The 264860-nt window shown below is 45.1% G+C and overlaps 5 protein-coding genes across 7 annotated transcripts; 2 read left to right on the forward strand and 3 right to left on the reverse strand.

Moving 5' to 3' along the window:
• Positions 1-749: 749 nt before the first annotated feature.
• Positions 750-148970, forward strand: FAM184B (family with sequence similarity 184 member B). The gene is made up of 18 exons (XM_044912765.1): positions 750-896; positions 68392-69144; positions 69912-70047; positions 71253-71392; positions 71944-72150; positions 95713-95823; positions 100038-100145; positions 113632-113735; positions 124382-124511; positions 125252-125464; positions 134024-134177; positions 137042-137205; positions 139950-140122; positions 140953-141099; positions 143033-143150; positions 144720-144824; positions 145854-146053; positions 147559-148970. The coding sequence occupies exons 1-18, from the start codon at positions 750-752 to the stop codon at positions 147650-147652; spliced, it is 3204 nt and encodes a 1067-aa protein (XP_044768700.1). The 3' UTR covers positions 147653-148970.
• Positions 148971-151679: 2709 nt separating this feature from the next.
• MED28 (mediator complex subunit 28) lies at positions 151680-159760 on the reverse strand. Its single transcript, XM_021679391.1, has 4 exons — positions 159594-159760; positions 155823-155889; positions 155021-155133; positions 151680-153768 (listed from the first exon to the last, which is right to left on the reverse strand). Exons 1-4 carry the CDS (start codon positions 159741-159743, stop codon positions 153571-153573), a joined length of 528 nt encoding a protein of 175 aa, XP_021535066.1. The 5' UTR covers positions 159744-159760; the 3' UTR covers positions 151680-153570.
• Positions 159761-163403: 3643 nt separating this feature from the next.
• Positions 163404-194884, reverse strand: LAP3 (leucine aminopeptidase 3). Of its 2 annotated transcripts, none has more exons than XM_021679390.1 (13): positions 194743-194884; positions 192278-192393; positions 190911-190965; positions 190348-190453; positions 189089-189248; positions 187387-187551; positions 184258-184416; positions 173795-173919; positions 172488-172576; positions 170982-171084; positions 166293-166372; positions 164422-164531; positions 163404-163959 (listed from the first exon to the last, which is right to left on the reverse strand). In XM_021679390.1, exons 1-13 carry the CDS (start codon positions 194842-194844, stop codon positions 163770-163772), a joined length of 1560 nt encoding a protein of 519 aa, XP_021535065.1. In that variant the 5' UTR covers positions 194845-194884; the 3' UTR covers positions 163404-163769. The 2 variants fall into 2 exon arrangements, with proteins under 2 accessions (XP_021535065.1, XP_044768702.1); XM_044912767.1 differs by having other exon boundaries at positions 164508-164531; positions 194743-194878.
• A 34083-nt stretch (positions 194885-228967) lies between these two features.
• CLRN2 (clarin 2) lies at positions 228968-237592 on the reverse strand. The gene is made up of 3 exons (XM_021679389.1): positions 237340-237592; positions 231946-232125; positions 228968-229233 (listed from the first exon to the last, which is right to left on the reverse strand). The coding sequence occupies exons 1-3, from the start codon at positions 237590-237592 to the stop codon at positions 228968-228970; spliced, it is 699 nt and encodes a 232-aa protein (XP_021535064.1).
• A 3399-nt stretch (positions 237593-240991) lies between these two features.
• QDPR (quinoid dihydropteridine reductase) lies at positions 240992-257187 on the forward strand. 2 transcript variants are annotated; one of them, XM_021679387.1, is made up of 7 exons: positions 240992-241162; positions 243355-243447; positions 246576-246672; positions 248862-249002; positions 252794-252902; positions 254104-254187; positions 256501-257187. In XM_021679387.1, exons 1-7 carry the CDS (start codon positions 241064-241066, stop codon positions 256604-256606), a joined length of 729 nt encoding a protein of 242 aa, XP_021535062.1. In that variant the 5' UTR covers positions 240992-241063; the 3' UTR covers positions 256607-257187. The 2 variants fall into 2 exon arrangements, with proteins under 2 accessions (XP_021535062.1, XP_021535063.1); XM_021679388.1 differs by lacking the exon at positions 243355-243447.
• Positions 257188-264860: the final 7673 nt, after the last annotated feature.

The following is a 264860-nucleotide window of genomic DNA, read 5'->3' on the forward strand; positions in this document are numbered from 1 at the left end:
TACCCGCAGCCCCGACTGGGGCCCACACTGTGCGCCCGGGTCCCGGTACCTCGTCGCGTCCTCGCGACTTGCTCTTACCTCCCTTTCCCTCTCAAGACCTCCTGCCCCCCATCTCCGCCTTCAGCGCCGAGCTCGGAGGTTCCGGAGGCTCCGGCTGAGTGTGCTGGTCAAGGTGCCCTGTCACTCGCCACCCGTTCGCCCCGGAGAACATCGCCAAGGGCCCCTTCCCAGACCGTGCGCCCCGGCTGCCAGACGCTGAGGCCGGCTTTAATTCTTCCTTGGCTTGGGATGCCCACCACGGGCGGGGGCAGTCGCTGCTGAGTCCGGAGCCCGGAGCCACCCACGTGTCCAAGAGCGCGGCGCGCGGCCAGCGCAAACCTCTCCAAGGCCGGCGGCTCCTAGTCGCGGAAGCTCCACTGTTGCCCGAGAAACCCTCACCGGCCGGAGAGCGGCGTGCGGGTCGCGAGCGGCACGTGCGGATCCTCTGCGTCTCGCCGCAGGGTGCGGGTGCCCGCAGAGCCGGCGAGCCAGCGAGCGAGCGCCGGAGCAGGGAGTGTGGGCTCGCGGACCCGCCGAAAGGCCAGCACCTCGGAGCGGCAGGGGCCGCGCGGCGGTGCGGCCGGCGGGACTGCAGTGCCACCGCTCCGGAGAAAGCCCACACGCTCACACGCCCGCGCGCGCACGCACGTGCACACCGCGGGCAGCGAGAACACGAGCGAGAACCCTTGAGTGTTGGACGCGTTATAGCCATGGCTTCTGTCCTCAGCAGCAAAATTCACGCGTCCGGGACTTGCCAGGGCTCCAAAGCTGATGCCCGCGGTGACGCCGACGGGAGAATGGACTGGGATCCCGAGATGCACGTGAAAATGTGCAAGAAGATCGCCCAGCTCACCAAGGTAAGGTAAGGCGCTGCGGGCCGGCGACCTGCGCGCCCTGGGGGCCCCAGGTTGGAGGAGGGGGACGGGCCCAGGGGAGGCCCAGGCTGAATCCGGGCAGAAACTTTGTCTGGGAGACCGACCCGTAAGGGAAGCGGTCCTAAATCTTGGTAACTTGACCTTCTGGAAGCGCCTCTCTGGAGAATGAGGATACTTGCCAAGGAAACTCCTACAGTGCTGAGCAGGTGGTCTGTGCTCCCAAGGTGGGAAACCTAGTTGAATCAGCGCTGGTGGGAGTGCGCGCGCGCGTTTGTTTTCCTTTGCCAGCTCTGCTCAAATGATCGGGTCTGGAATGTTGTGATTTTATTCATCGTTGTACTTTACAGCTGGGGAGGTCATGTGGGCTCTATTTAAACACTTGATGAATTTATTCCTTCATTCAACAAATATTTGAGCCATTTGTTGAGTGCCAGCAGCTTGTCTGGCGCCGTACTAAACCTGGAAGGCAGCCCGGGGGACTTACTATCAGACTGGTGCAGATGTGTGTAAGAGCATAAATGGGGAAGTGCACGAGTCCCCAGTTAATTACTGGATTACAGAAGACCTTGGGAGGTCAGCCCGCCCATCTCCCTACCTCCTCCCAGGGACGGGATTGAACCTCTCCAGGACCCGCTGAGGACCACCAAGAAGATGCCACACTGCCCTTGGTTAGCTCTCTGCAGCTTCCCTATTAGGAGCTTCTTATTGTAGGTTCCCCTCCTGTGCCTTGTGTATAGATGGAAACAAAAGCCCTCTCTTACAAGGTCCCAGTGGGGGAATATAGCTGTTTGTCGTGGGGTTTCCTTTTGATCTCATAATAAACTCCTGATACCATGCCTGCTTGTGGAAGGGCCAGGTCCAGATTCTGTCCAGTAGTATATGGGGCATGCTCCCTTCTCTATCTCCCTCCCACCCCCCCACACCCATTTTTTTGTAGGTTCACAGGCATTTTCCTCTCTGACTATTTTGCCAGAAGGAAGAGAGCACAGAGTCTTGGAACTGGACACTAGCTGCCTTCTCCTGCCCTTCCCATCAACTTCTCTACATTATTTGCATATGAGCCTGTCTCCAGACAGTGATTTCATTAGTCAAAGATTGAAAAAAGGGAATGGAGATACCCCTTGAGGCATTGGCATGTGTGGCTGGCACCAACTGATCTAATCTACATTTATCCAAATGTGACATCAACCCCTAAAAAATACTGATTCAAGGCTCTAGGCATAGTATAAGACATCTCTATCTTTAAGGAATCTAAAATGTTTTTGGAGACACAAGGTTTGAAACATGGAAGGAAAACTCAAAGACACTACTCAAAGACACTACTGTTTCCACTTCTATAGAAGTGGAAACAAAGGGTAAATCATTATGGGCAGGAACAGTTAGGGGAGATTTTATGGAAGAGATTAACCTTGAATTCAGTTGAATTTATGGAGTGCCTACTGTGTGCCAGGTGCTGTGCTGAATATTGATGGCATGAAACTGACTAAGACACAGTCCCTACCCCTGTGTATAAGAAACACACGAACAGATCATTTCAATACAATGTGGTAAACATTCCACTCAGCAGTATTTATGACACACCTATTATGTGCCAAGCACTGAAGATGACAGCAGTGGAAAAAGCAGCATGATCCCTAGCGCACAGTAGGCAGTGTTTCTCAAAGGATATTCTGCATTAAAAATCATAATGGATTCTTATTATGTAGTGCCTCTTTATACGGTTGTTATGCTAATTGATTAAATTAGACATTTTAATATTGATTATCGATACGCTACCTTTCTTTTGGCTAATGTTTGTGTGTATTTTCCATCTCATTAGATTGAATCTTTCTGTTAAGTTTTATTTTAGTTGTATTTCTGACAGGTGAATTTAATCCTTGTGCATTAATTGTGATTACTAATATATTCGGGCTTATTCTTCCATCATGTTTTATGTTTTTCATGTGCCATCCTTTTTCATTCTTCCTTTTCCTCCGTCCCTGCCTTCTATTGGATTAGTAAAATGATCTATATTCCCTCATTTTCCACTGCTGGTTTGAGGGTGTTAGGTTTTATTTCTGTTCTTCTCAGAATTGTCCTTTTTTTTTTCAACATACGTACTTGACTATAATTTTTTCTAACAAAGTTATTGTATAATTCTTTCTTCCTGCAAAAGATTTTCTTTTAAGATTTATTTACTTATTTTAGAGAGAAAGAGAGAGGAAGCAGGGGAGTGGGGAGGGGCGGAGGGAGAAAGAATATCTCAAGCAGACTCCCCACTGAGCCTGGGGCTCCACCTGGGGCTCAATCTCAGGACCCTGAGATCATGACCCTGAGATCATGACCTGATCCAAGATCAAGAGTTGGACTCTCAACCCTCTGAGCCACCCAGGCACCCCATTCCTGCAAAAGATTTTTGCAAACTTTACCATTTAACAGCCCTCTCCTTTCCCATCTTGCCATTGTTATCTAGAGTATTTGACTTTTTTAAATTTAAAAATCATTTTTATAATCAAGCCTTAATTAAATTCACTGACATTTCATCACCTCTCACTATTTTTTCTTGAATCCAAAGCCTTCTCTTTGGGTTCACTTTTCTTCTAGCTGAAGTTCATTTCTTTTTTTTTTTTTTTTAAAGATTTTATTTATTTATTTGTCAGAGAGAGATCACAAGCAGGGGGAGTGGGAGAGGGAGAAGCAGGCTTCCCGCAGAGCAGGGAGCCCGATGCGGGGCTCGATCCCAGGACCCTGGGATCATGACCTGAGCCGAAGGCAGACACTTAACGACTGAGCCACCCAGGCGCCCCTGAAGTTTATTTCTTAGTAAACTTTTCAGTAGGGGTCTGGGTGGGGGAGGGAATTCTTTGTATATTTGAAACTGTTGTTATTTTGCCCTCAGTGTTGGGTGATAATTTATTTGGGTATAAAATTCTAGTGAACATTTATTTTCCCAAAGTACAGTGATGAAGGTACTCCATTGTTTTCTGGCACTGGTTGTTGCTGGTAAAAATTCTACTGTCAGACTGTTTCATTCCTTTGTGGTCAGTCTGCCTTTCTCTTGATAGCATTTAAGATTTGTGTTTGTTTTATTTTGGTGTTTAGCAGTTTCACCAGAACTTTCTAGATGTTAGTGTACTTTCTGTTGAGGACTGGTGTGCTCTCTTTAATTCTGAAAAATTATCAATGATTTTCTCTTCAAATAATGTTTCTTTGTCATCGACTACCTTCTCTTTTCTGGAACCGCCATTAGGTCAGTGAGGAAGCCTCTTCATCTATCTCCTGAAATGTGATTAAAAAATTCTTTTTGCCTCTGTGTTGCATCCTGGTGAATTCCTTAATCCAATCCTTCTGTTTGCCAGTCCTCTAAATAAGTTGTCCAGTCCAGAGTTTTTCCCATCTTCAACTCTTAAGTCCTGTTAAGTTTTAGAATTTCAATTATATTTTTAATTTCTAAGATTACTAATTTCCTTTCTGATTTTAATAACTAATTTTTCCAGTTTTATTGAAGTATAATTTGCATATTACAAAATTCATCTATTTAAGTGTACGATTCAACATTTTTGGGTAAATGTTCAGAGTTATTACATTATAACCATAATCCAGGTTTCAGGACATTTCTATCCCCAAAGAAACCTATCCTAGGTACCCATTTGTAGTCAGTCCCCATTCCCACGCCAATACCAGGCAACCATTAATCTACTTTCTGTCTCTATAAATCTGTCTTTTCCAGACACTTCAACTCAATGAATTGATATAATATATGGTATTTCCATCTGGTACTTTTCACTTAGTTGCTTAATCTTAGCAGAATGTTTCTGAGGTTCATCCATGTCGTAGCATATGTCAGTCATTCATTCCTTTCTATTGCTCAGTAGTATCCCATTGATGGATATGCACTTTCTGTGGCAGACATTTGGGTCATTTCCACTTTGGAGCTATTGTAAATAATGTTGCTACAAACATTACATTCCTATACAAGTCTTCGTGTGGACGCACATTTTCATTACAATTGGGTAGATACCTGGGAATAGAATTGTTGGATTGTATGTTATTTTTTTAAAAGATTTTATTTATTTATTTGAGAGAGAAAGAGAGAGCACAAGCAGGGGGGTGGGGAGGGGCAGAGGGACAAGTAGACTCCCCACTGAGCAGAGAGCCTGACACGGGGCTTGATCCCAGGACCCCAGGATCATGACCTGAGCCAAAGGCAGACGCTTAACTCGCCACCCAGGTGCCCCTGGATTGTATGTTATATTTACGTTTAACTTCTGAAGAAACTGCCAAACTATTTTCCAAAGTGACTGTCATCTTACATTGTTCAGCCTACTTTTCCAGGAAAACCCAATCCAACCCCATGCTCCCAGTTCTCGGGTTACAGTGAAGTACATTACTTACTCCATGGTTCACTTATTGCCCTTCATTTTTATCTTGATGTTTACTCTCCTGAAATGTCTTCATCTCTAAAAGCTGAGTCCTACTTATCTATTTAAAGTCTCACTTCGCCCAAGAAAAGCCTTTGAAAAACCCTGCCTTTGACATTAACCATGTATTCATTAATTATTAATTGTGCATTCATTATTTTTTTCTTACATCTGTTTTTCCAGAAGTTCGTACAATGCCTGGCACATGGTAGACGCTCAGTAAGCTTGTTAAATTTAAAGTTTCCTCCCACAGATTTGGTTAACATTTCTTTCATGATATTTATCCATCTGATGTCATAGTTGATTTGTATATAGTATGTCCCTTAAAAATCATAAACTCTAATTTATTCACAGTACTTTGCACCTGGTAGACATTCAATATGTGTTAGGGTAATAAATATTCATTCACACGGTTGTTCGAGTCCAAGGTACACATTAAAATCACCTGGGGAGCTTTTTTTTTTTTTTAAGATTTTATTTATTTGACAGAGACACAGCAAGAGAGAGAACACAAGCAGGGGGAGTGGGAGAGGGAGAAGCAGGTTTCCCTCCGAGCAGGAAGCCCCATGTGGGGCTCGATCCCAGGACCCTGGGATCATGACCTGAGCTGAAGGCAGAGGCTTAACGACTGAGCCACCCAGGTGCCTGGGGAGCTTTTAAAAAATACACCAGTGAGGGGTGCCTGGGTGGCTCAGTCATTAAGCATCTGCCTTCAGCTCAGGTCATGATCCCAGGGTCCTGGGATCAAGCCCCACATCGGGCTCCCTGCTCGGAGGGAAGCCTGCTTCTCCCTCTCCCACTCCTTCTGCTTGTGTTCCTTCTCTCTGTCAAATAAATAAATAAAATCTTAAAAAAAAAAAAAAATACACGAGTGAGACAACTAGATGGATCCTAGACTGGAGTCTCTACTGGAAGGAAAAATGCTGTCAGGAGACTGTCAAGTCTACTGACAAACTGGAATACAATGGTAGAGAAGTGAAAAGCGTGTATGTCAATGTTAAATTTGCTGGGGTTGAAAATATACTATGTGGCTATGCAACAACATATCCTTATTCTGAGGTAATGCACATTGAGATAGGTCTTAGTTTAAAAAAAAAAAAAGATTTATTTATTTATTTGAGAGAGAGTGCACGCACACATGCATGTGCAGGGAGTGTGGGTTGGGCAGAGGGGCAGAGGGAGAGGGAGAGATAATCTTAAGCAGACTCCTCACTGAGCACGGAGCCCAACACCGGGCTCGATCTCAAAACCCTGAGATCATGACCTGAGCCGAAATCAAGAGTTGGACACTTAACTGACTGCACCACCCAGGCGCCCCAAAATAGGTCTTCTTTTAAGGACGTAAGTATGATGTCTTACTCTCAAAGCATTTTATTTTATAAATAAGTTAAAAATAAATAAAATTTAGAAAGAGAGCAAATGATAAAACAAATGGGACAAATGTGAAGCACAGGTGAGTCTCAATAAAGGGTATGGGGATGTTCTTTGTATTGTTCTTTTTCTGGCAGTGTTTTCCTAAGTTTGAAATCGTTTCCAAATAAAAAAATTTAAAACAAACACAAAGCATACAAGGCTCCGGGCCCCATCTGTGAAGGAGAGGAGAGAGAAGTGACAGGCATTGCTCTTTTCTCAGAGCCCCTCAAGAACTCTTGATGTTAACTCAGGGTCAAGAACCATGTTTCAGAGCACTTGAAGCTTTAAGTAGTAAAGTGGGCACAGAGGAGTCATCTGGGCCAAGCGAAGTTCCACATCCATTACCCTACTAAAGCCTTTGGGAAAGCATGAGGCAGGTTTGTCCAGCCCTGACCCTGGGCCTGTCAGGCCAGCCTCTACTTTCTGCCCTGTCCTAGCAACCTCCAGCTGATTCTTTTTTTGGCGGGGCTCTCCATATCCTCATGCCCAGAAGGCTTGGCATCCCTCACACCCAGGGATTCCCCAGTTCCAACTTTCAAAGAGGCATAGAATGGCTTGTCCCAAATAGAAGCTTTATATTAGACCAAGAAAATGAATGGGAACATGTGCATTCCCTCTCCATGAGCCATCTCTCGAACTGAAGACTGCCTCTCAGGAACTGGGACCGCAAGCGTGATAACCGCATACACGTGGCACTCCCTCCCATCTCCCGATCAGAGGAAGAGTGCCCAGGAGGCAAGGAGCCGTCCTGTCAGGTGCCAGAAGCTGCCAAGCTAAAAGTGTAAGGAGTAGAATAACCCGACGGGACCCTCTCAGGCACCCCTTGAAAAGGATCTGTGCCAGTCTCTTAGAAGACCCTGCAATCAAGGGCCTGCAACATCTACACATCAGTAATACCTTATGATTTTTTTTAATGTTTGTAATGTTTTCTTTTTGAGCTTTAAGGCTTTATGTTAGTTCCTCACCCCCCCTTTTATTATTTATTTATTTTATTAAGTATAGTTGAGACAATGTTATATTAATATCAGGTGTACAACATAGTGATTCAGCAGTTTCATACATTGCACAAAGCTCAAAACAAAAATCACTGCAGGAACAAGACTACGCTCCTTGTGCTATACTTTCATCCCTTTGACTTACCTATTTTATTTTAAGATTTATTTATTTAGAGAGAGACAGTGCGGTGGGAGGAAGAGGGGCAGAGGGAGAGAATCTCAAGCAGACTCCCCACTGAGCACAGAGCCCGACATGGGGCTCGATCTCACCATCCTGAGATCACAGCCTGAGTCAAAACCAAGAGTCGGACTCTTAACCGACTGCACCATCCAGGTACCCCTTGACTAATCTATTTTATAACTGGAAGTTTGTACCTCTTAATCTCCATCACCTCTTTCACCTATCTCCCCAACTCTCTTCCTCTCTAGCAACTACCAGTTTGTTCTCTATATTTATGAGTCTTTCTGTATTGTTTGTTTCTTCATTTGTTTTATTTCTTAGGTTCTGCATATGAGTGAAATCATAGGGTATTTGTCTTTCTCTGTCTTATTCCACTTAGCATTGTACCCTCCAGATCCATCTGTGTTGTTGCAAATAGCAAGATTTCATTCTTTTTTATAGTGTTTGTGTTCTTTGCAAAGGTTTTGACATATTTACTCATCCTCTGTGTGCACAGCAGTTCTGCATAACAGGAGGGAAGCACCGTCTTTAATGGAGGGAGGAAAAATCCAAGACCCAGGAGAGAGGGCCAGCATTCTTGCCCGACGTTACATTAGTACGTATTGACAGAACCAGGACATCCAGTACCCAGTGTTGGCTGTGTGTGGGGGGGGTGGTGGAGATGATATTTCCTTCCTGGTCATCCTTATGTTTCCATAACCTCTCCCAATTATCTTCACTACTTTTTCCCATGGAAGGAGAAAGGTGTATCCAATTAGTGAGGCTGAGAGCAGGGATTGGGTGGAGCTCTTTCCTCATCCTCCCTTTTTCCTCATGGAGTGATCTGCCCATAGAAGCACACATTCTACTCTGTCTGCCATGCCATTGATTTTTACATGATCTCCCCCTGGTCCAACGTCTACTAAGACATGTTAGCAGAGGGGCGCCTGGGTGGCTTAGTCGGTTGAGCATCTGCCTTTGGTTCGGGTCATGATCCCAGGGTTCTGGGATCGAGTCCCGCGTCGGGCTCCCTGCTCAGCAGGGAATCTGCTTCTCCCTCTCCCCACCCCCTCGTGCTCTTTCTCACTATCTCTCTCTCACACACACACATAAATAAATTCTTTAAAAAAAAAAAAGACAGGTTAGCAGAGACAGTGATCCTAATGTGTGGGGGAGATAGTGGATGTCTGTAGGGATGAAGTGGGTGATAATGTTATGGAGAATAGGTCCTGGGTATAATCAGAAAGATTAAGGAAAAACATTATAATTTCTTTTTTTAAAAGATTTTTTATTTATTCACTTGAGAGAGAGAGAGAGGACAAGAAAGAGAGAGAGGACGAGAGAGAGCATGAGAAGGGGGGAGGGTCAGAGGGAGAGGGAGAAGCAGACTGTCCACAGAGCAGGTAGCCCGATGTGGGGCTCGATCCCAGGACCCTGGGATCATGACCTGAGCTGAAGGCAGATGCTTAACCGACTGAGCCAATCAGGTGCCCCAAAACAATTCTAATTTTGACTCAAAGTTATCTTTTCAGTCAATTTAAACTTGATTTATTCCTAGAGGGATACTTCTTACTCTTATTTATACTAGTGAATATAAGTGAAAATTAAATGAGAATAAACATGAAGAGACTTGGAGAGCTAATGAACAATTTTGGAGTTTACCTTGGACTGTTCTTCCTCCTGCTTCTTACATGGCTGGTATCAGTTAAAAGACCATCTTTTTAGAGAGGCCTTTTCTGACCTTCCAATACAAAGGGGTCAACTTTCCTCATCTCTGATAGGAAAAAATAGGTCTTTCTTCCTTGATGATTTGACAGAGGAGGTTTCACTGACTTAACGTGGAGCATCTCACCCACAACTGGTCATAGCGTGAGCTTGATAGATACTGGTTTCCCTTCCCTTTCTGAATGGGAAGAACTGCAGAGGGACAAGACTCTTGCGCAGTCATCAAAACCAGCAATGGGAACAAAGCCAGCCCTTCTCTGGGACAGAGGGGCAGTGTCCCAAGGCAGTAGGAGTGATGCCTGTTAGCACAGGAGTCCTCAGCAACAGGCTCCCACTTGAGCCCTGTGTTTTCATGGCTTAAAGGTGTGGAAGTTTTATTGCACCCACTGACTCCCGCAGCTTCTCTGAAAATACCCTCCTGCTTGTTGGAGCTTGTTTGGGGACAGATGTTCAATACCAGTTTGCTTTCGGATTCGAGATTGGAAAACTGCAGATCTGTTTTAACAAGTTCTCTCCGTTGGAATCTTTCCATTTAATGATGTGATTCATGGTGTAAAGGTGGCTATCTCACAAAAATCTTTTTGCCATAAAACACCATGAGGTACACTTTAAGTTGGTTGTCTTTGCACCCTACTAAGATGCCTTCACTTTTGCATGAGCATTCTGATGTCTGCATCACTCCTCCTTCCACACAGCAGCCAGAGTGACCTTAAAACTGAATCACACCCTCACACACTGCTGGTGGGAACATACAACATGGCAGCCGCTTTGGAAAACGGTCTGGCAGTTCCTCTGTTCAACAGTTATTGTATGAACCAGCAATTCCAAAGTCCTCAAGAGAAATTAAAACACACACCCACACAAAAACTCATATACAGTTTTCAGAGCAGCACTATTCATAATAGTCCCCAAAAGGAAATAAGCCACAAGTCCATCAGTTGAAGAACGGATAAATAAAATGTGGTACAGAGTACAAGGTGGCGGGGAGGGGGGCAGGTAGTCGCTACGGGATGCAAGCTTTTTTTTCTAGGGTAAAGAAAATATGCTAAAGTCAGTTGTACTGATGGTTACACGACTCTGTGAACGTACTTAAAGCCACTGACTTGTACTTTAACTGGGGAAATTGTATGGTGTAAGAGTCGTTATCTCGATAAAGCCACTAAATGAAAACAGACAAAAATCAAATCAAAGCAAACGAACTGAATCCTATCTTCCTCCTGCTTAAATGCAGTTCTGAAGCAAGTCCCGGTGACTTCACCCTGGAAACGAATACCAATCAGCCCACCTCTGTTCCCCGTTTCCACCCCCCCTCCCCGCCCCAACCCCTGCTGGGTGGCCTCCTGAGGGGCATTGTGGTCCACCCTTGCCGCCTCACATGGGGGCAAGAATGAGCTTTGAAAATATAAGCCAGAACGTGTCATTCTTCTGTTCAAAACCCACAGTGGCTGCCTGTTTCACTTGGAATGACATTTGTTCACATAGAATAAATTCTGTCGTGGTCACCTGAGGTGGCTGCTTTCCGTGTCTCAGTGTCCTCTCCCTGGCTACACCGGCCTTCTTTTGGGCCTTCAGATGTGCCCGGTTTGTGCTGCTCGGTGTCTTTGTTCTGTTGGTTTCATCTGCCTGATCCTGGCTTGGCTGACCGGGCTCGGCTCAGATGTCTCTTCAGACCGGGCCAACCTGTCCACCTGGACGGTGCTGTTGCCCATCCCGTGTCCGAGGCCCCGTCAGCTCCATCTGTTGTCATCATTTCTCCCTCTCACTGTTTATCCTTTTCTCTTCTCCCCAGAGGAAGTGCCTTGAGGGCAAGGATTTCTGTCTGCTTTGTTCTCTCCTGTACCTCCAGGGCCTAAAACAGTGCCTGTTTAGTGATGGGTGCCCACAAGGGTTCTTTGATGGGCTAAATGCACAAAACTCTTCCTGGACCTCCCTTTGCTCCTAGCATCAAATATCAAAGTTTAACCACAGCCTACATACATTTTACGGGAAAGTGGAGTAGCTTTTTTCAAGGCCAGAACTCAGGAGGTACTAATCTCTAACTTCCTGAGTGGTGTGGAGAACTGGTTCTATCTGACAAATAAGTGGACTTCCCCCATTCCCTCCCAGGCCAGCATCTCATTTAAGTCCCTCCTGGCCCCTGACCACAGACACAGGGTCTGACCAACCCTGGTGTCTCCACTGGTCAGATGTAAATTCCTTCAGGACATGAGATTTATAAGGTAAGATAAAACAGCAATGAGAAATCATACACCATTTTAGAAAATATATCCATTTAAAAAAGTCAAAAATACAAGCAAAAAAAAAAAAGATTTTAAAGCATCCCCAAACCTGTAATAACTATAGTGATATAATAACTGATAATATTTTTGTATAGCTTGCTATATAATTTCCCATGCAAACATAGACTTATAATTTCTCAAACTAGAGTTACATCATACATAACTATTGTGTTACCTGGGTTTTTTTTTTTTTAACCTTTCACAATAGACCTTGAGCTTGCCAACATAATTTTTCATGGTTGTGTTAGTTTTCCAGTGTATAAATATTGTATAATTTCTTTCATCTAGGAAACATTTACTGAGCACCTGTTATGTGCCAGGTAAAATCACTTATATTATGGACCTTACAGGCAAGAGAAATAGAAAGAATGTGAACAAATACAACGGAAGCCCTTTTATTCAATGCCATTTGAGCATTTTGAATAATTGAAAAATGAAAACCACGAAGGAAAAAAATCTAACACATACATAACATTATTTTTTTAAAACTTACAACAAAGGTCAACAAACTATGGCCCACAGGCTAAATCAGCCCACTGCCCGTCTTTGTATGGCTTGTGAATCAAGAATGGTTTTCACATTTTTATTTTTATTTTTATTTATTTATTTGTTTATTTATTTATTTAAAAGATTTTATTTATTTATTTGACAGAGAGAGAGAGACAGCGAGAGCAGGAACACAAGCAGGGGGAGTGGGAGAGGGAGAAGCAGGCTTCCTGCCGAGCAGGGAGCCCGATGTGGGACTCGATCCCAGGGCCCTGGGATCATGACCTGAGCCGAAGGCAGACGCTTAACGACTGAGCCACCCAGGCGCCCGGTTTTCACATTTTTAAATGCTTGAAAAAAATTTTAAAAATAAGAACAATATTTTGGGGCACCTGGGTGGCTCAGATGGTTAAGCGTCTGCTTTCGGCTCAGGTCATGATCCCGGGGTCCTGGGATCGAGTCCCGCATCGGGCTCTCTGCTCCTTGGGAGCCTGCTTCTCCCTCTGCCTCTCTCTCTCTGTCTCTCATGAATAAATAAATAAAATCTTTAAAAAAAAAAAAAAAAGAACAATATTTTGTGACATGTGAAAATTATATGAAATTCAAAGGTAGTGTCCAAAATAAAGTTTTGTTGGAACACAGCTCTGCACATTCATTTATGGATTATCTAGGGTAGCTTTTGTTTGGCACAAAAGTGATGGCAGGTTTGAATAGTTGGGACAGAGACTGACTAAAGCCTAAAATAATTACTATCTGGACCTTTACAGAAAGAAGTCTGAGGACCCCAGTTTAAAACATGTATATGAACATTCATTCACTAATCTTTTCCTGTGAGGCTCGGTTTTAATTCTTTGGGATGGCCTGCTGATTGGCATTAAACTTTATTTGTCTTACATAAACTATAGTCGTAGTTAGAGTGACCTTCTAATTTATCACCCAAATTGGACACTTCTGAGAATGAAAGGGAGCACTAAACCGGGTAGGGCGCTGAAACAACAGGTGTAAACAGGGACTGTCCTAGATTGACCTGGATATGAGGTCACCCTACCCATAATGCACCTGTCCTATTTCCCACAGTGCATCTGTTCTATTTCCCATAATGCATCTGTACTCTTTCTTTCTTTTTTTTTTTTTTTTTAAAGATTTTATTTATTTATTTGAGACAGAGAGAATGAGATACAGAGAGCATGAGAGGGAGGAGGGTCAGAGGGAGAAGCAGACTCCCTGCCGAGCAGGGAGCCCGATGCGGGACTCGATCCAGGGACTCCAGGATCATGACCTGAGCTGAAGGCAGTCGCTTAACCAACTGAGCCACCCAGGTGCCCGCATCTGTACTCTTTCTTATTTGGGTGTCTTGATGTGGAGAAGAGAATCTAGATACTCTAGATTTTTTTTCTTTAGCAGTGTTCCTTTATTGAATCCGTCCAAAGCGTTCAACTTAGTTTTCATAGGAACAACTTACTTTTTACATTCATACATAACTGACTTAGTATGATGTTAGATTACATGATTACAGCAGCAGATACAACTGACTCAAACAAGTGACAGGGTGATCAGAATTGTTGTGGTTTTCCAGAGAAAGGATGAAGAGTACTAGTTATCCGCAAGTTGTTTGAATGGAGACTGATTAAGACAGCTTCTACTGTTTTTATATAGCAATTGAATTACAATTTTGATATGCTACCAAGCAAGAAGTATGAAAACATTGAACAGCCTGAGGGATCAAGGAAGTTTTCCTGAGATAGGCAGGGACTATAATTGGTGGACATTTTGGTTGATTCTGGTTTTTCATTATTGTAATTAGTATTACGATGGACATTTTTTATTAGAGAGGAAGAAGGGGGAAAGGAAGGGCCAGAAGGAGAGGCAGACAATCTTTTTTTTTTTTGTGGATAGAGAGAGTGCATGAACGGAGGAGCAGAGGGAGAGGGACAAGCAGAGCCCAACATGGGGCTCAATTTCACAACCCTGAGATCACGACCTGAGCCAAAATCAAGAGTTGGACATTTAACCGACTGAGCCACCCAAGCGCCCCTATGATGGACATTGAGACTGTATTGCTGCACACTTGTTAGATTATTTTCTTCAGTTAAATTTCTATGAGCACAACTCACCTTTGTTATAGACTCCTATGAAGGAATATTAGGAAGATTGGAAGGGAGAGACCTGGAGAGAGGAGTATTTAGTAATTAGTTGAAAACAGTCTCATAGACAAGGTGTCCTCCTTACTTGCTAACTTCAAAGCTTGCCATTTTTTTAAAAGATTTTTTTTTTTATCTTCAGAGAGAGAGAGTGCTCTTGCATATGTGTGGAGGGAGAAGGGCAGAGGGAGAGGGAGAGAGAGAATCTCAAGCCGACTCCACGCTGAGCATGGAGCTCAACGCTGGGCTTGATCCCACAAACCTGAGATCATGACTGGAGCCGAAATCAAGAATCAGAAGCTTAACTGACTGAACCACGCAGGCACCCCCCCAAAGCTTGCCATTTTTAAAGGCATTTATTACAGCTCTCTTCCCTCTATAATCCGAATACTGGAACAGTTCCATGGAAAAACACGCATAGTTGCAGAGACAATGGTGTACAGTAGTCCCCCTTTCTCCATGGTTTCAGTGACCTGGGGTCAACTACAGTCCAAAGCAGGTGATCCTCCTGATATATTGTGATATATATGTCACAAAGCCTACATCATTCCCCTCACTTCATCTCATCACACGGCATTTTATCAGCTCACATCATCACAAGAAGAAGGGTGAGTACAGTAAGATATTTTGAGAGAGAGAGAGAGAGACCACATTCACATAACTTTCATTACAGTATAGCATTAAAATTGTTCTATTTTATTAGTAGTTCTTATTGTTAATCTCTTACTATGCCTAGTTTATAAATTAAGCCTTAAACATACAGTAGGTTCGGTACTATCTGGGGGTCTTGGGATATATCCCCTGCAGACAAGGGTTGGGGGGGGCACCTGTAATTACTTTCAAACTACAGTGACATAATCACTGGCCCAGGTGGTCAGTTCACATTCTGACTGCTTAATGGACCTGTTTGAAGTTACTCACTATATTCTGATCCTTCAGAGTAAGAGGATGCAACTAGAAAATGCTCGTAGGTTGCTCAAGGCAGCAGAGAAACAAGCAGCTTTCTCAGAGCTCAGGGGTCTGGTAGAATCAGTCCCACACCAGTGGTTCTCCCCGTCTTGTCCCTGGTCTCCTGAGAGAGCCTTTCTCTTAGCTGTGGAAACTTCAGAACAGGAAGCAGAGACCTACTTGTGATTCCTTGATGTCATCATCCTCAATAGTATTCTTCTCAGTCTTTTGAAGCAGAATGGTGGTAAAATCTTCCTGAAAAGCAATGTCCCTGCCTGCTGAATCCTGAACAGCTACCATAATAACTTTGCCACTTGAACTTCAGGCTCTCATTTGGTTAAAAAGCAGGCCCAAGAGACTGCTTCTCAGTCTTTTACTGCTTCGTGCTAATTGTGTACTGGGCACATGCTGTCTTCTCTTGTTGGTTGCTGTGGTAGACGCAAAAAAAACGGTCCCCTGATAGATGTCAAATCCCTGGAACCTGTGAATCCTACCTCATGAGGAAAAGGGGTCTTTGCAGGTTAAGTTAAGCATCTTTAGATGAGATAGTCTTCCATTATCTGAGTGGGCCCTAAATGCAATGACAAGTGTCCTTAGAAGAGAACAGCAAAGGGAGATCTGAGACGGAAGAGAAGACAGGGAGGAGGTTTAAGGCCGTGTGAAGACAGAGGCAGAGCCTGGAGCAGTGGAGCCACCAGAGGCTGGAAGAGGCCAAGGTTGGATGATTCTCCCTAGGAGCATTAGGAGGGAGTGAGGCCTGCAGGCACCTTGACTTTGAACTTCTGACCTCTAGACTGTGAGAGAATGAAGTTCTGTTGTTGTTTTTTTAAAGATTTATTTGTTTATTTGAAAGAGAGAAAGAGAAAGAGTGGGGGGAGGGACAGAGGAGAGAATCTCAAGCAGACTCCCCGCTGAGTGGGGAGCCCTGAAGCTGGGGCTCGATCCCGCAACCCATGAGATTGCAACCTGAGCCGAAACCAAGAGTTGGAGGCTTAGCCAACTGAGCCACCCAGGTGCCCCATAAAGTTCTGTTGTTTTAAACAAGCTTGTTATGGCAGCCACAGGAAGGAAATACACCGCCTTTTTACAGTCCCCACTTCCCCATTATTGACAGCTGCTTCGACACCTGCTGAGCTTCTCTCCTCTGATAACTGTCAATGTTTTTTAACAGAAATTCAGACCAGCAAATGAAAGCTTTTGGGTGGAGCTCCGGCAACTATGCATTTTTTTTTTAAAGATTTTATTTATTTATTTGAGAGAGAGAATGAGAGAGAGAGAGCACATGAGAGGGGGGAGGGTCAGAGGGAGAAGCAGACCCCCTGCCGAGCAAGGAGCCCGATATGGGACTCGATCCCGGGACTCCAGGATCATGACCTGAGCCGAAGGCAGTCACTTAACCAACTGAGCCACCCAGGCACCCAGCAACTATGCATTTTTAAAATTCACTGGTGGCTGTGACTTCAGCATGACTCTGAAGCCACAGGCTCTGGCCTAGGTGATTGGTCCTGGGCCATGGCCGGGCCCTGGGCTTGCCCTGGCTGGTAGCAGAAAGCTTGAGTGTTTGTCTTATTTCCTGCACTTCTCTAGAAGCTCTTTAGGCCTATGCTCCTCAAATGTTAGTGTTAAACACGAGTGACTAGGCCCACCTGAAGCATTTCGTATTCAGTCAGTCCCTGGTGAGGCCTGAGAATATGCATTTTATTTTTTATTTAAATTCAATTTAATTAACATGTAGTGTATTATTAGTTTCAGGGTAGAATTTAGTGATTCATCAATTGCATACAACACCCAGTGCTCATTATTTCAAGTGCCCTCCTTAATGCCCATCACCCAATTACCCCATCCCCTCACCTCCCCTCCAGCAACGCTGTTTGTTTCCTGTAGTTAAGAGTCTCTTATGGTTTGTCTCCCTCTCTGTTTATATCTTATTTTAGTTTTCCTTCCCTTCCCTTATGCTTCTCTGTTTTGTTTCTTAAATTCCACATGTGAGTGAACTCATATGATGTTTGTATTTTTCTGGCTGACTTATTGTGCTTAGTATAATACCCTCCATTCCATCCATGTCATTGCAAATGGCAAGATTTCATTCTTTTTGGTGGCAGAGTAATATTCCATTGTATATATATACACACCACATTTTCTTTATCCATTCATCTGTCGATGGAAATCTGGGCTCTCCCTTAGTTTGGCTATTGTGGACATTGCTGCTATAAATTCTGGGGTGCATGTGCCCCTTCAAATCACTATGTTTGTACTCTTTGGATAAATACCTAATAGTGCAATTGCTGGGTCGTAGGGTAGCTCTACATTTAACTTTTTGAGGAACCTCCATACTGTTTTTCAGAGTGGCTGCACCAGTTTACGTTCGGTTTCCCCTTTCTGTGCATCCTCGCCACCATCTGTTGTTTCCTGAGTTGTTAATTTTAGCCATTCTGACTGGTGTGAGGTGGTATCTCATTTTAAACCAGCTCAGGTGGAGTGCCAGGGTGGCTGTTGGTTAAGCGCCTGCCTTCAGCGCAGGTCATGATCTCAGGGTCCTGGGATTGAACCCTGCCTGCCTCAGGCTCTGTGCTCGGCGGGGAGCCTGCTTCTCCCTCTCCCTCTGCCGCTACCCCTGCTTGTGCTCTCTCACTTCTCTCTCTCAAATAAATAAATAAAAACTTTAAAAAAATAAATAAAAAGTAAACCAGCTCAGGTGATGCTGCAGACCTCAGGTTGAGCAAGCCTTTGAGATAACCAGGATTCTCTATTCTGTCTTCCTCATTTTTGAACTTGCAACCACTTCTAGCATAGTGCCTTTCTCTCAATACTACTCAGTAATATGAGTTGGATTACTTTGAACTGTTAAACCCTTGAGGACCAGGACCTCCTCTTACACCTTTTTTATATATCTTTAGAGGGTGTGTGTGCCAGCAAAGCTCCCCATGTGTCAGAGGTGCCAGCACGTCCCAGGAGGTGCCAAGGGATGCCAAGATGGCAGACGTATTGCACTGTTGGGGACTGCCATCAAAAAGACATGACCACCATCTGACCTGTGAGCTGGACCCAGGCACTTGGAGACTCCTCACCCCCTCTCCTGTCTTCACAATGTGGGTTCCACTTGTCTTATGTTGTGCTCAGTCTCTTAAATGGACATTGACCAATTATAGGTTTTGAAGGAGTGACAGATATTAGTCCGCCTGGTTGACCCATGAGTCTTGGTCAGAGTCTTTCTTTTTTTTTTTTAAAGATTTTATTTATTTATTTGACAGAGAGAAAGAGGGGTCACAAGCAGGGGAGTGGGAGAGGGAGAAGCAAGCTTCCTGCTGAGCAGGGAGCCTGATGTGGGGCTCGATCCCAGGACCCTGAGACCATGACCTGAGCTGAAGGCAGCTGCTTAAACAACTGAGCCAGCCAGGCGCCCCTCTTGGTCAGAGTCCTGCACTCTGCTGACAATTTGGTTATGATGAGGATGACAGAAGCATTTGTTGTGAGTGACATCAGAATCAGGGGCCTCCAGATAGGATGTTGGGGGGTGGGTAGCGTGGGGGTGGTTAAGGGTGATACCTTAACATTTTGAAGACAAAGTTGGTCTAGATCGTAGTTTTGGTTAGGCCAAACCAGTGCCAAGACAGTGAGAAAAAACCTGTTTTCTGGGTTTTTGTTCATCATCTTGCCAGGGTAGTCTGCCCTTGAGAAGCGTGCCCCCAGAGCATCTGCTTTACCTTGCACTTGCAAGCTCATTAATGGCATTTTCCCAGAGACCCAGAAATAGCAAATTCCATTAAAAGGCTTATCATTAAACACAATACAGCTCTTTATGTGGGAGAAGGATGGCCTCTGAATACGAGTCCATTAGGGCTGTGGGCTGGAAAAAATGGGTCAGCTTTCTTTTAAAGGAGAAATTAATACAGCAGGCAAGAGCCAGCAGTACTGCCAACATTCATCTAGCAAAGCTTTTCCTCTTCGTGCTGCCAAAGTATGCCTGTCCAGACTTGCTATTCCTGTCCTCAGCCTCCCGGAGCAGGGCCCATTTGTCCTAAAGAAGCCTATCAAATTATCTGGCGACAGCCTAAATAAATATGAGTGGGAAGATTAGAACTGGGTATAGGGTTATGTGTGTGTGTATATGCGTGTATGAGCAAATGTAATCTAAACCAGGCTGTGGGAAAGCAGAAGCTGATCAGTAACTCATTTTCTGACCTTGCTCCCCTTTGGTGGGTCCTAATATCAGTTCCATGAAAAGTGGTTCACAGCCCTGTCCATGAGATGCTGTCTTCAGAGAAGAGCTGATCTAGAGAAGCTGATTTCCATTATAACAGGTGAGTGCTCAAAAGGGCTGTGCGGTGTGCAGTCTCCTCATTGTGATTTAGGCAAGCTGAGGCACAGGGTCTGGTGGGACCTTGGTAGCTGGAGTTGACGGGCAGGGGAAGAACTCGCACTGAACAGTGGGAGCTGGGAAGTGAACATCCCATTGAGACTCCACAGACAACACAAGAGTGAGTCAGGCACATGTCTGCAGTGGGAGAGCTCTTCAGCTGTGTGGGCCAGCACAATGAGGGGTTCTAGAAGGTGGGTGATTCAGAATTCAGGGGAGCTGGCTGTTTGTTAGAAGTAAGTGTTTGGAATTCTGTCCAAATTCATCAGGATCCCCTGCTAATAGGACATGGACAAGGAGACCCGATTCTTCTGAAGGAGGAATTTGGCAGTGCTGGGTTCTTAGCAAACAACATGGAGAATTTAAGGACTTTGTAAGACATTCAAGGGGGAGGTATCTTGTAGGAAATTTGATATGTAGTTGTGTCAGTTTAGATGTTTGCATTATATTTCAGCAAATATTCACTCACTCCTATCCCTCTCCCCCATCCCATGAGCAGAGATTACATCCTCATCCCATTGACGATGGGCTTCTCCTTGAGACTTGCTTGCTCTGTGGGGTGTTAGAGGATGTGAACACGGGCAGAGGCCTTCATTGTGCTTGTACAGTTTGGAGATTGCCATGAGGAAACCATGTGCTGAGTGACCACTGTCCTTATAGTCTGGCCCCAAATGAGGAGACCCGAATCCAGCTCTCATAGCCTGGAGCCAAACCCAGATGATTCAAAATCTAAAAGGTAGAGCAGATCCCTTCTAGCCAAGCCCAGCCTAGATCAGCTCAACCATGGTTAGCCTACATAAGAAAAAAAATGCTTCTTGTTGTAAGTCATTGAGTTTGGGGGTAGTTTGTTATGCAGCTGTGGGCAGCCCCTAAGACAGCAGGGCTGGAGCTCAGAAAAAAGAGCTAGACTAAGAATATTTCAGCTTACAGGAGATAGTTTGTTTATTTTGTCATTTACTCCTTCACTCAGTAAATATTTAGCATAAGCTGATTCTGTGCTGGGTACTTCCATTCATGGGATGGAGATTGTTCAAAGTCGTTGTGGAAATAGGTCCTTTGGCAGCTTTCCCAGGGAGAATTTGTAGAGTTAGAACAAAGAGCTGTCAAAACGAGAACCTTTGACATTGCTACCCTATGAAAGAGAGCCTGAGAGATCCTTGGGAGAGGTATCGGGAGACACAGATGAACTGGTGTTTCACCTTGGGGGAGAGGCCTTCAGGAGGGAGTGTTGGGGCGCCTGGGTGGCTCAGTTGGTTAAGCGACTGCCTTCGGCTCAGGTCATGATCCCGGAGTCCTGGGATCGAGCCCCACGTCGGGCTCCCGGCTCAGCGGGGAGCCTGCTTCTCCCTCTGACCCTATCCCCTCTCATGCTGTTTCTCTCTCTCTCTCTCTCAAATAAATAAATAAAATCTTAAAAAAAAAAAAAAAAGAGGGAGTGTTGACTGGGGGCAAGTGGTGCAAAGATGGAAGATGGTCGAGTCCTGAATAGAAGCCATCGTAAATGGCCATCGGTGACCTGGCTGTCATTGGAATGATGGGCCACAGTTGGGAGAATCTGGTGCATGGAGCCAGATGTTGGCATCTGCATTAGTCAGCTCAGGCTGCCATAACAAAAGGCTCCCATAACAAAATACCACAGACCGTGTGGCTTACACAGAATGGTTTTAAACAGAAAACAAAAAATGTATTCTGTCACAGTTCTGGAGGCTGGAAGTTCAAGATCAAGTTGCCAGCAGTGTTGGTTTCTGGTGAGAGGGCTCTTCCTGGCTTGTAGACAGCCCCCTCCCCCTGTGTCTGCACATTGCTTTCCTCTGTGCACATGTAGAGAGAGAGAGATCTGTGGTGTCTCTTCCTTTTCTCATAGGATGCTAGTCGTATTGGATTAGGGCCCCTGCCCTTATGACCTCATTTAACTTTCATTACCTCCCTACAGGCCCTCTCACCAAATACAGTCACACCATGAGTTAGGAATTCAACGTATGGATCTGGGAGGGGACACAATTCAGTCCCTAAGAGCATCAGAAGACTTGGGCCTGGGGCGCCTGGGTGGCTCAGTTGGTTAAGCGACTGCCTTCAGCTCAGGTCATGATCCCAGGGTCCTGGGATCGAGTCCCGCATCGGGCTCCCTGCTCTGCAGGGAGCCTGCTTCTCCCTCTCCCACTCCCCTGCTTGTGTTCCCTCTCTCGCTGTGTCTCTCTCTGTCAAATAAATAAATAAAATCTTTAAAAAAAAAAAAAAAGAAGACTTGGGCCTGGTTCCAGCTTTGCCACTGCCTGGATCACCCCTGTAAAATCCCCGAAGGACCCCCGGTCAGGATCTAATAGGCACAGTGCCCACGGAACCTGCCTGCCTTGGGGTTGCTGCAGGGAGAGCCTTGTGCCTCTTTGCTACTTCTTCTGGTTGCCTTTTCCACCTATTTTCCATGGGAAGAAGAGCTCCTCAGCCGCCCCTGTCCACCCCACCAATGTTCCTGCCACTCACCTAGCTCACTCTCCTAAAGGTGGGGAGACATCCCTCCCCTCTGGCGTTCAGCCACCCTAGACAGGGCCCTGAAGGCTATTTCATGCTTTCGGTTTCCTTACAGTCCCTTCTATGGGGGAGCAACCTACTTTTTTCTGAGCTTTTTAGGTCAGAGAACACATGAGGGCTGCCATCTTGAGCTTGCTTTGTGCTGTAGTCAGCCAGGGTGCAGGATGGAGCCCAGGCATTACCTTAGGCTTAGAGCCAGGTGTCTCAACCTGGGCCCTACTCTGACATTCGAGGCCAAATAATTCTTTGTTTTGAGAGGCCGTTGTGTGCATTGTAAAATTTTTAGCAGCACCACTGGACTCTACTTACTCGATACAAGTAGCCCTCCCCCAGACAACTAAAAATGTCTCCAGATGTTGCCCAGTATCCTCTGGGGGGTGGTAGGAGGGTGGTTCCAATCAACCAATGACTTAGGGGGAGGTCTTTGTTCACTCAAGGCTCAAGCAAACTTTGGACATTGAAGAGCCTTCAGTTCACTATCTTAGGACTCAGTGGGAAGTCGCCCAGTCCCCTGGAGAAAAGATGTTTCTTCCAGGAAGTCCAGCTGGCTTCTATGCAAATTTGCAACGGTGAGGTGGTGGTTCTCGCTGGTAAACCAGAATTTCCAAGGAGGACCTAGGGATTAGGCTCCCCATTTTCCCAGAGGTCTTTTCAGACTCTAAGTGCTCTGAACATTAAAAGGACAATTCACACATAACTAACAATACCTAGCAATGTGAAATGCATTGCCTGTGTCCAGGAGATATGTCTTCTTTGTTTATTTATTCTTCTAGAGCAAGGACAGGCTGGAATGGTTTTGTTGATTTGAATATCTGGTTGCCCTTGAATTTTCACCTCTCTAGAACTTCAGTACCTCATCTACAAAATGGGCATTTTTAATCCCCACTTCCTCCATCGAACTGTTGCTAGACTTGGGTGAGAATGTATATGTGAATTCTTTACAAACTAGGCATGTTATGAAATCCTGAGCTGTTTAGGGGAGTGCAATCTGATGGAGAGAAAGAGCCCTAGTCAGCCAGGCTGGGATTCCCATCACTTGGTGTCATGGACCATCCAGAGCCTTAGAAAGTTACCTAACAGATTCCTTAGATTCCTCACCTGACAAATATTGGAAGCAGTACCTACCTTGATGTGTACAGATGGCAACTAAATGACATAGCGAGTCGATTAAAAACACAACAGCAAGTGGCTGAAGATTTTCTCGAGTTAACTTTAAGAACCTAGATGCCTGATACCAACTTGGAGCTCCTTGCTGAGCTCTGATGCTATGCAATGTAGCACCTCTCCCGACTTTGCAGGCAAGTCTGCCTCCTTGCCTCCCCCACCCCACCCCCTGTAGGGGTGGTTCTTGGCAGAGCAAAAATGTCTGGGCGGTGTCCACCACTTCGCAATGCCTGCAGAAGCTGGACAGCGCATCATGGCCACGAGCTAATCCCTGGAGGAAATGGGTCCATTGGCAGCACCTGCTCCAGGGGCTTGGCTAGAGACTTGGCTTGAGACATGGGAGCTAGAGGGGACCAGGAGAAACAGAAGTCAGTGCCCCGAAAACCCCAAAGACGGCTGGTGCTGAGATTCGCACTGTACATTGAATGGGGGTTCAAGTCACATTTCCTTTGACTCTCAAGGATACGATAGGAGGCTCCAGCTGATGTCAGACTCATAACTGCCTCTGAGAAAAGATAAACCGAGTTTCGGATGCGTTATCTTTTCTACCTGGGGGAAGTTCTGAATTGGCCGAAAGAGGCAGATCCACCTTTTTCCACCTTTTCCCAATTATCTTCTGTTCCCATTGGTTTTAAGCTTACTCAGCTTTTTAACCCCTTAAATCAGGTGAACCATCCGAACAGAGAGACAATGAAGTAAAATACCACGATTCACGTGCCAGTGTAGAGTTCCAGAGAAAGGGGAGGCGTGTGGCGATCCCTGAGCAGTGTGCAGTTGTCACCCAGGCCTCCCTCCCGCCGAGTGCCATTTAACAGCCTCCAAGAATCTTATTTATCGCCCCTTTCACTTTACTGTGGGAGCACCCTCACTTATGCAATAAAAATGACAAGTCACCGGGCGCCTGGGTGGCTCAGTTGGTTAAGCGACTGCCTTCGGCTCAGGTCATGATCCTGGGGTCCCTGGATCGAGTCCCGCATCGGGCTCCCTGCTCGGCGGGGAGCCTGCTTCTCCCTCTGACCCTCCCCCCTCTCATGTGTTCTCTCTCTCTCATTCTCTCTGTCCCAAATAAATAAATAAAATCTTAAAAAAAAAAAAATGACAAGTCACCCTTCCACAGATGCCTCACTAGAGGTCAAAACCATCTCTTCCACTTACCTTGGAAAAAATTGCACCTGTCACATTTCTGAAACAGATACAAAAGCCCAGGCCTGAAAAAAAACAAAACAAAACAAAAAAACTAGTCATCTAAATTATCCTCACAACAACAGACAGGTCCTTAGCTGTTGCTACAGGGAGGCAGGCAGTTAGCTACTTGGCTGGTTGGGTCCAGGACACATGAGCCCATAGTGAAAGCAATTATGGACTATTTGAAATTTCAGCCAAATATACTGCAAGCTACATAGGCTAATACATAGGCTAAGTTCTTTTTAAAGTGGCTTATTTTGGAGCGCCTGGGTGGCTCAGTTGGTTAAGAGTCCGACTCTTGATTTAGGCTCAGGTCATGATCTCAGGGCTGTGGGATTGAACACTACCACCACCACCACCGCCCCCCCACCCCCCAGGGTCTGGCTCTGTGCTCAGCGGGAAGTCTGCTTGAGATTCTCTCTCTCCTTCTCCTTCTGTCCCTCCCGTTGCTCATGCACACTCTCTCTCTCTCAAAATAAATAAATAAAATCTTTTTTTAAAAAGTGGCTTGTTTTTAGAAACAATGCACAATTAAATTAGTACTGACAAATGGAGGCAAGTTTTATTTACTTATTTTTTAAGATGTTATTTATTTGAGAGAGAGCACAAGTGGAAGGGGGAGGGGCAGAGGGAGAAGCAGAAGCAGACTCCCCACTGAGCAGGGAGCCTGATGTGGGGCTCAATCCCAGGACCCTAGGATCATGACCTGAGCCGAAGGCAGACGCTTAAGCCACTGAGCCACCCAGGAACCCCTAGAGATAAGTTTTAGTCCCACACATTCCTCCAGCTGGAAATGACCTAGAGATAATTTAGTTACTGGCGCAGTTCACACACTGGAGACTAGACTAGCTAAGAGGCTTCTCTGAGGTCACACCACTAATTAGTAGCAGAGCAGATTTAGTTGGGGTAGGGGGGGTCATTAGTTTTGTTTTTGGCATGTTGAGTCTGGAGGTCCCATGAAACATCCCAAGTCAAGATGCCAGGGACGCAGCTGGGTATCTTACTGGTCCTTTAAGAGGGAACTCAGTTACAGATTTGAGGATGGACATTGTTGAACACCTTGCGCACACGTATTTCCCACATAGTTCAACTCTTGTTTCTTCTTAGTAGGCAATGGCATTTAGAGACTGCAGTCTATACACTGAGGGCGCTCATTGCTACTAGGTCATTCACCGAATCTAGGTCTTTCTATGCAGATATATAAAATAAGTACTTTTCTAAGCATAAATAACATCATGAGTTCATATTGATACTTTTAATTCAAATTGAGGTGTAAAGGGTTTTTAATTCAACCTTGATGATTTTATATCTGTGGGTCTCATGAACAGAGGCCTAAGTTACATCAAGCTACTTGAGAGTCATGGCTCCTTGCACAGTTACAGACCTGAGTCAGTTCATAGGCCCGGAGCCCCGTGAATGTAGGGGAGATCAGGTCCCCTTAAGAAAGAACTCATGGTACTGACACCCTAGGTACTGAGTCTTCCAACTTTCCCCAAGGGGAACTGTGAGGTAAGTGTGCCAGGATAGCTGTGTCCTGGAGAAAGTTGGATACCTAGGCCTTTGGGGATTATTGGGTTGACTCAGAGAACTGAGGCACAGAGATGCTGAATAATTTTCCCCAAAGTACACAGCTAGGAAGTAGTAGAACCAGAGTTCAAACCCATTCCATACTATTAATCACCGCGCTCTACAAACTCTCCCGTAGCTACCATGGGACTAGAATCTGTCCTCATTGCTGACCTCTGAAGCACACAGGGATCATACATGCTGCTGCACCACATCCTGCTTTGGCTCCCCATTGCCGTTAGAATCAACAAGGTCATCCGTCATCTGCCTTTTTTTGCCTTTCTGACCTCATCTTGTGAGTACTTCCTGGCCTCACCCCTTGCACAGGACATGCCAGATGACCCAAAGATTTGCAAACACACCATTTTCTTCCACCTCTCCTCATGTTTGCACGTGTGGCTCCCTCAGCTTGGAACATCCTTTCTACCTCAAAACTCCACAAGGTCACGTGCAAGTGGCTTTGTGAAGCCTTTGTGAATCGCCCCCAGGGAGCAGGCCCCTCCCACCTTGGGAACTCCCACACACAGCCCTCTCCTCCCAGACAGCATCATGCACGATTCACCCCACTGTAGCTACTTAGTGGTACAAGTGTCCATGAGCAACTGGAGGGCAGTGTCCATGGCTTGTGATCATTGAAGAGATGAGCCTCTCGTGCAGAATGAGAAATCCAGTGAGTCTTCAGCAAATATTTGCTGAATTAATGAATAAACTCAAAGGGAAGCTGTGGCCTGATTGTAATGGGCCTTGAATACCCTGCTGAATAGTCTGCTTTCAAGCCAACCATCCAGATGGCTCTCCAGCCAATTAACTGTCAAAATAACTTCTATTTGTTTTCTTGAATGCACAGATATATAAAAAAATAAAAATGTCAAATTATTCCACAGTTCAGATAACTAATGTGAGCCATTTTTAAAAATATGCGGGAGAAGACAATTTATGCGATGCAGAGAGGTAGAAAATGAAAAATAAGTTCTGCTCATGAATCTCTTAGGAGGTTCTTTGTGTTTCCTTCTGTGAAAACAAAATTTATACCTATACTACCATATTGTTTAGCTATGTATGTAAATATCTGTAAATCTATACATATCTATGTTTATGCATATCTAGTTTTTAAAATGTTACACAAAGGCTCATATTATGTAAACTGCTGTTACTGTTTAAAAATTATATTAATATTATTCCACTATGCTAGTTATACTAACACATTTTGGAGACTCTTCAATTTTGCACATATGGTTCCAGCTTAGCCTATTTAACAGCTGCAGAATGTCCATGATTCATTATCTGGTTCTCTCTGGGCATTCTGGTTGTTTCCTTTGTTGTTATTTAGATTATCCTTTTAAAGATTTTGAGTGAGGGGCGCCTGGGTGGCTCAGTCGTTAAGCGTCTGCCTTCAGCTCAGGTCATGGTCCCAGGGTCCTGGGATTGAGCCCCACATCGGGCTCCCTGCTCAGCGAGAAGCTGCTTCTCCCTCTCCCACTCCCCCTGCTTGTGTTCACTCTCTCGCTATGTCTCTGTCAAATAAATAAATAAAATCTTTTAAAAAAATAAAATAAAATAAAAATTTTGAGTGAGTTTGCACATTCATTGACTTGCATTTATTTTTCTTTAAGCTATGTGAGTCCCTTATCCATGCTCCTTATTGGGTTCTACATTCTTAAGATTTATACAAGCTTTTGTTAAATCGGGTAATTGGATTTTTAGCATATATGTTGAAAACATTTTTCTATTTATTATTGTCTTTGGACATTTTTATAATTTTCCCACATAGAAGTTTAAAGTTTACTGAATTTAAAACGTACTGGAATATGTCCGTATTCTCTTAACGGCTTCTGGGTTTTATGTTCTGGTTGTGTATCAGTTAGGATGCTATTAAGGCAATTAACAGAAAAGCTACCCAAATATGGTTTAAAGAATTAGAAAATTTGTTTTCTTCTTTAACAGAAAATCCAAAAGTAGGGAAGACTTCGGGGCAGGTTGATCGCACTACTCAATAATATCATCAGGACCTGAGGTCCCTTCTGTCCCTGCTCTGACATCTCTAGTGTGGACACCATCCTGAGGGTGGCCTCCCTTCTTATCCTAACACAGCTGTCAGCAGCCAAGTGGAGAGACACCGCCTTGTTCTTATTCGGTAAAAGAGTGAAACCTCTTTATCTACCATTAGTTTCCTACTTTCTTGGTTGGACCAATGGATTAGATCCCATGACCATTCTGGATCAATAACCATAACTAGAAGACCAGTCAAGACCCATTGCTCAGTGGAGCTGGGTGTGTGGTCCGCTTTCCCTGAGTCCCCCACACTGCACTGGGGAGGAGTGGCTGCGTGAATATAATCGGGGTCCTGTTAAGGAAGAAGGAAGGAATAACTATTGAGTAGTTGGGATAGACGGAATAAGTCACCCCACTGACCAACATGTCAATGTCCTAATCCTCAGACCCGAGAATATATTCCTTTACGTGGCAAAAGGGACTTTGCAGATATGATTAAGTTAAAGAGCTTGAGAGGGATTGTTTTCCTGGATTATCCAGGTGAGCCCAATGTAATCACAGGGGTCCTTCTACGAGGGAGAAGAGTCAGAGGCAGAGTAGGAGCTGTGATGACAGAAGCAGAGATGGGGGTGATGCAGGAAGGGGCCATGAGCCAAGGAATGCAGGTGGCCTCTAGAAGCTGAAAAGGCAAATAAACAGTTATGCCTAGAGCCTTCAGAAGGAGTGCAGCCCTGCTGACCCCTTGCTTTTAGGTCTTCTGACTGCCCAAATTTTGAGCTAATAAATTTGTGTCATCGTAAGCCACGAGGTTTGTGATAATTTGTTACAGCAGCAAAAGGAAAATACAGTAGGTAAGTAACAGCTTAGAAAGGCCTTTACCCTTCTCCAACATTATAAATTAATATTACATGATATATAAAAATATAAATGAATCCATAGTTTCTTCTAATACTCATATGGTTTTATTTTTTTACATGTGAGTTGTTACTCTATCTGGAATTAATTTTGATATAAAAGGTGAGGTGGGGATCCAACTTTATTCTTCTTCAATGCTTAACCAATTGCCCGGTACCATCTCTTGAATAATTCAGCCATTCCCCATGGATTTGAAATGCCCTCTTTACCATGAATTTAGCAATCGGGACTCTCTCTTCTAATCATCTGTCTATTTTGTGTCTAGAACCATGCTATTTAATTTAATTTAATTTAATTTATTATAACTTTATAATAAGTTTTGATATCTGATAGAATAGTCCACTCTTCTTACATTTGATTTCTAAAATAGTCCCTGGAATACTCACCTGTTTTTCCTATGTGAATAGAAAAAAATCCTGTTGATGTTCGCATAGGGACTGTATTGCACTTACACATTAGTTTAGAGAGAATTTACGTATTACGATATTAAGTGTTCCTATTCAAAACCACAGGAGGTCTTCTCATTTACTCTTTTGTCTCACAGCTTTAAAATTTTCTAGGTCTAAATTCTACATAGTTCTTAAATTTGTTCCTCTATGTGTATGTTGTGTGTGTGTGTATTTGCTGTTGTATATAGAACATTTTCTCCCTTAATGTGGGTTTGGAACTTCAGAGTTGCTGGGGTGACAATCAAAGCTGGCCTGTATGTGGAGGGCAGGTAGAGACTAAAGAAAGAGGCAGATCACCCTAGGTTGGTAGGTGGCAGGTGTAATATGCAAGGAAGCTTGCTTATTATATGAGGCTTGTCGTGGGTGGCTGCCAAACAAGGAGACCTTTGTACCCACCGCCAGAATATTAAAAAGTTTATGTAGAGGCCCTAACAGGGTTCAGTCACCTATTCAGTTCAGACGGTCACAACAACACATTACTCTGTCAAGTCTGTGGCCTTGAAAATGGCCCCAAGTGTGGAAACAGTGGGCAGAACGTACACTCCTGGGACCAGGCAAGGTGTGAGGAGCCTCCGATCCCTCCGGTCCAGCTCATAGGCTGAGCAGTGGGAACATCCTCTCGATGACCACCTCCAACATTTAATCCTTTTCAGCTGGTTATATTTATAATTGGCAAAGCTATTGAATCATATATTTTAAGCCTAGCCAATTTTTAAAGAAAGGCCTCTACAGAGTGACAGTCATCCCAGTATTTAATAACCTTTTGGTCTGAATTACTTGATTGTGGAAATTATTGACAACAGGAAGAGTTGATTTGAGTAAGTGGGAGAATTACCTTACAGCTACCTTGAAAATAATGCTACATTCCATTTTAATACATTTTAAACACTTTTTATTTGAGTAAAACTTACAGGGCAGGTTTTAAAACCCATTTTAATAAAACTTGGTCTTATAAGTTCCAGCTGATTTATTTATTCCTAAAACATTTTTGAGATCCTTTTTATGCTAGACACTTGGTCAGGAATAACCTGTTCTAGCGCCCCTCAATTACTGCAACTAGTACTAAAGACCTCCACGCTCAGTCCTGCCCACTCGGAGCCAGAAAAACAGAGCCATCGTGGTCTAACAAGAGCTTCTGTTACCTTCCATGGTGGGCTTGGAATCCATCGGCTTCCCTGAGCTCCTAGATCCTGAGAAGCAGCTTCATTCCCACCACACCTCTGCCTTTCTGGCTTGCTTACCTGGTTCTTTAGGACTAGAATTAGCTGTCTAGATTCCCTGCCCCTTGGCTGAACTCTTTCTTCAACTGGCTGGACCTCCCTGGAGCCACATCTCTGCTTGGAGATGGCCCTTGTGGCCATGGGCTGCCTATTGCTTCAACTTGGGTGTTGGAACTGGCCCAGAGAGGACCTGATTTTGCCACCTCTCTTAGGCACTGTGTTTGGGGTCCTAGAAAGTCAGTCAGGATGCAAAGAGTGGAAGACCCAACATTATCAACATGTAGTTGAAGAGTTTAGAGGCGTGTTGCATCATGTAGCAGGAAGCCAGGAGGCAGAGTCCCTCTCTCTCCACGGCTGGGTGATTCAGTGTCTCAAGGAGCTCATCACAGTCCCAGTGCTTTCCATCTTCTTAGTGCTCTACACGTCAATGCTTTCTCCCCTCCGAGTTCCAGGGTGGCTGCAGCAATTTCCAGCAGCACACAGAGACATGACACCATCTGCCGAAGGAGAAGGGCATTTCCTCCTATGTGCTACTTTTTATTAGTAAGGAAATCTTTCCCAGAAGTCCTTCAGCAGATGCCTCCTTGGGTCTTCTTGGCCAGGATGGATTTCCACACCCAAACCAGAACCAATCACTGATAAGGGAAACAGGACTGCGAGACATGGCTGAGACAAGGTATAATTAGTCCTAATTCACCCCCTGAGTCCATGGGAGGGAAACAGCTGAATGAAACTGGAATTCTGTTGGCAAGGGAGAGGCCAAGAAAGGGTGTTAGGCAGGAACTATCAGGTCTGAGACACTAAAGAATAAAAGTCTAATATTGGAATGGAAACCTGAGCTAACCAAGCTATGTATTTTTCCATTAGTCAGAGGCCATTTTCTTCCCAGGAAACATTGGGTTCTCGGTTAGGGGCTATTCCTCCCGCTCCCCGGGGGACAATGTCGAGAGCCATTTTTGGTTGTCACAGTGGGGTTGGGGGAAGGGGGGAATGACTGGCATCTAGTGGGGCAAGGCCAGGGATGCCGCCTAACATCCCACAGTGCCCAGGGCCATCCCCACAACAGAGACTTATCCAGCCCAAAATGCCAGTAGTGCCAAGATCGAGAAACCCCATCTGTAGGAAAATACGAAGCATGATGAATTGAAAGGATAAAACTGCTTTAATGAACATTTGTAAAATGCTGTAGCTCATTTTTTACATATCTGTGCTACTGGTTTGTAACGTCTGATGGGCATTTCTGAGAATCAAGGGTCACAGGGTTCAAACAGGACCATGGGAAGCGAATCAACAATTTTTGCCAACAAACTTGTGAAGATTAAAGAAACACCTCACGATGGTGGGAGGTGTGGTGGAGCAGACCAGCAGCCGTGCGAAATGGTCCTACTGTTCTCAAAAGCAGCTTGATTATATGCACGATTACTCTTAAAATCCTGCCCTCTCATCCTCGGATTCCTCTTCTAAAAATTCTCCTAAGGGAAATATCCAAACTATGAAAAAGCCTTATTGCGAATCTTTATTCTAAGCACCATTATTTATAAACAAACGTTGGAAATAACTTAAACTTCCAACGATAGGTGTATATAGCAATAAAATAAGATTGAGGTTTTTATGATGGAATTTTATGCCCACAGTAAGCATGGTGTTTATGAAGGAAAAATACACCTATGTTTATGAAGAAAAAAACAGTTATAATGGTAAATAAAAAAATGAGGAAATGAAATTGAATACATACCATGATCATAATTATGAAAATACCTTAAAATGTTAAGTACAAAAGGCAGGAAACACACCAGAATGTGAGTGTGACTATTTCTTTGTCCTAGTGGGGATGGAGGGGACTTTCATTCTTCTTTTGATTTTTTTTTTTAAAGATTTTATTTATTTATTTGTCAGAGAGAGACAGAGAGAGCACAAGCAGGGGGAGCAGCAGGCAGAGGGAGAAAGAGGCTTCCCACTGAGCAGGGAGCCCGATGTGGGACTTGATCCCAGGACTCCCAGATCATGACCTGAGCTGAAGGCAGATGCTTAACTGACTCAGCCACCCAGGGGTCCCTGATTTTTCTTTTAAGGTAATGCAGCCATGTTTATTTAAGCTTATTCTGTTCAAGGCAACAAATGCAGAATATATAGGTTATGCTAACAATTCAATTTTTAGATCTGTTTCCAGTATTTTAGATTTCTGATCTCTCTCTTCTGGCTTCCTTTTTCCTTATTCCAGAGGTTCCTGCATGAGGTTCCATAAACAGTAAGAGGCTTATAGATGCACTTCAGAGGGTCCTTAGTCCCCTAAAATTGTAGGATATATGTTCTCTTTTTTTAAGGGTATTTTGAGGTTCCTGGGTAGTTCAGTCGGTTAAGCATCTGACTCTTGATTTCAGCTTAGGTCATGATCTCAGGGTTGTGAGATCAAGCCCTGCATCGGGCTCCAAGCTCAGTGGGGAGTCTGCTTGAGATCTCTCTCTCTTTCTCTCTCCCTCTGCATCGCTCCCCTTTCCCTGCTTGTGCTCTCTCTCTCTCAAATAAATGAATAAATAAATCTTAAAAAAATAAAAAGGATGTTATAATTGGGAGCAGTTTTTTGTTATTTTTTTATTTAAATTCAATTAATTAACATATAGTGTATTATTAGTTTCAGAGTTAGAGTTTAGTGATTCATCAGTCTTATATAACATCCAGTGCTCATTATATCCTGTGCCCTCCCTAATGCCCACCACCCAGTTATCCCATCCCGCCACACCCCTCCTCTCCAGCAACCCTCTGTTTCCTGTAGTTAAGAGTCTCTTACGGTCTGTCTCCCTCTCTGATTTCATCTTGTTTCATTTTTCCCTCCCATCCCCTGTGCTCCTCTGTTTTGTTTCTTAAATTCCACATATGAGTGAAATAATATGATAATTGTCTTTCTCTAATTGACTTTTTTCGTTTAGCATAATACCCTCTAGTTCCATCCACATCATTGCAAATGGCAAGATTTCATTTTTTGATGGCTAAGTAATGTTGCATTGTGTATATATACACCACATCTTTATCCATTCATCTGTTGTTGGATATCTGGGCTCTTTCTTTTTTTTTTTTTTAAGATCTTATTTATTTATTTGAGACAGAGAGAATGAGAGACAGAGAGCATGAGAGGGAGAAGGGTCAGAGGGAGAAGCAGACTCCCCGCCAAGCAGGGAGCCTGATGCGGGACTCGATCCCGGGACTCCAGGATCATGACCTGAGCCAAAGGCAGTCGCTTAACCAACTGAGCCACCCAGGCGTCCATCTGGGCTCTTTCTATAGTTTGGCTATTGTGGACATTTCTGCTATAAATATTGGGGTACAGGTGCCCCTCCAGATCACTACATTTGGATCTTTGGGGTTAATACCTAGTAGTGCAATTGCTGGGTCATAGGGTAACTCTATTTTCAACTTTCTGAGGAACCTCCATACTGTTTTCCAGAGTGGCTGCACCAGCTTGCATTCCCACCAACAGTGTAGGAGCGTTCCCCTTTCTTCACATCCCCGCCAACATCTGTCGTTTACTGACTTGTTAATTTTATTATTTTATTTATTTATTTATTTTTAAAGATTTTATTTATTTATTTGACAGAGAGACAGAGAGAGCATGAGTAGGGGGAGGAAGAGGGAGAACCAGACTCCCAGCTGAGCAGGGAGCCCGATGTGGGACTCGATCCCAGGACCCTGAGATCATGACCTGAACCAAAGGGAGACACTTAACCCACTGAGCCACCCAGGCGCCCCTGACTTGTTAATTTTAGCCATTCTGACCAGTGTGAGGTGGTATCTCATTGTGGTTTTGATTTTTGTTTCCCTGATGCAGAGTGATGTTGAACATTTTTTAATGTGTCTGTTGGGCATTTGGATGTCTTCTTTGCAGAAATGTCTGTTCATGTCTTCTGCCCATTTCTTGATTGGATTCTTTGTTCTTTGGTGTTGAGTTTGATAAGTTCTTTATAGATTTTGGATACTAGCCCTTTGTCTGATAAAACATTTGCAAATGTCTTCTTTCATTCTGTCATTTGTGTTTTGGTTTTGTCGACTGTTTCCTTTGCTGTGTGAAAGCTTTTTATCTTGATGGCGTCCCAAAAGTTCATTTTTGCCTTTGTTTCCCTTGCCTTTGGAGATGTGTCTAGCCAGAAGTTGCTGCAGCCAAGGTCAAAGAGGTTGCTGCCTGTGTTCTCCTCCAGGATTTTGATGGATTCTTGTCTCACATTTAGTTCTCTCATCCATTTTGAGTCTATTTTTGTGTGTGGTGTAAGGAAATGGTCAAGTTTCATTCTTCTGCGTGTGGTTGTCCAGTTTTCCCAACACCATTTGTTGAAGAGACTGTCTTTTTTCCACTGAATCTTCTTTCCTGCTTTGTCGAAGAATAGTTGACCATAGAGTTGAGGGTCCATATCTGGGCTCTCTATTCTGTTCCATTGATCTATGGGTCTGTTTTTGTGCCAGTACCATACTATCTTGATGATGACAGCTTTGTAATAGAGCTTGAAGTCTGGAATTGTAATTCCACCAGCTTTGCTTTTCTTTTTCAACATTTCTTTGGCTATTGGAGGTCTTTTCTGATTCCATACAATTTTAGGACTGTTTGTTCCAGCTCTGTGAAAAATGTTGATGGTATTTTGATAGGGATTGCATTGAATGTATAGATTGCTCTAGGTAGCATAGACATTTTAACAATATTTATTCTTCCAATCTATGAGCATGGAACATTTTTCCATTTCTTTGTGTCTTCCTCAATTTCTTTCATGAGTGTTCTATAGTTTTCAGAGTATAGATCCTTTACCTCTTTGGTTAGGTTTATTTCTAGGTATCTTATGGTTTTGGGTGCAATTGTGAATGGGATCGATTCCTTAATTTCTCTTTCTTCTGTCTCATTGTTAGTGTATAGAAATGCAGCTGATTTCTGTGCATTGATTTTATATCCTGCCACTTTGCTGAATTCTTGTATGAGTTCTAGCAATTTTGGGGTGGAGTCTTTTGGGTTTTCCACATAGAGTATCATGTCATCTCTGAAGAGTGAGAGTTTGACTTCTTCTTTGCCAATTTGGATGCCTTTTATTTCTTTTTGTTTTCTGATTGCTGAGGCTAGGACTTCTAGTACTATGTTGAACAACAGTGGTGAGAGTGGGCATCCCTGCCATGTTCCTGACCTTAGGGGAAAAGCTCTCTGTTTTTCCCCATTGAGAATATTTGCTGTGGGCTTTTCATATATTGCTTTTATGATATTGAGGTGTGTCCCCTCTATCCCTACACTGTGAAGAGTTTTAATCAAGAAAAGATGTTATATTTTGTCAAATGTTTTTTCTGCATCTATTGAGAGGATCATATAGTTCTTGTCCTTTCTTTTATTCATGTAGTGTATCACATTGATTGATTTGGGGATGTTGAACCACCCTTGCATCCCAGGAATAAATCCCACCTGGTCGTGGTGAATAATCCTTTTAATGTACTGTTGGACCTTATTGGCTAGTATCTTGGTGGAAATTTTTACATCCATGTTCATCAGGGATATTGGTCTGTAATTCTCCTTTTTGGTGGGGTCTTTGTCTGGTTTTGGGATCAAGGTAATCCTGGCCTCACAGAGTTTGAAAGTTTTTCTTCCACTTCTATTTTTTGAACAGCTTCAGAATAGGTATTAATTCTTCTTTACATGTTTGGTAGAATTCCCCTGGGAAGCCATCCGGTCCTGGACTCTTGTTTGTTGGGAGATTTTGATTACTGCTTCAATTTCCTTGCTGATTATGGGTCTGTTCAGGTTTTCTATTTCTTCCTGTTTCTGTTTTGGTAGTTTATGTGTCTCTAGGAATGCATCCATTTCTTCCAGATTGCCTAATTTATTGACATATAGTTGCTCATAGTATGTTCTTATAATTGTTTGTATTTCTTAGGTGTTGGTTGTGAGCTCCCCTCTTTCACTCATGATTTTATTTATTTGGGTCCTTTATCTTTTCTTTTTGATAGGTCTGGCCAGGGTCTTATCAATCTTATTAATTCTTTCAAAGGACCAACTCCTGGTTTTGTTGATCTGTTCTACTGTTCTTTTGGTTTCTATTTCATTGATTTCTGTTCTGATCTTTATTAGTTCTCTTCTCCTGCTGGGTTTAAGGCTTTATTTGCTGTTCTTTCTCCATCTCCTTTAGGTGTAAGGTTAGATTATGTATTTGAGACCTTTCTTGTTTCTTGAGAAAGCCTTGTATTGCTATATACTTCCCTCTTAGGACTACCATTACTGCATGCCAAAGGTTTTGAACAGTTGTGTTTTCATTTTCATTTGTTTCCATGATTTTTAAAAATTATTCTTTAATTTCCCAATTGACCCATTCATTCTTTAATAGGATGCTCTTTAACCTCCATGTATTTGAGTTCTTTCCAAATTTCCTCTTGTGATTGAGTTCAAGTTTCAAAGCATTGTGGTCTGAAAATATGCAAGGAATAATCCCAGTCTTTTGGTACCAGTTGAGACCTGATCTGTGACCCAGTATGTGATCTATTCTGGAGAATGTTCCATGTACACTTGAGAAGAATGTGTATTCTGTTGCTTTAGGATGGGATGGGGAGCAGTTTTTTAAAATTGTAGTTCTTTTGATTTACTTTTACCTTGACCATGTACTACTACTTATAATGATGAGTTCCAAGGTATTATATATATATATATTTTTTTTAATTTAAATTCAATTAACCAACATATAGTACATCATTAGTTTTTGATATAGTGTTCAATGAGTCATTAGTTGGTATAATACCCAGTGCTCATCAGATCATGTGCCCTCCTTAATGGCCATCACCAGTTACCCCAAACCCCTTCTGCAACCCTCAGTTTGTTTCCCAGAGTCAAGAGTCTCTAATGGTTTGTCTCCCTCTCTGATTTCTTCCCATTCAGTTTTCCCTCCCTTCCACTATGGTCCTCTGCGTTATTCCTTATATTCTGCATATGAGTGAAACCATATGAAAATTGTCTTTCTCTGATTGACTTATTTCACTTAGCATAATCCCCTCCAGTTCCATCCATGTTGATGCAATTGGTAGGTATTCATCCTTTCTGATGGCTGAGTAATATTCCATTGTATATATGAACCACATCTTCTTTATCCATTCATCTACTGAAGGACATCTTGGCTCCTTCCACAGTTTGGCTATTGTGGATATTACTTCTATGAACACTGGGGTGCATGTGTCCCTTCTTTTCACTACATCTGTATCTTTGGGGTAAATACACAGTAGTGCAATTGCTGGGTCGTAGGGTAGCTCTATTTTTAACTGAAAAACAAAACGATTTTTTTTAAGATTTTATTTATTTATTTAATTGACACACACAGAGAGAGAAAGATAGCGAGAGAAGGAACACAAGCAGGGGAATGGGAGAGAGAGAAGCAGGCTTCCTGCCAGGCAGGGAGCCCAATGCAGGGCTCGATCCCAGGACCCTGGAACCATGACCTGAACCGAAGGCAGCCACTTAACCAACTGAGCCACCCAAGCACCCCAACAAAATGATTTTTTTTTTAAATTATACAAATGATTGAAATGTAAGGGACAAAGCTGTGTCAAATGCAAGGGCAACTATGGGTCAACTCTGAGGACTGTCAGTGGACCAGAGGATCTTGATCCCTATTTCTGCCAGGGACAACCCTTGTGAGGATGCCCTGATTGAGAGTTGACTCTTTGGGGCCCTGAGAGTTGACTCTTTTAACTCAAAACCTTTGGGATGCAGCAAAGGCAGTCCTAAGAGGGGGGTGCATGGGTGGCTCAGTTGGTTGAGTGTCCTACTCTTGATTTCGGTTCAGGTCATGATGTCAGGGTCATGGGATCAAGCCCTGTGACCAGCTCTATGCTCAGCATGACTCCGTGCTCCGCAGAGTCTGTCCCTCTCCCTCTGCTCCTTCCTCTGTTCATGCTCTCTCTCTCTCAATAAATAAATAAAATCTTTAAAAATTTTTAAAAAGTAAAAATTTAAAAATGGAAACAGATTCCCCAGGGCTATCACCCTCCTCATGAGTGAAGTTGGGTTCAAAAATCTCTTTTTTAAAGTTGCTTCTTGGGGCGCCTGGGTGGCTCAGTCAGTTAAGTGGCTGCCTTCGGCTCAGGTCATGATCCCAGGGTCCTGGGATCGAGTCCCACGTCGGGCTCCTTGCTGAGTGGGGAGCTGGTCTGCTGCTCTGCTTGCTGTCTCTGCCTGCTGCTTCCCCTGCTTGTGCTGTCTCTCTCTCTCTCTCAAATAAATAAATAAAATCTTAAAAAAATAAATAAAGGTTGTTTCTTCTGTGCATCGAAGTGTAAGAACCATTAGCTCAGGCAAAGTGATGGTTCAAGCCATGTATAGAGTTTTCAGCCAGTCCCTAAACTCTTTGTAGCCATTTGAAATATTGCCCAGAATTATTTACCTTTCCTGATAAGATATTACCAATAGGAAAGTTCTTTACAATGACAAAAATCAAACATAGCTTCTCCCCTGCCTGCCATTCCCTCTGCTAGTGCTTGCTCTCTGTCTCTCTCTCACTCGCTCTCTCTGTGTTAAATATATAAACTATTAAAAAAAAAACTTTTAAAAGAAAAAAAAATCAAACATAGCAAGGGTCAGAGGCACCAAATAGTTGTGGACCAGAGATCTAGTTGCTCAGCCCTCTTTCTCTTCTTTCATTAAACAGGGATAACCTTCTAGAATCTCAAAAATAGGTGAAATTTTAGAACTAGCAGGGACCCCAGAAATCCATTCCAGTTCCCTTCATGTTACAGATGAGAAATAGAGCATTGATGTGAGTGTCAGTTTGGATCCTCCAAAAAGTGAACACCAAGACCAATTTAAATGTGCAAGAGATTTATTGGGAGAAATATCTGAAGAGTAAATAGAGGGGGAAAAGGAGTAGACAGGGAGCACACACTTGATGCAGGCCTGACATCGTGAGAGGAGAGGGAAAGGTGCAGGATTGGGTGGGAGAACCAGCAGACTGCAGTACAGCTAAGAAAGTGTCTTGGCCAGGCCAATGAGGAGCTCATGAAAAGACAAAACATTACAGGAATTTTGTATTGGGCAGAAATAGCCCAGACTTGGCATCCCCATTGGGCTTGGTTGTTGGCTCAAAGCAGCTTTGGGGGATCATTGTCTTTGTGTGAATGTCACAGTGAATCCAAAGATGTAAAAGCTGGAAGCTGTCAAGTGACTGTACTCATGACATCAGTTTCTCTGGAAGGAGATCTGAGTGGCAGACCTCCATGACTACAATGGCATGCTCAATGTCACAGTAGTAGCAGAACAAGGACTACCCTTTAGTCCAGAATTCTTTCTAGGTTATTCTGCAAGACATTATTCCTTCGCTGTCTAACCCCATCCCACACCCCCAGCTGGTGTAGGTTTGAACTTGATCTTGTGGATTCTGGATCCCAATCCCCTGAGAGGTAGAGAAGGTAAGACTAGTCAGGTAAGAAAACGAAAGCGAGAGATGCAGAGGAGATTTAAAGTCTTTGGGGGAAAGAGTGAGTCTGACAGCTGATTAGGCTCACAGTGAGTCTGTTTGTCTGTCTATCCAGAGTACCTTCCATTTCCCTCCTTTGGAGAACTCCTCTCCCTTTCCAAATGGCTCTGAAAGCATCTCAGTCTTTGTGCTCCATTTCCCATTCCAGCCATAGCATATGACCTAGGTGGGGAGATCCTTCTCTGAATTGATATTCAAACATTAGGAGAAAGAGATCCCCTTTCTGCTGGAATAGCAGAACTATGAGAGCAGGAACTAGACCAGTTGATGGCTGTCTTTCTTGTTATATGGGGAAAGCAACTCTGCAGAAGGAAGATGAGCAGAAGCCAGTAGAATTAAGAGGTGAATGGAGAGAGAGTATGAGTGAGTCAGGGTGCATTGGGTCTTAGTGCCAGTTAGTCCCTGAGGCCCTGTTTGGCTCCCACAGCAGTGCCTCCCTCTCTGGGAGGTCTTTCCCAGACACATGGGCCAGTGTGTTCCCTTTTCTTGGTGTAGTAGGCAGAATTCTAAGATGGTCCCAAATTCCCAGCCCCTGGTATATATACACTGTCTCCCAGTTATTTAGTCAATCACTAATCTAGGTTTTGCTGTGAAGGGATTTTGCAGTTGTAATTAAGATCCCAAATAAACTGACCTTAAAGTAGGGAGATTATCCAGGTGGACCGGACCTAATCATATGAGCCCTTAGCACCAAGTCTAGAGATTATAGAGAAACCAGAGAGATCTGAAGTGTAAGAAGAATTCAGTGGAGGAGATGGAGGGGCCATGTATTCAGGACCGGAGGTGGCTTCTGGGATTTGAGAGTAGTCCCTGATGACAGTCCTACAACCATAAGGAGCTGAATGATGCCAACAACCTGACTTAGCCTGGGAACAAATTTCTCTCCAGTGCCTCCAGACAGGAACTCAGCTGGCAAACACCTTGATTTAGCCCTTGAGACCCTAAGCAAAACCCCAGCCACTCCATACCTGGACTTCTGACAAATAGACCTTATGTTAAGTGGTTAAATTTGTGGTAATTTATCAAAAATAGAAAATGAGTACAGTTGGATTAGTTTTACTTAACACCTGAAGAAGTCCTGACTAAACAGTGGGAAGATTATAGGGCCACTTTAACGACCCTGTGAAAACTCTACCTACTTTTGTTCTCCACTCTGCTCTTCCTGGATTTGAATTTGCCACAATGGCATATGTTGTTGACTATCTAGTGTGATTAAAAAAGCCAAAGATACATTTTGATGGGGACAGAGGGAGCCCAGAATTGCTCGTGATTCTGAAGTGGCCTGGGGAAGAAGATCACTGAAGGAATGAAGAGGGTAGAATGGCTGGTGAGAGACAGTGTCTGGAGACCCCAAAGAGAAACAAATCCTGAATAAACCTGCTTCCCCTGTTTTCAACAGTGGAGCCAGGGTAATCATTATAAAATATACATCAGATCATGTCACCACGCTCAAAACTCTACAGGGCTTTCATATCACAGGGGGTAAAATCCCAGCTTCTTTGATGACCTGTGAGACCTCCATGACCTGGCCCCAATACCTCTAACCTGCTGTGCATTCTCTGTAGCTCTCTCTGCTCCAGCCACACCAGCCTCCTGCTGATCCTCAGGGGTTTATACAACCTTGCACCTCTGCCAGGAGTGCTCTTCCCTTAGACACTGCACTGTTTGCTCTTTCCTTTCATCACATCTCCCATCAGATGTTACTTTCTCAGGGAAGCCTTCTTTCACCACCCTTTGTAAAATTTTAACTGCAATCCCTTCCTTGCTTTATGCTTTTCTTTAGCAGTTATCACTAACTAACAATTTGTTTATTTTACTTATTTAACATATTTATTGTCCGACTCTCTCACTAGAATGTTAGCTTTGTGCACACAAGTGTTTGGGTGTGTTTAAAGTGTGCTGTACCCCAATACTGAGAACCGTGCCTGGCATATAGCGGGCCCTAGATAAAATGTTTGCTAAACAATTGAATGAAAGGGGAATGTGTGCATAAGGAGAGATATACTTCACTTCCTAACAGTAATTTCTTTTTCCTTCAAAGAAATTGGTAGCAGGTATATTTTTTTAAGAAAAATAGTGAGTTGGCTCTTTATTCCCTCCAGCTACAAAAACCTAGAACAAGGGACCATATGTTTTTGTAGTTTGCTTTACACGTGGAGCCAACCGTGAAGACTACTATGATGGAAAAAGAAATACATGATATAAAACATAACCCCCCATGAGCCTTTATGATACAAATTACCTGGTAGCCTGGGGGTTGGATCTGGATGACAGTTATCTTTTATAAATATTAAATAAATATAATCAGGAAAACACTCATCTCTCCCAGCCAGCTTCCAGCTGGGCAGCTGCCACTCTTCCTTGTCTGCCTATCGTGACCCAAACAATGAGGCCAGACTGACAGTGGACTCTTCCCAAAAGCAAGATTATGTGTTATTTCAAGAAGTGAAGAGTGTAAACAGCACTCAACTGGGTCTTAACAGCTACAGTGAAAAATCCCTGGCTATCCTCAAAATATTCCCTGAACTATAAGGTTTTACATATGTATGCACAATATCCCTTTTATATTATCTTTGTGGTGTGGGCCATTTAATACATACCCATTTGTTTATGATGCATCAGATATTTCTCATGAGCACCTCTTTTGTGCCGGACACTGTGCAAGTTGCAGGAAATACAAACGTGAGCAAGACAGATGAACTTTTTATTACTTAGTTTGGCTACATATAACAGAAAAACCCAAACAAATGAGAAGTTTATTCCTCTCTTACATAAAAGAGGACCAGAGATACAGTCGCAGATTGGGATGGAAGAATCATGCTGTAGGGAGCCAGGGTTTTATATCTTTCTGCTCTGCCATGCCAGCTTTATCCTCAACATCACCTCATGGTTCAAGGTGACTGCTGGAGCTCCAGCTGGGGCAGCCCCTCTCCACAGTGCTGGAAGGAGAGGGGTGACCCTGGGTGCATCCCCTCCCATTTAAGGAGGCTTTCTGGAAGCCCTCATAATACTCTTGCTAACAATCCATTCATTCAGCTAAGTAAAACTTAACCACATGGTCACAACCATCTACAGAAGAGTCTGGAAAATGGAGTTATTAGCAGGATACCAGCAAAAAATTAAGATTCTTGAGATAGGCAAATTTTCGAGCAGAACATTGTTGCCAGTGCCAAAGGAAGACTCCAACTACATGAGGGTAGCAAAGATCATCATGAAGCTAGCCACCAGGAATAGAAGTCCAAACACTGTGTCCACTGCATCTTGGTATCAGAGTTGCCAAGGAAAACACACTGGATGGAATGATGCTTCATTCCCATGGAGAGGGAGATATGCAGTCATGTGCACAGGTCCCTCGTGGCTAGTGAATGCCCAGCAGCTGCCACAGGGCAATTGAGCAGTGGTAGAAGGACCCTTCCTCCCTTGTGGTGTCTGAAATACTGAAATTTATGAGTGTGCCTGAGGGCCAGTGATGCACACATTTAAGCAGAGCAAAGGAGCACATATTGAGCCTGAAACAGGGAAAGAAGTTTCCACACAAAGCGATAAGCCAGGCACAGGCTACGTGGGCTCTTCATTTCTAGGTAAGGAAGCGTTTCAGGCCAAGGCCCGTTGATATGCGGTCGAGCAGCGGGGGAAAGACTACATGCATGGGACTGCCTCTTCCAACACAAGGAGCCTCAGCCGCAGAACATGATGTGCTGTGATAGGGGCTCCAAAGGAACATGGACAGATCCCGTGGGGGTACACAGAAGGGAGTAAGACATTCACCTTTAACCTCTTTCACAAAAGAAAGCAATGTAAATAAAAGGACCCACATCTCTTTCCCTGTCTTCATACCAGAAGAGGACTGTCCTTGGGTTAGGGGAGAGTAACTCACGGTGGTCAGCTGATTGCCTAGGGACTCGGGAGATATTTCTTGAATGAATGAATGAATGAATGAATTCTTCACCGTGGCACTGGAGGAGCTTTTGGAAAGCAGGTGACATCACATCCGGAACTTCATATTGAGGAGGGCTTCACCAGGGAGAGAATGGCAGGACAGGCCTTCCAGACAGAGGGAGAGGTGTGAGCAAAAGTAGGAGGTCTGAAGGAGTGTGGCATGTTTAGGGAACAGTGTGTGACCCAGTTCACTGCAGCTTGGGGTCTGAGGGAGAGGTGGCAGGATTTGATACTGGGTTGTGTGGAGCCTTGAATACTGTGCTGACGGGCATCATTTGATCCAGTGAGCAGTGGGGGGCCCCAACTTGGTGTGTGGTGTGGAGGACAGCTGGAAGGCAGGGATGGAGCTGCACATGGGGAGGCCTGGCTGGGATGAGGGGGGCCTGAGGGCAGGACAAGGAGGAGGAACAGAAGGAGGAGGGATGGAAGTGAGGGCTTTCCGGCGGTCAGCCTCTTCAGTCGTCAGTAACTGAGTGGACGTGTCCTGGGAGAGGAGCAAAGGGCTAAAGAGGACGTCTGAATTCCTACCTGGGTGACTGCATCATGGCATCAAGAAGCAGATTGGGGGGGCGCCTGGGTGGCTCAGTTGGTTAAGCGACTGCCTTCGGCTGAGGTCATGATCCTGGAGTCCCGGGATCGAGTCCCGCATCGGGCTCCCTGCTTGGCAGGGAGTCTGCTTCTCCCTCTGACCCTCCCCCCTCTCATGTGCTCTCTGTCTCTCTCATTCTGTCTCAAATAAATAAATAAAATCTTTAAAAAAAAGAAAAAGAAGCAGATTGGGGGTAGCTGGGAGAAGAGGGTGATTTCACTGAGGGACACGTTACATAGCAAGGCCTACTTTATGGCCCCTAGACTATCTCCTCCTAACTGTCTCCCTGCTTCCACCCTGCTCCCCTGTGGTTTATACTCAACCCAGTAGCCAGAATGAGCCCCTCCAAGTCAGATCATGGCCACCCTTCTGCTCACACCCACCGGTGGCTGTCGTCTCTGGGTGAAAGCCGGAGTCCTTGACTGTACCACTCAGGTTCCCCCGACCTCCCTGACTTTATTCCAGTTACTGTCCCCTGGCTCACTCCATTCCAGCCCCACTGGCCTCAGGCCCCTTGTCCTGGCCTAGAGCTCTTCATGCAGATGTCTGCCTTGTTTTTCATCTTTGCCTGAATCTCTCAGTGAGATTCTTGTTTCACCCTCTCTCTCCATACTCCTGATCTCCCTTCTCTGATCTACTTTTTCGTGTTCTGCATTTACCACCTTCCAACGTGCCTTAATGAACTCATTTATTATACGTATTGGGGTTTTTTTTTAGGTTTTACTTTATTTTACTTTTATTTTAAAAAATTATTTAAATTCAATCTATTGGGTTTTTTAAAATTATGTTCAGTTAGCCAACATATAGTACATTATTAGTTTTTGATGTAGTGTTCAACGATTCATTAGTTGCATATAACACCCAGTGCTCATCACAACATGTGCCCTCCTTAATGCCCATCACCCAGTTACCCCATCCCTCCACCCCCCTCCCTTCTGTAATCCTCAGTTTGTTGGGTTTTTTTTTTTTAAGATTTTATTTTTAAGGAATCTTTACACCCAACATGGGGACCAAACCCACAACCCTGAGAGCAAGAGTCTCACGCTCTACCCACTGAGCCAGCCAGGTGCCCCTATTATATTTATTGTTAATTGTCTGTCTCCCTGCCACCACCACCACCTCCCCATCCCCCACCATCCTGCCCCTAGAATTCAACTCCCTGAGGGTAGTAATCTCTGTATATTGTGTCTATTGGTGTATCCCAAGAACCTAGAACAGTGCCTGGCAGATCATAAATGCTCAATAAAGACAGCCTATTGAATACCTGTGGAGATGTTGTGTGGGTGTCGGAAATGGTGGTCTACTCTGGACAGAGGTGGGAACTGAAGAGGGAGAATCTGATGTGGACCCTGAGGCAGCTGTCGTGGGGCACAGGACTTGGAGATTTCTCTGCCTGGAGAGAGGACTTCCACCCATGGTGGTAGGGGGTGGGAGGGAAATCAAATTAGGGAAGAGACTCACCAGAAATCAGCACAGAGAAGAAACCAACCTCAGAGTCCATCCAGCCTGGGGGTGGGGGGTGTCACATGGTGTGGATACTTGAATCCTAGTTCTATACAAGAAATTCAGGTTGCCTACCTTAATTCAGAAAACAGTGCTTGTGGCCTCAGGGCTTTCTGTAGCAGTAGAAAGAACTAAGATTTGGAGTCAGACAAGCTTGGGTTCATGGCCCAGTTCTCTCACTAGCTGTGTGACCCATGGCAAATTATTTGTCCTCTTTGTTCCTTAGTACTCTTCTGTAAAAGGAATATAGTATTACCTTCATAATTTTATTAATACTACTGTAATCATTATTAAATGAGATGATGTCAAGTACCTATAGGTACTTATATAGGCACCATTCTTGACATAAAATTAAGCACTGGAAATGTCAATTCTGGTGATGATAAAGAGGAGGAGGATGGACATCCAAGGACCTAGGAATTAGTTGCTGTTAGACACATATCCTTAACCTTTCTCCCACTCACATATCTGTACTGGTCTCGGTGGCGCTCACTCCTTTTTACTATTTGGCTTTTTCCATGGGATGGAGAACAAGGCCACGGGTCACTCTGAATTCACATCCTTCCAACCTGGTTATAGAAAAGCTACATGGTTAATTAGTTCAGACAGTTTTTGTATTTTATTTTATTTAAAGATTTTTATCTATTTGAGAGAGAGAGAGAGCAAGGGGATGGGCAGAGGCAGCGGGAGAGAGAGAATCCCAACAGGTGAGAGAGAGATTCTCTCCCACCTCAATGGATAAAATCCCAGGAAGGACCCTGCTTGCCTTTGCTTGGATCACATGCCCAACCTGTGCCGATCACTTGGGTCAGAGGGATGGGGTTCTAACATCAGCCCAGCGGAGGATACCTATGCCCCTCTGCCAGAAAGTCTGCCCCAAATGGCGTGTGGGATATTATGTTTCCTGGGAAAATAGAGAAAGTGGCTACCACTCTGTACCCAACCACTATGTTATTTTGTACCATTTCATGGCTAATTGTTTACATATTTGTTGCTAAATTGGAGGCTCCCATGGCAAGGACTGTAGCTTCTGTATCTTTGTATCCCTTCACCCCTAGCACAATGCTTGATGAAGGGAAGGAGTTCTATAAATGCAGATTATTGAATTGCAACTGGCTAGATCAGAGAGTAACAGGTTTCATAGGTAATGCCTGAGAGATGAGGTCTCCAGAAAGTCAGTCCCATGGGGCTTCAATTTTAGGGTGTTCTGAGGCCCTTTATCCTTCTTGTGAGAGACTTTAAGGTTCAGTGGAAAGAACACTGAAGTTCAAGAGATAAAGCCAGTCACGAGTCTTCCATATAAGCTGTGTGACTATATAGAAATCAGTGGACTCCGGGTGCCATGCTTGCCTTCTTTATGAAGTAAGGAAGATGGTCCCGGTGGGTGATATCTTGCTTACAATCTTAAAATTCTGTGAATATAATCACCTTTCTTTTTTGGCATTTATTGACTCCTTTTGAACCTCTGTTCAACACGTGAGCAATGTCACACCCAGGTTTCATTTTTTAAAGCGCATTGTGTTTATCTGGCACAACTTAGAAATTTGACAGTAACCTTTTCAATTTTATCTGAAGACTCAATTTAGAAAAAAAGGAACATTGGACTGAAAATCAGGGGGAAGCTCTAGATTCATTTCTGTCCTAATGAGATAAAGGTTACTGGCAAAATTGCTTAAACTCTGTGAGCCTCGCTTCCTAATCTGTACATAAGACAGCTGGTGGAGATTCAGTGAAAGGCCAAGACTTCACTTTTAACTTTCCAAGGCGCAGACATGGGGGAAACAGCCTGCCTCCCCCTTTTCCCTTTATTTATTTTTATTTTTTTATTTTTAAGCTTTATTTATTTATTTTAGGGAGGGAAGAGGGAGAGAGAGAGAGAATCTCAAGCAGACTCCCCACTGAGCGCAGAGCCCACTGTGGGGCTTGATCTCATGACCCTAAGATCATGACCCGAGCCAAAATCAAGTCAGGCACTTAACCGACTGAGCCACCCAGGTGCCCCTTTTTTCATAGTTGTCATTCTTATATTTGCTTTTTGATTATGGAAAAAGAAATGCCCATGACAGAGATTAAGGAAGTTACCAGCTTTTAACTTGAAACTTTCCCATTTTATCAAATACAATATTGGTTATAGAAAAGCTACATGGTTAATTAGTTCAGACAGTTTTTGTATTTTATTTTATTTAAAGATTTTTATCTATTTGAGAGAGAGAGAGCAAGGGGATGGGCAGAGGCAGCGGGAGAGAGAGAATCCCAAGCAGACTCCACGCTGCGTTTGGAGCCTGACGCGGGACTCAATCCCACGACCCTGACATCACATCCATTCTTTTGGGAAATATCAGTTCAGTTTGACCATTTTGTTTACTAGGAGAGGAAACAGTTTTCTCAGAGAAATGGAAGAACTTGTCTTAGGTCACACTTCTTGAGAAGGGCAGAATGGGGCCTTGGAGCTTGGGTTTCTTGTCAGCTGGCCCTGCGTTTCCTTCATCACCTCACAGGGTCTTGGGCCTGGGCCATTTTTCTGCCTGGATGTTTGCATCCTCCTTTGTGTGTGTGCATGTGTGCTTCTGGGTTCCTCTCTGAGAGTAGAGACCAAGTCTTAATCCTTTCTCTGTCTCCTCCAGCTCTGAAGTTGGTGCTCTGTGAATTGCATTGGGTTTTCTTGGAAGGGTGAGGAAGATGAGCTGTAGTGGACATCTGTTCTTGCTGGCATGGCATACCCCGCTGCAGTCTCTAGTTCATGTGGTTGAGGCAGGTCAACCCCATTTTCCTGGATCCCTCATAACCTGAACTTAGCTGATCAGTGTAATCTATCCCATTGACCACAGGAATTAGTGTTAGAAACCATGACTCTGCTCAGGTGAATAGAGTCTGCCTTGAGACTTTTGTTGAAATGGTTGAAAAAGTGGTGCTCTCTTTCTAGGGGCATGCTAAGTTGGTAAAATGTAATCTTGAAGCTGCCTGTGGTAATTTGCAAAGAACCTCCTGAAGGATAAAGCCAACTCAAAGAAAAGCAAAACTATGAGATGGAAAGAGGTAGAGTCAAGATGACATTTGAGAGCCTGGGTCTATCCGTACCTGAAGCCAGATCTGGCTCTGGGCTTTTCAGGTACATGAGCCAATAAATTGCCTTTTCCCCAACCTAGTGAATTTGGGTTTCTGTTTTTGTATCTAGGAGAGCCCTGATTGTTAAATCTTCACATTTTTAGGATTTGGTTGCTAAAATATAAAGATTTTATTTTATTATTTTAAAAATATTTTATTTATTTTAGAGAGAGAGAGAGTGCATGTGGGGGCTAGGGGGTGCAGAGGGAGAGGGAGAGAGAGAATCTTACGCAGACTGCATGCTCAGCAGGGAGCTCAACATGGGGCTTGATCTCACAACCCTGAGATCATGACTTGAGCAGAAATCAAGTGTCAGACACTCAACTGACTGAACCACCCAGGCATCCCATAAAACATAAAGATTTTAAGGAGGAGTTTCACGTACTTTTACTGGACAATAGGTTCAGACCAAAACATCCTGGGAAAGCATTATTCCATAACCCTTGAACCTTTCTTTCTCTTTTAAAAGCAAAGAAGGGACTTTCAGGAGTATGTAATAAGTACATTTTCTGCCCTCTAATGCTGACAGACTTTTTAAGATTGGCTCAGGGAACTCAGCCAAGAGAAAGAAGACTGTCACCATCAGTGAAAATAGAGATGATTTTATATTTAATTTTATTATCAGAACCCACCCTGGCAACCTCCCAGATGCTCACCTACAGAATGTTCTATTAGGAGATTTTGTAACCCCACAGACAGCTCTCAGATTTGAACTGAGTGAAAAGAGTGCTGGATTCAGGGTCTGACAAATATTAGGTTCTCACTAAATGTTTACTGAAGAATAATTTCTACTATTTAAAAAAATATATATTTGGGGGGGGAGGAGCAGAGAGGGAGAGAGAGGGAGGGGGAAAGAACCTCAAGCAGACTCCCACTGAGCACAGAGCCTGTCACGGGCTCCATCTCAAGACCCCGGGATCATGACCTAGGCTGAAACCGGGAGTCCAACACTTAACTGACTGAGCCACCCACGTGCCCCTCTACTATTTTCTGACTTTATTAACTGGGTGAATAAAATTGCATTTTTTCACCAGTGACATGAAGATAATAATTGCGTGCCTCTCTTCTCAGGCAGCTCTGCATAATTTCACTTGGCATATATCACATCTGAATGGTGTCCCCTCTCTGTCACATGGAGTTCTTCATTCACTTTTCCATTACTCACTCATTCATTCATTTACCTTCTGTCCAATTCTGGATGAGGGATTCTGCTAGGTGGTTAGGATACAGTGCTGTATAACAAATAGTCTCTGCTAGTTTACTTCAGCAGCCTCTCACTGAGGACCTACTGTGTGCCTGCTAGTTGCCTGACCCAGGGTTTAGCATCTGGACATAAAGGTGAAGAAGTCATGGCTGTCCTTTCAAAGCCCGCAGGCTATATGGTGATGAATCCCCATAGACCATGTCCAACCCTCAGGGACACTGGGACAGGAAAAGGTTGAGAGCCACTGCTGTGAGTGATAAAGGGCCCCCAAAGATTATCAAGTAGGATTGTCATGTGGTCAGCCCTTAGATTTAGAAAGAACACTCTGGTGAGCAAGGGATGAAGGGGAGAGTGGTTTGGGGGAGATTATTCCAGAAATGTAGAGGCCGTACAGAGAGTACATTTGCCCTCAAGTTTACAAAAGCCAAATGCTCTTGCTGTTGTTGTTACATTTGTTTCCAGGAGAGGTTTATGGGAGGTTGACCTCAAGAGCTCAGCTCTGAAAGCAGAGAGGGGCTACACCCAACATGGCACCCATTATTTGTCTGTGTCCTGTGGTTCCCTGTCTCCTGGATCGAAAAGCTTTCCACATCTCATTACACCCACAGCAGCAACAGACTCTCTTAAACTCTTCTCCTCTGTGGAACCAGGGACTTTAATGGAAAAGACAGCACATTTATCACTGAGCTGTTCGGACCAAGATAGACCAGCCGGTGGAGTCAAAGCCAGATCCCTTGGAGGGAGGCCTCAGGACTTGATTTCTTGCTTGTCAGGTCGGTTTCTCCTTCCAGGCCTTGTGTCTCAGGCCCAGACACTTGTGGATTACCTGATGCAGAACAGTTTGATGGTCTAGCCCTACCTTAAAATAAAAGAAAAACAACTAGATTTTTTTTTATTATAACTGAAGTATACACTCATCATAGAAAAAAATTGTGCACAAAAACAAACAAACGAAGAACAAAAAAGGAGAAAAATTGATCACCCTTCATTTTTTATCATCCAGAGATAACCCTGGTCATGTTTTGGTATATTCTTGACCCTTTTCTTTGTTGGTGTGTGTGTGTGTATGTGTGTGTGTGTGTGTGTGTTTGTATGATTTTAAAACACCATCTTGCAGGGCACTTGGATGGCTCAGTGGGTTAAGCATCTGCCTTTGGCTCAGGTCATGATCCCAGGATCCTGGGATTGAGCCCCACATCGGGCTCCCTGCTCAGTGCAGAGTCTGCTTGAGGATTCTTTCTCTCTCCTTCTCCCTCTGCCCCTCGCCCCACTCGCTTCCTCTCTCTCTAAAATAAATAAACAAATCTTTAAAAAAATAAAAATAAAACACCATCTTGTATCTTCAATTTTATATCTTTAATTTTAATTTAATCTACTCTAACTTTTTGAGGGCGGTCACGGACTCTTGTTTTCTCTGATAGCACAAGCCAGAGACAAAAGATGGTCTGGCCCTTGAGCTTGAGCCAGTGTGGCTGCTCCATTTCTTGTGTGAAGGTTAACTGAGCCATGTCGACCCATCAGCCCAACTGAGAGTCAAACAGAGCATCTGGCACTTGAGGCCACATGCGGTCAGAACACAGAAACTCAGCCGTGGCTGGGAAAACAATTTGCAAAGGTGACCCGAGGATCATAAATGAATCTTTGGGTTTTGTTAAGGTGTTATTTGAACAAGAATATTTAACTTGAAACATATCATTTGCTGAGGATTACGCAGAAGGTACAATAAATGGGTTGGAAAAAGCTTAAAGAGATTTCTTTCCCCCAAAAGAACAGTGGAGAAAATAAAAATTCATTTAGAATGGCATTCAGTATATTTATCTTCCATGCTGTGGGATTTACCTTTGAGAGTTGCTTTGTGAACTGGAAAGTGCTATGTAAAAATAACATTAGCACTCATTGTTAGATCATTTGTATGGAGCAAATGGATATGCATGTCTATATAGACGTATGCACAAAGCCTGCTTTTGGAATTTAAATTTATAAAATCGTAATCGAAACAAGTAAACTCTAAGAGCTGCTATTTCTGCTTTTGAGTTCACACAATTTTATTTATATGCATTGTTGTAGATGTTGATGCCCCAATTTGGCTTACTTGTCTGTTACAATATTTCCTGTGGGCGATACTAAGATTTCTTTGTATTGGTTTTATCCCCAAAAGAAGTATCCCTAACACAGATGCGTATCCATCGACGAGGTTGGCTAACTAAAGGAGCTATCCCTAGTCTTTGCTTTGCAAAAAGCTGTAAGCAAATCATTCAAGATTTGCGAGACAAGGTGGTCCCTTTCCGGGTCCCACATCTTCTGAGCCTGTGTAGCTCCTGGAAGGCAGGCGGGCCCATGTCTGTGTGAGTACTAGCCTGAGCCAGGAAGAGGAGGGGCTCTAAATAAGAGCCTTCAGAGGGACGGCCCTTACCTTTCAGCTAAGTCTCGGTATAAATTGGTTTGGGAGACCGTGGGCTTCAATTATTCAGAAGCTTAAGCCTCACAGCCCAGCCATGCGCAGCTAGGCGCCTAGCAGTGGCTCTCCAATGGATAATGGTGAGATTTTAATTAGCATCAAGGACTCAGTCTAGAAATCCATCCCAAGCCCATTTGCCTGCAGGAGTCCTACCTTGTTTGGGACCTATACCATCCTGTTTCCACAAAGGAAGGGGCAGCAACCACATCACCTCTGCTCTTCCTAGACATTTCGGCACCCAAATTCAGGTCTTCCTTCTTTTTTTTCTTTTTTTTTTTTTTAAGATTTTATTTATTTATTCATGAGAGACAGAGAGAGAGAGAGAGGCAGAGGGAGAAGCAGGCTCCCAAGGAGCAGGGAGCCCGATATGGGACTCGATCCCAGGACCCTGGGATCATGACCTGAGCCGAAGGCAGACGCTTAACCATCTGAGCCACCCAGGCGCCCCAGGTCTTCCTTCTTAAGATCTAGTTAGTCCTCTATTCTGACTCGGTGCCAGGAAGTTGGGGCTCCTCTATGGCGACCACAGACTTTCCACGTTCTGGCCTCCCAGGATGCTATGCTTCCGAGGTGGGGAGGCATGGACACCCCCTCAGTCCATGCAAGCTGGAGAATTCTCTGGGCTCTTTTCCCCCTTCCCCACCCCACATGTAGAGAGTCACTGGGCCTGCCATTATTCCTGGTACTTCTTCCCCTCTCCAGCTCTAATTCCAGCTTTTGTGACCCCCCCAACCCCACCCCCCCAGCTTGGCCTCCTGCCTCCTGCAGTCCTCTCCCTGCTCCCATCAGGACTCCCCTCTGCCTCCAGGGCAGTGGTCCCTAAACTTATGAAATGGAGAGTATGGAGAGTGTATTAGTCAGGGTTCTCCAGAGAAACAGAACCAACATATATATGAATGATATCCTAGAAGGAATTGGCTTCCATGATTATGGAGCTGAGAAGTCCCCCGATCTCCCATCTGCAAGCTGGAGACCCATGAGAGCTGGTGCTGTAATTTCAGTCCTAAGTCCACAGGCCTGAGAAGCAGGAGAAGCAATGGCGTGAATCCCAGTCCAAGGGCAGAAGCCTGATTGCACCTCAAGCAGTCCAAGCACATTCCCCTCCTAACCCCCCTGTGTTCTATCCAGTCCTCCGGTGAATTGGCTAGGCCCAACCACGCTGGGGAGGACAATCTGCTTTCCTCAGTCTGCAGATTCAGATGTTAATCTCACTTGGAAACACTCTCACAGACACACCTAGCATCATGTTTAACCAAATATCTGGGACTCCACGGCCTGATCAAGTTGACACATCAAATTAACCGGCACAGAGAGTTTTATTCTCCATACTCCAAAGGCAGAATCTTGAGCTAAAGCTTCTGGCAGGGGACACAGAAACTGAAGTTCCCTGAAGTATGCACACATCTGCTTTCAGAGTCTGATGACTCAGCAAATGAATGTGGAAAATGCAGATCCCTGCACCCCCCACCCCACCCAACCCCACAACACTTCTGGGGTGAGGCCCCATGGGAATCTGCATGATCACCATGCACTGTGCAAAAAGGACTGTCTCAAGTTCTTAACATGGATGCTGGATCCTTGAGGGTCCCTGCCTGCCTGTCCAGCAGCCTGTCACACTCTCCTCCCCTTTCTGCTAATGCCCTTCCCTGGGAGGGCTCCCCTTGCCTGTCCCCTCCCAGTCCACTCTGTGTCACACCTTCATGCTACTTCCTGTTCCTGGCACTCCCTCTACCTGTGTTTTCTTCCCCTTTCTGACCTCCTGACTGACAACCGCTCATCTCTTTAAACCCAACTCAAGTATCCTCTGCAGTCAGATGCCTTTCTGCTAGGATAAAGAGATAATGTCATTCGTTCAACAAATATTTGCAGAGTCCTTTGCACATGCCAGGCACTGTTCTGGGATCTAGTAGTGGACTTGACAGACAAAAGTCGTATGCAGGGATTAACGCCCTGACCTTTCCTGACTGTTTGCTGGAAAGCTAGGGGAAGGTTTTGAGCAGTGGAGGGACATGATTTGGCTGACTTTTAGCAGACTATAGGGGGAAAGTGGAAGCCAGGGTTGGGAGGCCACTGTCGTGGTCCAGGTGGGAGATGCTCGTGACTCAGGTTAAGAGGATGATGTGGTGGTGAGAAATGAACACATTTTGGATTAGCTGAGGGAGTGGATGTGGGATGTGAGAGACATATTTGAACCAGGGAATGACTCAACAAATTTTTTAAACTATTTTTTTCTTGTGGCAAAATATAAGTAACCTAAAATTTATCATTTTTAAATGTACAGTTCAGTGGCATTTAAGTACATTCACATTGTGCAACCATCACCACTATCTATCTCTAGAACTTTTTCATTTTCCTAAACTGAAATTCTATACCCTTTATTTTTATTTTTGATGTAGTATTCAATGATTCATTAGTTGCATATAACACCCAGTGCTCATGACAACACGTGCCCTCCTTAATAGCCATCGTCCAGCTACTCCATCCTTCCACCCCCCTCCCTTCTGTAACACTGTTTGTTTCCCAGAGTCCAGAGTCTCTCATGGTTTGTTTCCCTCTCGGTATTCTTCCCATCTGATTTTCCCTCCCTTTCCCTGTGGTCCTCCGAGTGAAACCATATGATAATTGTCTTTATCTGCTTGACTTATTTTACTTAAAGTGCATAATCCCCTCCAGTTCCATCCATGTCCAGGCAAATGGTGGGTATTTATCCTTTCTGAGGGCTGAATAATATTCCATTGTATATATGAACCACATCTTCTTTATCCTTTCATCTGTTGAAGGGCATCTCGGGTCCTTCCACAGTTTGGCTATTGTGGACAGTGTTGCTATGAACATTGGGGTGCATATGCCCCTTCTTTTCACTACATCTGTATCTTTGGGGTAAATACCTAGTACTGCAATTGCTGGGTGATAGGGTAGCTCTATTTTTAACGTCTTGAGGAACCTCCACACTGTTTTCCAAAGTGACTGTACCAACTTGCATTCCCACCAACAGTGTAGGAGGATTCTCCTTTCTCCGCATCCTTGCCAACATTATTGTTTCCTGTCTTGTTAATTTTTGCCATTCTAACTGGTGTAAGGCGGTATCTCATTGTGGTTTTGATTTGTATTTCCCTGATGGCTTGTGATGTTGAACATTTTTTCATGTGTCTGTTAGCCATTTGTATGTCTTCTTTGGAGAAGTGTCTGCTCATGTCTTCTGCCCATTTCTTGACTGGATTATTTGTTTTTTTGGGTGTTGAGTTTGATAAGTTCTTTACAAACCTTAGATACCAGCCCGTTATCTGTAATGTCATTTGCAAATATCTTCTCCCATTCTGTGGGTTGCCTCTTGAAACTCTATACCCTTAAACAATAACTCCTCATTCCTACACCTTCTCTTGGCCCCTGCAACCACCATGCTACTTTCTGTCTCTGTGAATTTGACTACTCTGATTTCCTCATATAAGGAATCATGCAATATTTGACCATTCATGACTGGCTTATTTCACTTAGCATAATGTCTTCAAGGTTCATCCAAGTTGTGGCATGTGTCAGAATTTCTTTCTTTTTAGGTCTGAATAATATTTCTTTGTACGTATATATTACATTTTGTTTATCCGTTCATCCATTGATGGCCACTTGGGTGTCTCCATATTTTCACTATTGTGACTAATGCTATAACCATGGATACAAATACCTGTTCAAGTGCCTGCTTTCAATTCTTTCGGAATTGAAATTCCAAAAATATAATTGCTAGATCAACTGGTAATTCTATGTTTAATTATTTGGGGAACAATCCTACTGTTTCCCATGGTGGCTGCATCATTTTATATTTCCACAAGCCATGCACAATGGTTCCAATTTCCCTACATCTCATCAACACTTGTGTTCTGGTTTTTTAAGAATAACCATCCTGATGGGTGTGAGGTGGTATCTCATTGTAGTTTTGATTTGAATTTCCCTAATGATTAGTGATGTTGTGTTGAATACCTTTCCATGCACTTGTTGGTCAACTCCAAAATTTGATCTAAGCAACTGGAAGAAGGGAGTTGGAGAATATTGCCTGAAGGGAGATGGAGAATATTGTGGGAAGACAGGTTTGAGGGGAAAATCCAGAATTAAATTTGAGATGTGTGTTAGATATCCAAGTGGAGATACTGGTAAGCAACAGGACACATGAGTCTAATATTCAGCTGAAGGGTCCAGCCTAGATGTACAAATTTGGGAATCATTAGCAAATAAGCATGCATAAAGTCATGAGGTTGGATAAGATCCCCATGGAATGTTTGTAGAGAAGAGAAACAGTCTGAGGCCTAAGCTCTGGGGAATCTACTTGAAGGATGAGATATAAAGAGGAATTGGCCAGATGAGGAGTGGCCAGTGGTTAGGAGGAGGGTGATGTATTCTGGAAGCCAAGTGAAGACTGTTCTGAGGAGGAGGAAGTGATTTCTTATGTCCAGAGCTGCTGAAAAGTTGAAAAGTTGGAGACTAAGAATTGACTATTGTTTTAGCAACATGGAGATCATTAGCGAAATGGTGCCGAGTTGTTTTGGTGGGTTGGTCAGGTTGAAAGCCTGATTGGAGAGGGTTCAAGAGAGTAGAGGATGTGGGGAATTAGTGACAAGAGGGATAAACAAAGCACCTGAGAAGTCTTTATAAAGGGGTGCAGAAAAATGGGGGGCTGGGATTAAGAAGGATTTTTGTTAACGAGAAAAATCACAGCACATTTTTACGTTGATAGGAGTGACCCATTAAGGATGGTGCCAGAAGGAAGGGCAAGAGTGACCCTTGCTTCCGGTGCTTTTCCCTGCGCCCCTGCAGACTGCTAACAAAGCACCTCGGATACTCCTAAATTTACTAGTTGGCTCACTTGTCTCTCTCTCTCTTTGTGTATTCCGGCAATAACTCTGTGTTATAAACAGCCCTAAAATCTCCGTGGCCTACAACGACGGTAATTTATTTCATGCTCAGATTGGTTGCTCTTCCGCGGCTCTCTGCTGGGCTTGGCTGAGCCAGGAGAGCATCAGGCTTTGAACTGGGGTCCGGACTGTTCCACGCGTCTCTCATTCTGGGAACTGTGGCCACCCTGCATCTACACTCCTCTAGTGGTAAAGCATAGAAGCACAAGAGGGGAAGCCGAAACACAAACACATTTCAAGCCTCTGTTTGCAACAAGTCCACTTAAATTCCATTCGCCAAAGCAAGTTATAAGCCAAGCCCAAAAAGGAAGAAAAAGTAAATGAGGTCCACAGATGGGGGCCAGGACCAGGAAGGGGAAGGAAGGGGGGAAAAAGGTGGACAAATAATACAATCTACCATATCTGATCTAAGCTCCTAAACAGAATGATTTTATTTCTTCCGTTTTTCCAGTGCTCAGCAGCATGCCTGGTAACTTCTGCAAATGTACGAAATGCTGCAAAAAAAAAAATCTCAAAAGGAGACCATTACCAGCTTTATTCTAACCACGTAGTTATGGTTCTATTTCTTTTAATTTGGGATCCGGAAAGATTTGTGTTTAAATCCCAGCACCCTCACTTTTTAGCTCAATGACATTTGGCCACCAATAATAGTAAAAACAATAACAAATAGCATTTCTCAAGTGTTTACTGTGTGCTAGGAACACTGCTAGGATTTTTGGTTCATTATGTCATTTTAATGTCCAAGCAAATCTACGAAGGAGGCGTTGGTTTCTCTGTGTCATAGATGACATGACTGAGACTCAGAGAGGTTCAATCACATACTTGAGGTCACACAGCTAGAAAGCAGTAGAGCTATGGTAAGAACCCAGCCCAGTAGGTCCAGTAAAGCCTCCTTGGGAGCACCATGCTATATCACCCCTTCATGTGGAGTTAGGCCACCCAGTGTCAGTTTCCTCATCTACAAAATAGGGCTAAGCATGAGAATGTTCACTTTGTAGAATCGTTAGAAGATTAGTTGAAAAGTCCTATATCAATTACCTGGCCCAGTGAAGCTGACACTCTGGGCATTCAATAAATATTCTTTCCTTTCTTTCTTCTTTATTTCATTTCTGACTCCCGCCGCCAGACTTGATGGAAAACATTCCTCAAGGGCGCCTGGGTGGCTCAGTTGGTTAAGCGACTGCCTTCGGCTCAGGTCATGATCCTGGAGTTCCGGGATCGAGTCCTGCATCAGGCTCCCTGCTTGGCAGGGAGTCTGCTTCTCCCTCTCCCGCTCCCCCCTCTTGTGCTCTCTCTCTCTCTCACTCTCTCTCTCAAATAAATAAATAAAATCTTAAAAAAAAAAAAAAGTGGCATGCTCAGGGGCGCCTGAGTGGCTCAGTCATTAAGCATCTGCCTTCGGCTCAGGTCATGATCCTGGAGTCCCGGGATCGAGTCCCACATCGGGCTCCCTGCTCGGCAGGGAGTCTGCTTCTCCCTCTGACCCTCCTCCCTCTCATGCTCTCTGTCTCTCATTCTCTCTCTCTCAAATAAATAAATAAAAATCTTTAAAAAAAAAAAAAAAAGGAAAACATTCCTCAAGATCTCATGCACATAATACATCAATTATAACTTTGTTAAAAAATACAGTTCTCAACCTCTGAGACCTCTAAGACCCTCACAGGCCCTCTGCTGAAACCATTAGCAGTGGATTTCTAAAACCCCTGGGAAGACGCTAGGACTGGCTCCATATTTCTCTTGGCTGTTGAATTATTCATGTCCCTTGATGGATTCTGAAGCTGGCCTCCCTACGGAGGAGGTGGATTTATTATAAGGGAGGCTCGGGCCAGTCCTTTGATGTTTCTGTTGAGTAGGTGGTGAGTGAAAAAAGCAAGGCACCAGGCCCAGGGGAAGGGTGGGTCTGCGCCAGTTCTGCTCAATAATTGTAGACGGAGAGGGCGGGAGGAGTAGATTGTGTGTCCAAAAAAAAAAGGGGGGGAGATGTTTCTTTCTGAGAGCAGAGCATGGAAAGAGAGAAGGAAGAAACATTTAATGAGTACCTACTACGTGCCAGACACCTCAGTGATGTAATCCTATCAGATCCTAAAAAAAAAAAAAACAACCAGGTCTATTTTATAGGCAAGAAACTGAGGCTCCGAGAAGTTAAAGAACTTGAGCAATTTTAAAAAGGTAAGAGTCAGAAAGTATATATATATATATATATATATATCTCAAACCGAATCAGGTTTGTCAGAGAGTGACAGAAAACCCAAACGCAGTCCAGTTGGAATCAGTCCAGGGTTGGCATGCCCTTGCTGGGCATCAGAGATCCCGGCTCCTCTTAGCTCTGTTCTGCCAGCCTTAGCCCCTGGTGTCCACTGTGTGGTCCAAGAGGACTGCTCAGCCGTAGAGGGGGCTCTTCCTGGAAGAAAGGAATGACAGGTCTACTTCTATCCAGCGGGGCAGAACTTTGTCACATGGCTGCTCAGAGCTGGAAGGGAAGCTGAGCAATGTGGCCAATTACCCATGGAAAAATTAGGGCTTCTATTTTGAAGCATGAAGGAGAGAACCAGATACTGGGCCCACCAGCAGTCTCTGCTGCGAGAAAGGTAAGTCTCGGTCCCTTTCACTCCAGAGGACGCAGCCAGCTCCATTGCTCCTACCATATTGCCTTCCTTAAGAGAAATGCCATTGTCACCAAGACCTCTGTCCGGCCTAAAGTGCCCTCTGGACAACCATGATAGGAACAGCTGGGTCTCATCAGGTGCTCACTGATGTGGGAAACAAAGGTAAAAGAAAAATAAAATGTCCTTACTACCCACAGCAGCCCACTGACAAGTCCCTGAGACAGGCAGAGTGACATTCCTCTAGGAACTCAGCTGCCTCGATGTTACTACTTTGCTAAGGGCGAAAGGCAATCTCAGCCTGACCCGCAGGATCCTGTAAGGCTACTTTAACACATAAAAATTCCTTTGGAAACTTCTTTTATCTCTACTCCCCAAGATACATGTTGGCAATCATCCCCCAAGCATATGACCCACCGATTTCCATCTGAAGGGTCTCATGACTAGGGTTTTACTAGGGGTAATAAATGACCTTTTCCTAACAATTGCTAGCCCCCTCAAGGTCCTGGAAACCTTGCTTCCAAAATTCCTTAGAGACTTTTGCTATCCCTAACCTCTTCCCAACTTGGAAGTATATAATGGGCCACTCCTCATGACCCCAGTGCAGGTCCTTCTGCCCATGGGTCCTGTCCCCGTGCTTTAATAAAACTACCTTTGTGCACCAAAGATGTCTCAAGAATTCTTTCTTGGCCATCGGCCCCAAACTCCAACATCTTTCCTACATCACTTACCGTGAACCAGGCACCATGCAATACGCCTTACAGCAGTATCTCATTTAATCTTTCAGTCACCTCTAAAGCAGGAACTTTATTCTCCCCCTTTACAAATGAGGAAACTGAGACCCAGCAAGACAGCACATGCAAGGTCAGACAGCTAGCAAATATATCTGGATCCACACACCTAATGACAAACAGGATCTGCACTCAGACAGTGGAGACTCCAAGCCTAGTCTTTTCATTGTTATCTTTGTCAGCTTCCTGTCTGTTCCCACTTCAGGGCCTCTCTACCCATCTGCCTTCCCGAATCCTATTCTTTCAGTCTCTCACTGCCCGTTACAAAGTCTTCCTTTTATTTACCAGTAAACACTCCGAGAATCTGAATCAGGCCAGGCATTGTACTAGGTGCTCGGGACTACGTAATATAGAAAGGGCCCTGAAGAGGGTCGCTGAGGTCCCTTACTCTGATAAAGCTCACATGTGACTTCAACATCTAGCACCTAAGTGTCTATAATGGGACAGGAAAGGGCTTTAACAATCAATGGTGCAAAGTGCACTGGGAGAAAGATGAATGGGATAAGTTTCTATTGTTTGTAGGGAGCTAAAGGATACTTTATACAGGAGGAGAAATTCCTTCTACTTTTTTACAGCGGTTCCAAATAAAACATTTACGTTGTATCTTTTCCTTTCTTTTAAATTCTTCTCATCTGCCTTTCTCTAGTGCCCCGCCCACTTGCTTTGATCCTGTTTGCCCATCTACCTGCTCTATCCCTCTTCCCTTCACCAGTAGCTTTGGGGAAGAATGGCACCCATCCATCACCTCCCCTTCCCCGCCTTCCATTCTCTCCTCAATTGCACCAGTCTGTTTTTGCCCCAACACTGCACTAAATCTTACCAAATACTCTGGTTTTTTCCCAGTTCATGATTAATAATCCAAGACTTTTTTTCTCTGGATGGCAGGTACATTAATTATGCAGTTATTGGGTATCTGGTGTTTCTGTGCATTGTCTTATGTGGCTCTCAGGATAGCCCTAGGAGGTTGGTATTGTTGTTAATGTCATTTTGCTCTTAGGAAACTCAGCTCTGGAGAGATTGAATTACCTGCCCAAGGTCGGCAGCTAGGAGGCAGCAAAGCTGGAACTCCAACCCAGGTTGGCTAGCCCTGGAGCCCAATAACTATTCCTCCTCCAAAAAGCAAGAGACAACACTGTCGTAAAGGAGAGTAGGAATGGGCCAAGAACTGGAGATGTGGCCTATGAAATGTGGTAGAGAATTGAAATAGCCCCTCTGGGGAAAAGGAGTAGGGAATGAATATGAGACATATTGATTAAAGTATCAGTGTGGAGAACACAGATGAAATTAGGCATCTTTTTTTCATTCTAACAAGGTCTTCTTTAATGTTCCAGATGGCCTCAAATCCATACTGATCAAGTTTCTTTCTTTTTTAAATTTTAACTTTTTATTTGAATTCCAGTTAGTTAACATAACAGTGTTATATTAGTTTCAGGTGTCCAATAGTGATTCAGAGGCTGGGAATCTTAAGGACAAGCCGGTAGTATTTGACAAGAGTTGAGGTGTTTGGGTTGATCTGCTCTTTTGAATACCAAGGATGTGAAGCTAAAGATGAGACGGGCAGAGGGTTTGAGGATGTCAGTAAGAAGGTAGTTGAGATGATTGGCCATGGGGTCCAGGGTGAAAAGGGCAAGGGGAGGGGGTGTGGAGTTAAGATGAAAACAGACTATTGGACCAGGAGAAGAAAGAGAGGTCAAGCTCAGAGAGCAAACTTGCAAGAGGAAGTGGAGAGGGCAGAAAAAGAAGAGGAAGTCTTGAAAGTAGGGGGGATGTCCCCGTGGAGTCACCCCAGGAGTTCACAACCGTGAACATTCATACACGTCTCCATGTTGCATGGGAAGACAAGTGTGGTGCTTTTGAATGTTCTCAAAATTCTTTAAATTAGCTGTATGACACAAAATGGCAACTCTTTCTCCTTCCACAGGGAGAGGAGACTTCTTCCATCTCTTCACTAGAATTCTGTATTAGCTATGAAGACTTGAGTGGGTTTTGTTTTGTTTTGTTTTTTAAAGCCAAGCTCTGGAATTTCATTCATAAGCAAAGAGTAGATCTCAAGTTTACTGGCAGGAATGGAAAAAGAAAAAGAATGTTCACTTCATAACAGTGAAATAAAAAACATATCAGTACTCACCATGGAGAAACCACTCAGTGTCTATCAGTAAGGAGCAGAAAAATAAATTATAGCACATCCATACAATGGCATATGAAGCAGCCAAAAATAAAAATGAGACATCTCTTTATGTACAGAATTATATAACCTCCAAGATCTATTGTTAAGTAAAAAAAAATCATGGTCTAGATGAATGTGTATGTGTATGTGTATTAAAAGAGGGTAAGAAATATAATATGATATGAAATATAATATAATATATTTCCTTGTTTGTGCACACACTGTCCTTGGAGTAACCTTCTGGGCAAGGATGTTAGGGGAAAGGGAGGTGAGTCTGGCACTTGTTGAAAGCCTAGAGCCCTGTAACCGGATCTCAGCCAAGCAGAACAATTGGAGCAGACCCTTGATGGGGATTATTTGGGGACTTTTAATTGTGAGACACCATGAGTAAATATGCATAAGCCAAAGTGCCCTCAGATATTGTGTGCCCACCCACAGTGTGATACCTTCTCAGCTACCTCTGATCTTGTGTTAATTCAAGGGTGTCCACGTGGGGAGGGCTTTCACAAGACAGAGAAGACTCACACGAGAAATTTCTGCAAACATTTGGGTTCTTTCTTCATTGAGTGCTTGTGTGGCGTCATGATATCCAGGATCATCAGCCAAGTTTTCTGTTCTACAGATACAGGTTAATGCTGGAACTCCATTCTCTCAGATCAGTACCAGCACCAGTAGTTGATTTTATCCTTCATGAATCACCTATGCCAAATTTCATGGAATAACCTTTTCAAGGATGTTTTGTTCTTCATCATGAAAACCTCATTTATGTTCAGATTTACTCATGGCAACTCTACTGAACAGAATCTTTATCAGTTGGGTGTTAGGTGAACAGAAAAGAGTTAACATAGCAGGTCCAAGACAGCTTATGCTTAGAGTGGTCATCTTGCAAAGTAGCCCTCAGTTGGCATCTGGAAACTTGGATCTCCAGAGGCTTCCCACCACCCAAACTGTTAAAAGAGTGACTCACTATGCCTAAACTGTTTATGCAAACGATGTGATTTATGCTGAGCACCTGCTTTCCTCCTGGGGGTCTGCAATTTTGGTATTGCCAATAGAAGTTGCCTACCTGACTAGACTAGCCTCCAGTAAAAATCTTGCTAAGCTTTTAAAGAGCTCATTTGGTAAACAATATTTCACAAATGTTGTTACAACTCCTTGATGAGGAAATTAAGCAAGTCCTGTGTGATTGTACTGGGAAAGGACTTCACTGGGGGAGGACCCTTGGAAGCTTGAGCCTACTTTTCTCCAGACCTCTCCCTGTTCATCTTTTCCCTTTGTCAAGTTTACTTTGTATCCTTTCACTATAATCATAGGATTATGACTATGTGCTGAGTCCCGTGAGTTTTCCTAGGGTAATGGTAGCTGTTGGAACAAATAAATGCCAAGACGTCAGAGGTCCAACACAATAGTTTATTTCTTGTTTATATAAAGATCAGTGGTGGTGCTCCTGGTGGGTGGATGGCCTTCTAGTCAGTCATCGAGGACCCAGGTACCTTCCATCTGGTGTTCTACCTTCTTCTAAAGCCTCTGGGTCCTGTCCATGAAGTTTGTAGATGGGAAAAAGAGCCTGTGGAAAATACATGCCCCTTCTTAACCCTCCTCATCACCTTAACCTCAACGTTGGCCCCAAGATGACATCACTACCTCTACCATTGGCAATTACTAGGCAACATAGTTCCATGCAGATAAAAGGGGGCTACAAAATGTGGTCTCTTGGCTGTTCTCCTACAGCAACTCTGTGGAAAGAAAGCATAAATCCTTGATGACCTGTGACAGGATCATAATAGATCTACTTATTATGAACCTATGGTGCGCTCAACTTCCTCCCTAGTGCTATGAGACAGCACACAGAAGTCATATTGTTCTTGTCCATATGCAAGTTGACATGTAAAAGGGAACAGGTCACCCCAAGGTTGAGTAGGCAAGGCTAACTTTTCCTGGGAAGTCTTCTTTCCTATTAAACCCCTTCGTCTGTGTTTCCATAGTAACTGGTGCTGATCCCTGTCATAGCACTTATCACAAGGTATTGAAACTTTACGGGTATTTGTCTGACTCTCCCATTAAATTATAACATTTTTGAGGTCACAACTTTTAGTTGTCTTATTGACCAGCATGTTCTGTGCCCCACACAGAGCCAGGCACTTCTGAGAAGTGCAGTAAATGCATAAAGGAATAAATGGTTGAATGGGACAATGAGACACAGTGCAGTACTATGCTGCGAGCATGTGCTTTAGAGTTAGTCAAAATTTCTTATCTCTTGTGACCTTGCAAAAGTTACAAACTTCTCTGAACCTCAAATTTTCATTCTTAAAATGGGGAGAAAAATACCAAATTTGCAACATTGCTCTGAGGATTTCCTGAGATTCTGAATGCGTATACAGCACCTAGCCTTGTGCTAGGCACACAGTAAACTCTGGAAAAATGGTATTTATTATTAACACAAATGACAGCCAGTGGATACCAGTTTCAACATTCACTTACTCCAGATCCACTCTTAGATGCAAGCCATGAGAAGCCATAGAAACCAAAGGTGGCCAAATCGTGTGCAAGGGTGATGAGAGGGAAGAGTTGTGGGGACAGCAGCTTTATTTCATGGGGGGGGGTCTTCCTGGGAGGGAGAAGGGGATTCCTTCCCTTGTTCTTGCCATCAGAGAGTGTTAGATTCACAATTCTCAAGGCAGTGCTTATTCTCCCAAGAATTCACAAGATGCCAAGCCCATTTCATACCTTTACAACTACCTCGTTCAAGACAGAGCTCTGATTCCTCCTTTTAAGAGATTTTTCACTCATCCATTTAAGAAATATTTTTAGAGGGTCGACCTTGAGCCAGGCACTGGGGATGAATAGGAAGGAACGAAGAAGACCAAGCTCTTCTCTCACGGAGCCTGCATTTTAGGGAGGGAGACAGACAACCCGCCAATAGCTAGGTCACATATAGACAGTGAAAAATAGATTTTCAGCAGCATTGTGGATATATGCTTCCTCTTTCTCAAGTTGTGCAGTCTCGAGGCAAACTGCTATTAAATGTATCACAGGTGTCAGCCCTAGTGTTGCCATTTGACCTTCTTCAACACACACACACACACACACACACACCTCACAAAGGTTAAGGATCTGTAAGTGTGAAACTGTGTGGTGGGGACTTTTCAGAAGCATGTTTTTTATCTTCAATGCCCCAGGGAGCTGATGGGAGTGTTTGGCCCCTGACTCTCACTCATCTCCACCAGCCCAGCTCCTCTTCAGTCATTTTCAATGAGTTCAACATCCCCTGTGGGGCCCACCCAGACCATTGATTTCTCAGTCTTTTGACCCCTTCGCGTCCAGTGACCTTACCCTCTACTCCACCTTCACCACACCCTTGACCTTGTCACCACCAAAAACCTACCTCTGCCCCCTCCTTCCAGCTTGCCAGCTCCTGAAAACACGTTGTCCTTCTCTCCCTCTGCCACACTTACCATGTAAATCCCCAGCCCAAGATGGCCACCCCCTATCAGCACACTGTCCGTAAACAGCCTTCCCTCCATCCTCACTGACAGCGTAGAAGATGAGTTCCCTCAGTCTCCTGTTCTAAGTTCTTTACGCCTCTGCCCAGCTCCTCCTTCCCTCCTGCACCTGTGGAGAGACGTGTGCGGATATACTCTGGACCCTCGTCAAGCAAACAGCAGTAACAATAAAGCTATCCTGATTCCATATCCCCTTCATCTCTAGTCAGGCTTCCTCCTCTGAGCTCCAGAAATTTCTGAGCTACAGAAATATCTCTGTTTGCTTTGATGCCCCAGGAGGCAATAAAGTTTAATTTGTCCAAAACAGAATTCTTGATTTTCTTCCCCATGCCTGTCCTACCTATAGTTTCTCCCTTTCAGTAAACATCTACCTGTTGCTCAGGCAGGTCCCTGGGCCCCACCACACTCCCGCCTTCCTGCATTCTCTGCGGTAACAAAGTGTCCCTATCTTGTTCCTGAAGTTATGGAGAAACAGTCTTACACCATGGATACATTTCTAGGTTGTTGAGTGTTGTTATCACAAAGGAGTGTTGTATTTTATCAGATGCTTTTCCTGTGTCTGTTGATACAACCGTGTGCTTTTTGTCTTTTATTCTGTTCATATGGTATATTCCATGAACTGATTTTTAGATGTTAAATCAACTTTACATTCCTGGGATAAATCCCACCTGGTCATGGTATATAATCCTTTTTATATGTTGCTGAATTCTATTTTCTGATGTTTTGTTGGTTTTTTTTGAGGGGGCTGTTTTGTGTCCCAAAGTGGTCTTTTTTTTCCCACAAATTGGAGTTTTGGGGGCGCCTGGGTGGCTCAGATGGTTAAGCTCTGCCTTCAGCTCAGGTCATGATGTCCGGGTCCTGGAATCCAGCCCCACATTGGGCTCCCCGCTCAGCAGGGAGTCTGCTTCTCCCTCTCCCTCTGCCTCTCCCCCTGCTCGTGCTCTCTCTCCGTATCTGTCTCAAATGAATAAATAAAACCTTAAAAAAAAAATTGGAGCTTTAAGCCCTTTGCTGGATTCCCACGGTCCTCCAGAGGTCCGCTAGGGATCTCCGCCACAGATCCCCTCTGTGACCTTTATGTGTCCTCACTCCCTCACTTGGCTTCCACCACACCCCTGTCCCAATTCCCTGCTTCCTTGCGGGCTTCTCCTGGGGACAGTTTCCAATAAATCACTCCCACACCCATCCTCTCCTCAGGTGCTGCTGGTGGGGGTCCGCCTCCGTCACTGCCACGGAGGAGGAGCATCTCCGGTCACGTGGCCCCTCACAGACGCTCGCACTCCTCATGCTCACTGGGCTCTGTGGGTTCTCCTGCAGGTGATTTACGCCCTCAACACCCGCCAGGACGAAGCGGAGGCCAGCATGGAGGCGCTGCGTGAGGCCCACCAGGAGGAACTCCAGAAAGCCGTGGCAGAGACCGAGGCCAGGCTCCTGCAGGAACAGGGGCCCGCGGAGGAGGAGGCCCTGCTCCAGCGCATCCAGGCCCTGGAAAGCGCGCTGGAGCTGCAGACGAGGCTGACGCAGGAGGCCCTGGCGCAGTCGGCCACGTGCAGGCTGGAGACCAAAGAGAGAGAGCTGCGGGTGGAGGCCGAGCACGCCGAGCGGGTCCTCAGCCTCTCCAAGGAGATGCTGGAGCTCAAGGCTGACTACGAGAAGAGGCTCCGGCACCTGACAAGCCACGAGGCGCCCCAGCGGGGCCGGCTTTCCCAGGAGGGCCCGGACCCTCAGGGAGAGCCAGGCCACGGCCAGGAGATGCGGGAGGTCCTGCTGGAGGTGGAGCGGCTGCGCGTGGAAAACCAGCAGCTGAGCAAGGACTACGCCCGCAAGGCCGAGGAGCTGCAGGCCACGTATGAGCGGGACACCGAGGCCATCCGGCAGGCCATGCAGCAGTCCGTGAGCGAGGCCCTGTGGCAGTGGCAGGAGAAGGAGACAGACCTCCGCAAGAACTTCCAGGTCCAGGAGTCGGCCCTGCAGGCCCAGGTCAGGAAGCTGGAAGGGGATCTGGAGCACAGAGGCCGCAAGATAAGTGACCTGAAGAAGTATGCCCAGAAGCTGAAGGAGAGGACGCAGGTAAAGTGGGGCGTCTTGATAGTTTTCCAAGGGGATCATAAACACCGTCCCTAATTTTAACGCTTACTATGTGTCGGGCACTGTGCAAGGCACTTGACTTCTACCCACGTGACTCCTCTTATTTCCCTTGAGTTCAACTGCATTCTGTCAGCAAATGTTTATGGAATTCCTACTGTGTGCCAGACCCGGGGCTACGGGTGGGAGACACATGGCCAGCTGGACTGGGTCCCGGACCTCAGAGAGCTTAGACACCTACGGTTTACAGAGAAGATAATTTCTGTCTAGAAATGGAGAGGCTTAAAGACTAACCTCGCTAGGCACACAGCTAATAAGTTTCTTACGTCAGGCCAGCCTCATTCTAAAGCCCTGCTCATTCCCCAGCAACCTGCCTGTCCTAACATCCTGGGGACTTGGCTCTCGCAGAGAGCCAGACCACTCACAAGACCGACCACTGACAAACCCCGCACGCTCACAGAGCCCCGGCTCCGGAAGTTGCAGCAGCTAATATCCTTAGTAATCCTTGAGCACTTTTTCTGCCCACTTTATCTCATTTAATCCTCACTACCGAAAGTTTTAATAACGTGCCCAGAGGCACGCAGCCCATCAGGGTGAGTAGGGGTTGGATGGACGGGAGCCCCTGAATTCCAGACACAAGAGCGGCTGCTATGCACTGACCCACCTCTCAGCTCTGACACCACTTCTGTGCACATTGTGCGACTCCACAGCGAACTGTCCCCAGAGCAATGAGACCCTTTCTGTCTGTTTAGGACCTGGATGTGCAGCTCAAGGAGGCTCGGCAGGAGAATTCAGAGCTGAAAAGCACTGCAAAAAAACTTGGAGAGAGGCTGGCTATTGCCAAAGACAGACTGATGCTGCAGGAGCGTCCCGTGATGCAGAAAAGCGGTGAGAGGCGCTGCAATAGTTTGTTTGTTTGTTTTTACAGAAAGAATGGCAGCTGCCAGGTTGGCTGGTGCTGCTTGCAGCCCTGAGACTGTTGAGGGAGCCGAGCGAGGGGCGGGCTGTTCCATCTGACCCCTGGTGGGAGAGCTCAGTCCAGGCAGGGCATGGGTGAGCTGCCACCCGGAGCTGCCACAGTGCAGAGAGCTAAAGGCATGGTGCAGTGGAACCCCTTGCCCCCCAGGAACTTCTTCACCAGGCTCACTGCACGCCTGAACTGCTCAGCACTGGCTTCTCCTCCACGCTTAAGCAACACTTCACGTTTCCCCCATCATTTCACACAGTGACGCTACCGGGTCTTCCCAATAGTTCTGTGAGTGGGGATTGTCAGTGTCTCCTGTGGTCCAGATGAAGAAATGAGGCTGAGGAAGGATAAGTGGCTAGCTCAAGGCCATGGGTCAGTGATAGAACAGGTGTGTGTATCTCAGCATATCTGACTCCAGAGTGCCTTCCTCTGAAGGAGGAGACTCCTTCATCAGAAAGTTTTTGAATACCTACGGTGTGATCAGCTTGATACTAGGAGGTATAACAAAGGCACAAAACATGGATTCTGCCCCCAGGGACCTTATGGGACAGTGACTTGACAGCCCGGAGCACGCTTTGGCATCATGCAGTGGCCCAGGCACCAGGGGAATGAAGCGTCCTGGAAAGAAGTCACCATGGGCCGGAAAGGTGTGGAGGAGGAGAGGTTTGAGTTGGAACCAGAAGTGTGTGGAAGATTTCGTGCAGTGTTTTCAAAAGTGGGGCAGGGATACCTCCTGACAATATGGGAAAGAAAACAATGAGCATCTCTAGTTATATTTATTTTTTGTCTTATCTTTTACATTTAAATCTTTTGAATGCATATATATCCAGGAACGTGCTCAATGTTTTTTTTTGACGTACAGAAAGCATGATCAAAACATTTTGACGATGACTAGTTTAAGAAGCTAGAACAGGGCAACCGTTTGAACTCAAGATGCTGCTTGAGCAAAGACGACAGTCACCACTTTGACCGTGCTTGAGGACTAGAAGGCCACAGAGCAGGAAGTCCACCAGGCAGTGGGGGGCAGAATAGTAGAATAGCAGAATAGGTACCTGACTGCAGAATACCTTGAACACAAGGTCAAGGTCAAGGGCATTTTAAATGATGTTGAAACTTACGCTTGCAGATGACATGAAGACGGAGCTAGTTTCAGAGAATGAAGTCCTAGGGAAGGAGAATGACCTGGAAGGCTGCAGTCTCCATCCTCAGCAGGACCCAAACTTTCCCAAGGAGTGTCCATACACCAAAGGAGGCCCAGAGGCACAGGTAAGGTTTGACCCAGCCCTGGGAATGGAGAAGTCACAGGAGGTTTTGCTGGAATGAGCTTCGGGTAGAGGCCAATCTCCAACTATGACAGAGCTACTTGGTAGCAGCAGGTCCCATGGTTTGAGGGGTAGATGTGTGGGTGTGAAGTTCCAGCTAACTTCCTGCCATTTGAAATTAGGAGACTAAGAATATTGCAGAATTCTCCCAACTTCTGTCGTTGGCTCCTGGGAAACTGGAAACTTGCATAGGACTCCCACTATCTGTTCCCCAATCAAAACAAACAAAGCATTCTTTAGACACCGCTAGAGTGGGCTGGAATATCGATCCCGTGACCACAGGTACAGGATTCCAAGGAGACTTTTGCTGATGGGGATAAAGTGAGGGCTCTTACGAATATCAGATCCATAGTCTTATGAACTTTATGGCCCCTTGCACTACGTGCGGTAAAATCAGTGTGTAAGTGTTGTAAACGTTGTACCAAAGAGAAACAGTGATTCCCTGCTCCTCACCCCACGCTGGCAGGTTTACAAGGCCCTTTCTCTTGTTTATAGACCAAGAAAGAGGCAAGTATTGAGACGGAATATATGAAGCAACAATATGAAGAAGACCTTCGTAAAATCAAACATCAGACAGAAGAGGAGAAGAAACATCTCAAAGACCAGCTAGTGAAGCGACTGGAAGACTTAGTGAAGAAGCACACCCTAGAAATCAAGTCTGTTCGCTCGTCGGTGGAGGCAGAGAGGAGGAAGCTGCAGAAGGTGGGATCTCCTCCCATAGACTCTGTTCAGATTCATTCTCCTCTCCTCTACCTCCCTCCTTTTCTCTTGTATTTCTTCGTCCCTTCCTCAGACACTTACTGAGCTCCTGCTGTGTACACATCTCCGTTATTTGTCTGACCAAGGAAGTTGAGGGTGTTTTGAAGGAGACAGGGACACCCCTAAGGCTGTGAGCAGGTAGGGCCTAGAGTCATTGACATGAGGTAGAATTGTATCCTCTGAGCATTTAACTGAGGGACATTCAAGTCTCCTCAGCAAAAACAGAGAGAAATAACATGAAGCACGCCCTCAGGCCCCAGCTGACTGCGTGTATCCACATCCCAGCGCTGCCACCCTCCAGCTCTGTGAGTCCAGTGGGTTACTGAGCGCCGGCCCCTCAGAGGAAAAACTTGCATGCCTGAGGTTCCGAATTTATAAAGCAGATGATGATAATAGCACCTCCTAGAGTAGTTAAATGAGGTAATCTGTGTGGAAAACACAAAGCATAGTACATGCCTGGGAGCCTAATAGGCAGATGCAGGTCATTAATCAGTGGCTTGGCAATGTGAGAGAAGATTCTCAGCCTCTGGGTACTGTTCCAACTTCCCACCAAAGGGGGCAGCTTTCTGCTGAGAAGGAATGCAAAGCCTCATCTCTTCATGTCTGTTGGGAAAAGCAAATAACATTTGTGATGTTTTAGGGAAAGAATGAAGTGTAAATCAATAATATTGTGAACATAGCCTCTTTATCCTGCGAGAGTCTGCGTTATCAGCTTTGACTCTGCTGAAAGACGATCATATAGCCCTGAGGAATGCAGTGTTGTGCGGTGGTGAGGAGTAGTAGGTACTCGATAAATGTATGTGTTGGGTAAATAAACGAACTCACAAAAGACCCAGACTGGTCATGGTCTACAGAGTCGTGACATGTCCACTAGCAGTATGACTTAACCTCTTTGAAACATGATTTCTAAAATAAGGATAAATACTTTGAGGGCTTGTTCTGTGGATTCCTTATGGTATTATATAAAAACTCTTAGTTCAGGGTCGCCTGGGTGGCTCAGTTGTTAAGCGTCTGCCTTCGGCTCAGGTCATGATCCCAAGGTCCTGGGATCGAGCCCCGCATCGGGCTCCCTGCTAGGTGGGGAGCCTGCTTCTCCCTCCCCCACTCCCCCTGCTTGTGTTCCCTCTCTCGCTGTGTCTCTCTCTGTCCAATAAATAAATAAAATCTTTAAAAAAAAACAAAGCAAAACTCTTAGTTCAGTGTACAACAGGCAGTAAAAGTTCGATAAACAGTGGCTATGATTAGGTACCATGTACACTGGGTGACCTCATGTGTGTTAATATTGGTCAGTGCCTACGATATTTTTTTTATTATTTTTCATATTTTGGGTGTGCTCACTATACTTTGTAAAGCACTTTATTCCTAGGAGCACATTGAATCTTCCCAATAGGATTACAAAACGCATATTCATATTTTATTTTATTTTATTTTTTAAGATTTTATTTATTTATTTGACAGAGAGAGACACAGCGAGAGCAGGAACACAAGCAGGGGGAGTGGGAGAGGGAGAAGCAGGCTTCCCGCTGAGCAGGGAGCCCGATGTGGGACTCGACCCCAGGACCCTGGGATCATGACCTGAGCCGAAGGCAGACGCTTAACGACTGAGCCACCCAGGCGCCCCTTTATTTTATTTTTAAAAAATTTTTAAAATATTTTATTTATTTGAGAAAGAGCACGCACACAAGGTAGGGGGAGGGGCAGGGGGGGAGGGAGAAGCAGACTCCCTGCTGAACGAGGAGCCCGATGAGGGGCTCGATCCCAGGACCCTGGGATCCTGCCCGGAGCCAAAGGAGGCAGCCGCTCAACCGACTGAGCCGCCAGCTGCCCCAACGGGTGTTCATATTTTAGAGGTAAGAAAACGGAGGCTCAAAGATGTTATATATCAACTCAGTGAGCGCTGGAGCCAGTATTAAAACCTGACAGCCTGAGCCCAGAGCCTATGGTTTCCCCCTCTGCGCTGGGCAGGAGGCAGCTGTGTGGAAAGCATTTTCCTCCCATGAGCTGCGAGGGGTCACACAAATCCAGTGCTCAGACAAATAGCTGAACACTCTATCCAGAGCCACAGGCAGCAGGAGGAACAATGGCTCTCCCAGAACGACAGGTTGCCCTGGTAACCTGCTAGCCAAGCCTGACTCTGACTGTAGAAGTCCCATTTCGGCTTTAATCAGGGGGCATGAGTCCATTTGGGAAATGAATCGTGTAGAAATAAATTATGTTTCCCTCCTGGTTTGGGGTGGGGCTTTGCTTCCCCCCCCTTTTTTTGAGGGCCTTTTAGACCATTTACATTGAATGTAGTTATCACTAAGTCTCCCATCTTGCTGTTTTTCTCTTTATCACATCTGTTCTCTTTTCTTTTTACTTCTTTTTCTGTTTAGTTTTGATTCATTGAATTTATTTCTTGTACTCCCTTTTTTATCTTCACTAATGACTTATTTCGCTTTTTTTCCTTTTTTTTTTTTCATCCGGGAGGGGTGTTCTCGTGGTTGCTCTAGGATTTACAACATGCGCCTTTAATTTATCACCGCCACCAAATACTGTTTACTTCATGCATGTATATATGACTTCACCGTACAAACCCTGCAACAATACATCTCCATTTATCCCTTCCTGACCTTTGTATGGTTGTTGTCATATGTTTTACTTTACGCATTTTACAAACTCAACAGTGTATTGCTTTTATATTTCCTTAAAAAGCCAATTATTTTTTTAGGGGAAAGTTTTAAATGAAAAAAAATATTTCTTATAAAATTTGTATTTTTAGATTATAATCTTATAGTTATCCTTTCCCATTTCCCATTTCTACAGTCTTTGTTGCTCTGGCCTGAAGAACTCCCTTTCACATTTCTTGTGGTGTAAGTCCACTCACAGCAAATTATCTCTGTTGTTATATATCTGAAAACGTCTTTATTTTGCCTTTATTTTTGCTAGATATAGAATACTAAGTTTAAAGGTTTCTGGGTTTTTTTTCAAAACATTAAAGATGTCATTCAGCATTTTTTGGTTTGCATTTTCTTCTAATGAAAGCTTGGCATCTCCTCCTAGTCCCCCTGCGTATAATAAGTCTTTTGTTTTCTGACCGCTTTTGAGAGGTTCTCTTTGTCACTGGTTTCCACACCTTGATTATGGTATGCCATGTATGATTTTTTTGTATGTATGTTCTTCTGCTTGGGGTTCATTGAATGTCCTGGATCTGTGGGTTTATAGTTTTTTCCAGTTTGGAAATTTTAAGGCCATCTTCTTTTCCGACCTCCCCTCCTTCTGATACTGTCCTACAAGTCACTGAAGCTCTGGTCATTTATTTTTGGTCTCCTTGTCTCTCTGTGCTTCAGTTTGGAAAGTTTCTGTTGCTCTATCTTCAAGTTCATTTATCTTTTTTCTTTTTTTAAAGCCTATTGGGTTTATTTTTTCATTTCCGCATTCCATTTGATCCTCCTTTACAGTCTCCCTTTTTCTCCTCATTCTATTTGTTTTCCTTTAATTCTTGGGCATGTTTATAATTGCTCTTTTAGCATTGTCATCTGACATTTGGGTTTTCTTTTCCCTATGGTGGAGTTTTCTCCTGGTTATGAGTCCCATTTTCCTGCTTCTTTGGATATTCAATAATGTTTTATTGGCTGCTGGACATTAAGAGTGTTAACTTATTGAAAGACTGCATTTTGTTATCACCCTTTCTTGAGTGCTGAATTTTGTTTTGGCAAGCAGTTAAATTACTTGTGAATCAGCTTCATCTTTGCCAGACTTATTCTTTTTATTGTTAAGAGGTACCATTTTCCAGACTTTTTAGAACTTTGTTAGGATGACTTTAGTGTAGTGTTTGCTCTGGTGCCATTTTAGCTTTACTACTGAAGTGTGACCCTTCATGGGGTCTAATGCCACGTGTATTGATTAATATTGGTGTTATTATGACTGCTGATGGTGACTCTGAGTGACATTTTTGACTTTGTACTCATTGACTCTTGCTGTTGCACCACAAACTTTATTATAAATACATTCCGATACCAAAAGATTGAGATTATTCCCTGCATATTCTCAGACCACAATGCTCTAAAACTGGAACTCAATCACAAGAAAAAATTTGGAAGAAATTCAAACACTTGGAAGCTAAAGACCACTCTGCTCAAGAATGCTTGGGTCAACGAAGAAATCAAAGAAGAACTTAAACAATTCATGGAAACCGGTGAGAACGAAAACACATCAGTCCAAAACCTATGGGATACTGCAAAGGCGGTCCTAAGGGGGAAATACATAGCCATCCAAGCCTCACTCAAAAAAGTAGAAAAAACTCAAATTCACCAAATAACTTTACACCTTAAAGAACTAGAGAAAAAGCAACAAACGATGTCTAAGCCACACATTAGAAGAGAGATAATTAAGATTAGAGCAGAGATCAATGAATTAGAAACCAGAAACACAGTAGATCAGATCAATGAAACTAGAAGTTGGTTCTTTGAAAGAATTAATAAGATCGATAAACCACTGGCCAGACTTATCCAAAAGAAAAGACAAAGGACCCAAATTAATAAAATCATGAATGAAAAGGGAGAGATCATGACTAACACCAAGGAAATAGAAACAATTATTAGAAATTATTATCAACAACTATTACCAATAAATTAAGCAACCTGGAAGAAATGGATGCCTTCCAGGAAACTTATAAACTGCCAAGACTGAAACAGGAAGAAATTGACAACCTGAATAAGCCAATAATCAGTAACGAGATTGAAGCAGTGATAAAAACCTCTCAAAAAACAGGAAGAGTACAGGGCCTGATGGATTCCCTGGGGAATTCTACCAAATATTCAAAGAAGAAATAATACTTACTCTCCTGAAGCTGTTTCAAAAAATAGAAACAGAAGGAAAGCTTCCAGACTCAGTCTATGAGGACAGCATTACCTTAATCCCCAAACCAGGCAAAGACCCCATCAAAAAGGAGAATTTCAGACTGATGTCCCTAATGAATAGGGTTTCCAAAATCCTCAACAAAATCCTAGCTAATAGGTCCAACAATACATTAAAAGGATTATCCACCATGACCAAGTGGGATTTATCCCCATGATGCAAGGGTGGTTCAACATTTGCAAATCAATTAATGTGATAGAACACATTAATAAGAGGAGAGAGAAGAGCCATATTGTCCTCTCAATTGATGCAGAAAAAGCATTTGACAAAATACAGCATCCATGGGCGCCTGGGTGGCTCAGTTGGTTAAGCGACTGCCTTCGGCTCAGGTCATGATCCTGGAGTCCCAGGATCGAGTCCCGCATCGGGCTCCCTGCTCAGTGGAGAGCCTGCTTCTGCCTCTCTCTCTGCCTGCCTCTCTGCCTACTTGTGCTTTCTCTCTGTGTGTCAAATAAATAAATAAAATCTTTTAAAAAAAAAATACAGCATCCTTTCCTGATTAAAACTCCTCAGAGTATAGGGATAGAGGGAACATTCCTCAAGTTCATAAAATCCATCTATGAGAAACCCACAGCGAATATCATCCTCAATGGGGAAAAGCTGAGAGCATTTCCATGAAGATCAGGAACACGACAAGGATGCCCACTCTCACTACTATTGTTCAACATAGTACTAGAAGTCCTAGCGACAACAATCAGACAACAAAAAGAAATTAAATTTTTTCAAATTGGCAAAGAAGAAGTCAAACTCTCTCTCTTCGCAGAAGACATGATACTTTACGTGGAAAATCCAAAAGACTCCACCCCCAAATTACTAGAACTCATACAGCAATTCAGTAATGTAGCAGGATACAAAATCAATACACAGAAATCAGTTGCTTTCTTATACACTAACAACGCAACTGTAAAAAGAGAAATTAGAGAAATGATTCCATTTACAGTAGCACCAAAAACCGTAAGATACCTCGGAATAAACCTGACCAAAGAGGTAAAGGATCTATACTCTAGGAACTACAGAACACTCTTGAAAGAAATTGAAGAAGACACAAAAAGATGGAAAAAACATTCCATGCTCATGGATTGGAAGAATAAACATTGTTAAAATGTCTGTGCTACCCAGAGCAATCTATACCTTCAATGTCATCCCGATCAAAATTCCAATGACATTTTTCAAAGGGCTGGAACAGGCAATCCTAAAACCTGTATGGAATCAGAAAAGACCCCGAATCACCAAGGAAATGTTGAAAAAGAAAAACAAAGCTGGGGGCATCACGTTGCCTGATTTCAAGCTATATTACAAAGCAGTGATCACCAAGACAGCATGGTACTGGCACAAAAACAGACATATAGACCAATGGAACAGAATAGAGAGCCCAGATATGGACCCTCAACTCTATGGTCAAATAATCTTCGATAAAGCAGGAAAAAATATGCAATGGAAAAAAGACAATCTCTTTAATAAATGGTGCTGGGAAAATTGGATGGCTATATACAGAAGAATGAAACTCGATCATTCTCTAACACCATACGCAAAGATAAACTCAAGATGGATGAAAGACCTCAATGTGAGACAGGAATCCATCAAAATCCTAGAGGAGAACATAGGCAGTAACCTCTTTGACATTGGCCACAGCAACTTCTTTCAAGATACATCTCCAAAGGCTACTGAAACAAAAGCAAAAATGAACTTTTGGGACTTCACCAAGATAAAAAGCTTCTGCACAGCAAAGGAAACAGTCAACAAAACAAAGAGGCAACCCACAGAATGGGAGAAGATATTTGCAAATGACACTACAGACAAAGGGCTGATATCTAAGATCTATAAAGAACTTCTCAAACTCAACACCCAAAACACAAATAATCAAGTCAAAAAAATGGGCAGAAGACATGAACAGACACTTCTCCAAAGAATGGCTAACAGACACATGAAAAAATGTTCATCATCATTAGCCATCAGGGAAATCCAAATCAAAACCACCTTACACCAGTTAGAATGGCAAAAATTGACAAGGCAGGAAACAACAAATGTTGGAGAGGTTGTGGAAAAAGGGGAACCCTCTTACACTGTTGGTGGGAATGCAAGTTGGTACAGCCACTTTGGAAAACAGTGTGGAGGTGCCTCAAAAAATTAAAAATAAAGCTACCCTATGACCCAGTAATTGCACTCCTGGGTATTTACCCCAAAGACACAGATGTAGTGAAAAGAAGGGCCATATGCACCCCAACGTTCATAGTAGCAATATTCTCAATAGCCAAATTGTGGAAAGAGCCGAGATGCCCTTCAACAGATGAATGGATAAAGAAGATGTGGTCCGTATATACAATGGAATATTACTCAGCCATCAGAAAGGATGAATACCCAACTTTTACATCAACATGGATGGGACTGGAGGAGATTATGCTAAGTGAAATAAGTCAAGCAGAGAAAGTCAATTTTCATATGGTTTCACTTATTTATGGAACATAAGGAATAGCATGGAGGACATTGGGAGAAGGAAGGGAAAAATGAAGAGGGGGAATCAAAGGGGGAGACGAACCATGAGAGACTATGTACCCGAGAAACAAACTGAGGGTTTTAGAGGGGAGGGGGTGGGGGGATGGGTTAGCCCAGCGATGGGTATGAAGGAGGGCACGTACTGCATGGAGCACTGGGTGTTACAAGAAATCAATGAATCGTGGATCTCTACATCAAAAACTAATGATGTATTGTATGGTGACTAACATAACAATAAAATTAAATAAATAAATAAATACATTCCAAATAGTAATGTTTCTTCTCAAAACAAGTTAATATATTTTTCTTTAAAAACTTGGAGTCCAGGGGCACCTGGGTGGCTCAGATGGTTCAGCGTCTGCCTTCGGCTCAGGTCATGATCCCAGGGTCCTGGGATCGAGTCCCACATCGGGCGCCCTGCTCTGCGGGAAGCCTGCTTCTCCCTCTCCCACTCCCCCTGCTTGTGTTCCTGCTCTCGCTATGTCTCTCTCTGTCAAATAAATAAATAAAATCTTAAAAAAAAAAACAAAAAAAACTTGGAGTCCAGACGATGACGTCAGTTGGGGCACAGTGAGAACCACCTGGTGATGGCCAGCTGAGTTGCCTGGTGATTGGCCACATGAGCAAGGCCAAGCTGAGAGCCCCCTGGTGATTGGCTGGGGCACAATGGCACCCTCAGGAGGAGCTGGGATGAACCCTGGCTGTTAGAAAAACCCAGCACATGCCCAAGGCACTGCTGGAGGGAGAGAGGGCTCCTCCATCGGGCAGCTATGACTGGGGTATGCTTCACAGTTCTCCGTTCCTGATAATGGCAACTTCTCCCCTAAGTGGTCCTGCCCCAGCCTCTCACCCACACTCTTCACTCCACTTCATGTTCACGTCTACCTTTCTGCCCCTCTGGGGTCCCGTGAGTCCTTCTGCCAGCACTCAGCACCACCTAGACCCAGGCCCCACTGCAGGACTGGCCAGACCACCCAATTACTCAGTCCCGTTTGGCAGAAAGGTGGGGGGCTCTGAGAATCACAGTTCAGTGGACCCTCACCCAGTCAGGCAAAGCTCCTCTAGTCCTCTGGGGTTATAGCCTGGCTCAGCACAGGGAAGCCAGTGGCACTGGACATTCTTCTGAACTGGAGCCTTGTGTCCAGGGTCAGCACAGGAGAAACTAATCCTCTAGACACATGGTGAAGTGTGAACACACCAACCCCACAGCACAGAGTGAATCTCCCAGAAATAGAGCTGATGGGGATGTCTCTGACCCAACTCAGGATGGGGCCAACAAGTCTCCAGGATGCTAGGCTGACTGGGAGCCCTCCAAATCAACAGAGCATAGGACAATTGAGTCTTCCAGATGGGCCAACAAAGAACCCTTCGACCAGGAGCCCACTGACCCAGATCATCACTAGGCAACCAAATCCCCTGGACCTTCAGATGATGGGGAATTCTCCAAAACCAACTCAGCATAGGGCAGTAAATCCTCAGGATAGTGAATCAGCTGAGTGCCCTTGTACCACAAGTCCTCTGACCCAGCTCAGCATGGAGCAAATGAGTTGCCTAGACACTGGACTCACCGAGAGCCCTCCAACTGGGAGCAGAGCACAGGGCATTTGAGTCCTCCAGACACCAAGCCAACCAAGAGCCCTGTGACCCAGCTCATCACAGGGTGAACTAATCCCCCAAACATCTAGCCATTCACAAGCTTTCTGACCCAGATCAGCACAAGGCAAACAAGTCCCCCAGACCCTTTGCCAATGGGGAATTCTCTGAACCAATTTAACACAGGGCTATGGAGTCCCCCAGACACTGGGTCCACCAGGAGCCCATCGACCCTGTTCAGCACAGAGCAAACTAATTCCCTGGACACCTCGCTGATGGGGAATTCTCTGAACCAACTTAGCACAGGGCAAAGAGTCCCCAGGACAGCAAGCTGACTGAGTGCTCTTGGACCAGGAGTACTCTGACCCCACTTAGAATGGGGCAGATGAATTCCCCAGACATCTGATGGACTAGGAGCCCTCCAGCCGGAATCCATCCCACCCAGTTCAACACAGGGCGAACGAGTTCCCCGGACACACTGCAGACCAGAAGCTCTCCTACCAGTCAGCAAAGGGCAAATGAGTACCCCGGCCACCCAGACAACTTCGAGCCCACTGACACAGTTTAGCATAGAGCAAAGTGAGCCTCCCAGACACCGCCGTTTGGGAGCCTTCTGACTGTGAGCCCTATAACCTGGCTTAGTTCAGGGCAAATGAGCCCCTGTATACCCAAGTAACTGGGAGACCTTTGACTTGGCTCAACACAGGGCAAATGAGGCCCAGGGACACCCCGGGAACTCTCCCACCCCACTCAGCATTGGATACGCAAGTCCCCTGGACAATCGACTGAACGCAAACCCTCCAAGCAGAGGGAGCCCTCTGACCCAGCTCACCACAGGGCAGAAGAGTCCCCTGGACCCCTGCCCAACTGGGAGCCCTGCCACCCCAGCTCAGCGAGAGGTGAGTGAGTCTACCAGACACTCGACAGGCCAGGAATTCCACCCAGGTCAGTGTGGGGCCAAAGATTCCCTTGGATGCCTGGCTGACCAAGAGCTTAGCGCAGGGAAAATGAGTCCCCGGGACATCTGTCTTCCAGTGGAGGAGCCAGGACAGAGGCTGTCTGCAAAGGTAGAGGCTCCTCCCCCTTTTGGAGGCTGCCTCCCAAATGTCGCAGAGTTGTGCCTGAATGCCGAGGTCTGACCGACCAGTGGTTGGAACCACTCAGACTGCATTCCCCACGTTACGTCACTGTGTGGACCTACTGGTGGGCCATGGCCCTCAGCCCTCTGGCCTGGAACCAACTCCAGCCTGGTATCCCAGTGGCACACCATTTGGGGAGCCTACATCTTGTGGGGGGTTCTCTTTGGAAGGAGCGTGCCTTAACTGAGATAGACTGAAAGCTGAAAGAGTTGCCCCTGGAAATGAAACGCATCGATAAATCTTTGGCAGCGTTCGTCAGAAAGTCTGAATTTATGAAGGAAGCTTTTAATACAAGGAGGGAAAGGAATAAATCTCTCTTTCAGAAAGTGTCTGAGCTAAAAGATGTGCTCTTAACGTGGAAGAAGAAAACGAGAGATTGAGAAGTCTGCTTTGTCACTGGGTGTCACAAGAATTAAAGAACACCTTGCCCAAGAGCCAGGCCTCCCTGGCCACGGCCTGAGATGCAGAGGAGGCTGAGAGCAAGTTCCAGAGGAGACCCAGGCCAGTGTGGAGGAGTCATCGGCTGAGCCTCTCCAGGCTCACGACCGGTGCTCCCACCTGCAGGGGGAGTGGAGGCCTTACAAGAACAGGCTAAGCTGTGGGGTCAGAGGCAGGCCGATGTCCGTGAGCTGAGAGCTTTGTCAGCAACATGCATGGCTTCCTGGAAGTCTTGGCCCATGGAAACGGCGATGTCCCCACCTATGGCCACCCAGGAGGGCGTAGAGAAGGAGCTGGGGTGGATTGGGGATCACGTCCTGGAGTGGGAGGTGACACGAATTTCAGGATTTCTAGGAACTCTAAATAAATGATTTAAAATAATTGATTTGAGATGAACAATCCCTGGGTGATCTCAATGCACGCGCTGGAATTGCAGGCACCACCATGCCTCATGAGTCACTGTATTCTCCAGAAGGTGGGCAGGGGTCACCCTGGCTCTCCGTGGAGAACTGCCACTAAGCACAGCCTGCCTGTCCCTGTCAAACACTTTCATACACGTGGACTCCTCTAGATCTCAAAGCCAGCCACTGAGGTGGGTGCCATTCTGATAATAAAGGAGAAGCAGAAGGTCCTCACACAGTAATTCTGCAGACACCATCTCTGGTCCAAGGTCTCACAGCCAGTTGGTGGCAAACCTTGGGTTTGGACCCTGATGTTACGGCTGCAAACTCTGGCCACAGCAGCAAGTGCTTCTCAGCTGCAGGCTCCCGATAGATGCAGACTTCGAAGAGCACATGTGAGGTGAAGACCAGGGTGGAGAAGGCCACAGGGGGAGACCATTCCCTGTCTCTGGGGGAGGTGGTGTGGGGTGAGGGCGGTAGGTAGAGACTGGAGAGGGGCAGGATGGTGGGCTGTGTGCTCTGAGCCAAGGAAGCAAGGATTTGCGGGGAGAGATGTGGGATTCGCTCTGGCTGCTCTAGCTGTGGGGCTGGATGGAGGTAACAAGGCAGAGCAGGAGACAGGTGGGAACAGGTGCATCTGGGAAATGGGGGAGTGTCTGTGGACCTGGAGGGAGGTGGCCACTTCCAAGAGGCAGAGCTGAGAATTGGTGATGAATTGGATGCGGGGGGTATGGGGAGGGAGGAGGAAATCCAGGCTCCAGGCTGGGCCCCTCCAGCTCCAGGGGCAGCGGGTGGGAGCTCAAGGGAGGTGTGGATCCCAGTGAGCTGGGGCCCACCTGCAGCTCCAGCCAAGGTGGAGGTGGAGAGCCTGAAGTTGTGGCCCCCGGGGGGTGTTCAAATCAATGCGTTCCTAGCAACCGGGGGTAAACTAAGGAGAGTCGTGAAGAAGCTGGGTACGGGCGGGGGGTGGGCAGGGTGAACTTGACGGAGATTTGGGTGAGAGAGAGGCAAGCTTGTGCTTCTAAGATGGGTGGTGTCTGAGCCATTTTGAGGGTTGTTGGTTGTAGGAGCCAGTGGGGAGGGTGGTAGAGTTCAGGTAATTGGGACCTGAGGGGCAACTGGATCACTTCCGTGATCTAGCATTGAGAACAGCCTCTGCTCAGCTGCTCAGACCCAGCTCACCTGCGCCCCCAGGGCCCCAGACATAGCAGCTTCTTGGAGATGAAGGGGCAGGACACCACTTTGGGGGTGTAATCTGCAGCTGCTCACCGCTTCCAAGTCCCTAGTTCCTTCATCTGTAATACGCAGACAACTGAGGTGGTGGTGCAGGTCAGAGGGTGAGTGGGAGGCAGGAGATGGCAGATTGGGGAGGGGATCTGCAGGATCAGGGGCACAGATGGAGTCCTGAGGAGGATGGGAGGGAATGAGGGCGGGAGGGTTCACTGTGAGCTGGCTCCTTATCTTGGCCTTTTCCGTCCTGAAGGCAGAGCATCCGCTCTGGGAGGAGGGTGCTCTGGGTGCTGCCTCAGCTCCACACCTGTCCTTCTCCGTGCTGTTGGTCCCGGACTGCCCCAGCCCAGCACCAGCCCAGTCACAGCCCAGCACTAGACCCCTCCTTCCTCCTCCCCCACTGCCTGGCACCCATAGGGTGGGGCCACTGGGCCCACAGGGAAGCCTTGAGCTCCAGAGAGCCAGGGTGGGAAGGCTAGCTTTAGGGAGCTATTATGGAACGTGTGGACAGGTATGGCCTTAGGATGGATGGATGGATGGATGGATGGATGGATGGATGGATGGATGGATAGATAGATTTATAGATCCACAGGAAGCTGCAGGTAGTACAGAAAGGTCCCTTCATAAAGGCACCTATCACCCATTTTACCCCAGTGGTAACATCTTACATCACCGCAGAACCGTGTTAACACCAGGAAACTGACATGGGCATGATGTGTGTGTCTGGTTCTACCATTGTATTGTGTTCATTCACGTAAGCCACAGCACAGCCCAGGCACAGAACTGCTCTGTCAGCATGAAGATCTCCCTCAGGCACCCACCTTTGTCCCCACAATTCCTGCCTGTAGCCACTGCCAATCTGTTCTACATCTTGAGAGTTTTGTTCTTTTGAGAATGTTACATGAGTGAAATCCTACAGCGGTGACCTTTTGAGGGTGGTTGGTTTTCTTGTTTTCACTCAGCATAATGCCCCTGAGATCCAGCCAAGTTGGTGCATCAGTAGTTCTTTTTTCTTTATTGCTGAGTTGGATTCCATGTTATGGACATACTATAGTTTGTTCACCCGTTCACCTTTGGGGGACATTTTGGTTGTTTCCAGTCTTAAGGCTATTACACATATAAACCTGCAGTGAGCATTTGTGCACAGTGTTTTGTGTGAATTTAATTTTTCATTCTCTGGGATAAATGTCCAGGAGCATGATTGCTGGGTTAGAGAGTTTATGTTTAGCTTTTGAAGAACGTATCAAACTATCTTACTAGAGCAACTGTAGCATTTACATTCTCACTAGTAATGAGTGAGAGATCCACATTCTCTCCAGCATTTGATGTTTTCACTATTTATTTTAACCAGCTGTCCTACCAGGTAGGTAGTGATATAAAGGTTTTCATTTGCATTTCCCTAATGGCTGGTGTTGTTGAATATCTTTTCATGTACTTATTTGCCATCCGTATACTCTCTTTGGTGAAATGTCTGTTCATGTCTTTTGCCCATTTTCTATTGGATAGTTCAGGGGTTTTTTTCCCTGTTGAGTTTTGAGAGATCTTTGTATATTCTACATACACATTTTTGTCAGATATGTGGTTCGCGAATATGTTCTCCTCTTCTGTAGCTTCTCTTTTCATTCTCCTAACAGGATCTTTAATAGGGCAAAAGTTTTTACTTTTTTTTTTTTTTAAAGATTTTATTTATTTATTTGAGAGAGAGAGAATGAGAGACAGAGAGCATGAGAGGGAGGAGGGTCAGAGGGAGAAGCAGACTGCCCGCCGAGCAGGGAGCCCGATGCGGGACCTGATCCTGGGACTCCAGGATCATGACCTGAGCCGAAGGCAGTCGCTTAACCAACTCAGCCACCCAGGCGCCCGAAGTTTTTACTTTTTTTAAAAAAAGATTTTTTTATTATTTGAGGGCGGAGGGCAAAGGGAGAGGGAAAGAGAAAATCTCAAGTAGACTCTACAGAGCCCGATCCCATGACCCTGAGATCATGACCTGAGCTGAAACCAAGAGTCAGATGCTTAACCAGCTGTACCACTGGGCACCCCAAAGTTTATATGTTTGCTAAAATCTGGTTTATCAAGTGTTTTCTTTTATGGATCATGCTTTTAGTGCCATGTCTAAGAACTCACCAAGCCCTATGGGCTTAAACAACAGGTATTAATTTTCTCACAGTTCTGGTGGCTAGAGGTCCATCATCAGGCTGCCAGTATGGTCAGGTTCTGTGAAGGGCCCTCTTCCTAGCTTGCAGACAGCTACCTTCTCACTGTGTACTCACATGACCTCTCCTTTGTGCATGTGCATGGAGAGAGGGCAAGAGCTCTCTGGTGTCTTTTATAAGGATGCTCACCCCATCATGAAGGACCCACCCTCATGACCTAATCTCAACTTAATTACCTGCAGAGGCCCCACCTCCAAATGCATGGGGGTTTAGGACTGCAACATAGGAATTTGGGGAAGACACAATTTAGTCTGTAACATGTGTGTGGATTTCTTTAGGTTTATCCTGTTTGGTTTTTGCTCAGTTTCTTGAATTATTAGGTTTATATCTTTTGCCAAATTTGGGAGATTATCATCCATTTTTTTTAAGATTCTATTTATTTATTTGTCAGAGGGAGAGAGAGAGAGTGCTCAAGCAGGGGGAGTGGCAGGCAGAGGGAGAAGCAGGCTCTGTGCTGAGCAAGAAGCCCGATGCAGCATTCAATCCCAGGACCCTGAGACCATGCATGACATGAGCCGAAAGCAGACGCTTAACCAACTGAGCCACCCAGGCATCCCCCATTTTTTCTTGAAATACTTTTTAACTTCCACTTTTTTTTCTTTTCTCATTCTTGGATTCCAGTCACACAAATGTGTGAAATCTTCCTTTTTCTTTTTTGTTTCCAGTCATTTTGTCTCTGTTGTTCAGATGAGGTCATTTCTACTGTTCTGTTTTCATGTTTATGACTCTCCTCTAGATCCCTCTCCGTTATGCTATATTGAGCCTATTTACTGTGTTTTTAAAATTTCAGTTATTGTGCTTTTTCAGTTCTTAATTTTCAACTTAGTTCTTCTTTGTATCTTCTGTTTCTTTGCCGAGACTGTTTTTCTTTTGTTTCAAGCATGTTTATGATCGCTTCTTGAAGCATTATTATGATGGCTACTTTAAGATTCATCAGGAAATCCCCAAACTTGTGTCATCTCGGTGTTGGGGGTCTTTGGATTGTCTAACTTATTCAAGATGACATTTTCCTGGCCCTTGGTATGACGGCTGTTCTTAATTATATCTTGGATAATTTGGGTGTTAAGAGACTCTGGATCTTCTTAAACCTGGTGTGTCAGTGGGTGGTGGGTCTACAGAAGTGTGGCTAGCAAGTGCAGCTGCAGCTATGGCCCAAACCAGAAGGAGCAAATCAAAGTGTGGCCAGAACTACAGCTGCTCAGCCTGGCCAGACACGACTGCGAAATTAGAGGGCAAACGGTGTGGAAAGTCACATGATCATGGCAGTCTTCCCTGCAGACAGCGCTGAGGACATGACAACTAAAAACATGTTGCTTGCTGTATTTATTCCTAAGGATGGATGAGAACTTTGTAGTGACCAAAACTCTGGTTGGGAGTGGGGAGTCCTCAGAAAATGTCTGCTTCTGTGTGTTGAGGACATTTGAGAAATTTAGTGTATGCTACTGGTGGAAATCAGTAGGGATGGGCTTACCGGGATGGTTGGTATTGATGTAGGACTTGTTCAAAACTTATATCAAAGTAGCCCTGTCCTGCTAGTATCCTCATCCTAGGCCTCATCTACCCAACACCACTCCCCACCCCCCAGAGGGAGCCTGGACCAGGATTCAAGCCCTGAGGATGGATGGACTGGCTCTGCCAATGGGCTGGCGCACTACACTGACCACAGATGGGACACTCATTCCTGTCCCTACCCACTCCCCCCAATTTCCTGCTTGGGAATGACCTCTGCCCTCATTCCCATCACCAAAGTGTAGTTAGAGGGGAAGAGAAGCCTGGTGGTCAGCCCACCTGGAAGCCCCAAAGGTCAGTCTCTCCTTCCTCCACGTCAGCCTGGGGTCCTCGCACATCCACCTGGGCACTCCCCCAGGGACTCCAGGACCAGGGGTCTCATGCAGGGTTCTTCCTCCAGGCAGCCACCCAGGACCATCCTGAGGCCTGGCCCAGCGGTTAAGCCCCAAGTACCTGCCACCCTCCTGCTCAGGTTAGCCAAGGCCAGCCCCTCCCCTGGCACTGAAGAACCCAGGTGACACAGAACTGCTGCAGTAATTTGACTTTTCCCGCCACCCCCAATTAGACACAATGAGGGGAGTATCCGCATGCTTCCCAAAGCAGGGATCGGGCATTTCAACCCGAATCAGTCTACACCCAGAACGCCTGCCAATACGCCCCATCATGTCTGGCCTCACAGACACAGGAGTTCATTCACTCAGGGCTAATGAATATGTATCTTTGGGAAATTCTCTTGCCGGAAATAACCCTGAAAGTTTTCCTGCACAGAAGTGGGTTTTTTGAAATGCAAGCGATGGCCTGAACCACACTCTCAAGGTCAGGCCTTTCGGTTCCACAAAAGAAAACTGAAGATAGGCTCACCCTGTTCGAGCCATGCCCCTCAGTGTGGCAGTGGTGGAAGGAATTGACTGCAGGGTGGTGGGCGGGGGAGGGGGTGGCTTGGGTGCAGCTCAGAGATGCCCTGGGCTGGCCTGCAGGAAACAGCATTCTGCAGCTGTCGCAAGACAGTCAGCCCGAAGGGAGCCTGGCTGCACAGCACTTGTAGGAGGCTTTGTAGACATGTTTTCCGCTATGAAAAATTAAGGAAACGCTTTGGGACAATGGTGCGCAAATCCAGAGAGGGTCACCCTGAGTCCCCATCAGCAAGTGATCCCATTCTCCCACTTGCTCATGCCCCAAACCAAAGTGTCCTCCTGAGCTCCCTCCTCCCACAATGCCCATCACCTTGGCTGTGCTCCCCTGGACCCAGCAGCTGTTCTCCACACCCTCCCCTCCTCCGACCGGGGAGCCTGAGCAATGGCTAAGCATGTCTGCTGCATCCTGCTGGGCCCTATTTGGGTTTATGGCTTCCAGGACACATGCTTCTCACTCCACCCAACCCTGGGGAGTTTCCCAGGCCTTTGTGTCACCCCCTCCTTTGCTGGCCACCTCCCCTGGAGTGCTCCTCTTCATCTCCATGCCCATGAGAATTCCCACAGAGAAAGCCTCCCCCCACAGAGTAGCCCATTGCCTAGCCTGGTCCATCCAGCCCCTGAACTCACACAATGGTCCCAGTAGGCTTTAAGAGCCATTGTGATTGCTTCATTTGACTGTGATCCGTCCTCTAAAAAGTGACCTTGGTGGGCACAGGGACTGAACCCCTCAATCTAGTTGGTGCCCAGTAGGTATTTTCTACTAATGAACGCATTGTTCTTTAGGGCAGGTCACATTTAAAGAAACAGCCAAACTAAATCTAGGGCTATCCAGTATAAAGTAATATTTGAGCAATAGCTATTCATCCATTGGTCCCACACTGACCCCCAAATGTTTATTCAGCACCTATATCTGAAAGCATTGTGCCGGTGAACAGGTCAGGGCACTGCCCTGGACCCAGTGTGGGCCTGCTCTGTTGTTGGGTGAACCACACATTGAATCCAAATGGAGACAAGTTCCTGGGGCAGAGGAAGCCTCGGGACAGAAAGATCACAGGTGTCAGGCGTCATGAAGCCCTAGCTCCCAGGGGCCCACAGTCACATGTTGCGGCTGCCTTCTAGACTCTGGGAGCTTCACAAAGACAGGGAGCGGGCACCTATCCTACCTGCCTTCCAGCCCAGCTCCTCAGGCCAGCAGGGCTGGTGGGGCGAGGTGGCTCTCCGGTGCCCTCGTGTCCCTCTTGGCTGGTTCTCTGTGTGATCCCCCAGCATTTGCATTTCGGGCCCCTGCAGCCTCTGTTAGTAATGCTTGATTGGATGCTGGACATTATGAATATTAGCTTGTTGAAAGTATAGATTTTTTTTAAAAGATTATTTATTTATTTATTTGATAGAGAGAGCGCACACAAGCGGGGGAGCAGCAGGCAGAGGCGTTCCAAATAGTAATTTTTCTTCTTGAAAAAAGCATGTTTCGTTTTCCTTTATTTTTTTAAAGATTTATTGTATTTATTTACTTTAGAAAGAGAGAATGAAACAATGAGTGTGTGAGTCAGGGGAGGGGCAGAGGGAGAGAGAAAATCTCAAGCACACTCCGCACTGAGTGTGGAGCCCGACTTGGGCCTCCATCTCAGGATCATGAGATCATGACCTGAGCTGAAAACAAAAGTCCAACGCTTAACCACTGAGCCACCGAGGCACCTCAACGTGTTTTCCTTTAAAGCACCAATTGAAATCTAGTAATTTTCTGTGGTTGCTCATTTGTTGCTCCCATCACTGTGACTCCTTCATGTGTCTTCCCCCCCGCCTTTTTTTTTAAGTTTATTTATTTAAGTAATCTCTACACCCAACATGGGCCTCAAACTCCATGTGTCTATTTTTTAAATTACCTGTAATTGTGGACAGTCTAGACAAGGAAGCAGAAGGTGGGTGTGAGTCCTACTTTTACCTCATGGGATTTCTTCCATGTGAAACGGATGCAATAAAGCTTTTTCGCCAAGTACCGTGAGAGTTCAGAAGAACAGTTTCTGGAAGTGCTCTATGACTTCTGGAAATTAATGGCCCATGGAACCTTGTTCCAGGTATGGAATGGGATGCTGCAGTTTTTAGATTTGAAAGCACTAGTCTCCTTTTCCCTCATGTTCATATCCTTGTAGTTGTGTTTTTTTCTCTTTGCCTAGCTAGGAGATTGTTAAAGTTTACTGTTTAAATCCTCAGGGTCACTTTGGACTGAGCCGGATATAAGCATGCTTTCCTCCCAGTCTGTGTTCTCGAGATGACCCAGAGCTGTTCGTCTTCTGACAGAAAACTACATTATTCTGCACCTAAAATGAAGCTTCCAGGTGCCAAAAATCACTAACGAGGTCAGCTCTTTCCATCTGGTGACATTTTTTTTTCACTTTAGGTCCATTTGTCAAGGCAACAGCTGAAGCTGTGATTGATCACAAGGACCCTGGGAAGTTAGGCTGTGTAGAATTAGAAAAAGCCCTTGTTTTCTGCTAGGAATCTTTCTCCCAGGCGTCTACACTGTCGTGACCGAGAGCACACTTTGGCAGAGTTAGTGAGTGTCTTTACCAGAAAGCATGTTTAACAAAACTTTTATTCAACAAAAGCTTCAGTGACTAAGAAGCTAATCAATGAAATAAAAAAATCAGAATTTGTTTCTGATGGTTCTTGGGAGCAAAAGGATAATTTATATGTCATTTTTAGCAAATGAACTTTCCAAACATTAAGCCCTGCAAAAGGGATCTTCGATTTACTGAAGAGACGATACCCATGCTAAGTGTCCACCTCATGTGACCTTCCAATCTAATTGCATCCCCCTTTTCTTCTAAGTGCCTGACCTCAGGGCCACTGGCCTGACCTGGACTTGGCCCCACAGAAGGTGTACAGGTGTCCTCCAGGTGATCAGTAGCAATATCTCTTTAGATGCTCAAGTCGGAAACCCAGTTGTCAGACATGACTTTTCCTTTGTGTGTCACATTCAGTCAGTCATCAAACCCATTCGTCCACTTCTTTGATGGCCCTGGAATATGTCCAGTTCCCCCTGTCCTTGGTGGTCGCACACTGATCCGGTCACCCATCATTTCTTGCTGGACCGTGCGATGATCTCCTTACTGGTCTCCCTGCGTCCCTTCTCCCCACTCCCTTGAATCCAGTCTCCGTTCCAGGGGGATCCTCTGAAAACTCAACCTTGGTTTCATACTCTCCCAAGGCCCCCTATCATCTTCATGGTGTAGTTCCAAATTCCTTCACGTACGTGGTTTTTAAGACCCTACGTGGTTGGACTCCTGTTTGCCTCTCTTGCTTTATCCCACACCACTCCCCTGTTCAGTTCTGCTCTCCAGCTTTTTAGGTCACCATTCATTCCATATCCTTTCCCTTCTTGGCCTTAATGCCTAGCTCTCCCTTAAGGGGGATCACTCCCCGGTCCACCTCCCAAATTCACCTGTCTCATTTTGTCCAGTTTTTACTGATCCTACCTTCACGTAGCTGTCACTACATTTCATTATAATCACCTATTTCCTACTTGTTTTCCCCACTGGGGAACCCTGTTCACTATTATCTCCAGTGTGTCAGAGCCAACTTGTACTGACTCCTGAGAGGCAGGTGTCACATCTTTTCCCAGCTCTCTCTGCTCAGTGACATCATGGTAGTAACTTGAAATCGGCCATAGTAGGAGTACTTATACATGGAAATCAACAAATGCTACAAAGCAGTTTGATTGATTGATTGATTGATTGGAAGCCAGTTGTTTAACATTTACCAGCACACAGTGACTGTATCCCTAGCCCCTTCAATACTTGGCATGTAATAGATATTCCATTGATATTGGTTGGCTGAATGAGTGAATGATAGGTTTCCATTTAACCCCAGGTCATCCCAGGGAAATTTTGCTCTGATTTTAATATTTCCCTGCATCTGAGAATGTAGTTGGCTTCATGACTTATGGAACACTGAGAATTGTGTCAGTAATGAGCATTCTCTTTTCTCACTTTACACTGTAAAACTTAAACCCAGATGTCTACCATGTCCCACCGTCGCCCCCCCCACCAATATTTATCAGATTTGGGGTATAATCTTAACATTTGTTTTCTTTTGAATTTCTTGTGTATTTCTTTTTTTCTCAAAGATTTTATTTATTTGAGTGAGAAAGAGAGAGAGCACAAGCAGAGGGAGGGTCAGAGGGGGAGGTAGAGAATCCCAAATAGACTCTTCACTGAGCATGGAGCCCCACATGGGCTCCATCTCACGACCCTGAGATCATGACCTGAGCTGAAACCGAGTCAGATGCCCAACCAACCAAGCCACCCAGGCACCCCATTGTTAATTTCTAATTTGTGTTTTCTTACAATATTTTATGACTATTATAGGCTTCTTTTTTTTTTTAACTTGGAAGTAGAATTTAATAATTGTGAAGTTATTTCCTTTAAGTAATATTAAAAGCTGAGATCCAGAAGTAAATCAATGCCAGGAATAAAGTAATGGTTTATATAAAATGCTGCTGACTCTGAGTTTATTCATTCCAGTGACTTTTTAAATTAATAGATCAATCTTTTTTTTAATTTTAATTCCAGTGTAGTTAACATACAGTGTTATATTAGTTTCAGGTGTACAATATAGTGATTCAGCAATTCTCTACATTACTTAATGCTCACCAGAAGTGTACTCTTTAATCCCCATCACCTATTTCACCCATCCCCCACCCACCTCCCCTCTGGTAACCATCTGTTTGTTCTCTGTAGTTAAGAGTCTGTTTTTTGGCTTGTCTCTTTTTTTTCTCTGTATGTTTGTTTTGTTTCTTAAATTCCACATATGAGTGAAATCATATGGTATTTGTCTTTCTAACTCTGACTTATTTCACTTAACATTGTATTCTCTAGATCTATCCATATTGCTGCAAATGGCAATATTTCATCCTTTCTCATGGTTGAGTAATATTCCTCTCTCTCTCTCTCTCTGTGTGTGTGTGTGTGTGTATACACCACATCTTCTTTAGCCATTGATCTATCAATGGACACATGGGCTGCTTCCCTTAATTTGACTCTTTTAAATAATGTTGCAATAAACATAGCGGTTCATGTAACTCTTTGAATTGGTGTTTTTATATTCCTTGGGTAAATACCCAATAGTTGAATTACTAGATCATATGTAATTTTACTTTTTATTTTTTGAGGATCTCCATACTGTTTTCTACAGTGGCTGCACCAGTTTGCATTCTCACCAACAGTACAAAGGGTTCATTTTTCTCCACATCTTTGCCAACACTTGTTCCTTGTGTTTTTTATTTTAGCCATTCTGACAGGCATGAGGTGATACCTCATTGTGGTTTTGATTTGCATTTCCCTAGTGATGAGTGATGTTGAGCATCTTTTCATGTGTCTGTTGGTCATCTGGATATCTTCTTTGGAGAAATGTCTGTTCAAATCTTCTTCCCATTTTAAAATGGATTATTTGTTTTTTGGATGTTGTGTGTTCATTTTTTTAAGATTTTATTTTTAAGTAATCTCTACACTCAATGTGGGGCTCGAACCTACAATCCTAAGATTAAGAGTTGCATGCTCTGCCGACTGAACCAACCAGGCACCCTAAGTTCTATATTCTTTATATATTTTGAATACTAATCCTTTATTGGATATGTCATTTGCAAGTATCTTCTCCCATTCAGTAGGTTGTCTTTTAGTTTTGTTGATTGTTTCCTTTGCTGTGTAGAAACTTTTCATTTTGATGTAGTCCCAGTAGTTTATTTTTGCTTTTGTTTCCCTTGCCTCTAGAAAAACGTTGCTATGGTTGATATCAGAGAAATTACTGCCTGTGTTCTCTTCTAGGATGTTTATGGTTTCAGGTCTCACATTTAGGTCTTTAATCCATTTTAAGTTTATTTTTGTGTATGGTGTAAGAAAGTGGTCCAGTTTCATTCTTTTGCATGTAGCTGTCCAGTTTTCCCAACACCATTTGTTGAAGAGACTGTCTTTTTCCCATTGCATATTCTTGCCTCCTTCGTCAAGGAGGCATATAAACATGGATTTATTTCTGGGATTTCTATTCTATTCCATTGACCTATGTGTCTGTTTTTGTGGCAGTACCATACTGTTTTAAGCACTACAGCTTTTTAGTAAATCTTGAAATGTGGGATTGTGATACCTCTAGTTTTATTCTTCTTTTTCAAGATTACTTTGGATATTTTGGGTTCTTTCATGGTTCTATACAAATTTTAGGATTATTTGTTCCAGTTCTGTGAAAAATGCTGTTGGTATTTTGATAGGGTTTGCATTAAACCTGTAGATTGCTTTGGGTAGTGTGGACATTTTAACAATATTTGTTCTCCCAATCCATGAGCATAGACTAACTTTCCGTTTGTTTGGGTTGTCTTCAGTTTTTCTCATCAATGTTTTATAGTTTTCAGAGTACAGGTTTTTATCTCCTTGGTAAAGTTTATTCCTAGGTATTTTATTCTTTTTGGTGCAAGTGTAAATGGGATTGCTTTCTTAATTTCTCTTTCTGCTGCTTCATTATTAGTTGATAGAAATGCAATGGATTTCTGTAGATTAATTTTGTATCTTGTGACCTTTATTGTAAGCTTCTTTGAACCCCTTTGGGATAAGGCAGGGTGTGAATATGTACATGTCCTGTCCATGCGTTCATGTCTTGGATATGGATAACTCTTCTATTCATCATTTAGGAAGTAGAAGCACAGTTGGAGGAAGTGAAGAAGAAGTCAGAAAATGAAATCAAGCAGCTGGAAGAAGAGAAAGCAGCCCTAAATGTGAAGCTCCAGAATTCTCTGCTAGAGGTAAATCCCGAATTAATGCAGTGCTTGGGAGTGATGGGTCTGGGTGGGAGTCTTGGCTAACTGAGATGCCAGGAATCTCAGAAATCTGGCCTGACTTCCGTATGTTCAGCATCCTTGGAAGAAAGGAAAGGACTTTGGCCTGACAAGAAATCTGTATTATGGGGCATAAATTTAGCTGCGAGTAACAGCCTGATTTATGGAGGCTTGACAAAGAGGCCTTTAATGTCTCGCATGAAAGGAGGCAGTAGGCTGCTGGGGTGGATTCTGTGTATAAATGACATCAGGCCTGGTATATCTGAGATTCCCACAGTCTCTCCTCCTCCTGGGCTGTGTCCTCACTTTCCTGGGTTTTAGGCGCTTTTGCCTTCATGGACTCCTTCCTCTATTGAAAAAAGAATATCAAAAATTATATTTTATGACTACATTGGCATAAAGATTAATATAGCCAAGCTGTATTTTTACTTTCTGACTTTAAAAGAAATTCAGACATTGTCATGGCCCCTCAAAGGATCGTGGGCCCTAGGCCCTGTGCCCGCTGCGTCTAAGAAGTCAGCTCAGATTCCCCCCAGGCTTGGAAAATGACTGTCACTGCTCCATTGCCAGATCCAAATTTACACCAGGAAACGGGGGCGGGGGGAGCGGGTGATGACCAGGCCTGCCCACTTCATCAGGAAACCACAAGCCTTCACAGAGGGCTCCCACTGACTCCTTCTCCAATGCATTGGTCATATCCGTGTCACCAGGCCAGCCTGGGGAGGCACGGAGGAGGCAGGCAAGGGAGAAAGGAGTAGAGAATGCCTGTAGACCAGCTGAACATCACAGTTTGCTCTGTGGGTCCACCCAGAGACTAAGGTCAAAGTTTAAAAGATCTGTTGGCCATCCTATGGGGGGAACTCCTGGGAGGGACTGGAAACAGGCTTCATTCTTGAGCCTCATTAGACCCCCCAAAATGTGAAGGGGTTCCCTTGCTTCCCCTGCCCTCTCTCACACCTTCCAGATGAGCCCTGAGTCCACCCTCCCCTTAGGAGTCCATGAAATTGGTTCCTCGGGTGCGCCTGGGTGGCTCAATTGGTTAAGCGACTGCCTTCGACTCAGGTCATGATCCTGGAGTCCTGGGATCGAGTCCCGCATCGGGCTCCCTGCTCAGCCGGCAGTCTGCTTCTCCCTCTGACCCTCCCCCCTCTCATGTGCTCTCTCTCTCTCTCTCTCTCTCTCAAATAAATAAATAAATAAAATCTTTAAAAAAAAAAAAGAAAGAAAGAAAAAGAAATTTGTTCCTCAGCCCTGGCTGAGCACTGCAACCTCCTGGGGGAGCTTTTAAGAATCTAGAAGCCGTGTGCAAAACAGTATTGATTGTTTAAAAATACATAGTGGAGTTCAGTCTGGAGACATGCCTGAGAATGACAGAAGGAAATCTGAACCAGGGGTTGTTTCTAGAAGGGAAGGAGGGTGGGAGATCAGGAGAAGCTCGGGGGCCGCAGCTGTATTTGTGATATGTTATCTCTTCGGCTGAGTGATGCGTGTCCACGTTTTGGTTTCCTCCAACCTTTTTTTCTATGTCACAAGTTATCATTTTTCTAGAAGGTGAGCCTGCCATGCCTTGGACTTGCTATATCAGGGGCTCTGGAGGAGCAGTCTTGGTGGAAAGTCTCTGCTCCAGAAGCTCCTGTTCCACCTTAGCCCAAGGTGGCGGCCCAGTGAGGATGCCCATTCCTTTCTCCCTCCTCTTTCCCTCCCTCCTGAGCTGTACTGCCAATTTTCACATTGGATCTGGACTACGCTGCTCTGCAGAGCTTAGGGAGGCTTCACATATGTGTGTGGGACCAGCCCAGTCATCCTTCTGACATGGGACACTGGGGTCCCCCCGCCGACTATTTCTCTAAATGCCCCTGAGAACCCGTCTCTAAAAATGACAAGGGTGAATTTTGCTGAGTGCTTACTTTAGTTAAGGTACTGCCTAAGCGGTTTACATATATTAACTTTTAATCCTCACTACCACTGTACAAGGTAGGTACTATGATTATCCTTGGTTTACAATGAATAAACTGAGGCACAGAGAAGGTAAATCACTTCCTCAAGGTCATACAGGTAAGGACTAGCGGGGCCTGGGATTCAAACCCAGATAATGCGGCTCTGAAGACCCCACTCTTAACCATTATGCCAGTACTCCCTCTAGCACGGTATGCCGCATCTTTGATGACCGAGGATCATATCTACAGATGGCTGGCCTGACCCAGAGGCTGACCTTGACAAAGCGCCTCAGGCCTGCTCTTCATCCTCCATTTCTTCCACGGAGCTAGTGGTGACCTCATCTGGTCCCCCGCTTACCAAAGCTAGAAATGGGAGAGTCAGCCCTGACCTCCTCCATCTTCACCTGGTGTCCCTGCCCTACCCCATCATCACATCCAATCAGTTGTCAAGTCCTATGGGTCCTATCACTAAAGGTTCTCAGTCCCCTCCTCTCCCTTTATCAGACCCCCAGATGGCTTGCCTAGACTCTGTTTTTCTTTACCTCTTGTAGAGGTTACATAAATAATTGCATAGGACTCCCATTTGAATATTTCGCAAGCCTTAGCAAGATGCAGTATAAATAGTTTCGTAATCTTCTTCTTCTATGATATTGCCTGGAGTCTGGCAAGAGCCTTGGCCTGTATCTCCCTGCCTCCACATTCCCCATGGGCCAGCAATTCCCAGAACTAGCCTTCTAAAACCCAAATCTGCTCAAGGCCCCACTCCTCCTTCCCCCAAATCTTTAATTTCCATGTTTTTCATAATTGGGGCCTAGCCCAACCCACCACCACTACCCCCCGGACTCTCTTTCCTTCCCGCCATTCCTGCATGCCGGGTCCCTGACATGGAACTTTCCTCCAGTCTTCACACACATCCTACCTTCCCTCTGCCATTGCACTTGCTATTCCTGCCCCCTGGAATGTCCTTTCTCACCGTCGCCACTGACAGACTCCAGTTTATCCTTCAGCGCCCCTAAAGTGCCCTGGACTCCCCTGGGCAGAGATTTTTGCTGTAAATTCTCTGCAGTAGTATGTGTCTCATAGTAGTTGTTGTGAGGATTAAACAACTTTATACTGTAAAATGCTTAGGTCTGTGCCTGGCACAGAACAAACACACCATTCGTGGTCCTATTATTATTTTGTCTTCTGAATATTGCTGTGATGATAACCATCTACCTGCTGCTTCCGCCATAAGATGATAGCTCCTGGAAGGCACGGGCTATATCTTATTCTCACCCTGTCCCTCTTCCTTTCCTCCTCATACCTGGCATGGGGCCTGAGGAGTGTTAGGTTTCCTACAAAGATTTGTTAGCCACATCTGAGTTTTCCTTATGGTTATTCGCCTTGTTCTTCTCAAAGTCTAGAGCGGAGAAGCCAGTCTGTTTAATCGATACTCTACAGTTAGTTGGCTAATCATCATCATCATAATTAGGGCTATACACTTTAAAAGCACCTTCTAGCCACGCTTTCTTTGGTATAATTCTTAAATATTGTTCCTTTTCTTTACCAACTAACTTTTTAAAAAAAGAACGAGAGTGGGGCGCCTGGGTGGCTCAGTCATTGGGCGTCTGTCTTCGGCTCAGGTCATGATCCCAGGGTCCTGGGATCGAGCCCTGCATCAGCCTTCCTGCTCACTCCCCCTGCTTGTGTTCCCTCTCTCGCTGTGTCTCTCTCTGTCAAATAAAAAGAAAAAAAAAGAAAGAGAATGATCTTCCAGGAATGGTCTGAAAGCCAAGGAAAACCACCCTACAGTTCCCATATAGGTGTACTGATGTGCATAATTTAAAAGGAAGTATAGAGGGCACCTGGATGGCTCAGATGGTTAAGCGTCTGCCTTCAGCTCAGATCATGATCCCAGGGTCCTGCGATCGAGTCCCACATTGGGCTCCCTGCTCCTTGGGAGCCTGCTTCTCCCTCTGCCTCTCTCTCTCTGTCTCTCATGAATAAATAAATAAAATCTTTAAAAATAAATAAATAAATAAAAGGAAGTATAGAGTATGATACACCTGCCAGGCTCATCCTTTCTAGGAAGATGAAGCAACCAGCCAATTAGAAATGGCTTTTCCAGAAACACTTTTAGAAGCTGTCTAATGGGGCACTGTCCCCAGAACAAATTGACCCGGGAGAATGGTTTCGCAGATTAATGACCCCATCAGTAGACGGGGCTCCGTTTCATTACTAAGTGTTTCTTTTCTTCTATTTTAGGTTTTAAGACTGGAAGAATTTATCCAACAGAATAAGGTGCGTCCCGGAAAAGGCAAAGAAAGGCCCCAGGGATTGGACTGCCGGCACTGCAGCATTTTCGAGACCCAGGTAACCTCTGGTTTTTTTTCTGCTTTCATTAAGGATATTTCCCTTCTCTCAGCGCTTATCATCCCTCGTGACACATGCTGTCATTAATGGGCTTTTGCATCTCCCCCCTCAGAGCTGCCAAAGCGTCTGAAAAAAAAAAATCACCACAAAATCCATTTGCAAAAACCATGAGGAAAATAGAGTTCTGGGTAATTATCCGCGTGGTTTGAAAAAGAGCAGGGCGTGTCAGATGCAGTCTTCCCTCCCTCGTTGAGAGCAGCTTGCCTGGCAGATAACAGGCTCGGTGCCTAGGGGCGCCTGGATGGCTCAGATGGTTAAGCGTCTGCCTTTGGCTCAGGTCATGATCCCAGGGTCCTGGGAGCGAGCCCCGCATTGGGCTCCCTTCCCAGCCGGGAGCCTGCTTCTCCCCCTCCCTCTGCTTCTCCCCCTGCTCATGCGCGCGTGCTCTCTCTCTCTCTCTCTGTATCTCTGTTTCTCAAATGAATAAATTAAAAAGTCTTAAAAAAAAAAAAGGCTCCGTGCCTACAGGCGGCCTTGGGTTCTGCCTGGCAGGAAGCATAGTGATAACGCCCCTGGCCACCCTCTGCCTCCAAGATACCAGCCACCCTCACGCTGGCCCTTCCGGCGAGGCTGCCCTTTCAGGGACCCTGCTCCAGGGCGGAAGCCGGTTCCTGTGTGTCCTCTGCCCTCTCACCATAAGCCATTTTATGTTCCTAGGGCCACCATAATGAATCTCCACACACTTGGTGGCTTAAACCACAGCAAGGTGTGGTCTCACAGTTTTGGAGGCTAGCCGCCCCAAATCAAGGTGTCGGCAGGGTTGGTTCCTCCCGGCGGCTGAGAGGGAGACTCTCCTGCGTGCCTGTCTGCCGGCTTCTGATGGTTGCTGGCAATCCGAGGCGTTCTGCGGCTTGCGGATGCCTCACTTCCCGCTCTGGCTCTGTCCTCTCGGGGCCTTCTTCCCTGTGCATCTGCGCCTCTGGGTCTTCACAAGGCATTCGTCTAAGGACACCGGGATCCTTGGTTAGGGTCCACCCTGATCCAGTAGGACCTCGCCTTAACTAATTGCATCTGCAGAAGCTTCTATGCAAATAGGGTCACATGAACCGGTACTGGAGGCTAGGACTTCAGTATATCTTCCCGGGGCCACAGTTTAAGGCAGAACATAAGCATTCTTTTTAACATTTGCTGCATGATGTCAAACCCATAAATAATTCCCGTGAAGTTGGCATTTGAGTGTCCTGGCTTCAGTGATCCTCTTGATTCAGCTTCCCTGTTAATTAACCTTTGCAGCTGGAGCCAGCAAAAGCCCACCACTGTAACAGTTTATTTTGTTACTGTCCCGGATTTTCAGTCCACTTCATATTCCAGGTGGGAAAACACACGTAAGTGAGTCTGAATCTCACTGCTTCGTCCTCGTCCAACTCTTATTCCCCGTGTCCATGTGCCTGAGTGTCGACAGGAACTGCAGTTTCTCTCCCTCGACCCCAGACTTCCAGAGCTTGAGCTCTGGTCCCGCCAACAGCCCCCAAGGCCCGCCCCACTGGAATGACCCCTACTTAACCACATATTCACCGGGGTAAAAATGAGCCAGAAATCTGGTGGACATCGATGTGAATGACAACATTTGTATGGGACCCGGTCAGCTCTAGAACGTCGTCCCCATCTATTACTTCTTTGGAGTCTTCCAACAACCCTGTAATGCACTCATTTTACAGAGGAAGAAACTGAGGCCCAGAGCAGTTGTGTGACTTGCCCATGGTCACAGGCATGTCAGCAGCCAGGACAGGACAGAACCGCTGGGTCTGTGGCTCTGAGCCCCAACTCTCCTTGTGAGGGTATCAACACATGCCCAGGATGCCTCCCAGATAAAACAGACCTCAGCTCTGTCTTGGGGTTGAGGAGGGCAGCCAGGGTGCCCTGTGTTTCCCATCTGATGCCCAGAGTGGGGGAGAATCCTTGAGTAGCTCTCTTTGCCCCCCCATAAGCCTGCCTGAGAAGACTAACAGAGCAGACCTGCACCTTCCTCGATGGGGCTGGTCCTTCCTGATCTGGGGCCACGCATCCTTCCTGATGGGGTCTGCCTGAGATGTATGCAGATATTTTCATCCTCCCTCAGTTTCTGAAGAACCAGCCTCATGAGCTAGCATTCCGCTGGAAGAGCTCCTGGCCCCGGAGACAGCTGAACTTTCCACCAGCACCCGATGGCATTTTCTGGAAAGATTCTTTCTCAAATATTCAACTATTTCTCAGCTCCTCACAGTGACTGTGGCAGGGAGATGGGACAGAGTTGACTGGGCTCCTGAGTAATGAGATCCAGTGAAAATAAAGTTGATAAGCTCAGGAACATTGTGCATCGGCTGGGTTTTCAGGGGAGAATACACACACCTAGAAGTTCTAGGTATGTCCCAGGGCAGATGAACAAGGGTCGGAGCTGTTATGGTGGCTCAGGCTTTCTCTGTCTCGTCCCCAGCCTCTACCCACCAAATGCTAGTAGCATCTCCCCAATAAAAATGTCCCAGCCAAAAATGTCTCCAGATGTTGTCCAATGTCTCCTGGGGACAAAATTATCCCCAATTGAAAACCTCTGATGTAATTAAAAATCCTGAGGAAGTTCAAAATACAAGTGCATGTTGACAACCATAGGTTGGTTCACCATGAAACTTGGCTCTCCTCCCGCCCTCCTTGGTCTAGAACATTGTCCCTCATGAGCCCGGTTTCTAGAGAGTGGTACACACCCCTCCTAGGGTGTGTGTGAATTGCACATGGAACCTCAGGGAACATCAGTTCCATTTGATTCAACTCTACATGCACGTTATTTATTCATTCCACAGTCATTTGTGGAATACCTAGGATGGGCCAGCCTCTGAGCTAGACGCTGGAGGAGAGAAGCATTCATAAACCGACAGCTTTAAAACCAAGTGAACATTTAGTAATAGAATTAAACATCTGGTGCTGTGTTTCCTAATTAGGCAACTATTATGTGCTTTGCAGGTATAGTTTGTTCTCTTAAATTGTTTTCTTTTCAAATAATTAATCCATATATGCGGCACAGAATTTAAAGGTATATAAAGGCATACAGTGAAAAGCCTCCCTCCTCTCCCTAGTTCCCTGTCTGGTTTTGTTGTATTTTATCTCTTCTTGTATATCTGCTCAGAGCTATATACCATGCATATGCAAGCATAATTATGAATATATATTTTTTTCTACAAATGGTAGCATACTGGCCTGTGCTCTACTTTTTCTACCTTAAATTTCCATAGCTTGGAGGTTGCAACACATCAGTACACGTCCACATCAACCTCATTTGTTTGAAAGAACAACTACCCAGTATCCCCTGTACAAAAAACTATAATATATTTACTCTTTCCCTTATGATAGATATTTAGGTTGTTTTTCTCCATTACAAATGCTGCTTCAGTGGATAGCTCTGTAGGCGGATATAGTGTAGTATAGTTAGGCAAGCCCCCCCCCCACCCCGCCCGCCCCAAACAGACCCCTGGGCTCTTACTGGCTGGACAATCTTGGGCAAATGATTTAAAGTCTCTTTGCTTGAGCCTCCTCATCTGTAAAACTGGGGCAATGATATCACCTACCTCAGAGGGCTTTTGTGAGGCCGAAATGAATTAATATACGTACAGTGTCGGAAAGCATGTGCAAATGCTCGGTGGGTGCTAACTCGTGATTGTAGAATTTTCCGGGTCCAGCGGCACGTGCGTCTCTAACTTTGATAGTCATGCCCCATTGCTTTCCACTGGTGACGTCCCAGTGCACACTCCCAACGGCAGCACGTGTGACTGTTTCCCCACAACCTGGCCAACGTGGTGCATTATAAAACTTCCGCAATATGACCCATCAGAGAAAATTTGGAATTTAGTTCAAATGTTTTTGGCAAGCCGACTATATGCCAGCCGAGCGAGTCGAAGCTTGGCTTAGGTCCTAGAGATACAAAGTCCTAGCGAGTTTCTCAGGCTGGTGGAGAGGCTGTGTGAGCGGCCCCCTGTGGCGCAGACAGAGCAGGCCCTCCACGCGGACAGACCTACAAGGGCCCATAAAATTTAAGTTTGTTCAAGACTCGGGAGTTTTGGTTTAGGCCATTGGCTCTTCTGCCAAAGCACTGCAGTGAGTCAAGAGAGATATAAATAATAATGTCACTTGAGAGCCGAGCTATTTTCACTCCACTCCCAGAACATACAGAGAGAGGGTTGCCAAGCCTGGGTGTGGCTCTGTCCCAGGCACAGTTAGCTGGGACTTTGCTGAACCTTTTGTCCTGATCTCTCATGGCAAGTCTCTTTGATTCTCTTAGATACATAGTTTTTTTCATTGGTTTTCAGAAAACCACATCAGTCTTGGTAACTCTGAAGGGAAACTTTTTTTCTGGAAGACTCCTTTGGTGCCTGGGTCACAGTGAGCTGAGGCAAAAAAAGGTTGAAGTTTCCACAGATGCTCATGCCTGTACCTCTTTCCAGAAGAAAAAAGAGTCGTTGGTGATTGTTCTTATTCAGGTCTTTTTGCCTCACCAAATATTTATGCATGGTGTCTCTGCAGGCTATGGTGGCTGGATGCTGGGGTCAATAAGGCCCAGTCTCGGTCCTTGGAGGGTTCCATTTCTAGCGGGAGAAATAAGTATTTACTCAAATAATCACTTGGTACGATAGTCACTGTAATAATGGCAGGAAGATTCTTTGCAGCCAAGATGAGAGAGGCAGGTGTCTGCCCAGGGGAGTCCAGGAAGCTTCCACAGAGCGGTGACATCTGCTGCCATCTGCCTGGACCCTGAAAGTTGAAGGTGACTTCCCCAGGGAGGGACTAGGCAGGGGGAAGGAGCGCAGTGAAAAGTCCCAAGGTAAAATCCCCGAGGCCTGGAGGAAGGGAGACGAGGGGCGCCCTGAAGCTCTCCCCGGCCTGGGAAGGGTCCCCGGCTCACAGGGGGCCCCATGCACTTTGCAGGGCAGGCTGGCACCTTGTGGCATACCCGCTGGATCATAGGAATCCAAGGGTGTCAGCTATCTTGGGGGTGGGCAGACAGACAACCACCAAGCCCTCGAACAACTGTGGTGAGCCCTCTGTGTGGTGTGAGTAGAGGGGTCTGCTTCTGTCTGACCTGGAACAAGGCAGGCTGCCCTGAAGACTGACTCTGTGGAGAGATTCTTGGCTGAGAATCGAGCTGAGATTTGCTGAACCTGGGAAGACAGCATAGGGCTGGCAACAGCTCCGGTCGGAGGATTAGGGCATGGATTCCACCCCAGCTTTCCCCCAGACCTGTTTGGGGGACCTCAGGCAAGTCCCAAAAGCTGAGACCAGGGCGCCTGGCTGGCTCAGATGGTTAAGCGTCTGCCTTCGGCTCAGGTCATGATCCTGGAGTCCCGGGATCGAGTCCCGCATCGGGCTCCCTGCTCGGCGGGGAGTCTGCTTCTCCCTCTGACCCTCCCCCCTCTCATGTGCTCTCTCTCTCTCATTCTCTCTCTCAAATAAATAAATAAAATCTTTAAAAAAAAAAAAAAAAAGCCGAGACCAGTTTCCTCATTACTGTGAGTAGCAGACACAGACCAGGCCCTGACTGTGTGCCAAGAACAATGTACAGAGCCCCACAACAACCCTGACAGACCTCATTTTACAGGTAGAGAAACTGAGGCCCATGCTCCAAACCATGACGCCATACTGCTTCTCTTTAGTAAAATGGCGGTGATAATCCTTACTGGGCTCCACACCCAGAGACCTGTGGTAATGAACCGAAGAACATATATGAAGGCACTTTTCAAAACTGTTCAAGAATCTATAAATGTAAGATGACTTTATAGTATCTATGACAATCCCCTGTAATCATTTCCACAAAACCCCATTGCATTAGGTGTTCTATTTTAAGATGTACATAATGCTACCTTTGAAGGATTGTCAATTGAACTTGAGAATGACTTTGAATATTCCCTTCCAGGAGATTTTCTGGGCGTGGGTGTTCCCTTAAAATAGAAACAATCTAGAAGAGGTTAATGGGCTGGGAGATGAAAGATGAAGACCTAAAGTGAACGCAGGTTTAAAATAACCAGCCAGCTCTTTGCTTGGGACAAGTTGGGAGGAGGCTTTGGTGATGGACGGTTGGAGGAGAACAGAACTATTTGTTTTTCTTTTTTTTTTTTTTTTTAAGATTTTATTTTTTTTATTTGCGAGAGAGAGAATGAGAGACAGAGAGCATGAGAGGGAGGAGGGTCAGAGGGAGAAGCAGACCCTCTGCTGAGCAGGGAGCCTGATGTGGGACTCGTTCCTGGGACTGCAGGATCATGACCTGAGCCGAAGGCAGTTGCTTAACCAACTGAGCCACCCAGGCGCCCACAGAACTATTTGTTTTTCTGTGCACACTTTATGCCCAGGCCACTTTGGCCCTGGACAGAGAGTTGTGGGCGGAACCAGAGCAAGCAGGAGTGTGAATGAGGGGCGGATAACTCCGAATACACCAGGAGTGGCTCAGGGTCGTTCCTGGGAGGAACTCACTGAGATCCCAAGCAGATAACCAGGGAAGGGGCAGCTGGAGAATCTGTTCCATTTGAAGGTCAGAGAAGAGTGCGCCATTGACATGAGTATTAGTGAGCTTGAAAGCACTCGTTCAGCCAACTGTTGATCTCCAAGTTCATGTCCATTTGTGAAATATTCCGATGGCACCCTGGTGCCTCTTGAATGATATACTTTGATCTCAAATGCCAGGTACACAGGTAGGGGGAGAGAGGAGGGAAATATTTTTGACATTTATATGGTCTGTTGGTCCCCCTGCTGAACCATAAGTTTGCTGAAATCAAGAACTATGTGCTCTTGGGGCGCCTGGGTCGCTCAGTCCTTAAGCGTCTGCCTTCGGCTCAGGTCATGATCCCAGGGTCCTGGGATCGAGCCCCACATTGGGTTCCCTGCTCCGTGAGAAGCCTGCTTCTCCCTCTCCCACTCCCCTTGCTTGTGTTCCCTCTCTCGCTGTGTCTCTCTCTGCCAAATAAATAAATAAAATTAAAAAAAAAAAAGAACTAGGTGTTCTTAATCTTTATCCTTCCAGCACCTAATACACCTGTATGTGGCAGATGTTTAGCACCATCTTGTACACAACTGATACATGATGTGACAATTGAATGAATGGAATTCATTAAGGGTATCATTTTGAGTCCTAGTAGTCAAAGGTTAGATTAGGAATCCTTCAAAAATTAGTCTTGGCTGGAGGATGATTTAGAAGAACACTGGGGTCCTTTCCAATTACTTGTGGAGGGAGAGGAGGATTCACCTTTTTTTTAGAAAGAATGCCCCTGTCTCTGGTCCTGGGGGATGGAAAAAAAGTGAATAGACAGAAAGGATTCCTTAGTTCGCCTCCCTGTTGATTAGGAAAACAACCTTCGTCTCTCGGGTTGATCTTGTCTGTCTCACAGATATTTCTCATAGCACGTTTGTACAACATGGTTTAAACTCACACCCAGTTAAGTCCCGATGCTGGCATCTGGGGATCTTGCCAACGTGGTGGTGGTGAGTACCACTGTGGTCGCATGAAATCACAGGGCAGGCAGCGGGACAGCCCAGGGGTCCAGTCCTCATGCCACCCTCCAGTGGCCATGTGACCTGAAGCAAGTCGCTGGACTACCTCTCTGATCTCACATCTCATCTGTAACCCAAGGACGGTAGTGTCTTTCCTGCCCACCTTACAGAGTCCTGGGCACCCATCCGTCAATGTATGGAAATAGAAAAATGGGATGCAGCTGGGAGCCGATGTAGTCATCCCGGTGCATCATCAGTTTTTTATAGCGTCTTCCACCCTCTCCTGTTTCTGGACTCCTGCCCAGGATGCCTTTAAATATATCAGTTGTTAAGGTGGCCCAGAAATTACATCCTGTGCGTTTCCTTTCACGGCCCTCACAGTGGCTCAGAGTACATTTGAAATTCTTTTTCATCTCTATGATAACTTTCGTGAGCTCTTTGTCCATTATTCATATTGCTTCAAGTTCCTTCTCCTCTTTTCCTTGATCAGGCTCCATGTGTCTTTTCAAAAAGCCAGCTTTCAGATGCGTTGTGCGGATCTCTTCTTTTCTATGTCATTAATTTTGTCTTTTGTATCTCTTTCCTTCTGCTTACTTGGGGTTTATTCTCTTATGCTTTTTCTAACTTCTTGAATGTTTTCTAATAGATACAGTGAAGGCTGTGAATTTCCCTCTAAGTGTATGTCTTTAGCTGTATCCCAGAGTTTACTTTTTTAAACCTACTTTCTTCTTGCTTTCTAATTTTATTGCATTGTCATCATCAGTCACATCATCTGTAGAATGTCAACATCTGGAACGGTGGTGAGATTTACTTGTAGACTTCTGTGGGGTCTGTAGGGTCATTTTTTTTAAGATTTTTATTTATTTATTTGAGAGAGAGAGAAAGAGAGAGCCAGGGGAGGAGCAGAGGGAGAGGGACCAGCAGACTCTGCACTGAGCACGGTGCCTGACGCAGGGCTTAATCTCATGACCCTGAGATCATGACCTGAGCTGAAACCAAGAGTCAGACACTTAACCGACTGAGCCACCCGGGCACCCCCGTGGGGCCATTTTCAAATGTTCCCTATGTGATAGAAAAAAACATATATTCTCAGTTTGGTCATTTAAGTATATAATTGACCTTTGGACAATGCTAGTATTAGGGGTACGAACTCCCTGCATAATTAAAAATCTGCATGTAACTTTTGACTCTCCAAAAACTTAACTACTAATGACCTACCGTTGACCAAGAAGCTTTACCGATAACATAGTCAATTAACACATATTTTATGCATTCTTTTTTTTTTTTAAAGACTTTTGAGAGAGAGAATGAGAGAGAGAGAGCACATGAGAGGGGGGAGGGTGGAGGGAGAAGCAGACCCCCCGCCGAGCAGGGAGCCCGATGCGGGACTCGATCCCGGGACTCCAGGGTCATGACCTGAGCCGAAGGCAGTCGCTTAACCAACTGAGCCACCCAGGCGCCCCAACACATATTTTAAAGTAAGCTAGAGAAAAGAAAATATTTTAAAAATCATAAGGAAGAGAAAATACATTTATAATACTGTACTGTATTTACTGAGAAAAAAATCCACAGATAAGGACGCTCGCAGTTCAGATCGATGTTGTGCAGGGGTCGACTGTATATTTGAATTACAGCTTTGTGATACATTCATCGTATAATCTTAGAGAACTTGCATATCTTCTCCTGCCTCAGTTTTGTCCCCTTTAAAATGGTATGATACTGCCCATCTCATAGAGTTGAGGGCCTGGGAACACTTAGCACCATATAAATGTTAGCACTGATTAGTATTTTTTTTTTAGCTCTTAGGTTTAGCTTATTTATTTTTATTTTTATTTTTTAAATTTTATTTTATTTTATTGTGTTATGTTGGTCACCATACAATACATCATTAGTGATGTATCTTGTTGTTCAAATCTTCTACATCCTAGCTCATTTTGTTTACTTAATATATCAGTTCTGAGAGGTGGTTATTAAATTCTCCATTACATTTGTAAATTTACCCATTTCTTCTTACAGTTCTGAACATTTTGCCTAGTTTTTGGGCTTTATTGTTAGATGCCTACAGGTTTATTATTAGTTTTAGTGAATGATTCCTTTTATCAGGATAAATAATGTGTTGAACTTAGCCAGATCATGTTTGCCATGATTACTGATACCCTTAGGGTTGTTTTGCCAACATATTTTGTGCTTTCTATTTACCAATACTTCTTTATAACCTCTGATTTCCCTTTAGAAACCTGGACCAATTAATTTTAATAATTACATATGTATTTATATTGTAGTATTATGCTATTTTGATTCGTTGCTGTTGTTCCGCATTCACCATGCCATTTTCCCTGTATTATCCGGAACATGTATTTATAACAGGTGTCTCACAAAGCTGTTTTGCTTAGACTGTGATATCTGCTTCTGGGCTTTATAGGAATTGGGAGTTATCCAAGATACTTTGAATGCCCCAGATACCTGAAAGTGGGAGGCAAAGGTGGGCCTTTTAGCTTACGGTCCACACGGAGATTGCAAGCTGGTCAATGACATCATTTTTGAAAGTACACAGCAATGAACCAAACTCACTGGGCCCTGCAATGAATAGCATGTCAGCCGGCTGGATTTTAGTACCCAGTTGCACACACTAAAGAGAAAGGATTCAGGCAAAGGAAAATGACCATGCAGCATGATCTCAATTACTGCTGGAGGATTTATAACATTTTAAAAACCATACCTGGGATTACTTTTACCTTCCAGAAAGGGAGAAAGAGAATACTCCTATGACTAATACAAAGCAGAAAAAAACTTTCATCTGTTTTATTGATTGCTGAGTCTCTGGAACAGTGCCTGGCATATAGTAAATGCCAAAAAATATTTGTGAGCAAATTACGGTCGCAAAAAAATAATTGTTACGGGACCTTTAAGAGCAGAGAGTATAATTGCAACAGAAGAGTTGTGAAGGCTTCATGGAGGAAGTGGCAGTTGAGTAGGGCTTTGAAGGATTAGTAGGATCTAGAGATTAAAGAGTGCATGAGACAGGGTTTGGTCAGAGAAACAGACTACTAAAAATGATACAGAAAACGGGACTCATTTTAGAAAAACATGGCATCATTGTGGGAGTCAGGTAAACACTCTATATTCAACTGTTGCATCCCCGTCCAGTGTCAGGCCTACAGTGGGCCTACACCTGGGTGGGCAGTCAGAAGCAAAGAAGGACGGATGTGGAATGGGGAAGACCAAGGATGAATGTAGCCCATGAGGCTGAGCTTGAATGGTATTGGTTTCTGAAGCCGATGAGCCTCCAGCCCCAAGGATTTAGGTGACCTGTAGGAGAATCCAGCGTCCTTCCTCATAGAGCTAAACATGCCCTGGGCCCAGGAAATGGAGAAGCCTATGGAGGGTCCAGCGGGAGATGGAGGAGCTGAGAGCCCTAGGCAGCCCAGACCAACCAGGTGAGCCAGCAGATCGGCAACGAAGCACATGAGCTGCCACAGCACCTGATGTCCTGCAGCAAGCATCCAAGCAGGAGAAGAAAAAGGCACACCCATCTTCCAGATCTTACACAAAGTCACATGGTCCAGAATTATGCAGGGAAGGAAAGCCTGGAAAAGGTAGTTCTGGCTTAGCTAAGTTGACCCAGGGCACATCGCTCCAGAAGGGAAGAGGAGGGCTTTAATAGGAGGGGTGTGGGAGGCAGAGGGAACTCTTACTCTCTGATGGGCCATCACCTCTGGGCACCCTTCCACGGGCCCTCCCGGGCAAGATGGGTGATGACTTTCTGAATGTCATCTCCACCCTGTCTCTGGAAGCGAGCGCTCTAGCATCACATGGTATCTGCTACATTTAGAGACAACACAAATGACTCAAACAGAACTTGGAACTTAAGACTCATCAAGGCACAAAGGGCACCTGAGCAGAGCTGGGAAACACCCAACTCTGGGCCATGGGATGTAGTGGGAGCATGAGGTGAGTGTGGGAGAAAAGGGCCTCCCTGCTCTCTGAGAGATTTGTTTGGGTTTGTTCATGTGTTGTTTACTGAGTGTCCTCCATGTGCCACACACTGTTTCTAGGAACCAGGGAAACAGCAAGGAACAGAGTAGAATCCCTGCCCCCATGCAGCTTACCTTCCAGGGAGGGAAACAGTGAAAGAGGAGACACATAATTGACATTAGGCCACAATCTGTATTTTGAGGAAGACATAGAGCAAGGTGGGAGAAAGAGAGAGGGCTGGTATTTTAGAGAAAGTGATCAGAGAACAATAAACCCGGGCAATATTAATTTGAGTATTCACTGTGTAGCTAATACTATTTCAAAGACTTTATATTTATTGGTTTATTTAATCCACGACAGCCTAATTTTCCCAAGGTTACATCCTTAAGAAGAAGAAGAACTGGGATTTAAACATAGGTGTCTGGTACCAGAGCCCAGGATTTAAGTCAGGGAAGGTCTCTCGGTTGTGGTGAGTGAAGTGAGGGAGCAAGGCATGCAAATATTACAATGAAGAGCATTGCAGGCAGTGGAACTGCCAGTGCAAAGGCCCTGGGGCAGGTGCATGCTTGTTGTTTGGGGAGGGTGAGACCAAGAGTTCAGATCTGGACATTTGGCAGTTTGAGAAGCTTATTAAGCACCCAAGTGATATCTGGAGGACAGTTGGATATTCGAGTCCAGACTTCAGGGTAAAGCTTGGAAATAGATTAAATTTGTTTGTCATCAGTATTCATAGAACTATATGAGATGCTAGTGAGAGAGAGATGGGGAGTGAGAGAGAGAAGTCCAAGGACTAAAGTGTGGGGCAGAAGAGCAGGTGGCTTGAGCAGAAGAGACTAAGAAGGGGCAGCTGGTGACAGAGGAGGAAACCCAGGAGAGAAGACTGCATGCAGGAGGGAGTGACCAGATATTTCCAGTCCTGTAGGGAGGCTCAGTTAGCTGAAGCCCAAGGAGTGACCATTGGATTTGGCAACACGGAAATCATCATTGGCCTTGACGTTGGTGACCTTTAATAGACAGTATAATACCTGGAAGGGCAACCAAAACAATTTCATGCCAGGTTGAGAGGGAATGGGAGCCCCATGCCCCATCCTCCAGCCTCAGCTCTGCCCCTTCTGAACTCTGTGGGCCCCAGGGACATGTCCCAAGGTCTCTGGAGAACAAGTTGAAAACCACAGATGTAACCAACCCCTTTGTTTTACAGTTGATGAAGTTCTGGGCCAGAAAAGGGAAGAGACTGGCTCAAGGCCATGCAACTACTTAGTGGAAACTCCAGGCTGCAATTTATCATTATTTAATGAGATTTGCCAGTGAAGACATCTGTTCCTAGCCTGTCTTATTATAGTGTGTTCCATAGACAGTGGTTACTGTAACACGTAGACAAATCAAAAGAAGAAAGTCTTTTTCACCTTTTGTCTCTGTGGAAAGGGGAGAATGATAACATGAACAAATTCAATTCATAGAAAACTCCTAGGCCTCAGTGTTCACTCATGGTTTCCATATTCTCCTCCTACCACACCCCGTTTCTCAACACGTATGGTCATTCAGTAGGTTCCATGTTCTCTGATCTTATGTCCTGAGATGTCACAGGCTGCCATCTTAAAATGGGCATCGTAATAATAGCAGTTGTTCACACGGACCAGTAGCTGTTGCTAGCAGTGTTCTCTGATCCTCTTAGCAACCCCAGGGTCAGACCGCCTGATTGAATGTCCCATTTCCACCACTCACTGATGGTGGGACCCTGGACAGGTTCCCTACTGTCTCTGTGCTTGAGTTTCATCAGCTGTGTGAAGCGCTTGGTCAATGGAAGACAGGATACAGGGATACGGGCTCCTAAGCCAGGCACTGTACTAGACATTGAATCGTCCCAGGCCTTATCATGCCAGGCCTGTGGACTGTGCACCAATTGTGGATCACTGGGGACTCTTTCTCCTCTGCTCTCTGGTTTGATAAGCCTGGGTTGAATCAGGGAAGTGTACTCAGTCTCATCTTGCAACTGTTTTTGCCTTAGGATCCATGCTTGAAGCTGAATGAACCTCAAAACCTGCCCAGAGGAGAAGAGTATCAGGATAAGTTAGCAGCCGAGGAAGGAACCAGCAGTGATGAAGAAGAAAGGTACAGGAGGACATGCAGCCTTGCAAGCACTCCAGTGAATGAGGACTCAGATCTGGAAGGATTCATTCATTCATTCATTCATTCATTCATTCATCAAGTGTTTATCACTGCCCCTTGCATCACACTTAGGAAGGGGACAGATGTGTTTTGTATGTTCTCAGTACAGCTATGGGCTTAACGCAATTTATCTTATTCCATTGTTACATCAACCTAGAAGAGGCATTTTATAGATTAAGAACTGAAACTCAAAGAGGTTAGTAAACCTGCCCAAAACTCAGGCCTGGACTGGGCCCAGATCTCTTCTAAGTTTTCTTTAACTAGGGGAAATGGGGGAGCTTTGTCACTGATGGGAGATGCCCCATCTCTGTCATCTATATTAGTCAGCTTTGGCTGCTGTAATAAACATTCCCAAAATATCAGCGATTCTTAACTCCTAGGTCAGCTACCTGTATCTTGGCTCCTGCCTGAGGGTCAGGTGTTATTGCCCACCAAACTGTGGGTAAAGTTCGAGTCCTGTCCACATGCTTGCTCATTCTGGGACTGAGACTGAGATATTAGCCCCTATCTAGAGCATGTTGTTGTCATGGTAAAGAGAAGAATCTCAAAAGAACTGATGAAAATATGCAGTGACTCTTAAAGCCTACACTCAGAACTGCATCCTCTCATTTCTAGTCATATTCTGTTGGCCAAAGCAAGTCACTTGACCAAAATTACCACTGGACAGAGAAGAATATGCTGTCCACATGTCCTGTAGTCAGCTCTGGCTGCTGTAACAAAATACCACAGATTGTGTGGCCTAAACAACAGAAATTTGTTTCTCCTAGTTCTGGAGGCTGGGAAGTCCAAGGACAAGGTGCTGGTCCACTCAATTTCCTGGTGAGAACTCTGCTCCTGGCTTTCAGATGACCATCCTCTTTCTGTGTCCGCACATGGCGAGGGGGGTTGGGGGTGGGAAAGAGAAAGGGTGGTAGGGGAGAGGTCTCTTTCATGTCTCTTGTTGTAAGGGCACTAATCTTACCACGAGGACTCCACCCTCATGGCCTAATCACCTCCCCAGAGCCCCATCTCCTAATATCATTACATTGAGCAATAGGTTTCAACATATGAATTGGGGGAGGGGGGCATAAACATTCAGATCATAGCCTTGGGGAAGCAGGGTATATACCCCTAAACCAGACCACAGCCTACAGCCCAGTGAACTCCCAGCTACTAATACTTCCACCGAATCCTCAAGATTTTGCCTCAGGATCTATGAGGCACATAAAAACAGCAGTGAAGGAGGACAGACTCTGGAGTCAGGTCTCCAGGTTAAATCCTTACTATTGGCAGCCACAAACCTTGTCCTGTTTATAACTCACATTTCCAGAGAGAAAGAGAGAGTCTTTTTCCTGAAATTATGACAGAAATTTCTCTAAGGTGCCCAGCTTGGGTCACATGTCAATCCCTGAGCCAATCACTCCGGCCACAAAGATGGAGTGCTCTGACTGGCCAGCATTTGTGACACATCCTCCCCTGGGCCCGTCTGAGGATGAGGGCAGAGTGAGCTGCACCTGAATTCTGTGGACTAAAAAGAATCACATGGAAAAAGGAAAAGTTTTCCCAGGGAGAGGATGCTGGGCAGACCAACGGCAGGTGGAGATCACAACAGCCTTGTCTTTTTCTCCCGCAGTGGCTGTATCAGTAAGGGGTTGTCCTCAACTACAGAAGCAAAAAGGGAGGGGCTCTGGAGGTCACTCCCACAGGGGTTTTGGTGTGAATAGAAGGGCTAAGCAGTGACAGGGAAGGACTAGAAAGGTTGCCTGAGTTCTAAGGTCAGTAGTTGTAGAAGAGAACAAATGCAGTGGCTCTTTGGGGGCAGGATTGCATATTTAGTGGTTAGCCTCATGGGGAATGCTGGTCAGGACACTGGACTTTTTGGCATGGTGGCTCTAAAAAGGGATGTGGCTTTTCCATGGGCTCAAGGCCAACTTCAGAAGAGCAGGTTAAGATCAGCTTTAATGGGCAGGGATGGGGGACATTAGGAAAGTCAGCTGCTTAGTGATGGGTGGCAGGATGAAATTGGCTGCTTAGGAAGAGGTGAGGAAATTTGAGGCAGTAGAATGGGGTCAGAGAGGGAAATCCCATTAGTGGTGTTCCAGGGAGTAATGATAGTGATGAAAATAATAATAAATATTTATTGAATGCTGAAGTGTGATAAGAACATTAAAACGATTAGTCCATTTAATCTTCAATACGCAGATACTATTATTGAAGTGCCTCGCTTTAAAGATGGAGAAAACAGAGGAACAGGGAGATCAAGTAACTTACCCAAGGTTACACTGCTAGTATAATGTAGGACTGGATGAGTGTCTTTGACGCCAGAATCACAGTTTTAGCTACATCTCAATTTAGGGCAGCTGAGCTGTGCAAAAGGGAGAGCCACAGGTCTTCCACCTTTCCAGTGTCACTTGATCCTTTAATAGTCAGTAATGAACTGAAGCTTGCACTTCCAGCAATGTGCTTCCAGTCTGGCTCGAGTTCCTCTTTCTGTAAACAGCTATAAAACCAGACAAAACATATGAATGCACTCTTGAGTAATGGGGCAATATGCAGAGGACTGTGTTCTTGAGAAGGGAAACATGAGTCGAATCCCACCATCACCCACACTTGCCCCCGCTTTTCTGCCTGGGGGAAGCTGCCCGCTGCAGAAAAGGAGATAGGGGCGCCTGGGTGGCTCAGATGGTTAAGCGTCTGCCTTCGGCTCAGGTCATGATCCCAGGATCCTGGGATCGAGCCCCACATCGGGCTCCTGGCTAAGCGGGGAGCCTCCTTCTCCCTCTGCCTCTGCCTCTCCCCCTGCTCATGCTCTCTCTCTATCTCTGTGTCTCAAATTAATAAATAAAATCTTAAAAAAAAAAAGAAAGAAAAGGAGATAGAGTCAAGCTGAGCTGAGAAGGCAGACACCAGAGCTGAGGGCTGCTAAAGTGGCTGGAATGTGTAAGGTAGAGTACTGGAAGAGATGGTCCTAGGACAGAAATCTGTAAGAGGATTTGCCATAGGTCCTTGGCCAAGGGCTTGAGAGAACATACAAGATGATGCCCCATGGGGCTTGATGTGTGTTGCTGCTGTGGTGCTGAGTAAATGAAAAATCCCAGAGGGCGTGCTGTGCTGGGAGATGGTGCATTCCCAGCTCACCCAGGATAGAGAAACCTTCCCAGGCAATACAGGCCTTCAGTGGAGACCTCAAGGAGGTCATACTTCATGGGTAAGAAACACATCCTATAGGCTAAAGGCCATACCCTAGAACAGAAGACAATATTGAAATGCACCTGCTCTAACAAAAGACAAACTCAAACCCAAAAGGATCAGAAAAGGCCTTCCGTAGTTTAGATGCTTGGCAGAACAAAAATCAACACTTTTAAAAGGAAGACATAATCTAGACTCTCTATTATCCACCTATATTATATTATATTATCCATAATATTCATCATACAATGAAAACATCATGAGAATGCAAAGAAGCAGAAAAATGTGACCTGTAATCAAGAAAGAATATCAGCCAATAGAAACAAACCCTCAAATGACCTTGATGTTGGAATTAGCAGACAAGGACTTTGGAACAATTATAAGAGCTATGTTCAAGGACATAAAGGAGAGACGGTTATAATCAGTGAACATATAGGGAATTCAGCAGAGAAACAAAAACCTTGAAACAAAGGGAAATTCTGAAATTGTAGAGTACAGTATTCAAAATGAAAGTCTCACTGGTGTGTTTAATAGCAAACTGGAGACCATGGAAGAAAAAATAATCACTTGAAGACAGATTAACAGAAACTGTCTTATCCAGAGAATGAAGGGGAAAAAAATTTAATGGAGAGATCCTCAGTGACACATGGGAAAAAATCAAATGGTCTAACATGCATATAGTTGGAGCCAAGGAGGAAGAAGAGAAAGAAAATGGAGCAGGAAAAAAATATTTGAAGAAATAATGGCTGAATATTTTCCCAACTTGATGAGGAACATCAACTTATACATTCAGGGAGCTCAGTGAACTCCCAACAATAAAATCCAAAGACAGCATCATAGACACATCCTAGAAATCCCTAGGTACATCAAAGAAAAGCTGCTGAAAACAAAAGATAGATACCCCCCCAAAATCTTAAAAGCAGCCAGCCTTTTAAAAAGACAAATAACAAATACAAGGAATACTTGAATTCTCATGAGCACTAATGACAATTAACTTCTTCTTGGCCTTCCAGCCTCATTCTCTTTCTGCTTTCCAAAAAGCATCTGAACAATATCATTAAAGTCCTAAAAGACAAAACAAAACAAAAAAACCCAAAAACCAAAAAAAAACCCCAAACCTGTCCACTCCAAATTCTAAATCCAGTGAAAATATCCTTCAAAAATAAGAGTGAAATAAAAACATTTTCAGCTACATAAAAGCTAAGAGAATTTTTCACCAACCAACTTGCACTATGGTAAGTGCTAATGGAATTTATTTAAACTAAAAGGAGGTTATACCAGATTTAAACTTGGATCTATAGGAGAAAATGAAGAGCGTCAGAAATGGTAAACATAGGTCAATATAGAAGACTATTGTTTTACCTTCTTTTAATTTCTTTAAACCACATCCAACTGCTTAAGAAGAAGAAGAATTATAATGCTATTAACATTTTATTATGGGATTCATAATGCATGTTATTGACAATATATGATTATTAGCACAAAGGACAGGGTTAGGATTTCTTTCTTTCTTTCTTTCTTTTTTGTTTGTCTGCTCTCAACACTATTACAATACCATTGATTATATTCCCTGTGCTGTACCTTTCAACCTCGTGACCTATTCATTCCATAACTGGAAGCCTATACCCTCCACTCCCCTTCACCTGTTTTGCCCATCTCTCTACCCCCTTCCCCTCTGGCACCATCAGTGTGTTCTTTGTCTTTATGGGTCTGTTTCTGCTTTTTAAAAAATTTGTGTGTTTGTTCATTTGCTTTGTTTTTTAGATTCCACATGTAAATGAAATCATACAGTATTTGTCTTTCTCTGTCTGACTTATTTCACTTAGCGTAATGCCCTCAGGTCTTTCCATGTTGTCACAAATGGTAAGATCTCATTCTTTTTTATGGCTGAGTAATATTCCATTATATATATATGTATATATATTATATAATACACACACACACTATATGTGTATATATATATACATATACACTTTCATATCATATATGCATATACATTTTCTTTATCCATTCATCTATGGATGGACATTTGGGCTGTTAGGACAGGGATAGGATTAATGGAATTACATTGTTGTAAGGGACTTACGTCTCACATCAAGAGTTACCTTATTAATTCTAATAGATTGTGATAAGTTAAGGATACAAACTCTAATCCATAGAACAACATTAAATATTAATACAAAGAAGAACTAAAAAAAATTCAATAAAGGAACTAAAATGGAATACTGAAAAATATTTGCCAGGTAAGAAGGTAGAAAGGAGGAAGAGAAGGCAAACAGTAAGAAAAAGGATTGGGCAAATAGAAAGCAAATGGCAAGACATAGACTTAAGCCCAACCATTGCAATAATTACAATGTTCATGAACCAAACATACCATCTAAAAGAGATTGTCAGAGAGGATAAAAAGGCAAGACATTGCTATATGCTGTCCACAAGAGAGACATTTAAATACAAAGACACTCTTATGAGCAAAATTGTATCCCCTCCCCCAAACTCGTACGTTGAGGAGCTCAGAATGTGGCATATGGAGAGATAGGGCCTTTAAAGAGGTAATTAAGTTAAAATGGGGTTTTTAGGGCAGCCTTAATCCAACAGGACTGATGTCCTTATAAGAAGAAGAGACTAGCACACAGACAACAGAGACAGAGGAATGACCACATCAGGACAAAACATGAAGGTGTCCATCTGTAAGCCTCAGAAGAAGAGAAGCCTCAGAATAAAAACAAATCTGACACCTTGATCTTGGACTTCTAGCCTCCGGAATTGTGAGAAAATACATTTCTGTTTTTTAAGCCACCCATCCTATGCTATTTTGTTATGGTGGCCCTTGTAAACTGATACAGGCACAGATAGGTCTGAAGATAAAAGGATGAACAATACCATGCAAACAGTAAGCAGAAGGAAGCTAATGTGGCTATACTCATGTCAGAGTAGGCTTCAGAACAAGGAAAATTATCAGGGATGAAAGGGGCTATGTCATAATGGCAAAGGGGTCAGTTCATCTGGAAGACAACAATCCTAAATGTGTTTGACCTCATGACAGAGCTTTAAAAATAATGAAGCAAATAGTGAGAGAATGAAAGGGAGAAATCCACAGTCACAGTTGGAGATTGTGACACTTTTTTCTGTGGATTTGGACAACTAGCCTAATAGCTGCAAGGATACAGAAGATTTGAGTTAACTGTCAGCTAACTTAATCTAGTTGACAACTAACTTAATCTAGTTGACATTTGTAGATAATGTGCTGAACAATGCAGAACAGATCTTCTTTCAAGGCATATAGAACATTCACCAATGTAGACAATATGAAGGGCCACAAAATAAATCTTGATAAATTTCAAGGATTGGAATATTCTCTGAAATATACTCTGTCTACCACAAAAGAATTAAGTTAGAAATCCAGAATAAGGGGCTCCTGGGTGGCTGGGTCAGTCGGCTAAGCGTCTGCCTTTGGCTCAGGTCATGATCCCAGGGTCTTGTGATCGAGCCCCGCATTGGGCTCCCTGCTCAGCAGACAGCCTGCTTCTCCCTCTCCCTCTGCCCCTCCTCCCCACTCATGCTATGTCTCTCTCTCTCAAGTAAATAAATAAAATTTTTTAAAAAGAAAGAAATCCAGAATAATAAGCTATTGAGAAAATCCTCAGATATTTGGAACTTATACAAAATATTCCTAAATAATCTGTGGACCAAAAAATAAAATCACAGTAGAAATGAGAAACTATTTCAAATTCAGTGATAATAGGACATGCCAGAATTTGGGGGAGATAGCTAATGAAGGCAATTCATAGCTTTAAATACTTCTATTTTAAAAAGAAAGCTCTAACATCAATTACCTAAGTTTTCATCTTAAGAAATTAGAAAAGGATAAGGAAATCAAATCTGAAGGAATTGCAAGGAAAGATAAGAGCAGAACTCCATGAAACAGAAAATAGGCTAATAAAAAAAATTAAGAAAACCAAAAATTAGTTCCAGAAAATTATATACTCACAATAAGAATGATTAGGGAAAACAAGAAAGACGAAAGAAAAAGGGATATCCCTATAGATTCTATAGATAGTAAAGGGATAATAAGGCAATTCTGTGAACAAACTTTTTATCAATGACTTCACCAAAAAGCAAATTCCTTGAAAAACACAACTTACTAAAAGTGGCACTAGAAGAAGTGGAAACTATAAGTAGCTCTATAACTATGACAAAATGAATATTTAATCAAAACATTCTCTAAAGGAGAACTCCAGTCCCAGTTGATGTCATCAGTGAATTTAATCAACTATTTTATGTTATTTTCAAAGATTTATTTATTTATTTGAGAGAGAGAGAGAGCATGAGCAGGGGGAGGGGCAAAGGGGGAGAGAGAGAGAGAGAGAGAATCCCAAGTAGACTCGCTGCTGAGTGCAGAGCCTGATGTGGGCTCCATCCCAGGACCTTACAATCATAACCTGAGCTGAAATTGGGGGAGTTGGATGCTTAACCTACTGAGCCACCCAGGCGCCCCTTATCAACTATTTTAAAGAAGAAATAATAGTAATCTTACACAAGCTTTTTCAGAAAAAAGAGTGTAGAATACCCCTCAATTTGTTTTTTGAGATCAGCATAACTGATACCAAAACCCAATGAAGACATTTAAAAGAAAAGAAAATAACAAACGAATATTCCTCAAGAATGCAAAGTCCTGCACAAAATATTTGAAAATCAAATCAAAAGATATATAAAAAGGATAATATATCATGATCAAGTAGGATTTCCCCAGGAATGTGTGGTGGTTTAACATGTGAATAGCATTCATGTGAATTTACCACATTAAAAAATAAAGAGAAAAAGTAAATAATCATCTCAGTAGATGCAGAAAAGCATTCCAAAAAAAGTTAACATCCTTTTATGATAAAAAAAAAATCCTTGAATAGAAAGGAAGTTCTCAACCTGAAAAAGATAATCTATGATAAACTACAGCAAACATATTTACTGGTGAAATGTTGAACACTTTCTTCCTAAGATTAGGAACAAGGCAAACATTCTGCTCTCACTACTTAACACTGTCCTGGCCTGTCCTATAAAGCAAGAAAAAGAGCTACAAATGAGAAAAGAAGAGTAAAAATGTCTTTATTTACAGACAGAATGATCCTGATTGAAATACTCAAAGTTGTTACGATGTTAATCTATTCTAAGTTGAACTATGGATTCAGTTCAATCCCAAACACAATCCTAACAGCCTTATTTGTAGAAAGAAATAAGCTGTTTTGAGTATTGATGTGGAAAAACAAAGGACCTAGAAAAAGAAAAAAAAGAACCTTGAAGAGCAAAGTTGGAGGACTCAGGCTACCTGATTTCAAGACATCATGAAGCTAGAATAATACAGATCATGTGGTATCAATGTGCAGATAGACAAATCGATCAATGAAAAATAATGGAGTGTTCAGAAATAGACCCACGCAAAGATGTTAGATTCATTTTTGTTAGAAGTGCCAAGCAATTCAATGGGGATAGGAAAAGTTTTTCAACAAATGGTGTTGGAACTGTATGAACATATGAAGAAAATGAATTTCTACTCTTACTTCATCCCATGTACAACAACTAACTTAAATATATACTGTAAAACTATAAAGCATAGCAGAGCCTCTTTGCAATTTGGGGGTAAACAGTGATTTTTTAGGACATGAAAGCACTAATCATCCAAGAAAAAAGTTGATAAATCGGTCTTCATCAAAATTAAAATATCTCCTCATTAAAAAAAATATTACTGGGGCGCCTGGGTGGCTCAGTTGGTTGGGCGACTGCCTTCGGCTCAGGTCATGATCCTGGAGTCCCTGGATCGAGTCCCGCATCGGGCTCCCTGCTCGGCGGGGGGTCTGCTTCTCCCTCTGACCCTCCCCCCTCTCATGTGCTCTCTCTCTCTCAAATAAATAAATAAAAATCTTTAAAAAAAAAATACTACTGGGGCGCCTGGGTGGCTCAGATGGTTAAGTGTCTGCCTTCGGCTCAGGTCATGATCCCGGGGTCCTGGGATCGAGTCCCGCATCGGGCTCCCTGCTCGGCGGGAGGCCTGCTTCTCCCTCTGCCTCTGCCTCTCTCTCTCTCTCTGACTCTCATGAATAAATAAATATAACATTATAAAAAAAAATACTACTAAGAAAATGAATAGACAAGTCATAGTCTGGGAGAAGTTATCCAGTCTCTATCCACAGTATATAAAGAATTGCTATAAACCAGTAATAGAAAAGACAAATATAGTTTTAAATGGACAAAATGCTTGAACACACTTGCAAAAAAATAATGAATGGCACATAAGGACATGAACACGCACTTCACATCAGAGTCAACAGGGAAATGCAACTTAAAATTACAGAGATACCATTTCGCACCCCTCTGAAAGACTAAAATTAAGAGTACTAAAAACAAAATGTTGGCGATGATGTGGAGCAACTGAAACTCTCAGACATTGCTGGTGGGAGCGCAACATGGTGCAACCGCCTCAGAAAACCATTTGATGGTTTTGTAAAAAGTTAAGCATACACTGGGGCACTGGGCGGCACAGTTATGCGTCTGACTCTTGGTTTTGGCTCAGGATGTATCGCACCATCATGAGATTGAGCCCTGCCCTGGGCTCCGTGCTCAGCGTGCAGTCAGCTTGAGTTTCCCTTTCCTTCTCCCTCTGCCTCTCCCCCTGCTCCTGCTCTCTCTTTCTCTCTCTCTCTCAAATAAATAAATAGATCTTAAAAAAAAAAATAGTTAAGCATAGGAAGAAAACGCCACGGACATTCTGGCAATCTCTGCAGAGATGCCCACTGTGTGGCATCCTTTTACATCTCTACACAGAGCAAATACTTAAAATCCCCATCTCAACCAGTTATTTTTGAATTTCTCAGCTGGTTCGAAAGTTCAGCATTAAGTAAGAGAGGGTCTCCTCCAAAGGCCTCCATGAGCATCTGTCCTGAATACAGAAACTACTGCAGCTTTAAACCAGCATCTTCTCGTTTGTGCTATATCCGTAAAGGCCTGTGTGCGATCCTGTTGTGTATTCCTGGGACAGCCGGTCAAAGAAAGGCATGAGCCTGCTTTGAAAAGTGTCAAGTACTGTATTAAAGTAAAACATTATTATTTCATTATTTTTTTTCATCTGCTGGAAGAGTTATGAAATTAGACCAGAGAGGCCTCTTTTTCAGGGCCCCCAAGGGCCCCATAAGTAACTCCAAGCTCTCAGTCATTCTAACAGCCAATCGTTTATTAAGCATCCACCAAAACCATTGGGCTCCAGCTGAGTCCTGATTGTATCCCAGGTGCAGTAACACTTAGAGCTGTGTGTCAGGTTACTTTCTTAAATCCAAGGAAGACACTTCTCACCCCACTCCTTGCCATGGGAGCTCCCCTCTCATGTCGGTCCCGGCCCTGGATCTTTTGTGATTTTGGCCTCTCTATCTTCAAAGGATTGAAGTGCCCCTCAAGGAGGGAGGTGACCTGCAACCTCCATTGAACTCTTTGCTGAAGGAGAAGGCACCTGAAATCCAGCGTCTGCAGGAGGAGTGGCAAAGCCAGAAGGCCAGATTGCAGGCCCAGGTAGGACAGCTGTGGTGGGGAGGTGCCCTCATGCTGGGTGGGACCCAGCCTCCTCCTCCTCCTTCCAGACAACACTGGAATACATACAGGGCCTGATTTGTGTCCAGGCTGGGGAGGGCATTCCAGGTCAGGGCAAGGTGGGATCCTTAGTTCTATATATTCATTCATTTATTTAATACCTCCTGTGGCTCATGCGCACCTCCTATGAGCCAGGAACCTTCTTGGGATACATCAATGAACAAACCAAAGCAAAGTCCTGCATTACAGTGCTTACATTATATTATAGCAGAGGAAGTGGGAACAGACCCGAAATACTAGACATGAGAAATAAGTAAAGCACATAGTATATTAGAGGATGATCAGATTTCAGGAAAAAGAAAAAAACAGAACAAGATCAAAAGGATTGAGAGGCTGTCTGGTGATGGGGAGTGGGTGTAATACTCAATGGGGTTGTCAGGGAAGACTTAGTGGTCCCCTCTTCAATGTGTCTTGGATGGCTTGCATCCCAACCCACCTGCCCCTCTCACCTGGCATTCATGGCTCTAGCTGAGAAGACCCCAGAAGACCGGCCATCCAGGTTTTTCAAGTTTCCAGCCCTCCCCCCTCAGAGTTCCCACAGATAGAGGAGGCTTGGCTGGGTTGAGGAGATGTTCAGAGCACTTACTTGTTTTCAAGCCCCCCAGGAAGGGAAGGGGGAGGGGAGAGGGCGCAGCCTGAGGGCAGGATGCCGTGGGGGGCAGGTCTCACAGATGCAGCAGGCTCTGGAGCAGTGCGCCAACAGCCACAGGGAGGACGTGCAGGAGCTCAAGCAACTCTCCGACCACGAAAGGGAGAAGCTGCAGCACGAGCTCCAGGAGACCATTCAGCAGAACCAGGCCGTGAAAGCCCAGCTCGAGGCCTCCCACCAGCGGGCCCTGCGCACGCTTGAGAAGGCCAAAAATCAAGAACTCAAGGTAAGGGGGAGCATTATGAAGCCCACTATTTCCTGAGCACTTGCCATGCAAGCACCTGTGTTGCGCTCGAGGGGGTGCCTTTTGTACAGGATCTCTAATCCCCACGGGAATCTTACGGGGTCATTATTATCACATTCCCTTCTTCCAGATGAGGAAAAAGGCTCAGAGAGATTCAGTAACTTGCTCAGGGTCACACATCTAATAAGTGGCCAAGGAAGGATTCGTGCTTAGGTCTGTTAGGCTTCTAGTACTGCTTCTCCCTATTTGCATGTGACCTTGATAACATAAGAACAACCTTCTTTATGAGTTGGGCAATGTCAGGCATGATGCATGCTGGGAAGTCAGACTCACCTGGGAGATGAAAACAGACAGCGCAGCTTGGAAAGTTGAGAGGAGGTGGTCAGGTGCACAACGACGTGTAATCCAGCAGGAGCATGTTTCATCCATCTCCTACCTTCTACATTCCCAGAAGACCTTCACTCCTCCTCTCTCAGGAGCTGGGGCTCCCACTACGACTGTCACAGACAACACACTGTCTTCCTTGGTCATGGTAGTCTTCACGCTCTAACTAATGACTTCCTTATATGATCAGATCTACCACGTGAACCTGCTTGGGGCCAAGAACCATCTGTGTTTGTTCAGACCCTGAATCTCCTCCTAGTTCAGGATAGCTGCTTAGAAAATGGTCTCACTGGGGCGCCTGGGTGGCTCAGTTGGTTAAGCGACTGCCTTCGGCTCAGGTCATGATCCTGGAGTCCCGGGATCGAGTCCCGCATCGGGCTCCCTGCTCGGCGGGGAGTCTGCTTCTCCCTCTGACCCTCCCCCCTCTCATGCTCTCTCTCTCTCATTCTCTCTCTCAAGTAAATAAATAAATAATATATAAAAAAAATAAAAATAAAAAAATAAAAAAGAAATAAAAAAGAAAATGGTCTCACTGAATTACAGCCGCAAGTTTAATTTCCCCTTCTGTACACTGGGGATATTGATACCTGCCTCTTTGAGATGTCCATGAATAAATGGAAAAAATGGATTTCTGGTTTAAGGTGGCAGAATAAAGGCTTTTGAATCCTTTCCTACTGGAAACCACCCAGGAAACAATAAGGAAAACAGAAAGCAGAAGTATACTCCTATTCCAGATAAGGCAGGAGGCCTCTCTGCCCTTAAGCCATGCTACATGAGGACAGGACAGAAATGGGGAAATAGTATGTGGCCTTGCAGAGTGGAGAAGCTCGAACCAAAGTGCCTGCAGAGCAAGAAGGACAAGAACCAAGCAGATTCCATGGCAGGGCTCAGAAAGGCTCAGGGATTAGAGGTAACAGTTATCATGGAGGCAAGAGTGAGATGAGGAATATGATTGACCTAGAACCTCAGATTCCCAGCTCAGCCAGCACAGGCAAGCAATTAGCTGTCCCTTATTTAAAGATAAGAGATGTTGGGAGGAAATTGCTGGGTTAACTGAGCTACTCGGTGGACCACGGTCACCTCTATCTGGTCCCCAGAAGTGCATTCTCCCGCTCAGCTCCAGAAGGCAAGCAGCTAGACTTAGACTCCCTACATAGGAGACTGGAGAACCTTCTCTGGGGAAATTAAACCATCCTAGAAAAAAGGCCTGTAGATTCTCACATTTGTGGGCTTCCAGTAAAATTGAGGGTTGGCCATCTGGTCATCCTCCAGAGGAGCATGGCACCCAACGGACCCCCTTTCAAGTAGCCCTCAGTGTTCCATCTTCAATATGAAAGTGCAGCAAAAGATTACTAAACTTTTTATGGAAGCCTCTAACATGGAAGTTGGAATCCAAGATAACTGAGGGAGAAAGAACAGACTCAGAAGAAATGGCTAATGCAGTCAGCAGAAAAAGAAGAAAAAAAGCTTCGATGAGGATTGATCTCCTCAGAATTAAAAGATGATGTTTGCATCCATGAAAGAAGAACAACATGCTATTTGTAAAGGAGGGGCAATTAGAGTAAGGAAGAGCTCTTTAGATAAAAAAATATGATCACAGGATTTCTAAAAATCAGGAAATGAGTTGAAATGTAAAAAATGAAGAAAACTTCCAGAAAGCAAAAATAAAAAGACAGTGAAATGGGTGGCGGGAGAGAAGGAACAAGAAGAGTAAAGACATGCCTGGGAGGCTCATATTGAACAATTGGGAGTTCCAGAAAGAGATAATGGAGGGGAGGGTATTTTCAAAGAAATAATGAAATCCTTACTACATGAGAAAGACACCTACCAAAGCTCAGCTTGAAATTTCAGGACACCAAGGAAACAGAAGAAATTCCAAAAGCTCCCAATGAGGAAAAGTGATTCCAGACACAAAGTACTTGAATCAGAATGTCATGGGACACCTCTTGGGCAGCAACACGATACTGGAAGCCAATGCGTAATTCTGAGAAATTCCACTACAACTATTCCTCAGTGCAAGAACTGAATACAAGTATCGACCGGCATATGAAATATTAGGAAATTTGCCTTCTGTTCTCAATTTACTGCCTCTCACCTCCCAATTCACTCTTCCGTGCCTGCCGGGCAGTAATGATGACCCAGATTCCTGAAGCATTGCTCCTTCGCAGGGAGCACAATGTTAAGCTTCGTCAATAGAGGGCGCTGGAGGCACCTTGTAGGAGGAAAGAGGCTGCTTCTCTTCCGGGTTCTGGTGGCTGTGTTTTTGCTTTGTTTCTGGCTTCAGTTGCGCAGGTGAACAGTGACATGGCTGTGTGAGGACATCCGGTGTTCCTCTGCCCCAGTAACATCACAGTGACCCCACAACCCCCCACGACCCTGGCCCAGGCCCAGTGACTGTTTTCCTGTGGCTGGCACAGCTCACCCTGACTCTCCCTGGGATCCTGCCCATTGGCCACCGTTGCCTGCAGCCCAGAGATTTGTTTCCTGCAAGCCTCCTGAGACCAATACCGTCGTCTGCTCTGGCCCTCACACCTGCGTGGGCGCCCCCGTTGCCTCTGAGCATCACCCACCTGTGGCTCATCTGTACCGCGGAGGGTTGTTCCTGCTCGAGCAGTAACTGTGGACCAGCGTTGGCCTGGGCAGCCCAGGGAGCTTCTCCACCAGTGAGCTACCACCATACCTTCTCCGACAAGGTCTGGATCCCAAACTGGGGAAGGGTTCCCCCCTTCCAGGTTGTCCTCGTCTTGGGTGCTCTCTCCCAGCCTCAGGACACCCTGGAGTTCTCTAGAGTTACTCTCCTGTCATAGCGCAGTAACTTTTTATATTGAGCTCCTACTTAAATTACTGTGTGGTTTCTGTCTCCTGTTGGACCCAGACTGGTATGTCTTCCAGGCGCTTTTCCTTAGGAAGTTCCTTGAAGAGCGCCCCACCCAAACAAGGGAGCAAGCCAAGGATGTGGGAATAAAAGGGATCTAGGATAGAGGAATCCAGGGAAGGAGAAGGAAAAGGAAGGAGTCCAGCTATGCCACTGGCCGAGACAACAGCTCAGTCCAGGCTGGAACAAGAGGACTGAGGTCTCAGAAGAGCAGCTCTAGGGGAAAATAAAACTGTTGGATTCTCTGATCCATTTGGCCATGTGGAAAGTTGCACTGAAAGTGTTTCACACACACACACACACACTTACACACAAATGTTTTACAAAGCTTTTAGATGTTGTAGGAAGACTTAGCCAAATATTCAAAGAAAGCTAAGCAAATCTTTAAAAAACTGCAGCAAGTTATTAATGCAAGGAAAAACAAAAAGTTGTATGGATAGGCATTAATCATAATAGTCTATTTTGCTCAGGAGTGAAGTATATGTACTCATAATAACAAAAATGTTGAATATATTTCACTATATTAAAAAACTAATATAATGATATGTGAGGAGTGGAAGGGGGAGAGTGTATGAGACCTAAAATCCTCATCTACCCAGATGGGAAGATAATTCTCAATCTTGAAAATAACCAAGACAGCAGAATTCTAGCCTGTTACTGGTGGCAAATACCAGAAGAAACAACTGGAAGCCTTGTTAGTGTCTGCCTCCAGAGAACAGAGTGCAGAGAGAGGGAAAAGGAGGGCTCCAAGGTGGTTTTCCTCTCTTTTAATACTATTTAGCCCTTTATACTATATGCATGCATTGCCCTGATAAACATATACAATAAGCTTTGGGAAAAAAAAGGAAAAAAAGAAATGAAATAATGCATGTGGACTACTTGGTGTTTAGTAGGTATTCAAAAATATGAGTTCTCTTTCTTCTTTTATTCTCTTAAATCTTTTTCCAATTTGGCTTGCAATTTACAACAGCTCTGGCTGATGAGATCCCAGGTTGCTAGGTGGTGGGTAATGCTGGCCTTTGTGTTCTCCTGAGCTTTACCCTTCCGGGCTGCAGACCTGGATCCCAGACCCAAGGCAGAGGAAGCAGGGAGACGTGGCCCACCTGTGGGGGTGGAGTTCGAGGGGCTTCCCTGGGTGGGAGGAAGGAGCATGTGAGCTCTGGCCACGGGAGAGGGGGAGAGTGCTCTGCCCATCCTGGATACCTTGCAGGTCTTAGCTCCAGTCCCTGGAGACCCTACAGATTCAGGGGATCCTTGTTGCTGGCTCAGGTCTGATGATTCCAAAGTGACACCAAAGAATCAAGTTCCAATTCTAATTAGAAATAGCAGATGTATAGTCATCCTCGTACAGGATAGTGAGGAGGAGTGGGATGCGTGGGTTCAAATCCTGGGTCTGCCACTTATAAGGTGTGGGCTCAGGCAATCACTCAGCTTCTTTGTGCCTCAGGTTCCTCATTTATAAGATAATAGCTAATAGGACTATTGAGAGCATCAAAAGAGATAATACATGTAAAATACTTAGAACCCTATGTGGCTGAGTAAGAGCTTGTCTTTGTCCATTCAGGCTGCTGTAACAGAATTACCACGGACTGAGCAGCTTGGAAACAATAGAAATTTATTCCCCACCGTTCTGGAGGCTGCAAGTGCGAGACCAAAGCACCAGCTGGTCTGGTGTCTGTTGAGAGCTCACTCCCTAGTTCATAGACACCCACCTCTCTATAACCTCACGTGGAAGAAGGGGCAGGGGAGCTTTTGCGAACCTCCTGTACAAGAGCACTGATTCATGAGAACTCCACCATCCTGACCTCATCACCCCCCAAAAGCCCCATTCCTGATACCATCCCATGGGGGATCAGGTTTCAATATATGACTTTGGGGGGTGGGGGGACGTAAACATCCAGTCCATAGCAGAGCTCCATTTTTAGAAGATGCGCTGTTACTGCTCACATGTTGATCCCGCACTCATTTATAGAGCGGCTACCACAAGTTACCACGGTGCTGAGCTCCAGAGACACCAGGATGATAAACACACTCTCGTCTTTCTGGACCGCACCTCCAGGGGGAAGGACTACCACTCAGACAGGGGACAGTTGGGGAGCACAGGGGAAGGAGACTTTACCCAGGATGGGGCATGGAGCGTGCGATACTGTGATTTCTTAAAAGAAATATTATTTGGTCTCGGTCTCATTTCTGACACAGGGCTCCTAAAACTCTTGGAATTTCCTAAGTGATGAGAGCAGCCAAAGTGTCTTTTGTTATGTTAATGAGGTGGCTTTGGGACCCCACCTGAGGATGAGGGGGCTGATTGCCAGGGGAACCAACCTTATGATTTGAGGGTTGAAACTTTCAGTCCCATCCCTGACCTCTGGGGAGGGGAGAGAGGCTGGAGATGCCTCAATCACCAATGGCCAATGATTTAATCATGTATAGGCAATGAAGCCTCTTAGAAACCCCTAAGCAGAGGCCTAGTCAAGAGAACTTGCAGGTGGGCGAACACCGCCACACACAAGGGTGACATGCCCCAATTCCACGGGGACAAAAGCTCCTGTGACCTCTTCCTGCATATCTCTTCATCTGGCCGTTGATTCATATCCTTTAATATCCTTTGTCACAAATCGATAACGTAGTAAGTAAACGGGTTTCCTGAGTTCCGTGAGCCACTCTAACAAATCAATTGAGGGGTCATGGGACCCTCTGACTTAAAGCCAGTTGGTCAGAAGCACAGGTAATGACCTAGTCTTGCAGTTGGCATCTGAGACGGAGGGCAGTCTTGTGGGACTGAGCTCTCACGCTGTGGGATGCTCTCTCCAGGCAGTATCAGGATTGAGCTGAACTGTAGGACACTCAGCTGGTGTCCAAGCATTGCTTGTTGGTGTTGGGAATCCTCCTCCCAGCCCCCCCCCACACACCTACATTGTAATTGGTGTCATTACCTTTGAAGAGAGACACGGTGAACCTGGGCCTTTTAGGAGGCTTTAAAACAACCACAACACAAGCAGAGTAAACCTCCCATAGGTTTACTGGAGCCATTCACCAGGGATGCATGTCTGGTTTGATGTAAACCCTGGGTGCTCAACTTTGCATAGTCCTCACTACTAGGGGCTGCTGGGTGAGAAAGCAGGCAGTGCTGATTTGAATCTTATGCTGTCCCCAGGGACTGAGGGGCCGGTTGAGAGAGTTTGGCCCCATCTTCTGTAAAACCTTAGCTCGGACCTCTTCATTCCCATTTCCCTTGGGATAAAAATGTCACCACCTGGAGTTCTCCGAGCCTTGCAGCAAGCACAAGAGGAAGAAATATTGGAGAGTCTGAAAAGGAGGAGACTCTTCTGTCTTATGAAATAAACCCAGCACAGTTTGACTGAGTTTCCCATGGGAGGAGTAAAACAGATTCCCGTTTTTAGGGAGCAGTAGAGTCAAAGGTGCAAGTAAGCATCTAAAAGCATCACTGTGTTCAGTTAGCTCTCTGGGGTTTGGGGCAGGGGGGTGCTCAGTGCTCCCCAACTGGAGCCTCCTGCCTTTGGTGAAACCCCATTTCTCATTGTTCCCAGAGGCTGCATGGGGAATGGAGAGCGCTTGGGCCCACGACCCCGCTGCCCAGGATTGCAATCCTGCCCCCACCTTTACCTGTCTTCAGTCAGCTCACTTCCCTGCAGCTGGCTGGTAAAAAGAGGGAGGGAGATGATGCTTCCTTCATCTTTCCTGTGTGACCTTGGGAAAACTAGTTCATCTCCCCCACCCTCAATTTCCTCATCTAAAAGATGGGCTGTGTCTTTTTTATTTATTTTTATTATTTATTTATTTTATTTTATTGAGAGAGAGTGTGTGCATGCACACAGGGCAGGGGTGGGGGAAGGTCCAGAGAGAGAAGGAGAGAGAGAGAATCCTAAGAAGCACCCGCCACACTGAGTGCTGAGCCTAAAGTAGGGTTTGATCTCATAACCCTGAGATCATGATCTGAGCAGAAAGCAAGAGTCAGACACTTAACCCATTAAACCACCCAGGTGCCCCAAGATGGGCTCTGTCTTAACTGGAACTCTCTGCCCAGAAACTGTATTAGTTCCCTATTGGCACTCTAACAAAATACCACAAACTTGGTGACTGAACACATCACAGATTTATTATCTGACGGTTCTGGAGGCAGAAGTCCTAAAGTCAAGGTGTTGGCAGGACTGGGTTCCTTCTAAAAGCTCAAGGGATGGATCTGTTTTCTTGCCTTTTCTGGCTTCTAGAGGCTGCCTGCATTACTTGGCTCCTGGCCCCTTCCTGCATCATCGAAGCCAAGAGTGTAGCATGTAACATCTTCAGATAGCCCTCTCTCTTCCTCTCCCTCTCCCCAGCACCCTCCCTACTCCTCCTCCCTTCCACCATGCTTCCATCAGCACCTCGCCTCCGACTAGCTGTCCTGCCTCCCTCTTATAAGGACCTCTGTGACTACATTGAACCGCCCAGATAATTTGGGATAATCTCCCATTTCAGGATCCTTAACTTAATTACACCCGCAAAACTCCTTTTACCAAGGAAAGTAACATATTCACAGGTCCCAGGGATTCCCACACGGACATCTTGGGGACCATTATTGTTTTGACCCCCAGAAACCAACTTGAGCTAGCTTAGGCAGTGAAGAGATTTCTATTAAAGTTTACACAGCTGCTCATAGAACCCACTTTGGGTGTTTGACATATAAGAGACCTTCAATAAATGGATGTTGCAAAAAAGAATGACTGACTGAATGAAATAATCATAAATGAAGTAAGAAAAGAATAATAAGTGAACCTAAGGGCAAAGACACAGCCAGTTCTGCGGGCCAGACTAGACCAGAGACTGAAAAAGCTGTAGGGACCCCTCCTTCTGTCATTCCTGTTCTGCTCCTCACAGACAGTTCTCTCCACCTCTCTGGTCCTGGGGCAGGTGTAAGATGATCACCTCACTCCTCCTGAGTGTGTTAAAACTGGAGCCAACCAGTCAGTGTCTGTCTGTCTGTCCGTCTCTTTCCTGCTCTCTCTCTCCCTGGCCTCCTAACACCAAATTCCCAATGACTGGCTCAGCTTGGAACCGGTGTCCACTCTGGTCTAATCAGCTGTGGATTGGGGTTAGGTTCACATGGTACAAAATGGCTGCTGGGGCCAAGCCATCACCATCATCTCAGACAGGTCATTCTCAGTAGCCTAATAAGCCCTCCACTGAGGAGTGGTGAGTGCTAAGCTGGCCCTGGTGCAGAGGGGGAACTTGGCAGAGGGGACAGGTCTTCCTCCATGCCCACTTTCTCCCACTTTCACCCACAGGCCACAGAGGAGCGCTTGAGGAAGGAATCCAGCCACAGCCTCCAGATCCAGCACCAGGCACACCGGCTGGAGCTCCAGGCCTTGGAAGAAAAGGCCCAGCAGGAGCTCCAAGGGGAGCTCAAGAGGATGCAGGCTCAGCAGGCTCTGCTGTTAGGTATACAGCCAGCCGGCCCTGGGAGGGCCTAGCTACCAGCAGGGTCCACACGTGGAGACCAGGGGCAAGATGGGGCCCACGGGTCTGGAGGCACACAGGCCGGGGTGACTATCCTGGCTCTGCCACCCACTAGCTGGGAGACCTGGGGTGGGGTGGGGGGTCACTGTCAGTCTCAGTTTCCTTTTCTAGAAAATGGAGTCACCATTGCCCCTACCGCATAGGGGCGGTGCGTGGATGTGATGAGCTATTAAATGGAAAGTGGCTAGCATATGACAGGAGCCTGGTGGCTGTAGACTGCAGGACAGGTTTTCAGCTCTCCGAAGGCAGGGCGTTCGTATGACACATTTCCTAAGTCAAAATGGCGAAAAGCGAAGAAGCGATTACCATTAATTTAAATGAAACACTGGAGCGTTCCCAGACGCCCAAAGTCACCTCTCTTAGGCTTTCCTGATGCGAACGGATGCGCACAGTAGATGGAGACCAAGCCCAGACGCTCCCGGATGCCCGCAGAGCTCTGGGGCTCCACCTTGAGATGCTGGGTGTGATTCCCGGGGAAGGCGCTGGGGGCGCCACTCTCGCGGCCCGGCGTGCGCGCTGCTTCTAGACCGCTGGCTGGCTGCAAAACCCGCAAAGTATGCTGTTTTCCCTTTTCGCCTTTTTATGTAAAAATGAAAGTCTTCGGATTTCTCTAGATTCGGGAAAATAGGTTCTAATGTAGGTCTTTTTTAAAAGCAAAGCGGTGTAAGGCGAACTTTCAAAAGGTGGAGGCATCTGTATTATCATCATTAGTCAGTATAAGCCAGATCTCTGAGCCTTCGTGAGATGTTCATGGCATCGCCTCAACCTCTCATTTCCATTCTGAAGATTTCTGAAAATCTGGGGGACTTAGGCTTCCAGGCTCCTGCACTTTCCTCTGCTTCCTTTGCCTACCCCCACATCATCCTCAGCCCGAAACTTACCTCCTCTTCAGACATCCAAAAACAGTCACACAGAGCATTCTGGAAGTTACCAGAAGCAGTAAAGATCTCCGGAGCCAAATTGTTTGGGCTTGAAGCCCAGCTCCAACACTCACAAGTTGCCTGACTTTGGGCAAGTTACTTAACTGCTCTGTGCCTCAGTTGCTCATCTGTAAAATGGGAATAATAACAGCATCCACCTGGTATGCAGCAAATGCTATGCAGATGTTCACTGTTATCATTATTACCATATTCCCACATTGCATGGCTGACCCTAGAAGCCTCTTTCTGGTTTTGTAGATCATCTTTTCCCTCATTTTCTCCTTTATTTTCATCTCCCGTCTTGCTCTTAAGAGCAAGACAAATGTCTCTCATTTCATGTCTAGCATTAAAGACCAAATTGGCCTTATTAAATATTTTTTTTTCAAACCCAGACAGGGTTTTCCTTAAGAGAATTTTGGGAAAGAGTATTTTCTTTATCTCCGTTAAGTGCGTACGATCTACCTGCCGTTTGGTTGCGCTTTCATTAGATAGCATGTCCTGCAGACTGTACGTCAGCATGTCAGCACAACAGCACGTCAGCACGTCAGCACGTCAGTACAACAGCACGTCAGCACATCAGCTCTGCCCGTTTCTGGAGGAAGTGATGTGGGGAGCAGGCAGGAGAGAGAGAGAGTCCCACTGATTACCCAGTTAACATCCAAGTGGGAAATGCTAGAGTTGGCATCATCTGAAGAAGACGGATTACACAAGATAAAACCCAGGTGGTGCCATATGTCTCAGATACAGGACAAGATTCAGATCACGTTGAACACCCCTGGTGATTCCAGCACCCAACAGCAGCTGTCCCTACGGCCACTTCCCTGGCCCCTCTGATCCCACAGCAGCCTGGTCCTCTCCTGGACAAAAGAATCAGGAGAGAGCCTGGGTACATGCTGGGATTCTCAACACAGCCCCAGGAGAAAGGGGCTCTGGGAACTCTGTAATGATGCTAGCAAGTCGTTGGCTTTGTGGGTGGTATTGGGGCGGGGGGAGCACCTACCATGACAGGGCGATTAAAGTAGACATTCCTGGTCCCAGTGACTGCGATTTCACTGTCTGTGTGAGACACACTTGACCTGCAGGGTAGGTCAGTGTGTGAGGCGCAGGGAGTGTCCATCAGATTACCTGATCCACTGGGGTGGGGACCCGGCCATGCTGGATGGATAGGTGGAATGGTAGAAGGACGGAAGGGCAGGTGGATGTGTGGATGGATGGATGGGCTAATGGATAGATGGGCAGGTAGATGTGTAGAGAGGTGGAGTGGTTGGATGGATGGGTAGATGGGTGGATGGATGGAGGGAGGGAGGGAGAAGGGGAGGGAAGGGAATGTATGACAGAAGAGGAAGGGGTAATAAATGAACCCACTCTATGCTTTGCTAAAGGGTTTTATTGCATATATTTTTGTGATAAAGGATTTCAAAATATTGAGTTGGGTTTGGACTTTAAAGAAAATAGGCTATAGAAATCACTATATTAAAATCCTAGTGGGGAGGAAAGATAACCAAGTAAATTTTTCAACATATCATCAGAATAACTAAGCTTTGCTGTGTTTAATATACTATAACTTGCAGAGAAGCTTAGTAAGTTTATGGGAAATCCTTTGCAATGGATACACTTTTACAATGTCATCAGTTTCCACTCTAAACATCACTTGTTTACTTTACAAGTATATGTTGAACACTTGCTCTGTACTAAGGCCTCTACGCATCTCATGGCTTATGGAATTATTGGAACAATGTTTCAAAAATAATTTGCAGTAACAAAAATAGAGTCTCAAAAAGTCCATAACAGAAAAGTAAAGTATCAAATTTACTAGCACTTGAAAATGATTTTCTCTTTAAAAACCCATAGCTCTTCCTTCTCCAGAGTCCCTCAGGCAGGAGCTCTCGGAGCAGCGGGCTGCCTGCTCCAAGCACCAGAAGGACCTGGAGGTGCTGCAGGCAGAGCTGAGGACTCTGGGCAGCGTGGGCAGGCGGCAGGCGATCGCCCAGTGCCCAGGGGACAGCGAGGACCACACCGTCGCTGCCGAGGTCAGCGCCCCCATTCTGCCCACACAGCACCCCTCTTGCAGCAGCGTCAAGGCTGCAGGGAGAAAGTCATAAAGAAGGGGCTCCGGGTGCTCATCATTCCCTTCTGAAATGGGGAAGCCCCTTCTTCCACAGTCCTGGGAGATCCTTGATGGGCCTGCAGGCTCCCATTCTGAAAAGCAAAACAAAAACAAAAACAAAAAAACCAAGTTTTAAGTGCTGCGTGTCATTTTAAATTCAGATACAGTAGCATTTCAGAATGGCGTTGCCAGGATCAGCCAGTCAGGGTTACTCCTTCAAATCTGCAGAGAATGCCTCAGACCGCCTCTCCAGACAGACTCCCTGCCTCGACCTCCCTGTTCCCATCAATGGGAGCTGCAAGGTTCAACACCAACTCTCTTTGAACTTCCTAGTCAGACTTGGCCCCTCAGCCCCTTCCTTGTACATCCATATTCCCACCTGGCCGGCAGCACAGTGACCTCCTAACAGCCCAGACCCCCCCACCCCCCACCGCCGGAGCCCACCGTGTACCATTCCGTGTCAGGTATGCATCTGTACAAAGGCTTCAGTGACTCCCTCCTGCTATCAGAACGACCTCCAGATGCCCGGCAATGAAAAGCCTTCACCCCACGGGCCACACTTTGTATCTTCAGCCGTATCCCCCTCTGCTCTAAACGTGGGCCCTGCCTCCTGCCCCTGGGCCTTTGCATGTGTCCGCTCCCTGCTTGGGATGCCTTCCTCCCTCCTCGGTGCCCAGCTCACCCTCGGGGCCAGGAGTTTCCCCTCCAATTTGAGTATATGTGCTGCTGATGCGAGCTCTAGGGGGCTCCCTTCCACACCTGCGATCCCACCGGTGTCTGAGCTCCCAGAGCATTTCCTATCATAGTTCAGCTGGCCCTAGTGTCTACTTCATGGTCCAGTTAGGCAGCCGTCATGTCATGGATGTTCTTCATGGATGTTCTCAACTGGACCGGGAGTCTTTTGAGAACCAGGCCGGTCTGCCTTATTTCATCTCCACCCTCACTCTCCACACTTGGCACAAAGTCTGTGGATGCTGATGATTAGTTGGTGTCCCAGCCCTGCTGAAGATCCCGGGGACACGGGGATCGTTCACTTGAGATTTTGCCAGTACTGAGCACCTGAAGACGATTTGTGTTTAATGAGGAATATTAAATGATGAATCACAGGGAGCTCAGCCCAGTCAGTAAAGTGTAGCAGAGGGAAGACAGAATGTTTTCCATTAAGTGTTCTAGATTGGTGGGAGCCACCCATACGTATGGAAGGGGGCAGGGGAAATGTGGGATTGTGACATCTGCGATGACAAGCTCCCTGAGTGCCGTGGATAGAACCCCGGGATCTCTGGGTGGATGAGATGATACCTGGCCGGCCACCAGGTGCCTGCCCTCCCCTTCACCTCATTGGAGGGAACCCTCTGGGAGGAACAGCAAGGCCTCAGAGGAAAACCCACACAAAGAAGAAATGTGGGAGTATTAGCAAGGAGGAACAGCCCCAGGTAGCAGGACCGAAAGAGAGAAGGGAAGGGTACCCCATACAGGGGTGCATCCTTACATGGCCCCCACTGCAGGGAAGTGGTGTCCCACCTGCTGGGATCTTCTGAGGAGCCCTGTGAAATAATTGTCTTTGTCCCCCTGTCCAGAGGGGGATGCTTTATTCATCAGGCTCTCCCATTAGTCAAGGGTGGCCCCACAGGACCTTAACCAAGCTCTTCCCCGCTATACATATCGGAGTGCCCGGCGCCCATGTGCCCACGGGTGTCTCAGGCACACGCAAGCCCCAGGGCAGGAAGCAGGAAGTGTAAGGCGTGGGCCACAGATGCTCTCTGTGCCAAGCTGCTCAGTCCTCGTGTGCAATGAGCAAATGCAGAAACCTTCAGGCATGTTTGAGCGGCCTTGAAAACCGAAGCATTCACTAAGCAGGGGTTAACTCTGACCCCATTTAATTTGGACATAGATCTTCGAATTTCTGTCTGAACCTCTGGCGTTCAAGCGTCACTGCATTTAGCAAGCATTTATTTAGCACCTACTGGATGTCAGCCACGGCGCCAGGAGCCAGAGGACTGGAAAACTGGAGGGGAGATGGTGCCTTCCCGGGACCGCTCCTGGGCTAGTGGAGGAAACCAGCATTAAACAAAGGAGCGCCCTGCCGGGTAATCTCGCCACAGCCGGGATTCGGATTCGGTGATGGAAGAGAGGAGAAAGCTGATCGCTTCTTCCCCGAAGCAGTGCTGTTTAGGTGGGACGGGCGCTCTGGGTAGAGTCTCAGAAGGCAAGGAAGTCTGAAAAACGGGCGGGGTGTTTGGCTGTTTTTATTTTTTGTTTTTTAAGATTTTATTTATTTATTTGACAGAGAGCACAAGTAGGCAGAGAGGCAGGCAGAGAGAGAGAGAGAGAGAGAGAGAGAGAGGGAGAAGTAGGCTCCCCACCGAGCAGAGATCCCAATGCGGGGCTCGATGACCTGAGTCGGAGGCAGCCGCTGAACCAACTGAGCCACCCAGGCACCCCTGGCTGGTTTTGATTTAAGCCAAGTTCTTGGCTCACCGACCTTACTGAACTTCGTGAGGGGCCAGATGCGGGGAAAACCTGGAGCCTGGCTGTGAGCTCCTGAATCTGGAGCAGGAGGCTGGGCCGCGCACGGTCCCCGGCTTTGCGCGGCACGTCTGGGGCCCTCTGCGCCTCGTCCGCCTTGGCGCCCCCTGAAAACACCTCTCCTGGGTCCTTTCTCCCCAGGACGGGGGCGGCCCGGGCCAGGCCGGCTCCCCCGAGGGCGCCGCGGAGCCGGGTCCGAGCGAGGCGTGCGGCCTCTGGGAGGAGAACTCGCAGCTCAAGGACGCGGTGCAGCGGCTGCGGGCCGAGGTGGAACAGCACCAGCAGGAGGCGCTGCAGCTCCGCGACCAGCGTAGGTGGGTCTCCAGGCCGCGGAGCTCCCCGCCCTCCCTCGTTCCCTCCACTGCTCCTTAGAGAGCCTCTGAAACCTAAGCACCTCCCCGCCAGGCTCCTCCCATCTCCCCAAAGGAAAGACTCCCTCCTTCACTGATGTTACTCCAGACCCACGAAAAGTATTCTAGGCTTGACACTGCAGAGGATTCGCCCTGGACTAGAAGACGGAACCCTATTTCCCTACAAATCAAGGAATTTGTGGAATCAGACCTAACCATACCGAAAGCATCTTCAAAACCAGCCATAGGGAGACAGGGCGATGGAATAGTTCAAACAGTGCTGGGTGCTCTTTAACTAGCTGTGTGAGCTCCTGAGAGTCAGCTAACTTCCCCAGGACGGTGCCCTGGGCTGCAAGTGGAGGTAAGACCATCAACTCTCAGGGCTGTCGTGGAATGCAGTGAAATGTAAGCAAGATTTTGCACCGGCCCTGGCCCAGAGGAAGCCCTTGGTAAGCCGTGGGGGTTACTGTTATTACCGAACCCAAGCTGGATAGCTCCTTATCAGTCCTGAATTCACAGCTCTTTCACCCCCTTGCTGGAAAGTTTATACCTACAAATGGAATGCTGGGGTAGGAGGTGCTGAGAAGGGATCCCACAAGCAGGGTATATCCTGGACCCCACAACTAGAGAGCCTAGGTCTTCTTCCCAGTGTCCTGACCCCACATTCATATAACCACTCCCCCAGACTGTCTCCCCAACCCAGCCACCCAGCAGAGGGTGGAGAATCCCCAGTGCCCACGAGGTTCAGTCCTCAGAGCCCAGGGAAGCCCAGCTGAGCGTCCATCCACCCGCAGGCTGCTGGAGGAGGATCAGCAAGCCCAGCGGGCCCGGGAGGTGGAGACGCTACGCCAGGAACACCGGAAGGAGATGCAGGCCATGGTGGCAGATTTCAGCAGTGCTCAGGCCCGGCTCCAGGCCCGGCTGGCTGCCCTGGAAACTGAGTAAGTGAGGCCTGGGGCCCCAGGTTGGGAGGGGCTAGTCGACGTACATTTTATTAGGGTAACCAGCTCATCCCAGTGTGCCTGGGACTCTCCCAGTTTTGAAACTGCAAGTCCCGAGTTCCAAGAAGCACCTCGGTCCTGGGCACATGGGGAGAGTTGGTCACCCCTCCCTTTGGGAGCCTACCTTCTCTTTGTGTAGGGGACTGGGAATCTGTGGGGAATGAGCACAGCCTTGTGGGCTTGGTTTGACCCTCACATTGGGAAGAAATCAGAAGGATCAAGGCCACTTTTTTCATGAACATTTGCCCCCTTCTCACATGCCTCATCTCATTTATCTTCCCAGCAGTCCTTCAGGGTGGAAACTGTTACTCCCCCGGACAGATAAAGGAACCGAGGGCCCTTGTGCACGTTCACATGCCTTCACTGATTCAGTCAACAGATGTTTATTAAGAGCCTATTGTGTGCCCTGCCCTGTTTCAGGCTCTGGAGTTAGAGCCGGGAACTAAACAATGACTATGCTCTCATAGAGCTCACAAATGCTACATGGGAATTTAGACAGAAAGAAGCAAATAAATATTTGACTTCCTATCAGGTAGCGAAAGGTAGAAGAAAAACAGGATCTATGTCTAGGGAGTGGCAAGGGTGGGCCAGGAAGGCCTCTCTAAGGAGGTGACACTTAAGCACGAGCAGGTGGGGGAGTGAGAGAGCCATCTAGAGGAAGAGCATTCCCAGCAGAGACAACGGCAAGTGCAATGGCCCTGGGGCCTGCTTCACATGACTGAACAGCCAGGACTAAGTGAGAGGGTGAGTGGTAGGAATTGAGGGTGGTGGGGTAGCTGGGAGGGATGAAGGAGACCCTGCACTAAACAGGAAGGAGTTTGGATGTGTTCAGAGTGCACTGGGAAGCCACTGCAAGGCTTTGAGCAGGAGTGACATGCTCTGATTTATCTTTTAACGGGGTCACTCTGGCTGCTGCGAGGAGAAGAGACTTGCGGGGGGTGGTCAGGGTTAGCAGCAGGGAGACCAGTTGGAAGGCGACAGGTGAAGCCATTTGCCCAAGGTCAAGCAGCACTGAATCTAAATGTCACCTGTCTGACCCTTAGCTTTCGCTCTTTAAAAAGTGTTCTCCACTGTCTCCAATACAAAGCAAATCATCCAAAATCCAGAGTGGAAGGTTTTATGGGCTATCATCTAATGGGCACTTACCATATGCCAGGCTCCCATTATCTCTCACTGAATCCTCACAACCACCTGGTTTTATGCCCATTTTAAAGAAGAGGGAACTGAAGGTCACAGGGAAAGGCTATGGCCAAGGTCACATAGCTAGAAAAAGGCAGAGTAGGGATCAGATCCCGTCACCTCACCCCAAAGTCCTGGCCTCTTCTCAGCTACAGTTCATAGGTCACGTGCAGCCGTAACCCTCCCCCCACCATGAGGAGAGTTCTTTCTCTCCAGCTTCATGTTGAAAGGGCTGGGGGTACCAGCTGCCCCGCTGCTCTGCCTGAGAACCGGCGCATGCCGCGCTCCATCTCGGCCAGCAGATGGCGCCAGAGCCACGTCGGCATTAGCCTAGTGGTGGCGGCGACAACGCTGAGCTTGAGGGGGGAGCATTATTCCGCGGAGGCCTTTGTCCAGTGACATCCCTGGTTCCTGACGCTTCACTGAGGGCAGCGTGCGTATCATACACAGGCCCCGCAGCTTCGGGGGAAGTGGCAAAGGTCAGACTGGGAGTTGGGGTCCTGGGCTCCACCCGGAGCTCTGCAGCCAACTCAGTGGGTGGCCCCCGGCAAGCTCCCAGGGCCTCGGTTTCCCCTTTCGTGAATAGAGAGATTAGCTGTCCAGGCTACGCTCATGGCAGCATCCCCACCACGTCCACCTGTTTATTGTTGGGTGATGACAGTAAGGAGACTAACTGCATGCTTGCTCCGAACAGACTGACAGATTCTGGAGAGAAGCCAGGGAAGGGGGCGTCCAGACCAGAGGACGTTCAGCTCATAGGCCGTCTGCAGACCCGCCTGAAGGAGAGAGAGGAGATCATCAAGCAGCTCATGGTGAGGCTGTCGGGGCCACCAGGGGGCCCTGCAGAGTTCCATCCGGAGGGCCATTCACTTTGCACCTGGCCCTGCTCTGGGTACCCACAATTTTAATGCTGATAATCCTCAAACCACCTCCAGAAGATCCTTGATTCCTTTTGTCTATTACCAAAAACAAAAAACAAAAAGCACTCAAGTCCCACAGCATCTACGTGACGTTGACTGGTTTATTTTTTTTAACCTACGGAATTGGGAAAATCTAGAATGGCTTGCCTTCTGTTTGATTTTTAGTAAATCAATCAAGCCAATTATTGTTTATTGATCTTCCTTTTGCAAAAATGACTACCTGCTTTGCAGTTAGCAAGCCATCCCCTGGACTCCTTAGAAAAGTTTTCTCCCTCTGGTTCTGTATCCAACAGCCACCAAAGGCTGAGGCCATTTCTTTGGAAGCTCCCTCCCTCCATCCACTCCTGCCCATTCACACAGTCCACCCACCTCACATCCCTGGATCCTTCATCCATTGCTTTGGGCACTAACCTGCCTCTCTGTGCTCTCTGGTCTGGTTGAAAGCTGTCTGTATCACCCCAGCTGACCTGGCGGGGACTCCTTCCCCTGCCTTACCTTCAGCCCTGGAGACAGTGGGTCTCGACTCACTCTTGTCCGTGTAGCCCAGGGTGGAAGGGCTAGCTAGCCCCATCAGAAATCCAGCCGCCTCCCCCCACCCGCCCCATCTTGCCTCTACCACTTTAGTCCAAGCCCCTCACACACACCGTAGAGAAGCACTGGTCTCCCCACTCACTTGAACCTTGCCCACATGCTGACCTCACATGAACCAGAGCAATCTAGGAAAATATGTCAGAGGACAGCCAGCACGGCTCTGTTCAGCACCTCCTGTGGCCTCCCACCTTCTCCAAGTAAAATCCACAGTCTTATGGTGGCCTCACACAAATATAGCCCTCTCAGATCTCACTCCCATTCCCACCCCTGCCAGAGCCACTGTTTCATGTCAGTACACTGATGAGACCATCAGGAAAGTTTCACCACTAACTGAAAATTAGGCACTAAGGAATAGCTTGTTTGCTAAATGTGACAAAAGTATTGTGGTTAGGTTTTGTTTTTGTTTTTTTTTAAGAGTCCTTATCTCTTAGAGATACATATTGATGTTTTTACAGATGAAATTATACAATGACTGGGATTTGCTTTAAAAATAATACAGCAGGAGAGAAAAGTGGACACACATAAACAAGGTTGGCCACGTAGTGATTGTACCTGGGGTTTTCTTTCTTTGTCTTACTTTCTGCAGTAGACTCTTTTCAGATGCTAAGAGTACCTGGATGTATATGTATAAAGTGTTTCAAATAAGCTTGCCCTTTCCTATACAAGAGAAGCTGGGGACTCAAAGGCCACCGGAGTAAAGGTGCTTCCTCAAAGCTTCAGTAGACAGCAGCCTGATCCCCACTGACCTCCCCTCCCTCCCCTGGGCTTTCCTTCACTCTGTCATCTGCCCTCACACGGTCTTTTTCCTTCAGGTCAAACCCGATGCTGTACGGTTAGGCTCCTGTAGATTCAGTTGTGTTGTTTTTCCAGGAGGAGAGAAGATTTCACTATGCAGCCTTCCCCAGTGCCATGTCCCATAGGAATCGGTCCTTCTCTTTCAATCCTCACCCAGGATATTTGACCCCTTCCATGAAGGTAAATTGGTTTGCTGGTTTCAAGCATTACACAATCCTGCTGGTTTCATTTTCCTAAAGGTAACTGCAGCTTATTTGTCAGTGGGCTGGCATACATTCAGAGGGATATCCATTGAAAATAAGACTCACAGGAAATAGTCCAAATTAGTAACAAACAGTATTTATATCTGGCTAGGCAGATAATGTGTACTTATAATTTTTATGGGTTTTTGTATTCTCCAAACTTCCTATAAATAAACATGTCACTATTAATAATGGTTATATCTGGGATAGGAAGGAGAGTAAAGAGCAGGAATCTCCCGCTTAACTTTTTACCCCTGCATGTATTTTTGGAATTTGTTATAATGAAAATATTCACATCCAAGTCTCTCATCTGCAATCACAAAATCCTACAAGTGCAAAAAAATATTTTTTTAATAGTTCAAAGGGCAGTAAACCTAACCTGAACTGATGTGAGCTCATTTATAATTTTTATATATGCCCCTCAGTGCAACAAGATCTAAGTTTCACTCCAGAAATATTAACACATTTGAAGACAATGGGCCCAAGCCCCTACTGGGGGGTTTAGATGGCCTTCTAAAGTCTAAAAAAATTTTTTTGAATTACAAAAACATACATCTATCCCCAGAAGTTGTTGTTAAGATTTTATTTATTTATTGGACAGAGAGAGACACAGCGAGAGAGGGAACACAAGCAGGGAGAGTGGGAGAGGGAGAAGCAGGCTTCCCGTGCAGCAGGGAGCCCGATGCGGGGCTCGATCCCAGGACCCTGGGATCATGACCTGAGCCCAAGGCAGGCGCTTAACTGAGCCACCCAGGCGCCCCTCCCCAGAAGTTTTTGATAAGAAATTGTAAACCTTTGTGTTTCTTAAAACATAAAGTAGACTGAAGAAAAAAATGCTTTAAAAAATAACATCTAAGTATATAAATAAAATCATCGCCTCCTCTCCCTTATGGTTTTGGCGCCTTTTTACTTTTACGTGATGCCTCTTTGGGGTGGCACTAACAGGCCTTCCTTTTAATACAAACAGAAAAAGAAGATGGAGGAAGTGCCCAGCCGAGTGGTCAGTGTGCCAAACCTTGCCTCCTACGCCAAGAACTTTCTGAGTGGTGATCTGAGCTCCAGGATCAACGCCCCTCCAATAACTAAATCACCCAGCTTGGACCCAAGCCCCAGCTGTGACCAGCCTTACAAACCCACCCAGTCTCTAGATGTGAAAACTGCCACGAGGTAGGGGGGGAGCTCTGATTTCCAGTTTCCACCGATAGGAGGGGAATTTGGATTCCTCTCTGGCACCACTTAGACTCCCGGCATTTGGGCAGATATAAAGAATAGCAAAACCCTGCCTTGGACAAATTACAATCCAGCCAAACGGGAAGGTTGTGTAAGAGGAAGGAACTATGTCACTCTTTAGAAGCGGTACTATTCTTGGTACCAAATTCCAGAAAGCCTTTTTCCATGGATGATTAGATAAGGGACACTCAGCTGGCCATGTCTGTGTGTGTTAACACAGAAGATGGACTCTCATCATCTGGCCCTGGGTCTGGATTCAAATTCTGGTCCTTCTTGTTTTTAGCTAGGTGGCCTTAGGCAGATTACTTACCTCTCTGGGTCTCCATTTCCTCACCTCTAAAACAAAGATAGTATAGCATCTCCCTCATCAGACTGATGTGGGACTAAAGGAATGAATCCGTGACACATGCTTAGCACAGGACCTGTTACAGAAGCGTTCAGTAGATTTCCACTATTATTATTAAGGTTATTTCTCAAGATTTATTGTATCATCTTGAGGTTATAAGACTCTTAATCTGTGGGTTTGGGAGCTCATGCATGGTATCTCAGATACCATCTTACTTTCCCAGAAACCCTTGCAACATGTTTCTCTTCCGGGATCATGAGTTTTCCCTTTATTAGTTCTCCCTCCTATCCAGTCTTCCATTCAGAGGCAGTATTTCATATTGTGGGCTTTGAATTTTGCATTTCAGAAAGGGCTCCTTCTAAAAATGTTCCTTTTCCAAAGGCCCGCATCCCCGTGGCTATTGAGACAAATGGGGAGACACAGTCCTTTATGAATGTTGAGCTGGACAGAGCCCCTGGCAGTCACCAAATGAGTCCAGCCATTGTTTCACAGCTGTGGAAACTGAGGCCTGGAGCCCTGAGCCCAGCCCTAACTGCTAGAGCCAGCTCCTGACTCTAGCTTCACCTCAGTAGCACACACCTGTGTGTAAAGCTAGGTTCCCAGTTTACATGAAGCTTCACTAATCAGATAGAAACCGTTCATTCAGGCAGGTATACATCGTACTTTCTTGCTTACTCTTCCCTCTTTTCAATTTATTAGGCTAATTCCACTATCTTATTGAGATGCTATAACACATTAGATAGCTTTTAAAGAAGCCAGACATTGTAAGGCTGTGTGATTAACTATTTCATTCCTTAACTTTTTTATGAGGTTTATTTTTTATTTGTGCCTGAAATAAAATTACATGATATGCCTCATTAGGTTTTAAGTAAAATTGGAGACCTTGTTTTCAAAATGGGAATCAGATGTTCTCTCCCCATCCCCATCTTTCACAACTTGTTTCCAGCTATGAATGTTGGCCAGTTACATTGTACTGTCTTTCCAAGAGTACCAGAAGCAGCTTTCTTTCCCTGAAAGATAGCGGGTTATTAAGTGGTTTGCTGAATAATTTTCAAAACCTTCTAAGAATCCTTTTTGTCTCTTGGCTTGTTTTTAGGACACAAGATGGTGAAACAGCCCAACCCAAAGAAGTCCAACAGAAACAGGGCTCTGCCCACCAGGAATGGTTTACCAAGTATTTTTCTTTCTAAACTGATTCTTGGGATCCATCACAAAGAGGACATTTGAAAAACATTTCTTTTAAAGCAACTGATTGAAGGAATGAACTAAACAACCAACCAACCAAATAACTTGCTTGTGATATGATTTATATATAATAGCCAAAACAAATTTTGGCCTTAACATTTCATACTATTTCATTGTGACACCAGTGCTTAAAAAAAATTCTTGCCATTAAAGTTAAAAACCAAACAAACAAAAAACAACAACAAAAAAGTGTTATCAAAAGTCACCCATAGGAAAATGTTATTAATGTTGCTGATAACCTTCACATTGTATTTCTAGTATCCAGAAGATTTCATTCCACTTTATGGAATACCAGGCTTTGTGATTTCCATGGTCTACTCGAAAAGTGGTTCGTTTTTCCTTAGAATGCTAGTCATCTCCACTTGAAAAGTATTTCTATGTAAATGACATAATTCCAAAATGCACATTCAACCTCAGTAGGAAGAAGAGTAAAACAAAGTTAAAAATACTCATGAAAGCCAATTAAAAAAACGAGGCAAAACTAGGAGTGGACTATAGGAAACCCTGGCATACTTGGATTGAATGCTTTGACTTCATAGCTCCAGAACATGAAGCAGACTATAGAGGGGATAACACCTACCTCAAAAGGGGCTTTGCAAGAATTAAGCAAAATATTATGAGTAACGATACCAATCATGAATTGGAATTAACCACTGCCAGTATTTTTCTGTGAATAACTGAGCCTCGCCCCATCATCCATCTCAGTTTCAATGATTGTAGTTTCAATTTGGTCACTTGTCAAGGTTTCTAGAGTATTCTATGAAGTCAAAGACCTACTGAACCTGTAGTCTTTGGGCTTGGGCCCTTTGCCTCATGGGGCATTGCTTCCCCATTGCATGGATGCTCAGTACATTAAAGGGAATCGGGACTGGCCATTCACAGTGCTGACCTGCCAGTCCACACTGAATTGTCTGACCTTCTTACAGAGCAGTGTGATTTGACAAGACTCAATACAATTTGGGCAAAATATGTTCTCAGTCCTTTGGTGCTGGCCCCACAGGTGGCCATAAACAGTTGTTTATTCTATGCACTGTCAAACCCTGCTCTTTGAATAAAACTTTAAACTGGGCAATAAAAAATGGCTGTGACTTGTATTATTTTCCCAAAGAATGGTGAAATTAGATGAAGATGGAGCTTGGAAATAGAAGTTCACATTAACCTCAATTAGATCATCTTCAAATAAAAAGTAGCTGCTTCCATACATCATTTTGAGAGAAATGCAATTACAATTCACAATTCAAAGGTAAAATCACTATCTAATCAAAACACATGGCCCTATAATAATTTCTTAAATGACAATATGTTACCAATGTAACATGCCATTTTATTTTCAGTATCACACTTAAAAGATTTTTATTTATTTGAGAGAGGAAGAGAGCGTGAGAGAGCACAAGTGGGGGGGGCAGGGCAGGGAGAGAGGGAGAAGCAGGCTCCCCTCTGAGCAAGGAGCCCAAGTCGGGGCTCGATCCCAGGACCGAGGTTCATGACCTGAGCTGAAGGGAGATGCTTAAGCGACTGAGCCACCCAGGGGCCCCAGTATCACATTTTTTTTTAGTTATCTTGTTTCCTGCTTAAGGTGAGCACTGTAGGATTATGCCTGCATTTTGTGTTTTAAAAATTATGTACGGATAGTTCTGTTTACTGAAACCTTTTTCTAACACTGCAACTCCTGATGACTAGCAAAGTAGCTGCACTTTGTACGACTGTCCTTTAACTCAGCAGGACACCAGCTGCAGGGACAGAATTTTATTGAGACTTTACATCTGCTTGATTTCTTTCTTGGTGCAGGTGAGTGAAAGATGGTTCAATTTCAAGATTCTACCCTGCAATGATTACATCTTTCTTAACTAAATCTGTGCATGCTTCTACCATTTATTTCTTTAGGACATATTCCTTGAGTGGAGTGAAGTAAAGCGTCAAAGGATACACGCTTAAGCTTTCTGACATAACGAGATTATCATCTAGAAAGTTTCTATCAAGTTTACACCTTCACTAGCTGTGACTAAAATCCTACCTCTCCATACCCTACCATACCCTAGATAATACTGACAAAGAAACTCATTTGAGAGATAAAACATTCTTAAGGTTTTTATGTACATAATCTGATTCCATCAATCTCTCAAGAGCAAGTGGTCCAGATGTGACGGTGATGGCCTAGGGAGAACAGTGGAGATGAAGAGAAATGAGCTGATTCAGGATTGAGTCAGGAGGAAGAAACAGCAAGATTTGGTGATAAATCTCGGTAGGCCCTATTATGACAGAAGAAAGGGCTAACATTGCTGGAGCGAAACTAGAAAGGAAGATTGCTGTGCTGTAAAGTGTTTCTTAATTAGGGTGGGAAAGAATGAACTCGCCCAAGAAATGGCTGCTATCTTGTACTTCAGCCCTTATCAGCTGCTCTAGCATCATGTAATATCCAACACAGTAGTTGCACTTGAGGTTACTTGGTCTCTACACTCATTCTCCAGGATCCATCTGGATTCTGCAAGGGTAAGGTTGGGAAATTAAATGGAGCTTTGTTAGGGAACCACTCTCCCTGCATCCTTTAGATTTCTTATGGTAGCACTAATCTCCACCATCACCTTGGGGGTGCAATATTATTATTATTGTTATTATTTTGAATATCTGAGAGACAGCGCGCACATGTGAGCAGAGGGAGAAAGACAGGGAGGAGGGGGAGGGGGAGAGACAATCTCCAGCAGACTCCCCACTGAGTTCCCACTGAGTGTGGAGCCTGACGTGGGGCTCAATCTCACGACCCTGAAATCATGACCTGAGCCAAAATCAAGAGTCAGCCTCTTAACTGACTGAGCCACCCAAGCGGCGGCCCTGCAATATTATTTTTGATCTATTACCTCCTACTAGCTCAACTATCTGTTGTCCCCCAGCAGGAGATCATCAAAGATGCCCCAGGCACTCAGGGTGGCTGCTGACTATTTGTTAAGTACCGGTAGTTTGTCATTATTCCTCCAGGGGGAGTCAAGATGGTGAGCGGATAACCAGCCAACTCCACTGTTCTTGCATACAGTGTTCCCTCTTACCTTCCAGTGTTTGACCCTTGCGCTGGCAATGTTTCCTTCCACTGGGAGGTTTCCCTGAGGCACCACTGGTGGAATCTTCAGCACCTGGGCCACTGGTAACTCTACCACCACGGGTCTTTTTTGCCAGTCGGACAGTACATGAGCCAGTCCCCAAACCCCATCCTACTGCTGGCTCTCTCAGACCATGCCCACTAACATCCATGTCAGTCAGGTCCTCCAGGAGCTATATCCCAAGACACACTTAAAATTACAAGACATTAACTGGAGATCTCTGGGAACCCTGCGGCAGAGCCCCGAAGGCGGAGCTTTGGTAAGTGTACTCCCCCCATAGTGACTCTCTTGAAGGGAGAACTGAGCAGCACTCCACTACAGCCTCCAGGACCCCAGGACCAAACACTCAGAAATGTTAATATTGAGAAGCTGGGTAAAAAAGGAAAGATGAATCAAAGAGAATGAATTCAAGTAAAAAAGATTAAGTGTCCATTCAACTTAGCACCAGCAAAGTGGCTAGTAACCATAACAGCACAGTGACGGTAGTGGGGGGGGCAGCCTGGAGGAGAAGGAAGGGAGAGGAGACACGCTGGAGACTGTGAACGAGGGGCCGGGAGACAGGGCAGCAGCTCAAGCGCCGAGCGAAATGCTGAAGTTGGGAGATGAATTCTGTGAGCTGGAGGGAGTGATCCAGTAGACAGGCGATGCAGGGGACGAACACCACCCAAGGATTAAGCCTAAAGAAGGCAACTAACCTGGGACCCCGGACGCTGGTGGAAAGGCTGGTCTTACACGAGGTAGGCACTTCGGGAGATGGAACAGCAAGGAAAAAAGGATACCCTGAAGAGGTGGGTAGGTTTGTCATTCTGGGAGTGGAAAAGTAAGGGAAATCCCAGCTGATGGTTCCGTATTTTTCACAGAAGGAGACAGCAGCCCAGAGGGTTTTCTATGTTCGTCAACAATTAAGAGGTCATTAAAAGGAAAAAGATATTTACAAACAGGTAAGACTGAAAAACTGCTATTTATTTGACAGAAAACTTTTGAAAAAATAAATGGCAGCAATTGGTACTTACATGAATTCAAAATATTTTCACTGAGCACCAAACAAAATAGTTGCCAATCTTTTCAGTAAGAACCTCTATTACTGCAAGACTGCCTAAAACTTAATCCCGCCAATCAGAGCTTCTAACTGGTATGAGGTGGCCAGGTTAACAACCTTGAAGTCATACTTTTAAAAGCTTTGTTTAATCTGTACTGAGGGGTTGGCCCCAGGCTGGGTACCCCACACATATGCACACAAACAAAAATGAGCAGTAAGTATTATGCATAAAAGATAAATAATATGTGGTCACTGTACATTCAGAGGGGAACAATGCCTCCTTCTCATGAGGGGCACAGAGACGGATACAAATCACTAACCCCCAGGGAGAATCAAGCAAGGCTGGCAAAGAGAGGGGAAGTCCTGTGTCCTCAGGGTGCAGCAGAGAAAGCATGCAGAGACTTCAGGGACCAGGTGGCATCCAGGCCAAACAACCATGAATGGATGATGTCAATGTTATGGAGGGAGGAGCCTTCAAGGCTGAAGAAAACAAAACAAGTCAGGACACCTGACTTGCAGAAGTACTGCCTATTCAGAAAACAATAGAGCATTTGTTTTGGGTTAGGAGATGTAATCTGATAAGAGACTGGTAAACAACAGAGAAAGGAAAATCCCACCTAGGGAGCACCACGCGCAATGCCCTTCTGCACTTCTCAAGGGCAGCTCAACAGAGAATCTCATTGGCCCGTGTAACCAACAAGAGGGTAAAATGTCTTCCCCCAAAAGCTGAGGCTCCCATGATTTTTGAGGATGGGGAGTTCGCTGAGGGTCACCCTGCAGCCCACTCCCCACCCAGAGGCCCCAGTCCCTTGGAATCAACTATTCATTAGCAAGAATCATCCTTAATGAAAATTCTGCTACAAAAAAACCAGAAACAAAAACGACACAAGCGAACAAAACTCAAAATGAAAAGAGATGATCATGGCAAGCTTTAACTTCTCATACTGCATGTACGCAAGTGCCATGCTGAAAACAAGGTCTGTCCCCTTACTTACGCTGATTCATCACTGCAGAACGTAACAAAACTTAGCTTATCACTGCTCTTACTACACACCTCCGCTCCAAAAAGTGAAAAAACACCACACAAAATATAAGCTTAGCCCAAATAAAAGTCAAAATCAACGTAAGGATCCTACTATATTATTACTACACTAACTTAGGATATTATAATCCTTTCAACCTATTTACAAAATATCCTCATTCTAAGAGCTCCGGATGCATTACAAACATCACTGTATTAGATTCTTCTTCTTAAAGTAATTTAAAGTTTTGAAACATGCAAATTTACCTATTTTCTGCACTACCACCTAGGGATAATTGTCATAAAAGGCCCACCACCAAACTCCTCATCCTCTGATTCTCAGATCAGATCATACAAGCTAATCTAAAACTGGAACACAAAGAGATTAAGTCATACAAAAACAAAAAAAAATAGAAACAGAAAAAAGAAACATGAAAAGGAAATCTGTAAGTAGCATCACACTACCAGTCTAAACTTTGCTAAAAACAGGAAAATTTACTTGATTTACCAAAACTATATAGGCATTTTATAAAGTACTCAAGAAATAACGCTTATAAAAATAAGGGGAAAATTTGAGGTGAGATCATCAACAAAAATCATCATTCTTTGGCAAAGAGTTCTTCCAAAATGTCATGTCCACAAGAAGTGATGTTTGTCAAAACCGTGTTTAGACTGACTCACACACCAGATCACCTTCAGGCCAAATCTGACTCAGGTTTGCTTCATTGGTGCAGGGATATTAGCAGATGCCTGCTCGAGGTAGGCCAAGGAGCCCTGAGGGATTTCGGCTGGCTTTTTGTGCTGGACGTTGATGTCTTCCAGCACCTGCTGCCAATGTCTCAGTTTTGTCAAGTGCTTCTGGACCAGAGCATCTTTCCGCTGTAATTCATTCCTTAGTTCTGAGACATCCTGCACATGAGGACAACGAAGTAAGAGCAAGTTCATGAAAAGTGAAAATAGTTTCTGATTTGGTCAGAGCTTTAAGAAGTAAATTCAAAACAAGAGAATCAATTAAACCATTGTATGCCCATTACCCTGCTTGGCTCCACTATCTGAACAACCCACAGCAATTCCTCCAATGGAAGATGCCTAACACTGGGAGTTTTTATTTTTCATTTTCTTTTAATAAGTAATACAGATGTTCCAATATTCTAAAGTACCAAAGGGCAGCCAAAGAAAATCAGTCTCTTTCTCATCCTGGTCCCCAGGCACCCTCTGTCCAAAGGCTATTGCTGAGAATCTAAAACACTGAGAATCAAATATATGCTAACAACTGTTTAAAAAGAGTCCAAAACCACTGTTCTATCAGTTCAGGATGAAGTGTTAAAATCTCATATTCAAGAGCTTTTTAAATGAGTATCAGCATTATAATTCTTTATTAAGGCCTGGCCTTGAACATACCTATATTCTTACTCAAGTGTTCTGACATGATATGATCTGACAATGATAAACTGTAAAATATCATCTTACCCTTCACGTTCTCAACAGCTGATATCAATGAATAAAAAGAATGTTTTCAATTAATTGGGAGTAGTTACTTCAAAAGGTACCAAAAACAATCATTTCAATTTATTGTTTCTCATTAGGGGCATCACAGGTCTCTTGGGCAAGATGATTCTTCTTCCTTCCACAATACACTTGGCAGGCTTTGGCCCAACAAACTAAATGCAATAAAGCTTTCCAGTCATTGTGGCAACCTCAACACATTTCCAAATGCCCCAGTTTCAAACAACTGAGATAAATGAAATCCTAAGTCTCAAGGAACCTGGACAGAACATTTAATTTTTGATTCCTTGAACAAAACTTGAGCCCTTCCTGTGTCTAAGGCAGCTGGGGATACACACAGCTCACAGTTTTTGTCCAGACTGAGCTTTTGTCTACATTAATGGCTTCTCCACCTTTTTCAAGCAGCAGAGCCTTTCATCTTCCATGAAACCCAGCAAATGAAACTGCTCTGTTTGAAGCCCATCTTCCCGCCCCCCCCCACCCCTGGCTCCATTACCTGCCCAGCTTGTCATCAACACTGACAACTAGCAACGTTTGTATTCAATCTATAAAGCCCTACTGTAACTTGTGGGAAAAGGATGTGTCTTTAAAGCACATATGGAATCCTGACAACATGTGCTCTTCCTAAAAGTTGAGAAGAAATGTGAGTTCATACCTCTTTGATAACTTGCTCTGGTTTCTGGACAGATAACTGCAATCTTTTTTGTAGGAAAAAACATTCCGTCTGTCTCGCAATATCCAGAAATTTCTGGATACACTGATCAACACCTTATTTAAAAAAAGACCAAAATATTAAGAAAAACACTAGACACATATATCTCCCTCATAAATGAACAGTCAAAATATCAAAATGGCATCTTCCCATAGATGTAATCTGGAATTTTAATTCTGGTCACAGCAGTGTTACTGACTCCCAACCCCCATGTATTAACCAACATTAAATGGCACATAATTTGTGCTTTTATGAGGTGAATGATACCTCATTACAACACAAAAGTTCTTCTGAAGAGAGACAATCCATCCAGAGATCCAGCAAGTAGCATCATGACTTCCAGTTAAAATGTAACATGTAAAATATAGTACAAAAAAGTCAGAAACACTGGCTGCCTCTGGGGACAGAACTTGGGTGAAGTCAGGGAAGCACAAGAGACTTTTCTCTGTAACACCTTCAAAAAATAATCAAAACTTAACTTTTTTGAAAAAAGCAGTATGCATTGTTGGTTGTCACTGTCCTATACCAAAATGGAAAGCTCATTTTAAATGGTTCATTATGAGGGAACATGTCAATTAATAAAGTGAACAAAGAACCAGTAGTATATAGAAATGACTGCATAAATCTTATTCTCTGGAAAAGTTCTCTTAGGATACAAATAGAACTGAAACACGTCGAGTATAAATTCAGCAATTAGGAATCTTGCTGAAGGTAAGAACATAATCTACAAAGAGTAAATTCTTACCAGTCCTAATTTCTTCCTGATCCGTGCCATTGACGTAGTCCTGACTCACAAGAGAAGCAAAGCAAGCCTGTGTGACCCAAACATATAAGAAAAAACATGTCATTCACATGTCAAAAATCTTACTTCAGAGTAAGAAACAACTTCTCTTGAAGTCATTCAATGAGTTTATAGAGTCTGGGTTTGCACATCAGCTGACAAGATATCCTCCTGCTAATGAAGGAACTTGGTACACTGAATCCATCAGACCCTCCGAGGGAGAGCCTGCAAATGAGGCTGCTGGTATATGCAAGCACCACCACCTAGTCCCGACTCCTGCCACTCACCCCTTTCCCCACGGTCCCATTCCACACTAGAGCCTGGGCCCCTGTTCCAGCCCCACTTACAGCCCCTCCCTCTGATGCTTACATGAACTGTATTACCACTGTGTCAGGACTTGGGTAAATCATCACCTCCTCAGAGAGGCCATCTCTCTCTCCTCTTGAAATGGCGCCCCTCCTGCTCACTATCCTCAAGCCCAGCTTTACTGTTTTTCACAGAGTTAACTGACATCATTCCATTCTTTTAGTCCATTATTAGTTGGTTCCCACCAGCAGGTGGGAATTTTGCATGTCTTGTTCACTACACTCCTAGTGCAAGAAGACTGCTTGGCTCACTAAATAGGTTAATGACTGACAGGACAACCTAAGGGAACAAGCTTGCTGTCACATGGATAAACAAGGCCCAAAGAGACAGTTTCTCTAAAGGAGCACCGATCTAGATGAATACGTAATTCAGCAACGGAGTTCTGTGCACAGGAAACTGTCAGAAAACGCACAAAGAAGGCCTATCACTGGGCAGTGGGGTCAAAAAGAGAATGGGATGGGAGCTGGAGAGGGGAGCAGTGGTCAGAAAGGAAGCCTCAAACCTCAGGAAAGCAGAGCCTCACCAGCAGTAAGTAAACTACACTTGGTGTGAGGTAAGCATATCTGAGCCCAAATTTAGGCCATCAACCAGATGTGAGGGCCCTTTGGGAAGCAATAAATTCTGCTGTTAGCAGTTTCCCCCAACTGATTTATACAGAAAAATCACAGGACGACTCCTGGGGAATCCCTGTAACAGCTCAAGAAATCAGAAAAACAAATTGCCCATTCTGTGTATTACTTGGAAAGACGACTCCTGTTGGACCTAGGACATGAATAGGGCACACTTGCTCTGAGAAACCTGTGGGTACTGGAGAACATCCCACCCAGGAGGCCAACCAGGCAAACCAATCCACAAAGGTGGAGCTGCTCCCCCACAGACAGCAGGGCCACCAGACCCAGTGAGAGGAAATCTGAGCTCAGGAATTTTAGTTCCCTCTTACCTCTTAAAAAAAAAAAAAAAAGGATATTATACACACAGGTCTTTATAGATAGTTGGGCAGTTGTATAGAGAAGAAAATATGTGGTGGTCTATAAAAAGAATATGCTTTTTTAGAAGTATGTGTAGGATGGAACTTTTGACTGGACAGTAGGGAAGCCCAAGTCCTAGTCCTCATTTGCATAAACTGAGGGTCTGGCTTTGGGCAAGTAATTTCTCCTCTGAGCCTGTTTCTCCATCCATAAAAGGAGAGGATGGTCTCCAAGGTTCCCTCCCACAACAAGAGGGCACGATCTCAATAAACTCACTCCATTAAAGAACATTCACTGAGCAACTAGAATGAGAAAGCCAGAGACCTCAAGGGACAGCACCCTTTAAAAATAGAATATGAAATGAAAAGTGGGCAGGCAGGTGCCACGGGCCGCTGGAGGCTCTGGAATAGAAGCCCACAGAAACCACAGGGAAATTAAAATGTGGCCTTTGAGATGAGTCTTGAGAAGACTAGATGGGTGATCATAAAGCAGCAGAGGGAGGGCCAGGTAGCAACTCTCTCTCCTTCTTACCTGGCTTTGTCCAAACGCCCTTTTGGGTTTTGTATTCTCTGGGAAGCACCGTTGGCAGCCAGGCTCATGTGTGCTCCCAGAGTTCCCTGGGTTTTCTTCTACCAGAGCAGTGATCACACAACACAGCAACTGCCTGCTATTTATGTTTCCTCTACCCAACTGTCATGAATTCCTTGAGGGCAAAGGACTGTTTTCTCTGTATTCTTAGCACCGAAGACAGGGACTGACACACAACAGGCTCTTTCACTGTTCGACAAATACACATCAAGCACTTGCTTGCTATCTGCTACCACTTTATTAGCACTGATGTGGGAATGAGGGAGAGATGGCCTCTGACTTCAGGGGCCTGGTTTGGTGGTAAGTCCTCCAAAAGGCACCAGGGTGGATCCACTAAGGAACTGATGCACAAGTTGGGGGAGGGGACGGAAACCCAGAGAGAAAACAAACAGCACATGGAGAAAAAGTCTTCTGTGGTCAGAGTAAAAGGAAATTGCAATGGAGCAGAGAGCCAAATATGCAGAGCTAGGAATACCACAGCAAACCTTCTGGCTCTGTCTCCAAGAGTGACAGGTAGCCACTAAAGGGTTTTAAGCATTAGGGCGCTGGTGTTGGCTCTGGCCAAGACTTCCACAGGGCCAGTCTTTCAGCAAGCACTCATGACTGACCGCCACCTCACCTCAATGCTAAATGCTGCTCTAAAGCCTACCAAACCCTCTCCTTCATGGCTTGGCACCACTGCAAAGGCGGCTCATCCTCCTCCCCAATAAATTCTGATGTCCTTTAAATCAGTTATCTCCCGGGCGCCTGGGTGGCTCAGTTGGTTAAGTGACTGCCTTCAGCTCAGGTCATGATCCTGGAGTCCCGGGATCGAGTCCCGCATCGGGCTCCCTGCTCGGCAGGGAGTCTGCTTCTCCCTCTGACCCTCCCCCCTCTCATGCTCTCTGTCTCTCATTCTCTCTGTCTCAAATAAATAAATTAAAAAAAAAAATAAATAAATAAATCAGTTATCTCCCAAGTTTTTGAATGTACACTCCCCAAGAAATGCATTTTTCCCATGCAGCCCCAATAACACATTCATTTACAAACTATATTCACGCTCTACTCTGCTACTATATACAGTATAAAATGCACATGACTTAAAATGTGGAAAAGGTAGCTGCAATTATAAGTTATTTTATTTCCACACAATAATGGCTCGTCTTCCACTCTAGAGATCACTGAAAGCCATCTTATTTTTAAGTACCTATTTTTACCTCTCCTTTGTCTACTACCACTCCCCATTTTCTTTGCTAGAAGGGTTAACTTCTTGGGTAGAACTCAGAGTATGGGTCATCCCTGCCTCCCTTGCCCCTCCAGCTTTCCTTCTTCCCTCTCTCCTAGTACCAAGTTTCACACAGTAACTTTCACATAAGTCCATTTCATCTCCAAGAGTTCATTAGTTTGGGGCGATCTAAGGATGGAGCCCAGCGGAAAGGATACAGGCCGTAGCAGTGTGACGTTACCCGTCGTAGATGAAGCAGTATTAAACACGCAGGGATGCGGGGAAGAGCGCTCGGGGATGGGCCCAAAAAAAAGATGAAACGGGAACAACCGACTAGGAACCTAGAAGGGTCCTGAGACTACGGATGGACAAACTTCAAGTCCACGTGCTTCCAGAAACATAAAGTTTACGTCTCCGCCAGCAGACCTGAACAGAATTCCGGCCACCACTCAACGTGGAGACGAAAGCAAGTGACTTCCGTTCTCTGAGCCTATTCCCCTATTTGCAAGCCTGATGTGGGCATCGCTGAAAGAGACAACTGCCCAGGCGCAGCTTACGTTTCAGGAAAGAAGGTAGGCTGGGAACACAGACGCCCCAGTCTTACCTTACCTCAAAAGATGACTCCAACTCGTCCACCAAGGTACTGTTAGAAGTTCTCGGAGGGCCTGGCGCGGCCTGAAGAAGCGAAGCTTGGCCCCTGGAGTCCCCGGGGTGTCCAGGTGGCTGCCCGGAGAACATACCTCCCAGCGGAGCCGCCATTTCTGGAATGGCGTGCAAGAGGCCGGCTGCGGCTGCGCAGGAGCTGGCGCGCGCAGCTCACGTGGCACGCCTAGTCATGTGACATTGCGGGCCGCCGCAGGCGTCCATGGGGTCCAGAGAAACCGCGGTTTTGATAGCCTTGTTTTGTCCTTTGCTGCCGGTAGGCGGCCAGGCTTTTCTTTTTATTTTCCTAACTTAAGCATTAAAGGCTTTGACACGATTTGACGCTGTTGTGGGGAGTGGAGAATCAGTAACTACGGTGGAGCTAGCCCTTCTCTGGGAGTCGGGATACTCCTGTGCAAGTCCCGCCTTTGCCTTTAAGATTTGGAGTGATTTAGGCCAAGGCTCTCTCTCTCCGGGCTCAGGTTAACCGTTGGTAGGAGGGAGGCACCCGTTCATTCCACAGTTATTGAGCGCTTTCTGTGCACCAGTGACTAGTCACTGTGGATATAACGAGAACAAACTGGCAAAGCTACCCTTAAGTTCTCTGTGCGGAGAAGCGGGTAGCAAAAACACTAACGTTGTTAAGCCTCCCTGTCTGTGTGCCTGGCACTGTTCGCCTTGGATATTTATGGTTGCATTAAAGCCACTATGCGGTCTTTCAGTAACTTCCTTTTAGCATTTATTTATCTTTTCAGAAGCTAAGGTTTCTTTTCCCATTGTATTTAATTTTAAAGTTATCCAGCACATTGATTGAGCCTTCCGTGTCCTAGACTGTATTTAATCTGGGGTTTTAACAGTCACCCCAAGTCTCTGTTGTCATGTTTACTGTTTCTGTAGGAGACACACACACACACACACACACACACACATAGCAATATCTAGTAGAGGTCAGTGCTAAGAAGAAAAATGAAACCCAGTAAGGTGATGATGGCTAGTGATGGATTTGAGATGGGTAGCTGAAGTCCTCTCAAAGAGATCTGTGCTGGAGTGACTGGAATGAAAATGTAACCAGAAAACTTTTCTAGGGTGGGGGGTGGGGGTGGGGCGGGGGGTGTTTAAGAGGGAACCTGCCTGGCATATTTAAGGAACCACAGAAAGGCCAGCAGGGATGGAGTGAGGGAGGCAGAGCAGAAGTAGCCAGAAAAAGCAGAGGCTCCCCTTTGCCCATCGGGTCTCAGATCAAAACTCCTCTTCCCCGTGTCAACCTAAATTAGCTCCACACTCCCAGCCACTTCACCCTGTTTAATTTTCTTTACAGCACTTAAGTATTACATGAAATTACCTTGTTCATTTGTCTTCCTTGACAAAATCACCTGACACACATGCACCAACAGGAATGCAGGCTCCATGAGATCGGGGCCTGCCTGTCTTACTCACCTGCATTCTCAACACCCAAAACTGCCAGGCATAATTGTTGAACAAAAATATAATGCATAAGGGAACTAGTGGACTCCAGCAGTTCTCAAACTGTTTTGGGTCTTAGGACCCCTTTACATTCCCAAAATATTACTGAGTGCTACAAACATTTTTGTACTGCAAACATGTATGGGTTGTGTCAGTATTTATTCAGTTAAAACTTGGAATAGGTAAAATATGTATTAAAACTGAGAATTTAAAAATACATATATTTAAAAATAAGGCAGTTAATGTTAGCATCAATATTTTAATATTTATCTTTTATAAAACAAAACAAAAAGTCAGAAGAGTTGGAGTCACTTTGTTTGCAAAAATAGAAGACTAACGCTTCTCACCCTCATGTAGTCTTCAACCCCAGGGGCCATCTGGGACTGCAAGAGAGCCTTGAGGCTGGGTGGTGATATACATTTCCCAGCCTGGATTTTTTTTTTTTTTTTAAGATTTTTTATTTATTTATTTGAGAGAGAGAATGAGACAGAGAGAGAGAGCACGAGATGGGGGAGGGTCAGAGGGAGAAGCAGGTTCCCGGCCGAGCAGGGAGCCCGATGCGGGACTCGATCCCAGGACTCCAGGATCATGACCTGAGCCGAAGGCAGTCACTTAACCAACTGAGCCACCCAGGCGCCCCTCCCAGCCTGGATTTTTGATGACCATGGGGCTGCTTCAGTTTTGGTTTCTCTACTTCAGCTACCTCTTAACACTATTGTATTCTGAACCACTACTGTTTTGGATTTGGTGCTTGCCATAGCCATGCCTGGTCCTCACGGATAGACATGGGTAATACCGCCTGCCTCTGAGCGTGGTTGAGATCAGTCAAGGGTTTGTGTAATACCTGGCAGCCAAATGTACCTGCAATGACAACTAAATTTCATCTCAGTCAGATTAGATAAGCACATGAATCCGGGGCTAAGTCATGCCTTTTGGATCCCACACTCTGGTAAACACAGGAGTTCTGCTGTTCCTCTGTTTATAAAAAGCGTTTGATAGAAAGCTTTCTATCAAATCCCTGCTTCGCCTTCTGAGTCACTGAGAAGAAATCTAATTCCAGTTTCCCTTCACAAGCCAGTGGTTCCACCTCTCCATCTTCCCGGACAAAGGAGCTTCTGGACATGGATACCCAGAGGAACCTGTTTACTCACTATTCCTGCCTGATTTTCTTTAATTCTAACAAATAACACAAATATGCATGCCCATATCCATTCCCTCCCTATAAACCACTTGAGACACAGAACATCCTCTTACATGTCAAATTTTTAAAATATTAAAAATAGGGGTGCCTGGGTGGCTTAGTCGGTTAGGTGAGCAACTCTTGATTTCGTCTCAGGTCATGATATCAGGGTTGTGAGATTGAACCCTGTATCAGGCTCCATGCTCAGGGGGGCAGTCTGCTTGAGATTGAGATTCTCTCTCCGTCCCTCTGCCCGTGCCCCCTGCACACTCTCTCTCTAAAATAAATAAACCTTTAAAAAATAATAAAATATTAAAAGTAACTCCAATGAACAGGTTTCTTATCAAATGTTCAGTCCTAAAAAAAGAAAAAAGTATAGATAGATCCAACTCAGGGGTAATTTGTTCACCTAGATACAAAAGAAAGAAAGAGGAGAGCTTTGTCCTAAATCTGCATAAGTAGAATTTTGTTGATTGGTTGTAGTCCCAGGTGGTAAGCAAATACTTTACCTATGAACAGTCTCTTTTATTGGTCTTGTTCCTTAACTCAAATATATTCCACATCCAGGGGCGCCTGGGTGGCTCAGTTGGTTAAGCGACTGCCTTCGGCTCAGGTCATGATCCTGGAGTCCCGGGATCGAGTCCCACATCGGGCTCCCTGCTCAGCAGGGAGTCTGCTTCTCCCTCTGACCCTCCCCCCTCTCATGCTCTCTGTCTCTCATTCTCTCTGTCTCAAATAAATAAATAAAATCTTTAAAAATATATATATATATATATTCCACATCCACTCAAGTCACTGAACTGACAGAAAGCATTACAGTGTAACAATTAAGAAGCCAGCTCTGGAGGCAGGCTCCCTCCTGTTTAAATCTCTGCTCTCCCACTTAGTAGCTTGGTGACATTGTTGACATGTTCTTAACCCTCTCTCTGGTGCCTATTTTCCCCATCTGTTAACATGGGGATAATAGCACCTACCTCACCAACTGTAAACTCATCACTGAGTGCCCTAAAGTGATTATTAACATTGAGAAAATACTGTACCATCTTACTTAGTTCACCTAACACAGCCAAAAGAGACAAGTTATGCTATTACTAAGTGTACAGTAATACAGAATACCAGAGCCACACCAGAAAGCACAAAAAGTTGATTTATTATTTCTGACAATTGCATAGTAACCTTTAATTTATTCCTTGCATCACAAATCTAAAGGACAACTTTGCTCAATTAAAAACATATACTCTGAAAATTAATTAGGTAGTTTTTAAACATTTGATCATTTATAGAATATCTTAAAAATCTTTGCCAAGCAAGAGATTAGCTTTCCCTTTATAAATCTCTACAAAAAATGAACAAATCAAGGCAATCAAATTTTCTTTTGTTCTACATTTTTAAATACCACCCTTTGTTTCCTTTGAAATATTTTCATCCATTCATTCAAAAACATTTTGAGGCTCAACTGCCCATTTAAAACAGAATGAGAGAGTTTTAGAGGATGCGAACTAAGCATTGTTTTGACTGAACTGAAGCAAGAACTCTATCAGGGTCCTTGTGGGCCTCCCAGTCATGCCCTTCCGCAGATAGGGAACCTCATCTTTGTTGGTCATCACACCTGCTATATCTAAATGTGCCCACTTAGGATGAGTCACAAATTCTTTCAGGAACGCTGCAGCTGTACATGCTCCCGCAGACCTGAAGAGAAAGACAAAAATCATTGTTTAACCCCATGTAAACGTGCAATGAACATTTCATTAAGATCCTCTATTCTTACTAAGTAGCTTCTATGACCAGAGAGCAAAAGTCAAGTTTATGAGATTAAAACGGAACGCAAAAACCACTTTCAGAATATTTATTTTCAGACATAGCTTTAAGCAATAAAGGGTAAATTCTAGATTCCCCTTCCCCATGGTAATGAATTCACCTATTTTTCATCTTTCCCTTACGATTTGTTTAAAATGACTCAGCTGTGAAAACATGCAAAATTTTGAGCACCAGATGTAAAATACCTTGAAAATTAAAGATGTTCGAAATTAGTGCTTATGAGCACTGTATCAAAAGGGAATTGGCTACACTTCTGTGAAAGGGCATAAAATTTAAAGTCATTTTGGTAACCAATGACTGTAGAAATGTACTTTCATAGCTCCTTTTACATACCTATATTTTCCAATGTTATTAATATCAGCAAGGTGGCAATCTACAACTTGTTTTGTATAATGTTCAAAGAGAGGCATCCTCCAGACACGATCGCCCGTTTCAATGCTGGCCTAAAGAAGAAATAGGTGTAATAGTTGGAAGACTGCATGAAGTAGGACACTGATGTATTCAATGATGGAGAGAAAGAAAACTGTTCTGACCTGTTACTCTAAAACAGGTAACTATTCAACCGGGTCCAGAATCATTTCAGTTAATGAAAAGATTTACTTAAGAATTATAAAAGAAATCAGGAATGTTATAAAACATCCCACAAATTTGTAGGGCATTCGCTAAAATCATCAATTCTTACGGATCTCAATTTACAGTACGCTGGTATCCAGCAGTACATCGACTATGGGACTGATTATGGGGAAATAGCCTTTGTGATGCTTGTCACCTCAGTGTGCTAAGGAATACATGCCTGAAACTGCACCACTGAAGACCAGAGTCCAAGACAAGGTGACCTTATTCATTCACATAATCATATACACACTCATTCACATTCATCATTTACTGAATCTTGACAGAGCACCACCAGGTGTTGAAAAGAAATTCAACATTTGAGCCATCAGAAGGCTCTGAGGCTGGTAGGAAAAACAGATACACAGACTGTTTTAATACACTGTGGTCAGAAAGAAGACCCAAAAGTGAAAAGTCAGGAAGCAGCAACAGAAGCTGTTATTTGGAGACATGGGTAAACAGCAGCTGAATGAGCCCCAGGGTTGAAAGTAGCTGCCTCTGGGAAAACAAGACTGTAGACTACTGTAGACTGCTGACTGGTATTGAAATGTTTATGCACACAGAACTTTGATCTTTTTTAAAAAAGCTTAAATTGAAAAAAATCAAAACAACAGCACTGTAGGTGCTTAATAAAGAGGGACACTGAGTGCATGACAGGCCAGAGGAGAGTCCACCTGCCCAGCCTGCACAGAGACAACTGAGCTGAATGTCACAAGGGTTAGGCAGGAAGGGTAAATTTAGGACCATAAACCAACATCAAGTATGTATTCAAGGACATCTTGGATTTGTCCCCCACTGGCACATAGTAAGCTCCTATTCATTACTTGTTGAAAGAGAGATACCAGAGGGAGTGGTCTGGAGCTCAGGAGAGAGATGGGGGCAAGCAGTGGAGAGGTGCTGGCTGAAGCCACTGGGCTTCCATGTGAAGATGCGGGGGAAAAGAAGAGAACATGGTCTAGGACTGAACACCCACGAAAGGGGCAGACAAAGGAAAAACCTGGCAAAGGAGGCTGAAACAGAAGTTGGTGAAGAAGGGAACCAGAGAGATGATCACAGCAGCGAAGAGTGGGGTGTCACCAAGAGGCTGGACTTGCAGCCAGGCTAGGTAAGGCTCAGTGGGTGAAGGCATGGGGAGAGGGGTGACAGGAGATGGCTGTTTGGAAGAGGCAGGCTGGCTATGAACAGCTGTGCACGAGGCACAGCGCATGGCAGTCAGAAGACGTCCTTATCCCCGCCCACGAACGGATCAGGACAAGCCCTACTTACAACAAGCATTCACTAAAGGTCATCCTTCCTTGACAAAGCTGTTCTCATAACCTTTTCTACCTCAGGGAGTCTGCGCGATGGCTGTGGTTTGTGAGTCACTTTCACATCATTCTGAGACCACAGGAGGAGAGGAGGAATGTGGTATCACAGCTATCATTTTGGAACATTATTATAGAGAACCCAAAGCACATTGAATAGATGTATTTTCAATTCAAAGGCAAATCTATGACATAAAAATCACTTTAACATAGGGGTAGTAAAACAGTAAAAAATATTATTCTAGCTAGAATAATTTAATCTATCATTTTAGTCTCTATTATTCCTACCTCAAATAGTTTGTTCCACAGCCAGGACGAATTGGTAAAGACCCCAGTGGCACCGGACCCCAAGGCTATGTCCATGGCACCTGCAGGACACAAGCCCTCAGGTCAGCGTTCGGTCTCTCCAGGCATGATGGCTTTCTCTGCTGCTCAAACTAAAACTTCAGCCTGTAATTTTATTTTATTTTTTTATTTATTTTTAAGATTTTGTTTATTTGACAGAGAGAGCACAAGCAGAGGGAGAGAGAGAGAGAGAGAGAGAGAAGCAGGCTCCCTACTGAGCAAGGAGCCCAATGTGGGACTGGATCCCAGGACCCTGGGATCATGACCCGGGCCGAAGGCAGCCGCTTAACCGACTGAGCCACCCAGGCGTCCCTGTAATTTGATTTTAATATCTGCTTCATTTTCATAACTAGAGAAGCTTTGAAAATCCTTACTGTATATATTTAATATCTTCCTACTTTCTCAACTAGAATTCAACTTCAATTATTAAGGAAAATGTAAAAAAGGAAACAATACCAAATATCACCAGTAATCTCATCCTCAGCATTAACCATTACATGTTTTTAATATTTCCTTCCAGATTTTTTCTAAACTTTTAAAAAACATAATTAAGACCATACTGTTCATGTCCAAGTACATGTTCTTCCTCTTATGCTTTAAACATTTATTCCACTTTTAGAAACAAATGTTAGAAAGTAGTTTTAATGATTTTAAAAGTCCATTAGGTAGAGGTATCATAATTTACTTTCTATGGGACATTTAGGCATCTCTAATTCCTCAATATTTTTAATCACATCTGTAAGTATCTGCTATTAAGATTTTCTGCCCCTTTTTCTTTTTTTGGAAAAAAGTATTATTATTTTATCATACCTATTTGTTTCATCTGCATTTCCTTCTCCAACAAAGGTGCATCCATGGTTGACTTCTCTTTTTACATTTATATATATATTTTAAAGATTTTATTTATTTGAGAGAAAGAGAGAGAGAGCATGAGAGAGAGCACAAGCAGGAGGGAGGGAGAGAGGGAGAGGGAGAAGTAGGCTCCCCACTGAGCAGGGAGCCCGATTCAGGACTTGATCCCAGAGCCCTGGGATCATGACCTGAGCCAAAGATAGACGCTTAACCGAATGAGTCACCCAGGTGCCCCTACATTAATATATCTTTAAAAATCAAGTTAAAATCCAGATTTCCAAGTTCTTTGTGGGCACACATTCCTGAGCACCTACCTCCATTAGAATGCTGCAGCTTAGCGCCACCTTCTCTGGTTCTGGTACCAGCTCCCAGCAGTTTCATTTGTTACTCGCCTGGCCCTGGCTACAAGCTCTGGGACAGGGATCATGTTTGATTCCTAAGTATGCGCTTAGGGCCTAGCACATTGCCTGGCACACAGGAGCTCAGTATTTATGCAAAGGGAAAAGCAAACCCCACTATCATTCAGTACTAGGACACTCCTGGAACATCAGAGGAGACACCACAGAAGACGAGGGCAATTTTATAGTTTTCACAAGGTGTTACTTGCTCCCTGTAATACAAGGCGTGTCCAGGTTGCTCCTTAATCTTTAACTGTGGCTTTGCATGGTGGCTTTTCATGGACTGCTTGTTAGCATCTCCCCCAAGGAAAATGGATACTTGAAAATACAATTCTATACACTGTTTTGCAGACTTTTTTTTTTTTTTTTACAATAAACAAAACTTCCCACATCCTTCCATTTCTTTGCAGTTGGGATTACTGGTTGTAGGACACCCAATGAGTGGATCCCCTAGACTTGCATGTTTGTGGGTTAATATCTGCACACATCTCTGATTTAAGAAATAGAGCTCAGAGCCATCATTTCATTTTGTTAATCTTGGTTAACCCCCCGGCCACACACACACACACACACACACACACACACACGATTACGTGGACTCTCCAGAGAAGAGAATAGCACTTTAAAAATCCATTCCTCTGTGTCATGAGGGCTCTGGATTGTACATTTTCCCCAAAACATCACAAGGAAATAACGTATTGTTGGTTAATCATAAGGGATGGCAAACCGTTGACAATTTAAAAAGTAGTGACCCATTTGTAAAACCCTGTGATTCTGCATGACATCTGAGCAACCTCGGTCTGTTTGGTCATTTGTTCTTCAGGTTTTGTTACTCTCTACCTCCCAATTCTCTCTCAAGCCTATCCACTTCTCCCTACTGCTACTGCTACCATCGTCATCCACAAACTGGACTATGGTAATAATTGTCTTAAAAAACAGCAACAACAACATAAACTTCTGGGAATTTCCAAATACATACGAAGAGAATAGTACAATAAATGCACAGATAGCTGTTAACCAGCATCAGCAATTACCAACTCATGGGCAAACCTGTTTCATCTATAGCCCCTGCGCAACAGATTATTTTGAAGCCATCTGCAGACACCCTAACATTCATCCACGATACACACACTCAGGCATCTACAAGAGTCAACAAGCACACTGCTCACCCGCCTACCTGGCCGGCCCGTCACCTTGGGCCCTTCTCCAGGGCATTCTGCACACAGCCAGCACGGGCCCTTTCACGGCACAAACATGATCTTATTGTCCCCATAGCTTCCTGCTGCACTTGCCTCAGGACAAACCCCAGTAACACATCAAGGCCAAGCTGGGGTCTGGTGCGTCCTAGAATGTTGGCCTCGTGCGCCCACCCCAGCCACACTGTGCTCTTCCCACTTCCATTTGCCGTTATCCCCACACACCTCAAAGTGAAAGGTGCCCTCCGCTGGCATGATCTTCCTTCCCTCCTCCACCCAGTGCTGCTTCCTCCTTCAGATCCCAGCTCAAGCAGCAGTTCTCAGCAAGATGCCTGATCCTCAAAAGTAAGACTGTGATATCCTCTACTAAAGCAGTAAGAAATGACAGATGTAAATATTTAATATGATCCCAACTGAGATCAAGGCTCTAAAGCTGATTCCATTACATTCTTTAGAAAATGCTCTATTTTCTACATACGGTGACAGAACTGCTACCATCACCGATTTCAGAATTACCAATAGCAGAGGCCTACGTTCCGTATTCTTTTCTGAGGCCCATTTGGAGCCAGAGGTGCTAACTGATCAAGTTACCCGAACTGTCACAGTTTCACAGAAACATCAAAGCTCCAAATCTAAATCACAACCATGCATGAGGAAAATGGAAACAGGCAGCACAACTGAATGGCCATCCCCGGAAGAAGCCACGGCTCCTACAGTCTGGTATAGGCCTGCCTTTTCCAGGACAGTAACACTGGTTTAGTGTCTGCCAGGCCAGGGACATCAACCTGGATCATCTCATTTCATCTGCACAGACACCCCTCCTGTCAGTGAGATGCTATTATATCCTTTTTACAGATGAGGTTTCTTTGGCCTTGTCCAAAGTCCCATGCTATTAAGATGCAGGACAAGTTTTAAAATCAGGTCTTCCATCTCTAAAGACTGTGTACTTCCTCCCACCACGAACCTGGGGCTGGAAAGTGTTTCTTATTCTTCCCTTTGATCACAGCGACTGGAACTCAGAAGGGGCTCGGTGAGTGTGTGGGCAACTTCAGCCAGGCCAACACGTGGGCAGTGGAAAGGCTCACCCATCAGCTTGCTCTTAGTTACCTGGGGCCAACTTTCCCACCCTCAGACTAGGAAAAAAAAGGGAAGGGGGCTATGATTCCTCATTTACAGAAAGGGTGTATTACCACCCACCTCACCACTGCCCCTCAAACACCTAGCAAATCTATGCGCTTATTGTTAAGAGCCACATAAAGGGGAAAACACGAACTCATTTCTGCTAAAGTAAAGGCTCACATGAGCAGAGGAAGAATTAAAACCAAAGGATAAAAAACTGAATTTTAATCTTAAAAGAGGCAGAGACAGAACAGAATGAATCCCCGGAAAGAGAACTGTTGGATCAAAGACTACTAATGTCTGCTTCCTGCAGCAAAGCAATACCTGTTGTCATCCCTCCGGGAATGAGTTCGTGACTCCACAGACCCAATGGGCTTCTAGCCTTCCTTCAGCCAATGTTTGCCACATGCAGGGGCTGAGTTAAAGAGGCTTCCTACAAACCCCTCCCAAATTCCACCACTCTGTGAAGGTAACGCGCGCCTCCCAGGTACTGATGTCCCAGGGGGATCAGGTAACTTGCCCAAGGCTGAAGGGCTGTAAGTGGCCCTAGGAGACAGTGAGTTGGCATGGAGCTCATGCTGCTGCAGCGCACCTCACGTCACCCGCCTGTTAAATGACGACCTTCCCATCCCCCCCCCACAATGTTTTTGTTTCTTTGTAACACCAAAAACAAAAAGTTCAGAAAACTCAGCCAGCATCAGATACGTTGACTAATACAAACAGCTCCTGATTTGGGGATCTGTCGCTAATATTTTCAGATCTGTATCAAACAGCAATCATACCATAAAACATCTTAGTGTCATGTGCAGAGGTGACTCTGGATGGGCTGATGTAACCCGCTTGTGACTTCTCTTTCTAGAGTTACAGGATGGAATGGTTTAAAACAAGAAAGCTAATGTTTAAAACAGTTTACAGCTGCAGAACAATTTCCTTAGTGAAACATATTTGAATGCAAGCGGAGCAAGCCAACTTTCAGCAAAATCATGCCTCAAGTTAACGTGCGCACCACCCTACGCCAACAAATAGGGCTTTCTTCAAACAAAGACAGGAAAAGCACGCTGGTTGACCTGTTAGGGTGGCGGCGTTGATGATGACCTTTGGGTTAAAGGTGTGCGCATAACAAAGTGCATCAGCCAGTATAAGCCTCCCCTCAGCATCGGTGTTATCAACCTGCAAAGAGAAGGGTCAAAAAAGTTAGGGTAAGATGACACAAGTCAAGAATATCAAAACAAGATACAACACTGTTCAACTTAAAAGTGAGAAAAGCTAGTGTGACATCTGTCCGAGTACCACATACTCAAGCTTCAATTAGAATAGGAAAGTATTTACTCTGAAGATCAAACATAATTTAATAATCCCTGTACCAGAGCTGATGACCAAATGCTAATGACTTTAGAAGCAGAAATAAATAGAAAATGTCTGGCCCATTGTACGAACAAGTATCTAACAGGAAAAAGGAAAATTTCAAGATTGAAAACAAAGAAGCTAAAGGGTTTCGGAAGGTTATGGCGAGGTGGCAGTCTGGCTCTCCAGACAGGAGAACTCTTGCAACTTCAGCAACTTTACAAAGTTTTTTAAAGGAGGCTCCACACCCAGCGTGGAGCCCAACATGGGGCTTAAACTCACGACCCTGAGATCAAGACCTGAGCTGAGATCAAGAGTCCCTCCTTTTTTTGTTAGTGTCTGTGTTTGGTCGTGTGCCTGGGACAGGGTGTACCTGATTTTGCCTGGACTGGTAGAGGCCAGCGTGTTATTTTGGTGCGCATATGTTTTGGTGACTGTGTCTCTGTGGTTTCTTATGAAATGCAAGAAAAATTCCTGTTTCTTTGTTATGCTGCCTGGGAAACAAGCCCCCTCCCCGGCTCCTCTACATTTCTAGAAAAAACAATCTTATTGATCATATCATTTTCATATAAAACCACCTTCTGGGGACGCCTGGGTGGCTCAACCATTAAGCTTCCGACTCTTGATCTTGGCTCAGATCTCCATCTCAGGATCGTGAGTTCGAGCCCCTCCTTGGGGCCACACCCAGCGTGGAGCCTACTTACAAATAAAATAAAATAAAAAATATATAAAAACCACACACACACACACAAAAAAGAGTCCCTCCTTTTAAAGAGCGGCCAGGCATTATGGGCGGTGTGTGCATGCATGCAGGTGCGCCAGCAGAGGACCCTGCAGCCACATCCCCACGAGTGCAGAGTCCATGATGCAGGATGGTGTGTTCCACCTGAACCCCAAAAGGAAGAAGTTAATCATGGCACAGGTCTATCTCTAGAAAACAGCTCAGGCTTTTCCTGCTTTGCCATGCTCTGCAGGGCTTGCTATAGATTTGTGGTAATTTGTGTGTGTATGGCTTACAGGAGGAACAGTAAGATAGGGAAAATACTTTTATAATTCCCATAAAGAAATACTTTTGACTTTGTAGGAAAAGCTACTTGCAATGAAGACACTGCCCTCCCTAAATGGAGCCCATGCTCTGAATGGAAATTCAAGGTGTGCTTATGTGGTCACTGGAGGTTCCACCTCTTGGATCACCAGAATGGGCAGGGCTATGTTTGGCATTCACACACCTGTATGGTCTTCCCGTTCTTGGCTTTGACGACATCCCCAGGCTTGTTGGCTTTACCACTGGGCATATTTTCACAAAGAGGGGCCAAACCTATTGGAAAAGTATATATGAATGAACATGGAATGTGCTGGGTCTACACTCACCACCCAAAGGACCAAGGCCACTGGTGGGCCATCGGAAGTATGCCAGACACCACCTTAACCAAGTGATAAAATTTAGCATCACCAAGGACCCAACTGACATCATGTGTGCCAGCCACAGGAAGTGCAATCACTCAGGTAGTGTTCCAACCAAGGAGTCTAACCCGATTCTGTCATGAAGAAACAACCAAATAAGTCCAAATTGTGGACCATCACAAGACAAGCCTGAACTCTTCAAAACTGCCAGTGTCATGAAAGAAAGAAAAAGGGCAGGAAAAAGGTTCCGGATTAAAAAATATTAGAGACATGGCAATCACATGCAATGTGTGATCCTTAACTGGCTCTTAGGTTTCAAAAATAAAACCAAGTAAATGTGTCTGTGTGTCTATATACAAACTGAACATTTTTGTAGACAACTGGGAAGTCTGAATTAGGTGACTGTATCAATCCCTGTGAATGATAATGGTATGGTCATTACACAGGATGTCCTTGTTCTTAGAAGACAGACACATGCTGAAGCATTCGGGAGTGACATGTCATGTCTGCAACTTACTTTCGAAAGTTCGGCAAAACAGGGCTAGGATATCAGCACGGACGGGGAAGGGCGCCTGTGAGACAGACCTGGAGTCCAAGTACACCTTCCCTTGGTATAGCACAAGGGACGTGACACTGGGAAAGTCATTAACCGAAGCCTCCCCCACCCCCCACTCCTCTGAAACATGGCAAACTCCCAGCCTTGGGTGTGGCATCTGGAACTCCACAGAGACCTGGTGTGGACTGAACACTTCGTCTCAACCATTTTCTGTATATGCTGCCATGTCATCAGCCACAAGCCCGATGAGACCATCACTAAATGTGCCTGCTGTGCCCTTCCACCATGACTACTGAGCATTTTTCACTGGAGTAAACCACAAACTTGACATTATGTGCCCCTAACTGCTAAATGCTTTTTGCAGAAGTACAAAAAAATCAATTCTAGCTACAGCCCGTGACTGCAAAACGCATTTAACTCAATCAGTTCAGACAAGACAACACTTAGCTAAACAGCTTCTGTTTGATGAAAACCATTTCTTGATCTTTTCAGGTTGGAGGAAACCAAGTCTGCTGTCTGGTCTGTCGTTTGACTGGATTCCAGAACTCTCCAGGACACCCTCCTTTGCCCCCTCACCTACGATGTTAATGGGCAGGTTCAGCTTGGCAGCAGACACGATGGCCGAACAGATCGTGGCAGCTCCCCCCATGTCGGCCCTCATGAGGTCCATATTTGCAGAGGGCTTGATGGAGATGCCACCACTGTGGGAGAAAAGGACAGCATGCACCATCAGCGGCAACGAAGAGGGCCCAAATCACTTTCTTAAGAAAGAATATATAAACGGAAGCACTATCTACCTGGCAAAGAAAATTCATATTTCTGAACTGAAAATCTGAATGATTTCAACATTTTAAAAGATGATATTGCAAACTTTATAAAAATATAAATGGGTGCCTTAGCTCATTTTATTTCTTTTTGGATGAAATGTAAGCGGGGTCAGTGGAAACATTACTACATCACACAATCTGTGCTGCTCAAATCCCATCTCTGTATTTGCTCATTAACTCCTGACATCCAAACAGATTTGTCTTTTCAGCAAATTTTATGAATCGATCAACTTATTGAACCTGAGGGTCACAAACTGTTAAGGAAGGAAAGCCAGCAAGCTCATAAGACTGGGAGGATCTCTCTCAAGCCACGGGACAGGGAGACAACAATTCCCTCCGACACCCCTAAGGGGTGATTCATCCTGATTGCAAAATACAAACTGAATCAGGAAGAGGCACAAGAAAGATGCTCACCCAGGGGCGCCTGGGTGGCTTAGTCGGTTAAGCATCTGCCTTCGGCTCAGGTCATGATCTCAGGGTCCTGGGATCGAGCCCCACATCAGGCTTCCTGCTCAACGGGGAGCCTCCTTCTCCCTCTCCCACTCCCCACCCTCTGTTCATGCTCTAACACTCTCTCTCAAATAACCTCTTTAAAAAAAAGAAAGAATGAGAGTTCACCCAAAGCCTTAAAGACAGCGCTCAAGAGGGAGGGGGAAAAGGTGGCGGAAGAGTAGGGGACCCTATTTCAACTGGTCCCCGAAATTGAGCTGGATATCTACCAGACCACTCTGGGCACCCACGAAATCAGCCTGAGATGTAAGAAGATCTGGATCTCTACAAACAGAATATCGCAGGCAGTTGGTTTTGAGGTACGAAGCGTGGAGCCGTGATTCCGCGGAAAGATATCGGAGGATAAACGGCAGCGGGAGGGTGCCTGGCCGTGGGGATCCTATCACCGCTGGTGAGTGACAGCCTCGCTCCCTGGGGACGGGCACAGACTCGCAGACCGGTAGCGTTGGGGAAGGACTTTAGGGCAGCCCCCGGGGCGGGAACCTGGAGCAGCGGGGTCGTGCACATGCGAATTGGGAGCGGCTGGCGGTTTTAGAAGCACAAAGGGCAGAGACGTGCCCGGACCTGGAGGCAGAACTGGGAGCGCTGCGGAGGGGTGCACAACCCAGGCTGCTGCAGTTTATAGCAGCACGGACAGAAACGGAGAAGGTGTGGCCTGGAGAGCTCACTGAAGAACAGACTGCGATCTCTCTGCTCTGAGGCAGAGGGTTGGAAACGGTCTCTTCTGCTCTGACTCGGGGAAAGCAGCCAGGGAAAGCCGCCAGAGAACAAAAGCCCCAAAAACTGATTCCCCCTGAGCCCATTCCCCGCCACAGGGGGGCAGGGCAACTCCACCCAAACAGGGTTGCCTGAGTAACCGCGCGGCAGGCCCCTCCCGCAGAAGACAGGCTGGGAAAACAAGAGGCCAGCAACCCTAAGGTCCCAAGAAAACAGTGCATCTTGCTTGGGTTCTGGTCAATAATTTGGACTCTATACATTCCCTCAAACATCCATCAACAGAATGACTAGTAGGAGGAGCCCCCAAAATAGAAAAGACTCAGAGATTATGACTTATGCTGCAGATTTACAAATGGATGCAGATATAACCAAGATGTCGGAGATGGAATTCAGGCTAGCAATTGTGAAGACAATGGCTAGAATGGAGAAATCAATTAATGGCAACATAGAGTCTCTAAGGGCAGAAATGAAAGGTGAATTGGCAGAACTTAAAAATGCTATCAGTGAGATCCAATCCAATCTAGATAATCTAACACCTAGGGTAACTGAGGCAGAGGAGCGAATAAGCGACCTGGAAGACAATATAAAGGGAAAAGAGGAGGCCAGGAAAAAACAACTCAGAATCCATGAAAATAGAATCAGAGAAATAAGTGACACCATGAAGCGTTCCAATGTCAGAATAATTGGAATCCTGGAGGGAGTGGAGAGAGAGAGAGGACTAGAAGATGTATTTGAGCAAATCGTAGCTGAGAACTTCCCTAATCTGGAGAATGAAACAAACATTCGAGTCCTAGAGGCAGAGAGGACCCCTCCCAAGATCAAGGAATACAGGCCAACACCCCGGCATCTAATAGTAAAACCCGCATATCTTACAACCAAGGAAACCATCTTAAGGGCAGTTAGGGGGAAGAGATTCCTTACGTACAGAGGGAGGAACATCAGAATAACGTCAGACCTATCCACAGAGACCTGGCAAGCCAGAAAGGCCTGGCAAGACATAGTCAGGGTACTAAATGAGAAGAACATGCAGCCAAGAATACTTTATCCGGCAAGGCTTTCATTTAGAATGGATGGAGAGATGCAGAGCTTCCACGACCAGCAAAAACTGAAAGAATATATGACCACTAAGCCGGCCCTGCAAGAAATATTAAGGGGGGTTCTATAAAAGGAGAAAGACCCCAAGAGTGATATAGAAAAGAAATTTATAGGAACAATCTATAAAAACGTCTTCAGAGGCAACATGATGACAATTAATTCGTATCTTTCAATAATCACTCTCAACGTGAATGGCCTAAACGCTCCCATAAAACAGCACAGGATTGCAGATTGGATAAAAAGACAGGACCCATCCATATGCTGCCTACAAGAGACTCATTTTGAACCTAAAGATACATCCAGACTGAAAGTGAAGGGATGGAGATCCATCTTCCATGCCAGCGGACCTCAAAAGAAAGCTGGGGTAGCAATTCTTATATCAGAAAATTAGATTTTAAACTAAAGTCTGTAATAAGAGACACAGAAGGACACTATAGCATTCTTAAAGGGTCTATCCAACAAGAAGATCTAACAATCGTAAATATCTACACCCCCAACATGGGAGCAGCCATCTACATAAGCCAACTGTTAACCGAAATAGTCATATTGATAACAATACGTTAATTGTAGGAGACCTCAATACTCCACTCTCAGCAATGGACAGATCATCTAAGCAGAAAATCAACAAGGAAACAAGAGCTTTGAATGATACATTGGACCAGATGGACCTCATAGATATTTACAGAACATTCCACCCTAAAACAACAGAATACTCATTCTTCTCAAGTGCACATGGAACTGTCTCCGCAATAGACCACATACTGGGTCACAAATCAGGTCTCAACTGATACCAAAAGACTGAGATTATTCCCTGCATATTCTCAGACCACAATGCTTTAAAACTGGAACTCAGTCACAAGAAAAAATTTGGCAGAAATTCAAATACTCGGAAGCTAAAGACCACTCTGCTCAAGAATGTTTGGGTCAACCAGGAAATCAAAGAACTTAAACAATTCATGGAAATCAATGAGAACGAAAACACATCGGTCCAAAACCTATGGGATACTGCAAAGGCGGTCCTAAGGGGGAAATACATAGCCATCCAAGCCTCACTCAAAAAAATAGAAAAATCCCAAATTCACCAACTAACTCTACACCTTAAAGAACTAGAGAAAAAGCAACAAATGATGCCTAAGCCACACATTAGAAGAGAAATAATTAAAATTAGAGCAGAAATCAATGAATTAGAAACCAGAAACATAGTAGATCAGATCAACAAAACTAGAAGTTGGTTCTTTGAAAGAATTAATAAGATCGATAAACCACTGGCCAGACTTATCCAAAAGAAAAGAGAAAGGACCCAAATTAATAAAATTATGAATGAAAGGGGAGAGATCACGACTAACACCAAGGAAATAGAAACAATTATTAGAAATTATTATCAACAACTATATGCCAATAAACTAAGCAATCTGGATGAAATGGAGGCCTTCCTGTAAACCTATAAGCTGCCAAGACTGAAACAGGAAGAAATTGACAACCTGAATAGGCCAATAACCAGTAACGAGATTGAAGCAGTGATCAAAAACCTCCCCAAAAAACAGGAGTCCAGGGCCTGATGGATTCCCTGGGGAATTCTACCAAACATTCAAAGAAGAAATAATACCTATTCTCCTGAAGCTGTTTCAAAAAATAGAAACAGAAGGAAAACTTCCAAACTCATTCTATGAGGCCAGCATTACCTTAATCGCCAAACCAGGCCAAGACCCCATCAAAAAGGAGAATTTCAGACCGATATCCCTGATGAATATGGATTCCAAAATCCTCAACAAAACCCTAGCTAATAGGATCCAACAATACATTAAAAGGATCATCCACCACGACCAAGTGGGATTTATCCTCGGGATTCAAGGGTGGTTCAACATTCACAAATCAATCAATGTGATAGAACACATTAATAAGAGGAGGAAGAAGAACCATATGGTCCTCTCAATTGATGCAGAAAAAGCATTTGACAAAATACAACATCCTTTCCTGATTAAAACTCTCCAGAGCAGGGGCGCCTGGGTGGCTCAGTCGTTAAGCGTCTGCCTTCAGCTCAGGTCATGATCCCAGGGTCCTGGGATCGAGCCCCGCATCGGGCTCCTTGCTCCGCGGGGAAGCCTGCTTCTCCCTCTCCCACTCCCCCTGCTTGTGTTCCCTCTCTCGCTGTCTCTCTGTCAAATAAATAAATAAAATTAAAAAAAAAAAACAAACAAACTCTCCAGAGCATAGGGATAGAGGGAACATTCCTCAAGTTCATAAAATCCATCTATGAAAAACCCACAGCAAATATCATCCTCAATGGGGAAAAGCTGAGAGCCTTTCCCTTAAGATCAGGAGCACGTCCTCAAGGATGCCCACTCTCGCCACTATTGTTCAACATAGTACTAAAAGTCCTAGCAACAGCAATCAGACAACAAAGAGAAATAAAAGGTATTCAAATTGGCAAAGAAGAAGTCAAACTCTCTTTTCGCAGACGACATGATACTTTATGTGGAAAACCCAAAGGACCCCACCCCCAAATTACTAGAACTCATCCAGCAATTCAGTAATGTGGCAGGATACAAAATCAATGCACAGAAATCAGTTTCTTATACTTTCTTATGCTTTCTTATACACTAACAACGTAACTTTAGCAAGAGAAATCAGAGAAACGATTCCATTTACAATAGCACCAAAAACCATAAGATACCTCGGAATAAACCTAACCAAAGAGGTAAAGGATCTATACTCTAGGAACTACAAAACACTCATGAAAGAAACTGAAGAAGACACAAAAAGATGGAAAAATATTCCATGCTCACGGATCGGAAGAATAAACATTGTTAAAATGTCTATGCTACCCAGAGCAATCTATACTTTCAATGCCATCCCAATCAAAATTCCAATGACATTTTTCAAAGTGCTGGAACAAACAATCCTAAAATTGGTATGGAATCAGAAGAGACCCCGAATCGCCAAGGAAATGTTGAAAAAGAAAAACAAAGCTGGGGGCATCACGTTGCCCAATTTCAAGCTATATTACAAAGCTGTGATCACCAAGACAGCATGGTACTGGCACAAAAACAGACATATAGACCAATGGAACAGAACAGAGAGCCCAGATATGGACTCTCAACTCTATGGTCAAATAATCTTTGACAAAGCAGGAGAAAACATGCAATGGAAAAAAGACAGTCTCTTCAATAAATGGTGCTGGGAAAATTGGACAGCCACATGCAGAAGAATGAAACTCGACCATTCTCTAACACCATTCACAAAGATAAACTCAAAGTGGATGAAAGACCTCAATGTGAGACAGGAATCCATCAAAATCCTAGAGGAGAACATAGGCAGTAACCTCTTTGACATCGGCCACAGCAACTTCTTTCAAGATACATCTCCAAAAGCTAGTGAAACAAAAGGGAAAATGAACTTTTGGGACTTCATCAAGATAAAAAGCTTCTGCACAGCAAAGGAAGCAGTCAACAAAACAAAGAGGCAACCGACAGAATGGGAGAAGATATTTGCAAATGACACTACAGATAAAGGGCTGGTATCCAAGATCTATAAAGAACTTCTCACACTCAACACCCAAAAAACAAATAATCAAGTCAAAAAGTGGGCAGAAGATATGAAACGACACTTCTCTGAAGACATACAAATGGCTAACAGACACATGAAAAAATGTTCATCATCATTAGCCGACAGGGAAATCCAAATCAAAACCACATTGAGATACCACCTTACACCAGTTAGAATGGCAAAAATGGACAGGGAAAGAAACAACAAATGTTGGAGAGGTTGTGGAGAAAGGGGAACCCTCTTACACTGTTGGTGGGAATGCAAGTTGGTACAGTCACTTTGGAAAACAGTGTGGAGGTTCCTCAAAACTTTAAAAATAGGGGCGCCTGGGTGGCTCAGTCGTTAAGCATCTGCCTTCGGCTCAGGTCATGATCACAGGGTCCTGGGATCGAGCCCCGCATCGGGCTCCCCGCTCCGCGGGAAGCCTGCTTCTCCCTCTCCCACTCCGCCTGCTTGTGTTCCCTCTCTCGCTGTGTCTCTCTCTGTCAAATAAATAAATAGAATCTTTGGGCGCCTGGGTGGCTCAGATGGTTCAGCGTCTGCCTTCGGCTCAGGTCATGATCCCAGGGTCCTGGGATCGAGTCCCGCATCGGGCTCCCTACTCCTTGGGAGCCTGCTTCTCCCTCTGCTTCTCTCTCTCTCTCTGTCTCTCATGAATAAATAAATAAAATCTTTAAAAAATAAATAAATAAAATAAATAAATAAATAGAATCCTTAAAAAAAAAAAAAAAATTTAAAAATAGAGCTACCCTATGACCCAGCAATTGCACTCTTGGTTATTTACCCCAAAGACACAGATGTAGTGAAAAGAAGGGCCATATGCACCCCAACGTTCATAGCAGCAATGTCCGCAATAGCCAAACTGTGGAAAGAGCCGAGATGCCCTTCAACAGACGAATGGATAAAGAAGATGTGGTCCATATATACAATGGAATATTACTCAGCCATCAGAAAGGATGAATACCCAACTTTGACATCAACATGGATGGGACTGGAGGAGATTATGCTAAGTGAAGTCAGTCAAGCAGAGAAAGTCAATTATCATATGGTTTCACTTATTTGTGGAACATAAGAAATAGCATGGAGGACATTAGGAGAAGGAAGGGAAAAATGCAGGGGGGGAAATGGAAGGAGAGATGAACCATGAGAGACTATGGACTCTGAGAAACAAACAGGGTTTTAGAGGGGAGGGGGGAGGGGGGATTGGTTAGCCCGGTGATGGGTATTAAGGAGGGCACGTACTGCATGGAGCACTGAGTGTTATACGAAAACAATGGATCGTGGATAACCATATCAAAAACCAACGATGTATTGTATGGTGACTAACATAACATAAAAAAAAAAAAAAAAAAGACAGCGTTCAAACATGAGAGCTAAGAAGGGTTTCAGTTAGCAAAAACCCGAACTACTTCCCCTGAATAGGCTTCTATAACTACCGAGTGACTTTTCTGCTTCCAGTCTACAAGAGTCCAGAAGCCACTTGCTTCACAGCCTGAGCTTGGGGCCGGGGCTCTGACTGTAAGTTCTCACTGAGATCCGCTGCTGACTTGCCCTGGCGACTCCAGAGTCTATTCCCTGCACAGCGGTCTGCTTTCCTCAGACATTAAGTCCTAATTCTCACTCGCCTCAGAAGCACCTGATAATTAGATGGCTGTCAATTACACCTAGAATTAAAGATGATCCACTGGCTCAGAATAAGAAAAGCAGCACACTCTTGGTTCAAGAAGTCCAGAGAGAACCCCATGGGGTGGGGTGGGGGGCGGGGAACACACCAGTACATGAGGTCATTCTGTCTACTCACATCTTTCTCACTCTCCATGCATAGGACTACAGTTCAAAGTAACCACCAAAGAGCAGCAGTTACCACCGCTCACCTTTTAGATCCCTCTCAAATCCATCCATTTCTTTTCTACTGCATCCATCCTGGTGAGGCCACCATCAAGTCACTGGGGTGTCTGCCACGGCTCCTATAAATTCAGGTCTCCCTGGTACCAGTCTTACCCCCTTCATTTCATTCCTCACACAACTACCACTTTTACCAAAATAAAAAATATCCACCTCAACAAACATCCCGGTAGGCTTTGTGTGTGTGTTTGTGTGTGCTCGTAAAAAATCATAAGCAGATTCTAAAATTGATATGTAAGTGCAAAGGATGCAGCTAAAGTAATTTTGAAAAAGAAGAGCAAAGCTGGAGGACTCATTACTACATGTCAAGACAAAGCTGTACTCATTAGACACTTGGTCGCAAGGTCCTGGGGGCAAGGACAAAGAGGCCAGAGTTAGACCCCACAATAATATGGCCAACTGATTTAACAATGGTGCAAGGTAGTTCAATGGAAAAGGATACTCTTTTAAACAACCAGCTTTGCAACAAATAGACATCCATATGGAAAGAAAAAAAAAAACAATGCTTTCCACAGCACGCACCAAAATTCAAAATGGATCATAGCCTTAAATGCTAAAACTGTAACACTTAGAGAAGAAAACACAGACTCTCCTGGCTAGAAACGCTTCAGTTACTTCCAGTTATTCTTAGAGCAAAGTCCAAAAGGCAACCGGGCCCAGAACCACCCATCTCTGGCCGCACCCCCCCCCCCCCCCCCCTGTGTGCTTCCTTTCCCGACACCGTGCTCTGCTTCAGCCTGCTTCCTGTCTGCAGGCCTTCCCTCAGGCCTTCCCTCGTCCTTCTCACCTTGCAGCTCCTCCCTGCCCTCCTCCCTGCTGCACTAACTCCTCCTACCATTCCCGTCTTTAGCTAAACCTGTCACTCCTTTGAAGAAGCTTTCTCTAAACCCAAAGACTAGGTCAGGCTTCCTTGCTAAAATATTCTCATAGCACAAATTAAAGGATGGATTTAAATTAACCATAAACTTCACATTGAGCATTAATGCTGCATCGTGATATTAGCCCAAGACAGTATAAAATCATCACAATTAGCAAGACAATTAAGAACAGCCTAACTTTCACTCTCTAATTTTTATTTGCTGTCGTGCTTTACGACAGACACTTAAGTTTTATGTCTATGACTGCATACGGATGTAACTTAAAAATCAATATGCATACTGTGAATAATATAAGCTTGAACCTTTTAGTGATGGGCCAGAATGATTGTTTGGAGACCAATGCTTCAAAGCAGAGAAGGTGGACCTCTGGGTAGAAGACAGAGGATGCTAACATCAGGAAGATGCCGCTGGCAGCCAGTGCTGCCTGGGCTGGGTCTCACGGCACCTGGAAGCATTCCTGTGAGGGCTGCACTCATTCACGTTCCAGAGCGAGCATCTGAATGGGTGCCCACGTGTACTGGAGACACCCAGATTTTACGGATCTGTACAACCATTTTCCAAAGTAGTTTCCATGGACCATGAGTCCCAAGAGAAATAAATTCCCTCCCAAAGGAAGCCTAGAAAATGCTACATTCTGTGCCCTGAGAAGTCCTGTAGTTAAAAAACAGAACAAAAGGGCGCCTGGGTGGCTCAGTTGGTTAAGCCACTGCCTTCAGCTCAGGTCATGATCCTGGAGTCCCGGGATCGAGTCCCGCATCGGGCTCCCTGCTCGGCAGGGAGTCTGCTTCTCCCTCTGACCTTCCTCCCTCTCGTGCTCTCTGTCTCTCATTCTCTCTCTCTCAAATAAATAAATAAAATCTTTAAAAAAAAAAATAAAAAAAAAAAAAACAGAACAAAAATCTCATGTGTTTTATCTACCCTAGTTTTTGGCCAAGTAATCCTTTTTAACCCTCATGCTTAATTAGCAGCCAATGCCTCCCACAGGAAATACAGACCTACACCACCTCCTCCACCTCAGCTTCTCCTTGCTTGAAATAACCAGACAGGTCCCAATTCTAAGGAATACTTACGGTTTAATAAGATTAATGGGAGCTAGGCTGGTCAGCTAAAGAAAGCAATCGGAATCAAGAGAAGGGGCAATGGCATGATCCAAACAGCTCCAACCCCATTATCCACACAAGGGAGCTTTAATATCCACACAGGAAAATCAAAGTGTACGGTGGAAAGATCTTAGTCATTTTAAAGACAGACCTGAGTTTGACTTCTGACCCTATGCATGAGTTATAGGGCTCTGAGCAAATACTTCACCTCTCCAAGCCATGCTTTCCTTACCTGCAGAGGTGTGCCTAACTCCTAGGAGTAAGATCAAGGATAACACATGTAAGATGCCTAACAGAGTCTCTAACACACAGTAAGCATTTTATAAACGGCAGCTTAATACATTTAAAGTAACATATAAGATTGGACCGAACACCATGCTTGTGAAGCAAACTTCACATAAATGATACAAGTACATACAAAGCATTCACCAAATTCAAAGCACAGAGACATAAAGAGGTACCTGTCAAAAGTAATCCCCTTCCCAACGAACACCAGGGGTGCTTCGCCTGCATTGGGGCTGCCTCTGTAGTGAATTTCCAAAAAGACTGGAGGCTCGTCAGATCCTTTGGCCACACTTAGGAATGATCCCATTTCCTGTTCCTCAATCCAAGATTTGGGTCTACAGTGCAGAAAAGGAGAAAAGTCAATATGCTTCGTTATCTCTATTTCAAAATAACTTAGAAAATATTTATGTGTAAAACTCTTAAAACATATACACGTGTTAATGCTTCAATTATCACATCCTACTTGCTTTCTGTATATGCTTGGGCCACTTGATTCTGAGCCTGTTTCCTCATCTATAAAACGAGGTTGGGGCACCTGGGTGGCTCAGTTGTTTAAGCATCTGCCTTCGGCTCAGGTCATGATCCCCCACGTCTGGCTCCCAGCTCAGCGGGGAGCCTGCTTCTCCCTCTCCCCACTGCTCGTGCTCTCTCTCTTGCTATCTCTCTCCCCCTCTCTCTCTCTCAAATAAATAAAATCTTAAAAAAACAAAAACAAAAACAAAATGAGGTCACTGATACATCTGTCAAAAGATGAGCCACAGAATTACTAAGAGAGGGCAACGCCTTCGGGTCCCCTCCCTCCTTGGAAGCTTTGTACTGTCACTTTGCTGTATCGCTCAAACTTTGCTTTGCTGTCCCCCCGCGCCAAAAAAACGAATTACTAAGAGAATTCACCCATAATACATAATACAATGTCAGGTAACAGGACAGAGTCAATAAGTACTTATTGCTTGATTTGTTCCCCCTAACCTACTGATCTATATCTACAGTTTCACGTAAGATAAAGTTGGCAGAGCTCTGAGACCATAAAGGATGCTTAAAAGCAGTTACAGGGTGCAGTACTTTATTTTTTGTATTTCTAAAAATGACCCAAAAAACCAACCAATAAAAACAAAAAAAAACAAAGAAAACAAAAAATCCAACAAAGCTACACTCCAATGACTGCACTAAAGTATCACAGTTCTTTGCTCTTTTAGAATTGCTGGAATTTGATCTTTTCAGCATTGCCACACTGCTTCTCATGGTTTCAACTGCAGTCTGAGATGTCTGCTTGAAGTGGGAAAGCTAGTAAATACTTAAACACAGGATCACTGGGGGTGATCCAATGGGAACAGTCTGTAATGCCAACCAGAAAAGAAATGCCATATCGCTATCCCTGGCAGGTGACGGGTACAAAGGTCTTTGTATTGAATTCTGGCCACAGTTAACTAGGCCAGGAGAGAAATCCTACACTCCAACAGGCAAAGCAGTAAAAACTACATCCAAGGAGCGCTCCTCCCTACACTTGCCTGTCCACTCGTTAAGATCATTAAATGGGTTTCGCCATGGGGAGATGGCCACCAGACTTCAGAGGGGAAAGAACATAAAAACAGAAGGGAGGACAATGAAAACACCACTTCAAAAGCCGCAAGGCTGTACAAACTCAGTACTTGATGCTTTATGAAAGCCCTGGCCTTCTGGAAGTCCCGTCTGTATTTCTCTGACTGACAGCCATCTACACAAGAGCAGCTGTCTGTTTAATGGGTTAAACTCTGCCCGTCTGACCCGCCTCATCGCTGCCTGAATCCTTCCTTGGCTTCACAAGCCCTGGTAGTTTCCCAAGGGGCCACCGCACACTCAAGTCTGCACCTGAAATGCCCCGCCCTACTCTCTCTCCATCTAATTGCGATGGCCATCTTCCAGACTCTGCTTAGGCACTACTTTCGTTGGCAAGTCTTTCCGGCTCTTCCAGAAGCCTCCTTGACTAGGATCCTCTGTGTACCCCTTTTCCCTGCCTATTCCTGCCTATAAGCTGCTCGCTTCTTTGAGGGCAAGGACCGCCCCCCCCCCCTTTGTGTGCCAAATTCCCAGGCACACACAGGAAGCACCCTCAGGGATGTGTAACCACACAGACACCATCTGCTGACACAAAGTAGCTCTGGTGCCTCCTCAAAGGAAACAAGGAAGAGCCTTTGCCAAGACCCCTTCATAGACACTAAAGCTGACCACAGGTTAAATACATGCCAGCCATTCCAAAAATGTCATCAAGCTCTGAGTCCTGTGTTTTCTATAGATTACACATTTTCATTCACTCCGTCTAGACCACAGGGATTTTCCTGAGAAATGTGAACTGTAGTCACAGTTAAGCACTGAAGAAGTCTTTTAAGTGCAAGCTCCCTTAAAATACAACATCAGAAGTAAAGAATTATTTAGGTAAAGCAACTATCTGTTGATTCTTTTTAATTCTAAATCCCCCAATGCTCAGACCTGGTTTGCTTTAGGGGTTACGGGGAGATCGCAGGAGGATAAAGGAACTGGAGGGCAGGCATTTACGTCCTGCAGCCCAGCTGCTGACGACGCCCACTCAGGCCTGCCTGGGAACAACAGCTCGGGTACCGAATCTGGGAATCTACAAGGCACAATTCTCATTCATACCAACGTATGAATACTGTGCTCTTTACTTTTGTCAAAAAGAGAAAAGATAGAAAGAGCTCACACAAAGGAAACATGATATATAAATTCCTCAACAAACGAACAGAGTTACCATTTGATCCAACAATTCAACTCCTAGGTACACACTCAAGAGACATGAGAGACATGTGTTCACACAAAAACATGTACACTAACGCTCACAGCCCCATTACTCATGGTGTCCAAAAGGTAGAAACAACACAATGCCCACCAACTGATGATTGCAATGGGTGGGGGGGACACGACAAGATGGAAATGAAGAGTGCCTGCTAATGGGTACAAGGTTCTCTTTGGGATAATGAAAATGTTTTAAAATTGATGGAGGTAATGGTAGCACAACTCCGTGAAGAGAGTAAAAATCGATAAACTGCCCACTTTACATCGTATTTACATTGTATGCTAGGTGGACTGTATTTCCAAGAAAGCTGTTACAAACACACACACACGCAGGATGTAGTGTGAAGTCAGGGTGCTCGCTCAAAGGCATGAAAAAAACCTCAAACTGAGCCCTTATCCCAGTTTGTCTGTGGCTACCGGTCCTGAGTGACTCCTCTGGATACTGAGGGCGCTGGACTCTTAGGAGCTCCAAGGCTCTTGCCGTAACACCCTGAGTCGGTGACGTGACCCTGCATTACCTGATGTGGACCTCTGTTTTACTACTAGCACCTCTGAGATTCTTCTCAATGATTTGGGCAAATTTGGTTGGTGTCATCTCATTGGCTGGAGTCTCCATCAAGTGCCGTGCCAAGTTCTGCCCAGAAGCAAAGAGGACGCCCTTCTCCCAGGCCTCCTGGTCCCCGCTGGTGGAAGAAAGCACAAGGTCACTGTCAGACAACCTCTCAAGATACTGACTGTGCTGCAGCTAGGAGGGCTCTTACCCTATAAAAACAAAAGGGGAAGACCCCAAGTGCAAAATGGACACACAGGACCTGGATCATTCTCTGCTCTGACCCAGGGCAGCAGATACAAAGAGCTAGAAAACAGGGCCCTGGCTGAGCCGAGGTAGAGGACAGAAGCATTCCACACTTCATGTGCATGAAAAAGAGGTGGACTGATGGGTCCTTGAAGCCCTAACTCTAACACACAAACCAATGGAAGAGGTTTCCATCTTGGGTGCCTGAGTGGCTCAGATGGTTAAGCATCTGCCTTTGGCTCAGGTCATGATCCCAGGGTCCTGGGATGGAGTCCCGCATTGGGCTCCCTGCTCAGCGGGGAGCCTGCCTCTCTCTCTCTCTCTCTGTCTCTTATGAATAAATAAATAAAATCTCTAAAAAAAAAAAAAAAAAGAGGTTTCCATCTTCTCAAAGGCCCACTGTGTCCTTCACTGCAGCAGGGATAATGCAGCCCCAGGGGCTTGCTGTGGAGCAAGCACACTGCAACAGTCCTGATGTGAAAGTGAAGGCCTTTCTGCCTCCTTTTTGCCCGGGTCAGGGCTCTGAACACAAGTGCACCAAAGGGCAAGGACCAGCTTTAAAAGAAAAGATATGGGCATGTGTGTCACGATCTCAGATCTTCTTATGCACAACAGGAATACAGGTGGCACAGAAATGGGGGATTTGCCATGTGCCGCGCACTTGACAGTGTCTTTCGATCACCATAAAAGCGCTATGACATTGGGATTACAGCTCTACTGAACAAATGAAGAAAGCGAAACACGAGATTTTGGTCACTTCGCTGAAGTTGCCCAGCCAGCAAGTTGGGGAGCCAGGGTTCAAAGCCAGGTTGAGCGGTCCCAGAGCTCTCATCCCAAACTGCTCCCTCACAGCTGCCCACCCCCAGGCTGTATCAAGACGCCCACTGTCCTCATAGCGCCATCTCCTGAAGGTCTCACCTCTGTCTATTCCTGATGGCAGAGGCGTCATCTCCTAGAACCCAGGAAAGATAGGGCTGCAATGTAGTAGGTACTCAATAAGTCTGCTGAAAAATGACCCTCCCCACTAGACCATGAGGGCAAGGACCCTAAGCCCTCTATCTGTATATCCTGGCATTTGACACAGTGCCAGCAGATACTGGCTAAATGGAAATTATTTGTATCAATACTTGCTGGGACCTGTCTGTCACATTCTCCCCTCTTCAGAGAGCCAACTTGGTTTGGCTTCCTAGTAACCAACAAGCATGGAGGGGCCTAGGAAGCCACAGGTTGAAATACGTACCTGGCAAAAGCCAGGAGCAGAATGTGAGGACAGTCACCACACTCGTAAAATGGCTGAGGTGATGGGGGAGGTCCCAGACAAGCCATGTGGCATGCCCATACTGAGAAGCAGGCAGCTCACACCCAAAAGCCTGACTATCTGAACATCAGGAAATGCAACCCTAATCTTGGTTTTGTTCCATCACCTTCCATGGAGCTTCGCTGACACGACAACCTTCTTCTTCTGCTTTAGGTCATCATACTCAAAGAGACCAAGCACTGCTCCTTCTGCAGCCGCCTGCGCATCTCCACAGGGATCCACCTCCACGGTAGAGATTTCCAGGTCTTGAACCTGCCTGCACCCCGCTTCAAAAGGACAGAGAAAAACCAGAAAAAATGGGAGTCAGTCAGAAGCAACCCAATAGTGGAAGGCAGAAGCATGATTGTGGGCTGAGAAAACAAGAGGTCTGGGGTTCAAATCCCAGCTGACACTTGACCTTTCTGAGCCTCCTTTTGCAAAGTGAGGATGTGTCCACATCTGACAGACAGTGGGAGGACAGACTCACAGATAAAAGGGCTGACCCAGCTCCTGGTAGAGTGGGGCCTCAGAAGTGGCTGCTATTATTGTACAACTTCTGAAACACCAGAATTTCCTGACAAAGCTTTCTAGTCACCAAGAGCTTATCAGATTAAAAATGGCAGAGGAATGATGACACTGAAATTATATCCAAAGAACTGAGTAAAGTCCATTAGTAACACAGCATTTTATGAAGATCAGGTCAGCAAAAAGTCTCAAATAAAAGTTATGAACGAATCACTCGACATGAACTTTGAAAGTACATTTAACAAACAGAGACGATATCCACAGGGCCAACGATCAATCAAGCTAATTATCACCACCTCAGCAATGTCTCTCAAAGCATCTTTAACCACAGTCTCTGGGTAAAGGCCTCATTCTGCTGCTCAGCTCCGAAGTGACTCAGTGGCATCTATCTCAACTTGTAAACCATGCACGTGGCAAATGGGAACAGACACCTACCATCCAAGCACCCCACACTTTGCATCCATTTCCTCTAACTGCAAGTAAGAGGATTCCATGTCATTTAAAAGTCAGGCAACACGAGGTTTGTATTACAAAAAGGAAAAAACCCACCATAACTTTCTGGTAACATAGAGCTCTGGGGTCAATACTGCATGAGAGAACAATGAATGGTTGTGAAACTTGCAAACACAAGCTATGCAAATATCAAAACTAAAATTCCAAAAGCTAACCTTCTGTATCCACGTAAGGCCAGGCATACCGTGTAAGGGAAACCGAGCATTTGCTCGGTTCACAGAGCATTTGCTCTGTGAACATGGTGGGGAGTGGTGACGGTTACAAGGACCAAGCGAGCGGAAAGAGACAATCTTAAAGAGGACATCCTCGAGACTCTCCATCAACCTTAAACTTCAAAAGTGGAATCACCTGCAACAGCGGCTCTGATGTTTTCTTTGCCTTCGTGCCAGTTTTCCTGGTCGTCGACTCCAGCTGCCTTTCTGCCGAGGCCAACCACCACCACGCTGGGGAAGTCCTGTTCGGCACACGCACAAGATCAACCAACCACATCATGTCTTTAAAACATCTGTTTCCAGCGGGGAAAGGTCTGTGAGCTCCCACACAATTACCTTCACCTCCACACAGGAACCTCCTGGTGAAATTTCGTTGTTTTGTTTTACCCTGTATCTTAGTAAAATTGTATCACTTGTGTTTAAAAGGTAGAGTGAGGATAATCTTGCAAATAATTCTACGTAAGCCTGTGCCACAACTATGGAAACTGAACAGTGAAAGCCTACAGACCGCGATGCAGTGCTTCTTAACAGCTAATTGCCTCTTTACAACCTTAAGTAATATTTGTGGCTTAACACAGGGATAAAAGCATACACACAATCAGATACAAAATTTTCTGCACGACTGTGCAGCCACATTACTTGGCACTCAGGAGGGGCCCACTGAGGCTTTGCCAAATAAAGCTTATCTTCATCTCATACCTCATGCAGACCATAAAAGGTTCGGGTTTTGCCTGCCTTCAGAGGAGGTCCAGATCTAAAACGAGAGGAAATATTTAAAAACTAGTTGTCTCTGCTCCTTTGGAAAGTGACATATACATATCTTTTGCGTGATTACAATACTCTGCTGCTTCTGTGAATTTGCTGCATTTATGTTTTTATCAAAATACAGAATTCTCTCAGGTCAGATTTTTCAGATGTAGCACTTCTAATTCTAGCTCAAAAATCATTTAGCAAACTTCCACACAGGATTTAGTACAAACCTATTTGAAAACAACTACAGAGAGCAACGCCTTGGATGGGTAATGTGTGGATACAGAGGGGGGCTGAGCTACAGAGGGGGATGAAGGCTGCCCCGAAACTCCCATCTTTCGTAATGGCCAACCTGACTGCAGCGTTCAGCTTAGAGGCTGTTGGGGTGGGTGGGTGGGGTTCTGTACAGATGGGATACTGGGCAATTTCCAAACAAAGGAGGTGGCAAAAAATAATTATAGTCAGAGGACTGGATGCCCTGGTGCCGCAGCTAATAGTTATCTGTCAGGAAGGCCAGGCTGTACTGTACTCAAACAGTGGATTTTGGATTAATGAATTAATCACGGCACTTGAGAAGGCAGTCTACTGGTGAAGGACTGGGAATTGAGAAGGGATGCAAATTCTATCACCCCGGGATTCAACAATTACTATAATTATTAGACTACATTCCAACAGGTTATCTATAATCTGAATAATATGTACTTGCAGTCGCTTTAAATTGACACTTCTCTTTCTGCCAAACGTGGCCTGCAGCTCAGGAGTCGAAAACTCCCAATTTCTGTACCTCCTCTAAATCGTATCTATTCTGAGTGCTCCCAATAGCAGGCCCCACCCAGATTTACTGAATTAGAATCTGTAGTCTAACTATACCCTTAGGTAATTCACTTTGAGACTTTGAAACTCAAGGCACACCAAGAAAGGAGCTGTACCCGTAAGCTGTTTTGAGCTAGTCTAGGGACAGGCTGTCCCCCATAAATGAAGGGGCATTAGAGCAGGCAGACAGGCTGGTGGGAAGGCAGGCGGGTAGGATGAGGGTGGGCTGAGGAAATCTGGTACTTTCCAGATCTTTCTAGGTCAATCTCTCACAATGTGTTTCTGATTTGAAGTGGCCTTACTTCCCAGAATTGTAGACTCACCCCTACTGAAAGGCAAAGTACCAAAGTGCATTCCAGGGGCAAATACTTTCACTTCCACTGAGAAGATACGGGCCAACTTACTTCCCTTAATTTTTATCTACTAACAATAAAGCATAAGAAAAAAATTCTCTTTTGGTTTCAGGGCATTTTAAAAACTGGAACCCATAGGCGAATACTTACATGTTCAAAATTTCTCTCAACCTTCCGGACACCAATTTATCGAAATTCTCTCCTGCACTCGTAAACGGTGGCACATCATCTTCTTTGTCTTTGGTATAGATTCCTAAAATAAGACCCTGAGAAAGAACAAGCGGAAAAAAAAATGAGTATAATTAGAATAGATCCCCTAGGGGGACTCAGAGTTCCCCACGTTCCAGAAGAAGCAAATAATTCCACCCAAATTCCCCTCAAGGCCAAAGCCAAAAAAGAAGCAGGTGCTGGGCAGTCAGCTACACTCACATCCTGCCTAAATGTTTCAAATTCCTGCCAAAGCAAGACCGCAAGTACTACCTGTCCTGGGTCTTCATGATCCCTCCCAAGAAAGGGCTTTCACAGCATAAAGGGTTTTCTTTGCTTCCAAATAAAGACGGGCAGAAAGGTGTTTTGTTTAAGAAAACAAATCCGTTTTTAACCAAGTTAGACCTCAAAGGGATTCAGAACATGCCACCCCAAAATATGCCACTTGGGCATATTGATTATTTTGAACTAAAGGCACATGAGAAACAGCAGGTGCAGGAAGGGCTGATATCCCACTTTCTACCTAAAAGCAGGGCAAAAAATTTCCTGTAAGAAAGGTGCTCTCCCTGTACTAAGAAATGGATCCACACAAACAAACCTACTAAAATAACCCTTACCTTCCATTAATTTCCCCAGTATACTTCCTAGTCACTGTCCCCCAATTTCCTGCCCCAGCCCAACCCCCTTTGTCTTGTTACATCCCCACAATTGCTCGTTCTCTGTTTAAAAAGGTATATAAGCTGTCCTGACAGCTCAAGGCTTGCGGGTCTTCATTCTCCTTTTGAAGATTCCCATGTACATGTAAAAACAGCAAATAAATTTTGTACACTTTTCCCTGTTAACCTGTCATACATCCGTTTAATTCCCAGGTCCAGCCACAGAACCCAGCAGAGTAGAGGGAAGTTTTCCCCTCCCTACAATCTTCAAATGCAAATCTCAGGTATTCTGGGATGCTACCACAGTAAAGCCAATGGCTGCAGTTGCCAATACAAATCCGCACTCTGGCCAATTCCTAGGCTGAAAGAAGAAGGATGCATCTTCACATAGAGGCATCCTCACAGAGAGCAGAGCCCTGTGCCCAGCACCTAGCAGCTCATCCTGTCACGCCTCAAAGAACCGAAAGAAGGAAGTCAACCTGGGAATCACTATTTGTCTTTGCATAGCAATTTTTGACTTTAAAATGTTTTCTGCCTTACGGCAACTCTGTGAGGTGGAAAGAACACGTACTCCTCTTCCCACAGACCAGGAGACAGAAACCTAGTCTGACCTACTAGCCCATGTGCAACAGAACTGAGCAAGAATCCTGGTTACCTTCTCCGACAATCCTACATCTTTTCCACAAAATCACACCGGTACTTGGAGCAAACAGCGTCCTTTCTCTTCTTCATCAAAAAAATACACTTCCTTGGTGTAACTTTTCCAGATTCTAATTTTCCTAAGACTGCCCACTGCCCGGAATTCGGTGGAACCAAGTGGGGAACTGAGGACACAGGACCCACCTGCCACCTGGGAACGATGTTACACAGTACTGGAAAGAACACAGGACAAGGTATCTGGTCCCTTGGCCACCTGCGATACAGCTGGAGGCCTGAGCTCAATCCCTATCCAGAATATTCCTTGCCAGGGCCATTTTTTTTCTGGTCCTTAAGCATGACTCCCAAGCTTGTGCTCCTTTCACCGAACCATTCATCCCCCTTTCCAGATCCTCCACATCCCAATAGTGACCTTCATAATTTTTTTGAGCTCAATTAGATGAAAAAACCTTTTCTCCTCCAAGACGCTCTCCTTTTAATTTCACAAAGATATGGGTCCCTGTACAAAGCCCTTTTCCCTAGAGAGACGCTATTTTTCCTCTAGAAACTCTTGCAGGCAATTAGTTTAGTCCCGGAGGACCTGTTGTCCTGGCCTTCCACTTAAGGGGTATAGCGGGGGGTTGGGGGGGGAGTGGAGCCCGAGATGGGCGGCCTCTGGGACCTCAGAGGACGCTGCACCTCACCAAACGCGGGCTCCGTCCTAGCCACGGTGGCAACACCACCGGCACTGTCCTTTCCTGGGGCACAGCGCGGACTAAACAAAACAAGGACTCGGGACATGGCACAGAGTGCGAGCTCAGGACACGGCCGCCACAGCTATCACTCTCTCTCGGCCGGAGTTCGGAACCTAGCACTCCCCCAAGCAAAAGATGGAAGAATGGACACGCTCGGCAAACAGCCAGGGGGATGGGCAGCCCAAAGCCACCTGCCCCTGCCAAAGGCCAGCTCGGCAAACAGCCAGGGGGATGGGCAGCCCAAAGCCACCTGCCCCTGCCAAAGGCCAGCTCGGCAAAGCCAGGGCACTTCTCAGCCGGGTTCTCGACCCGCTCCGAAGCTCCGGTCGCCCGGAGCGGGACTCCCGTGACGGCCTCTCACCTTCGTCATGTCTGCGGCGGCGAGACCCCGTGCCCAGAAACGCTTCACGCCCAGACGTCGGACGACGACTCGCCCGGCAGCCGGAAGGGGCAGCAAGAACATCTTCCCGGCTCGGCCCCTGCACCGCCCTCCAGCGAGCACGTGGCGCCTTGGGGGGACGGGCGCCTGCCTGGGGGTGGGGCTTTCGGGGGCAGCGTGCGCGCGCTCAGGGGGCGGGGCAGGGGGCCAGGGAGCGTGCCTGGCGGGCGTCAGGGGTCAGGGCGTCAGCCACCAGGGGCGTGGCTTTTGGGTGCGGACCGGCTTGAACCCGGACGAGCTTGGGCGGGACCGAGCGTGCGTGCGCCTGGGGGGCGGGGCAGATGTCAGGGGGCGGAGCGGGAAGGCACGCGCCCGCACACTGGGCGGTGCTGGGATGGACGCGCGGATCTGGTGGAGGCTCAGGGGCGTGCCAGCGTGCGTGTGCCTGTGCGGGCTGGAGCGAAGAGGCGGGCTCTCAGACAGGCGCACTAGAGAGGGGCGGAGTCTCGGTTACGTCATATAAGGAGGGGCGGGGATGGAGGCGGGGCTCCGGGGGACCCCGGAGAAATAGGAGAGCAGGGGTTTTCCTGTAGAGGTCTAACCGCATAGTAGAGGCTCTCCTGTCGAGTTATTTTTATTCATATCCTTTTTTGGAACTTTTTTGAACTTGCATGTGGTCCAGAGGTGTAATAATGTAAGACAGCCCAAATGTTTTGGAAAATAGGAGCTTTGTGAATAGTGCTCAATGTTTTAACACAATTTTCCTTTTTTAAAAAAGGTTTTTAAAATTTTTATTGTAAAAAAAATACATGGGGGCGCCTGGGTGGCTCAGTCGGTTAAGTGTCCTACTCTGGATTGTGGCTCTGGTCTTGATCTTGGGTCAAGAGGTTGGCCTCGCCTTGGCTCTGCACTCAGCAGAGTCCACTTGTCCTTCTCCCTCCCTCTCTGCCCTTCCCCTGACTCATGCTTGTGTCCTCTCTCTTTCTCTCTCTCTAAAAATGAATAAAAATACATGGTTGAATGCAACTCTGAGAACATTGGGAAGCACAAGGAGGAAGGCATAAGGGAAGTTATCCTTAATGTTACACCACTGTCTGATCCTTATTTTAGCTGGATCTTTGTTTTTTAGCTTAGGGCACAGGGTGGTGGTGGGGATACACCAACTGCAGTGTGCTTCAGGGACCGCAGCATTTACATTTTCATACGTAACGGGGTAAGGGAGAAATAAATTTCATAGCCCCCAAATAACTCTTTTGTCCTTACGAAACTGTTATTGACCACTTTGGGATATAAGACTTAGCCATCAATCAAACCTTAAGTTTACAAAGTGTTCACTAAGTTCTTTGTTAGAAACTGGGGATTTAAATGTCTGTGGCTTCAAGGACTTTATTATGTAGTAGAAGCAAGATATATCATGAATGTAAGAGATAAAAACAGACAGTATTTCATTGAGTGATGTGTGCCTTTGCCCCAGTTCCTTCTGCCCCCTTCTCAGCTTGACTAAGACTTTGTCTGATGGCATGCCATTCAGGAAACTTCTATAACATTCCAGCTATGGGTTATGTGCACTTCCTTTGCTACCACAGCCCCTTGTTTCAAAGAACTAATTACCTGTAGGCTCACTGTATGTTTCCCCCAAGGCTTTTGTCTCTTGATTTCCAAGGCCTAGATCTAGAGTGTAGACAGTAGCTGACACATACACAAGGTGTGCATATAATGTTTGAATGAAAGTATGATCAAGGTCTAGTGGATATAGCTTTGATAACTGAAGAACAGGCCTCCCTTGTGGTCTTTAGATAATAAATGCAAAACCAAAAAAAACTTGAAATGAGCCAGTAGAATGAGAAGGATATAGATGATTGAGGAGGACATGAAAATACGGAGGAGTGTGAGGGAGGGTGTTGGCTTGGCTTGGGGTATGGGGATCAGGCCTGCCTGGAATGAAAGGTGGTTATAAAACAGAGTGATGCTGGATTAAAGAGGATCTTGAAAGGCTGGAAGAGTTTATAATTGATGTGGGAGTTCACATGGACTCATTAACTACTTTGTAGGAACTGGGAGAAATAAAAGCTATGCTTTAGTACAATTGATAGAGATTGGCATGAAGCGTACAAAAAGTTGAGCAGTGTAGGTAGGGGAAAGTTATGCTTCCCTGGAAACTTGTGCATGGTCCAGAGAGATTGTGAACAGGCTCCGCTGGGGTACCTGATTCAGATTCCAAGGAACTTCTTTCACAACTCTGTAAATTGTTATGCAATGCGAATCTTGTTTATAGACATGATAATGTAGGTCAGAGTTGGAGCACTCGTGTTGGTGAACACATGGAAATTCAGGGAGAGTGACCACTCACTCGGAGAGGGCATGGAAGCTTCACGCCCCTTCCCACATATCTTGCCCCACGCATCTTGTTCACCTGTTCCTGAGTTATGTCCTTTTATAATAAACCTGCAATCTAGCTTCTAGATGACATATTCCATTGATTCACGTCTCAGGAGTGAGTGCCCCTTCTCCTCACTCCTCCTCAGGATGGAGTCAGCCAGACTTTTGAAACTTGGGTGAAGGATACTCCAAAGCTGAAATCCTTGCAGGATGAATACTGTGTTCTAGAAACCATAAATAGTCCATACTATAAACATTACTGATGAAACACGGAGAAGAGAGATGTCCAGTGAATAATCTGACTCTGAAGGCTAAACATCTAGGGAGTGGAAAGAACTGACCGTCGGTTCCTTGAATACTGCTTCCCTGCTGAGAAGTCCAACAAGGCCCATAGACCATGTGGAACAGCCAAGAGGAGAGGAACTGAAGTCCTGGAGGCAGCTGCCAGAATCAAGCTCCAGAGGGGTGAGAATTGGAGTTCACATGACTCCAGCCACAGCCTTTGAGTCTTCTTGCTAAGACGTCAAGGAACAGAGGCAAATCATCCTCCCTAGACCCTGTCCACATTATTACCCCACAGAAGATGTGAGCATAATAAATATTGTAGTTTTAAGCCACTTTTAAAAAATGTAGATCAAAGTTGATGGTGGCTCAGGCTAAGGTGCTGAAGTGGAGGCGTTGAGAAATTGTCAGGTTCTGGGTGTATTTTTAAAGTGGAGGGATGCCTCGGTGGCTCAGTTGGTTAAGCGTCTGCCTTCAGCTCAGGACATGATCCCAGGGTCCTGGGCTTGAGCCCCGCATCAGGCTCCCAGCTCAGCGGGGAGCCTGCTTCTCCCTCTACCTGCTGCTCTCCCTGCTTGTGCTCTCTCTCTGACAAATAAATAAATAAAATCTTCTAAAAAATAAATGAAGTGGGGCCATCGGAACTTCTTCATGAACTGGAGGTTGGGTGTGAGAAAAAGGAGTCAAAGATGACTCCAGTTTTTGGTCCAAGCAAGTATAAGGAAGAAGTTGCCATCAGTGAGGATGGGAACTAAGATGCCATCGACTAGGAAGGATGTGGGTGGAGCAGGTTTGTAGGCGGTGGTCAGGGTTGTAAGACGTCCACTAGACATCCAAGTGGAGATGTAGAGGAAGTAGCTTGATGTATGAGTCTGGAGTTCAGGAGAAAGTTCTGGGTTGGAGATATACATTTGAGAGTCATTGGCATGAAGATGGTACCTAAAGCCATGAGTCCATGAAAGGAGGAAGATGGACAGAAGGGGGAAAAAGCAAAGTACCAAGGACTGAGCACTAAGGGCCTTTAACATAAAGATGTTGGAACAAAGAAGAACCAGCCCAGAGAATAAAATGTAGCAACTAATGGGGCAGGAGAAAAACAGAGAGTAGTTCCTTGAAAAAAGCCTTAAGATTTCTGTAAAATGGAAGAGGGAGCCTTCCTCCTTCTCCTCTCTCCTTCTCTGTCCCTGGAACGCAGACTTAGTGGGAGGAGCTGTAAACCACAAGACACAGGAAGCTGGTCACCAACAGCGTCTGGTCAGTGAATCATTTCTGACTGTTAGTTTGTTTAGGCTGTTATTTTGTCCTTTCTTACAACAGCTGAAATTGAATTCTAACCAATACACACAGACAATATTAAAAAGCCTTGCTCAAGATATTTCAATTCTGCCACCCTGGTTTCAAGCTGAAGTGTTTCCCACTTCTTATTGGTTCTCATGCTTATTTTGGTTTTCTTTTTTCTTTTCCAAACTGGACAGATTCTTGTGGAGGCTTGTTGGAAGTTCAGAATTTAGATTAATAACACAAATCACGATGCCACAGCATTATCTGGTTTCCTTTGATGGTGACTGTAGACAGATAAACCGTCAAATGGGCTGGTCTGAAGGAGGGGGATGTGGTCTGCCACTACTCCTTAAAACACACATTTAGGGGTGCCTGGCCAGCTCAGTAAGTAGAGCCTGTGACTCTTGATCTCTGGATTGTGGGTTCTACCCCCACACTGGGTGTAGAGGTTACAATTTTTTTTTTAAGATTTTTATTTATTTGACAGAGAGATAGAGAGAGAGCACAAATAGGCAGAGAGGCAGGCAGAGGAAAAGGGAGAAGCAGGCTCTCCGCTGAGCAGGGAGCCCAATGTGGGACTTGATCCCAGGATCTGGGATCATGACCTGAGCCAAAGGCAGCCGCTTAACCAACTGAGCCACCCAGAGGCCCCGGGTGTAGAGACTACTTAAAAAAAATAAAATTTTTAAAGAAAACCATACACATCTAAACTAATATAACATCATATGTTAATAGTCCTTCAATGAAAATATTTTTTAAACCTTACACATTTGTATTACAAAAAATAAATTCACAAAGAAGAGTAGCATTGTGAGGCGTGTTTGATTTTCATTTGAAGGTATTATGCACTATTGTAGGAAGTCATCAATTTATATTGCACTAGATGTATGAGAATCAAAGCGGGAGGAATTTGAGGAAGTTGGCGCCATATTTCTGATATGGTTCATTAGTATGTTAGAGTCTTTTACCAGGCCAGGCTACATAATTTTCAGAGCCCAGCACAGAACGAAAATGTGAGGCCCCTTCTTCAAAACGATCAAGAATTACAAGATGACGGGCGCCTGGGTGGCTCAGTTGGTTGAGCGACTGCCTTCGGCTCAGGTCATGATCCTGGAGTCCCTGGATTGAGTCCCGCATCCGGCTCCCTGCTCGGCGGGGAGCCTGCTTCTCCCTCTGACCCTCCCCCCTCTCATGTGCTCTCTCTCTCTCATTCTCTCTGTCTCAAATAAATAAATAAAATCTTAAAAAAAAAAAAGAATTACAAGATGATTGGGGTGCCTGGGTGGCTCAGTTGGTTTAGCGTCTGCCTTCGGCTCAGGTCGTGATCCCAGGGTCCTGGGATTGAGCCCCACGTCGGGCTCCTTGCTCAACGAGGAGCCTCCTTCTCTCTCTCCTTCTGCCTGGTACTCCACCTGCTTGTGCTCTCTCTCTGTCAAATAAATAAATAAAATCCTAAAAAAAAAAGAATTACAAGATGATGACAGCAGATCATTAAACCAAGTGTTGGGCCCTACTAAGTGTGGGGACCATGCAACTACACAGATCACACACCCATGAAGTTGGCACAACCTCTTATATTATAGATTTGTGTGCTGAGAGTCTCCTGGCTGGAAACCCCTATAGATAGCTCTGGCGTTGAACACCATGCTCAGCTTCATAACATTAATGGTGTAATGTCACCAAAGCCAAGGAAGGAGGGAGGTTGCCTACTGATTGAGAGCTCAAGAGTTTCCAAATGCTCCCAAGATTAAGGAGCACAGCAGCAGAGCATGTTTCATCCTATTTGTCAAGAAAGAGGCCCTGCATTTGCATCTCCATGACTACACCTAGCACTGCTTGTTTGTAATTTTGCCCTAAGTTAGGAACAATTTCAGCTGCAAGCCGCAGAATGTTGGACTAACAGAGGCCTAAACAAACAGCAGTTTGTTTTTCTCATATAATAACAAGTCCAGTGATAGGTTTTTCCAATGTTAGTTCAGCCGCTTGTGTTGCCTTGGTGTTCTTCCTCTTTGCTTGGCCGTTCCTTCATGGTTGCATGGGGGTGTAGGCTTCCTATCCAGACTCAAGGTAGCGGGAAGCAGGAAGAGATGGCACCAGCGACATCTGTCTTCCCTTTGCTTCGAACCTACCAGCAATGCTGATCCCATAGCGGCTTCCCTCCTCAGGTTGCTTTCCTCTGCATTGAAATCTGCGGAGGGTGGCCCCACCTGCAGAGTCGGGCCACCTGCCTGCCCCCACCTGCTGGGAAAGTGAAGCTTCTGGCTGCTCCCTAAAGAGGTGGGACTCCCAAGGGGGGTATTCCCTAACCAAAGGGGGAGGGTGTAAGAGGTTCTGGGACGCCAGCAAACCTGAGAGGCCCATGCAGTCCCGTACAGTAGGCCCCCTTATCTGCAGTTTCACTTTCTGTGGTTTCAGTTGCCCTCTGTCAAAAGGCGGTCTAGAAGCAGCTGATCCTGACCAGATCGTCTAATGGAACGTCTAACCTAATGCTCCATCACGATGCCTATGTCATTCCCCTCACTTCGTCTTGTCCTGCAAGCATGTTATCACCTCACATCATCACAAGGAAAAGAAGGGTAAGTACAGTACAAGCAGGTATTTTGAGAGAGAGCCCACATTCGCATAACTTTTATTGTAGTATATTGTTATCATTGTTCTGTATTAGTAGTAGTAGTTATTGTTGTTCATCTCTTACTGCGGCTGATTTTTTAGAAATTAAACTTCATCATAGGGATGTTGTATAGAGTTCAGTTCTATCTGTGGTTTCAGGCATCCATAACCCTTACTATTATGTACCTTTGTGTGCATTTTTGAAGAAATTCTTACACAGAAGCTTAAACATATTAGAGACGGGTGCCTGGGTGGCTCAGTTGGTTAAGCAACTGCCTTCGGCTCAGGTCATGATCCTGGAGTCCCGGGATTGAGTCTCGCATCGGGCTCCCTGCTCGGCGGGGAGTCTGCTTCTCCCTTTGACCCTCCCCCCTCTCATGCTCTCTCTATCTCATTCTCTCTCTCAAATAAATAAATAAAATCTTAAAAAAAAAACAACAACATATTAGAGACTTATCTTCTCATGAGAGAGAAGACAAAGGCTGGTACAGAGGCTGCCTAAAATTATCCGAGGCTCAAATTTCTTCTGTCTTTCTGCTCTACCATATTTAGTGTTAAGCAAATGACATGTGTTGCCTATCATCCAGAGTGGGAGTCTGAGCACTTCTGCCCACGGCATTTGGCATCGGGCTTGTCAAAGAAAAATGCAATGCAGTCAAGAGCTGGAGGGAGCAATGCTTTACTCCCATAGAGCAGAAACAGCAAGGTCAGCTTCAGTAGTGGGGGGCCGTCCCTCATGGCCGACGGGTTTCCCTGAGAGCCAATGCGGGGCGACTGAACCACTAGCGCCCCTCTCTTGCCTCAGTAGCAGGACCCCTCCCTTCCACAGTGGAGTCTGGAATACTGAAAGCTGGAGACAGGCCTGTGGGCCATTGATTGAAACACATGCTTCAGAAGAACAAAGGAACACACACTGAGCCTGAAACAGGGAAAGATATGCCCATACAAGGTGATGAGTCTAGCTCAGGGTGTGTGGATTCTCTATCTCTAGGTAAGAAAGTGTTCCAGGTCCAAGACCTATTCTTATGTGGTCAAGTGGGGTTGAAAGACTACATGAGAGGGCCTCTCCCACTCATTAAGGGAGAGTTTGCATCCTCAAGGTCATCTGGCTGCTGGAAAGTCAGCCATTATCTCTGCCTTCAGGATAGGAGGAAGGGCAAAGACAAAGCCCCTGCCCCCTCCCCCCCCCCGCCCCCCCGCTGAGTCATTGCCTTTACAAAATGCTTTGGAAGCTCTGCTCAAGGACTTCTGCTTACAACCCATTGGCCATCCCTATCTGTAGGAAGGGCTGCTACCCAAGATGAAAATCTGGGTTCTAAAACTCAAATGAAAGGGAGACTGGATGTTATTTAGGAAACAAGCAGTGTCTGCCCACACAGTAATCGCTACACATCTCTCAGGTCACAGTTCAGATTTCATTTCCCAAAGGAATTCTTTCTTGATGCCCTTGTTAGATCAGCTCCTCTTTGCCTATGTTCTTTAACACTGTAGAGGAGGTAAAATTTCTCCTTTACCCTTTTAGGGTCTCTGGCTGGACCTGAAAATTAAACTGACATAGCAGATTAAGAGGAGCAAAGCATACAAATTTCACTTATTAATGTTTACATGGGAGCCTTCGCAAGAGAAACAAAGACCAGAGAAGCAGTTAGGGCTGCAAGCCTGTACACTAGGTTGTTAATGTTGTTTAAATCAGTGCAATTGCAAACAATGTATATTGTAAATGCTGAGCAGATTCATTGTTGTGTACACATCTAAGATTAATGTTCTAAAATAACATGTGAAACTTTGAAATTTGCATTTTAGTAAAATATCTCTAGAAGACATCTTCCAGTTGGAAGGAATCTCATGTGCAAAGATTACTGAGAAATTTATCTCTTTTTAAAAAAGATTTATTTATTTATTTTGAAAGAGAGAGCGAGCAGGGGGAGAGGCAGAGGGAGAGAATCTTTCACACAGACTCCCCACTGAGGAGCCTGACATGGGGTTCAATCCCACAACCCATGAGATCATTACCTGAGCCAAAACCAAGAGTTGGAGGCTTAACCGATTGAGCCACTGAGGCGCTCCCCCCACTTTTTAAAAAGATTTTATTTATTTATTCGAGAGAGAGAGAGCACAAGCAGGAGGAGGAAGGGCAGAGGGAAAGGGAGAAGGACAAGCAGACTCCCCACTGAGCGGGGAGGCTGTTGTGGGGCTCAATCCCAGGACCCTGGGATCATGACCTGAGCTGAAGGCAGACACTTAACCAGCTGAGCCTCCCAGGTGCCCCTGACAAATTTATCTTTTGAATGAGTTGATGATAGCTACTACATATTAAGAATCTATTATATTAAAAACAAATAGAGGCTGATCATTAACTTAACATGGATTTTTTTTTTTAAAAGATTTTATTTATTTATTCATGAGAGACAGAGAGAGAGAGAGACAGAGGCAGAGGGAGAAGCAGGCTCCCCGCGAAGCAGGGAGCCCGATGTGGGACTCGATCCCAGGACCCCGGGATCATGACTTGAGCCGAAGGCAGACGCTTAACCGACTGAGCCACCCAGGCGTCCCGACTTAACATGGATTTTTTAACATTGACCTTATTTCCCATTTCCTTGGATTTTGCTCTTAAATTTCTTATTTCTGCTATCAGAAATTTTAATTTCCAAGAGCTCTTTCTTTTCTCATTGATGCAATATTTACTACTTTTTTTCTATAGATATTAATGATGCCTTCTCTGAAGTTTGCTTCTATTCTGAATTGTCTGTTTCCTCTAAGAACTATCTCTTCTTTGTTTGAACCTCTGACTTTGAAGTGGGTGGATTTCCTCAAATGCCTGGTGATCTTTGGCTGTCTAATAACATATAAAAGTGAGGCACTGAAAGGCTAAATGGAACCTCTTTGATAATTAGTAGCTGTGACCCAAGGGTGATTAAGTAGATCCAGTCATTTTATTGGGACATCTCTAAATGTCAAAATCGACAAGGCTTTTCTCTTGGGTTGCTCCTTTTCCTCAAAAGAATCCTTCAATTGCCTGTCTGTCCTTCAATAGCCTGACTGCTAGTTTTTTTTGGACCATGCCAGATGGAATCTGTCTTGACTTATGTAATTCAGTCTATAGATTTTCACTTCATTTCCCTATTTTCAATTACATGCATCCCCCTGCTGGATCTGGGGCCCCCAAATCTGGAGTACATCTGATTCAATCCCTTTAGAGAGAGAATCTAGGTTTCTATGAAGTTGGGGAAGAGGCATTTATGTGGGGGAGCATGAATATAATGTGTAAAGATTTACTGAGATACCGTTTCATATTTCTGTGTGTATTTTCTTCATTGCTGTGTAATTTGATCTCATGATCACATCTCTATCAATTAAAGATTAAGAGGATGGCTCTCAATAGAACCATATCACAGACTGAATAATTTACTACTCCTCAGACCACTGGAATGGAATTTTGCTATATGTGTTCATTCATTTATTCAGCAAATATTTATTGAATGCCTAGTTTGTGTGAGGCACTGTTCTAGGTGCTGGGGAATACAGCAGTGAATACAACAGGCAAGAGTGTCCTGAGTTACATGAACCTGAGGATCTATCTATTTATTTCATTCATTCTCTTAATAAATATTTTCAGAGCTTACAATATGGCAGGTAATGAGGTAGGCTCAGGGGATACAAGATAAATAAAAGACACAACCTGCCTTCATTCAGCACATCGTGCAGGAAGGAAGACCACTAAACAAGGTGATGCCAAGGGTATGTGATGAGTGAGGGCTGTGATAGGGAAAATACAAGAGCACAGAGTAGGAGGCTCTCACCTGATTTGTGGGCAGGACAGTTCTCCCAGAGAAATTAACATGAAAGCTGAGACATATACAATGAGTAGGACTGATGGAAGTGAAGAGAGAGGAGGTGGGTGAAGGGCTTGTGAATAGGCAAGAGTGTGTGGCTGGTCTTTCAAGGAATTGAGAGGTCAACGTGGCTGCAGTGTAGACAGTGAAGGAAAATGGAGCTGTACAGGTAAGCGGGGTCCGGCGGTTGAAGACTTGTACACTGGGGAGAACTGATGGTAGCTTGTACTGCATGGTGGCTGGAGCAAAGGAGAGAAATGGAGAATTATCATGCACTTAAGGTAGAATCAGGATGATGTGGTGATGGACTGGATTTGAAGTCTGAGGGACGGTGAAGATTTAAAGGTGACTCAGATTTCTAGCTTAAGCAGCAAGGTGGATGTCCTGCTTTCAGCTGAGATTGAGGACCCAGGAGGAGAAACAGTCCTGGGGGGGGGCGGGGTTAAGCAAAGAGGCAGTAAGAAAAACAGTTCCATTTTCCTCAAGTTGGAGACATCCAAGTGGAAATATACAATAAGCAGCTGGATGCATGGGTCTGGAGCTCAGGTGAGTCATCCTGGCTAATGATACCAATTTTGCAAGCATCGGCATATAGCAGAAAATAGGGGAGAGGATAAAAATGCCCAAGTGGAGTATTTGTACTTAGGTAATATAGGGCCATATACATAATCTTGAGAAAGTCCAATATTTATGAAAATGGTAAAGAAAAAGACAGAGAAAGAGTGGCCCCAGAGGTAGCAGATAAAGATACTGATTAGAGGACAAGACTGGTCAAAAAGCTCAAATACTGCAGAAAGGTGAGTCAGCAGGAATAAGGACTGGGAAGAGTCCAGCAGATTATGTAATGTGGAAGTTACAGTTTACCTTGGCAAGAGCAGTTGCAAAGGTCTATTCCATCCTCAGCAGATTCTGTACAAATGTAGGTTAGCTCATGTCACTCCTGAGTTCAAAACTCACCAAGGTCTTCCCAATCACTCACTTTCAGACTTAGAATATCCGACAAGTGATCTGGTCTCTCCACCTCCAACCAGTTATCTCCTGGGCCTCATCTCTTATGACTCTCTCTATTGCTATCACACTTAACCTCCTCGCTGTTTCTTGAAAAAGCCAGGGAGGCCCTGTGGCCTTTGCAATTGCTGTTTGATCTGTCAGAGATGATGCTCCCAGGTTTCTGCCAAACTCACCCCTTTGCTTCCTTAAGGTCTTTGCTCAAATATTACTTTTCAGGCCTTACCTGACATTCTATTTAAATCACTTATTCCACTCAAGCACTATTCCTTTTTCCTATTTTATTTTTCTTCATGGCGTTTATCACCACTGAACATACTATATGTTTAATGAAACATTTATTTATTATTATTTATTATTTATTTACTTTATTGTCTCTCACCTCTACCTTCCCTCAGATGTAAGCTGCACAAGGAAAGAAGTTTGGTTCACTCATGTGTCCCAGGAAACTAGAATAATGCACAGGACATACTAGCCAATTAATAAATATTTGATGAATAGATTAACAAGCTAAGTAATGTGCCAAAAAAAGTAGATATGAAGAATAAGTTTGGCTGCAAAGAAGTAGAGAAAGATACTGCTGTCCTTAGAGGGAAATGTGGGGTCTAGGGAAGATGGTATGTTTTTGTTTGTTTGGTGGACACTGATATTTTCCCTTTTCTTCTTCATGCTTTATTTTGAAAAAAATTATCAGTTCCCAGAAAGTTGGAAAAGAAGTCTAGGAGATTCCTCCATTTACCTTTCCTCTTTCCCCAATGGTGACTTCTATATTTGCACAATCATAGTACAATATCAAACCCAGGAAAATGACATTGGTATAATATGTGTGTGTATATACAGTTGTAAGTCATTTTATCACACGAGCAGATCTACATCTGCATCTATGTAACTCCAGGACAATATCCAAACCAGGAAACTGACATTACTATAATTTGTACATATAGTTCTGTGTTACTTTATGGTATCAGACTATTACAAAGATCCCCTTCATGCTCCCCTCTGCCCCATCCCTAACCCTTGGGAACCACTAATTTGTTCTCCATTTGTATAATTTTATCATTTCTAGAGTGTTATGTAAGTGGAATCATATAGTATGTGACCTTTTGAGATTGGTTTTTCCCACTCAGCATATGCTCTCAAGATCCATCCAAACTGTTATGCATACCAATAGTTCATTCCTTTTTCTTGCTGAGTAGGATTCCATGCTATGGATGCTCCACAGGTTTTTTTTTTAGCCATTCACCTGTTGAAGGATATTTTGGTTGTTTCCAGTTTTTGACTATTCCAAATAAAGCTGCTATGAACATTGTGTACAGGTTTTTGTGTGGATATAATTATTTCTCTGGAATAAATGTCCAAGAGTATGACTACTGGGTTGTATGATAGATGCATATTTAGTTTTTAGAGAAACCATCAAACTCTTTTCCAGAGGGGCTGCAGCATTTTACATTTCTCATGGTTTTTTTTAAAGATTTTATTTAATTATTTGACAGAGAGAGAGAGAGAACAGCAGAGGCAGAGGGAGAAGCAGACTCTCGCTGAGCAGGGAGCCTGACGTGGGACTCAATCCCAGAACCCCGGGATCATGACCTGAGCTGAAGGCAGACACTTAACCGACTGAGCCACGGTTTTTTTTTTTTTTTTTTTAAGGTGGGTGATGTCAAGCATGTTCATGTGTTTTAGGGGAGGACCTGGTCACCAGGAAGGGGGAAGATGCAAGGGGGCAGGGAGCAGAGTCCTAAGGAAGCAAAAGGGGCAGCCCTAGCATGGAAGAAAGGGACATCCCTTGACTGAAGGGCACACGCTAGTAACTGGAGGAGGAAGAAAAGAGTGAGGTCAGACACAGGTGGCTTTATAGGTTTGGTGGCAGGAACTTAATGGCTTAATGGCTTCTCTTCTCACTAGTAAATAGAGAATGAAGGCCATGCCGAGAGCCAAGTGCTCTGAGATCAAAGGGTTTTGAGGTCAAACACAGTTGGGAGATGCTTCTTCTTAATGCTGCATCCCAGATATGAGCTCCTTACAAGTTTAGAAAAAATCCTAGGGTGAAAAAGAAAACTGGACACACTCTGTGGCTAGAACAAATGAATTTATGTGGTGAAGGATGTTTTGCTCTCTACATATATTTCTAAGTCCTCCTAAGTCCTCCCCTCACCCGTCCAGAGAACAGTGTTCTTTGCATACCCCTTTGGGAGGCTCTGGAATAGAAGAGAACTGCCATGGGACATGCATGAGCTTTCACCCTCACCACCCAAGGCGGAAGTCCAGTTATGTGTGGGATCAGATATCTAGTAAAATCTCCTAATATTTAAAAAGTATCCCAATAGGGGCGCCTGAGTGGCTCAGTTGGTTAAGCATCTGACTCTTGATCTCAGCTCAGGTCTTAACTGGGGCATGACTTCCAGCCCCAGGGTTGGGCTCAATGTTGGGCGTGGAGCCTGCTTAAGGAAAAAAATAAAAAATAAAATAAAATAAAAAGCAACCCAATATAATTTGGTTTATCATGGGTTATGCCAAACTGATATTTAAAAATGAATTAGGATTCTTATATGAACACTGGATTTATTATAAAAGTGGTACTGCAGAGCAGTGGAGAAACAACAGTTTTTTACATAAATGAAGAAGCCCTTTGATCGCAATGAATGAAGCGAGGCCAAGTGGGTATGTGTTCGGGAAAAAGGGAGTTTTGACCCTTACCACAAAACAAACACAAAAACAACTTTCTAGGAAATGTGAAAGGTCAAACAATAAAATCTGTGTAAGACAACATAGGAGACTGGGGCGCCTGGGTGGTTCAGTCGGTTAAGCGTCTGCCTTCAGCCCAGGTCATAATCCCAGGGTCCTGGGATCAAGCCCCATGTTGGGCTCTCTACTCAGCTCTCTACTCTACTCAGTGTCTGCTTCTCCTTCTTTCTCTGTCTCTCCCCCTGCTGGTTCTCTCTCTCAAATAAATAAATAAAATCTTAAAAAAAAAAAAAGATAACATAGGAGACTATTCAGATGAACTTGGGGTAGGCAAAGATTTCTTATACAGGGTACAAAAAGCACCAACAATAAAGGAAGCTTGATAAATTCAATTACATTAAAATGAAGAACTTCCGTCCAACAAAAAGACATTAAGTGAAAAGGCAAACCATAGCTTGGGAAAAGATATTTGCGATCCATGTAATCAGCAAAGGATTAGTATGCAGAATAAGTAAATATCACCCATCAATCACTGACAGACCATGCGATAAAACTGGGCTCTGGAGCCAGGCTGTCTGTAGCTTCCTCACAGTGTGCTTCCCTGTGTCCCTTTCCTTATTGTATGGCATGAATAATAGTATCCCCACCTCCTGGGCTTGCTGCGAGAAGTAATTGACGCAGGTACAATACATTGAGTAGAGTTTTGCACATTAAAAGGGCACGACAAAATTTAGCGATTATTATGGATTCTCTACGTTTTCAAAGAGGTGAAAGCTTGATGCAGAGAATTTGGTATTTAGTACTCCCACCATCAGAGTGCCCGTGGTTAATGCGAGGGACGTGGTGTGCATCACGTTTCCTATTACACAGCAACCGTGTAATTTCAACCGTGAATTGAAAGTTTGCATTTAAAACAACCTTTCTAGGTGTGCCCACTGGACGGGAAGTGTGACTCCAGCAAAGATGACCCACCCCTTCCGTAGTAACCGGCGTAACCAACTACCTGCAATGATCTTGCCTGTATTCTCCTTCACCCTATAATTTTGACAACTTTATGATACCCTTAAACAAGATCACAGCGTCGATTGCATAATCATGCAATTCACGGCTTCTACTGGTGTTATATTCGACAGTTTTACAGATACACACAGAATTCCTGGAGAACTTTTTAGGCTTGCCCTTAATCTTGTTAGGAGTTTGCACTTCTATCGGTGTTTATCTGAAAGGAAGTGCTTTTCTCGACTCTGCCATTTCCATATCGAAGCAGGAGAGCAAGGTTCTTGTCTCACGGAGTCCAAGAATGAATCTCCTGGACAAAGGAGAGCTAGTAAAGCAATAGAGTTTTATTACAGAAAAAGCTCTCAGGAGTGAGAGGGGTCCCGACAGAGTTGACATTCTTTTTTTTAGAATTGACCAGGAAACTCATGGCCTTACAGCTCTTAGGACATCTTTTGTTGAGCAAGGATTTAGGATAACACTTTAACGGTTAACTTCTCCTTTGAGGCCTGGTCATTTTCTGTGGTCATTTTTTATTTTCTGTGGTCACGATGTAATCATTAGAAAAACATTTTAATCCTAGCAATTGGGACAGAGTAGTCTGGTTTTTCTTACTGATCTTCGTTTTTGTTCTCAGTGTCTGCATACCTGAAATACCCTCAGAACCTAGTTGGGGCCCCTATTGTTTCCCTACCTGAAGGCCCATCCTTTTCCTATTCAATAGGGGTGGTCTTTCTGGTGGCAGGGACTCAAGTTCAAGGCACTCCTGCCAGGCAAGCATTTTCCTTGACTGTGATTCACCAGGCAATTTTCTCCAAGTTCTGCCGTCGGTCCGCGGGATTTCCGGGGCATCACTGGTGTAATAGAAATGCTTGTAAAGCCAGCACCTCTCTGGCTGTTCTAATTAATCCCTCCTCACTCCCTGGGAAGTGGCCTGTGTAAGGAGGAAGTGATTGTTAACAAGTAGACCCACATTTATCAAAGTGTGGTTGTGGCCCATGTGGGTAAGTCTCACCTGAGCTGCTTGTTAAAAATGCAGATTTTCTAGATTCACCCTAGACCCTCTGAATCAGAATCTCTGGGATGGTGAGTTGAAAGTTTGCATTTAAAACAACCTTTCTAGGTGAGTCTGAAATTTAAGAACTACAGAAATGTATATTTCTGAGTGCCACAGAATCTGCTTCTAGAGTTAGAAAATCAATGTCCAACAATCCTGGTGGAATACAGTTAGTGAAAAGTGGAGGCCATTTGAATCTACAGATTACATTCGGGGAGGTTGAATATGTGAAGGGGGTGGAAGAACGTTTGGAGCAGGTGAGCACTCTACATGTTGTAGTCAACAGTTTCCTAGAGCTGAGGGAAGGTTCTGTTCTGCCTCTGAGAAGTGAATTACTCAAAAAATAGATTTATTTCATCCTTATCAATTCTACCAATGAATAAACGTATAACTAAATTTCTGAATCTCGAGCTTTCTGTTTAAGAGATGGATACTCTTGGGCACCTGGGTGGCTCAGTCGGTTAAGTGTCTGCCTTTGGCTCAGGTCATGATCCCAGGGTCCTGGGACTGAGTCATGCATCTGGTTGTCTGCTCGGCAAGGAGTCTTCTTCTCCCTCTGCCCCTCCCCCTGCTCGTGCTCTCTCTCTCTCTCTCTTGCACGCACATGTGCGCATGCAAAAATAAATAAAAATCTTAAAGGAAAAAAAAGAGATGGATACTCTTCTTACATCTAGGGAGTGTACTGATCAGTCTATAGATTGGGGTAATTATGCCCTTACCCGTGAACCTTTAGGCTGACGGTTCTTCCTAAGCTTATGAATGAACAAGTCTGCTTTGGTCATTCTTGAGACTGTTCACTGACCACTACCAGAAGACCTGACCTCAAGTACCTAGAATTGCCTTGGGGTCCTGTAAAAAAATGCAGTTTCTGATTCAATGGTTCTGGGGTGAGATCTGAGATTCTGCATTTCTAACAAATTCTCTGGTGATGCTGATGATGCAGGTCTGTGGACCATGTTGAGTAGCAGCCTTGCTTGGTTAAGATGCACCATCTTATTTCTGGCCTTCAGAGAGCTGTTTCTGAGACTGTGGTCCCAGCTCACTGAACTGGATAGCTGGTGGAGGCAGATCAAGACTCATCACAAGCAATGCAGTATTGACTTTGCTCTCAGCAGTTCCTGACGTGGATGCCGTGTTGGCTGCTGATGCATCATAAAGATCCTCTCCCTTTCATATCTGATTCTGGGCTTTTAAACCAGCTAGTTCTTTCTCTGGAAAAACAAATTTGGAGTTCTGGCCTGTCTGCCCCCAGCCATGTCCTGAACTGTTGGCAATGATCACTGCTGTTGAACATCTCCCAAGCCTTCAATGGCTCAGTGGTGTCTGGATCCCATGGTGGTTGTTGCTTTTTATTTTCCAGTTTTGCCTCAGCTTTCAGACCCGTTGAGCTTTCTGTTCCTCAGACACATTCTGGTTCCTGGTCCTAATCACCTCTTTTTGGTAGGAGTCTCGCCCGAGACAACTGGCCTTCCTGCACCTCCCCAGTCATCCCACCTGCCTAGCAAGGGGTCCAGTCCTGCTAGTTAGTAAGAGCTGGGTCTCCGGTTATCTACACTCAAACATGTGCCTTTTAAAGAACTTCCTTGCATCCTCCTACATCCATAAACTAAGAGTAAAGAAGACTAATTGTCATCTCTTAATCTCATCTTGGTCAGGTCTGAGATTTTCCTCCAATAATCCCCTGAATTGGGGCACCTGGCTGGCTCAGTCAGTAGAGTGTGTGACTCTTGATCTTGGGGTTGTAAGTTCAAGCCCCATGTTGGGTATAGAGATTACTTAAAAAAAAAAAAATCTTAAAAAAATTTTTTTTAGATTTTATTTTTTAATTTTTTTATTTGACAGAGAGAGAGAGAGCACAAGCAGGGAGAGCGGCAGAGAGAGAGGGCAGAAGCAGGCTTCCCCCTGAACAGAGAGCCTGAAGCATGCACGACTCGATTTCAGGACCCTGAGATCATGACCTGAGCCACAGGCAGACACTTAACTGACTGAGCCACCCAGGTACCCCTGATAATAACTTTTAAAGGGTAAATTTTCATGGACAAAAAATTGATCCAGTAATTTTTCATTGTTGCCCTATCTACTCTTTTATCCTTGGTGAGCTATCAGTTAACCAAATATTTTTATTTTTAGGACTCTGTTTCCTCAGACGACTAAAGAGGCACACTTTTATGGCTATGACTTTACAGATTACTGGTAAGATGGAAGAGCTCTAAACTTCTAACAGTTTCTGTACTTATGGTCTGACAAGACGCCCCCCACCCCAGAGAAATGACGCCCATTCTACTTAGCCAGCAGGGGTATATGTAAAATATAAAAAGGGCTTTCCTTCTTTGATTGGAACTGGAAATTGAAATGTAGACTCTTAGAATCAGAACGAATCTGAGTTGGAAGACCCGTCCATCATCCCCGGTGCCCCTCACCACCACACCCCAGGAGGACACTATGTGTTTATTGTCAGTGGATTGCTTCCCCCCGGTGGTGAAAGGTAGTCATACCATCTCAGTTTTTAAAAATAGTTTAACTTCAGAATCACAGTTTATACATTTATACATTTTTGCACACCATGAGTTGGTTTGACTATGATTATTACAACCTCTTTGTGACAATATCACATAATATCAAGGCTAAAACAGCCCAGGATTTTAACAAAGAAACAATATCTACAGGCGGGCGAAGCTCATTACTTCTCTAATTTCTTTTTGACTCACTGTTTCAAACGAAACAACTTATCTCTGATTTACAATACTTCCACTGGTAAGAAATCAAGAAATGCAAGTAATTGTTATAAGTCAACCCTTACCATACTAAGCATTATAAAACAGCATGGCTAAGTTTCTGGAAATGGCAAAATGCCACGTGTGGTTATAGCCCTCTCGGTGACAGAACAAAACAAACCAAAGGGATCTGGACACGGTTTACTACCAGATCCAAGATTTGGTAAAGGTTTCATGCCTAGAAAACAGTCCACCATTTTGAGTCAGATTGCTCTGAAGAACCTCAATGAGGGGCGACTGGGTGGCTCAGTCGGTTAAGTGTCTGCCTTCAGCTCAGGTCATGATCCCAGGGTCCTAGGACCAAGCCCCATATTGGGCTCCCTGCTCAGCGGGGAGTCTGCTTCTCACTCTCCCTCTGTGGCTCCCCCTGCTTGGGCTCTCTCTCTCTAGCATGCTCTCTCTCTCAAATAAATAAATCATATCTTAAAACAACAACAAAAAAGAATGCCGGGGCGTCTGGGTGGCTCAGTCGTTAAGCGTCTGCCTTCGGCTCAGGTCATGATCCCAGGGTCCTGGGATCGAGCTCCGCATCAGGCTCCCTGCTCCGCGGGAAGCCTGCTTCTCCCTCTCCTATTCCCCCTGCTTGTATTCCCTCTCTCGCTGTGTCTCTCTCTGTCAAATAAATAAATAAAATCTTTAAAAACAAAACAAAACAAAAAAAAGAATGTCAATGAGCTCAGTCCTGTTTTGAAATCATCCTTTAGTGTCCTGGAGAAGGTAGATACAATTATAAATTTTTCTTTAAAAAACTGCTTTTAAACCATTTTTAAAGGGTGTTTGCTTATAATGTATTACTTTTATCTGATCCCTCAGCAACTCTGCAAGGTAGACAGGGACGGTATTATTATCTTATCTTTTTTTTTTCTGGTTGAGGAAAGAGCACACAGCAAAAACAGTCCCAGAAATGGGCCAAGAATCACAGTCGTCCCAGTGTCTGTGAAATGCTTCAGATTCAATATTCAGTTTTTGGTTGTGCATTACTTGGATGTCCAACCCACAGGCTCTAAGATGTAACTCATCTGAAACTGCTCCTTCTCCTGGATTCCTGGGACAGTTAATGTTATCACCATCAGTAACCCCATCAAATGAGAAATCTGGGAGGCCCTCAGGATCCTTCTCCTTCCTCTGTCCCCACTTGCAACCAACAAGTCTTGTTGGTTTTCCTGACCCTCCTTCACATCCTGTTATTCCCTAGTATTACCCCCCTAGAGCTGCCATAACAAAGTACCACAACCTGGGGGGCTCAAACATCAGAAATCTATTTCTCAAGGTTCTAGAAGTTCTGAGGTCAAGGTGTCATCAGGGTTGGTTTCTTTCTGAGGCCTCTCCCCTGGGCTTGGCTGTCTTCTCCCTGTATCTTCACAAGATGCTAATGTATGTCCTAATCTCTTCTTCTTATAAGGAGATATACCAGGCATATTGGTTAGGGCCCACCCTAATGACCTCATTTTAACTTAATTACTGCTGTAAAGGTCCATCTCAATATACAGTTATATTCTGGGGTCCTGGGGATCAGGATTTCAATATAAGAAATTTGGGGGATCCTGCAATTAGCTCATAACAACTCTTTTTATCTTTCTGAACTGGTTGAAGGCTGCCTCCTTCTGCCCTTCATTTTTTTTTTTTTAAGATTTTATTTATTTATCTGACAGAGAGAGACACAGTGAGAGAGGGAACACAAGCAGGGGGAGTGGGAGAGGGAGAAGCAGGCTTCCCGCTGAGCAGAGAGCCCGATGCGGGGCTCGATCCCAGGACCCTGGGATCATGACCTGAGCCGAAGGCAGACGCTTAATGACTGAGCCACCCAGGCACCCCTGCCCTTCACTTTGCAACATGTTTCCACCTGGATCTTCTGCTCCAATTTACTGTCTACAGGGATCTTTCTAATATACGAGTCTGATCGTGTCTGATGGTGCCATCTCCCCTGCTTCTAATCCTTTGATCAAGCCCATGTCCCTTCACAGGATGAAGAGCGAGCTCCGGGAACCAGCCCCGCCTTTTGCACCTGCCTCCTTCTCTTCAAGCTTCTTGTCCTGCACTTGACCCCCACTGATGCCTTGTGACAGGGCCAACCTGTTTCATGCCTCAATGCCTTATTTTAAATCTACAACCTCATTCCACAACCCTTTTCTTCACCTGCCTACCTTTCCCCCATTCTTCAAAACTGATAGCAAGCAAGTGGGAAACTTTTCTAGTTCCTATGGGCCAATCACAGCTCTGGCTCCCAGAATGACCTGTGTGTATGCGTGCATCTTGGGGCTTTAGGAGGGACTAAAGATCAAGAACAAGATCACTTACTGTTGGAACAGTTTGCCAAGGAAATGATGTCTGGCTCTGATATTAGAAACTCAGTGCTTCAACAAGCTGTCCCCTGCACTTTGGAAGATTTCAGCTGCCCCAGACCAGGCGGCCTGTGTGAGCCCCTCGGCAGGGAAGCTTCTTCACAGTCATCCATAGACAAACCATTTTCTTCCCATTTATGGCGGCTGTCTAGGTATTTTTGTGTTATACACGTTTTAACTTTGGCTTATACCTATGAGGCTGGTAATTTATGGAGATATTCATTTATGTTTCCTCTTACCTACCCTGTCTCTATCCCCATTTCAGCTGATCGTTAGCCCCATGTCTCTTTGCCTCAGGAGATTTGTGGCAATGGGGAAACAGAAGGGCAATCAAACTGACTTTCAGTGTTCTGGGTTTTCTAGGTTGTGAATCGCAGCAACACATCTGCTCAAGGGTTCCATCAGAGAGGTGGCCCTGTTTTCACATTTAGCCAACCCCAAGTTCATCATAAAGGTCAACCCTGCCTAACCTTTAAAATAATATCATGTGAGATCTTCCATACCAGTAACTTTATTGGAAATTTTACCCTCACGCCAGCATGTGATTACTATTAACGAGTTTACTTCCAAATCCTACCACTGCCCGTGGGAAGCTGTATCAGGAACCAACTCTGTCCAGCCCCCAACCTCATGTCATAATCAAATGGGATGGTTTGTGTTTTTCCTTCCTGGTCTGTAAACTACCCAAACAATGTCCTATTCATCTTTGTAGCCTCAGGACCCAGTGCTGGACATGTAGTAATTCTCCCAAAATACCTATTGAAAATAAAGTTAAAATAATCATATCAATGGGAGGACAAGGCAGGGGCATCCCAAGTAAATACTGGAAAATATTTTTAGTGAGAAGCTTTTGTCGTTGGAGGTGGGAGAGTGGAGGTGAAGGTACAGAGGAAACAAGATTAGCCTTAGGTTGATCATTGCTGGGAAAGGGGACTACATTACGGTAGTCTCTCTGCTTTTAAATAGATTCAAAAATTTCCCTAACAAAAAGTAAAAAAAAGCCCCAAAAGTCCATTTGTTTATAAACAGGCATGAGAAAGAAGTGCTAATGTTATAATGAAGATGTTCTGGAAAGCTTTTTTTTTGCATTTTGTCACAATGGCCCTTAGCTGAGGAACAATGGCAGTGACTTCGATGTCTGCTGGGGAGAAACCGGGAAGAGGCTGTCACGCTGCGGTTAGTCAGCCCTCGAGATGGTGTCACAGGCTCCCTGGGATAAAACCTTCATTTAGCTGCAGAGGGAACAAGTGAGTATTAAAATGATCATTGTTACATGCTATCCTTTGACTCAGATTTCATAAACAGATTCGTCTTTAATGATGGGATGAGTAAGGGATTATAGGATCTGATGGTATTGTCTGAAATGTCAGACCTGGAAATTTCCACTGCAGATGGATGTCATGAGACTCGATACTGACATAGCCATTAAAAGTGATAAAGAACAGGGTGCCCGGGTGGCTCAGTTGGTTGAGCGACTGCCTTCGGCTCAGGTCATGATCCTGGAGTCCCGGGATCGAGTCCCGCATTGGGCTCCCTGCTTCTCCCTCTGACCCTCCCCCCTCTCATGCTCTCTGTCTCTCATTCTTTCTCTCGCAAATAAATAAATAAATAAAATCTTTAAAAATAAATAAATAAAATAAAATTGTCTTATTATATCATGACATAATTCATTACGTTATCTTTTCCACAAACAATGCACAATTTATGGTCACTCATAGTGAAAATCTGGCAAGGATGCATCCCATTCACCAATGATAATGAATTTTTATTAAAAGAAAATCCCAGAGAAGGTGTTTCTGATAAACTTCAAAATCAAAGTTAAATTGAATCCGTTTTTCAGTGAGTGCTTGACAATTAAGCACCTAATGACAATGACATGGTGTTTGGTTTTCTAGGGGATGCCATCTTCTCTCTTTCCTCTGTTGCTTTGGCAAGGATGAGGTGGGCAAGGACAGTTCTCATACTAGTTAGTCCTTCAGAGTGGGTGAGCAGTGGTCCCTAATCCCAAATGGGACTTGCTGTGCCGCAGGTAAAGGAGTGCCCAGAGAAGTATGGACATGTCAAAAGGAGCTACCAGAAGGCACTCTCACTGGTCACATTTGGAACTATTTGAGCATCAAAATAAATAATGAAATAGGAATGGATAATAAGCCATAGAGTGAAATAGGAATCTGTGAGCCCATACTGATAAAAATATATGAATGAATATATAGATTCTACCTTACAGTAAAATGCCAACTAATACATGTAGAAGGAATAATGGAATTAGGAAAAGAACCATTTCATAACCATCATAATAATTGATTTAGACAGGAAACATCAACAGATGCTAAAACTAGTGGGTAAGAATTTGATGGGAAATAAGCTGTTTACGTAGTCTCAAAATATCTCTCAAGAAGATACTGACTAATTTGAATGGGGAAGAGAGCAACCACAGTGGAGAAATCTGACAATACCACTCTCCAAGTGATCAAAGTTAATACCACCAGAAATAGGACAAAAGATACCAAATGCCTCCTATAGGATGTACTGAGATGGTCCCAACCTCATGTCAGAGGTGATTCCTGCTGAGAATGCACAGGTAAATCTAAGGAAAACCAAACTGAGGGAAAGTCTGTAAAATAAGTGACCTGTGTTCTTCAAAATAGGTCAAGGTCATAAAAGACAAAAAGGACTGAGGGATTGTTCAAGTTTAAAGGAGACTAAAGAGATGTGATACTAAATGCAACCTGGACTCTGCATCACGTTAAAAAGAAAACAAACGATAGGGGTGCCTGAGTGGCTCGGTCAGTTAAGCAGCTGACTCTTGATTTCAGCTCAGGTCGTGATCTCAGAGTCCTGGGATCGAGCCCCATGTCAGGCTCCATGCTCAGTGGGGAGTCTGCTTGAGAGCTCTCTCTCCCTCTGCCCCTTCTCCTGCTCACTCTCTCTCTCAAGTAAATAAATAAATCTTAAAAAAAACAAACAAACAAACTAAGGGAACTGTTGGCAAAATTGGAATAAGGTCTGTAGATGAGAGGGGCGCCTGGGTGGCTCAGTTGGTTAAGCGACTGCCTTCGGCTCGGGTCATGATCCTGGAGTCCTGGGATCGAGTCCCATGTCGGGCTCCCTGCTCAGCGGGGTGTCTGCTTCTCTCTCTGACCCTCCTCCCTCTCATGCTCTCTGTCTCTCATTCTCTCTCTCTCAAATAAATAAATAAAATCTTTAAAAAAAAAAAAGATCTGTAGATGAGATAACAGAACTGTGTCAGTGTTAATTTCCTGATTTTGATCATTGAAGTGTGGTTATATAAGAGAATGCCTTTAAAAAATATTTTTAAAGGATATACACATTAAAGTATTTAGAGGTAAGGGGTAAGATGTCTGCAACTCACTCTCAAATGCTTCAGCGACAGTTTATGCACACACACCTGCACACAGGAGCACACAGGCACACACATATACACACACCCACGTGCACACACCTGCACACATGCATACACTTGCTCACGCAAACACACACACAGAAGAAGAAAGAGGTGAAGAGAGGAGAGAGAGAATATGATAAAGCAAATGCGGTAAAATGTTAACATGTAGAGAATCTAGGTAAAGGATATGGAGGGATTCCTTGTACTACATTTGCAACTTTCTGTAAGTCTAAAATCATGTCAAAATTAAAAGCTAAAAAATTGCCATGGGAATTAAATGTGATAACACAGATAAAGCTCATCAAGTGCTTAGCAATAGTACCTGGCATGTAGGATATATTTTCTGCAAGACGGCAAATATTATAAACTTACCTGCTAATATACAGTCTTCTGCTCTCTCCAGCCCATCTGCCCACTGTCCACAGAACACACCCAGTCTGTCTGTCCTGGATGCCCTGCTTTCTCGTGTCTCTCTTGGCCGTGCATCCTCTCGGCCAGGGTGAAACACATTTACTTTAGCTCCAGTGGCTTTCCCAAGAAATTTTATTGACTACTACTTATATGTAGCTCTCCCTTTCCTGAATTCCTGCGACCAAATGATTGATCTAAAAAGTAAGTGACAGCCCCTTTTTTGGTCATCTATGATTTTTCTCCTTATAAAAAGAAGAATTATATTGTCCAACATTTTTTCCAGAAGAAGGTGGCTTGATTAGAAATATGCGTTCCAAATCACAGAGCAATATGTATACAAATAATCCAACATGTAAGAAAAAAACAAGTGGATGTATACTTATGAAAGAGTATAGGAAAAGGTACAGAGATGTAGAAATGGTCACTTTTGGAAGTGGGGTTGAGGGAGGAAAGGGGACACTTTAAAATTTTTATTTGTGTGTTTTAAGTTTTTTGTGTGTCTATAAAAACTTTGTTTTCTATATAATTTAGGAACAGTTCTGGGTGCTTGAGATACACCAATAAGCAAAAAACCTAGAAAGATCTCTGTCCTAATAGAGATGACATTCTCAAGGGAGAAGACAGACAATAAATACAAACATAATAAACATACCAATTATGTGGGATGTTAAAATTAAGTAAAAAGAGCACTTAGAGCAGGGTAGGGAAGATCAGCAATACTGGGGAAGGTGTGAGACAGCTTTCAGTATTGAATTGGGGAGTCATTTAGGAGGTGGTATTTGAGGCAAGACTGCAGATCATAATGTGACCTCAAGCCTTCTGAGAGTTAATTCCTGAAATATGTGGGAAAGCAATTCCTGAAAATTTGAGAGATGGTGTAATTGTTTCCTTGGTGAGTAAGCATCTTGCCTTGACAAGATTTCAAAATAAGTGTAAAAATATCTAAAAGAAGCAAATATCGAAGCATTGTTATTTTTCAGATTAAAATCTGTGCATATTTACTATTTTAGGTATTGGTGATGATTAAGAGGAGGTGGTCTACACGAAACAGGTCAGCCTTGCAATTCTGCTTGATCTGGAATCATATTCCATTTATATGCAGTGTTAGAACATTTATAAGAATGTAGGTTCACAGTATTTTAAATTTAATTCATTAGAAGAATTATTAAATTTTGTCAGTTAATTGGAGTGCTTAGAAAAGAAATTGAATAAACGTATACAGGTTATTTCAAGATGTTTATTTAACTACATTTGTGAATGGGACCAAAGAATCAAAAGCCTTTTGAAAGTGACCATTTAAGATTTGCTAGCCTTATAAATAGAATAATAAGCTTTGTAAGCCAGACTTCAATTTAAAGAAGAACTGATTCTCTGAATATATAACTTTAATAAGTGTAATATTACCTATTTTACTGTAGCATTGTAGTTTACACTGACTGGTATGAAACTTGATACATAAAGGAAACTTGAAAAAGTAATGTATTCCCACTCTGCTTTCTCAGCTATAAAATAAATGTTTTTGGCATAATTTTATAAGTTCTAAATAACTTGTTAATATTTGCTATAAGTGATAACTGACAGAGATAAAGCCTTCTAGATGAGAATCTTTTTTTTTTTTTAAAGATTTTATTTATTTATTTGACAGAGAGAGACAGAGCGAGAGAGGGAACACAAGCAGGGGAAGCAGGAGAGGGAGAAGCAGGCTTCCCGCCGAGCAGGGAGCCCGATGCGGGGCTCGATCCCAGGACCCTGGGATCACGACCTGAGCCGAAGGCAGACGCTTAACGACTGAGCCACCCAGGCGCCCCTTTCTAGATGAGAATCTTAAAAAAAGACACCCACGGGGTGCCTGGGTGGCTCAGTCGGTTGAGCGTTCGGCTCAGGTCATGATCCCAGGGTCCTGGGATCGGGCCCCACATCGGGCTCCCTGCTCAGCGGGAGTCGGCTCCCTCTCCCTCTGCTGCTCCCCCTGCTTGTACTCTCTCACCCTTTCTCTCTCTCTCTCTCTCTCTGTCAAATAAGTAGATAAAATCCTAAGAAAAAGAAAAGAAAAAAAAGGCACCCTTACAAAACATGAAGAAATGATCAACTTATGAATTTTCTAGAATTTTTTTCCACCCTAAGAATCTACTACAGTAGAACCCCTAAAGTTGGGTATTTATTTATTTATTTATTTATTTAAGTAATCGCTATACCCAATGTGGGCCTCAAACTCACAACCGGAGATCAAGAGTCCCATGCTCTACTGACAGAGCCAGCCAGACGCCCCTAAAGTTAGGCTTTTGAAATGGCTTTACTGCCTGCTCACTACAAGGAACATTGCTTTTCAAAACCAAAGTAAAACTTTGAATAATTTGCTCTGGAGACAGAGATCACCCTGGCAATATAATTACTAAAGAGTGGGTATATGGTGAGCTGCCTCTCACGTGGGCTGCTCTAGCTGGGGATGCCCAGGGTGACCATCAGCAGGGACAACAGGGTTTCCCTACGGATTGGCTCACCATTCTCTTGAGCAGTACCAAGAAGGTCCACTGGCTTCACATCAGCATCTCCTTTTCCATAGAACGGACACTTTTTGTCCTACCTTTTAAAATCTTGAGAGAATTGTTACAGAAGAAAAAAAAATGCATTACATCCTATCGATTCTTCCCCAAATGGCAAAAGAAAAATCACTGTTGTTGCAAAGTTGTTTGTCATTGTTACTTATTATTTTTTCCAAAACAAAAACAATAAAACAAATAGTCACATGCCCTGTATAAATTTGTTTTATTTAGCTGAGAACTTGACCTATGAATATCACAGAAATGCATATATATTCAATATGTAGTTGAACTGGTGAATTTTTAGTTGAATTTTAGTTGAATTTAGTTGAATTTCAATATTGAATTTTTAGTGTATACCTGTGGCATCTCCCTTGCACATTACCACATAGCCCAAATCAAAGTGCTGAGCTTAGGGCCTGGTATGTAGTAGGTGCTCTATTTGTGATAAATTTGAACCTATTATTTCGCATTAAAAATAACATTTTAGAGTGGGAAGGAAAATCAGAGATCGTCTTATGCAAGCTGGTTATTTTACAAATGAGAAAACTAGATTTCCAATTTCAAAACTGATGATTAGAGTAAGTACTTCTCAGGGTTCTGGTGAGGACACAATGAGCTGATGCATGTGGAGTACTCAGCACAAAGCCTGGCACGTGGCAAATACTCAGTAGGGATCAGGCGGTAGTTATGTCAAGTGGGAACTCTTATTTGCTGACTAACTGTTGACATTGTGGTAGAAAAGAAAATGCGATTATAGGGGCAAAGGAGAGCATGAAACCTAATATATTTGGCAAGAATTTTATGTGTGTCATAATTACATAGGTTTCTTATGAAGCTCCACTTAGTTTAACAACCAAAACTAAAAGGAGAAGGAGGTGGAGGAGGGAGGCAGGGGGAGTAGGATCAGCAGGGGGAGAATGGGGAGGGGGAGAGGGAGGAGAAGAAATCTGTCACATATAGAAATTCATCTAAAATGGGCACAGGAGGGCGCCTGGGTGGCTCAGTCGGTTAAGCGTCTGCTTTCAGCTCAGGTCATGATCTCAGGGTCCTGGGATCAAGCTCCCCGCTCAGTGGGGGTTCTGCTTCTCCCTCTCCATCTGCCCCTTCCCCTTCTCACACTCTCTTGCTCTCTCTCTCTCAAATAAAAAAATAAAATCTTTTAAAAAAATAAAAATAAAAGGGGCACAGGAACTTCTCTGAGTGGCTGTGTCCCTCTCCAGCATCATATCCTGAGATCATGGTTCACTTTTGAGATTCCCTGTGCCTTACCTGAGTCTCCTTCTGCCCCCCTCTGATTTCCAAAGATGTACCCCACATGTTGTGTAAGTATTTGAACTCCATGTGGGTGATGTAGGTGATTGCTCATTTGTTTAATATCCAAACCTTATTTATTTATTTATTTTTCAGGAATATTGTTAGATCAAGAAATTCTGGATTTGAGTAACATTGCTCTGGTAGGCAGAAAAATGTCCCCCAAAGATGTCCCAGATTAGCTGGGTGGGCCCAATGGAGTCACAAGGATCCTCATTTGAGGGAGGCATGCGGGTCACAGTCCTCAGAATCATCACCTGTATGATGGAAGCAGAGGTTGGAGGGACATCATTGCTGGAAAGAGCCCCAAGCCAAGGAATGCAGGCAGCCTCTAGAAGGTGGGAAAGCAGGAAAACACACTCTCCCCTAGAGCCTCCAGAAGGAAGGCCACCCTGCCAATAGCTTTACTTACCTGAGAAAGGCCCATGGTGGACTTCTGGCCTCCGAAACTCTTAAGATAATAAATGCATGTTGTTATCAACCACCAAGTTCATGGCAGTTTGCTTCAGCAGCAATAGGAGACTAATACAATTGTTATTTTGGATTATGTTGGACATTTTTGCTAAAGCATGCATTAGTTCTCACTGATCACCAACTGCTGCACAGCAACCTTATGATTTAGAAAACAGTTTCTTATTTTATTTTTTCAGTGAAAGAGCAAGCATTTTCATTACATTCTTCGGAAGTGTGAAGAACTGTTTAATCCAATTTTCAGAGGGTTTCCTATTTTTCTTGATAGAGAGAGGAGTGTATTTGTAACATAACTCTGTTCTGATTTGACATGGAAGGGTTTTTGCTATCCAAAAATCTTTGATTGATTGCATACTTTATTGGTATGTCTTCATTAGTGAAAATCCTGTTTTATGGCCCATATTTGTGTTCTCCCCAAATCCATATGTCGAAATTCTAACCCCCAGTGTGATGTATTTAAGAGGTGGGGACTTTGGGTGGTTTAGGCCATGAGAGGGGAACCCTGATGAGTGAGATTAGTGCCTTTATACGGAGGGACGGGAGAGCGTGTTCTGGTCTCTGGCACTCTGACTCTGTCACATGAGGCTACAAGAAACTGGCCGTCTGCAGGCCAGGACACAGGCTCTCTCCAGACACCAGATCTGCCAGCACCTTGATCGTTGACTCTAGCCTCCAGAACTGTGAGAAATACATTTCTGTCGTTTCAGCCAGTCGATGGTAATTTGTTATCGCAGCCCAAACAGACCGAGACATCACGTACTGCCCAAAGTCACAGAGCGAACGTGAAGTAGGACTTCGTTTCGCTGATAATGAATTACTTCTCTGAAATTAGCTCAGTTGCAATGGCTTTGATCTCTGCAGTATCAGTAATGATATATCAATGTATGCATATGATAGTTACCTTTAAAGGACATATGAGAATTAATCTTCATTATCACACTCTAACCAATGTTACAGAATAATGTTACGATTAACAGTTTGACTTTACATGGACTGCTAGGCTAGAAGGAATGGGGCCCTGGGAGCCCATCAGACACTTTGGTGAACATTAGAAGACACCCCCTCTGGGTGGAAACTTTCCCGAGGGTGCAGGCCATGACAAGCCAGCGGGGGCATGGGCTAGATTTGAAGAGCTGCCTCTTGGGCCGGGTGTAACTCACATAGCCACCTGCAGAAACCCTGGGAAGGGGCCTTAGACGTCTTTCAAGAAAGGTAGTCATGGTGCAGTAGGGAAAACAATGGCCTTGGCCTTATACAGAAGGGGGTTGAATCCTTTCTCCATTATTTACTAATAAGGTGACCTGAGCAAGCTACATCAGTTCTCTGAACCTAAAATTGCTCATCTGTAAAATAAAGACAAAAATATTTATTTTGAATAATTGTTGTGAGAATGAGGAAGAAAGTATGGAGAGTCCCTGGCCCACACTAGATGGTGGTCATTATCATGTAGTTTGCAACTTCTCATTTTGTAATTGAGGAATGGAGACGTCGAAAGGGCTGGGCCTCACCTAAGGCACATTAACACTTTTCCCCCATTTGACCCCCAGCCACTACCAAGGGTGACTTGAAGCATTAGGCAGGAAGTGAGTTTGGTGATTTTTTTTTTCCTAGGTGTGGGAAAAATATAACCATTTCGATGGGCTCTGGGCCTGAGATTTTACTTTCACACCAATTATTTACTTACAGCCCATTTTGGTGACTTTGAACATCGGACACTTAATTTTTAAAAAAGGAATTTATTTTCTATTTAGACTGTCATTAGCAATAGGGAACCACTCAAGTCTGCAATTTGGTGGGGGGGAATAAGAGCCTATGAATCGCTTAGTTACTTCATAAGAGGGACTGGAGAGGGGTCCCCAGGACCCCAGGGGACACGATGCTGTGTTTATACCAGGTGGGTGTCACCTGGTGGTCACGGTTTGACACTTTCAAGGTGTTACAGATGCTTCTGAAACCCTTGAAAGCTCTGAACTCAGTTGCCAGGAAAATTCACAAAAGCCTGCAGTTGGACTCCTTGGAACACATCCATCTTGGTCAAGGTTAGCATCTTGATGAAGTCATTCCACTACCAGAGGCAAAAGTGAATTTGCTCTGCACACACCTGAAGCAGTGATCACGTTGAAGGCTGTGGCCAGGCTAATGTGGTTAGCAAGCACATCCCACGCAGTCCAGTGTGAATCAGCCCCAGGCACTCAGAGAATGAAATCTCTGGAGGGCAGGGATTTTGTCTGTCTCTTCTCTGCTCTACTCCCAGCCCCTAGATCAATTTCAATACTCATTGAATGAATAAATGTAACAAGGCTCTCAGATATTTACCATATAATAAACTGTTGCCAGTCTTCCGTATCATTTATTTTTCAACGAACGGTCAGCAGGACTTTATGGTAAACTTGATAAGACATTGACATTTCCAGTCGTTTTCCCAACCCAGCTCTGCACTCTGCCACTGTCTCTTGGATCCATCTCCTATCACGTTAACTACCCCTTCCAGCCCTGTGCCATCTGCATATTTGATGAGTGACATCCGTCTGCTAAGCAGTACTGAGGCTGTGGGATGGAAGGTTGTCCCTTCCATCTGGAAGGGACAGATGGGCCCAGCAGGGAATCATGAGCAATTAGAACAGAAAAGATGCCATGGAAACCTCCAGAAGCTCAGTGTCAAGCAAAGGTAAAGTAAGTCCAAATCGGGTGGTCATTTTAGATGGAGCAAATTTAGGGGATGAGACAACTTTTACTTGGCATGAAGAGAGGGGACCTGAGAAAGGATTCACCCCAGCAGGCATTGTAGGGATAGTGAATTAATGGAGTTTGGTACCTGTATGAGCAAGGGCTCTCCAGACAAACGGAATCAACAGGACATGTGTGTGCAAAGAGAGAGAAAGACAGGCAGAAGGAAAGAGACTTCTTTTTTTAAAGATTTTATTTTATTTAGTAGAGAGAGAGCGCGAGCATGAGCAGGGGGAGAAGCAGAGGCAGAGGGAGAAGCAGGCTCCCTGCTCAGCAAGGAGCTCGATTCGGGGCTCGATCCCAGGACCCTGGGATCATGACCTGAGCTGAAGGCAGAAGCTTAACCGACTGAGCCACCCATGTGCCCCAGAGAATTTTTTTTTTTTTTTTAACTGGCTCATATGACTGTGCAGACTGGCAAGTCCAAAATTTGCAGGCTGGGCTGGCAGGCTGGAGATCCAGGGAAGAGTTGCAGTTTGAGTCCAGTGGCAGCTTGCTGGCAGAATTCCCAATCCCTTTAGGTAGGTCAGTCTTTAGCCTAAGGCTTTCAACTGATTGGGTGAGGCCCACCCACATCCTGGAGGGTAATCTCTCTTACTCAAAGTCTACCGATTGAAATGTTAATCCCATTCAAAAAACACCTTCACAAAAACATCTAGAATAGTGTTTGACCGAATATCTGGGTACAGTGGCCTAGCCAAGTTGGAACAGGTAATTAACCATCATAGTACTGCCTAAGGGAAACCCAACACAAAGCAACGGGGTTTATCTAACTCATGAATTAGGACAACATTCTAATGCCGCTGGGTATTCACATGCTTCCAGGCCCCTTTGTAATTCCATCCCTTATGCCTTCCCCTCACCGCTGACTCATCCTGAAATGCCCTTCTCCAAACCTGCTTCCTTCCCCAATGGAAAAAGTCTACTCATCTTTCCAAGTTCCTATCAAATATCAACCCTGTGATACTTTCTTTAATACCACATCCCATGCAGGAGAACTAATTCCTTCCCTCAGTCCTTCATGCATGTACTGTCCTAGCATTTATCACACTGCATTCCAACTGCTTGACCATCCAACAGGGGATTAGCAAAGTGGTTACAAGCATACACTTTGGTTCCAGACTTCCTCAACTGAATTCTGGACCTCAGCAAGTTACCCAATGTCTGGATACGTTAGTTTCTTCATCTATAAAATGGAAATAAAGTAGTACCAACAATCTGAACTTATAGTGAGGACCTGGTATATGTAGGACTTCTAGAACAGTGTCCAGTATGTAGTAACCACTAAAGAAAAAAAAAGGCAGGGACGCCTGGGTGGCTCAGTTGGTTAAGTGTCTGCCTTTGGCTCAGGTCACGATCCCGGGGTCCTGGGATGGGGTCTCTCATCGGGCTCCTTGCTGAGAGGGGAGTCTGCTTCTCCCTCTCCCTCTGCCCCTCCCCCCCGCTCCTGTGTTCTCTCTCTCTGTCTCTATAGCTTGGTCTCTCTCAAATAAATAAATAAAATCTTTAAAAAAAAGGAAAAAAGGCAGTTATTTTCATTCTTAGTGTTACTGTTCCTATCTGATGCCTATCATGTGGAAGGATGAAATGTTTCTGGAGGACGGGAATGTTACCATATGCCTCTTTCCTCCCCCCTCTAATATTGTGTGGAACAGAGCAGGGGTCGACAGGCATTTACTGGAGTGTTCATCACCTTATATCTGTAGAGCTCTCTAATCACAGATACATATATTGATTCAAAGGTTGGCAACAATATTGCCCATTTAAACCTCATTACAACCTTGGGAGGTCTTATACCCCCATTTCACAGATGAGGAAAGTGAGAAGCAGACAGTAAGTGAATTGTCCAGTGATCACACAGCTGGCAAGTGGCCGAGTCTCTAACTCCAAGGTCAGTGAGAGGGAAGGGCAGAGAGGCCAGAGTTCGGGAAAGCTTTCTTGCCTGGTCCAGGGACCGCCCTTCCTCCCTGCACTTCCTTCTCCTTACCTTCCAGAACACGGCGCTCTGGACTGCAAAGCCTGCGCACGCAAGGAGGTCCCTGTTCACACTGCAGAACTGACTCAGGAGAGGGTGTGAGCCGCAGAGGGCGATCAATACAGGATATCCTCAGCCGTGACTGTGGCCTCTTCGATTTTGGTCTTAATCTCAGGGAGTGGAATTTGGCTGATTGCCACCACTACCAGGTTTGCAGCGTGCGCCGAGGCACTGGCCACGCAGATCCAAAAGGACTCTTCGTACCGTTCCTCCACCACCACGAAGCGGAAGAGCTTCTCCTGGAAGTTGGCGATGCGCTCGGTGAGGTCGTGAAACTTGACCGCGGCCATGAAGCTGGTGATGGCCAATGCCATGACTCCACCTGCAACCCAAAACATCACCCTCGTTCAGCGCTCCTTGGTACAGCTGTGCCGGCCCTCTGTGAGGTGTCATTTCTGTGGCACAGGCGACAAGCTTGCTTTGGGTTGAAAAATTTCTTAGGGTGACACAATGATTTTTTTTTTCCTTAAGTAAACTCTCCCCTCCTCCTCTACCTCAGGACTCCAAGGTGCGGGGTCATGCACTCTACCGATGGAGCAGCCAGGCACCTGGGGATGACACACCTTTTCATGTGCTTTTAAAAGCAGTGGATAATTCACACTGTGAGTGGGGAGAGGTGTGGGAGAGAGGGAGTAGGCTTCATCTCAGATCAACTGCATTCCCTTACCCAACACGGCGTATCCACGTTTGGGTACGTTCAGTCTCTACGTATCTCGGGGTTTGGATGGAGACCCTGAGGCCTCTGTGGGAGGATTAAGAACCCCTCAATGTGCAGACTGGGGGTCCAACCCAGCGCTGGACTGTTCTCTCTTCTTTAATTATCCCTTTTCCACCCTTAAGGGTAAGAAGAGGAGGTAAGAGAAGGAGGAGAGGAAGTAGACGGGAACCTGGAAGGGTTCCAAACTTCACCTACTTCCCTACCTGTTGCTTCCGACCTCCACGTCTCTCTCTTCTTTCTACTTTTCTACTGCTTGCTTTTAATATTTAAAAGACACATTTATCATGCTTTTTGCTTAGATTATTATATCTTCATTAAAGAAAATTTGGACACCAGAGAAAATCACAAAGATGAAAATACAAATTCACTTTTATCCTAAAAGCCGGGTATAAATACTTTGAACGTTTTAATGTATTCTCTTTAACAAGATTGTATTCTGAAGCTCTTACCGTTTTCTGCTTGTTTTTTCCCCTTTACTTGAACATTTGTCTATATTGTTAAATATTCTGTTATAGCACCACTTTGAACTGGTGTATAATATGTTCTTCAAGCAACACACCTACTTAATTTAATTAAGTTTAATTGGGTATGACTTTATTTCTGGATATCTAGATTGCAACTACATTTTGGTATTACAAAGTGCTGCAGAACATATGAACACCTTTTTATAAACATCTCTGTGCTCTTTTCCAGTTATGGCCTTAGTATAAACCCCTATTTGGATTTGTTTAATTAAAAAATATTCATGTTTTCGGGGCTCATGAGTGGCTCAGTTGGTTGAGTCCCACTCTTGGTTTCAGCTCAGGTGGTGATCTCCAGGTCACGGGATCAAGACCCGCCTCAAGCTCCATGCTCAGTGGGAGGTTTGCTTCTGTCCCTCTCTCTCTTTGCCTCCCCACCCCGCTCACGCTCGCTCTCTCTAAATTAAATAAATCTTTAAAAAAATATTCATATTTTTATGCCTTTTAACACTAAAGTTCTGTTGAACTGCCTTTTTAAAATATTCTCATCAGAGGCGCCTGGGTGGCTCAGTTGGTTAAGTGACTGCCTTCGGCTCAGGTCATGATCCTGGAGTCCCGGGATCGAGTCCCGCATCGGGCTCCCTGCTTGGCAGGGAGTCTGCTTCTCCCTCTGACCCTCCCCCCTCTCATGTGCTCAATCTCTCTCTCTCTCTCATTTTGTCTCAAATAAATAAATAAAATCTTTAAAAAAAAAATTCTCATCAGTAGTGCTTGAGAACGCCATCTCTCTGATGTAGTAACTTGACAGAGATGAACATTTATTTAATCGTAGGACTGAGCACTTTTTACATGCCAGCCACTACGAGGATTCATGTGGATGGAAACAAGACACCTGCAGTCCAGATGGGGTGAGCCATGTATATAAGTAATTCTATAGGATGGTCATGGTCTGCAAATGCAGGCAAATACATAGTAACTGATCTACTGACATTACATTACAATACATGCTAAAACATTATCTGCTTGTGTACTTTATGGTCACCCTGTATAAAGCAAACGTAGTGATGGGTTATTGCCATCATGATCCTTGACCATTTGACTGAGGTTTTCTGAAACAGCCTCATTTCTGGGGATTTTACTATTTTTGCTACGTATGGCTTTTTAAGTGCATAACTAAATGTGAATTAATTTCACATAATTACTGTGTATCAATATACTCTCAAATCAACACACACTTTTGGTTTTTGTCTCAGAAAATAGGTCATGATCGTTATAAAGGATACCATGATTAAACAAAAGACAAAGGGCTTAGACTCAGTTGTACGTTGGTTGGAATCCCACCTCTGCTACTTACTGCTGTGTGGCCTTGGGTAAGGCTTTTAATTTCTCTGAGCTTCAGGATCTTCATCTGTAAATATGGGTCTAATGATACTGCCTCATAAGGAGGTTGTGAGGTTTAAATGAAAAGAGGCCTATAAAAGAGGCCAAATGCTCATCTCCTGTCATTTGGAAGGCTCCCTCCCACCCTCACAGCTGTGGCCCCACCTCTTCCCCTCTTCCTCTCTTCCCCCTGCCACCCCCAGCTCTCTTCTCTCTTCTCCTCTTACCCCCACCTCTCCTCTTTGCTCTAAGTCCTCAGCCACTCAGGCATGCCACCAATTTGGCTCTTTACTGTGACAGAGATTCTGCAACTTTCAGTAAAGAGGACATTCATGCCCATGAGGAAGGTTATAGATTAGAGAAGTGGAGGCTGAGGTGGGTGTTTTAATTCCTGCACACCTTCTACCTACCTACTTGGAACTCAGCCTGGTCGTGGCAGTGGACGTGAATTTCTCTCCCTGGGGGCCTTCCTTACCTGCCAGGACATTCCATAGGCAGATGCCCCCGGGGCCGTTGACTGCCCTATATGGAACCTGGATCATGTTGAGAATGGCAAAGCCCATGCTGACCAGAGCCAGGGCCAAAGCCAAGAAGAGGAGCAGCAGAATTGTCACGTGGAGGCCTGCATTGAGTTCCTTCACCAGGTGTGGGAAGACTGGGAAGAGAAGACACAGCCAATATTTCAGTGTCAGAGCTGGGCTCAAGTTCATACAGTCCAGGCCTGCTTACCCCAGAAGCTCTAATAGAGGGGAGAGAGGGCAAGGCAGCAAGGGCTGGGTTTTCAAAAAGCAGGAGACTTCTCAGGTGGCCAATAATCCTCTCTTTCTGGCAGTGGATGCAAAATCGGAATGTGCCCTAGCTGGCAATTTAAGTTGCACTGACTTCAAAGCTCTGGGATCTGGTGTGAGCTGATGCACACAAGCCCTAAACGGTGGCTCTTTAGCAAAGGAGGTTGGCAAGAAAGTCAGCCAAAGAGGGCCGATTGAAAAGCTTTAATCTGGGTCATAGAGAAATCAGAGAGGTAGAAGAGGTTTCAGGTACATCTGTGAAGAGTGTAGAAAGGCATAGCAGAGTGAAGCCTAGACCTGGCATCCAAAGATCTGGGTTCAAATCCCAGTTTTGCTCATTTGCCACAAGTATAAAATAGGATCCTCTAATCCCTGCCTCCCCTACCCATCTTACCAGATTGTTGAGTAGATCAAGTGAAGTGCACAGGAATAATAATAGCACTTAGTAAGCACTGATAGGAAGCTAGGAGCATCATCTTGGATCCCTCATAATGACTTGGCAAGGTAGTCATTTTTCCCCATGTATGATGGACCCTTACTTCTCATGTGCACTGTATTCTATTAGAGTATTAATTTTCCATATTAATGTGGCAGGATAATTTGGTGAGATATTAATTTGTATCTGTTTTCTCTATATTGGCCACCACACAGTAGCCATGAAGAGTAAATGATACAGTATGGCAGATATTGCCTGGGAAAGACTGAGTTCTCAAAATGGCGGCCGGGGCTGTTGCGGTTCTATTGTTACTCTCTGACATAGGAAAAGTCACGTGACTCCTCAGAGCCTCAGTTTTCTCATCAGTATAATGGGGTAGCAATAGCTGCCTATGAATGGAGGGTAATCAACATTTACTGAGTACAGTCATGTCAAGAGCCAAATCCTTTACATCATTATTTTATTCAGTGCTTGTGACAAGGATATAAGGTAGATTTTATTAAACCCATTTCAGCATAGGCTTGGACATTAAGTCCCTTATCTTTGGGCAAGGTGACTCTGAATTCTATATAGGATTATAGTCCTAGATACCATATGATATATGGAGTTTAGAGCACTGTTTTCAGTAATTACACTGAGGAATTAAAAATGACGGAAGCTAAAGAAAGCTAAAGAATGCCCAAGCATACCCCTTCCTCTGCAGCTACTCTGGGGTTTCTACTGAGCACCTCCGGGTCAAATCAGGGTCCACTTTGTGAGTCCAAACTCCCTGCTTCATCCTTTGATGTCAGGATGAGCCCCTCCTTGTCTCTGCCCCCCACCCCCCTGGGGAGCCAGGACTCAAAGCTTTCCTGGTTCCCCTCACTCTCCTGAACGCTTTTCCCCTCTGGCTCTTTGCTGGCTCACCTGCCTCCCTGTAGTCACAGAAGGTTGGCAGCTCCCAAGCTTGAGAACTAGAATTTTGGTCCTTCTCCCTTTAAAATCCTTTCCATTGAGAAGTTTCCAGACACTCCATATTTACATCCTAGTTCTAATCTAACTTTCTTTCCAGTTTTGCATTTCCATTTGTATTTATCTCCATGTGGTTATCTTGTCGGCATCAGAAACTTTACCCTGAGCTTCTATCCAAGGGATTTTTCTTTGCAAGGCTTCTCTTTAACCATTGCGTCTCTCCTTTCATAGTGTCCCTTAGGTTTGTTTTTTTTTTTCTTTCCAAACTTTCAGCCCTGTGTGAGAGAACGCTGTGATAGATGCAAGTCTGTCCCTAACCTGCAGCAGTGCAAAACCAGCCGACACAGCCTGGCTCAGCTCCAGTGAAAGTGTTCAGAGAGAATCACACCCAAGGCTCTGTGAATGGAAGTTTATATACCTTCCCTGGGGACACCCCAGGGCAGCCGGGAACTAAACATTCTTGAACACTGCCCTACCCAGAGCTGATATTAAAACATCCTTTATGATTGTCACATGGTTCTGGTGCTTCAGAGAGCAGACCGAGTTAGATGAACCCCCGGAGGCTGTCTCCCGTGGGGCATCCCTCTGGGAACTTAAGAGGAGAGAAAGGGACATTTATTGAGTTCCTCTCCAGTGGGCAAACAGAAAGTGCTCCTTTACTCTGGCTTCTGGCAGAGGGAGTTTACATTTCTGTGAGCTGGGATGGCAGGGGTTTATTTGACCCTGCTGTGGAAGGGCTCAGTCTTTGTTCTTCTCAGGAGTCCTTCTACTGCAAAGCTGGTGTCTGCTTCAGCTCCTTCTCCAGAACCAGTGTCTGTGCTCGGGGATTCTTTTTTTTTTTTTTAAGATTTTATTTATTTGACAGAGAGAGAGATAGCGAGAGCAGGAACACAAGCAGGGGGAGTGGGAGAGGGAGAAGCAGGCTTCCTGACGAGCAGGGAGCCCGATGTGGGACTCGATCCCAGGACCCCGGGATCATGACCCGAGCCGAAGGCAGACGCTTAATGACTGAGCCACCCAGGCGCCCCTGTGCTCAGGGATTCTAAATTATGCTAGACCTACCAACTACTACCTCACATCCTCTATTATATGTTGAACCATGCCCTCCCTGCCATCCCCCACAAAAAAGAGGGGGTGAGGTCCCAATCTCCAGCATTTCAGAATATGACCTTATTTGGAAATAGGGTCTTTACAGAGCTAATTAAGATGAGGTTGTTAAGATGGGCCCTAATCCAATGTGATTGGTGTTCTGATAAAAGGGGAAATTTGGACACAGAAACACTTGGAGGGAAGACCATGTGAAGAGACACGGGGAGGATGCCATGTGAAGACCGGATGACATGGCGACAAGCCAAGAACACCTGGGGCTACCAGGAGCTGGAAGAGGCTAGCAAGGCTCCTTCTCCCATTGGTTTGAGAGGGAGCACGGCTTTGTCGACAAGCTGATTTCTGAGTTCGAGCCTCCAGAACTATGAGAATATGTTTCTATTGTTTAAGTCACTCAGTTTGTGGTAGTATTTGGTTACAGCAGCTCCAGGCAACCACTCAGTCATTTCTAGTGGGATCTGTCCACCCTGGATCCTCCCACCCCTGAGAATCCCCATTCACCCACCACCTCCCCATGACCCTTTGCTGAACTATGGGGTCAGGCTAACCTGGGTTGGGGTCTGGCTCCAGCATTCAGGGCTCTGTGACCTTCAGCAAGCTGCTTAACCTCTCTGAGCCTTAGTTTTCTCCTGACAGGGTTGTGGAGGATTAGTGTAGCATAAGTCACAAGTTTGGTGTCTTGATGGGAACATCCAAGGCAAATGAATTTAAAAGTACTTTATTGCTATTCATTCAACCAATGTTTTTGAGTGCCGGTGTTTTAATGCACTCTTCTGGGGGCTTGAGATCATCAATGAATAAAACAAGATCCTTGCCCTCATGGCAACACATTCTATAGGGGTGGAAACAGATAATAAATAATAAACATAACATAAATTATCTAGTATGTAAGAAGGCAGTTATCATGGTCACATGATACATCATGCTGTATAATTACCAGTGGCTATTTTTATTATATTCCCTAAGCACTGTCTTATTAAAGTCTCCGGAGTCCTGTTGCTATTGATTGTCACTCCCCTGTTCAAGCTTGGGAACTTCCTTCATGAGGTCTTTCATTTCAATTAATAACGACTATTTAAAAATTGTGCCTTTTCTCCCTCAATTGTGTACGTGTGTGTGTGGTTTTGAAAGAATCCCAAACTTCCAAAAATTGTAAGAATGGTACAAAAGCATTTGTTTTTTTTTCTCCTGAACCATTTGCAGGTAAATTGTCCCCGCATCCTTGAGTACGTTAGGGCCTATTTCATTCAAAAAGAGATTTCCTTGCAGAACCACAGTACCCAAATCATTGAGTCAATGCTGGTACAAGCCTGCCACTTAATCCTGACACCCCATTCAAGTTCCACCAATTGTCTCACCAAGTGACGTCTTTTAGAGCAAACAGACCCAATTCAGAATCCCCTCGTGTGTGTAGTTGCCATGGTCTCCTTCGGATGACCTCTATTTTTATTTCTTTATGTGTGTGTGTTTTCCGTTTGTGTGTTGGTGTGTGTGTAATGTTTTTAATAGAGCTATTTTTCCAGTATCCCTGGCCCAATATAATTGCTGGGTAAATATAAATATTCCCAGAGACTTTTTTTCCTGACTATCCAAAACAAATATGCATTTCTTTTATTCGTATAAGTGATGCCAATTCATATTATTATATTTGTCAATGGCTTTAGCTTTCTGTCTTTATGCATTTAATAAGATACTTAACCCTGGGCAGGATTCTAAAAACTACAATTCTGAAATATAGAAATCAAATGAGTAAAATTCCTTATCCCCTTGCATTGCATTATGTTGATGAATTATGGTTGTGTAGGACACTGTTCTCATGAGCGATCCAACTGATTCTAAAGGCTTGCAGAATATTGACTTCTTTGCTTTGTTTTTTAATTCCCAGAAGATCCTTCATAAGCTGGGCTTGGATTTCTGCTCTGTTTACACGGGCAGCAGCTCTGAGGGGAGACTAGATGTCAGCTGATGACAGTGCCTGCTCACGTTCATGGAGAGCTGCCAGTGCCTTGCCCCAGATCTCCCCTCCAGGGATCGCCCAACTTGGGCTCTCAACCCAAGTAGTCTGATTCCAGAGCCCGGGCTCACAGCCCCTTTGCCTGTTCTCAGACTACAGAGCTTTTATATAAACAGAAGTGGAAGCGCGCTGGGCTGGCTGATAATACCACAGTCACGTGGCATGGTTCCGAAGTCTGGCTCTGCTGTTTCCTGGCTGAGGGACCTCAGGCAAGTTATATAACCTCTCCAAGTCTCAGTGTTGTCCTCTGCAAAATGGGAACGTTTAAGAATTCCTTCTTCATAAATTTGTTATGAGGTTTAAAAGAGAGAAGCCATGTAAAGCATTTAGCAGAATGTCTGATACATATATCAGTATTTTAATAGTTACTTCTAATAGAGGTAAACTACAGAAGTATACAAATCTCTATTTTTAATATTTCTATAAGCCTCTACAGAAAAAAAAAATTCTTTTGGTGGTCATCATGCCTTAGATTGAGGCAGAAGTCAAATTCTACAGTTAGAGATAAGCACCCTTACAAATTAAAAAAAAAAAAGTGTTCTACAGCAGCTTGCGTGCCTGGAATATACTCACTCGTGAATTGGGACTGGCGGCCCCCGAGCCCGCACTGTCGAACTTTACATCCTCGGAAGAGCCCGTAGTAAATATCGCCAATGAACTTGACCAGCTCTGGATCAGTGGCATTGACCAGGTCCACTCCGGTCTGACAAAGGATTTTCCCACTCAGCCAGTGGGGCGCTGCCAGGGCAATGATGATCAGGATAAAGGAGGAGAAGCTGAGTAAAGATGATAGCCCATACCACACCTTTTTGAACCATCCAGGCATTCTAGTGGGTGCAGGTCATCCTGCAGGTGGCCGGCATTCTCTGGACACTCTGCAATCCCCTGCTCCAGGGTTAGCTCTTCCAAATACAGCATTTCAGGATTTCCAGTGCATCTTCTGGTCCTCCCTCAATGCCTGCCTCCACAGCCCGTGTTTACTACAAGCACGTCCGGAAGTCTCTACAGAGACCGCCTTCACCTGACTCAAGTGTAGAGGAGTGTGTTACTGAAGGAAGTAACTGTATATCTCCCACTAGACTACTGTTTCAGCAGAGGGTTTAATTGTTCCTTTCAGGTATTTAAATTACCCTGGAGTGGACATCTTGATGGCCAGGAAGTTATTAGCAGGCAAAACTAGGTAAACCTAACTATGAAGAGACACTAACTACTCTCAAAAAATGCATGCAATAGAAGGAAACTGAGCATGTAATGATTAGCACTTGAATGCTGCCCACAATGCATGGTGTCAAATGTCGAGCTCCTGGCTGTGTGCCTGGGCATTTCTTTCTGTAAAATGTCACTGTTGTCAGAATCTCCAGAACTGCTATTAATACTTTTGGATGACCTCTGTTCTCAAGGCTTTTAATTGAAATGTGTAAACAAGGCTATATGATACTTGGATTTATCACTCGGTGAATCTGCTGTGGGTAAATTGCAGCAGGAGTCGGTTTGTGGCTGGACTGGGGCAGCCTGGACCCCAACACTCACATTCCTGTCCTCCAACAGCACCCTCCCCCGCAACCTTGTGTCATCTGAAGTGGGAAAGAAAAGTGTTTTTCTAATGTGTTAGCAAATACCCACCTTGTCAGGGGCTTTACTTCTTCTAATACTGAAAATCTGTTTTGTTTTGTTTTTTTCTTTTAATCTGTAGCCACCACGAATGAAATATTCCCTACTTTCTATTTTATACTGTGGCTTTTCAATTTTGATTTTTAGTCCATTACTGAATGCCAACTTGATGTCATGTAAGACTGGTAACAGCGACTCTCAATAGTTTTGGGGAGTCACATTTGGCAGAAATGGCACAATAGAATGTTTATTTGGTCACAGAGGTCGGGGGTGGGGGGCAGTTCCGGAGTTTGCATTGTTAACGGACAGGAGTTCCAGAAACCTCACTTGGAGAGCAACGAGGGGCCAGAGGGACATGGAAATGGAAATGTCAGTTTCCTTCCCTATAGTGGGGTTCACTTCTGTGGTCTCTCCACAATGAAAATAAACAAGAGTGTCCCTGAAGCTTGTGTAGAGCTTTTCCTCATACAAAAGGCTTTTACCATATGCTTGCTCCCCACCGCCCCCCGCCACCCATGCTGTGGCAAGCCTTTGTGGTAGGCAAGGGATGTTCTATCCTAATGACCCCTCTCATGAGAAAACTGGATGCAGGGCTTGGGCTGGAGTTCAGGTCTTTGAAATACAGCAGCTCATCTTCATCACAGTGACCCTGAAATAGCAAATGTTTTTCTGGTAATGAAGACATAACAAAAGGCTGAGAAGAGGAGTTGGCACATTAATAAAAGACCAATAATGGTCTTACAGTAATGTTAAGTATGCTTTGGACCTGCGCAATACCTTTGCATTGTATTTCTGCCTCAGATGATGGACCAATGTCAACTATTGTGTTTTAGGGATTAAGCAATTATTTTTAGAACGATTATTTTAGAAAAATAATGGGAAACAAATGATTCCCAACAAGCCCTTGAGATGCTGAATGGAAATGTGGTTAAGTAGAACTCTCCTGAAGACCTGGGTTCAAATTCCTACTCCTCTGGGCAAGTGCTTGAGACTCTTGTGCCTCAGTTTCCTAATCTGTCATGGGATTATTGTACAAAGTAAAATGAAATAGCACACGCAGATTATGGCATACAGAGGGCACCAAAAATGGTGTTGACCTCCTCATCCAGTCTTCTAGCAATTCTGTTCCTGGTAATGACGCTTCTCATAATTAATTGTGTTGTGGGTGACATCCTGTTCTCCAGGAACGTATTTTTGTATGCCTTGTCTGGCACACATGTATTGAGCAAACATCTGTGTGTCTGCTACATGTACGCCACACTGCGTTTGGGTGGAGGGGGACACAGACATGTATAATATTGCCAAAACAGTGATGCAAAAATTGCAGTATACTGTATTTTAAATGTTTAACACTTTACAAATTAATGCTTTTTTTTTTTTAAAGATTTTATTTATTTATTCATGAGAGACAGAGAGAGAGAGAGAGAGAGAGAGAGAGAAGCAGGCTCCCAAGGAGCAGGGAGCCCGATGCGGGACTCGATCCCAGGACCCTGGGATCATGACCTGAGCCGAAGGCAGACGCTTAACCATCTGAGCCACCCAGGTGCCCCAAATTAATGCTTTTAAAACAACAACAACAACAACAACAAAACCCCCACGAAAATTATTACAGGAGTTCTAAAAAATATGAGTCCGTATGGCACAACAGGCCTTTGGTCTGGAAGAGACACAGTTCAAATATAAGTCCTATAATAATGTTTTTGGACCTCTGTGACTGTATGTAAGACCCCCTTCGTCCAGAATGTTAAAGGTCCACAGTTAAGCCCCACCAAATGGTACCCACTGCCCCTCCTAACAGAGCCTGGCATTTTTTTTCTTGTAAACTCACACTCTCTAAGAAGTTCAGTGACTGTAACAGAAGTAGTGGCGAAAATAATAATATTAATAATGCTCAATCTGCATTTATTGAGGCCCTACCTCTGGCCACACAGTATGTAGTCTAATACTCTAGTATTATTATTATTATTATTATTTTTTTAAAGATTTTATTTATTTATTTGAGACAGAGAGAATGAGATAGAGAGAGCATGAGGGGGAGGAGGGTCAGAGGGAGAAGCAGACTCCCTGCCGAGCAGGGAGCCCGATGCGGGACTCGATCCCGGGACTCCAGGATCATGACCTGAGCCGAAGGCAGTCGCTTAACCGACTGAGCCACCCAGGCGCCCCTCTAGTATTATTTTTTAAAATCCTTTCCAAAACCCTAGGAGGACAGACCATTAGCATTCCCATTTTACCGAGGGGAGACTGAGGCACAGAGCAGTTAAGCGAATTGCTTAGGGCCACACAGCTGTTCAACAGGGAAGCCAGGCAGTCGAGCTGCAGAGCCTGCACTCTTATTTAAAGGTAAGATATATACGTGGTTTGTGCTGTCTCCCCAGTGGACTCTCAGCATCGTGAGCGCACATCTGCTTTCCACCCTCCCCACCCTTAGCCCCGCGCCCTGCACGCCCCGGGTGCCCGGCACCCGCAGGCCCGCGGGCCGCGGGGCTCTGCGGGTGCACCTGCAGGGTGTCGGTGCTCGCCCAGCGTGGCCGCGCGCTAGGCGGCAGCAGCGGGCCCCGCGCGAGATTCACGCGGGATCAGCGGCCGCGCGGTCCCTCTTGGCCGGGGCGGGGCCGGGCGATCCGGGGCGCCGCGGTCGGGCTGGGGGCAGTCGGAGCTTCGGGAGCCGGGCGAGAGGAGCAGGATGGCGGCGGCAGCGGGCGAGGCGCGCCGGGTGCTGGTGTACGGCGGCAGGGGCGCGCTGGGCTCGCGATGCGTGCAGGCGTTCCGGGCCCGCAACTGGGTAATTCGGCCGGGTCTCCGCGGGCTGGGGCGGTCGGGAACGCTGGTGATTGGGGAGCAGAGGGGCCTACCCGTGCAGCTCGGGAGGGCCGACTGGATAAAGCCGGGGCCCCTGCGCGCCCCCAGACGTGAGTGCTTGCACGAGCATGCACAGGTTTACGTTCCTGGCTACGAGTGCGTGCCCACGCCGCGCCCTACGTGCCAGGCCTGTGCTCTGCAAGGAGGTGAGGGATGGGGCTGTTCGCCCATCGGGCAACAGTCGGTATGGCTCCGGGGAGAATTCCAGAGGGGAATGAAGGGGAGCGGGCTTGAGGGTACAGGGAGAGACAGTGAGAAGGAGGCTCTGGAATTTGACTGCCTGGCTTGGGTTACTAGTTCTATAATCGTGAACTTACTGCTTAACGCCCTCGAACCTCAGTTTCCCATCTGTAAAATGGGAATAATGTTAGTATTTACCCCTTAGGGGATTATGCGGATTAAATGGGATCATTGGTGTGGTTATAAAGTATTGGACTCGTGGTAAAAGCTGTTGAAATGTTAGCTATTAGTATTACTATAATTAGCCCGTTCCTTCAGCCAGCCTTGGACCTGATATTTTGAAGGCTCAGCCCCGCAAATGCTGGTGGCTTCTTCGTTTTGCAAAGACAATTACAACTACTTTGCATAATCAGGTATTGCTCCCTGCAGGGGCCAAGTAGGAGTGGAACTGACCCGTGGTCAGAGACCCTGACCCCAGCCACCAGGCGGGGCTCAGCTCGTTCCTGGTGGAGACTCCGCCCTGTGTCTTCTCAGCTGCATCTGTCCCAGCACAAAATGTGCCGGAAGCTCTTGGGAGCTTCCCCTGAGGGGTTTAGTTAGTGCACAAAATGTGCCGGAAGCTCTGGGGAGCTTCCCCTGAGGGGTTTAGTTAGTACCCAGGGTGCCCAGGAACCAGGGAGAGAGGGTTTCCTTCTGGTTCAGAGCCTGGCTATAGGACTTCTAAGGGATTCTAAACACACCACTGGCTTCCTACTCTGAACTTGGGAAGACTGTTTTGAGGCGTCTTCCAGGGTCTGCAGGGGTGAGAGTGGGAACATGTAAGGAGTGCTGGCAGCAAGCTAGGCACTGTATTCCTACATACTCTTAATTTCATTTACTCTTCCCCAAACTTGAATGTAGTGGATTCTCTTGGTATCTATGTGTTCCAGAGGTGAAGCCTGTGGGTTCCCCTGGTGGGGGCACTTGGCAGAATCTGGCACGCTGATTTACCTGTCTCCCCCGTCCTATCTCTTCATTTCTAGGAGCTCTGGGAGGGGCTGGGATACAACCTTTTCTTTGTGTCTGTATCCCCCGTGGCTGGTGACAAAGAAGTAGGGAGTGTTTTTGAATAAATGCTGTGTTCTTCAAAGCTTGTGGTAGAGATATTTATCTCCGGGGCCTGTGGACCTTGGGGCCCTGGAACTGGATGTCACCTCTGCCAGGAGCTTTTTGCAGTTAATGTTCACACTGACCCTGTTAATTGTTAACCCCCATGAGAAAGGCACTAGTTTGCAGGATGAGGACCCAAAGCCATCCCTCTGTGCTGGAGGGGCAGGGGTCTGGAAACTGTAGTCCTCCGAGGGCCGAATCTGGCCTGCCATCAGTTTTTGTACAGCCCAAGATCTAAGAATGGTTTCACATTTTTTAAATGGTTGGGGAAAAAAAAAAATCAAAAGAATACTAGTTTGTGACATGTGAAAATTACATGAAATTCACATTTCTGGAGTTGTAGTGCTTGAAGTTTTATTGGGACATAGCCACCTCCTTTCATTTATCTATATTGTCTGTGGTTGGTTAAAGTATCAGATCTGAGTCTTGCAACACAGACCACATGGCCAGCAAAATATATGGCCCTTTACATACCAAGATTTTTGCAGACCCCTGGTCTAGGCATCTCTGGAGGTGCAGGGTTTGGCTTCAAAAGTGAGAGGGGAGGAGGAAGGTGAGGTGTTTGGACGCAGAAGGGCTGGGCTGGGGCTCGGTAACGGGTAGGTACCTGACTGAAGCCAGATGTCCCTGTAAGGATGGCGAGAGGTCAGGAGTGAGATCCTTTCTCTAGTGGGTTTTCTTTTAAGTCTCTTATCTGTCCCCACTGTCCCCATTTCAGGGTGTGGATCTTTAATGGAATTACAGCTTACTGTCTCTTGACCAAAGCTGTTTTCTCTTCCATGCCAGTGGGTTGCCAGCATCGATGTGGTGGAGAATGAAGAGGCCAGCGCTAGTGTTGTAGTTAAAATGACAGACTCGTTTACGGAGCAGGCTGACCAGGTAATTCCAGAAAAGGCCCCCCACCTTCCCAAGCACTGTGGCAGGGAGACCCTGGGGAGGGGGTGATGGGTTCTTTTTTTTCTTCAACTAATATTCTCTATTGATGAAAGCCATTTGTGCTTATTATTATTATTATTTTTAAAGATTTTATTTATTTATTTGATAGAGAGAGTGAGAGAGCACAAGCAGGGGGAACAGTAGAGGGAGAGGGAGAAGCAGGCTCCCCGCCAAGCAGGGAGCTCGATCCCAGGACCCTGGGATCATGACCTGAGCCGAAGGCAGACGCTTAACCATCTGAGCCACCCAGGTGCCCCTGTGCTTATTGAGGGAAATTTGGAAAAAGTAAAAACAAAAAAATGCAAAGAAGATAAACTACTCGTAATCCATTTCTGGTTAGCTCACTGTTCACATTTTGGCCCGTTTTCTTGTCTTTCCTATCCATACTGTATGTTTCTAGTTTTATAAGTTGAGATAATCTTGTATTTTATATTTTATGGTGAGCTTTTTTTTTGAACTTAGCACTTAAATACTCCTCAGACCACTTAAAAAAACTCCTTTCTGTCGGCGTGTGATTTTTAATTTCCTTAGTTTCCACTTCCTGCACATGTAAGGGTTTTGCAGTTTTTCTTTTTTACCATAATCAAGAATCCTGTGGTGAACATCTTTGTTTCAATCTCTGATTATTTAGGATGCATTCTAAAAAGTGGGGCTCTCCAGTTCAAAGCGTGAATACTAACAAAAGAGGTTTTTTTTTTTTTTTTAAAGATTTTATTTATTTGACAGAGAGAGACACAGCGAGAGAGGGAACACAAGCAGGGGGAGCGGGAGAGGGAGAAGCAGGCTTCCCGCGGAGCAGGGAGCCCGATGCAGGGCTCGATCCCAGGACCCTGGGATCATGACCTGGGCCGAAGGCAGACGCTTAACGACTGAGCCACCCAGGCGCCCCCAAAAGAGGTTATTTTTAATTATAAAATGATATGCTAATGTAAAACCAGAAGTCAAACAAATATGTCAGTAAATGGTGAAATACCCCTGTTTCTCCCCGTGATCATGTCATTGCCTGGAAGGAAGCACTGTCAGCAAGTTGATGGCCATCTTGGTTTGAATATCAGAGATGCTCCTAAGTGGGCCAATCTTTCCGGAAGAGCTGTTCCTGCAAGCTGCTTGGGGGACTGTGCTGTCTGTGGTTGTCATGCCGTCACTGCAGCCCACATTCCCAAGGAAATCTCCACATCGTTCTTCGTGTGGTGTGTTTGTAAGCACTCAATGAGGCAGGCGGGCAGGTGGGGAAAGACCCATTTTGTAGCGTGGGAGACCGAGTTTCAGACACTTAAGTGACGTGGCCAACAGGCTAGCTGGCGGTGGATTAGGGAGCGTGGATTTTCTAATAAGAGACTTATTGGGGTGCCTGGGTGGCTTCGTTGGTTGAGCATCCGACTCTTGATTTCAGCTCAGGTCATGATCTCTGGGTCCTGGGATCGAGCCCCATGTCAGGCTCCGTGCTCAGTGGGGAGTCTGCTTGAGGATTCTCTCTCCTTCTCTAAAATGGAAAAATCTTTAAAAGTAAAAAAAAAAACGAAAGAGACTTATTAACAACTTTAATAAGCTCAGGGTCTGCTCTTTGTTTAGTATGCTTTCCCTAGTAATCTGTTTGGTGGTCCTTAGCTGTGTTTTTTAACAAATATTTAAAATTTTAATAAGCGATACATGGGGGTGCCTGGGTGGCTCAGTCAGTTAAGCGTCTGCCTTTGGCTCAGGTCATGGGTCCTGAGCTCGAGCCCCGCATCAGGCTCCCTGCTCAGTGGGGAGCCTGCTTCTCCCTCTCCCTCTGCCTTCTGCTCCCCCTGCTTGTGGTATCTCTCTCTCTCTGTCAAATAAATAAATAAAATCTTAAAAAAAAACTGATACATGTATGATGTAGAAAATTAAATAAAACAAAAAGAAGGGGAAATCATTTTTAGTCCCACAATGTAATGTTTTGTAGTATTTCCTTCCAATCCATTCCTCCAAATGTATACATGTATAAGTCTAAAAATTAAAAAAAAAAAATAACCCAAACTGAGCTGCTCATTTGCTCTTTCTAAAGCATCAATTTGACAGAGGTTAGAATATAAAAAGCCAGCTGACTTACTCCAGAATATAGATTTTTGTTGTTCTTACTTTTCTTGACGTGATCCTAACGATTCCTGTACCTGATGATACCTGTTGGCCTTAATGGGATTAATAATACAACCCAACTAGGCATTGTTATGTGTCAGGCACCGTTCTAAGTGCTTTATTCACTTTAACTTGCTTAATCTCTGTAACACTCCCCAAACAAAGCTTCTGATTGATCTCTCTTCTGGAAACGGGGAATTTGAAGCCAAGAAACGCTCTGGTATTTGCTCAAGGTCAAACAGGCAGGAGGTGGTATAGTTGGGATTTGAACCTAGGCAGTGGGGGTTTGGTATCTGCATTCTTGACTACGTGCTAAGCTGCCTCCCAGCAACATAGCTCCATGTGAACAAAGTAATAATAGCTAAACTAAATGCAAGGAAGCACCTGGGTTTGGGTGTCAGCAGCTCTTCTGGATGTGGTTCTCTGTAATCAGTGTTTGTGTCTGTCTTCACTGTCTTGTCTATTCCGGTTAATTGCAGGTTTCTGATGTCATGTGCATTTTTGAAATTGTCCCCATCTGAGACTTGACAGTGCATTTTAAAGACAAAGATGGAGAGGTGCCTTAGTTATTTCAAGCTCAGATTTTAAAACCTTTAACTCTCCCTGGCAAGAAATATACCAACAGGTTAGCTGTGGGCAGTGAAGCTCTCCGTGAATTTTTTTAAAGCCTTCTCCTACTTTTCTTTACTAATTGTTTTATTCCAGGCATGCTTATGTCCCAACCCTTCAGGATGTTCCAAAGAAGACTCTAGATTGCTTTATAAAAATCACATTGAAATGTAGTTGGGGCTTCTCTATCCAAAATGCTTGTTGTAGATTGGTCCTGCATCTAATTTTTCAAAGTGTTAATTGCTAGGTGCTGTTAACTGACTTCAAAACGATGTGAGAAATAAACAGAGGTGTCTGTAAAGATGTTAGCCTGTTTAGGTTTATGTGATTGTTTATGCACCTTTTTGTCCCTTTTGTTTAAGGTGACTGCTGAGGTCGGAAAGCTCTTAGGTGAAGAGAAGGTGGACGCCATCCTCTGTGTGGCTGGAGGCTGGGCTGGGGGCAATGCCAAATCCAAGTGTGAGTCCTTTCCTGCGTTAATCAATCATTCCACTCTGCTCTTTGTCCAGCCGGCACGGACTGGGTCCATCCTGTGTGCCAGGCCAGATGTTTTCTGTATTTCGCCTAGAATCTTTGCCGTAGCTCTGTGAGGTAGGGATTAACCTCCCATGTGACAGATGAAGGAAAAACGTCCCATAAATGGGGTTAGGGGAGAGGGACGTTGAGTTTGAAGTTTAGAATAGAAGAAGAATGAAATCAGCATTGTTTCCCCCCTAATCTTTCAGGGCCTCTTACTGGGAACTGGGGGATGTGTGATGTATTAAAGCTGAGCACTGGGGCGCCTGGGTGGCTCAGTTGGTTGGGTGCCTGCCTTAGGCTCAGGTCATGATCTCAGGGTCCCTGCTCAGCGGGAAGTCCTCTCCTCCCTCTCCCTGCCCCTCCCCCTCCGCTCGTGTTCTGTCTCTCGCTTACTCTCTCGCTCAAATAAATAAAAAATGGTTACTTAAAGCTGCGTACATTTTTCAACTCATTATGAAAATTTTCAAGCATACAGAGAAGTTGAAAGAACAGTTCTTGAACACCCTGTGCCCTCTATCTAGTTTCAGTAACTAACATTTGCTGGACTCGCGCTCTCTTGCTTTCTGGTGCGTGGGTATCCTGCGTGTGTATTTTTTTGTTAATTATTTGCAAGTAAGTTGACATTTCGCCGTTCTTCGTAATGCATCCTCAGGGAGTCAACCCATTCTCCTACATTCTCATAATACCATTACCATATCTAAGAAAATTAATAATAATTCTATAAGATTAATGATAGACTGTATTTGAATTCCCCAATTTATTCCAAATCTTGTATCATTGTTTTTTTTTTTTTCCCACCTAAATAATCCAGTCAGGGTTTATGCATTGCATTTTGTTATTTTTAGTCTCTTAATCTAGAATTTTTTTTTTTTTTTTCTGTGATAGACTTGGTGAGTTCAGGGTACTTTTTCCCATAGACTGTCTATCCTACTTTCTTTAAAGCATCATGTACCTCGTTCCCTTGTCTGTGGTATTTCCTGTGAACTAGAATTTAGATCGAGAGACTTACTTAGATTCAGGTTAAGTATTTTGGAGGTAAGCGTTCTTCCTGAGGCATATGTGCTTCATGTGACATTATGTTGGGATACTTAACAGTGTCAGATCACCGTACCCATCCACAGTGATGACAAGTTGGGTGCTTGGTTAAGGTGGTGGTGACAGACCTTCATTGTGAAGGTACGTTTTTCTGTTTGTAATTAGTAAGTGATTGTGGGATGCTACTTTGGCATTGTGTGTGAATGTCCTATTTCTAAGCACCTTGAGGGTCTCAAATTCCCCAAACCTAATGATTTTAAGCCTCCATTGATAATCTCTGCCTGAGCCTGTGGTTTTTAAATTCTATCATTCCTTCTGTGTTGATCAGTCAAAGCTATATAAAAAGGAATTGATTCTCTGTGAAATCAGTTACACGTAAAGTTGGTATTTTGTGGGGTGATCAGATTGGCAAAACACCCTGATGGCCTTTTGTGTGTTTTGGGAATAAGAATTGATGAATTTTTTTTTTTGGTCTAGTCCTTGGTAGCCGGGAAATGCCGTAACTTGGTTATCACCTCCTGAATGCCCGTCCTCCTGTATCAGGAGGCCTTTCTGTCTGGATTAATGGGTGTCTTGCCCAGCCGGTGATGTGATATACATTAGCACTTATTCCCCACCACGTCTCAGGCAAGGCTAGAGGGTGAAATGGTTGTTATATCAGCTTTCTTTTAAAAAGTCTTTAAAGCTGGCGTTAAACTTTCAGCCATTCAAAATGTAGCTCTATAAAATCCCTCTTTATGTCCATGCACTACTAGTCCCTCACATTTTTATCCCAGGTAAAACCTGACTAGACATATGGGTTCTTATTCCGAGTCTCATGCCCTTCATAAAGTAGAACAATTTTTGAGTTAGAGCCAGTCCGGTGTATTTGTTAACAGGTGAGGAAGCTGAGACTCAGGTCAGCACATGGTCCGGATTTGAACCTGAGTCTCTCTGACCACGGCCCTGTACTGTTTGGACTGGACCTTGTAACCAGGGACTGGGAGGGTAGGGGTGGCTGTCTGGGCTTCCTCAGTGGATGCCATGACTGGAGCTCACCTTCCAGTGTCTTCCCTGCAAATGCTGAGCTCACGGGTTGTTCTTTCTCTGCACAGCTCTCTTTAAAAACTGTGACCTGATGTGGAAGCAAAGCATGTGGACGTCGACCATCTCCAGCCACCTGGCCACCAAGCACCTCAAGGAAGGAGGCCTCCTGACCTTGGCTGGTGCCAAGGCCGCTCTTGACGGGACTCCTGGTAGGCCTTCATTTCCCAGTCTGTGAAATGGGAGCGCTCACCCTTGCCCCCCCTGGGCTGCTGGGTGATTCTCTGAGGTCAGGGACCTGGGAGCCCTTCACCTTCCAAGACGCTGTACAGCTGGGTGGAGTTTGCTTCCTTGAGGTCTGGATCTTTTTGGGGGAAGGACTCCTGACCCTTCTGTGTGCACTGTCTTCATGCTGGTGGTGGGGACAGAGTCCTGTAATCTGGCACTCCCACCCGCTTCCTTTATCTGGGATCCACCCAGGGAATGTGTGGTGCTGAGCTAGATATTAATCAGTTAATAAACAAGTTTTATCGTCATCGTACGGTGTCCGTGTGCCCCTGGGAAGCCGCTCAGCCTCTGGAAACGGTGGGGGCTGTAGAGTAAGGGAAGCTAGCTGTGGATTCTTCACCTGAGCTGAGGGGCTTTGACCAAATTCTGCTGTCGTGAGTGACTGTAACGCCTCCCCGAAGTGTAGCTGTGAGGCTTGGAGGCACGGACGTGTAGACAGTGCCCAGTGCGGGCCGAGCCCTCTTAGAGCCACTCTTTTCCTTTGGCGTATATTCTCATTTACTCCTGAGGTGGATGGTTCTTACCTTTTCCATTTACAGGGAAGCGGACTAGAACTTAGGGGAAGTAACTGGTCGTGATGTTGCCAGTGAGCTGTAGATTTACTTTGAGCCAAAACCCTGATCATTTCTAAATTGCATGCTTGTTCTCCTGCATCACACAGGTGCGGGTTTTCCTTGGCATTTTTACTCCGTCCGTGTTTCCTGGAGCTGCCGTGACAACAGACCGTGGCCTCGGGGGCTTAAACACAGAAAGTTATTTTCTCACAGATCCTAGGGGCCGGAAAGCCTGAGATGGAGGTACAGCAGGGTGGTGTCTTCTGAGGCCTCTCTCCTTGGCTTGCAGTTGGCGTCTGCTCCCTGTGTCCTCTCATGGTCTTCCCTCTGTGTGGGTCTGTGTCCTGATCCCCTCTTCTTGTAAGGACACCAGTCAGATTGCTTTAGGGCCCAAAGACCTCATTTTAATTTCATGACCCCATTAAAGACCTTGTCTCCAAATACAATCACATTCTGAGGTAGCTCAGGTTAGGACTCCAACACGTGAATTTTGGGGGTACAATTCAATGCATACCTTTGGGATAAGGCTGATGAAATTTAAGTGGGGTGGGGGACAGCACAGGGATGCAGAAAGTCTCTACCTCCGCTACCTAAGTAAGCTCTTAAAAAAAGGAAGGGTGGTTGTTTTGGGGAGGGGGCTTTTAGTAAGTGGTAGAGACCTTGAGCACCTTTTTCAATTTTAGTGTAGTCACTAAAGTGTGAGGCTCTTACAAATTAACAATTTCTTGCCACTCGTTTTCTTATTAGGTGTCTTAGAGCATGTGATCTTATACGTCCATGGCTCTTGCAGCAGTTACAGCTGGGTAAATGTTAGGTGTTAGTTTGGTTGAGATCTGATTTTTATTAAAGGTGACAGAGAGCAGAGGCACTAGCAAGTGAGTAGAGAAATGAGTAAATAGCTTGCCATTTAAAAAAGAAAACCCTGTGACCAAAAGACTTGATTTTTCTAAAGGGCAAAACAGTCTCTTCCTTTATTTTGGCTTTTAAGTATCTTTTTTAGTTATAGTTGTGGATACTGGTTAAGACTGCAAGTTCTGGAACCACACTGGTTGGTTTTCTGTTGTGGTTTGGCCACTTCTTGTGTGATACTTGGCAAATGATTTAACCTCTCTGGGCCTCAGTTTTGTCATCTGTAAAATGGGGATAAATAATAGTACCTCCTCTATATGGTGGTTGTGACTTGTAAATATCTTAGTGGATGTAAATGGCTTAGAAAGATACTATAGAGTCAGTATTCAGTGTGAACTTTTATTATTATATATTCCAGACTGACTTTAAAAGCCCAGCTATTTCTGCTTCATGTATTAATAAGCTTGCTCATCTTTTAAGTTCTTAGTTAGATGTTGTTAAATTTATTTGAGTCATGAAGTCTTTTAACTTTGATTCAGATCTCAGAGTGATCTGGGGAGATCTATGTATAATCCAAAAGTAAATGACAAACGGGCTTAGTGGTCGGTCCTTCAAGCACAAGAACGGTTGTTCAAAACTGGAAAGTTTTCTCTTGGAAAAGTACTCAGGAAACCCCGCCCCCTCCCACCCCATGTCCAGACTTGTATTTGTAGACCGTCTCCTGGTGGATAAACTATCAGAAGGAATGTGATTACTTGTTTACCATTTAGGGATCTGTACTGTGTTTGGAAATTAGTCTTTAGGGACTACACTGATCATTTTAATAATTGAAAGTATCTTTTTTTTTTTTTTTAATTTATTCATGAAAGTCAGAGAGAGAGAGAGAGGCAGAGGCAGAGGGAGAGAAGCAGGCTCCCCGCCTAGCAGGGAGCCCGATGCGGGACTCAATCCCAGGACCCTGGGATCATGACCTGAGCCGAAGGCAGACGCTTAACCATCTGAGCCACCCAGGCACCCCTGAAAGTATCTTTTGAATGCAGTTTTTCGCATCTTGCAAATGATCCCCTTATCCACATTGTGTAGAATCCTGTGGAATTAAGTCATTAGGGTCCCTGGTAGCTTGTTGCTGGTTGCTTGTTTCTTTCTTCATTGTGTTGTTTGAGTGGAATGAGGAGGGGGCCCTAGATGTCTGCTGGGGCCTGGGGTTGCGTGCATAAGATTCGTGCGCTGGTTAATTTTAATCATGCAGAGTTTGTTAGATCTTTATATCACTGTTGGCTTCCTTCCCCCGATTAGACCGAGAAGCCAGAGATGGTGAAATCTTCTTGTGCTTCTAAATAACTCTTTGAGACGTTGACCCTCTTTTGCAATTCAAGGTTGCTATTGGAGAGTTCAGTGATTGGTTCCACAGCTGGGCTGTGGTCCCCACCTCCCCTGGGCCTTCGGTGTCTCCTCATCTGTTACACCTTCAACAGCATGTGTGCTGGGGTTTTCTAAGGAGGCTGCTGATCTCCAAAAGAAACAGTGGTTTTCTGAAGGAGGAGAGGCATTTACAGCAACTAACCTTGCTTCTTTGTTGTTGGTTAGTGAGAATCCACAGCTGGGTGCTGTGGGGGAGAGAGACTGGGTTCCTGCCACCTGTCCGTGGGACAAATGGAAACCTGTCTGAGTAAAAGGCATGCCTTGCTTCAGTCAGCAAATACTTGCTTGGGAGGAAAGGAAGAGTCATAGGTGGTGTGTGTCCTTACGTGAAAGTTGTTCAACTGCTATACTTTATAAACAGCGAGTGGCACTCCAGGGCACGTTACTTCTGTTAATTTGACGGGAAATATGTACTGAGTGCCTATCCTGTGCCGAACCCACAGTTAAGTACTTTCTCCCCATTTTCCAGTTGGGGTAACAGGATTAGAAAGGTTTTGAAAATTTGCCTGCGATTTCTTGAGTGGTGAGCAGAAGAGCTGGGATTTGAACTTGGGCAACCTGCACTCCAGATGACCGCTTCATCTCGCCCACGAGCATTTATTGATCTGAGGGTTTAGACGCAGCTCTCGCCTGGCCTTTAACCTTGGTGCAAGTCCGTTTGTGAGCCCGGGTGGCTCCTTACGTACCCTGTCCGTGCCTCGGTTTGCTCAGTGGTAAAAATAAGATCGGCCTCATGGTTTTTAGGATAAATGTGAACTGCGGGGTGAATAACAGGTGCATTTTCTCTCTACAGGTGTCCATTCCTTCCTTCCCTCCCAGACTGGCGTGGTGGTCTCTGGACTACTGTGGCGGCCACTGGTCACTGAACTGTTTTCTCCCCCTTTCCCCAGGGATGATCGGCTACGGCATGGCCAAGGGCGCCGTTCATCAGCTCTGCCAGAGCCTCGCCGGGAAGAACAGTGGCATGCCTTCCAGCTCCGCCGCCATCGCCGTGCTCCCGTAAGTGCTGGGGGCTTCCCGTTCCCTGCCCACCTCTGCCCCACTGCCCACAGTTAACATCTGAGTAGCTTTCCGCCGGGGACTTGTGTGTGCTGTCATCTTGGCTTCTAGAATTCGCCAGAGGCCCTGAAGATGCTTCTTCAGAAGTTGGGAGTATCCCCAGGCTGTCCAGAATGGTTGACTGGCTGATGGGTGGGTCTGTCTGTCTGGCCTCTTTCTTTCTGTTTTTTTTTTTTTTTTTCTTTCCCTCTCTCCATCCCTCTGTCCCTCCTTATTAAAAGTAGCCTACACATTTTATTGTAATAGGTTTAATTCTTTCAAGTCATTATAACGCCAGTGGAAGAGAGATTGTGTTTAGTGTGTGTGTGTGTGTGTGTGTGTGTGTCTGTGGTGGGGGGACAGGGTCTGAGGAGACTGGGAGAAACTGGGAGACGCTCCTATTTGTGACCAGGAGGTAGATCCCTAGTCGGCTGTCCCCGGCAAGGCAGCTGCTTTGGAGGTAGAGGTCCTTCCTGCTGGAAGGATGCCAGCACCAGCTGGCTTGCCTCTTGCCTGCAGTCCTATAAAGCAGACATTGGGACTTCGAGGGTCCTGGGATTTCCGGTTCCCGTTCGCTTGTGAGCCTCTGCGAGTCTGTGACCTGCTCCGCCAGCTGTTTTGAATGATTCCCAAGGCCTGAATGTTTTTGGGAGAGTCATACCTGTCTGAATTCTGTGTTCTCTTGCTGAGAATCATAAGGTTTCATAGAAGACAGCCACAAAAACGAAGGATGAGACTGTCTTTTCCCCATATTTAAAGGAATATTATTATTACTACCCTTAAAAAAATCCTGAGAGGTGAGTCGGCTACATTTTAGGGAGCGAATAAAGATGTAAACAGCACAGTGATTTACTTCATAGAGACTGTGTTTAAGAAAAGGCAGGACTATGTTTTAAAAAAAGGCTCTTTCATTTTGTTCCTGTCTTCCTGAAGGGTAAGTCATGAAGCAGCTCCCTGAGTTAGGCTCGGACGTGCTGTCTGTAAGTGTGGAGGGCTCCCTGGCTTCCCTCTGACCATCCTCACGGGATCGCCCCGTCCGTGTACATGCAGCCACCCTGGGGCCGGAGGCTCTTGGTGCGTTTTCCTGGCCGAGGAGGATGGGGCAGCTGTAATTCTGAGAGCCAGCAGGGACACATGACAAGCCTGTGTCTGTGCCCCGCAGGGTGACCCTGGATACCCCGATGAACAGAAAATTCATGCCCGAGGCCGACTTCAGTTCCTGGACGCCCTTGGAGTTCCTGGTCGAGTGAGTATTGACATGATGTCATAATATTGGCACCTGCCTGCCTCAGTTGTCCGCGTTTTATAGACCAGGGGACAAGCCGTGTTCTCTTAGCTAACGCGTGGCTCTGTGAGGCCACCAGGCCCCCGAGGGGGTGTCCCACATCAGTGTGAATCTCAGAGAGGCCTTGATAAGTGCTGACGTCTGAATCTCAAGCTGACCAGCCTGAGCATGTTGTCTCACTGCTCCAGGCCTCAGTTGCCCCGTCTGTATAATGGGGTCCTTCATAATTGTTAGGGGGATTACATGTGGAAGCGCTTGGCTTGGCACAATGTCTGACCCATGCAGTAAGTGCTCCGTAAACCTGCGCTCCTGTTAATGTCGTTGTCTCTGCTAACAAGGAGCAGCAGTGTGAGGGTAAGATGCTGATCTACAGCACTTCATCTGGGCTCCCGTGTCTGATTTAGCGCTGAGCCACGGGCCTACAGAAAGTGTCCTTTGTTCCCCAAATCTCATTCACCCCTTTGTGAATATGGGTGGCATTTGAAGATCACGGACAGAGAGTGAGCATTCTCACCCTGTTGTGTGTGTCTAGATCTCAAGTCCCTAAGCCCTCTGTGTAGTAGGCACGTACTCCCCGAGCACCCACTGTGGGCCAGGTGCTGTGCTGGGCCCTGGGACAGGGACACGAATAAGGTGCAGTCCCTGCCCTCATCAAGCTGGGGCTGACCTTCCCCCCCAGCGCCTGCATGTGCCAAGTTTGGGATGTGCTTCTGGCCCAAGGTTACATCTCATTTGAACTCAATCGAGAGATAGCGGGGACTTTATATGATGTTTGGAACTAGTTTTAGGTAGCCCTTGTTACGTGCCAGGCACTATTTTAAACACTTGACTGTTACCTTATGTAATGTTCATAGCAAGTCAGTGGGGGGGGGGGGTGCTGTCATCTTTATTTAAGGTTTGGGGACTTGGAGGCATGGGGGCAGGAGGGCTAAGGAACGTGCCTAAGATCACGTAGCAGAGCCAAGATTTGAGGCAGGTAGCGTGGTTGCAGAGCCTGTGGTCTTAACGAGGCCTGTAGTTCTTTCTGCCTCCCAACGTGTGAATTGGGTTTTGCCTTTAAGTTTCTTTTTTAAAAGCCAGTCCTTCCCAACAACATCCATGACCCAGGTTCTAGATGGAACACCTGGGGTCATGTGTCTGAATTAGGGCCAAGCCATAGATCCACAGAGAGTGGCTGGGATAGCCATCCTTTGTTCCAGAAATCATGACACCACTTGTGGGATTTGAAAACTCACCTAGCAGATGGGCATAAATTGTGCTTTGAGTGTTCTCCCTCGTCTACTGCAGACCACTGAGGAAGATGAAGAAGTAAGATAGTTTGAAACATGCATACGTAACACACGGGCCCCGACACATTCAGCCTCAACTGGTCTCCTTCAGAGCCTTCCCTAAGCCCTGCCCGGCCCCAGAGAAGGGTCATGGATGGTATTTCAGGGAGTTTCAGCAGTGCTTTGGTCTTTGGGCCCATGTAATTACTGCCCTCGGCTTGTTCAGCTGTCAAGAGTGGGCCCTCGAATGACTTGACATTAAACATCAGCTCTGGTCTAGCAGGTTACTGATCAGCACTGAAGAATATCCCAGGATCTCTTGCGTGCTTCCCAGTTAATGAAGGTGCAGAGTCCTAGCTGGTGGATTGTCGAGGGAGAACATGTACTCAAATGTAAATGTTTTGTTTGAAAAATTATCAGCTACTTGTTCTACCTTGTGAATTTGCGGTGTCCTTTTTAATTTCTGTCTTCTTAGAGGAGGTCTTTCCAAGTCCCCCAAGCAGGGTTCCCTAATTAATGCCCCCCATTCCTGCATTTGACATATTTTATTGTAATAGTCTGTTTTTTGGTATCTTTTTCCATTGCTGTGGGTGTTCCATTTATGTTTACTTATTAAAAAAGAAAAAAAATGAATTTATTTTCTTTTAAATTTCTAGGAAAGTAATAAAGCAATGTATAAAGTATTGTGCACATGTTTATCTCTTAGAATTAACTAAGAGATAATTAAGAGTTAATTAAAGTCTTAGTCACTTAAAATCATACTGCTATGTTATAAAGGATTCCAACAATGAAGAAACATACAAATACTAAAGTTAAAATCTTGCCAAATCCTGCCACTTGGAAATTCGAATGAGTACTGAGATCCCGGGGACCTGGGTGTGTGTCTCTGTGGCTTTTTCCATAGCTGCTGCTGATCTCCTCTCCCTCCAGCCACTGATGTGAATGAATGGAAGCACGTGTCCGGATTTTTGCTTTGAAAACATAAAGCTGATCTTCTTTGTTCTAGAACCTTCCACGACTGGATCACAGGGAAAAACCGACCGAGCTCAGGGAGCCTGATCCAGGTGGTAACCACAGAGGGAAAGACGGAGCTTACCCCAGCATATTTTTAAGCTTCATCTCAGTGCCTGTTCGGGACCTGCCAGACAAGTTGTCTATCTCAGTGTGGCTGTGTCTGGCCCTGTTTTTTCTGTAATCCTGTTTGTGGTACGAGATAGTGAGTCCTGTTTTTCCTCTCTCCTAATGTGCATTTGTTCTCCTCAGACGGTGTAAAATGTTGATGGGAAATAAAGATGTATGAGGGCAGAGGCCTGCAGATGGCACCATCAGCCTATGTTCGCTACGAAAGTTTAGGAGGAGGTATCCAATGGGCGCCTCTTGTGTCTGTGTCGTCTCGAACTGCATTTGAGACTCGGATTCTCTGTCCTGGACAGTGGCTGTTGACCTGACTAGTTCAGAGATTTGTTGATATTGGGGATGTTTGGGGGGCCCGAGTTACCATTGAATGTGATGTTTATGTCGCGGACATCATTTTTGCAGCCTTGAATTGAACTGCCTTAAAACTCCTTTTGTGATGTAAGTGAAATCCCGTGGACTCTGTTAAGATACCTTTTTCCTGTGCAGTTGCCAAAAGTGCAGCAGAACTACTTGTGGTCGTTTGGAGTTTATCTTCCCAATAAATGCACGTCATTCATTGTGTTGTCTTCTTTAATCAGCCGCGTCTTAAATACAGTCATAGATGAATGCACAGCAATCACGGGAAGGGGGTGGACTCAAAGCCTGAGATAAGTTTTTTCTCTCTTTTAAAATATTTTATTTATTTATTTGACAGAGTGCACAAGCAGGGGGAGCAGCAGGCAGAGGGAGAGGGAGAAGCAGGCTCCCCCCAGAGCAGGGAGCCCGATGCGCAGGGCTCCATCCCAGGCCCCTGGGATCATGACCTGAGCCAAAGGCAGATGCTTCACCGACTTAGCCACTCAGGCGCCTCTTTTTTGATTCTTTAAAACAATTTTTATTGAGGCAAAATTCAAATAACAAAATCAAGCATTTTAAAGTGGAAAATTGAGTAGCATTTAGTGTGCTCACAGTATTCTTTAACCACCATTGCTGTCTAGTTCCAAAATACGCTCATTACCCAAAATTAAACCCCATCCCCACTGAACAGTTACTCCGCATTTCCTGTGCCTCCAGGCCCTGGTGACTGTGAATCTGCTTCCAATCTCTACGAAATGACCTGTTCTGGATATTTCATGTGAGTGGAATCCTGCAACGTGCAGACTTTGGTGCTGGCTTCTCACTCCGCATGTTTTCCAGGCTCACCCATGAAGGAGCAGGTATCCGTACTTCGTTCCTTTTTGTGGCTGAACAGTGTTTCCTTGTTCGTGTCCACTACAATTAGTTTATCCACTCATGCGTTGATAGATAATGTGGATGATTTCTGCCTTTTGGCTGCTGTGAGCATTCATGTGGTCCCTGTTCTCAGTTCTTTTGGATAGGGTGGGGCTGCTTGGCCATTTGGCAATTCTGCATTTAACTGTTTGAGGAGATTTTCTGATCCTTGACACCGTACCTTGTAGCAGCCAAGGGCAGGCCACCCCAAGAAACCTCTCGAGAGAAATTTTTGCCCCTCCCTTAACTACAGAGAAGAATCTAAAATGGGGGTCTTTCCCAGGATAAGGGTTATTAGCAGAGATAAATTTTATCTGAATGACCCATCTGTATGACGGGGCAAACATCTAATTACCAAATATCTGCTCTTCTATTGCTTGTGAATTACATGCCTTCCCTTCAAAAACCCAGACCCCTACCCCCTGCTCCTTAGTTCAGGATGACTTACGTACCTCATTTTGCCTGTCTTTGGAATCTCCAAGTCTGTGTGGATTCCCCATTGTGTATTATTAAATTTGATACTCTGTTAGTCTGTCTCATGTCCATTTGATTCTTAGTCCAGCTTGAAGGACCTTTGAAGGGGACAGGATATTCTTGTTCCCCGACAGCTTCAAGGTGATGGTATCCAAGTTGTACAGGAAAGAAGATGGGGGCTCAGACAGGTGGGACTGATTTGTTCAGAGTCCCCCAGTGCTATGGTCTGAATGTTTGTGGCCTCCCTGTCTCACTCCCAAATTCATATGTTGAAATCCTCATGCCCAGTGTGTTGGTATTAGGAGGTGGGCCTTTGCGCCCCCCCCTCTTTATAGGATAAAAAAAAAAAGCACCCTTATAAAAGCGGCTCCTGTGAGATCCCTGGCCCTTCCTGTGTGGAGATCCAAGTCTGTGACCCGGAAGAGGGCCCTTACCTGACCATGTCAGCACCCTGATCTCGGCCTTCCAGCCTCCAGAACTATGAGCAATACATTTCTGTTTAAAAGTCACCCAGTCTTTGGTGTTTTGTTGTGGTGCACACAGCATTGCATATCGGTTCTGGTGATACCCAAGACGGACGGTTTCTGTTCTTCAGGTGGGGAAACAGTCCCATAAGTTAAGTGACTCTCCAGCAGTATCATTACTTTCAGGAGATCTGACTTTGTTCTACTTGGCAACCAGACCTGATGATTGATTATTTAGGTGTGTTTCTTTTTCTTTCCTTTGTGATGTGCAAAGAGAATAGAAGGAGTAAGGGGGTGAGGAAAAGGGGATGTTTTCTCCCATGCTTTAGCTAATCATTCAACAAGTAATTTTTTTTTTAAGATTTTATTTATTTATTTGACAGAGAAAGTGAGAGAGCACAAGAAGGGGGAACCGTAGAGGGAGAGGGAGAAGCAGGCTCCCCGCCAAGCAGGGAGCCTGACGCAGGGCTTGATCCCAGGACCTGGGATCACGACCTGAGCTGAAGGCAGACGCTTAACCATCTGAGCCACCCAGGCACCCTCAACAAGTAATTTTTAAGTGCCTCCTACGTCATAGGCTCTGATCTGTGACACACAGGTGCCCGAAGTAGACAAAAGACCTCTGCCCTCATAGAGTTTCATTCTATACATTAAACAGTGTACCAGGAACTGAATATGAGTAGAGTATGTGAAAAAGGTAGAGCCTGTGGGAAAAAAGCGTGGTGCGGGGGGGGGGGTAAAGGAGTGTTGGGGTGGGAGGGGCTTATAGTTTCAGGTGGGGTGGTGGTATGGGCTGAATGTCCTCCCCAAAATCCCTGTGTTGAAGGCTGAACCCCCAATGCGGCTGTAATTGGAGATGGCCTCTAAAGAAGTAATTAAGGTGAAATGAAATAATAAGGTGGGGGGAGCCCAGATCTGTATGATCAATGTCCTTGTGAGAGGAGTCACCAGAGAGCTCTCTCTGTGCACCTGCTTTGAGGAAAGGCCACGTGAAGTGTTGGGGAGGAAGACCTTCCCCTGTGCTATGGTCCTTCTAGCTGGACATAGAATCAAATTGAAATGAGACAGATTAACAGGAGGAAATCAAATTTAAGGGGCGTAAATACAGAGAATCCACACAGGCAGCAAATTCCAAAGACAAGGAGGCAACAGGGAGCTTACATGAGGTAAGGTAGGGCCTGGGGATACAAAGAGGAGACGCTCATTAGCAGGGAGGTGAGAGGAGATGTCTGGGAGAACAAGGTTGCCCTTTTATGTGGGTAAGTTCCTTAGGTGAAGGGGAGTCTCTTATAGGCTCTCCTTTCCAGTGTAAATTTAGGCAGGTGTAGGGGAGGCAGAGAGCTTTTCCTGAATCCGTTGGGTTTTAAATTACTTTTAACTCATGATAATCTTTATGCCAAAGTGGCCAATCTTGGGGCAGCCTGCCCTGCGCCCCTACGGTTGATAATGGCAAGAAGGTGGCTGTCTGCAAGCTAGGAAGAGTCCTGAGCAGAATCCTAATTAGCTGCACCTTGATCTTGGACTTCAAGCCTTCAGAAAGTAAACTGTTGGTTAGGCCACCCCATCGGTGGTATTCTGTTATGACAGCCAGAGCTGACTAAGGCAGACAGTGAGTGAGGATCTCATGTTAGGAGGTGACATTTGAGCAAACCTTAAAGGAGGGGTAGAAGTTAGCCACTCCTTTAAGTGTGTTTCTCACTTCTTAGGTGAAGGAACCAGGCAGTGCAAAGGCCCCAAGGCAGGAGTGTGCCAGGCATGGCTGAGGAGGCCTTGGTGGCAGAGTGGAGTGGTGGGGAGAGTGAAGGGTAGCTGTAGATGAGACCAGAGACATGATCATGTGGAGCACAGATTCCCAAACCTTCTCGGGTCGTGGTGCCCTTTGTGTCTTAGTAATTTTTCACGATGCCTTACATCAAAGGAAATACTGAACAGTGGTTTTATAAGTAGTCAGATCCTCACAACTCAATAGTCGAGTCTGACAGATATTGCCGTGTTAACCTTGGAGATGGAAGCCATCCTGTGGTGCCCCTGTGAATGCACTGTGCCGTTCTGGGGTGCCTCAGTGGACAGTTTGAAAATAGCAAATTTGGATGGTCCATTTAAGGACTTTGGCTTTGATTTTTGGCAGCCATTGCTGGAATTTGGAGTGAAGGAGTGACAAGATACATTTTAAAAGATTGCTTTGACTGTTGCACTGAGGATAATCCTGAGGCTAATTGTAGCAATCCAGGCAGGAGATGATAGAGCAGCTAGGGAGGGAGTGGTGGGTGTGGTAAGAAGAAAGTCACATAATAGCATATATTTTATTTTATTTATTTATTTATTTTAAAGATTTTATTTATTTTTCAACAGAGAGAGAGAGACAGCGAGAGAGGGAACACAAGCAGGGGGAGTGGGAGAGGGAGAAGCAGGCTTCCCGCGGAGCAGGGGGCCTGATGTGGGGCTCGATCCCAGGACCCTGGGATCATGACCTGAGCCGAAGGCAGACGCTTAACGAATGAGCCACCCAGGCGCCCAATAGCATATATTTTAAAGGTCGAGTCAACAGGCTGATTTAATGTGAGGGTGAGAGAGAGAGAGAGAGGAGTCACTGATGACTCCCAAGGTCTTTGACATGAGCGGAAGGGAGGATCAGGTTGTTTATAAATGTGCTGGAGAAGGCTGTGGATAGGAGAAGTTGTGCTGGGGGTATCAGCAGTGTAGTTTGGACAAACAGGTTTGCTCTATTAATATCCCAGTGCAGATATTCAGTAGGCAGATGCATTTTGAGTCTGGAGTTCAAGAGAGAGAGAGAGAGATCTGGAGGCTGTGGACATAGAGTTGGCATTTGAAGCTGTGATATTAGATGGATGAGACCAAGGGAGTGTGTCAGTCATGATCTAGGAGCTAAGAACCACATAGTGATGTGAACAGGGCAAATTTAAGGTAAAGGATGAATGAATACTAAAAGATTAAGTGTAAAGGGCTAAAGAAAACTGAACCTTGGACTAGGGGAGGAGTACTCATGGAAGGACAAATTTGAAGGCAGACCCTTCCCCAAGGCTGGCATTAGGACCTCTTTGGAGAAGGTTTGGTTGCAGCTCATTGGATGGCACAGAAGTTTGCTGGGTGTCCTGGGTCAGTGCTGGTCTATGATCACTGGGGAAGCAGGAAATGCCCTGCCAAGGTATAAGTAGACTGAGGCTGGGAAGCACCCCCACTGGGGCATCTTTGAGATTCACTGGGGATTCTGCCCTTTGGGAACTGCTGAAACTCAACGGGAAGCCATCCATGGGAGTGTTGCTGGATGTCCCCTGCATGCACATGGTAGTCATGAGGCAGGAGCAATATGGAAACGAACCAGAACCAAGAAGAGAAGCCCCTTCCTCTTGCAGTGACCCTCTAGCACACTCTACTGGCAAACGTAACATTGCATCAACTGTGTAGGAGTAATGCTTGCAAGGTTCATCTCCATTCGAGCAGAACAGGCAATGAGACGTGACTTTGGAGCAGAGAGGGAATACACTGGTAACTGGCTGTTATGGACTTGATGTTTGTGTCCCCCCCCCCCAAATTCATATGTTGAGACCCACCCCACCCCCAATGTGATGATGTTAGGAGGTGGGGCCTTTGGGAGATAATTAGGATGGGATGAGGTCATCGGAGTGGGGCCCGCATGATTAGTGCCCTTATGAGAGTCATGAAAGAGCTTGCTTCTCTGCTCTGCTTGCCGCAGATGTGAGGAGACAATGAGAAGTCAGCATTCTGCAACTCAGAAGTGGGCTCTCACCAAAACCCAAACACACTGGCAGCCTGATCTCAGACTTCCAGCCTCCACAACTGTGAGAAATACATTGCTGTTGTTTATAAGCCACTCAGTCCATGCTAGTTTGATGCAGCAGCCCGAACTAAGACCCTAGCGATCCATTAAATGCGTGCAGAGAAGAGAGACCAAGGACTAAGCAAGCGCTCTAAAACCGAGAGATTGGGAAGAAGAGGAAATCAACCAGGGACACTGAGAAGGAACAACCAACAAGGTAGGAGGAAAATTACGAACGTGGTGTCCCTGGGAATAAAGCGAAGAAAGCATATTGAGAAGGAAGGAATGAATAGTGCTGCCAAGCGCTGTTGAGAAGTCAGGTAGGAGGAAGGAGTTCGCTGTGGACGGCCACTGATAATGCTGCTGGGCAGTTTTAGGAGAGCGGCAGGGGCAGGAGAGCAGTGGGGAGAGGAGTTGGTGTGCAGACTGCTTTAACTCTGTGTACATACTTTGTTGGAGTCTTCTCAACTTTGTTCCTGAACAGAATCTAGAAAAATCTAGCAGATTTTGGGGTCTGCTTTGTTCTCGGATATCTACTCTATTGCTGACATCCTTTCCCAGGGAGCCAATCTGATATATAAAATTTGCAGCCTAGCTTCTTGAATTGTCAGGTTTTCTTAACCTGAGCTTGCGGAGGAGTGCTTGTCCCGTGTGCTCATTTCCTGCTGTGCTCCTGACTGAAGCTTCTGCTCTCTCCAGATGGGCTCTCAGCAGCTTGGAGGGCAGATGGTGTATTCCCAAGGTGTGCACAGCTTCTGACAGTAGGGAGAGCTGGAGCACTGGGAAGGAGCCCGTTGCAGTCTGTTCCATTACATAGATGTGGCTTTTTCTTGGGAACTTCCAGCTAGAATGTGACCTACACCCAGAAGCTGTGCAGAGTTAATGGTTAAGTGTAAGGACCCTGGGGGCACCTGGGTGTCTCAGTCGGTTAAGCGTCTGCCTTTGGCTCAGGTCATGATCCTGGGGTCCTGGGATCGAGCCCCGCATCGGGCTCCTTCCTTGGCGGGGAGCCTGCTTCTCCCTCTCCCTCTGCCTGCCGCTTCCCCTGCTTGTGCTCTCACCCTCTCTCTGTCCAACAAATAAATAAAGTCTTTAAAAAAAAAGCATAAGGATTCTGAGTCAGAATGCCTGCGTTTGAACATGGGCTTCTGCTTACTTGCTGTAGAAACCTCGAGTATGTCCTTTAATCTCTCCCATGTCTCAATCAAATGAGAAATGGGAGCATAATGGCAACGATCTCCAAGGATTAAGCAGATGAATTCATGCAAAGGGACTGGTGCATAGAAGTGCTCAGAAAGTATTAGTTAAATAAATTAGTCTCTAATTTATTTTGAAATATGATGGGAAAACCAGAATGTTACTTTTTAAGAGCACATCATTCAGTAGTACAATCAGCTATTAAACACCTTCTCAGGGTCAGGTTAGAAACATGCACTTAGCTGGCAAATATTTACTGACTTACTGTGATTTGCAAAATGCGGTAAATATTACAAAGGTGAATAAGAGAGATCTGCCTTAAGACGCATTTAAAGTCTTCTGGGGAGAGAAAGAGGAACACAAAGAGCTATCATTTATTATTTACCGGGTGGCAGTAGTTTGGATTATGTTTTATTTGATTTTCACAATAACCCTTGGTTTGCTGCCTTGGCTTATGCGCCCCCCGCCCCGACCCCATACACTTGCGTGGTTTATGCTCAGAGCAGCCCTATGTAACTCATGCTTCCTGCAGTCCCAGAGCTGGGCCCTGCCGCTGTTCCTGCTGCCCTCCTGGTCTGCACCGCCAGGCAGAGAGGCCGTCCTGCACGCTGGCCAGTGGGACCTGCAGGGGCTGGGCTTCCTGGTGATCACTCTGAAGGGGACAAGTCGCCATCCCATCCCGTTGGAGTGGGGAGGAGCCTGGAGGGAGCCTCTTGCTCCCTCAGATGGACTTTTCTGAGATGCAGTAATTCATCCAGCCCCTCTGAAGCCGTGTTGCAAGACCAAGCAGCCAGCTTCCCTTGTTACCAAGCTGTGATCAGGTCCAGGAATGCGCTGCCTAGAATTTGTTCTTTTTATGAGACTGACGCGCTGCCCATTGCGCCAAGAGGGCCGCTAGAATTTGTTCTTTTTAATATTTTATTTATTTATTCGAGAGAGAGAGAAATCACGAGCAGGGGGGAGGAGCAGAGGGAGAGGGAGAAGCAGGCTCCCCGCAGAGCAGGGAGCCCGATGCGGGGCTTGATCCCAGGACCCTGGGATCAT

This window comes from Neomonachus schauinslandi, chromosome 2, assembly GCF_002201575.2.
Source record: "Neomonachus schauinslandi chromosome 2, ASM220157v2, whole genome shotgun sequence".
Taxonomy (NCBI): domain Eukaryota; kingdom Metazoa; phylum Chordata; class Mammalia; order Carnivora; family Phocidae; genus Neomonachus; species Neomonachus schauinslandi.

What these genes read in the sequence shown, in the direction of transcription:
- CLRN2 (XM_021679389.1), bottom strand. Translation starts at nt 237,592, where the DNA reads ATGCCTGGATGGTTCAAAAAGGTGTGGTATGGGCTATCATCTTTACTC. An exon ending in CCGCCAGTCCCAATTCACGA is followed by an intron (nt 232,126 to 237,339) that starts GTGAGTATATTC and finishes TTCTCTTCCCAG; the next exon opens with TCTTCCCACACCTGGTGAAG. An exon ending in CCTATGGAATGTCCTGGCAG is followed by an intron (nt 229,234 to 231,945) that starts GTAAGGAAGGCC and finishes TTTGGGTTGCAG; the next exon opens with GTGGAGTCATGGCATTGGCC.
- FAM184B (XM_044912765.1), top strand. Translation starts at nt 750, where the DNA reads ATGGCTTCTGTCCTCAGCAGCAAAATTCACGCGTCCGGGACTTGCCAG. An exon ending in AGAGGAGGAAGCTGCAGAAG is followed by an intron (nt 72,151 to 95,712) that starts GTGGGATCTCCT and finishes TTCATCATTTAG; the next exon opens with GAAGTAGAAGCACAGTTGGA. An exon ending in AGATCATCAAGCAGCTCATG is followed by an intron (nt 143,151 to 144,719) that starts GTGAGGCTGTCG and finishes TTGTTTTTCCAG; the next exon opens with GAGGAGAGAAGATTTCACTA.
- LAP3 (XM_021679390.1), bottom strand. Translation starts at nt 194,844, where the DNA reads ATGTTCTTGCTGCCCCTTCCGGCTGCCGGGCGAGTCGTCGTCCGACGT. An exon ending in TCAGCGAAGCTCCATGGAAG is followed by an intron (nt 187,552 to 189,088) that starts GTGATGGAACAA and finishes TTCTTCCACCAG; the next exon opens with CGGGGACCAGGAGGCCTGGG. An exon ending in AATAACATTGGAAAATATAG is followed by an intron (nt 163,960 to 164,421) that starts GTATGTAAAAGG and finishes CTTTCTCTTCAG; the next exon opens with GTCTGCGGGAGCATGTACAG.
- MED28 (XM_021679391.1), bottom strand. Translation starts at nt 159,743, where the DNA reads ATGGCGGCTCCGCTGGGAGGTATGTTCTCCGGGCAGCCACCTGGACAC. An exon ending in TCAGGAAGAAATTAGGACTG is followed by an intron (nt 155,134 to 155,822) that starts GTAAGAATTTAC and finishes TTTTTAAATAAG; the next exon opens with GTGTTGATCAGTGTATCCAG. An exon ending in CAGAGCAAGTTATCAAAGAG is followed by an intron (nt 153,769 to 155,020) that starts GTATGAACTCAC and finishes CCTCATGTGCAG; the next exon opens with GATGTCTCAGAACTAAGGAA.
- QDPR (XM_021679387.1), top strand. Translation starts at nt 241,064, where the DNA reads ATGGCGGCGGCAGCGGGCGAGGCGCGCCGGGTGCTGGTGTACGGCGGC. An exon ending in GGGCAATGCCAAATCCAAGT is followed by an intron (nt 246,673 to 248,861) that starts GTGAGTCCTTTC and finishes TTCTCTGCACAG; the next exon opens with CTCTCTTTAAAAACTGTGAC. An exon ending in CGCTCTTGACGGGACTCCTG is followed by an intron (nt 249,003 to 252,793) that starts GTAGGCCTTCAT and finishes CCCTTTCCCCAG; the next exon opens with GGATGATCGGCTACGGCATG.